The 288358-nt window shown below is 38.7% G+C and overlaps 10 protein-coding genes across 17 annotated transcripts in view; 8 read left to right on the top strand and 2 right to left on the bottom strand.

The window, feature by feature from the left end:
- The window catches only part of neil3 (nei-like DNA glycosylase 3), a 12717-nt gene extending 8836 nt beyond the window's left edge, over positions 1-3881 (top strand). The window contains exons 7-10 of the mRNA XM_082558365.1: positions 1050-1210; positions 2450-2864; positions 3160-3340; positions 3501-3881. Coding sequence (XP_082414491.1) covers positions 1050-1210; positions 2450-2864; positions 3160-3340; positions 3501-3683 — 940 coding nt within the window. The 3' untranslated portion in view covers positions 3684-3881. The remainder of the gene's footprint in view (positions 1-1049; positions 1211-2449; positions 2865-3159; positions 3341-3500) is intronic.
- A 73-nt stretch (positions 3882-3954) lies between these two features.
- aga (aspartylglucosaminidase) lies at positions 3955-13688 on the bottom strand. The gene is made up of 9 exons (XM_082558379.1): positions 13349-13688; positions 10601-10754; positions 9265-9377; positions 8584-8696; positions 7367-7475; positions 6851-6926; positions 6594-6701; positions 5007-5140; positions 3955-4149 (listed from the first exon to the last, which is right to left on the bottom strand). The coding sequence occupies exons 1-9, from the start codon at positions 13473-13475 to the stop codon at positions 4049-4051; spliced, it is 1035 nt and encodes a 344-aa protein (XP_082414505.1). The 5' UTR covers positions 13476-13688; the 3' UTR covers positions 3955-4048.
- A 42880-nt stretch (positions 13689-56568) lies between these two features.
- LOC309720886 (teneurin-3) lies at positions 56569-189922 on the top strand. 7 transcript variants are annotated; one of them, XM_082558102.1, is made up of 32 exons: positions 56569-56590; positions 56938-57573; positions 69006-69493; positions 71399-71674; positions 114360-114585; positions 122586-122824; positions 130026-130151; positions 133335-133549; positions 137663-137870; positions 138954-139055; positions 140068-140262; positions 141360-141560; positions 148321-148506; positions 151151-151171; positions 151666-151689; positions 152841-152987; positions 153525-153741; positions 158298-158417; positions 160278-160539; positions 161491-161758; positions 162691-162834; positions 169753-170002; positions 171951-171971; positions 174350-174582; positions 176267-176421; positions 179920-180797; positions 181743-181918; positions 182328-182563; positions 183241-183537; positions 185188-186799; positions 187529-187659; positions 188239-189922. In XM_082558102.1, exons 3-32 carry the CDS (start codon positions 69223-69225, stop codon positions 188989-188991), a joined length of 8190 nt encoding a protein of 2729 aa, XP_082414228.1. In that variant the 5' UTR covers positions 56569-56590; positions 56938-57573; positions 69006-69222; the 3' UTR covers positions 188992-189922. The 7 variants fall into 7 exon arrangements, with proteins under 7 accessions (XP_082414228.1, XP_082414227.1, XP_082414226.1 ...); XM_082558101.1 differs by lacking the exon at positions 56569-56590 and adding an exon at positions 56599-56719; XM_082558100.1 differs by lacking the exon at positions 56569-56590 and adding an exon at positions 56599-56862.
- Positions 189923-194416: 4494 nt separating this feature from the next.
- Positions 194417-200683, top strand: tdo2a (tryptophan 2,3-dioxygenase a). Its single transcript, XM_082557205.1, has 12 exons — positions 194417-195255; positions 195399-195504; positions 195592-195682; positions 196097-196167; positions 196639-196766; positions 196862-197048; positions 197385-197492; positions 197614-197725; positions 197917-197974; positions 198504-198583; positions 198869-198959; positions 199251-200683. The coding sequence occupies exons 1-12, from the start codon at positions 195221-195223 to the stop codon at positions 199402-199404; spliced, it is 1221 nt and encodes a 406-aa protein (XP_082413331.1). The 5' UTR covers positions 194417-195220; the 3' UTR covers positions 199405-200683.
- Positions 198498-211568, bottom strand: ctso (cathepsin O). Its single transcript, XM_082557216.1, is given in 10 exon segments — positions 198498-198611; positions 200679-200714; positions 200843-200935; positions 201794-201957; positions 204757-204878; positions 206020-206187; positions 208710-208834; positions 209005-209110; positions 211182-211409; positions 211411-211568. Coding segments are annotated over 9 exon segments (1107 nt in total). The 5' UTR covers positions 211477-211568; the 3' UTR covers positions 198498-198611; position 200679.
- Positions 211569-211835: 267 nt separating this feature from the next.
- On the top strand, positions 211836-219131 carry asb5a (ankyrin repeat and SOCS box containing 5a). Of its 2 annotated transcripts, none has more exons than XM_082557232.1 (7): positions 211836-212309; positions 213672-213751; positions 216482-216589; positions 216832-216982; positions 217487-217621; positions 218207-218398; positions 218533-219131. In XM_082557232.1, exons 1-7 carry the CDS (start codon positions 212105-212107, stop codon positions 218658-218660), a joined length of 999 nt encoding a protein of 332 aa, XP_082413358.1. In that variant the 5' UTR covers positions 211836-212104; the 3' UTR covers positions 218661-219131. The 2 variants fall into 2 exon arrangements, with proteins under 2 accessions (XP_082413358.1, XP_082413359.1); XM_082557233.1 differs by lacking the exon at positions 211836-212309 and adding an exon at positions 212903-213280.
- Positions 219132-219477: 346 nt separating this feature from the next.
- spata4 (spermatogenesis associated 4) lies at positions 219478-224729 on the top strand. The gene is given in 7 exon segments (XM_082510336.1): positions 219478-219861; positions 221244-221373; positions 222220-222338; positions 222561-222781; positions 223066-223095; positions 223098-223175; positions 223571-224729. Coding segments are annotated over 7 exon segments (789 nt in total). The 5' UTR covers positions 219478-219745; the 3' UTR covers positions 223666-224729.
- A 9183-nt stretch (positions 224730-233912) lies between these two features.
- On the top strand, positions 233913-253677 carry gpm6aa (glycoprotein M6Aa). Its single transcript, XM_082510326.1, has 7 exons — positions 233913-234290; positions 244276-244468; positions 244786-244942; positions 245939-246092; positions 249863-249939; positions 250604-250669; positions 251683-253677. Exons 1-7 carry the CDS (start codon positions 234254-234256, stop codon positions 251833-251835), a joined length of 837 nt encoding a protein of 278 aa, XP_082366452.1. The 5' UTR covers positions 233913-234253; the 3' UTR covers positions 251836-253677.
- Positions 253678-255704: 2027 nt separating this feature from the next.
- Positions 255705-262139, top strand: lrit3a (info leucine-rich repeat, immunoglobulin-like and transmembrane domains 3a). Its single transcript, XM_082557460.1, has 4 exons — positions 255705-256042; positions 257340-257806; positions 259678-259983; positions 260120-262139. Exons 1-4 carry the CDS (start codon positions 255927-255929, stop codon positions 261139-261141), a joined length of 1911 nt encoding a protein of 636 aa, XP_082413586.1. The 5' UTR covers positions 255705-255926; the 3' UTR covers positions 261142-262139.
- A 4288-nt stretch (positions 262140-266427) lies between these two features.
- Positions 266428-287674, top strand: egf (epidermal growth factor). Its single transcript, XM_082555512.1, has 23 exons — positions 266428-267031; positions 269365-269564; positions 270373-270554; positions 271080-271307; positions 271443-271645; positions 271742-271855; positions 272570-272692; positions 274467-274589; positions 275281-275406; positions 275575-275711; positions 275976-276124; positions 276354-276458; positions 278190-278413; positions 278777-278944; positions 279108-279257; positions 279338-279463; positions 279551-279667; positions 280225-280347; positions 280531-280693; positions 282482-282646; positions 284011-284113; positions 285173-285269; positions 285396-287674. Exons 1-23 carry the CDS (start codon positions 266905-266907, stop codon positions 285620-285622), a joined length of 3480 nt encoding a protein of 1159 aa, XP_082411638.1. The 5' UTR covers positions 266428-266904; the 3' UTR covers positions 285623-287674.
- The last annotated feature ends 684 nt before the right edge of the window (positions 287675-288358 follow it).

Genomic DNA, 288358 nt, shown 5'->3' with positions numbered 1-288358 from the left:
GTAAATGGCCTGCATTTGTATAGCGCTTTTCTAGTCCATAGGACCCCAAAGCGCTTTACACTACATTCAGTCATCCACCCATTCACACACACATTCACACACTGGCGATAGCAAGCTACATTGTAGCCACAGTTGCCCTGGGGCGCACTGACAGAGGCGAGGCTGCCGGACACAGGCGCCACCGGGCCCTCTGACCACCACCACAAGCACAACGTATATAGACTATAAAATAGAAACTAACAGAACAGTAGGATATTATCACAATGCTGATACAGTATAATTGCTATTCTTAACATTTTGGAATATAATGAATGTTGCAATGAATTTTTTAACTGCTAATTGTGTCCCCAAAGTTAAACTGTCAGTATCTGTTTTGGGGTTAACTTGGCATTTACGTATTTCTGATAATATAGCAATTAACAAGGACAAATCATTGAAAATTAAACATCAAGCAACTGTTGCTGTCTACATAAAAGAAATTCCCATTTAACAGAAATTTACATTTAACCATTACATTTGCATTCAACAACCCTGCTGTTTTTAACTGAATAATAGCTTAAACAGTAATATCTTCACCAATCTGTCTAAGAGTGATTGCAGTCAGTCCAAGTCAGACTGTGACAGGTTTGTTTTTGTTTTTTTACATTTTTTTGTAGATACAAGGAGGTTATTTTCCTGTTTTTATTGGTGCGACTGGTCCATTATTTTGCTCTGAATTAGGAGGTAGCTTTGTCAAACTAAGTGTGTCCAGTGTTAATGTTTTTTTTCAGTTATACAATATATGGCAATGCTATGCTGCATCTATCCCACCCCTATTCTAAACTATATACAACACAATATATTTACTTTTAATTTTTAACCACTTTAGAGAGCTAATAATTCCAATTATTCTCAACATGTGGAACAGTAACATTAATAATACAAATGTGACTCACATTTAGTAATGTAGTAAATGTATGTCTGTGGAAACGCCACATTTTTGCACAATAAAATTCGCAGCAGCAGAAGTACATTATAATCATCACCGTTGCCCTGCTTTGTTTATTTAGTAAGCTTCCAGTCCGAAACAGCCTGATTGGTTGGGCCTGCAACAGAACCAGTGATAATGTGGCTAAGAAAGAGGAAGAGGACTGGGCCTGTCAGCTCTGCACACTCATCAACCAGCCAGCAGCAACAGCGTGTGATGCCTGCCTCACTCCAAGACCCAAGGGTAAGTGAAATGTTCTGTCTTCATAGTCACTCAATTGGAGCGAATAAAATGTCTTTGCTAACAAGAGATAAAACAGTAGCTATAGTTTTGCTGTTTAGCTGAATGATATCTTGTACAGTTAGACAGCGATGCTTAAGCACTTTTCAGAAAAAGATGGAAAATGGCAGAGTGACACTGCAGCGAGGCGACGCAGCTTCTCTGTGTGTGTTTGTATGTTGCAGTACGGATAATGAGCATGTCTGTCAGTTGGCCATTTAGTGTCTGCAAGAAATGTCCTTGTAGTGTCACTGTTGCTGCATAAAGCTACAGTTGAAGGGTTTAAGGGTTAGTTTGTATTTTGTATACAGTCCAGTTTTCTTAATTAATAGCTGATTGAACAACAGAATAGCTGTTAACCCGAGGTTGTGCTGAGCTTCAAGGACATGGACACGTTGCTATGATGGCTTCACTGTGTACCCTTAAATTGTTTTCCTTTTTTGTAATATTTTATTTGAATTAAGACTACCGAGTCTTTTTATGTTAATCATTACCAGAACAAACCCCTTTAGTCCAGTGGTATTAGATAGTAAAATATTTCCCATTTTGGGAGGATGGGAGTGGGATTTGAATCCTTAAGTCCAATATAATCATCTGAGTTTTAACAAGGTTTAAAGGCTACGTCACATATGTCAGCGTCCATCTGGACTGTTTAAAAGATGCGTGTGAGTAAGTGAGAATAGTGGTGACATTTTGAGGTTGATTTAAATGAATAACAGACACTTATTTCTCCATGGAAAGCTGACTGAGCACACTCGCTCTTTCAGTAATACCCTGATTTGCATATGTACAGTTATACATTTGCAACGGACCCCTGTGCATATCCTCTGAATCAGTTGGGGGTTAAGGGCTTTGCTCATGGCCACTTTAATGGTAGCTTTTGAGGGACTGGAGAGTGATATTTATTCACAGTTCCTTGTTAATGACTGTTATGTCAGGCTCCATAGTCCATTACTGAAAACATTTTTAAAGCTTTTGATACGGTGGTTCATTTTGCATGAGGGCATTTTCAGCACCACATATTGTGTGACATTTCATTTGACTACACAGCACGGCAATATACTGCCCACTGATAAATGATACGGCAAGCTAACCACTTAAAACTAACAACAACCTGCATTTTATGGGTGCAGTCGGTGCATCAGAATGAGCTGCAGCTGCTGAACATGAATTGAGTTTCTCTCTGTGGCTCCATCTCCCCAGTCCACACAGATGACATTAGCGTTGAAGCATCACCCTTCACTGCTGATTTGATTAAATACCCCTGCACTGCCTTCAAGAAACCACAAGAGGAGCTCAAAGTCAACTGGAGGTCTGCATTTGGGACTTCCACCCTTGTTTTCTCCGACTTAAGCAAGAAGGCAAAGCCTGCAAAAGTCCCGCTTGCCCAAGCCGGGAGTCATTTGAATTCCTTGGCGGCAGAAGGAGGTTTATATAAATACAGTGTTTGCCAAGGGACAACAAGCCCCAATTATGCCTCTGGTGGCTGGCAGAAGCAAAGAGCCGAGCTGTCCGATGGGGAATCACTGGCCTCCTACAGTCACACATCCAAGAAAATGAGAATTGATCACAGCCCCTTTCCCAGTAACAGTGCTCAAAATGGAACCTCAAACTCAAGGTGAGTGAATCTCTTACTTGGATATTCATGGGTAAGTTTTTAATAAGAGAAGGTTTTGCAACTTCAGGGAAATGAGTGAGATTTAAGAAGGGAACCCCCAAAATTTAGTATTTTAATACAAAACACACACACACACAGTCATGGTATGATACTAAACATACTTTTTTTTTTTTTCCAAAAACACACATCAAGACAAAATGGTTAGTTTGCTAATTAGTGTTCATGTGACAGCTTTGGCTGTGTTATATTTTCAGTGCATTTCAAACTGATGACACTATCTCTATACTCCTGTCAGTACCCACAAAATGGAAGCGACAAGCCGTGCAACCTCCATTCCTCTCAGTCCCAGTGCCCCTCGCTGTGCATCCCATCGTCGCCCAGCTGTCCTCAGAGTGGTCCACAAGGAGGGGGAGAATAAGGGACGACAGTTCTACTCCTGCTCGCTACCCAGAGACACCAAGTGTAACTTCTTTGAGGTGAAAGTGGAAGGCAGCTTATCTGTTTTCGATTTGCTTCTCTTGTTTTCTAGCCTTTGCACAGTCTGTTAGCAGTCTGTTCACTAAACACTTAAATAACTGAAATAAAAGTTTACAACTGTACGTCCAAGCTAACCAAACTTTATTTTCACTGTTGCAGTGGGCAGACTTGCACTTCCCTTCTTGTCACCACGGGAAGCGCTGTTTAATGAGGACTGTTCTGAAACTAGGACCCAACAACAGCAGGAATTTTTACACCTGCAGCTTTCAAAAGGGGAAACAGTGTGACTTTTTCCAGTGGGCCGAGAATGGACCAGGGGTTTCCATCCTACCTGGTTGCTAATGTCATATATTGCTCCCAAGTGAAACCCTGAATCCTCAATGTTTATAAAAACAACTTGATATAGAAATGGGGTGGATGACTGGATGACAAGTATCAAATATATCAAATATACCCTTGCTCTATATTCCCGTCCATTTAAGCTTCTGACCTTCAAATCATGGCCAACTTTGTTCGTACCAGCTGTAATAAATCTCTAATAAAGTCTGTTTCAAATTATTTGGTATTATGAGTTTACCTTTAATTAAGACAAATCCAAAAATGCAAAACCATCAACAGTTAAAACAGATTTTATTTAGCAAATAAATGATCATAAAATTTGCATGTATAGTATTAATTCTAAAGATATCCATACAGTTATAAATTATTTAAAAGCAATCAACAGATTTTAGGACTGGTGTGTTTGTCTCGGAGTTTGCTACCATGAAGTGGAACTTGTCTAAGCCGGGGACTTTGTTACAAGCTGCACCTGCAGAGATGAAGAGGAAATTGAAGTACTGCAGGAACACAAACCTTTATAACCCTCTCTCATTAAGACCCCATTTAGTTGTGACATGAAATTCGACTTTTAAATGCATATGCTGTTTGACAATGAGAATTCTTATAACCTGTTAACATCTGTTTATCCAGGTGTCTCATTCAGACCTCATTTTCTCTGGTGCCAAAGTAAGAAGCAGGTGGTAACGAAAACATTGTGGATGTAGGGTAAATGGATACATTACTTAAAGATGAAAAGGTTGTCTTATTTGAACAAGAAGAGATGAAGGGTGTGCCGCTTTGGCTGACACTCTAATTTCAGACTTTGTGGTGGTTGACCTGAGAACAAAATAACTTCTAGGGTAGAACAAATTTTGTTGGAGCTGATGAGTAAAGGTAAAAGAAACAGAAGTGAAGACAGCTTCATTTAACTTTAATGTTGCTGTGATCTAGTTAAACCCTTGTACAAAAGATTGCTACAGCAATGCCTGAACTTCATTAAGGCTGCTATTTCTCAGTCCCAGAAAGCATTTGCTTGAAAAGTATGTATGCATCAAGTATGCTTTTCAGCATACTTAATGTTACTGTTTGTTAATGATATTATAGCAGTAAAATATTGTTTTAAAGCCACTGGATTATGGTTACATTTTTAATCTTTAAATTTTGAATTGTATCTGTTCAGTTCAGGTCTAATTTACAAAGGACTGCCTTGTTATCATCTCCCTCTCAAACATGTTTATGATAAAGTTTTAAGTGAGTATTACTTTAAAGAAATATGTATACATTTGTCAGTTTTTGTGCCAGTACTCTGGGCAAGGAACTGTACGATTTGTAAACTCCAACACTCACCATAATGCCCTGTTGTGTTAGCACATATGATAGCTCCAAAGAACTCAGAGTAATGCCTCTTGATTCTGGAAATGGCCGACTTGCAGGCTGCTGAGGGATCCACCCCGGCCCTCATCAACTCCACGGCCAAGTAGCTGTTGGCAGGATTACACGGAGCACACATGAGGCAAACTAACAAGTGCTGTCAGGGCCTCCAACCAGGATCATGACAGTGATGCGCTTGAAGTCATAACATGGGATAAAATAACGCAACAACCTGAATAATTACTTAATGGGGAAAAAGAAGGATTCCTGCCTCACTCTATGGTATACAAGAACATAATGCACAAAAATTAACATGAGGAGCATTTGTATTAATGTACCATTACTTTTAAATTATTTGCTCCATCCAGACACTGCTGGTGTCATTAACTCCATTAGCCTTAGGTCAATTGTACAAAACAATGAGTGACACACTGCAAATTTTCTATAATTGACCTCGGTGAAAGTATGGGGGGGTTTTAAATGGAAAATTTCCAAGAGCCTTGTTCCTCAGTGAATTATTCTGACAGGACAAGTACAATCCTGCATGCTGTTTTCCAGACTGCATTGCAAGAAAATTAGTTTGTGTTAACACATAAATATATATATATATATATAGTGCATCCAACATAGGAAATCATCTCATAGTCACTTAAACATTTAGAATTCATGGATAAGCAGTTTAAGAATGATTCCAACACAGAAGGCAACCGTTTCTAAAATGGCCTGGTGCTGCTGCAATTTGACAGCATAGTCCTTGGGCAGAGTTGTAATCAGACATACCAGGTATAGAAACCTGGGCTTTGAAAAGGGCTTTCTTTCACTAGTAACACGGTTCTCTAACCACCCAGCAGTTCCTGGAAGTGAATAATAATCTGATTGAAAATGGGGACCCTTCAGGTTGTGTTGTGCATGCGTGTAGCTGAATGTTAAGCTGGATTCAGCTCAGTATGTGTGCACGCTAAACTATCCTAGATAAATAAAGCTTAAAAAAAATAACCCTTCTGAGACAAATATATTCTCACAGCCTGGAAACAAACAGTCGCTTTAGTGAAATCTCACTTCAGCTGTGGAATGTACAAATGACAGTTTTGGGGCAACATAGTCACACCTCCACTCTTTATAATACTATTTTTGCACTTGCAGCTTGGGGCTCAAGCCCAAAGTTGGCTGTTTAAAATCAACACACGTCCCATATGTCGATATTCTCTTTGAAAAAATAAATAAATAAATCTGTCAAGGAAAAAGCCACCCAACAGTCCTTTTATTTAAACGGTAGCTGGGAAAAAAGTCACAAAGAAGTTTCAAACCACACGAGATGTCCTAAAGAATTATAAGTACAACAACAGAGTAACTTCACATTGTTTTCTGGAATAAATATAACACCTATTTTGATTTACTGAAATAATCTATAGAGTGAAAGTAAATCTCTTCCCACCCCCTTAGTTACACTTAAGAATAAACCCCTCTAACATGAGTTATGTTGCTAAGTAGATTATTTTTTTCCTGACACAAAAGACAAAAAGCGTATTTATTATTTATTTAATAATAAAATGGTTGAGGTACCTTGGTAGAAAGCGCATCATGACATCTCCATCTCCAGTGGCAGCAGCACCACCAGCTAAGCTGTCTACGTAGGCACCTGCACCCACTATAGGAGAGTCCCCGACACGACTGCAGGACAGGAAACATGAGCATGTAAACACAGTAGAGTGCCTCATAAAAAGTACACAAAAAAATATGCATCTGGAGCTAACCCTGAGCTACAACCCTGTATGTAATCTTATATATGGATAAAAAAAAAAACATTATAATGTACATACCCTGGAACCTTGTGAGTTAATCCATTGGTTGATGTACCAGCAGCCGCATGGCCATCACGATCAAGAGCGATCATCCCTGGTGCAAAAAATAATTGATTCTGAAACACCAGCCACCTCTTCATAGGTTTAAAAAAAAAAAAAAAGGGGGGGGGGGGGGCTAGACAAAGTAATTACAAGCTCCCGTGTGAGCTAGTGTCGACACTGATTAAATTTTTCGAACACACCATGAAATATCCCAGTAGTTCCAAGCACACTGATCAGTAATATATAACTCTAGCTCCAACCCATTAAACTGGGAATTCATGTAGAAGCAATAAGGAATATTTATTTTTGAGTAGTATTTTTGGACAGAAATACAAATTCAAACTCTAGAAACTCTACAGAAAGCCTTCTTTATGTGGCCCATTATACAACTAAACATATTTTCATACCTGTCTGGTTTCAATGAGGTAGTTAAATACTAAATTATAACATGCCTAAGGAAAGCCGACTCTGTGTCAGCTGGTAAAAACCTACCTATGGTGTCATGGGCATGGATATTAGCATGCCGTGCCCTCTTGCTCTGTTTCCACGTTGCCTTCGGCCTGTATGGTCCACAGGATTTGGAAGGCTCTGGACTGACATTCTTTCAACAGAAGACAAAACTGCATCACTGTTTGCATAATGCTATTATCCCAAGACTCAATTACTGTAATGGCACACAAGCTAGACATGCTGATCTGCGAGCACTCTGATTTGCCATGATTTAATTACATAAAACCATCAGCGCTATTGTCACCAAGTGGTTTGGTATTTAATAACATACAGTAGGGAGTCTTCCCTGTCTTTCAGTAGTCAAACATGTCATGGTGAGACACAGACAACCTTTTGGACCACCTCAATCTTCTGGATAGTGTGTCAGCACAGAGAACAAGATGTGGATATCTGTCAGAGCATGGGGGTAGTTTAAGAAAGGGCTCCCTGCCTCTAACTCAAGGAGTCTTGTCTGCTGATATGAGTGAGTCAACTGACTGCATAGAGTGGTGTGAAAAGTTCAGTGTGCTCCTTTGAAGTTACAGGTAAGTGGAATCCCTTTGAGTTGGGTGAACAGCTGTAAAACCTGTGACTTTTGAAAACCCCTAACAACATTTGTGCTTTGGGTGCAGGTTAAATTTAACACGTGGACTAAAAAGGTCTTTTAATACAGAATGTTTAACAGAAGCAACTTTACTTCTTTACATTTTGTTCATCATGCCAAAGCTCGAATGTGTTCTCAAATTGCCTGTGCATTAGTAACAAAGCAAAGTGCTATATTCTATTCCAATAAGGTGAATTTAAAACCCTTTAAAACATCCAAGGACCCTTTAGGGTAAGAGCAAGTGATCAGTGTTATCTATTCCTCCACTACTGTGAAGATGAACTTTGAACAGGCACTTCTTGTACTGGGCTGTATAGCTAGTTTAAATTTAATCAGTTGAGCACTGGATACTCTGTAGACAGATAACAGCTGATTTAGTTTGGAAATTTGGGGAAGTTATTGGCGAAATTAACAGGAGCATTCTATAGAAAAGCAACACTGCTGTAGGGCATCACCTCTACCACAAAAGCTGGCTCTTTTATGAACTACTTTAGTATGCTTGTCAATTGTCCTGTTTAATATCAATCTTTTAGAAGCAGCACGCCTGTAGCCAACACAAGTGAGAAAAACACACAGCCTAAAACACACACACACACACACACACACACACACGCACCTTTCGATAATTAGGTTGGCAGCTGCCCTTCAGCCACTCTGAGAAAATATTCACAGATTTGTTGGTAGTCAAGTCTTCTGCAATGAAGCCCATGTTTTCAGCAAACACTGAAGCTATAAAAAGAGAAGTAATACTTTCAGGTCAAGTTAGACATTCTGGACCACTCTGACCTTGGGTTATAACAAAAAACAAAGGGTCACAAACAAAGGAAGGACTTGAGGCAATTCCATCTCATTTAAACTTGTCGCCTTGGTTTTTGAAGGTGGACAAGAGGCCAATGTTCTGAATGCAAGTGACCTTACTACTTCCTGAAGAATAAAGGTTCAATAAGGATTCGCTGGATTGTTAGGATTTCTCGACATATGAGCTATGTTATTTGATTTAAAAATACTTTACATTGGGGAAGAAAAAAGATTCAACACTGGCCTCCAGATTCCTTTAAATGACTTGCATACCAGTGTGCAGTTCTCACAATGTGCTAATTTAGTGGAAAAGGAAAAATAAAAACTCTTGTGGTTTGGAATTCTCTTTATGCTCAAGACTTTTTACTGCAGGTCACGAGGTCTACAGATTAAAGATTAAACCGTGTCTGAAATTCTTTGGCTCTAATAAAACTGTATGATATTGAACAAATAACAAGAATGTGAAAACAATTCCTGCCGACGTAAACCATAATAATACCTGATTCTCCCACTAGCAATGTGTGTTCAGTGTGCTCCATCACAGCTCTTGCAACTCCAATGGCATTCTTGATTCTTCTCAGGTCTGCAACTGCTCCCACCTCCATTGTATCACTGCTCACAGAGAATCCGCAGAAAATAAACATCATTTCTGGTTTACTGGGCACAAACAGTATCTGCAAGTCATATATATCAGTCATAAACTAGTGTTAGGAATGAGTGCACGCTCCAACAATAGGTGCATGCATCACACACTGCCCTCACACTGCTAACCCCCTGTACCCCTCATAAATAGTTGCCCAGAGATGAACACAATGTTTTTCAGCAGTAAGGGAGTGTATGCACTGACACACCTGGCTTACTCAGCGGTGACTGTAACACACCATTCTTCAGCTAAATCCAAATAGAGAAATGCCTGGAATTTTCTCTGAGAGTGTGAGTGAATGGAAGCTAATTTTTAAGGGCTGCCCTTTGCGGTGGTAGTGTAATAGGCTACATTATACTGAAATGTGTTTCTAATATTTATCAAAAGAAACTAAAGCCTCTAGAATTTCCACAGAGCTAACTCCTCCCTGACACAGTATCAGAAATTCAACAATTTTGCAGAGCTGATATTTATTGCCAGACTGGTCTGCTGGATTACATTAAATTTTATGGTTTAGATTCCAGCACTCCGAGGCTACAATACATCTGCTGGTGATACCTACTGGATTTCTTATGCAGCTATATTGGATTGTGTGGAGCAGACTATCCTATCCTCGCAATGTATTCATGACTTTGTAGCCAAAAAATGTCAATTTCCCTGCAAAATAAAAGAAGCACTGTTCCACAGAGAAATAACAAACAGCTTGCCGCTTGGTTTTGTTGCAAGATTACATTTACTTCCCATAAAAACTTCTGAGTGGGTAAATGTAATATTTTAGGACATAATAATTGTTAAATGTTCAGATCCTACTGAGACTGTTTTATTGAAGAACAAGTTACAGGAAAGAACCAGTTAAGGCTCGTAAAAGCCTTAACTAAACTGTAGGAGCTTAATTAGCATGGTCAAGATCTAAGAAACTCTCTTTTAAATATATGTAATTTCCAGTTTTAAAAAATGCAATCAATCCTATACTTATTTTGGCTCAGGCATTCATTACATACTATTAAATCATAAGATTTGGGGGGAAAGCTAGACAAATAGGAGCTAGAGAAAAACGTAACAGTTTTTAACTGCATTATCAATCTTTATTGCTTAACTGTGCTGTTATAGAAGTGGCTTTTTTTTTTTTCTTTTTTTACCCCATGTTAGATTTTTACTAATAATAAAAGCACAGGACATGTCCACGGTTTACCCATTCATGATCAATGCATCCAGCGTGGTCTCCCCAGACTCATCTGGGCTCCCGCCATAGCCTACACTACCATCACACTGCTCCATTTCACAGCGGGCACAGCCTCTCTCCACTGCATCCAACACTGAGCCACCAGACTGCAGGGCACTCCATGCTGCAGACACAATGAATCAATCAGCATGCAATATACTGTACAATGAAACAAATGCTGTCCCCATGACAGGAAGCCTCTGCCAGTCACATTTTGCAAGGGTAGGATGGAATCCCTCTGTCTAGCAAATCTGTTTGACAGAATTTTGACAAAGACACTGCTGACAAAGCCTTGAGAGATATCTTGTACATTTGGTAGTCAACCAGTGTAGCATTTGGCTGCAAAATTTTACAGAAACACTTGTCAAACAAGTGTTTTGTTTGGTTATCTTTTGTTGTAGGGTATAGAACTGAATTGATGGCATCTGCTTGTCAAATTTAAAAATCTATGAGCTAAAGTTTGTCTTAGATGACCAGTACAAAACAGAGGTATTAAACAGAAAACACACTAGCATTTGGTCACTGATCCCCCAAGTGCCCATGGGGGATCAAAATACCAACTGGTAGCCTGCCACCAGCTTGCTTCTAAATTCATTGTGTTCAGCACCACACATATTCTCCCTCTTATCATTTATGACTTATCTCTCTTGAAATTCTATTCTCAAGTTAGTGCTCTTGTCTTGAGATATAATTCTTTTTTTCTTCATATCAAACTCTGCATTACATCCTTTTCTTTTAGAAAATGCTGCTGAATGGAAGAGATTAGCCTGCTATTGTCATCTGCTTCTGTAAGCCCCCAAAGGAAAGGAGGCCTGCATGGGCGGATCAATAGCCGTGGCTCACAGACTACACCTTTAAATATCTCGCCGCAAAACAGATAGCTGGGTACATTTTTCATTTTCATATCCTCCTTGGGGAAAAGAGGTGATATGCATCTGATAAATGAAAGGGCATCCATCTATCAAATAGTGAGATTTTTAGTTAACTTTAATCATCTACAGGTCTGAGCTGTTGCTCAAAATATGTTGAATACCATTTCTATCATTTTTCATTTTGAGCTGTGCACCTGGTGAAAATCCACTTGACGGATAAGTCCCAAGCAATGCTGAAATATTTTCAGTTTCAATTTGAACATGTCCAATGTATCATCCAGAAGGAAATCAAATTGAGTATGGGCAGACGTGGCAATGGCAGCTAAGAAGCCTAGCAGGTTCTGTCCATTTCGCAGTCCCATCTAAGCCGCTAATGGCCTTACATACTGTATGGATAAGCTCCATGTGAGTCACATGAATACAGCAAACAAACAAAAAAAACAGTTCTCCTCTTGGAGAATTTTGTATGCATTTTCTTGCATTATAATGCAACAAAATCATAATGAACACAATGATTCTTGCAAGTGATGACTAATATGTACCCATAGAAAAGCCTACAGTCCTACAGAGCAACAGCAACCAGCAAACCTTTGCATTTGAGAACCAATGGCTGTGATTGTCACCAAGTACCACGATGCCTGCTAATTAATACAACATGACTCTACTGACTTTAACAATAAATTCTGCAGCTAAATAGAATTATAGACAGTTATTTTTATTTATAATTTATGTGTCATTTCTGAAAACCAAACTAATACTCTGAGAAAACTGTCATATTAGACTCAACAGGAGTGCAGCTGCTAAATCCAATTTGTCCTTCTATTCTGAAGATCATGAATTACCTTATGTTTTGTTTGTTTATTTTTATTTTTTTGTCTGCAAACCTACATAGCTGTAACTTTAGTGAAATATTGCACTAAAACCCACAAACTCTCTCTCCCTCTTTCTGTCTGTTTGCTCACAAACTTCTCCTTTAAGTGATCAGGAGTTGAGCAACCAAAACTGGTGCACAAGTACATCTTGTATCCCTGAAGGTTCCAATCGATAATAGATATTATGCATCATGTCGCTTTGCAACCGTACTAATAGGCTATTTTATATTATTTAAATTTCAGGACAAGATCTGATTTACTAAATATTGAATATTTCCAAAGAGTGATGTTTACACTATCAATATAGCATTACATCATTTGACACATTAACTTATGAAGTTAAGTTTACTGTATTAAGGAACTTGCAAGTATGCCATTATGAACTGAATGGGGTTGGCAGCTGGCTAATGAGTGTAGTAGTAGGCTTATTTTTATCTAATTTTTTTTTTTAAATAATTAGACAGTTGACGTGGCCCCTTAATCATACATATGAACACATTTCGCCGTAGATGAATATTTAATAGCTCATATTTATCATCTGTTATTCATATAAACACCATCTACCCACCTTACCTTTTCTTACTTTTCTCAACATGATTAAGTATATCAGTTTGCCAACAGTATAACAGACCAAACAATACAACAGCATGGATATACACTAGTATGTAAATTATACGTTAGGACACTTACAAGTTGGATCTCAATTTGAAAGCGGAAGTATAATACAGAGCGCAACAGTGGTATAAATTCAGTGGGCTGCAAAACCCCTCGTGACAAATCGCCCACTGATTGTTAAAGCTCAGCCAGAAAACAATCGATCAGTATATATAGATTTATTTTTTTTATTTTGGTGTGTGTGGATTCTGTTTAACTGCAATTTTAGACCACAGTGTCACGTGACTGGGCTCCAGCCTGAATGAATCTTTCTTTTTTTTGTCTAACACAATTCATAGTCGTGTAAAAGACTGGCCTACCTGCAGCCGCTGCATTCTTGAATGGCCAAGTATTGATCACAAGAGGTAGCGATGCATGTCCAAGCGTTAAAAGCGACGTTAAAGTGCAAATCAGTAGAAATGTAAACATTTTGTCCTGTCGATGCATGGATATTACTACAACACTTTTATCACTTCATTGCTATATTCGCGCGGTTACCATTTACAGCCCCATAAGACGTTAGAAAAACAAACACACAAGAGCTGCTTGAAAAACACAACTCGTGTGTTTAATTAATCTCGCATTTAAACTTCCTTGTTGGGTCACATGCTGAGTGGGTGGGTTTTTTCCATTAAAGGAACAGTCATGAAAAGCTCACGTGAACTGTGTTATCTTATGAATAATTTTATTTTTTGTCTTTTTTTATTTAAATACTTCGAAGGGGGACAAATATTAACTATAGAAGTAATATTGGCTTCAAACATGAAAGAGAACTTGTAAACCTCTTTTGCGACAGCTTTCACTTGTTAGAAAAACCAGCATATAGGAAATAGTTTGGAAAGTACTGTTGTAAATTTACAGTTTTCTAATATTTAACAAGCTAATGTGCTGCTTACTAGCACAATATTGATTCAGACTGATTAACTTTGTATGCGAGGAAAGCTAACGCCTGCTATCGTGCTAATTTGCTAGACTAATAACATCCAGTTGTATTCTTGCAGCCACCTGACCTTTTTATTGGCTCCATTACTTGCACCAGTGCGTTCAGACTTGACCGCTTGAAGAGTGTGTCTAAGTATTTGCTGCTTGTGCTTTCAGCCATTGTTGTTGTTTGTGTTAGAAGGTTTAATCTCAGGACAGTCTGTTTGTGCTTGGCAAATTTCAGCAAGTTGACAAAGCTGCCCCATAGAGCTCCCCTTGTTGCTGGCTATTTTCTCAGGCTATTTTCAGCTTTGCCTGCTGTGTTGCTGCAGTTATCTTGACACATATTCAGTTTGTTAGACGTAGGGTATACAATATACATTTGTTGCAGGACTTCTATGGTTGTCTCTCAGTTTGCTCATTGTTGGTGTTAGATAGCCTTCTGTTATCTTTATCAAGCTGCTGCATCTGCCCATGTACAGTTTTTTCCACACATGCAGAAAAGGTGTCTCTTGGGGTTCAATTTGATGCTTGTTGCCATCATACTATTGATCTCTGTATTATACCCTAAAAAACTAACAAGATTGTGTGGCTGAAGATATGCACTCTGGTGACACTTTCATTGCAGGCTCTGCTCTCATTACACCTCTCCTGTCAGGAGAGGAAATAACTGAAGTTATACAAAATAAGAAGCTGTACACACTAAGTATTACAAGATAAAATGCCAACGACATCAAGTCAGCTCAACTACAAGACTAATAAAAGTGTCCAGAAAGTGTCCAGACCTTTTTTTTTTTTTTACAGTCCTGCTATTGTTGTAGACCTGTAATTACAAATAGATAAAAACGAGAGAAGTGAGAACCTCCAGGAACATCAGCCATATCAACAGCACACTATCAAGAACTTTTTTTCATGGGGCTGAAGCTTATCTCAGCTGTCATCTGTCCTAGGGTGAGAGGCGGGGTACATCCTGAAAGGGTTGCAAATTGCAGAGCTGACACAGAGAGACAGACAAGCATTCATGCTCACATTCTGACCTACTGCCAATTTTGAATCACTAATTAACCTAAAATGCTTGTCTTTGCACTGTTGGAGGAAGTGGGAGTACCTGGAGAGAACACACATAAACTGGGGAGAAAGCTGAGAGCTGGCTGGTGAATTCGAATCTAGGACGTTCTTGCTTTGAGGCATATCATTATGGTGTTACAAAGTTAATCATATATGTACTTGACTCACCCTGTGGGCAGTCTTTGTTTGTCCTTCAAGCTCAGGAACTTGAGGGTCCTATGCAGCAACGTATCTGTTTCTAGAACTGCCCTCATCTGGACAGAGATCAAAGATGTCATTTCTGAAATCTGCTGGAGCCATTGGTCCAGTTTGGGGGTCACATACCCAAGTGTTACAGTTACTACAGGGACCACTGTTGCCTTTACCTTCCACATCTTCTGTTGCTCTTCTCTCAGTCCTTGGTATTTCTCAAGCTTTCATCCTGATGTTGTTGTTATCACTTGATGTACCTACATCTACCACTATGACCTTTTTTCTCTGCTTGTCCACCATTAACGGGGCGATCGTGGCTCAAGAATTGGCAGTCCATCTTGTAATCGGAAGGTTGCCGGTTCGAGCCCCGGCTCGGACAGTCTCGGTCGTTGTGTCCTTGGGCAAGACACTTCACCTGCTGCCTACTGGTGTTGGCCAGAGGGGCCAATGGGGTGATATGGCAGTCTGCCCAAGGGCAGCTGTGGCTACAACTGTAGCTTGCCTCCACCAGTGTGTGAATGTGAGAGTGAATAAATAGTGGAATTGTAAAGTGCTTTGAGAGTCTCAAAAAGCGCTATATAAATGCAATCCATTAGTATTATCATTATTATTAGTAGTAGTATATAGTTGGTTAGCGATCACAAATTTATCCACCTTTATCTGGAAGTGCCGCAGGATTTTAGCTTCATCATTCATGATTGTATCCCATTTTGACCTTGGGTCTCCAGGCCATACTTGGCAGAGATGCTCCTGTTTACTATGCCAGACATTATGGCATCCCATGTATGGCTTGCCTGGTACCATCAGGTACCTCAGGCACATCTCTAAACAGCCTGCATATAGGGTCTTGAATGGTGTGATGGACCTCAACCTATGTTGATCTTGTACTTGTTCCTGTGCTGCCTTGATTAGTGCCTCTGTGCTTTATTTCAGCCTAGTTATATATTCTCTAGTGCAGACACATAAAAAAGAGGTGATTTCCTTTATTAGTTATAAGAACTTTGAAAAGTTCCTGCTGTCTGAATATAAAGTGACTACACGGGAACTACTCTATGGGTATATTGGATTCGGGAACTCGGAGCTTGCCAAACAACATTTTAAGGAGCATGTACAAAAATGAGGATGACAAAAGATAATATGGTTAAAAAGTCCAGCAACATCCTCCAGCAATAGGCACTGCTCATCAGCTGAATAATAATACTATCGTGAAACATGGTGGTGACAGCCTAATTCAATGGAGCTGATTCAGTGGAGACAGGGAGACTCATCAGAACAGATGGAGGGATTCAGAAAAAGACCTTTAGTGGCCGAGTACTCCCAGACTCATATCATATAGAATATTCTGTCGGGAGTCCCAGGGATGCCAGTTCATGGATGTATCCTGTCCACTCTGACAGAGCTTGAAAGGATCAGCCTGAAAGAATAGATAAACTTCCCAAATCCAGGTGTGGAAAGACTTTCCAAAGGATACTCAAACCTTATCCTTCCAAAAGGGGTGCTGACAAAGTACTGAACTTTGAAACGAAAAAATAAATAGATTAAAAAAGAATAATAATTTTCAAAATAATTTAAAATACACACAAAAAACTGCAATGGGTTACTGCAATGGTTTATATCCATTTGTCACTTTAAAGTGAAGAGTCACTGAATTTTAAAGCAAAGGTTTTCTTTTTTTTTTTCTTTTTTTTTTTTATGTCCCGTTTGGATCTTTAGCCATCAGAATTGTTGTCTTAAGGCCAAGAAAGATGCCAAGCGGATTTATTTTACCAAGTGGATCATCATGGCCTTGCCATATTGGTCCATTTGATTGACCTTTCTTATAATTATGAATTTATTTTATTTTCAGTTGCTACAAACGGGACAGACATGACTGGGGGATAGGACAGGGAGAAAGAATGAAAGAAAGAGAGGGAGAGAAAGAAAACCAAAGGGGAGAAGAGACGGTGAGAAGGGGGGGAAGAAAGAAAAAACAAACAAAAAAAAACAAAAACCACCTGATCACCTGTATGGAGAAAAAAATACAGAAGAGAAAGCAAACAACAAAGAGCAACATAATAAAAAAAACGGCACCATCACAATAAACTAGCTAGCAGTAGATATCAGTAGATACTAAATAATAAACAATATTGTGCAGCACGCAAGATAGACAGCGTACAATGTGCTTTGAGGCAGCAGCCAAGAAAGCTGTAGTCCGCGTCTGTGAATACCCGTGTGTACACCTGTGAGCATACCTGTGTGGATCAGCATGCTTGCATTCCAAAGGTTTCTCCATGTAACGATCTGCTAGGGAGTGTGGGGAGCCACAGCTCCGTCCTCCAGGGTATGAAGCAGGTATGGAGGAGATCAAAACTCCAGACATCCAGAGGCCCCCAGAACACAAGAGACCAAGGAAGACCAACAGAGGGGCAGCCGCGCCACTGTCCCAGTAAGAGCTGAGGAGAGTCCCAGATGAGGGCTCACTCAGCAGCCGCGGAGCAGAAGCCAGGGGGAGTTGCAGTGACGCGCCCGTGAGCTCCGCCGGCAGCCAGCTGCGCCTGAGTGACCGAGCCCCAGGCCGAGAGGCCGGGGGCACCCCACCTCCGAAGTGGCCCGAGCGAGCCCCAGGCTCCAGGCCCCGATAAGCGGCCGCCAAGGAGTGAGCCGGTGTGTACCCGGACACCCACCCCCAGACACAAAGAACCACCAACGCACCGACACCTGAGGGAGTCCGCCACTGGCAGGGGAAGTGGTGGTGGGTGGAGATAGGCCTCCAAACCTTGGAGGGCCTGAGATGTCCCCAGAGAGGTGGCGTCTGATACCCAACCTGACATATAGACAAAGACATAGAGGCACACACAGACACAAACATCCATTCCCACCCTCATGCTCTCATATGCACTTAAAAAGCAAAGGTTTTCTGAGTGATCACTTTTATCATATGATAAAGCATTATCATTTTAATGTGACCCCTGTCTAAGTGTCCTAGGGAACTGGGGATACTGAATGATTCAATGACTATGCAAATCATATGAATTACATGTTGTGGACTTTATGGTGAGAGCTTTGGAGTTCTGGACATTTTTAGAATCAGTGCTAGCATTTATAACAGCTCTACTGGTAGCATCTAATCACCCAAAACTTAAAACAAACAACAGAATTAGAATGAAAACAACGGAATTTGAATGAAAACAACGGAATTTGAATGAAAACAACGGAATTAGAATGTATAGAACAGAGTTTGAATGAAGGAAACAGAATTCTAAAACAAACAATAGAATTTGAATAAAAAGAGTGGAATTAGAATGAAAACAACAGAATCTCAATGAAATGAATGGAATTAGAATGAAATGACTAGAATTTGAATGAAAGCAACGGAATTAGAATGAACAGACCAGAATTTGAATGAAAACAATGGAAATAGAACGAAAAGAACAGAATTTGAATGAAAACAACAGAATTTGAATGAAAACAACAGAATTTGAACGAAAACAACAGAATTTGAATGTACAGAACAGAGTTTGAATGAAAGCAACAGAATTCTAAAACAAACAATAGATTTTTTTTTTAAAAGAGTAGAATTAGAATGAAAACAACAGCATTTGAATGAAAACAACAGAATCTCAAAGAAATGAACAGAATTAGAATGAAATGACTAGAATTTGAATGAAACCAACATAATTTGAATGAAAACAACGAAATTAGAATGAAAACAACGGAATTTGAAAACAAACAACGGAATTTAAATGAAAACAACGGAATTAGAATGTACAGAACAGAGTTTGAATGAAAGCAACAGAATTCTAAAACAAACAATAGAATTTAAAAAAAAGAGTAGAATTAGAATGAAAACAATACCATTTGAATGAAAAACACAGAATCTCAATGAAATGAACGGAATTAGAATGAAATGACTAGAATTTGAATGAAAGCAACGGAATTACAATGAACAGACCAGAATTTGAATGAAAACGATGGAAATAGAATGAAAAGAACAGAATTTGAATGAAAACAACAGAATTTGAATGAAAAAAACGGAATTAGAATGTACAGAACAGAGTTTGAATGAAAGCAACAGAATTCTAAAACAAACAATAGAATTTTTTTTAAAAAGAGTAGAATTAGAATGAAAACAACAGCATTTGAATGAAAACAACAGAATCTCAATGAAATGAACGGAATTAGAATGAAATGAATAGAATTTCAATGAAAACAATGGAATTGGAATGAACAGACCAGAATTTGAATCAAAACAATGGAATTTGATCAAAAACAACGGAATTTGAATGAAAACAATGGAAGTTTAAAACAAACAACAGAATTAAAATGAAAATGACGGAATTTGAATGAAAACAACAGAATCTGAACAAAAACAACGGAATTAGAATGTATAGAACAGAGTTTGAATGAAAGCAACAGAATTCTAAAACAAACAATAGAATTTGAAGAAAAAGAGTAGAATTAGAATGAAAACAATACCATTTGAATGAAAAACACAGAATCTCAATGAAATGAACGGAATTAGAATGAAATGACTAGAATTTGAATGAAAGCAACGGAATTACAATGAACAGACCAGAATTTGAATGAAAACGATGGAAATAGAATGAAAAGAACAGAATTTGAATGAAAACAACAGAATTTGAATGAAAAAAACGGAATTAGAATGTACAGAACAGAGTTTGAATGAAAGCAACAGAATTCTAAAACAAACAATAGAATTTAAAAAAAAGAGTAGAATTAGAATGAAAACAATACCATTTGAATGAAAAACACAGAATCTCAATGAAATGAACGGAATTAGAATGAAATGACTAGAATTTGAATGAAAGCAACGGAATTACAATGAACAGACCAGAATTTGAATGAAAACGATGGAAATAGAATGAAAAGAACAGAATTTGAATGAAAACAACAGAATTTGAATGAAAAAAACGGAATTAGAATGTACAGAACAGAGTTTGAATGAAAGCAACAGAATTCTAAAACAAACAATAGAATTTTTTTTAAAAAGAGTAGAATTAGAATGAAAACAACAGCATTTGAATGAAAACAACAGAATCTCAATGAAATGAACGGAATTAGAATGAAATGAATAGAATTTCAATGAAAACAATGGAATTGGAATGAACAGACCAGAATTTGAATCAAAACAATGGAATTTGATCAAAAACAACGGAATTTGAATGAAAACAATGGAAGTTTAAAACAAACAACAGAATTAAAATGAAAATGACGGAATTTGAATGAAAACAACAGAATCTGAACAAAAACAACGGAATTAGAATGTATAGAACAGAGTTTGAATGAAAGCAACAGAATTCTAAAACAAACAATAGAATTTGAAGAAAAAGAGTAGAATTAGAATGAAAACAATACCATTTGAATGAAAAACACAGAATCTCAATGAAATGAACGGAATTAGAATGAAATGACTAGAATTTGAATGAAAGCAACGGAATTACAATGAACAGACCAGAATTTGAATGAAAACGATGGAAATAGAATGAAAAGAACAGAATTTGAATGAAAACAACAGAATTTGAATGAAAAAAACGGAATTAGAATGTACAGAACAGAGTTTGAATGAAAGCAACAGAATTCTAAAACAAACAATAGAATTTGAAGAAAAAGAGTAGAATTAGAATGAAAACAATACCATTTGAATGAAAACAACAGAATCTCAATGAAATGAACGGAATTAGAATGAAAAGAACAGAATTTGAATGAAAACAGAATTTGAATGAAAACAACAGAATTTGAATGAAAACAACAGAATTTGATCAAAAACAACGGAATTTGAATGAAAACAATGGAAGTTTAAAACAAACAACAGAATTAGAATGAAAAACACAGAATTAAAATGAAAATGACGGAATTTGAATGAAAACAACAGAATTTGAACAAAAACAACGGAATTAGAATGTATAGAACAGAGTTTGAATGAAAGCAACAGAATTCTAAAACAAACAATAGAATTTGAAGAAAAAGAGTAGAATTAGAATGAAAACAACAGCATTTGAATGAAAACAACGGAATTTCAATGAAAAGAGCGGAATTAGAATGAAATGAATAGAATTTGAATGAAAACAACGGAATTACAATGAAGAGAACAAAATTTGAATCAAAACAATGAAATTTGAATGAAAACAACAGAATTTGAATGAAAACAGTGGAAGTTTAACTAAGGCACCTAGCATAACCTAGTTTCTTTCAATTTGCCAACCTTGTTTGTATTTTCACTTTGATGTATGTATGTTTGATTTAAGTATGGACTGATGGGAAAAATAGGCATTCTATGAATGTAAAATTAAATCAAGGCCAAAACAGTGGGCATAAAACATCAACGTGTGAATACTTCAGAATCCACTGTAGCTGTTTTGCGGTTCAGTGGCTGGATGCTTCAAAGCATGCACTCGGTCTTTCAGACATGAAATACACTCTAAGCCTGCACTTTTTTTAAACTTTTTTTTCCCAAAACAAAATAATAATAATAATGAATTGGATTTATATAGCGTTTTTCAAAGCACCCAAAGCGCTTTACAATACCACTATTCATTCACACACTGGTGGAGGCAGCTACAGTTGTAGCCACAGCTGCCCTGGGGCAGACTGACAGAAGCGAGGCTGCCATATCGCGCCATCGGCCCCTCTGACCAACACCAGTAGGAGGTAGGGTAAAGTGTCTTGCCCAAGGACACAATGACCAGGACATTCACCCAATCCCTAAAAAAATGAACAAATATGTAATTGTTGAGAAAAACATTTACTGTTCTTCCACAATCAATGTCATGCCTCGCTGTTAGTGTTTTTGATTTTGCCTAAGACAGACATAAATCATCTTGCTAGAACATAAACATATTGTTCTGAAAGTACTGAAACACACATTTTTTGTATTACAGAAAAAAAAATCTCATGTAAGATTGTAAAATCCTTGTAATCCCTGGACGATACTGTTCATAAAAATCAATGAAAAGATTGTTTCACACAGCTCACTCATGCCTGCTGCTCAATGGAGACATTATTGGCCTATTGCAGAAAAACCAAATGATGAATGTAAACCTTTGGATTTTCATTACAAGTCACTCATCAAACTAAAATTCCCTTGGAGAATACGCTTGGCATTAAGTCATCAGATGAGTATTATCTTCAGTCATTTTAGCATATAAATCTATCTTAGTGTTCCATTAGTTTTTTCCTCTTCTTCATCAATTTACCTCCTGGTAAGAAGCATTTGATTGTGACAGAGTGAAGGAAACTGTCTGTGGTGAGAAGTTTTGGCATACTCTTCAAGTCATACCATATGGTACTACTTTGACACTACGTGCCTCATGCTGGGATTTTCTTTGAAGTTCCTTGAATAACATATCCCTGCAGAGGAGGCAAAGTGTCCCTCAAAACAGCAAACTTGATAGAATTGGATCCTCTCATTTTGAATCAAACAAGAACAAAGCATGGGCCAGGCGAAGAAACTAACAATGTAGTCTAACCTTGAGAGACGTGGACGCCAACAGCATGCCCTCTTTTACATTATTCATATGAAAAATACAATTTCCACTTATATTTTATTCATTGGTTTTCCTTAAACAATCAGAAGTCCTAGTGTGATTTGACAGGAATCTTATGGAGAGAAAATGGATAAGAGAGAAAGAGTATTATTACTTCCACCTGTGTTATTGATCCAAATTAAACAACAGTACCTATAAGAATCTCTTTTGACTAATAACTTCATCAATCACCTATGTCTTTTCAACTTGTTGCTTAATGTTCTTTATAACAGTCTCAGAGGGCATAAACTATGTCAGAATAGGTAAGTGCAATCTTAAAAGCTGCATATATGTATAACCAAGACACTGCAGTGTTGTAACGCATGACGAACCACATCTGCTATAACCGACAGTTGCTGACAGTCTTTAGTAGTGATATGCAGAAGGTGTTTTAGAATAGAGCGCAGGTGATACTGATTTGAAGGCAATATCAAATACAGTACACTTTGCTATAAATTTTACTTTCATGAAACACCTTTCAGTTTTTGACAGGGATAAAATGGTGATGATTCCACTTCATTATCTAAGAATTTAGTGCATGGTTGCTGTTTATAGGACTGTATTGAATTGAAAAGTGTTCCTAATATTTTACAAAACTCCACTTTCTCTTTCATAAACAGTTTTCTGGTCGGCAAGACATGTAAAAGAAATAGTTAATTATTGAACATAAACATTAAAAAAACATAAATTTTGAATCTCTGTGCTGCAGCGTCTCGTGAAATAGCAAAAAACAGAGATTCCTTTAGGCTGTATTTTAATAATGGATTGGAATTATATAGCGCTTTTCAAGGCACCCAAAGTGCTTTACAATGCCATTATTCATTCACTCTCACATTCACACACTGGTGGAGGCAGCTACGGTTGTAGCCACAGCTGCCCTGGGGCAGACTGACAGAAGCGAGGCTGCCATATTCCACCATCGGCAGCTCTGGCCAACACCAGTAGGCGGCAGGGTAAGGTGTCTTGCCCAAGGACACAACGACCAGGACAGAGAGCCCGGGGATCGAACCGGTGACCTTCCGGTTACAGATACGCTTCCCAACCCCCCTGAGCCACGGTCGCTCAAGGGGTTGCAACCGTCATCTCTAAGACCAGAGATGAAGCAGACTGGTTAGATTATCAAAAAATTGGTATCTGTAAATCAAAGATAGCAAAGTGCTATCTGTAATAAAGTGGTGCCCTTTAAATGTGCATATCCTAATTGGATATGTTGATTCTGAAGAATGCCCAGTAACCATGTTCACTTGAGGGATTATCATCCTGGTTAAATTATTCTTGTCAGATTTTCTAGAAAAACAAGAATAAACAATTTTTTTTCATCCTGTAACTCATACAATGCCAAACAAAAGAAGCCGACTGAAATAAAGGTTGTTTGTTTTTCTTCGTCGTGAATGACAGCTTAGGTTACAAGTTCTTTTTTAGGGTGTCCTGAACAAACGCTTTGAAGATTTGTCCAAAACCCTGCCTTTGTAACACAGTTGCCAATGGAAAAGTTCTGATCGTAGAATTGCCAGTTTTGTTAAAAGATAAGTTGTCTTTCAAAGGGCTAAAATGGGGTAAAATGCCAGTAAGGTAAGCTGCGATACCAGCTGCCAAACACAAAAACAAATATATATATATATATATTCCACGGCTGGCACAGGACGCAGGATGGGCTATTCCTTTGAACAGATCTGTCTTCAGAGAAAACACAACCTAAGTCTCTCATCCAACATCAGTTAAAATACTTCTGCCATAAAAGTTTTTTTTTCATTAAGTTACAAAAAAAGTTAGGAGGTTTATCCAGCTTTTGCACCTTAAAGCATAGCCAAGAAATTCCAATTACCCAGCTAAGCTAGCTGCAAATTTATTTGACACATACCCTCTTTGTTAAGTTTGGTGACCACCTGCTATGCTTTGAACAACTGTTGGGATTACTGCTACTTATAACCTCTGAATGAAATGTGGACAAAAAATAAATAAATAATGATAACAATAATAATAAAGCGTATAAATTCATAATTAAAATGTTTAATTAAATCATTAATATACAGTATTTTAGTTGCATATGGCATATACTACATACATTTTATATACTATTGTAAACACGCATAATTTTTACATTTTCTTTTTAATTTTTTGTCATAAAAAATAACATTTATTAAAAATAAAGCTGAACCTACATGACTACATAAATGCAAATTTCAAACAAAGAAAGAAATTTAGCCAAAACAGCTACTGAAAATCAACGATTTTTAATTCTCAGAGTACAAAAGTCAATGTCCGAAACCATATTTTACCATATCTCTGAACTGAAATGTGCAACGAAAGAGCCCCCCACCCCCCAGCTCTTACTTTGTCATTCCTCCCATGTTTTCATGCAGCTTTAAAAAATAAATAATACAAACATTTACATTGCGCTTTACTGTACGTCAATTCCCTCATGTCAATGCACTATAGAGGTTTAAATATTATGCACATATGTTAAGAAAAGCCAATGTCATTCAATAACAAGCCCTCATTTGCATAATTTTTTTATTTTATTTTATTTTTTTACTTTGAGTCATGTCAGCTCTTCAGATCATGTTAGCAAATCTGCATAGTCAGTCAGCCATCTACAGAAGCTTCAGGAGCTTAGATACAGCTGTATTATTTGTGATTGAATGTTTGAATCTTGTGCAAACTAGGATCTGAGGCCATTCAATGTTTGCTTTTTCATTCAGCTGAAGCTTGCTGAACAGACTGTCAGACATGCCAGATTAAAGATACCGTAAATCCATGCATGCACTTCTAACTAACAGATGGAAGCAGGAAGACAGTGCCCAGTTAGGTGTCATGTATACTGTCCTGCTTCTCCAGTGGGAATATAAGGAAGCTTCATTGTGAAGAATCCAATGTGGACCGCTTATATTATTCCAGTTTTTCCTCAGCTCTTCCCTGCATTTTAGACATAATTTTGTTAACATTTAGTCCTCAAAAAATAGTCCAGCCTTACTTTTTCTCCTAAATCTATTCATGGACAAATGACTAATTGATGTTTTATTTTCTATCGATGTCTCAAGGCAATATAAAAAAAAAAAAGTATTTTCCAGAAGTTCCACCTGGTCAGTATGTATAAGCATCTTGCAGTGCAGTCTAGTATATGTAATAAAGCATAACATACTCCCTTTGGTGTGCTGCAGTTTTATGATAAATGATACAATAAGTTGCAGTTTGTTTGCTGAATTTATGAGAGATAGCAACAGGAAGTTAAGCATTACTCTCATTTATTTCTCATTTTGCTTAAAGGACATTCATCTCTCAGGAGTCCATTTGAGTAAAGTTGAACAAGGATGCCCCCCAAGTACATCAATGTAAAAAATTGAACTCTGGGATAAAGTTAGAAAAAATACATTAAAAGTATCTTGCAATGTTACATCTGGGACAAGGCTCCTTAATTTTGTTACGTAGATTTCTGTGCTGCTATTTCCATTTATTGAAATCACTCTTCACTTCTTCTTTTGTAGTCAACAGTGATATATTCTTAAACACCTGAGTAATGGTTTTAGATTCATTGCACATACTGCACATTTGTTAAAGTCACTCTGCTGGGAAAGGAAATTGCTGTTTAGACAAAGGAAAGTGGCAGAGCAGTGCTCATCAGTAGCTTTAGTGATCCAGCTAAGTCAATCACAATGTAATTGTGCCTGTGATCCAGTGGATGGGGCTGAAGCATTAACCACACAGTGCAATTCTGCTATTCTGTTTATGACACAGTATGTGTAATAATAAAGCTTCAGTGTTGCACTCGCATGATGAGGCCGAAAACCACTCTGATTCACAAGTGGCTAAGGTCTAGTTGACAGCCCACTGATGTGTCTGAATTGTTTGAATGAAACTAAAACATCTGTAAATACATATTACAAAAAGAAAATGAGGTGGATGTGGGACTGTTCCCCTGAAAATAGTGTTGCCACATAGAAAATCCTGAGGTTTTTCCAGTACATTGGATCCAAATGCTGCATAAACCTGATCCCTAAACAGGGTTTGTGATGTCTTTAGTGGAAAAATGTCTCGGTAAATGTATCACAAAACCACAGGTATTACTCTGGAGATTTAAATTCCTGTTCACGCATAAGAGAGCAAGAAGAGGCACTTTTTCCAGCACTGGAAGGGGCTCATCTATGTTTTCTTCCCCTCTCTCTCTCTGTCTCTCTATTCCCTGCTGCCTGAAACATCCTGATAAGACACACTAGTATCTGGGGAGGAGTAACCTTATCACACTGAGGTGGGATTCAAATTGTTTGATCGAATGACTGATTTACGTTTTTATTTTTATTTATCTATTTTACTTTTTAGCTTCCTGATGTTGCCATGGGTCACCCAGTCTTCAAAGTGGTGAAGTTGCTGCAGTTACACATTTTCTGCCAGGGTACTGGGGAAATGATTGAAGTACAACAGTTCATAATAAAATAAGAGAACCTAAACTGTTGCCAGCAACCAGTGTAAATGCCACACATATTCATAAATTAGACTCATTTGCATTGTTGTTGTTGTTATTGGTGTATTTTGAAAGGAAAATTCTTTTTTTTTATATTTATTAGTACCTCAAAGAGTAGTAACCTGAGTGACCTGCTGTGTGTGTGTTAGGTTCTCAGGGGATATTCTATATTATTCTATTACTGTCACTGGGGAGAAATAACATAAACCTTTTAACACATTTTTAATTGAAATGATCTGAGATGGAACTACTCCTATGAAATTGTCCCCAGCAAAGCAACATCCATTATTTGACAAACAGACAGTACACTTTACATTTTTTACAAAGCAGCTAAACTTTGTGGTTTTAGTCAGGGACTATTTTAAGTAACACTTCTGATTAGCTTAATGAAAGTAAACAAAATACACTGCAAAGGGAACACATGGCTTTACAGATGCTAGCTTTATTTATAGCACATTAGAGAAACTTTCTGTGGCCTGTTAGTTTTGCTTTGCATAATACAGAATACAGATGGAATACTTTCACCTGAGATAGTATTACAAGAATTTCAAGTGTGTAATCTTCACATGCTTGAGTTAAAGGGAAGGGTGAATGCTTATTCACCAGTGGGATATTACCATTTCCCGGCCTCGCATTCTGACAATAAACTCTTGCAGTCTGCTTGCAGTCTTTTAAATAACCCTTTTTGATGGAGAAACTCGAAAAGAGCAATGTATCCATTATTTTCTTTATGTTTGATGAGTTTGGGGTCAAGGGCCTTTGTCAGTCACTTTCTATCTGTGTTGTTCTGAACTAAAGAAGTAACACTTGTAAGCCCTCAGTCACTGGCTCACACAGGGAATACAACCTCCCGCCAGGGATTGAGCAGACTACCTTATTAATTAGCCTTTGCAGCTTTAGGCCAACCTGCTAACCCATTTAATGAGTAAATAATTGCTTCTTAGGTCTTATGTCATCATGTCTTTTATTAATATGGGAAGTTATCTCAAAATTACTCTTGAACCCTCGGAGTGCCAAAACAAATTTGGAGCAGAGGAGAATTTGGCCCAAAGATCCATCTTTAGGCTATAAATCTTGGAGGATTTGTCCCAAAATAAGATAAATTCCTATTTGATTCCTTAAGGATTTTAGGAATTGTCTAAAGACTTCTTGACAGGGGATTGTTATCAAATAATTGGAAAAGTACATCCAATTTAAATATCTTTCTAGAACTTGTACAAACAGACAAATGAAACTTTGGGTTCCCTTACACTAGTTCACTGTTATTCCTTTTGCCTTACCATGTTTTGCATTATCTGTGTAGAAGGCTTAGCGGTATTTTGCTAAGCTATTCCTGTGTGATTTGCAAATCAATAACTTGTCTTGGCCTCTTGGTCTACAGCTGACTTGTCATTGATATGTTGTGAATCATTTAAGATTTTTACGATGTCGACATCTTTAGAAGTCTTTCGTCTAACGTGTGCTTCTTTATGTCTCCCCACCAGTTCATCCTGGAGTCTATGAGCTGTCCTTCAGTGTCAATATATCAATATATCAGGACAGTGTAGTTTTTACTTCTAAGAAAATATAAAATCAATTTTGTTCAGAATGACTAAAATGAGTAACTACCAACAGCTTTCCTATAGTATGAGCAGTACGATTAAAATTACTGCGTAACAAGAGGTAGTAACACATATTATGAGTCTTACTAATTGTGCACAATAAGCAAACAAATATAGTAAACACCAGTTAATCCGCAGATAAAAATAGAAATTGGACTTTGCTTCTACTCTGCTGCTCTGATTACGTGACCTCTTTGCTCTAAATAAAAAATGGGTATTGGAACAAGTCTGCCAGAGATCAGTAATATCTTCCCCACTCGCTGTCTGAGGAGGGTGCACAGTATCCTGCGGGACCAACATCACCCTGCGCGCCACCTTTTCCATCTGCTGCCCTCAGGGAGAAGGTACAGGTCTATACAGGCCAGAACATCCAGACTGGCCAACAGCCTGTATCCACAGGCTGTGAGGCTCCTGAACTCTCTGCCCCCCTCTCACGGACAATAACCATATCCAACTTCTTAATAGCAATGAACTGGTCTGCATTGGTGCATCATATCTTTATTCTCTTCCCCCTCCTGCCCCCCCCCCCCCCCCCCCCCTCTTTCTTAAATAGATAACTATCATATCTGATATCATATCTCACAGTACAATAATATTGAATGGGTTGCATTGTTGTATTTTGTCATGTTTCTCAGGTCTTTGTCTGAATTTCTACGAACATTATTGCTAAGGATTGTCACACTGGGTTAAATATGTACACTTGGGTTTTAAGGGGTATTTATTATTTTCTTCTTTTTTTTTGGGTTGTATGGAAGCCCCAAACGCAATTTCATTGTTCTTGACAATGACAATAAATAAATAAATACTAAATACTAAAATACTAAATACTAAAAGGCCTGGGCATCAATCAGTTTCAGTCTCTTCCTGCTGTATAAAATCTTTACTTCATTTAGCTGGTAAAGTAATGACCGTCAGTGGGTTTGTAAATAACCTACTTAGAGAAAATTATACTAGAAAATGAGCTAATTAGCAAGAACAATGCTTGCACTGGCAGTTTAAAACCATCTAATCCTTGTCCTCTATAGCTTTAATGTCCGTCTTTTAGTACTTCAGGGTGCAGTTTCTAACACTGTAAAGGTTAAGGAATCATTCTTTCGCTGTTTGTGCTTGACTAGGGATGCAAAAACGTATGCGTATGTTCATCGCACACAGCTGTTTACATTAGATAAAAAAAAGCAAACAATTCTGTGCATGTCACACATGAGCAGACAATAGGCAACATCATCTGCTCGTGTTATTTAGTTTGATGAGTTTCAGATGTTTCTAGTGATTAACAAAGAAAGCTTCCTACCAGTAGAAGAATCTTGTAATATGTAAAAGATAATAAATCTTATACATAGATTTATTGTAATAAATAAGCACTGAGTGTTTTAGATTTTGGAATTTTGTCAAAACATCTGGCAAAATATTGATGTCCCTAGTCAAATGCATTTGCTGATTGTTGCATGGTAAAGTGACAGTGCCTTTTTATAGCTTGTTGTCATTTTGGACTAAAAGAAAGCACTTTATGCATAACAGCAATTTAGGTGAGGAAGTTTTTTTTCCAGTGCACAAAAATGTACTTTTTATGCAGTTCTATATTTTGATCTCCATAGAGATTGCACAAGTAGCAACGGCAATTCAATATGAAGGCTTTCCTTAAGCTGCAGTGTGTGTAGAAACATTTTTTTACTACTATTCACACTGATGGCTAACAGGGATGACAACAGCTCCTTTTTAACTGGCTGGTTATGAAGCACTTTGTCAAGACTGTTGACAACTTAGACTAGAAATTGTGCAACAGAGGAATGCAAGTGTCAATCTAGCTGCTGGAATGTAGACAAGCAGCACTGAGTCAAGATGTGCTCCTAAAGAGTGAATATCTGACCTGTCCCAACAAGTGTGCGTACAAAATAGTATGTGTGTTTTCAATTTTCTGCACATATTTACAACTGTCTTGATGCTTATGTAATTAATTTTATGCATTAATTTATGTTTTTTTATGAAGCACCTCTAATCCAGTCCTCACCTGACTGTTTCTCTGTTGTCAAGCATATTTATCCCATTTTATCACTGATTATTGCTTTCATCATCATTATTATTATTATTATTATTATTATTATTATTATTATTATTATTATTAATTAACATAATCAGTTGAATGTTGCTACTTCTTTATATAAAGTCAGTGTCATTTATCAATGTTGATAAATGTATAAAGATATATAGGAAAATTCAGTCAAGTAGAGGGACCAGTAATATGAAAATAGCATACCTGGTTCTACTCAACAGTGACAAAATCAACACAGGCAAACTTTTAAATGTACCCAACAAATACATGTATACATTTTCTTTTGTGACATGAGCGTGACTTCTCACTTAATAAAAATATATATACTGGGATGGGGGTTTTTTTGTTAACAAATTATGCTCTAGAATAAAATGAATGAAACATTATCCATCATTTGCGGTCCTTGTATGTACTTTATATATAGTACCTGGAGGTGAATTATCAAGGTCAGTTATTGTGTAATTCTCCTCTTTTAGTTCCAGAAGTGGTTACTTTAAATAAACACTTAACTGAAAATTATTCAAATCAATAACCTTCAGCTTAAAATGCTCCACATTAAGTATAACGTCACTATGACAATTCCCTGAGGTCAGAAAGTAGAGAAAACTGCCCTTTGCTGTAGTGAGTTCAGCCTTTTGGACATTTTGCTGAGCAGATTATGTTATCTTCTTAGGTAACATAATGGCTCAAATGTTGTGTTTCTGGGTATTTTGCACTTCATGGTGTTTTTTAATACACTTGAGATGTAAAATTATTTAGGGCCAAGTAATCAAATCAGTCTTCTGACCACTCACCACTGTTTCCGCTGGTTCCTAAGAGCACATTTCAATTGAACTTAATTAGAATGAATGTACGGTAGTAGGAATTATTTGGACAATTGAAACAAATAACCAATCCTGGCACCACAATTGAATTGTTTTGTTGGCAATAGAGCTTCCAATCAGGGTTGAACACCTCTCCTCTCCCTGCTGACTTCAGATACCAAAAGACAATGTTCACTCATTTACTTAGTAAAGATTTTTTTTTTTTAGCCATGCTGATTTCCAAATTCAATTTAAGGGCAATTTCTTGCCAAGCAAAAGAAAAGGTCCTCTGGAGTACTGAAAGTATTGTAGTCCCCCATTTTGATCATTGTTTTCTTTCGGCTTGGAGAGAGAATTATTGATTTGGATTCAAATGAAGCTGTTGTGAAGGTGAGAGGTCCATTTGTCGAAACTCGCTGGTGTGCGTCTCTGCAAATAATGAGGAAGCATAATGAAGCATGTTAACTCTGTGTTCTGTCGTCATCAAAATTGTCAGCGGCAGCACTTTGATTGGCACCTGTCGCAGAATCAATGGAATTGACTAACATTTATGCCGCGCCATCTGTTTCATTGTCGTGCAGTATGGGTTTTTGAATCAGTGGGAACAAGCAATGATAATTCCTTTCCTCTGACAGTTTCATGGCATATTTTGCAATGGAGGGTTGTGCCCTTTTCAGATCCACACAGAGGAAATAATGCATAATGTCACGTTGTTGAGATCGCAGGAAATCACATGGGTATTTCATATCTTCTTGTGTGCTGTATTCACACACTCAGCAGGCGTGCTCTCCCATCCACATGCCAAATGTAGAATCTGTGGTTAAATCACAATGAATTTAGTTAGGCTAATGAGCCTTGGCTTACTGTATAGGTATAACAGGAGGTATAAATGAGAAAGATGTGGTATACGAATGAAATAGCCGAGTTTTTCCTCCCATGTGGGCACGTCCCTTAGATCTTTAATTAGGGCAAGTAAAGACAGAAAAATGTAATCAATCCTCTCACCTCTGGGGTTTCCGTAGTGGGATTATCCAATAATGTATATCCACAAGGGACAGTATTTTCATCAATATTCTATTTAACAAAGACATGTTTTATCAAAGACACGAATAAAGGTCTAAATAAATAACAGTTCTAGACAACATCAGAACTAAAAGTTTGTAAAATGTAATCACAATGCTAACATATTTAATGGCTGTGGAAAAGATTCTTTTATTACATGATATGGATCAACCGAAGTTAATTTGGATTCGTGATTTTTGGGAAGCAACGCTGAAATTGTTAGAAAACCACTTGCTGTGTATAAGGATACAGCAAGGTTGTGTTATAGTCCTAATTAATGCGTGCAGAGGTTTGAAGCTTCAATTTATGCCACAAGACATTTGGGATAACTTTAATTTATGGAGTACAGAGAGAACTTGTGCTCTGACACAAGCAGCAGGGGGTCTTTGAAAGCAGGCGGCATTTTGCTGTGAAAGGGCTTTGAACATCACTCCCTAAAGCAGGACAGGAATCAAAAGCAAAGGCTAATCTGCACCACAGTGTTCCAGATCCAAAATTGTCTCAAACTCTTCATTATTTAATACAAATCCTTGTTGGGTTAGGTGCATGTCTGACATATTAACAGACAGCTTGTCAGGGTTTTCCAGTCCTCTCGATTTGCACGACTTTGGCGGCAAACCTAAATTTAGCTGTTACGCTGGAATGTGTTGCTGTTGTGCTGTTTATAGCTCGGTGCTGTTTGACCCTCTGCTACCCCCTGCAGAGCAACAAAGATGTTGTTGTTCTTGTCAGATGCGCACAGCAGCTAATTAGAGAGATACTAAGTTTGGAGAGAACCGATACCACTGCCATAGGTAGTTTAATGGGGGGAAAATGTGTTCGCTTTCACTAGACATCTAAGCAATATGCACTTCATAGAATTTTCACAAATGTAAACCAAAGAAACTGATATGTGAGTCAAAGCATGTGTGACAGAACTCCCCGTGAAGTTAAAGTAACTTCACTGAGATCAAGCATGTGATGCTGAGCTATTGATGTCAATGCTAATGAGAGCTCCCATCGTAGGAGAAACATCTCAAAGGAAGAACATTTGGTTTACACATGTAAATGCTTGCTTAACTCAACAGTTAGACTACATCTCCAGTGATTGTATGGAAACAAGATGTCACATAGCACACATACATTACATGTGGATGTTTAATTTTGACACCACAGGGATTTCGCAGTGTTATTGATGTTGGCGAATCCTGATCAGATGCCTAGGAACCTATTATTTAGATGGAATAACAAGATCTCATGATACAAAGCCCCAGTCTTTTTTTTTTAATCTCTTGATCCTGCTCCGCCATTTTGCAAACTGCTGTGTAGGATGTTCTACTTCTTTTGGTATTAAGGTGAAGTGGTCATCTAACCCTCCAAACAGAGTGTAGAAGGGCTTTTAGAGGGCTAGTTCACTCAACATTCTCCAAGAACAGGATGCCCTACCATAGTGTAGAAAACCCAGGAGCAGGGCAGATTACAGGGCCAAGGGGCAGAATTAGGTCAAAGACACAGTTTGACAGTGAAAAAGAAAACTTCTGATGGCATCTACTATTATCCCCCTGGTTTGTAATGGGGAGAAACAAAGTCAATAGCAGTGGAAATAAAACTGCAGGAAAAACCTATGATCTGTGAAATTCCAAATGTAGCCTTCTGAGGTGCAGATGGTAACTGTTTTTATCTTGATGAGCCTGAGGAGTTAAATAACCTTCAGTAAGCCTTTTTCACATCTACCAGAGCTGAATACAACTCAAAGTTACTCACACTGCACTTTCTCCCGCAATAAAATCAGTTCCTTACCTAAAAGAAAACATCCTGTAGTTCGTATTAGTGCATTTCAATTCTGTCTGGATGGGTTGAAAATACATTTGGATGAAATTAGTATAAAATTGGCCACCTCCAGTGTCTGGCAACCCTGTCTTTAGTGTTCATTGTCTTTTGATTTGTATTGTTTGACGAAAACAAAGAAACCGCACACGTATAGTCTGCAGTCTAATGTATGCATATGAAGTCATTTAAGGTCTAAGTATTATTATTAATCAGACCAGATTATTATTCAAATTCTTGAACTTAAATAGCAATTTAATCATATGTATCATTTATAGGACACTGGTGAGCAGGTAATTTTGCCACTAAGTTACTTAATGTGTTCTTTTTTTTGTTCTTGCTAATAGTAGATTCATATCGTATTTTACAATTTAAATGTTTTTCTACACAAATTAGAGAGTTATACTGGTTAATCTTTCACTGAAATTAAATGCTAAGAGCTGGCACATTTGCATGCAAAATGTGGGCTGGTAATTATATAGTAACACCAGGAACTACAGCCTTATTCCTTGACATCTAAAACACAGAGTGTTTAAGTGTTAAGAAAGAATCAACTTAACCAAGATAATCTGCGTTGGTGTAAAGTAAAAAGTGACATTTCAAGGTAAAATGCAAATGTTTTCCCTATGAATCATTTATGTGTACTGCTTTTAATGAATGTATTATAATTTATTTTAATAATATAGGATAAATAACTTGCAATTGTTTTATTTCTTGTAGTTTTTAAACCAGCAGGATCCTTCTAAATTTTGGAAGAATGTAACACAAACTATATTCACACTATATTTCATATGAAGGTAGCATATCTCCGGTTTTCTATTTCTTTTCTGCCCACAGTCAAAAAAGGTGGTTCCTAGTTAGTTATCCTGGAGAATGGAAGGAACCTTCAAAATGACATAATGCACTGGTGTCTGCCTTTCGGCTAAAGTATTTCATGTTGACAGAAATAACTTCAGCTCTTTTTTGCTGTAGAAGTAATGTGCATATATAAATCAAGCACAGGTTCCTTATCAAGAAAAAAAAATTCTACAATTATACAAGTTTCACATCGTAACATATAAGATAGACACCACACCCCTCCAGCTTCTATGAGGACTTTGAGTGTTTTTATCTGAATGCAGCTCTCGGGGGGTGAGAGAGAGAGAGAGAGACTGTCGAACGCCCACGCAGCCTTGCTGACAGCCTTCAAACTAAGCAGCAGCACTAAAGCCAAGGCGCACTACCACTGTTTATGTCATTGCAACATGCCTACTTTGACGGTCTTATGGCAAATGGCTCTCCAACGCACGCATACAGATACAAGCAGCACACACAGGCTGCACGGCATCAAATTCTGATGGTGTGCATGCAACCAAAAACTGCTGAAAAGTGACCCTGGATGTGCCCTTGTCACCAACTCAGGGTAACAAGTGAATGGAAATTGGTTTTACCTGAGTCAGGTAATCATTACTAAATGAATTTGCTCCTGAGCCAAGGGTATAAGTGGGATAAATATATATCTCTGAGATGAATACAAATTTCACTTATGTAATGAAAGACAGGCCGGTTATTGATTTTGGAGGTTACACTCTGCATGCCTTTCAACACTGGCTGTTCTACATTAGAATGATGGGTTTTCAATTTGGCAGGTGTTTACATGGAACTGTCAACAATTACAGCTACAGTAAGTTTAATGTTTTGTTATTTTTTTCTCCGGACCTGCAGGTCCTTCCGTCCAGTGCCAATATGCAAATCATTTTCATTTCATGCATGCATAATGAACATAAATGTGAGTGTTGATTTTTCCAAACCGTGCTTTTGTGCACCATCATCATCATCATCGTAGCAGGCACACATCACCTTCATTATCACCCTCATCTCCACTGTCATCATCTGCATTCTAATCATCATTCTAATCACAAATATTATAATTATTACTATTGCAACTATACGGATGGCACAATGATTGCTAATGTCGTTCCCTAATAAAGTGGCAGTGATTCATTTCTCCATGGCTATGACTGCGTTCATTACGCCTCAATAACAGATGGATCCTGTTAACTGCACACGTCTGACGACTGCCGAAGTGTCGGCTTCAGCACATGGAGCAGCTGGGAGGACATGGCCTGTGTTTCTGAGCTGGTCCATGCTCTTCAATAATTCAACCCTTCCAGCTGTCTCATATCAGGCCCAAAGCTCCATGGCCTCCAAGCTCACATCAGAGCTACACCAAGGCACTGTTGTGTACAGCTATAAATGGGCCCTTGCATCATTGTTGTTACCTAAGAAAATCAATGTCTCTCACTAAAAAGGGTGCTATATGAAGTCTCATGCAGAAAAGATGTGACCTTTCATTTAATTTTTCAAAGAAATATATCACAGGACACTATTCAGTTTAACTAATTTTCTTTAAGAATTAAAGATATTAGCCATTTTAGATTTTTTTTCTCCCACTCAATGCAGGCTTTTTTGTGAGAAAAGATATATTCAATTATTGATTCGTGCCCTGAAGGATAATAGTTAAAGACTTGAATGTATTTCTTTCTCCTATAGGCTTCCTGGAAGAGAATGGATCTATGGATGTGGCATCCTGGTGAGATGAAAGTCTAATTATCTCTCAAGAAAACGAGTGGAAAGGCTTTTTAATTAGGACCCAACCGAATCTGTGCACTGAGAATTTTGTACATTGTGATGGATGGTGTGTGCATCTCCTTAGTGACTGCAGACAGAATAATAATCTGGTGAAGGGGAGTGGACTGTGCAAAGCAGGGTGGCCAGTGAATAAGAAACCAAGGGGAGGAAAGTGTTCAGTGGAGCAGGTGGGGTTGCGAATGAAATTGGAGGGGTGTGCTCGATAGTATAGAGGTTAGAGTGAGACTAAAAGAGGTGAGCGACGCCCAATCACATGATTCAGGAGGCAGACAACAGCGAAAAAGAACAGGGTGAGAAGTGGAGTGAAAGATCATTTAGGAAGAGAAAAGTAAATAAGATCGAGATGTAAGAAAAAAGGGAGAATTACAGATAAAGAGGGAGCAACAGAGCCCCAAGCAGTTGCCATGATTGGTCCTGTTCCCAGCACACAGCCAATTGGTTAGACTTCTCCACACTCCCCTCTCCTTGGCTCTTACCTCCCCTCTCATCTCAGCAGGGGGTACCACAGTCGCCAAGCCCCTTAATGCTCCCCTCCACTCTTCACTCTTATGCTGCGTGGCTGGCATGTAGAATGTATAATCACTATATAATCATGATCAATGTCTGTGCATGTGTAGGAGTATAATAGTGGCAAGATTGAAACATTTCTCATGTTTTTTTTTTCTTTCTTTAACATATTTCAGTAAGCAACAAAATTGGCATACTGTACAGTATATGAAACACACCTATCCTAAAAACAGCCTTGCATGTAAATTTACCAGGAAAAATGAACACATGATAACGTGATTAGGTCTGCGCTAACTTGATTATAGGCCTGAAAGAGTGAATGTGAGCTGTTGATACATTAGTGTGCCTCGGAATGAGAATGCTTTGGGAAGATAGCATCCTGTTTATGTATTCAGAACAGCAAAGAAAAAGAATTGATATTCATCTATTCAAAAATAAACATGCAGGTTCTCTGTTAAAAACCAGCATCTTACTGATTTTGCTTCTGTAGGTTCAGAAACTCTCAAAAATGGTCTCTTCTTTATCCTCCTGATCTCTCTCATATGTAAGTTTGTCATCATGATTGACTGACAATTGTGAAACTTGAATTAACAGATAAAACAAACTGGTACTTAAGGACTGCACTTAACGAGCTAGACCGGGCAGTCGATTGACACAAATGGTTATTTTGACATCATCTTGATTTACCGTTGCAGGTGGGAAAGCAAACAGACGCCAACGATTTTGGAAAAAAAGTCAGGAATTAACTTCCACATAATACCAGGCAGCAGGTTTAGGGCTGAAACCTCAAAAGAATGGGAGGTTGCTTGGTCCTTGGGGTCTAAATATGATAAGTAGAACATTGTGTAAACCTTGTGTAATCTAATCGAGACTTTTTTTGCATCTAATTGTTCAGCTGATTCACATTTTTAGGTTGAACTAATGAACATTGTTCAGCCTCTGGGCTTCCTTTGATAAGTAATTAAAACAGCCTGAAACTGATTAAAAAAAGACCTTATGTTACAGTGTAAGGATATATCTATGGCATATTTCTTCAGTCTAAACCTAAAAGAAACGGGAGTCTCACAGGCTAACTATCAAGTAACCTGGAAGGAAAGGCAACAATAGAAACACGAGTTCCTTTACATCCTAATATTCACAGCACATTCACTCTGCTTTAAATCCCGGGTGAGGACACAGTGACCTCCATATAGCTGTACAACTCGTCTGAACTGTTGTGAAGATGGATTAGTAGGATTTGGTCTGTTAGGGCTTTCTTTTGATGAGCAGTAACAAGATGGTCTTGCCTCAGTGTCTGTTGACTGAAACAGACTACTATGCTGTCTCTATTCAGACATTGCACGGTATTGGTTAATAAATGGGCAATTTATCACTAGTATTTTTTTCCCTTTTCAAGGCTTTATTAACTCTGATGTCTCAAGAGTGCGTCCTTGAACAAAACATTTGACCTCACAGCTGCTCAGTGTGACTGTGCAGTAATTAAGAAGTAGCACCTCATGAATGTGTTTTAATGATGCTTTTCTTAGTTTTGTTTTGCTCAGAAAACCAAATGTCTCTGAAGCCTGTTTTTCTCTGTTTGTGCCATTGCAATTGAGTGGCATTGCAGCCATCAGGTACACTATGCCTTGCTGATTGTTCTGAATTTATGCTACTCCCTTCTACAGAAAGCTAAATCTCAGAGACTTTTTTGCACAGTTTTAACACATCAGCGCCTTACTGAGAACAATATTCTTTAATGCTACAAAACTTCCAAAGACTCTTCAGTACTTTTACATCACATCTTCATGCACTAGTTGCAAAGTTGCAGAGTATGCAAACGGGAGTGCGAGATAAACTTCTACTGTATGAGTGAGAGTTTATTTTTTAAGTCTTTAATTGATTGCGATTGTGATCAATATCCAAGTAAAATGCACAGCTATAGTACATTGGCTGACCAATCACATGGTTCACTGCCGTTCAAAAGTGAAATTCTGTTAACAGTGTGGTCAGAAGGTTTTCACTTCATCTGCTCTTAAAGGCTTGGAAACCAGTGTCTGTTATCTGGCCAAGACATTCCTCTCAGAGGCTATTCCATATTCGGACAGCAGTTTGGATTAAAGCTTTGTCCAAGGAGTGTGCTCATGGGTGGAAGAAGAGATACGCTGCTATGGTATGGTGAATGGTGAAATACCTGACATATGGAGGAGGGAGCAGAGGGCAGTTGTAGGTGGGCAGTTAGAGGTGTCCAGCTTGTACAAGACAGCAGCAACCTGATGTCTGATGCTGAGGACAGTTACTGCTAATTAACAACCGGCAGGACACCTCATCCACTCCAATTAAAGCCTCTATCTGGCCAAGATGGGTCGGGTGAGCACTCATCCATCTAAGTGAAGCTTACTGTATGACACCGATGACCTGTGCTTCACGGTCAGCGTGACTCTTTTTCTTCAGCTTAGAACTCAAAGCTGTAGTTGAAAGAAGCCAACAGTATCTAAAAAAACATACCGGCTATGACTTAAAATATCTAAGTTCAAGTGAAGACCATATTCATACAAGACCCAATTTTTCTCTTCTTCAAATTTACGGCACATGGTGAATTGCATGGTATGCACTACACTCTTCTGGTTGCCAAGCAACTAAATTGGGGAAAATGTTGAAAATAAAAATAGGAAAAAGAAAGTATAGTTCTTTGCTTGCACTTTAATCAGAGAGTGAAGTCGTGATTTAATACAGTGTTAGTATTAGTCAGAAGGTGATGTTACCCATCAGCAGTTATATTCCTCCGGCTCATTTTATTGCCACCCAGGTGAAGACAAGTACATTGACAGAAGTATCTGCTAATTAAAACTAAAAGCATTAAGCTTAATTAATGAGATCATTGGCATAACAGGTCGTTTTCAGCCACATTACCATAACTACCCACAGTTAATGTATCATGGTGATTAATGCAGTACTTAATGAAGCGCCTTTTGCTTCCCTTGGAATGTCTGACACATAGTTCAGTGACCAGTGCTGAGAAAAATAAAGCGTTAATTGTTTGTCTTATAGAAACACATTTTATCATTTTCATCATTTTTTAAAAGGTTAGGCATCTTTGTTAAAGTGTGATGAGAGCTGCACAAGACATCTGCTGACCAACCTCTGCAATGCATCAGTGTTCTCGTGTATTTGGCTGCAGCTGTTCAGGTTGTCAGTCTAACTAGCAAAGCGTGCAAAATACATATGTTACATGTTTTTAGGGATCCAGTTTAAAAAAACAAAACAAAAAAAACCATGTATATATATTTTTTCTTGTGCTTTAGTGTAGTATGAAGACCTCAAAGTACCATGAGTACATTTACCTGTGCTTCATAGCGTTTCCAAAAGTAGAACAGCTGCTGGAGCCTTCAGCTATCCGACCTCCCTCCTATGAAACCAACTCCCATGTTGGGTTGAGGAGATGGTTAAGCTTTAAAGTTTCCATTTTGATTAGTTAAAGTTGAATCAGGTGACCTTCATCCATCCATGCTATGATAGACGGGCTGTTTGTGGCCCTCCCATGATGCAACAAACACTTCTTCTCCTCCACTCCATTCTTTGTCATTGCAGATGCATTTATATTCCATTACTGCATGACATATGTTTTGGTTTCTTTCTCCCATTGATTATATTTCCTCTTTGTTGTTGTTTGTATTACTGTGCTTTCTTTTGTGCTTTTCCCCAACATCCCAAAGTGCTTTGTCACTGGTGATTGTTGAATAAAGGGTGTTCTTAATCCAGTATTTTGGGGTCTTTACCATAAAATATAATGCTCCATGAGATAATTCTTGCTAGGAACTTTCTAGATCTAGTTAATCTATGTGATTGAATCTTAACTGAATTATGTACATAAGTAGAAATGTACAGAAAATATGGAATAATCAGCAACAAAAATACAACACATCTTATCAAAGCATATTAAACAGGTTGGTTGATGACTGTTCAATGACAAAATATGATGCTTTCTAAAATAATAGAAAGGAAATCCCTTTGCCTTAACTCTGAATACCATCTGCCAGCTCCATGTCAAACAAACATTGTTTGTTTTCCTCTGAATGCTTAGCACAGTTCTTGAGCAAATGCACCTTCTTCTATTCTTAACATGGCTGTGAAATATTCTAGGATTTAGCAAAAACTGGCCCCCAAGCAAGAACATTTCCTTCCCTGCTGCCACAAACACACACGCAAGCACATACAAATCCAAAATGACCATTCAGAGGAAGTTTACACTGACTTTAGCTGGAAATAGCTTTAAACAAACTTGAATTCCCCCAGTCTAAGACATGGCTAGGTAAGCATGGCTTATCTCTGGTATAATGTACACCCAGTCCAAAAGAGTCATCCATTTCACGGCCTATTTCTTACTCTCTGCAAAGTGAAATGGTCACATTCTGCTTTGTCATTGTGCAACAACTCATAGCTCAGTAGGCCTCCAGACAAATTAACCCGCGCCCCAAGAGTCACTCAGCCTTGTCACTACCATGAATTTATCATGAGAAATGTCAGTCAGTCGAGCAACAAACTCAGCAATATAGCTTCCACTTTCTTCCTACTGTTTACCTTCTCCTTGGAGCACAAAAACTTTTGCATCTAACATCACACAACAAGTACAACTTTGAGACAGCTGCAGATCTTCTCTGACTAATCATCTGTGTCTGTGCACAACAGAAAAAAGCATCGCTGGTTTTCATTTTCAAATTAACTCCTGAATTTCCAATAATTGATGTTTCGTCCTCTCAAAGGCATTAAACAACCTTTAAATATCTTATAAAGTTCGAATGGTAAATCTAATAGTAAGCTATTGCTCATTTTCACATCAACCAGGCACTGAACAACATTTGAATTAATTTGGAGTTGTGCTTGTGTCAACCTGACAAAATTCAATATTCCCTCTCCTTTTAGCTCAGCTTATCTTACTACAACTCCTGAAAGAAAATATCTGACTCATAATGCATAATCCACCATGTTTTTCTTTAACTAGCAGCAAACTTCTGCGGTCTGTTTACCAGTGGCGTAGTGCAAGAAAAACAGAGAAAGCTTTTACAGCTTTTCTTGGGCAATAATTGTATGTGTCTGCTAGAAACAACAGCAAAGCAGGAGGGAATTTAAACAGTATTGTTGCTGGTCATTAAACCAAAAGCAACAAAGTGAAAAATTACAAAGTGTTCCAAAGCACATGAAAATCACAGAGTGCATACAAAAATATGTGGGTTTTATAACCTACTTGCTTTACTTTTCAATTGTATTTATTTACTAACATAAAGGGAAAAAGTCATAATAAACAGTGTGGAAATATTTATATGACTTTAGCTACTTTAAAGAAGACAACGAGGAATTTGCAATTTGCCATTGTTTAGAAACATGCTGCCTATCAGTAACTACACTTGCTAGCTCTAACTGATAACTTCGACCTCTTGTCCGAGGTATCAAAAGACCTCTCGTATGTATAAAAGAAGAGAAAAAACAAAATTCTAAAACCGAGAGTTAAAAATGGGTCTTCTCAAGCCACTGGCACAGTGAATGTTTCCATCTCTATATATGTCTACAGCTGGAGTTGACTTTAAAAAATTTAGTATGAGATTAATGAGTTTAACTGAAGGAGTTTTACCAAAACAAGTTGGCATTAAGTGGTTAGGACTTATAGCTATTTCTATACATACTCCCCCATTTTCAGAGGCTCAATGTTAATTGGACAAACTAACCTAACTTTAAATATAAAGATTATTTTTAACAGTTCTGCAAATCCTTTGCAGACAATAACTGTCTGAAGTCTTGAACCCATGGACATTACCAAATGCTGTGTTTCCTCCCTTGAGATGCTCTGCCAGCCCTGTACCACCCAAGCTGCTGCGTGTTAGTGTGTCTTTCTGCATTCACTTTTCTATTTAATAACAGAAAAGGATGCTCTGTCCGGCTGAAATCAGATGACTGACTTGGCAATTGAGGAATACCCTATCTCTTTGCCTTTAGAAATTCTTGGGTTGTTTTTGCAGTATCCTCTGGGTCATTATTCATTTGCACTGTGAAACTGTGCTGGATCAGTTTTGACAAATTTGGCTGAATCTGAGGAGGGAGTAGCCATGTACACTTCAGAATTTCTAAATCCATGAGCAGTTATTAGCTTTAAAAAACACTAATGGCCTGGGTCCACTCGTAGCCATACATGCCTTAATTATAATCCTGCCTTCACTATGTTTGAAAGACAATGAGATATAAATTCTTGGTTTCATCTGTCCAAAGTTAGTTTTTTCCCAGAACTGTGCAGACTCTAATGTGGTGTTCTTGTTTTTGAGTGTAACCTAACCTCGAGTTAAACCCTCTGTATTTCCAATCATGAAGGCATTTCTTGATCGGAGACCTTAACAATGGCACATGTTCTGCCTGAGGAGTGTTCTTGACTTGGTTAGATGCTGTGAAGTTGCTTTTCCTCAACAATGAAAACAATTTTATCAACATGGTCTTTAGATGGCCTCTGTGTTCTTTCAGGCTTTTTAGACAGTGCATTCCTTTTTCTTAAAAGAATGCACCACATTAATGTTTCAGCTACACTTTTATCATCTCTCTGATTAGGTTTACACATGATGTGGAGAAAAGCACAGGCGACTCCTGTTTGCGTCCGTGGGGTCTATGTCACGACAGTTGAGGGTCACAAATGCCTCGCTGTTCATGTTGACTATAAAAAGCCAAAGCCATGCCTTTTTTTCTGAGCAGACTGAGGTCCTTTAACATCTGCTGGATGATGCTCAGGGTGTTTTATGAGTCTGTGGTGACCAGTGCCGTCCTCTATGCTGTGGTATGCTGGGGCAGCATACAGAGGGTAGCGGATAACAACAGATTCAATAAACTGATCCGCAAGGCCAGTAATATTGTGGGTGTGGAGCTTGACTCTCTGAGAGATTTTTCAGAAAGGAGCACGCTGTCCAAGTTACAGTCAATATTGGACAAGGTGTCACACCCTCTCCATCTCGTGTTAGACAGCCACAGCAAATGACTCCTTTAACCATAGTGCACCACAGAACTCCTCGGGAAAGCTTTCCTGCCTGTGCCCATAAAACTTTATAACTTCTCAATGTGACACTTGGAATATTTTCACTTGTAATATATTGTCCATACAGTACACAGTACTGTTTTAACTTTTGAATGTTTAATCAGAATGCTGATTCTGATTGTTTTTTCAGGCTAATGATGGGCACTTGCACTAACTTCCTGTTTAAAATTATAGTGAAAATCTATAAAATACAAATTCAACATTTGGAATCAATTTCGGATACTCTATCTGCTTCATTTGCCATGAAGCAACAAGGGAACAGGCATCACCGGACCATGAATCTCCTTGTCAGTCAATTGTCCAATTAAACTTTATCCTCTAAAAATGGTGGACCGTGTATAAAAATGATTATAATTTCTAAACAGGTCATGAAAAATTATAGTTAAATCCCTTGAATTATAGCTGAAAGTCTGCACTTCCAACACGTATTGATTGCTTGATTTAAAGTCCACTGTGGTGGTGTGCAGAGGCAAAATTACAGGATTTTTCTCTAACAAGCTATGGCTTTTATTGTATATAATAATAATATAATATTGTGCATCTGTCATTCCACTTTATCTTTTGATGCATTTGCTTATAAAGGCAGAAATTAATGTGATATTTACCAAAAGTATATATCAGAAATTAGTTTCTGTTAAAAACACTAAAAAAAAAAGACTCTAAAGCATTTAATCAGTCTTAGAGGTATATTATATTGAAATAAAATCTGCTTGCTGCTGCATGACTTTCTCCTGAAACCAACCTTATAATAGCTGGAGTTAAACTGGCTAAAATGTTTCCAATGGATTATGAGTTCCCTGCAACCGCATTGTTATTCTTATGTAAGATTCCAGGTCACAATAACATACCACAAACTACAATAACACAGCAAGGTGTCTTGATATGGACAGAATTTTGAATCATGTATTTACATAATCATGACATCACCGAGTGACTCCCAGAATTCAGTGATCATAAGAAGCTCATAATGATGATGTGACATTGCTATAGAAGCTGGCTTATTAATCCCTTGAAGCCCGATTATGAAATTTACCACGGTGACGATGGCTTTATTTTAGTCGGACAGTACTGTCATTCAAGATAACCTCAGTACAATGACTGAAAATAGCTTGTAGCCTTGGAATTTGTTCACGTTTTAACTGTATTGGAAACACTTCTGTCAAAATCCTTTCAGTCTTGATGATTACTGAGCCAAACAACATGCCAGGACATTTGATTTTGAAAAGCGGTTGAGGAGCTTATCTCAGGGTTTTAACGGTTCCATTTGTCGGTCAAACCTATGCTTTTACTTTAATACAAAACAGAAAGAGATCGGGACCTTTATTTAGAAAGCTCATCTCCTCTCTCCTTTTAAAATCCTCTGTATCTTTGGAGACACCAGTGGAACCCCTGCAGGCTTCACTTTCTGCTCTCCCACATGCAAATATTGATCCAAAAGAGATGCATGAGAAATTGATTATTCTATTCAAACACTGGTTCAGATCAGGAAATATAAGCAAGTTTGTTTTTCTGCTGCACATAAGAACATTAGGCTTGCATCGGTGTAACACACAGACTGATTTACAACACCGTAAACAGAACTGCATATATCGTATACCTTTCCGTACATGTCTAAAATAGCATCCATTCATTTTTTTCTTCTCTAAATTCATACAAACTAAATGTGAGACCTAAATTCAAAGAGTTCAATTTTTAAATGTTACACAAAAAAGTTGTTGACATGGCTCTATCAGATAATTTTCAAAGCATTAGTGTCTGTCCTGTGTCTAGCCGATAAACCATCTCGTTATCCCTTAAAACAAGAATTATGTCTTCTATCAAAGACTTGATGGTAGGCAACCTAATAGATGAGCCTCTTTTCAACCTCTTTTCAAGAGAAGGAATGAGAGAGATGATCGCCCAATCACTGCAGAGCATTGCCATGGGAGACCAATTTCAGCTCAATTATATCCACTCCCTGCTGCTTGTGCCCTCTGTAGTGCTCAGCCAAGCTGCTGTGAAAGTTCTTCTCATCTTGGAAAGATGTTGAGATAATTATTTTTCTTAATCGCAAACTTAAGTTCCTGTTGCTCTGCGATTTTTTTAATGGCAACGCTGACGCATCAGCTGCTCTGAAATGGCTCCTGTGCTGTCCACCATTTCCCAAAACTTGTCCATCATCACTGAATCTGATCCTGGCTTTCTATTCCTGAGAAATTTCTATTGACAGTTTGTCTTGGGATTTGGAGAGAGAAATCAATGGCATGTCTGTCAAGTGCTGATGTGGATGCTTGAGCCTTAGGGAAAGATACTACATACATGCACTCACTCACAGCTGAATACTAAGTCACTGAAAGCAGAAAGATGTGGAAAGTCATAAGGCTTCTGTTGGGGTTAGGAATAGTTAACTACTACTGTATGGTTTGAATTTCAGGAGTTTGGTTAATTTATACTTCTGCGGTGTAAATTCAAATAAAAATCCTGGTGTTACGGAAGATGTCTAGAGCAAAATCCAAACTGTTTGAAGGAGATGAACCTAAAGCTCTAACAGTAATTTAACTCGAATTCTTCCTGTTATTCTGTGTTTCAAATTATCTTACTTGAAGAGATGCTGCACTTGAACTTCAACCGAACAACAAAATAGGAGCAGGCAGGAGCAAAAAAAAAGCTAGCTGTGTGTGGAGTTTTATTTTGAGGTCCCGCATGACATCCTTACACGAGTGGAGTGTTTTCTCTGCACAATAATGCTTCAGCAACTATTTTGACAACAATGAAAACAACCCCTTTTTCCTGGTTGATACTTCAGTGTTATTCACTTCCAGCTTTTCACTTTTAAAATATGTGTCATTTTTTCTTTATGGTCTTACGTGAAAATTAGAGCTTTGTACTGATGGCTGAATAAAACAAGACATATGAATATACTGACCTTCGTTAACCTGCCATCCTTTCATATATTTTGTCATTATTAATTTTCTGTAATTAATATTTAAATGTAGTTTTGTAAAACTGTAATATAAGATCATATCGACATAATGCGATTCCAAGAGCTAATACAGAAATATTACCCACCCCCGTCCTTGTTAGTGCCACGCTATAGAGTTGACCTTTTGTTGCTGTGAAAACAGAATTGTTTTCCACCTCTTGTGTCTTACCCACAAAGACAAATGTCAGCCTGTGAATAGGTATGAAAAAGATGCAGCTACTATACAAACTACTCTCTTTGACCAGCCATGCAATTATGAAAACTCATAAAAAAAACAAAAACATTTGAGATAAGGAAAGCATTCACATCTTGCAGTGGCTCAGTTAATCTCAAATTAATCTAAGCATCTCAGTTAGATTTCCCATTATGACAAGGTGGATGTAACCAGGTTATTCTGCTACAGTGAAATGAAATATTTTGGGGGTTTTGCGGCATTTCTGATTTTAGTGTTTTATCATTATGGATTTTGTTCATATAGGGAAAATAAAAGGTAAAACAGCAGTGGTGTTCGGTTTATTTGATGTCCAGTCTCTTGCAGTCTTGGAAAACCATTTGAATGAAAGCGCGTGTTATCGTCAGCCTGACATACTGCAGGATAGAAGAGCAGATGAGTGCAGTGCTGTTCTGAGCAGAAGTGAATGCTACATTTTGGAAAATTCACAGATCTTGGATACCGCCTCTGTGAATGGAGCTGTTATTTTTGTCAAGGTGTGCTTATGCAGTCTGCAGTGATATGCAACATATATGGGCGATGAAATTAATCGTGAATGGCTGCGTCTGTAATTGAATCACAGCACTCTTCTCACACTGCGATCGTTCCTCAATAATGACAAATAATTGTCAAAGAGGAACTATGTCATTAATGACTGAAGGGGGGGAAAAGGAGGCGAGAAATGTGATAATGATGAATCTCATTGTGTTCCAGAGAGCCAGGAAGCAGCAGCCTCTTTTTTCCCCTCTGGTTCAGAAACAGTGCCAGAGCTAAACTGTAATGGCCTCCTGTTTGTCTGTCACTAGAGGGGAGAGAGGAAGTTGAATGAGTGGAATTAGATTGCATTTCCCATCCCCTTCATTGTTATTTTTGGTCAAATAACACATTGCTCTTCCACTCACAAGCAGGAGCAAAATGTAGTTGGTTTGTAATCAATCCTTTTTGAAGGGAACCGACGAGGAGCGGGGTGCTCGCTCCTTTGCCTGCCGCTGTGCACAAAATGGAATAAATGTGACATTAGGGGTGCGGGTATCATTACCTTGATGAATTACGAAAGGTATAACGATTATGGAAATTGTCATCGACTGATCATTCATCTCAATTTATTACTGCTCTGTGCCACTGCGACCCAGCAGACAGAAATGTTATCATGTCAATACTTCTAAGGGCTGTTATCAATGCTTGCTTTGCTCTCACAATGGCGAAGCGCTGTAGGCCTGTCGTACGCCATCCATCGCAATCCAGAGCTCAGCAGCAGACCCCCTTGATAGTTTATAAGGTGAAACGGGAAGCTAATTGAAAAATTGACCGGACGCAGTCCTGGAATGGTCATGGACTGGGAGAAAGATGTAAAGCCATTAATGAAGAGGTCCGTGTTGCTTTTTCTTTTTTTTGTAAAGGAATAGTCTTATTCTTACTGCTGTCAATGATGAATTAAAACAGCACTAATATCTATCTGATAGTGATAAAACTATCCGGACAAAACAGCGCAGTGCCGCTTTGTTTTCTTTTGTTTCCAAAAGTGGTATTTCTGATGGCATTTCCCTGTTTGACAGTTTGTAATCGCAACTGTTCATCCTGCATCGAAAAAAATAAATGAAAAATCAATCACAGTGTCAATACCAAGCAACAAATTACACACACAACATTAACAATAGTGTTAGTGTAATTATGTCTTTGAAGACAGTCGTAATATAGCTGCATGCCGCAACACACTGAAGACAGTCCCAAAGTGATTCGTAGAAAGATATTGCTCTGTGCTCACCGTCAACAATATCAGGTCACCTCAGGGAGCTTGTTAGAGCTCTGTATGTTTGCAAGTATTATCATAACACACCTACCATAAACGAAAGAGACATTTAGCCTCTTTTACTCACATGACACATCATATTCCCCTTGTTGAGAATATATATGAATATGATTAAACCCTTGACATTCATAATTTGCAGTGCACTGGTGAAATTGGTAAGCCTCTGAGAAAATAAATCATGGTTATGTCAAATGTGCTCATTAGACTTCAATTTATGAAAATTGTGCAGGATATGAAGATTTGCAAAGGTCCGGACTCAATGAAAGCCTGTGATAGAGCCCCTCTGGAGAGTTTTCTAATCGCTGCAGCAGGAATATCGCTGCGTAATGGAGGACATATCTCTTCATTAGCCCTGTGTTGGAGTACAGTAGCGTTCACTCAGGCTTTGATAAACGCAGTGCATTTTTCCTACCCTGGCACTTTTAGCACACAAAAGTTGCCTACATTTAACCAACCCTCTTGGAGAAAATGTTATTGCTTCCTGCATAAAGGCAATAACTAGCTCGGGAGAGCATAATGGTGTACTTAGCTAACATTAGCTCACAATCACTTTTACTAGGACAGCACAAAGAATTTAGCAGTGCAGCTGCTGGTGGGGTAAAGAAAGGCTTTATTGGAACTTGTTCTTGTGCATATTTGAACTTGAATTTGTGTTGTCTTAAAATCAGCTTCACTTCTCTGCTGAATTCCAAATCGTTTCAAGGATTTACTAGAACGTGGTCTATTTCTGGGAGGACAGGGCGAAGGTCTTTAGTGACTGCATGTTTTCTAGGGGGAAGTGTGCCATTTGTCACTATATTGTTGACCTTAGAAAAGAATTTGCTGCTGCTGCTGCTGCTGGGTCCTTCTGGGTCTTACAGTCCAGTTAAAAGAAAAGAAAAAACTGCTCTTCAGAACCACAGCTAAGAATTTGCATACTTTTTATGGGCATTTTTAAAATTTTAGAATAGAATAGAATAGAATAGAATAGAATAGCCCTTTATTGTCATTGTACATGTGCAATGAAATTGTGGATGCTAAACAAAAAACTGTGCTGGAATAAAATATAAATAGTAGACAGATAAGTATATTTGGATTTATTTTGATTAATACATTATTAATTATTACTAAGCTACAACCCTCATTTCAAGCCATCACCTACAACAAAATAGCTTGGACACCAGTAAATAACCATAATAATCATATTTTAAGTAAACTCATAAAGTAGAAAAATAACCATTGTGGAAGCAAAGAGGTTCTTTAATTGTCAATTTTTCTTTAAAGAACTAGAGGGATCCATTTAATAATGCGATTTTTTTTCTGAGGGCACGTCTCTCGTTAGCAAGAGGATTTTCAAGTGTATTATTTAGTTTTTCAGCTTCCTTCATAAAGTGTGAATGTGTGATGCCTTGACATCAATACACACACACACACACACACACACACACACACACACACACACACACACACACATATATATATATATATATATATATATAGAGAGAGAGAGAGAGAGAGAGAGAGAGAGAGAGAGACCAGCAAGGTAAGACACTATTCTACAACAGTCTGACAAACATCAGCTGCTAAAAACACTGCAGTACTAATTATGCCTCCCCTGCAGTGTTCAAATCAGCTGGTCATGTTATTATATGTAAGCAGGAGTGATAGGAATTTATTATTTCTTTTACATTAAGGTGGTTTCACAGAGGAGTGCAAAAGTGTGTTTGTAAAGGGTGTCAGAAAAAAATATTTTAACCTCATCAAATATTGTATCCAACAGATAAATAGCTGCAGCAGCACGTAGGAAGCTAGTTAAGATAGTTGAAATCAAATTAATCTCATGCATGTTTTCAAACCCCCATCTCTGTGGTTGATGTGGTGATATCAGACTGTGTCAATCAGCAATCAGCAATAGCAATCAGAAATTAGGAGACAAAACTAGAAACTGGCAAGGAAATATCACGGGTGGAGGAGAGCCATGTGTTGTGAAAGGAGAAACATAAAGCTGTAACGTGTTACTGAATCCCCAGTCTTCTATGGTATCATTACCATAGCAAACCTGACAGATGCGAGTTGTTGCTACACAGATGAAAAACAAACCAGGGTTTTCTTTTGTGGGAAAGTGTGTCTTCAAACTTAGAACCAATTAAAAGGTGGCCTCTGGTTCCATGAGGTCTTGTTAGCCGATATTTTTGATAAGATTTTCCACACGCTCGAGACGGAGGTGTGACTATTGTGCGATTATTTAGAGAGCATCCTGCTTCCTTGTTGTGAGATATCTCTTGTTGGAATCAGGAGTGTGTCTGGATCTCTTTGAATTGGAGGTATTGAGCACAGACTCAAGGGAGAAGCAAACAAACATAAAAGAAACAAACAGCAGTGTTACGTAAGTAGTAAGCCTCATGCTGTTATGGCTGGGAGAGTTATAGGAAAAATACCTTTCTGCGGGAGACTGGCTTGCATGTTGGTGTATCACTGGGGAAACTTTGAAAAGCAAATCTCAAAGTAGTTAAAATGATTCATTTGACCATTAGTTAGAAAAACATACTGGATAGAAATGGAAGAAAACAGCCAAGCGCAAATATTTGGGCTGAGCTTTAATATCAAGATGCAGTACTAAAAAAATACCCTGTAGTGCCTTTTCCAAAAATGTAATAAGTGAAGTAGCAACATTTATTTCTTCCCAAATAAATAAGCTTAATAATCCAGTCTGGAAAAAACATTTCCAATGACCAATGATCTGAAAATTAATACTATTTTTTTTTTTAAATTGATTCAACCACAACTCACTTCTGCAACTTTTAATAATTTTGTTCTTTTTTGTTCTTATTTGTCATTAACATAAAACCATTTTGAACAGATAGAAAAAGCTATTTTGCTATTTTGTAGCAGCAGTAAATGTCACTCTGAAGAGAAAGAGAAAAAGACTATAGTGGTGATGATAGTCTGATGAGTGGACCAGTAATCATAATGCCAGACAAAAGCATTTGTGTAATGTCTTGTAAAGGTCTGTACTTTACAAACTGACAGCTGGAGGATATGTATTCTTAGTCCTTAAACATTATCCTTCCCTGTTTTATATATTTTTCATATGCGTGCCATTTTAACATTTTAACCTTCTTATTTTTTCCACAACAACCTTCACTACAGTAGCAGCTTTGCTTTTAGTGCAGGAAAGGCTGAGTAGGACTTTGTAAACACAACTCTTAAGACATAAAAAATCATGTTCAGACTACTGTTACATAACTATTGGGTTGTTTTAAACAAAGATAATTTTAACTTTTCATGCACACAAAAGTGATCAATCTTTATCAAAAAATTGTATTTCAGAGTGCAAGGTACATTTGTTGCCTTTTTTCCATCAGTGAGTTATTAGTGTAGAAAGATGAGTTCTGCATTTAGCTCATCTTTACAGGGCTATACTGAAGATAAGAAAATGTCATTTTCAAGTCAATCGTGGAATAATTTAGAAATTTTATTCCAGTGGTAGACTACTTTTTATTCTTTTATAAGCCCTGATATTTCTGTGCACGTTTTCCTGGGTTGTACTGTGTAGACCATCTACCAATTGTAAGCCGAAAAACTAAATAAAAATATGAAACTGTGATGGAAACGAAGTTCAATGCAGCGTCCTGATGAGTAACCAGAATGTTTTCAGCCTGTCTTTTTTTTAGGTTACACAGATATGTATTCATATGATACTCAAAGAAAATATAACAGCCTCATGTCTATTCTTCAAATGTCTGCCTCCTACCCAGAAAAAAAGGTGTCTTTTATCCTTTTATCTCTCGAGGCTGCCCTCCTTGCTTACCAGTTAATCTTTTTAAATTAAATGAATGCAGCCCACAAGGTCTTCCACCAGCAGCTTTGAGTTGCCACAGGTCTATTGCCTTTGAGGTTGTCCATCCATCTAAAAAATTCTGAATGACACTGAGCCTGTCTGATATTTCAAAAGGTGTTCTTTTTTACTGTACGTCCATTTTCAGCCAAACTGAACTTCTGTTTACTCAAAATTTAAGTAGTTGGTGGATTTAATTAAAAATTGATTAAAATTTATAAATTGATTTGTTTTTTCCTTCTGTGATATTTTTTAACCCCAAAGTCCAAAAGCTGATTATTAAAGACAACATAAACAAAAACAAACCCAGACGTGTTTAACATAATTAACCTTGAGCTAAGGTTTATATTATGTTGTCTCATAAGGTAAGGCAAGGAAAAGCTGTGATTTTTTTTTTATATTTATGTCTTTTATTTCACTAATTTTCTTCTGACTGTGTGGCATTTTCCTAACATGACTTGGTGATACTGAAGGGACCCACCATAATCAATAGACGTGCTCAGAGAATAGCCTCAGAAGAACACCAAAGCCCTCCCAAACACTCCCACTCTAGGTGACTGAGAGATGTCACACCTCTGAATAAATATTAGATTCATTTGCACAGCCTGACACTTCCTTTTGATTTTAACACTATATTGAAAAACAACATTGATATTATGTGACATAAATTTGTGTTTGTGTATTAAAATCCTTCTTTTTTTCATTTTCCTTCTCCTCAGATAGAAAAAGGTGCTTCCCCAAAGTCCTCACGGTATAACCAAGGATGAAAGCTGTTTTGTCCCTTTGGAAGTGATTCATTTCCACATGAAAAGAGAAGTTCTGTCCAATCCCTTTATACATGTCCGTTTAGTTTGTGGAACACAATACTGGACTAACTAAAGGCAATAGCCTTTACAGTGTGAATATAATGTACCGCGCACATATAGGGAACACATCCATTGTTACTTTTGCTTTTTAAAACACATTGGACAAGACAAGACACAGTTTCTAACACATCAGCTTCACTGTCTAACCCCTTGGGGACAAATTCCTGCATACATAGGATGGGTAAGGGAGTGTATGCATAATTTGTCAATGTTGCTTTTTATTATGTCCACAAGTCTCTCTGTCCCCGTGGTGTGGCCCATCTGTTTTCTCTGCTGATTCTGTACATATGTAAAACATACAGGGCTCAAGAAAGATATGGTGTTTTATTCTTTAATGTATGCTGTGCTCTTGGGCTTCAATAGTGATGTTTCTGGTTCATGTTTTGTATATTCCGGCACACATCCTGCAAGCCTTACGTAGCCTCGGAAGCAAATGCAGCAAATAACAATGCTGCACGTGTCTACTACATTCCTGCAATTTGTGGACTAATATTGACTTTTATCTATCATTCTAAAAAAGACACTGGCACTTCATGTTCATACTGATAAAACGGTATCCTATTTAGAAGCTACTGATCTATAACATGTGTGCATGTAATTTATTTGTTTGCTATCAAGCACTTTCTTTGATTGAGTTTTTCATCCTATTCAAGTGCTGTTCCAGATTTGATTAATGCTCTTTTCATCATGTAAAACGCTTGTGCATTTGTGTTTGGATTTGGATGTTGAAAGTGACTGGCCTCCAATAGAGGGCACAGTTGACTGCACTGACACGCACTGTGTGTGTGACTAGGAGAAAATAAAGCTTTGTCTAAGGTATGGGAAATCTCAGTTAAGGATGTAAAGTTGATTCAAGTCGTAGTAAAAGAACATTTTTGTGAAACTGAATGAGCTATTTTCTTTGGTTCAAAAAACCAAAGGACTTTTAATCTATCATTAACCCTCTGGTTTACTGAACTTAAGAGAACCTTCATGTTGATGAAATGTGTGAATATGTTGCTTAGTAACTAACTTCCACGTACAGTTTCTCTGAAAAGCCCCCAAGAATATTACAAAAGCGGGAAAAAAGTAGTTTGACTTGAAGCAGGGACAAGAAGGAGGGGTACTGGCTTCAGCAGCCCTTACAAGAATTCCTCTCCTTTTTTGTGTCCTTTCTTTCCTCTTTTTTTTTTGTGCATGCCCTTGACTGAAGATAGAATGGCAGAGTGGGAGATAGATTGTTGGGCAGTTGCCTTTCATGCAGATAATGCCATTTGATGGAGGCAAGTTTTTGATGTGCTCCCGGGTATAATAGAAGAATCAAGCATCGAAGGCTAGAGCTGATTTTGCTTGGAGAAAAGCTGTCCTCAGTGATAACTTCATCACTGCATGTGGTCAGACGTGGGGTAAATTCAGGAAGGGGATTAAAAAAAATGCCCAGTCAGAGCTGCAGTAGTGGGCCCCCTATTGAGCTGTGGGGCCTGCAGACCATAGTTTGAAGGTCTGTGATCTACCATTGGTATTGTTTGTCTTTCTCTCTTCTCTCTCCCTCAGAACCAAAACGACTCAGCCTCAAAATGCCTTTCTAGTGGGATTAGTGGGCATTGCTTTTGTAATTAATGAAACTCTGCTTTCCGTGGTATATCCTCTAAATGCTACCATTTGAAGGCTATCAGATAGCGTCTTATATGTTTTCATACATCACAAAGCTAATTCAAAGTAAATGTGGTTTTGGTTTTAGCAGGATGGAGAATGGCTGGGAGGCAAGTGTACTTATCTCTGTAATTGGAGCTCATCAAGATGAAGTTTTCACACTTACAAAGCAGTGAAGGACTTCAATTCGTTCTATAAGATCCGCAACTGACGCTCTATCTAAGCATGCACAAAGCATGCTCGTATTTTATTGAAGGTTCATATGAAAGATGGGGAGACAAAATTCATTAGAATAACCTTTCTTAGTGTTGGTTTAGGTTGACTGAACTCAAATTGTGCATATTTATTGCATATCTCTGCAGCAGTTGATCAATTCCACCACAGATGGTGGATGGAGCAAAACAATATGAATCAATCTTTATTCGACAGCCAGACTAACAGCAACATTTTAATTTCAACACCAAGCGTCGTCGTTGTGGCCTTCTTGTTTACCCAACAGTTTAACAGCTTGAATAACCCTTAGCTGCTAGTCTTCTGTGAGAAATATCGCATTTATTTACATCACTCTGCCTTTCCCTTTGTCAGTCACACTGAAGGTGAGAAATTGAGATTTGTGAGTTAGCCAATTATGTGGCAGCGCGCGTGCGGCCATAGGTAAGCTTAATGAACAGCTTCTCAATACAAAAGAGAAGAGAGGAGCGAGCAGGCTGAAGGAAAACAGGCAGGTGGGCTGACTGGAAGCTGTGGCTCTGAGTAAATCCGCCTCTGCGCTTTCACAATCAAATTGAGGAATATATATAATTCTAGCTTGCATGCAAACTGGAACTTATTTAAGTGGCAGCAACAAACGCGTAGCAGTGTATCAAAGGTAGTTTTGGTTATTACAGTGTCGTTGGAGGTAAACGCTCTCTTTGTCTAATAATGGGACTCGTTTTCTTCACAGGTGCAGCTGTGTGCTTGTTGCTGCTCACCCGTGTGGTTGACCCCTACGGCCTAACCCGTTCCTGATAGGCAGACCAGAGGCGAGGCTGAGGGAAGCGACGGGATGCGCAGTTTATCAGCTGACAAGTGCATATCGGACAACGGAGTAGCAGAGCGGCTGGCGAGACTCCGCATCCTCACCGAGTGAGTTTTCTGCTTTTAAACATCCAGCGCAAGTGCTTGGCGACTGGAAAAAATATATATAACGGTGTTACCTCAGAGAGGGGACAACTGCATTGTCGGAAGTATTGCTTGAGCTCAGCCACCGGGACTACTGGGAAGATTTCTAGGCTGAAACACGTTTCTCGCGCGGAGCTGCCAGCTGAAGCTCCTTGCTCCATCACCAAGCAGCAGCACAACGTTCACGCACAAGTCGGCTGTTCCGAGCTTCAGCCTCTAATCAAGCCGAGAGAATTCCGGGGAGTAGTGAAAGAGGTCTCTCTGAAGAATCCACACTGTGCTGAATTGCAAACGCGGTCATTGTAAGAAACGTATCGCGTCGCGCTCAGCTCCCCGCTTCCTGCAAGTTTGGACTAAAGCGCACCGTTGGAAGTTTATGTGCCGCTGCTTCGGACAGGCTCGAAGACGCTTCATGCAGGTCAGTGTGTAGTTAGATTTCCCCCATTTGCATTGACTCTAAATAGACTCCATCCGCGTAATTTAAATAAGCCACAGGATCGTTATCCCCTGGTCAGTAATGGTGTCTAATTTGGTCTGCATGCTGTATTGAGTCTTTTGATAAGATGCGAACCCGAAACCCACCTGGCGCCCAGCCCCTCTTCTCCACTACCTTGAAACAAATGAGTTGGGTAATATTTGGATTATGCGTTATAGCCTATATGTTTAGCAAATGCATTGCTGCAGTGGGCAGGCTACAGATGCAAGATGTATCAATTTCTTGATATTCCGTTCAGAGTGGTGGGGGGTTATTGTATTCCAGTTTTAAGTGATGAAAAAGATGAGTTTCCAAAACTCACCTGATGTCCTTTAACGAGTGCTATATATCGTGCTATATATATATATATATATATATATATATATATATATATATATATATATATATATATGTATGTGTGTGAGTGTGTGTTTATAAGGATTTTGCTGTCATAGATCTTTGAGAATTCTAGGAAAAATATATAAAAAGTATTTTATTTATTCTTTTGACATTATTAAACTCTTATTTTTCAGTAATGATAACAGTAATAACATAATTATCTCCAATCTAATCACAGTCACATCTAAACTTACACTCCATAAGGGGTCTTGAGGGATGGTCTGGATACAAAAAAATAATTTTTCCAAAAATATATTGCTACAAAAACACCCAGGAGCCTAATATAAGCGGTATGCCAACCACAGAAATGGTCTGCTTAATCTAATAATAATGTTAAAGGTTTTGAAATACATTAACTTGTACCACATTTGTGGTTTAAGCTTCAGGAGCAGAAGATGGAGAAAGTTCATCAGAAGAACCTTTTGTTTGCCTCAAAACAGGCCTCTAGAAAGGTCGGGTATTACGCAGTTGTTCAGAACCTCCAAGCATGTTGGTACAGACAAATGCCAGCAGAAATCACAACCTTCTACATGCGTTTTGGGGGTTAGGAGGAAGGGGCTGTTGCCTGGTAAAAATCATATGGAACGTGCAATTTGTAAATTGATTTTGGTTTTCAGGATTAGCAGGATTTCAAAACCGGCAAGAAGTTATTTTAATTAAATACAACAGTTTAGACATCAGATGGTTTAATTTCAACTTTCCATGTGGCTCAGCAATGTGGAATTATGACTTGTCTTAGCACTTAGCATGAGGCAGAGAGAAACGTTGATCTGATTTCGCTCTGGCAGGGATCAGACTAAACGCAATCTGCAAAAACATGCATCTGGGTCCATATGATAGCCCAGAAGGACAAGAATATCTGTCCAGCTAAAGTGATTTATTGCTATTGTCCTGAGTGCTATTGAGGAACTGCAGCAGTTGAGGCCATTTGCTGTCAAGGACTGGAACAGTAAAGCAGTGTAGATCTTCACCACTTCAGGCCTGAGTGGTGAACTGTTCCCGCTGTTCTTGTAAATCATAAGAAATACTTCTATGAAAATTTAAATAATATGAAACAGAAATAAAACAGCAAGATTAGATATTAGATAGGTAGTCAGAGGCGTATTACTTAAAAATATGTATATAAGCGATCAATATATTTCTAATCTTTAGCTTTTGGCTTTGCATCGGGTCACATAGCAACAAAGAAAGGCTTCAAACAGCAGAGACACAGTCTGTGTTTCTTGTGTAAGCCTGTAAATGCATTACAGTGACACTTATTGGGTGATATTGAACATGTGTTTTTGTAGCAGGGCCCCAGAACATGAGTGCAGCTTGTATTATCTTTTTTCAAGGCACTGGTAATAATTGAAATTGACTTTTCTGAATAAGACATAACAATCTATATGACTAATGTTCTGGTGACTGCAGCAGCATCCTGATAAATGAAGTGTGTTGTGTTTACAGTCTTCAGAAACACACCTGGAGTCAGAACAGACCTGGTGAATATTAGGCTGTCGACATATTTTACACAGCTCTGCAGAGAAAAGCAATAACCCACTGTAGTTGTCTAGTACACGCTTTGCCATAATGTGGCAGGTGATTACGCATCTGGAACTGGGATATTTAGGCTTTTCTGCTGTGACCCCTCTTATTCAGGCTTTAGCCAAATACCTCAACTTTAAACTTCATTGCTGCTTCAAGCCCAGTAATCAAAGCAGGTGACTACAGTTTCTGATGCGGCAGAGTCCTTGAAATTCTGATTTTATTTATTTATTTATTTTCTTTTCTACGCTTGGAGCTCAAAATGATCTAATTAATTCAGAAATATTAGAAGAACTGTGTACATAACACTGCCACTCTGTGTTCCTATCCTTAAGTAATTTCCCCTTTCATTATTCCTGTGGAGAATTTAATATTCTGTGTGATGAGAACTGCCTCCTTTAGGGATAATGCCGCTTGAATACTGCCCCTAAACAGTTTTATAGATTGTTAAGGGGCAATCGAAATGACTGCTCTCCATCTGTAAAAATTACTCCTCTAAGATATGAGAGATATGGAAGGAGAGTCGATGCACAGGCCTGCGCTTATAATATTTCATCATATTACTTGTAGATGCTGACAGTGGCTCGGAAGATGACCTTAGCAATTATAACATTTGATATGGCAAACAGCATGGCCGAGTCGCCTGTTTCAACACATCAGAGCAAACACGTGAAGGTTAATGCAGCCTGACAAACTACCCACAGTTCCCTGGGCTCAACGGATCGGTTCCATGTCATATTTACTTTACATAATTGCTGCCCTCTAATCTGTTACTATTAACACACAGCCTGTCTGGCTATTGTCTGCTGTAGTCTCTTTCACCTGTTTTCTCTCTGAGTACATTTTCCCTTTCCTCCCATGAGAATAGCCAGACATCATGATGAATAGTTGGCGTGAAAGTAAAGCATGCCACGGTGCATTCTTCAGGCCTTTAGAAAGTTAAAGAAACCAAGCGTCGCGATGGCAAAACCTCCATTGACGGACCGATTTGCATATGTGCTTTAATGACCTCACCTCAGAGGATTACTGTCAGGGATGTGACTCCTGCAGCAAAGTTTACCATTTAAAGAAAAGTTGTTTGTGGTCTGCGCAAGTTGCCAAATTATTGCTGAAAGTCACCCTAGCATTTGGGAGGGAAGAGATTGCACGCTCTTGAAATGTGCTTAGAGTAGGGATATTTAGTGACAGCACTTGATGCATTACCACTGTGGTCCTTAACTACATTGTATGCTGCGTGAGAGAGGGGGTTGGGGGGGAAACATGGCATAAATGTAAGCTGTTTCAGGGGTATACGGTATATGCTTTTTTTTCTTTATATAACACCATTTTATTCTACAATTCATAACCAAGTTTTATTAAATTAAAATATGGATATCGGGAAGGGCTTGAAACAGTCGGGAATATAAATGGCATTTTATATCAGCACTAAAGATGGATTTAATTAGTATTTTTCATCTTGAATATCTGCTTAGTATAATGTGAATCCTGCCATTGCATTCTGATTGGAGAGGAGAGAGGAATGTTCTCAAAGGAACAGTTATTTTACCCAGCTCATGGCTATTGTAGGCTGACTGCATGACCTAATGTGTTGTGCGTAACACAAACTGAATTCTGGATCTCATTGCACACATGCATGCAAATACATTGGTGGTGATGTTGTGCGTAGGCGTTCAGACAAAGCAGCCAAGCTGGTAATTGTTTGTGATGAAGTGAAAGCCGTTCCCTTGGCTTTGTATGGATTACTTAAAATCAAGAAAAAGGACTATTCAAGCATGACACCTCTTGGTTTTGTTTTGAGGTTTTTGGCCGAAACAGGCTGAGATGAAAGCCACCTGCGATTAGCCACAGGATGCTGTCCTGCTGGTCCAGCTCTGGGGGCAGCACCACTTCACACTGTTGTAACCTACAGATTAACATTTATGGCTCAGCATGCTCCGTTGGACTTTCTGGGTCAAGACCAAGTGGCAAGATTGAGGAGTGGGCTTGACTTTGTAACAGTGCAACTCTCGCTGCATGCTCCAGGCTGAGGCTGGTGGGGAGAGCCAAACAGAAATGTGCTTAGTTGTGTCACAGGGAGAATAAAATAGAAATGCATTGTGCTCTCTGCTTGTGAAAATTGCTCTGAGCGAATACCTCTGCGGTGTCTAGGTTCGGCTTTCATGAACTACAGACATTATATTCGAAGGATCTGAATACGATGTCAGGAATTGTTACATTTTTAAAGGATGTTATAGCTTATTAGAGTCATACTTGTGTATTGTCCAGCTCACATTAAAATATTGATGAAACCGATTCATTATTTAAATTGAAGAATTTTTTATCTTCCCCTCGCAGTGGTCCATGTTGCCAAAATTCTAAAGAAAAACGACTTTTGCTGTTTTGCTATACTTGCATTAAGAAATACCGATCCTGGAAAAGGTTTCCCAGAATAGCTTCCATCTGCCAAGGGCCTTAGGTCTGGTCTTTTGTGGCCCCTGGACAGCCCAGTGGGAAGTTGGGCGTCAGCTACGGTTGTCGATGGAGCCGGTTGATGGCCTCAATAATTCAGTTGACGTGACCTCTCTGATGCTGAAAGCCTCAGGTCTGGTGGGTGACGAAGAGCGATGATTGGGACAAGGCAAAGGTGCTAGTTTATGTGGGAAGCCAGTCAGTAACACATTTCTGTCTCCTTATTGTCAGCAGGGTGAAGGAGAAAATATTGAATATCAGAGCATTGAAGAGTGTAAAACTGGTGCATCTGATTTGGTGTAATGGTATACAGGTCAGCAATCTTTGACTTCCAGCGGAGAGCAGTGTGCATTCAGAATTCAGGCTTGGCCGATCATTACAGGCCAGATTCTACAAGTTTCACCCCTGGAAGTAGAAAAACCAGTGTGATGTGGTGAATTTTCAGATTGATGTTTCTTTTATAAGGCCTGCAGTCTCTCAGTAGTCTGATCGTGTGCCATCATGACCTACATACGCCTTAAAAAGCTGACAACAAGAGAATAAAACCCTCCAGTTTCTTTATGTATTGTAGGGTTTATGTGGCACAACTGGTCTAAAGAAGAAACGCTCTCTACCTATTATTCTCTGTAAATTGTTTTCATTGTGTGCTTTAAAATTTCTTCTAATTCGGTAGTATTGGCGTAGGTACATTGATTTATTTTGTAACGCCTATGAAGACTAACCGCTACTGCACTATGTCTGTGTTTGGTCAGATTTGATGTTTTCCAGCAGTTGCAGCAGCTCTTGAGTATTGCGCTCCCATTGCAGTATTCTCCATTGAAGCTTTCCCTTATACTCTTCGGTTGTCTAGCGCTGTTATGTGACTGCTGCGTATATTCCATCTCCTCCTGCACATCCTAAAAGAGGGAGGTTTAGTTTGTGGTACAATCGTGTGAGATGCATTTGAATGACACCCAATGTCAGCACTTTAGAATATCTCTGCGCATTTGAATTTTTATCTGGTTGCCAGGTTTGTATGCTTGCAGAATTTAAAATATAGTTTGAGTAATGATTTTCATCCACTCTCTGAGTGCTTGTTGATTGGCTACAGTAGTTCTACAGATGTCCAGATTAGACTGTCAGGCAAGACTGATGTTGGATTTATAATCTGTAATTAAACAATGCACTCCAGTCTAAATAAATAAGATGTCTACAATGAAGTTTTTATTCTTGTCAGCGTCATTTTTGTTGTTACCCATTATGTTTTGTTTACAAGTTTACTGTTGTGGACAGATACGGCTTCTTTCAGCCCTCCTCAATTGTTTTTTGATTTCTCTGTTGCATCGTTACTCTGCAGCTGCATCGCTACAATTTAATTTTATTTCCGTAACAGCGGCTCGATCATGGATTTCTCTTTAAATTGCTGCAGGACGGTAGAAGTCTGTCAGCAATGGAGTCAATTCATTTTGTGCGAGTATTAGATGATAATTGTTGACAGTGTCTTGCAAGATTCTCAATTAAGTGAATGACCATGGACATCATTACTTCTTTAGATCCGCCATTTGAAATAACACTGCAGTGATACCAATTTGAGAGAAAAGCAAACTGTGGCTCATTGAATTAAGACTGTCTCGTGTAATTGGGTGTGTGATATGGAAGGGAGCACCTATTTTGATAAGAACTGGCTTCAATAATTGTAGCCTTGGATACAGATAAATGCTGTAGCCTGTGTGTGTGAATTCACTGAATAACCCATTATTACCATTTGAGATACAAGGAGATACTGCAAAAAAACATTATAAAGCTCTGGGTTTTTATATTCCAATTGTCCACACCTAGCAATTACATTTTAAAAAATGAATCTGGCTGTGCTTGCAATTTCCCCACTAAAGATTCAATGAATATATAACTCACATGAGTCACAGGTGAAGGATTATTTGAGGGATTTGTAAACATCCACGCTCAGCTTATTGTGTTGTATCCTGGGACTGGCACATGCTTTTTTTATTATTTAATTCACACACACACACACACACATATAATACACAAAAGGCGAACAATAAAATGGTTAAGATTAGACGTTGACCGCTGTGATTTAGAGACAGGCAGGAAAAATAAGAAAACAAAACGCTTTGAGTTCAGCTCAGCTTTTTTTGATTTATTTTTCATAGTCACAGTACCTCTGTTTGTCTTTTAAATGCGCTGCAACTATGAGGGATGAAGCTTAAAGCTCCATGTGCCTGGAATAATGTGAAGTGACTGTACCAGAGATTTGCATCACTTTACTCTACTTGTGAATATGCATCATACACCGAGACGAGAGACCTAGCATGGAGTAGGATTTTATCGTGTTTCCTAAGAGTCGCATCGAGGGTGGTAAGCTCATCCGTCACCATGTATACTAAGGATATAGCTGCAGCTAAAATTTAATTGCTGGTAAATGCTGTCATGATTTTGTTTGCTGTCTTTTCTCCACTTCCTAACTGCCTTTCTCTCTCTGAAGCTGTACATTTATAAAGACTGAATTATACCAAAATGTCGTTGTGGCATATCAGCACTATTTGGTCAGATTCCCCACGATTCACGTCAGCACTTAAAGAAAAAAAAAAAATCACAATTTTGATGCTGATCTGGGTATTTTTAGGTAATAGTTCTACAGTTCTTGTTGCAGTGAGGAATTTAGGCATTGAGCCTCAATAAAAAACGAACACAATCTGGTTCAGATGGCATCCAGAATTCAGAGTTTGGGCATCACGCTGCAGACAAACACTTCTGTGTCTCCAAAATCACTAGTGTCAGGGGGAAACAGGCAGCATCTGATGGAACACTGCCCTGGTTCTCCCTCGCCCCTTCTCCAAGCGCTGGGAGGCACAAAAAAGCAGAAGAACTGAAGAGAAACTGAAAGAGGAGAGGCAGAGAGGAGCGTCAAAGAGGAAAGAGAGAGAGACTCGACAAGATGAATTATGCAAAGCTGTCAGAGGCGGCTATTGTTGGAGGTGCTGGCTGTGTTGAAGAGAGCCAGCCCTGATCTCCACAAGCTCCATCTACTGCTCTCACCACTCCCCGTGGCTGAGAGCCGTCTGATCTGTGCTCCGGCAAACGGCCAACAACAAGATGAGGGGGTTTGGGGGGAGTTGAGGGGCCAGCCAGGCCACTTGGTGACAGGTGAATTGTCTTGGAGGGACACACTAGGAACGACAAGTACGCTCTTTATTATCATTATTTACAGAGGTCACCAACAGGGAGATCTGAGCTGATACGTACAGCCGCCCTGCGGAAATATAATTACCGGACAAAGGCTTGGTGAATAGTTGCCACTTCAGCACTCTGGTCAGCAGTGGCTACTCTTGTTTTGCTTTGTGTGCTGAAGTAACCAGTGTCTGCCAGCTCAATTTAAGCTGGTGTAGGTGTTCATTAATCTAATTTTGCATGCTTATCAGTTCTGAGATATCTTAGAAAAGAAGCGCACTTTCGTCTTCTTAATATTTCTGTCTATTCCTGCTAAAGTTGGAACAGCTTTAGTTATTTCACCTGAGATTTATTTATTTACCGGAGTTATTTATTTATTTTATTTCGTTTTTATTTGATCTTTTGCATTTGCCTTGGCTTTGTTGGCACTCACATGCAATAATCAGAATTTAGTAACATTTGGATTGAAATGCGGTGACAGATGTTGGTTGGTCAGGTCGCTGTCAATCAAAACACACAGTCAGATGCAGATTAAAAGGAGGATGATTCTGCATTCTGCTAGAACCAAAGATTAAATCAAATCGGTTTTTGAAGAAAGAAAAAAAATACTGGTTATTTTTTGTCATTTCAATAATTAGTTATGTAATATTTGAGATCAGTGATTCAGTGGCGTCTAGAAAGTCACTGATCCACCTTAGCAATCCTTGTTTGAAGTATCAGAAAGTATCCTTTTATGTTTTTGATGATTAATGTACCGATAACATTTTTCTCATTCATTTAATTCATTATAAACCATCTTATTTAACCAATCTTAAAAGGTTTCTCTCCTCTTTGGTCATCTCTTCTGAATCCCAGCCCTGATCTGTTGGTAACATAAGACATCCCCTCTGTCATCTTTGATGAATAAAGTACTAAACGGGAGACGTGGAAAAAGTAAATCTCAATTAGAAACCTCTTCAACTGCCCTGAAGAACCAGTTGACTTGGACACGTGTCTTCACACCTTATTATACAGATGGTTTATGGTTTATGCTTCAAAAAAGTGCAGAGGTGTAGGACAGTACTAGGCGTCGGGGGGACCGTACTCAACTGGCACGGGAGTCGTTCGGACGTGTGTGGAGCTGAGCTGCGTACATCATGAACTATCTTTTTCCGTGCCTCACTGGCTTGCAAGAGGACCTCTGTGTGACACTAATTTTGCAGTGTCGACTGTTCCACTGAGTGGTCATGGGTGACTAACTGTCCTGATTCAACTGCATGATCAAAGGTAAAAGGGAATGTAGAAGTGAATGATACAGAAAAGTTTTTTTTTTTTAGGGCGGGGAATGTACCGAGGATTTTTGATTCATAATGAACCCTAAAGGTTCTCCTCATTTAATCAAACAGAGCTGGTGTACACTAGTATGTACTCTCAGTAGGGTAGCCAGAGGCAGATTTTATGTAGTAAATGCATACTACATAGTCTAGTTTATACTGCACTATACTTAAAACCTCTGAAACTTAAAGTGTGTAAGAAAAACAGAATTCTCTTAAGAGCCTCTGTGACTTCTTGTACATATTTTAAACTGTAACGAATGAACCGTTAGTGTCCCCGTGTGCTGTGAGGAAACAAAGCGAAGCAGGACACTAGGATGAGCTGTGAAGAAGATGGCATCTTTGAGTCCTCAGAGTAATAGAGGAATGTTTATGGGGACATGCCTGGTCACTTAAGGGCTTGTAGGCTGATTAGGACACAAATCTAATTCCTCCTATAGTGGTCGCTTGTGGCTCAGTGGGTAAGACTTGTGGCATTAGCTGTTTTTCAGATACCGAATCTTCTTACAAGTCCATAAAGAAGGGGGAGTTTGCAATCAAGGAGGCTTCTGGGCGTGTCCGCTTGGACGCATCCTGTGCATTAATCTGCCAATCTGGACGGGTGTGTACAATTTCCTGAAAGTGATGAGATGTGATTGAGATGGCCTGTGGCATCGTAAAACAAGTGCGTGGGGGGGAGTGTTGAGTGTTGAGTGTCAGCCTTACAAGAGAGTGTGTCACTGATTGCATCTCAGCCCATCGGGGGAACAGAGCGATATGAAGCAACTCAGGGAGAAGGGGGGAAAAATAAGTTTAAGAGGCCTAGAACAGCTCACAGTTTTCATTATCCCTGCATCCTGTACTCCACCCGCAACTGCTTCAGTTTTTGGAACGTCTCTCTGGGGCTGGTGCTATCTCGCCGTGCGACGGTACGCTATCCTGGCTTCATTGGAAGGTTTTGATGCTTGATGTGAAACGAAGTAGATCTCATTTGGGGAAAGAAGGAGTCTGATACTCAAGTCTTACAGCTCAGCCAAGAGAGAAATGAAATTGTGGTGTGTGGCATGTGTGACTCTGCGCCGTGTGTGTGTCTCAGGAAGCAGTGGAAAATGGCTGGTAATAAACACTTCTGACACACCACGGCTCCCATCCACATTCCACTCAAGGGTTTTTTGTGGATTAGTCACATTCTCATCCCCCTTGTCCACATTTAGAGCAGAGTGAGAGTGTCTTCTCTGAATTTCTAACAAGTTAGGATTTTTAACACCAATTTATCTAATGTTTCTGTGGCCAGAGACAAACTGCATGTATAGCTAGTGCAGTGTTTGTAGTTGTCAAATATTACAGTGAGAGTTTGGGAAACAAAGCTGGTTCAAAGTCTTTGTATGATATTAGAGTCTTTTACTGTCTGCCCTGGATGGTAAATAGAGAAAGGTAGTCTTTTTGCTATTTTAGGCATGAAATTAAACACTGGTTTAAAATATGCAAATGAATATCTGTCAAATATAAAGACTTGATCACCTTGCAGTCTCTTGACACTGTGTCTGGATTTTTTTTTAAATCTCTGAGATCAAAAACAAAACAAAGAAAAAAAAACGCTTTCATTTTTGGAAGAGCTTTCATTGCTGCTAATTTAAACCGATTAAATGGTTCTTGTGATAGCTGCTTCTTGCCCACTTGTGGACTATTCAAAGTAACAAAGGCACTGTTCTGGGAAAAAAAAGATTTCTGTTATGATTTTTTTAGTACCTCAAATGAAGTTCAGTTTACCTTCACTTTATTGTTGTGGGTGCAGAAATTATGTGGAGCTTAAGAAATGGTAAATTGAAATGATCTGTGTGTATGTGGAAATACAGTATAAAAGTATAAAACGTCAACATTGATAAAAAAGCACAGTTTTATTTTCCTCTCTCTCTCTCTATATATATATGCTATCCAGCATATATATATATATATATGAATTTTGATAGAAATATTTAATCTTGTCATTGTTCTTCTGTGCATTTAAAGTAACACTTATTGAATGTTCATATAAAGGCTTGGCATTCTAATTTTATCAATTAAATAAAAGTCTTTTTAAAGTGATAATGAAAGTAAAAGCTTTCCTAGTCATGTCAACCTGTTGATTTATCCTTCATTTAAGCAGAATTTTGCATTCGGAGAATGTTAACTTTGGAACATTGTCAGTGGAAAATTGCAAAGTTTTAAACTTTTAAGTTAAAAAAAGAAGAAACTGTTTTTTAAATCTTTTTTTTTACAGAGTGCTTACTGAAATTACTGGAATTGAAAGTTTTTGAAGGACAATATTTAGAGTTAACACACTGAAGATAAACATGACTGCAAATGCAACACAGAGGTGATCTTTTAAGAGGCGAAGTCAACTTAAGGAGGTAAATATCAGTTCACGGGTGAGGTTTCAGGGGTGTGGGGGTAGAGTCGGGGGTGGGGCCATGAGAAGGGGATAAGTGTGTGCTTTAGAAGATGAAGCAGATGGATTAGTGTTATCTGAGCTCCTTACTTCCTTTCCTCATCTCTCTTTTCCAGGTAGAGTGGCTGGAAGGCTGAATGGACTGAAGAAGTGGGCGACAGAGGTTCAGAAGTGGGGAGGAGGGTTTGGGGGGAAATCGGTTACAGGACGAGAATCAAAGCCACAGGAGGAAGAGGAGAGGGGGTAAAGCAGTGAAATAATCCAGTGGTGAGTGTCTCAGGAGAGTGCCGGTGGTGAAGGGGAGCGGAGTTGGATACCCAGCATGCAGGCAGCATGGAAAGGGTGAGGGAGCAGCGGCCTTTCTGCTCGCTGTCCAAGAGCCAGAGAGACCGAGAGAGACACTGTGAGAGAGACAAGGATCGAGAGCGCCGTTACACCGCCTCCTCATCAGACCGGGACGAGGGAGCCTGCCGCGTGCCCACTCAGAAATCCTACAGCTCCAGTGAGACGCTCCAGGCCTTTGACCATGACCCTTCACGAATGCTCTTTGGAGGAAGAGTCAAGGAGATGGTCCATAAGGAAACTGCAGAGTACACAAGGCCAGGTTAGCAAGAACAAATGTTGTCCTTCTGTGGGATTTTTCAGGATTTGTTAGATGAATGTACAAAATGTAAGCTCAGAGAGGTGCGGATTGCCTGTCATTTTTTAACGTCATGGCCAGTGTCATCAGAGTTTATCATTTAAAAGGCACCGGGTACAAAAAAATGATTGTAGCAAAAAGTCTTCCATCTTATAGTGGCATTTTTCTAAATCGAACAAGAAGCTCTTAGATTTCAGTTGTTGTTAGACTTTAGTAAATACCACAAAGAACAAAATCCTTATATCCATGTTCATTTGCTGATGTCTAACAGTGTGAAACCTCATTAGTAAATGAATGCTCATGCAAGGATTTTTTTGCTTGTTTGTTTAATAAATGTTATCCCACAGTTTTATCTCCCACTTTATCTCTGCAAGCTTGACAAGAAATAACAATATGGCGCCAGTATGCTAGACAGTAGTAAACACAATTAAAGGATGTCAAACAAAAGCATAAATTAGATTTATATTTCTAAACTTTTACAGAGAATTCCTATTGAGTGTGATGTAGTGGCCTACTCTGACCTCATAAAATGCTCATGCCCTGCAGGACTATGTTAAACTAATAAGATAAAATATACAATAAGTAACCCTCTTCTTTAATTGGCTGTTAGAAACTGCTGTAATTTCTGTAATTAAAAACTTTGGGCAGTTTATTCTATTTTATGGCACTCCTTTGGCTCGTAAGATTGCAATCACAAAAACTATCCATTACACTTTTACATTTTCATGGTGCTAATTGGTGTCCATTTTAGAATAAATGGATTTATGATGAAGTTGTGGGAAGAAGAGTAGTTTCCTTTATTTCTTTTTAAAATCCAGGCATTTAGCCTTAACGAGTGTTTCTTACATCATCACAGTAAAAGTCAGATTTAATGTTGATGATGGAAAAAGAACATGTTCTTGTTAATTAGTTGCTCTTTATGTGTTGTGCGTATAGCACAATAGCATAAGAATCCTGGTACATTTTAAAATGGCTTATATGACAAAAATCGAGCTGTGTGAATTTCACTAAAATTTTAAAAAACATTTTAAATACATCAGAGGCTGATGAAAATGTCTCATTTTGAAATGGTAAAATATACTGGAGATAAAATACATTATAGCTATGATGATTTCTACATTAAATATTAATAATTAGCTATAGCAGTTTCTGGATGAACACACATATATATTTGAGCCTGACTACAAGCATCTACTAAGCAAATACAGCTCATTTCATGGTTAAAACCAAATATGCAATGAATAAAACTGAAATATGAACTTTTTAATTCAAGGACTTTGAGGTGAACTAAGATGTTTTTGTGTTTTTTTGGCAGCATGCCTGCATCATTTAAAACCAATTGAAAACATGCTGCAGACTCTTTTAAAGGCATTGCAGGTTAATTTTTATTTTCAGAAATAAGCAAACCCTTAAGCAATGTGAAATGGAGACAAAACTAATTTAGAGCATTGCTGTGATTTATTGTTAAACAGTCTCTTAAACAGTTTCGAAAAAACTATCATAATAATTAGGTGATTAGCATCTTTACTTTTTTTTAATCTGTAATTTAATCCAAGGATATTGATTTCAGACTATTTGTCTAATGGAACTTGGTAATCTTAAACATAGCAATTATTATAATTTTAATTAGACTATTTGTGTGATTTGAGTCAAAGAAATGCAGTTGTAGATCTTGATAAGTTGATGAGTGTTAAGTAGCTTTGGAGGAACTTGTTAAGGCTTTAATTTAGCAATTACCCCCTGCCTTGTCGCCATGCTCTTAGATTAACAGTTTTGTTGTTGTTTTTTTTCTCTTTAAATAGCCCTGCTCATGGCTATTAAATACGGTGTTGCTTGGTTTGTTAACTTTACTACTTCTGTCATTGACAGGGCAGACATTTTCGCTAAGGCAACTCGGGATTTGTGAGCCACCGGCTCGCAGAGGCTTGGCTCTCTGCCCCGAGACTGGCCTCTCCCACCCACTCAGCAGCTATTCCAGAGGACCCGTCGTTACCGAAAACCATGAACCTGTATCACCAGAACGTACCATTACTCTTTGGGGGACAGGGGCAAAATCGGGGCAGAATTCATGCCTTTCCAGCCGCTCTAACTCGGCGCTCACACTCACTGACACCGAAATGGACAATAAATCGGACAATGAGATGGGTGAGTGAGGCACACGTTTCATTATTTTACCTTAAAATGCTTATTTGTTTGTAGTCCTTACCCTCATTGCTTTTCAAAGGGGGAGAAATCACTCTGTATAAAGAGCAGCAGTAGGTTGGATTATGGTGGGTGCTGGAGACAAGGCTCTGATTGGTGGAACAATGTGAAAACGCGATTGGTGGGGCTGGTATCTTGAGAGGCATTTGCAGCTGTCTTTGTTTGGATCAAAGGCGTGATTCCTTGCCGCATGCGGAAAGGAATCGGGCCTTCAGATTGAGTAGTTGCTAGTCACCTGGTCCTGCTCCACAGGAAGCAAAGGAGTTTGATAAAGTTTCCCCATGGGCTAGCGTTAAATCAAAGATAGCTTTGTGTGCCTCAGTCTGAGATTTTGCTTAGAAATTCTGCAGTGGTTGACTGGGCATGCATAATGGCTGATTAAATGGGCACAATGGTTTGAAGTGCAAATTTGATCATGCTGGAAACCTGAGATGGAGGATTGAGGTTCTGTGTTTGAAGAGGGCAAATCTTTGTTGCGTCAAATGGAGGCAATACATGTAAGATGGCTATATTGCTGTGTTGTTGTTAAACTCATTTATGTCGATCCACTCTTTTCACATTTTACTGTTGTTATGCTTGTTTTTTATTATTGCTCACTGAAAGGTTAGTTTGCACTTCGGAACATCATTTTGATCAAATCTGTTGCAAAATGACATCCAGTGCTTTTTTCACCAGTTTTTCTTCTTCCGTCATCCATCATTTTCTTTTATTGAAATGCATTGCGTCTCTTCTGTCTACGCTCAAAGTCAGCCTGTCATTAACTTTATCATCTCAGCAGCATATGTTTTGGTGTAGAGCTTCAAAATTTTCCTTCTGAAGTTGATGACTGAAAGTGCTCATGACATTGCACATCATTCATCACCATTAAAGTGTGAGCCATCGCCATTTTAACACATGCAATGTAAAACTCTAATTATTTTAAGAAACCAGTGGTCTCAAAGAGTGGCAGGCAGTTTAAATAATTAGAGTTGATTACACTTTACTGGCAAGAACATTAAAGAGAGGGTAGAAAGGAAAATGTCTTGTGTTCATGTGCTATCAATTTTTATCTAAAAACATTGGCTACAGTCTGACATTTGAGACAAGTCATTTTCTTAATGGCAGTATTCATCATAGAAAGCTTGTCTCCGGGGGAGGGGGCTGAGTAAGTATTTTACCTTTTCAAAATACCATCAGAATTCAAGTCCGTGTGTTTGTTCCTGAATCTGGCCTTTACTTTGGCCCAATACGCTGCATGCATTTATGAGTCACTAAAAGCTCCGCTCTAACCACAGAGGTGCCTGTAAACATGGCCTTCACCTCCTTAGTGCTCGATTCCAGTCATATTTGATGGTGAATACGCCAAGAGTGAAACTATATCAACAGTCATTTCTTCAATATGCTCTCTGTCTAGCTTTGATTGCACCTGGCCTCCACCATTTTAACTGTGCGAACACACACACACACACACACTTATACAAACGCCGCGGTACACCCCTTTGGCATACCTCCTCTGGAGTTTCTTTTGGAAACTCCTCAAGAAGCTGCTGCTGATTGGCTCTAGCACAACACCCCACTGAGACTTAAACTCACTATTGTCTCAATTAGTTTCGCAGGGAAAATAAACACTTTATCTCTTTATCTGCTTTGCCATACATTTTTTCAAAAAATGTTACAAAACTCAAAATCACCTAAGAACATAATTTAATGGTATTATTGAAAAATCTACCCCCTGTTTGTTCAAATAAGCTACACACACATGCACACACACATGCACGCACACACACACACACACACACACACACACACACACACACACACACACACACACACTCACTATCATTATCTAGGGTTTGAACCAGAGCAAAGGAAAACCTGGCCAGTGTTCCATCTCTGTAGATCTTGGTCCTTTTTTCGTCAGGAGCATTGCACTTTTGACTTTCACTATTTAATGAAGCAGCTAAGAGAAATGACCCATCCAAAGGTTTCCATCAACTGAATATGCATGCTGAAGCTCCGACAAGGGGCCGTTCAGCCCCACTTATTCATAAATGAACTCAATATTTCATTCTAATTCGCTCTGTTCTATAGAGTGTTCGACACAGACAAGTACCGAGCCCTCAGCACATTCACAGAGAGCGTCATCTGCAAATGTTAACCTCTACGAGAAAGAGCTCCACCTTTCAAAGATGGACCAAAAGTGGTCATAAGTGGACAGTGTACAGCTTTCGATGGTCAACTGGAGACCACAGACTGAATAAGAGCAGTTGTTTTGTGAAGTGATGCATTTGCATTTTTGCAAATAAAAATGACCTTTGCTGAACTTTATTTTTCAAAAGAGACGACTGAGACTGTGAATCATCTGAGTTCAAGTCTGTTGACATTATGCTCATGATTATCCATTTTTATAATCATCTCCTTTTAATAATATCAACGTACAGCTTTTATTACATTTTCTTGTCTAATTCTTTCATGCGAAGCCCCTAATTGTATTATAACTGTTCATTGGTGGAATTTTATTGAAAAGAAAGAGGGGGAAAGAGGGGAAAACTGTTAAATAGCTTGCATTGATTTTACACTTAAGATAATCCAGAGCAACTGATAGAATCCCTGGAAAACAAAACTGATTGATTAAAGTGTTTGTCTTATTGGTCTTGTAGCTGTATGAATAGCCATGTGATAATGAGCCATCCTTACATTTCCTAATGGATTGCACCATTGTTTTGTCCTCTATATGAATGGTATGCGCCATATCATGCTTTTTACACATAACATGGCATTGGAAAAAATGTAATTAAAATAAAAGCAACAATAATCAATAACACTTTGGCTTTTTAAATATTTGCAAGCCTACAGTGATACTCTCTAAATATATGCTCCCTCTCATCATGCAGAAATTATTTACTATCATCCCCTATATGTGACAGTGATAAGTTTGCTATGGATAAATACACATCATATATTTGCACACACATATAAACACGCAGACACACACTTACTTAGTTGCTCACTTACTGTCTCATGTAACATTAGTGCTGTGACATCTACCAGCCATGAAGAGTTAGGAATCCATGTCTGTGGGGAGTGTACCGGCGCTCCGAGTGGCAAATGGATATTAAAAGAAATGTTTGAAAGAATTCTGATTTTATTTATTTATCTATTTATTTTTAGTTTCTACAAATAGGAGATTACAGTCAAATTTTCTACAGCAACAATGCTGCATGGAAATAAAAAATAATTTCTCTTGAATAATGTCAAATGCATTCAGAGACAGAACAATTATTGGAATAAAGTGAGAAGAGTTGCGTTAAATTTTTATATAATTGAACTCAGATTAATAGTCAGGTATAATGACGCTGTATTTTCTAAGCTTCTTTTTCAAACACTAAATGCACATGAAAAAATATCAGAAAGATTGTTTTATTTGGTGTCGTCTTTATATGCTAAGGTGCCACCTTTCCTGGAATGTATTCATTTACAGGATATAGAAACTCTGTTTGCATGGCCCAGAATGTGGGTCACTTCATATCCTGGGGTTTTTCAATCCCACTCAAGCACTTTTCACTGAAGTGGGAGGAATTTGTTTAAATAACTTTAAGAAATGAAAATAGATATTTGGACTAACTATGCATTTTTTTTCTGTTAATGTCAGGTTTTCTTTACAGAATTAAAAAAAAAATGAATGTAATTTTATAAGCCATTAAGCTTTGAGATTAATTAAATTTCACACCTCAAAAATGAACAAGCAGCCATTTTTGCTCCACTGCTTTCCTGCCAGTTTTAGTAACACACATTTAGAACAACACATATTATTAAAAAATATACAGAAAATATTCCCATTTCAATAAATGAACAAATTTGTAAACAAAGCTGAAGTTTTCTTCAAAGCTGACTAGACACTGTTCTTATTGGGGCACTTGCTACTACTTTACGGTAATGCATTTTTTATGTTTAATATGAAATTGTAATAGTATAGTTTAACTGCTGCTGTGATGTAAATAGTTAAATTTATTTAGGACCATTACATCAATATACAGCTACTGAGTAAAAAATGAAAACAACCATGGAGAGTGGTTTTTTTTTCACCTTAATGTTGAAGTGCAGGCTTCAAAATCAATATTGTACCCCTCATAAAACATGAATGACTGCCTGAAACAGAAACGGCATGGCCCAGTTGAGTTGTATTCCTAATAGGGTGTGAAAAAGCTCGCACTTACTTGTTAGGTACTGCAGCTACAGAACTGCAGTACCTCATGACAGCTCTCCTGGCTGTATAAACTCTTACACATAGGGTTTATTGTTAAGTAGGAGGGGCTTAATGCCTGCTGACCCCTGCTTAGGAAAAAGCAACTTCCACTGTGATGCCTGTCACTGCTGGTTAAAGGAGCATCTTTTGCTCTGACCTCAACCTTCTGTCCAGAGTAGTTTTCATGGAAAAGTGTTTTGCTTTGATGCTTTCATGGAGGATGGACACTGTGAATGTTCCATTCCCTTGTATGTCTTTTCAGACATCTGTTATCAAGGACTGTTTACTAGTGGATGTAGCAGAAAAGAATTTCAATTTGTCCAAGTCACAGGTCCACATTGCAGTCATACACATTTTACAGTTGAATGTAGCTCACAAATTTATTGTGTGAACAGTGCCAGCAAAAGGTTAATTAAATCAGTAGAGGAGTCACTGCAAAGTGTGCTGTAGCACAGCAAGCACCAAAGGCTTTTTGGGTGGGAGTATGAAAGCGTATCAGACATCCTCTAACATGCTTCCCTGTGTGCATGTATTCATGTTCTCTCACTCTGCGCCTCTTCCTCTCCTGTCTCGTGCACGCGCGTGCACGCACGCACACTCGAATATCTCACTTTGTTTCTCACACTTTATCTCTAAGATTAGAAAAATCAAGCAAGAGTGCAGACATTTGCACACACACGCACACAAACCTGCATGCACGCAGGGCGTCACGCTGACGAAGGTGACACGCCATCTGTCAAACTCCTGTCTCAGATATGCGCCTTGTATTGTGACAGCAGAATCAGCCTATTGATCGTAGCATGAAGAAAACCTCCCTCACCACTTTCATAATTCAGTGTGGCACAAGCCGAATACAAAAAGAATAAATAACATCAGAGTTTGTTTTGGGTTTCTTTCTCTCATTTTGGGGGGGGGCGAGTGGTGGGGAGTGGGCGGGTCAAAAGGCCTGGCCATCTGTGATAGTTTTGAAAAACACTCCAAAGCTGGCAGAGAAAACAGTTTCATCACTTGTTAATGGGGCTAGGAAGGTGTCTGAGCTTTATCTCGTGCCTCGTCAAAGGAGGAGACATGCTTTGATTGCCATCATTTATTGTCATCACTTCCGTGCTCGCCGGCACTGTCACCAGTTAAGTGCTCACATTGTTAGTGCTTGGGGTGACAGGGGAAGTGGGATTCAGTGATGACACGCCAAGGTGTCATAGCAGGGGTTGTGCTCATCAGTCATGTGAAAAGATTCTAGATTCTATTTTTGAGAAGATTGGAAAGTCTAGGAGAGGTCACCGCTGCGGCGCAGAGGTCATCGCCATTTGAACCTTTGTCCGAGCGAACGACAAACTGACTGCAAATAATTTCAATTTAGTCTTCAACACCACGGCTCAATCTCGAGCTCCGCACTAAGTCCTAATCACTAAACCCTCAAAGACTTCATTTACGTCACAGTTTTATGACTTAAAGCCTCTCCGCCAACATGTTTGACGGTTGCTGCTGTAAGACTTCTTTTTTTTTATGTCTGTTGGTTGCTCCTTGTTTGTGACATTACAGTGTATATACATTTAAAAAAATCATAAAACCCATAAACCTTTTTCTATATCTATTGCCTGCAATCGTGCATTAAATAACCACAACAAGAAGTCACCAGCTGCTGTCACAGATAAACCTTCCAGCACATTTCAACCTATCACGGCTATTACAATACCTAAGAGTCCGTGATAGGTAAACATCACTGATATCTCGGTGGGGTTCAAATATAGACTTTAAAAAAGGGCACATAATGCTGTCAAACAGTGGGCACAAGAGCCTTTATGCATGTGAAGATTTGGCAGTGGAACATCCACAAGCTCTCCTTCACGTAGTGGAAGCGTCTGTGAGTCCGTCCATGAGTGTGGAGACTGGAATCGGTCCCATGCCTCAACACCACGATACGCCGTGTGTGAGACTGTCCTTTTGTCGTGTCAGTGTAGTTTTGTGTGAAGACACTTTCTGGTGAACACATTAATACAACAGCAACACATGGTGAAAAAAAACTTGTATTCACACCCCAACATCCCCCCACAGAGAAGATGATCTGATTAGACTTTGGAGTGCCTTGTTGTATAAATTTGCATATTAATAAGGAAAAGCAGATTTTCTTGAAACCACTCTCTCCCTATAATACTTCAAAGATATTTTCCACCAACATCATCGATACGAAGACGAATGTGTTATTTATATTACTTAAAAATAACCATTCCTAAAAATGTGAACAATGGTTTGGCAAAAGGGATTTTTTATTTTCTTTAGTTACTTTGGTTACTGTGTGATGTCAATGTGACAAAATGTACAAAAAGTCTCTCTTCAAAGTCCAGAATTATGATTTAATAGTTAATTTATGTAACAAAATCAAAAAAGTGTGATTTTTTTTTCAAATATTTTATCCAAATAACAGTCAGATACAGATTTATTTATTTTTTTCACAGACTTGAAAAACAAGCTCAAATGCTGGACGTAACTATGCCAACTCCGACTGTGGATTTTTTTGGGAGCAACTGTACACTTTGCTTTTATTCTCATTGTTGATGTCAGAGTTAGCCACTATTTCACCACTAAGACATTTTAGATTTTCGAGTGGAGCTCTTATCTGCAAAATTGTTAGGCAGACAGTATTTGGCTTGATCTTTGATCACACTATAGCATTACATGGCCTGTGAAGATGTGTTTGCAACTTAAAAAGCTATTTACTTGGTCCAACATCTATTTTCTGTCACACAGTCTCCGAATAACAGCACTTGCTTCTTTGACTTCCGTCTCCTCAATTTAGCCGAGCGTCACAGACGACACTGTTTTAACCCATGCTTGCCTCGATCTAATTACTTGCATGTGTTAGACTACAGGACATATTATTAAGATTAGGAATTACTCCGCAGTTGTCAATTACAAGGACCACTATTTACTGTCCTCGAGAGAAAACGGCTCATTTCATTTCATCACACAACCTAATTGAGTGATTGCATTACAGTGTAATACGGAAATAGCCAGGAAACCAATTTAGACTCTGTGAATATCACTGTAAGAAACTGGGATTAGTGCGTTGATCCATTTGTCTTGTTTTGTAGCTTCATGTATGTTTGGTATGTCTCCTGCAATTGGAGACCATCAATGTGTTTTTGTGTGAATCCATCGATCTATCTTTGCTCTCCTAAGAAGTGAAGAAAATAGACCTATAGGTAAACACTTGCTACTGATTGTTTGTAAAGTATGTAATCAAGAAGAATGTTATTTTCCAATTTGTTGCTGGCAAATTAAAGCCACCACAATGTAAAGACGTACAAAAGAAAGAAAAATAACTTCAAAAGCAAACCTTGAGGACAGTCAGGTCTCTGGGTTTATTTTTTTTCTTCATATGGGCTAAAATGGATTTTCTTCCTTCTCCTGGATCAACACAGGGTGTTCAAAAGTTGTCCCTTGGCTAGATCAACCTGCCAATTTATTTGGTCTCATGTCTTCCTTATTTTATGATCTCCTTTTTCTCCCCTATCTTGGGACACAGGAATATTTGTTATATTTATTGTCATGGTGCAGTGGTTTTATGTCCTTTATCATCCAATACTGAGGCGCACAATCAAAAAGTTGAAAGTCTTATTATTCTCCTGTTGTAGTTGTTTTACTGGAATATAAAAATGCCTCTGCTTTGCAGGTGTCACGCTGAATATATATATATTTCTAATTGCTTAGAACATATCCTCCAAGCACATAACCTGCTGTTATGGAGCATTTCTTTAGGCTAAAGGCTGCAGTGGTGTTAATAATCTCAGGAGTGTAGGAAAATTAAAAGGGAAACCACGCTTATCTAGTCCAATTAAGTGACCAAGTAACAAAAAAATGCAGAAATGTTTTGTGCTAATTGTGTTGGGCGGCACTAATTTTATTTTTGACACATGCAATTAAAAGCACATTTTTACTCCAAATTATACCGCTGGATCTTTTCATTGGTTGTGGAAATGTGTTTGAGTCTATTATACACCTGAATAAATGTTTCATTAAAAGACTTTGACTTCAGTCAGGATTTCAGGGAGTTTTCATCATGTGAGTGTTTCATCTAGCTCAAACAATGCGCAAATCAAAGGGTTTCAATCTCAATTTACCTTTACTATATCAAACAGTCTGTAATATTTGCCTGAGTTAATAATCTAAATTTTTTTATGGAAACTTGTACACAGACCATAGCCTGCTGTGCGCTGTTTCTTGTGCACAGAAGAATTTTAAATATATAAATATAGAGGGTTTCCAGGCAGGGGGCGAATGTTACAAACCTTATTCTTTGTGGTCTTTTGTGTTATTAAAACTGCTTTGCACACTGTCCTCTTGTGGTCCAACCACATTTTTAAAAAAGAAATGAGCTGATAAAAATGTTGATATGCTTGTCTGAGTTGCCTTAAATTATTGCTGTGCGCTCACAAATATTTTATGCCCTGGGTTTTGCCACTTAGGCTATATACTAGCCCTGCGCACCCTCAGAGAAACACCTGTAGTAGTACTCGGTGCTGAGACGAAGAAAATAATAAATAAAACCGAGACAAAACTTTTATATTATAGAACTTTTTAGTACTTTTTAGTTTATTATACGCTTCCTTAATTTTTATGGGGCCCAATTTGCAAAAATATGCCTCTGAATTTTGTTTTTTCCTTATTATTTATTTACAGTTAAATGTACAAATCTTGTAAAATGATTCCAGAAAAAATACCAGTAGCAGTATGAAATGTTCACATTTTACAATCTGAATCTAAAACCTTTTCTTGACGGTTTGCTCACATCAGTTACTGTATAACATTTTCCCAATTGAAGCAGTGTATTGATTAGGTTTTTTATGCTGTCTTAAAGACATTAAAGACACTGTGTACATCTGTGGTGCAGATAAAATGACAATTAAAAGTGGCATAAAAACGGCTATAAAATCTGGTCTAGACCCCTTATTGCTGACAAGGGACATTTGTGGCTAAAGCATAATGAGACGCGTTTGATAGTTATTATTTAATCTTGATGATTTATATAAGCGGATATGCAGCACGTACAGAATTAGAAACACAAGTGCAGAATATATAGAAAGTAAAGTACTAATGAAATGTCCTGATGGCTAATCTGGGAGATGAGGGCAGAAGGCAGGGTCACCTATCTCTCCATGTTCACAGCTCTCTCCACACATCATTCCCTTTTCTGTCACTTGTTATGAGAACTGAGCCATTAGAGAATCGGCCTAAAATAATCTCAGTCGTTGATATTTGCATAAAACGTTGGCAGTTGTGCTTACTGGAGTAACAGCATCAATCACCTTGTAAGCTGTTCAGGTGGTAGGATTTTTAATATATAAGCCTGATGTCACTTCCCTAACATTTCCAAGTGTGTTATCCCTGCCCAAAATAGTTCTGATGACAGCATTAACGAGACCAGCATTCTCTCAGTAGTGCATTTTTTTCAGGGCATGTTTGCTTTTTGCGGGAAAAAGGACTCTCTGCTAAAGGACATTCTAATGGATATGTAGGACTTAAAGGGCTGATTGGAAAGAAGGTGATGGCACACTCAAACCGAGAGCAACACACACATGCACGCTATAACACATTCACACACTTGCTTTCCTTAAGGTAGAAAGGTCAGTATCCAGAGGAGGAAATGGTGAGCCATTGTTATGATTGATCACACGGCAAGGTCCAAAGAGGACACAGTGTCACTTTCATTGTCAAACTCATTATACCACAGAGGAAGATTCCCCACCCCGGCTCTCAGAAATCCTTCCACTGCACGCAGAGATGAGGATAGGTATGTCGGCTTGGAGAGCTGAGTGAAATGTGCTGAACAGACAATAGTTTCACACCATACTATAGTGGGAAAAAGTATAATTTTGCAACTGGAAGAAAAGGAGAGAAAAATAGGAAATATTCAAATGAGTAGTGCGATAGTTCTCACTTGGAATATTAGCAATAGTAACAGTCAACTTACACTATAAACAATAAGGAGGACTGCCAAATCAATTAAAACATAACAAAATTGAAGTCGCGCAGCCAAAGGCAGCTTGCAGAGGTTTGGAAGGATATTCTGGTCCTGATTAAAAATGAATGGTATCAGAATACATAAAGCTTTCTGGCCAAGCGCCCAGAGCAAAGCATCCTGAAACTGTGGTCACTTCAGAGGCAGGGAAAAGGCATTAGGTATCCGAGCTATGAAGGATACTCAAGTAACAGACTGTTCTCGGTTCAATTCATCTAATCACCAATGCAAACCTAAGCACTTTGCAGATATAGATTTGAGGCCAACGATTGATACTGTATACCATGTAAACTGATTCATGCTCAAAGAAAGAAAACATATTCTCATGTAAAAGGCTCTCTTCTTCATATCTTGCCTTGAACATCCAAGCTGGGCCTTTTATCTAGGTTAAACACAACCCAACACCAACAAACAGAACATGAAACAGAATCCTTAATTTAGCCGACGAAATCTCATTTCCCCTCAAAATGAACTTCACAATGTACCAATCCTGGCCCTGAACTAGGTGTGATTGATATTTGTATAATTAAATTAGTCGTGATTCAATATAAAGCTAGCTTTTTTGTGTGTTGATCTTGTTTTACATTAGCCATTTGAATTTGAGAACACATTATTGAATTAGGGCAGACTTTTAGGTGAAATACAACTCCATCATGGCATTATTTACATTGTTTCAAGGACTTTTCTTTAGATATTGGAGTTGTTGTTGGTTTTGTTATCACCACAAAAGAGATACGGCAAGGTAGAAAGAGACTGATAATACAGAGAAATGATCAAATGCTAGTCTTTCATCTTAAGCACATAATCCAGGTTCATAAAAAGCCAATGAGCTGTTGAGTCCCAACTTCTAGACGCTCATTGTTTTGGATTGTTTTGCGTCTGTGCTATTGATCCTGCTGAAGGCTTCCAAAAGAGGTGAGGCCCGTCTCTGCCAAGAGTAGAGGTCACTCAGATAAATTGGCCAGGTTGGCTTTTAGCAGCTTCAGGGTCAAAGCCCATTCATCTTATTAGACCGATGTATCCTTTTAGAGGCTTCAGCAGAAGGATTAGACAATAGAACAGCACCAGGGCATTAGATGACAGACCATTTGGCAAATAGGTTAGAGCATTTTCCACCTATTGTCTTTTTCTATATTACCTGAAGGAGCTGTCTGGAGAGTTTTGCATGGCAGCTCTAAAAGAAAATCATTGCCGATAGGAACAGTCTGGGTGATTGTTTAAAGAGTGATTTTTACAAAGGAAATATGTCAAAATATATTGCAACATGCTCAGTCCTGATTGTTGCCAAAGCTGATATACTGCTGTGTATTCAGTCATTCAGGTCTCGTTTAACTTTTTTATTTATTTAATATGCTTACATTTAAGTAAATTAACCCATGCTAGACTTTTTGTGTTTGTTTTTATACATTACTACATTTTTCCTATTTTTTAAACTACAGATGTGAGCCTTAGATATAACAAATACATAAAAAATATAAAAATTCTGGAAACTAAATCCTAAATTAACACAGTTAGTCACATAAAACGGTGCACATCAGTGAAAGCATAACATAAAGCCTACCATCACCTCCAATCAAAATTAAGCAACCCTAATCTACACCCAAAGGCACTGATATTATCAGAAGTAACTTTATTAAATTAACAAATTTTGATCCATGTCAGAACATTTTGTCAGACGCTATCCCACCATAGAGGCGACAACTGGATTTTCTTTTGCCACAAAATGTACTACCCACTAGTACATTTTCACTGGTACATTTTCAACAATAAACCGAGTTTATATCCAGAGCAGGCTTGACCGTGCTAAGGGTGGGTGACCTGGCCAAAAGAATGTCAAAATCTTTTTAGATCAAATCACTGTGACTCATGGCTAAAACCTCACTTAAAAACTATGTTTCAGAACATCCTGTTTTCACTGCAAGTCCATAATTACAAATGTCACCAGAATAATAGTTATGCCATTTGATACTAAAATTCGATGCGATTGTTCTTTGATTTTTTTGTTTTGTTTTGTTTTGTTTTTTTGTTAGTATCATAACCAGTACTGTGCCTACCAGTATTCTCCTCTATCCTTACATGCTGAAAAGAAGGGTGCCCTAAAGCATACCAAATGGAAAGTACATAGAAAATGCTGACTAGTGCAGTTATTGTCTAAGTGTGTGTCACTTTATTGATAAGAATGACAGTAGGAGTCGGGTATGGGAGTATACCCCCTCACCCCCAGCCAGTTGCAGAAGATGGCCGTCCCTCCCTGAGCCTGGTTCTGAAAGGAAGTTTTTTCTTCCCACTGTCACCAAAGCGCTTGCTCAGATGAGGTCATCTGATTGTTGTTGTTTTCTCAGTTTTCCTGCGTTATTGTAGGGTCTTTACCTTACACTATAAAGCACCTTGAGGCAACTGTTATTGTGATTTGGAGCTATATATAAAGTACACTGAATTGAATTGATAAGTAATCTGCAAAGGCAATGTGCCAATGATGTCCTCGTGCTTTCAGACCAAGGGAGGAAATACTTTCAATTTAGCAAAAACCCTAAAAGATTGGTGCTGTGATCTGTTCAAAAAGTTTAAGATGAGTGAATTTAACTTCATACTAACTGTGAAGTTAGTTAGTTATGCTATATATATACTATTATATATGCTGTTTATGTATACTGACCCAAACACAATGCAACTAACACTATAGGAATCATCTAGAAATATTGTTTAAATAGAGCTGTTATGTATATCCATCCATCCATCCATTCTCTTCCACTTATCCAATTTAGGGTTACAGGGGGGTGGAGCCTATCCCAGATGTCTTAGGGCGAGAACCAGCGTACACCCTGTACATGTCGCCAGTCTCTCGCAGGACTAAATCATTGAGACAGACAACCATTCGCACTCACATTCACACCTATGGACAATTTAGAATCATCAGTTAACCAAAACCCTCTAATTGCATGTCTTTGGATCGTGGGAGGAGGCTAGAGAGAACCCATGCTAACACGGGGAGAACATGCAAACTCCACAGAGACCCTGGCCTGATGGTGGGATTGGACTCAGGACCTTCTAGGTCTGAGGACAGTGCTTTGACTGCATCTGTCAATAGCGGCCCTAGCATGCAATGGCATGAGCCATTGTCTGAAACACTGAGCTTGGAGGTTCTCCATGGGCTGAGAGCCTCATTGGAAAAACAGTTGAATGACATCAGGACAAACATTTTGAAAACATTTACCTAAACACTATATAGCACCTTTTAATGATATAATCGATATGATTTCTCTGAAAAAGCGATTGCATGCCAAATTGAGATTACCCATGATCTAAAATTGTCACATCGCCCACACTTTTGGTAGACGGGCCAAACTGGCAAACTTGAGTTTACTGTTTACAATTCATTTACATGATTTTTGTGTCCAGTTTGCAGTAATTGCCATTCGGAGCTGCCAACATGCAAAGTTGCCCAGTGCAGATTAAACAAGTCGAACTGATACTGCCACTTGTTTTTTATCAACTTTTTTTTCAACTCATAGAAGAAAGCACCTTGAAATATTGAAGAAACACTTCAGCCGAAAAATGCTTAGTCAAGTGGAATAGCATCTTAACATAGATGAAACATCCTTTCACATTAGTGTGTTGTTTCAGCTTAATTTTAAACTGCACAGTACAAACAGTGACTAAATGCAGGATGACATAAGTTGTCAAAATAAACAGTGACACCGTATTAGTTTGTTTATGCGAAAATGCTCAGTCTTTCAATCATTACTGCAGCGTAGCCTTTATGTCTGGTACATTTAATACATTGGCGAAGAAACCGAAGCGTGGTGTCAAAATGACACACACAGTATTCCAGTAATTGGCTGTCCACCCTCCTCTTCTCCTCCGTATTGTTGAGAAAAAATGTGTTGGTTCTAATTCAAGCTCTAATGTTACGCTGAAATCCCTTGTTCTTGTAGTCTTTTTGTAAAGATGTAGCAGTAATGGGTAATTTCAAATGAATCATAAAATGGTGATTATTAAAGTAATTTTTGGCACAGGATTGGCAAAACCGTTCTATCATTTAACTAGTTTTGTATGATGAAAGAGATTTGTAGACATCCCTAATCACAGCACGCTGCCGCCTCCAAAATTCATACAATGTCTTCAGTCATAAAGGTTGTAATAGTCCAAACCACCAGTTTACTGCCCATCTCTTACTCTTTTCTGTGGAGCAGTTGTTGTTTTTTTGTTTTTTCTTGTACTTCTTAGACTGCCTTTCACAATAGTGACTTGTTTTCAAATCACTCGAAAATGCACTGAGGGACAGTCAGGCTTCAAGAGGAGTTTCTTGGAGTTTGCTCTTGAAAGAAGTATGAGGATGACATTTGGGACTTCATTAAAACAGCTTGAGAGCGAATTTTTCTTCCACCCTCTGCTGCATGACACAATATATTTACCATGGCAAAAGAATATTACTCACAAATAATCCAGTGCCACAGTGTGCCTCATGCAGAAGCCATTTTGCATCTTAGATAAAGTGGTGGCTGTGTGACTGATGACTCGCTGTGTAACATTAAATCATCATGTCATTCTGTCTGGGTCTATCACATTTCCACAGAACGCAACAGTTTTTTATCATTTATGTCCTAAGTAATGTTATGTGGTTAGATTACACGGAAAATGCTTTGATAATTGCTTTGAGGAATTTGATAAGGGCTTCTGCGGTCAGGACTAGAGATAAAGAAAAAAATGTACATAGGAGTTCAAACAAATGATAACTCATTTCCTCCTTTAATATTTCATACCACAGTTTATTTTGGGTGGTGACTCAGTTCCAAGGCTGTTACAGCATTCGCTGGAGATGAAGCGCTATCTCCATTGCGTGTGGTGCCTGCCTACAGTTCTTGAGGGTAGCTTTTCCACAGACCCTGTGCTTAATTTTGCCCATCCATGCAAGTCTCAGAGGTAGCTAAGTGCCAAATGAAAGTATAGTATTAGCTACAAAATTGAACATTATGCTAATATGTCCTGGGCGACAACTTCAGTTGTGCGGGTGAAGAGCCCTTAGATTATCTAGTAGCAGTACTTTTACTCTCCATTATACTTCATGAACAACATTCATTTCACCACTGGCTGCCTACCAGGGTGGGCTATATTCTTTCCATCATTTAGTTTGTAGATGTTAGTGTTATATGCACCAGGTGTGGGCTGACAACTACATGAATAATGTGTCTAGTAGAGGGGAAACTCAGTCAGGGGAAGCCCATTCCCTGGACTCTCCATTAATATCACAGTCCACTCTTTCAGGGGATACTGCTGACATTTTGCTCTCTGTGTAATAGAGACCTAACCTTTAAGCATTGTAAGGAAGAAGCCATTTTTCATAATCCACTGTTCATTTTAGAGAATTCCCCTACTACTGCCTTCTATGCATCTGTCCTCATTTTCCTCCCATTGTCTTATACTTTTTTTTTCCTGTTAGGGATATGCAGCAGTCATCATTTGTTTTCAGGCTACAATGTTTAAAATAAAACTCCCTCAACTGAATCTGCAGCACTGTTACACTTTCCCCCAAAATACAGTATCTGTTGAATTTTGTGTAATTCATGAGGCAGATTTTGCAGTGGGAGCCAGGCCATAGTTGATGACTTGGTTGGATGATCAGAGTGCACATTTTGTTGTGTCCAAGTCTGCCCTAATTCCTTAAATCCCAACTTAAGTGTTAAGCCACCATAAGAAAAACTGGCAGGTCCCTTGTGCCCTTCTTGAAGCTGAGTGGGCTGAAGGAAAGTCATTGTTTCAGCAGTTGGTAATGATGATTAGCCACAATCTGGAGGATCGACTGCACATCGGTCAAATGCGTCGACATCCTCAAAGGGAGAGATGGCCTGCTGTCCTAGCCTCGCATACTGAGCAGATTGATTGTGTTTCCTGCAGAGATTTAGGGGAAATCTTTGATGTGTGCATGGTAATAATGTGGACGGCCTCTGAATTAAAGGGCCGAAGCTTTTTTAACATATTCTGATAAAATCTTAATATAAAGGATAATTTAGCTTTTTGATACAATGCAAGAATAAAATACACAAACCGTGTGCCATTTCATCTCTGCTTACTAGAATATCTCAGTATCAAAATGCTCCTTTAAAAGTTCTTGACCCATTTTATAATATGACAAGTGTTAATTTGAATGAATATTTTCTGTCACCCAGTAGTTTACTGATAACACTGTCTGCATTGTGCCTTTTCAGTCTGCGTCCCTTGCTGTCTAACAATGCAAAAATAGCTGACAGCATTGTGTAAGCAGGCTCAGAAACAGTCGCAAACTTAAAGTAATAAAGAATTCATAAACAAAAAAGTTTGGGAGCTTGAATTCTCCACTCAATACTGATGAGCTGCTAGTGTTTAACTTTGTCGGTGCATGTTTTTTTTTAACAGCGGCTGCATGTGATCATAATGTGGTAATTGGATACCTCATTTATTTCACTTAGGTCTAACTGGAGGTCTCCATGCTGAAATTAATTTTGCATGGTAACCTACCTTGACATGATTGATGATTCACACAAATGTTTCAGGTTTTGCTGTGTATATTAGGGCAAGTGCATTCCCCATTTCAATGCAAAAGATCTTTCGTTTTTGTAATGGTATAACACTGGGCATGATTTGTGTAATTAAAGCCAATTCTGAAAGGTCCCAGTGACTAGAAGCACCCACTGGCACCATGCTTGGAAATATTGTGCTCATTTGTTCTGACTTTACTGGAAATAGACTTTATTATAGAAGCAATGATAGAATCCAGTAAATCAGGGAAAAGTATATGGTGTAGTGTTGCCATCAATAATAGATTGGAAACAAGTCGGCACTGATGGAACCTGAGGCCTTTCCTTTGTGGAGGTCTTAGTGCCGTAGCAATGCATGTGAATAATGCATGGTCCCAGATAGACTCCAGCTCCCTCTCTAGCCCTTCCACTCACTGGCTTCCTAGCTTGAAGGCTGGTGCGGCACTTTTCCCCAGCAGTGATTGGCTGTGCCTTGAGGGCAGTGGAGGAGATGGGAAATCACCTGCCCCATTTAGCCATGCTGTGCTAGCTGCCTTGGCGCCCCACTGTTCAGACCTTTGTGTCTGCTGCTGGCACTCGACATTAGGACCTCTGGTTAACTTTAGTTGGGATGCGGTGGCACAGAGCTGTCATTTGGATACTTATTATCGCCCCAGACTTTTTTGAAAGGTAAATCTACTGCACTGCACTCCCAAGGTTCTTCTTCTATTTTTTCCCCACCCCTTTTTTCTCCTCGCAGAGCAGGCATTGTGATTGGCAGTAATGCAGTGTCGCAGTTCTGCCACAATAACAGTTGTTGCTTCTGCTTCTTCCTCGATGTTTCTCACTCCAGTCACCCTCCCCCATCATTCTCCCCGCCATCTTCCTTTTCACTGTCATTTTTTTCCTTCTTTTTCTTTTCTTTTCTTTTCTTTTTTTTCGAGTTTTCTGTCACACTGACGTATGGTGCTGGTGTGGGAAGCAACCGCCACGTTCTCAACGATCCAGCCTTGAGAACCGAGAGGGCTTTCAGCGTCCTCTCACCCAGGGGTCTCGGTGGGGAGTCCGCTGAAGCTGGGCACCCTGTCCAGCCCCCCATGGAGCGAGAGCCAGGCCACGGCACCACATAATCCATATTCTAAAGGCCAGCTGGACTGAAACCATAGTGCTCTAGGAGAGCAAAGAAATCTACCACCCCCGCCCACATCCCACTCCCCAGTAACTGAGTACCTCAGACAGCTTTAGCATGTCAAAATTGAAACTGGGCTGAATAGCTGCCATTTAGCACCAGCTCTTTAGTAGAAATAAGAGTCCGTTTTCCCCCTTAAGCTGCAGAATTAAGCATATTATGTGAAGAAAATCCTGGCCCGTTTCCCATATTGTTTACTTGGGTAAAATTTACTGCAGCATCTTTGTGTGACTGCTTTTTCGCCCCTGCTTCTCCTGCCCCCTTTTGTTTGCACATGGTGCTGTAGTGGAAATGAGCTGCTTGGCTGGAGATGGTTTGGTATCAAGGGGGCTTTTAGGGTCAACTTGCTTTGACAGCAGGAGGATAAATTTTGATGGCTGAGTGTCAAAAAAGGTAGGTATTCGAACAGACTGATATTTATTTCTTGTCCAAATGAACCCTCGTGTTCTTTTGGCCATTACCAGCAACACGGTAAAACAAATATCACACAGTTTATTGGTTGTATTGTGGGCTATCTTTAAAAATAGACTTTCAATCTGATAATTGAACATTTTTCTTGCAATGGGATAAGGCTTTAACTCACCCACGTGACTGTGTCTAGTTTTAATTCTACCCTCCGCCTAAGACATATCCTGTGGGAATTATAATGAGGTTTGTTATTCCCCAAAGAATGGAAATTGACATCATATCCAAGGTATTCTAAAGTGACTAATGTAAAAATGTTTCCTTCCTAAAATAGTCTGTCCTACACTAGGTCTCAAATACCTTTTCTTCAGGATGAAGGATGAATATAATATGGGCCACTCAATATGAATTTCACTCAAGCCGTACTGAACTGGGGCACTCGTTGATTACTAGAGCTGGAGACCAAACTCCAAACAGATTTCCCTACTTGAGCCCACAGGCGTGACCAAATTCTTTGAGTCAATGTGTGGTTGCAGTGGGAAAATGTCAAATAAGCTCTCCCTTGTTCTCAACCCCAGAGGCATCACTTTTGATGTCCACCTTCAAAGAAGTCTTATCAGTTCTTTGCTGTTTTAGTTGTTGATCATTAAAGTGGATTATTACAGACGGCTGCGTCCACATGATAATTTAAAAAAACATGAAATGCCAAATTGATTGTGCAAGAAGATATGATGCACTTCAGCACTGTGTGACCTATTAGACTCCTATCAGAAGAAGTAGTTTTCTAAGTAGAAAAGGCAACAGCATTTTTTACAAATGCATTTCACATTATTTAGTTAAACAAGTATGTTTTATAGAGATTTAAAACAGAGGCTTTGGTATTAAAAACAGATACATATACAGGAGGGAGGGCAAGTAGAATTAGAAAGACCACAGACCCTTTTACAAAAGGTAAATGGCTTTTTGATCTGAATGCGAGTCCAAGTGCTTTAAAGATGCATTCTTCTCACTGTTCAACAGGGGGCAACTTATCTGCTTGCAAAAAAGTCGAATTGCAAAGAAGTCTTTGGACAAAAAAACCCACTGCTTAATTTATCTATAACCACTTTTCTGATAAGTTTATGTTTTTAATCAGTCGTTTAAATTGCTACGTAATGCAACATGATTTTCATTTTGTAATTTATGTCCCCATGCAGAGAGAAACATGGTGTGATTTTGGGTGGGATGCGTTGTAACCACGTGAGCGGTGTCTTTTGTTTCATCCAAAAATGTAAAAAACTAAGTTGGAGACATCCAAAAGCTCAGATGAGCCATCAAATGGAACTTCATAAACCAGCAGCTGCATCCATCTCATACAGGCTATGATAAAAAAAAAAAAACTGTAGGTACATGGAGGCAGGGGAAGGTTGAAAAATAATCTCATGGTTTTATATCTAGCATAATCTCTTGCATATGTGATGAGAATTGAACCTTTATGTAAATATGATGACTATAGTTTCTATTTCAGACACTGTTTTGCAAGCAGTGCCTATATATTAAAGTGGACACTAATACTGTTTAGTGAAAAAAATGTAATAACCCAAAAAAGGAAACAGCTGATTCCACCGTGTGTTTTACTGCAACCACATGCTGAATAAGGTGATCTCTGGATTGCATTCACCAGCAAGCCCACACCTTTAAGCCTAAAACACATGACTTTATATAAAATCTTCACATTTTCATAGTATCTGAACACATAATAATGAATTTGACAATTTACTGGCATTTTACTTTAGCTTTAAAGGTCACTATTTTCTGATGCTTCAAATGAAAGAAAGGTTGTTGTTTTTTTTGTTTTTTTGCAGATTGTGTTAAGGGTATCTTCAAAGCCAATACTGTATTAAACCATTTATTGATCCACATACACTGTAATTACATGGGCACTCACAGATTTTATCTATAGCTCTCAAAGATCTTTCCAGTGTTTTAAGAAATAACCCTAATGATGGCAGGCAGGCTGTTCTACTGTGGGCTTTAGAGCAAACACAAAGCCTGTTATGAGCTGAAGATGTGAAGTTTCTGAAGCTAACAAGACACCTTCTATTATTGGAAAGAGAGGTTTTTAGAACTTGAGACATACAATTGACTACGACTGATATTGTCTTGGCCTTTGCACACGTTGGCATTCTTTTTTTCAGCTCGTCTTCCTCTTGTTGCCTCAACAACTTTGAAGTGTAACACTGAATAGCTGTAATACCTGACTAGGTATTGTTATCACCAGGAAGCAAAGTCAAGTAAAGCTGACCATAGAATTCATTCTTATCCTGTCTGTTGATATTATTTCTGGACTTTTAAACTAAACTTAGCGTCTATAGCATCTCTCTTCTAGATGTTAGTTGGCTTTGGATAAAATTTAAAACTGAGAAATGTGTTAGGCTTTAGATAAACGATGTCTAGACAATTTCCTAAATTCCTAATAGGGGGCAGAGTTTGACGAAATATGCACGGTGGAAATATGAGTAATAAAAAAGCCACATTCTTGGGTGATATTATATAAATCACTATAGATTTGTGTCATTTGCCGGAGCAAATCAAATCAAAACCAGGATGCTAATCAACTCAAGTGCAAAAACAGAAAATCGTATAAAATTAGAAGTACAACATAACGACAATAAATATAGCAGCGTCTATCAAATGAACATAGTGATGTGTTTACTTGGGTTTACAGTTCGCTTTGTTAGATTACATTTGAAGAAAACAACTTAAGAAAGCTAATTAGAACAAAGCCATTTCCAGTTCACAGTGGACTATGGAAATAAACTGTTTTCTTTTGATAAGTACAGTTTTTGAAAGTATGTCTTATATCAGAACAAACACAGATTTCTTTTTCAACAGGCTGTCAAAAGTAAACGAACAACCCTGGTAACATAATGAATAGGAATGGGTCAAAACAAGACAGCTTCTCATCCCATTGTTGACAGATCGTATAAAAGTGTGGCATTAATGAATTATTTTTGATTGTCAGTGTTGTAAACTACAAATTTCAGAGCACATAATATGAACATTTCCAATGGCAAATGCGGCTGTTGCTCCTGTCTGCAGCTGTAAGGATCACATTTATACCACTCTATATGCTATAATTAAGCATAAGATATCATAAAAGAATAAATTAATATGCCAGACAAAGGGTATCCAATATGTAGGTCAGCAAAGCGAAGATGAATCATAGCTCGTGTTAGAATGTGATAACCAAATGATGTCAAAGTGAAAGAGAGCCATTTAAAAGTGGCACTTTAAGGTCTGCATGCCGTACCTCAGCGGCACTCTCCCTCATGAATTCACATCCAGGTTTTCTGTCAAAGCCTGTCACTTAGCTCGATAATCTTTTCTGGAAACCGCTCCATTTTTTTTCTTTCTTTTTTTTTTGTTTTAGGGTGGTATCCCACCTCTCCCTCCCGCTTCTCTTATGCCGCTGTTTCTTCGGAGGGGTAAACACACACGCAAAGCTCCTCAGCCTATCGTCTGTGACCGCCGCTACAGCCAGACAGCGTAACACGATCCATGATAGAGTGGTGCAAATCGCCCAGCGCTCTCGTCTACCATCTCGCATAAGGAGGGGGAGAAGCCCATGAGATAGGTTGAGTTTTAAAAAAAAAAAAAAAAGGAAAAGAGAAGGGGGAGGTGGTGAAGAGCTGCTGGAGAGTGCGGCAGCGGTGGCTGGCAACTAGAACGATGCTGGTGTGACTTTCCGGTCCACTAGGTTTTAACCCTTTTGACATCACTTGAGTGCCATCCATGTGTCAGTGTGATAGTGTTCTCGTGCAGTGTGTGGCTCGCTTGGCAGCAGTGGGAAGAGGAGAGATCCAGAGCGTTTGTAAATCCAATACAAGCAGCATCATCGCATCCTGAGAAGTGGACCTTGATACAGTAAAGCCTCAGTGGGAAATTGCTACAGAGATTCTTCAAGGTAACACAGCAAGTTCTTTTTATTGGAATAAACATATTCAAATAATCCAAAATCGAATCTGTTCTGCATTTCTGTTTCTTTTTACTGTATTTCATTATTGCTGTTTGTTCCTGGACATCTGTGCTGACAAATCTAGAGTTGAACATGAATTCCATCTGTCAACAACTTGGATGTGGCAAAATAATGTTTAATGCATTGCAAGGGCTGTGCAGAAGCAGATCTTTTCTTTGGATGGGCCTTATTGTTACTGTAGGAATCTACAGCCTATTGTATTCTTATTTTTTTTCCCCAATCCCCTCATAGATCTTTTTCATGTGGGGGTGGCGTGTGTTTAAAATGGTACTGCATCCTAACACGTGTAAATTGATGATAGCATTCTGGTAAAAATCATGTCCACAGGCTTGGAAATATTTGCACTATAGAATAAGATAAGGCGCATTCAGCAGGTTCAGGTTGCTTCTTGGTAACCTGGAAGCATTTTTGTGGTGCATTGCTCTTTCGCATAAGCACATATGGTAAAGGGATTATTGTTTCTCTCAAGTCATTAGTACTAGCACTTTATTATGTGCAAGAAATGGGGGAAATGGAACCTTAATATTGTATGAAATGCAATATGAGAAAATATCGCCCTGAGCTTTATAAACAGTGTAAGAACAATTAGATATCATATGCTTTAAAAGAAACTGCTGGTCTCGTAATTCGTTTCCCATTCCGTATTCACATGATACCCATGAAGTATTATGGGTAATGTACGCAAACAGGGGACATAGGTGTTGCTTTTTGGGTGTTGACTTGCTTTTGATTAATCATTTCGGGTTGACGTCATGGCCTCGGAGACAGAGATGGATTGAAGTGCTTAGCAGACCAATAGCTACAAAGACAAAGAGTAATTGGTGTGTAGCGAGTGGTAGCCAATGTAAGCAGAGCAGATGCATCAACAGAGGAATAAGTCTGAGTACTGCAAAGGGTCATACAGTGGCAGTCCCACATACATTTACAGGTGAGCAGGTAAATGCAATGAGGCTTTCCTCTGCAGGCAATGCATCTTATGAGGCATCACTACGAATTATTCTCTGGGCCATGAGGTGAGTTCTGGAGGAAGGTGAATACATATATATTTTTTAGCTGCTGGAATGAGTGAAAAATAATTGCTTGCATCCTTTTTTTTTTGTGCTTATCTTAACATTCATTAGGTTTGTAATTTCGAAGCAGCAGTCTCTTGGTGATATTGTTTTTGCTATAGCTGGATTTCGGTCCTATTTGCCTGTGCAGCTGTGTGTTGGAGTAATTGAGGGGGTGGACATGGTGCTGAGGAGGTTGGTATATTGTGATACAGCCATCTTAATATATGTCAGTGGTAATTACATTGAAAGAGTGGAGAAGTGTCTCTGGAGAAGATGGAAAATTTACCTCTGCACACGCTGAGTCGGAAATGCTAAAAAAGGGGTAAAGTTTGAACGGCAGCATGCATGTGCTTTCAGAATATGAACGATAACTTTAGTATCAAATAATAGAGCACGGATGGACTATCAGTACTTCCTGCAGGCTTGCTTTTGATTCATGGTTGTTCTCAGTGGACGACAGCTGCTCGGCACTTGCATCAACAGTGAGGTCTGAGCAATTTTGTTTTAATTTTCTTATCTCATGTTTCACCAGTCAGCTCTGCCAGTCTCATTCTCCTCTTAGTCTTACTGGCAAACACACGTCAGGACGCTCAGGGCCAGTGAGAGCCTTAGCCAACAAAGGCTGTTGTGCATTATGGCGTGGTTTCTAGATGAACTGTTCTATAATTTATGCAATGAAAGGATGAACTGTTGTTTAATTTATGCAATATCTGAATGAGGACTTTGTTCTTGGACAGCGCACAATTTCTCCATGCCTATCTCTGAATTTATGTGTGGTTCACCTTAAAACCAGGGTGAAAACAGCATCACTTGCCTTAAACGTTAAACTAAGAATCGCTAAAAAATGTAACTTTTTATTTACTTACATTTGCTAAAGTCTTAATTTAGTCAGTGAATTATAGTGAGTTTACCTTTTTTACCTAAAACTAAAATAAACCTGACTTGTGTATTTAATCAAAATGATGCAAAAACTTATATTCCAGAGCATTTCTCTGGAATAAAGTAAAGTATGCATATTCCAATGGATATATGCTATATAAAGTACAGCTGTCCACTCTGCATATACATAGATTCGTTAGATTGTGAGGTAGGTTAATCAATTAAAAATTAGAACAGCACCTGGACCTGATTCCTCAAGAGACAAAGCTTTTTTGTCCCGTGCATTATCTTCATTTCCACATCTAAAATGATCTTAATAAGGTTTTTGGAAAGCATGTGAGTGTGAAATTGTTCAGAGTGGTGTCATGTGGGAGAGAGTGAACCCTTGTTTTTAATTAAAACTCAGTCAAATAATGTGGATGAGAAATCAGCACACCTGAAAGCTTTAGCCAGTGTCTGTTGGGAAATTTTAATTAAATTTTTAAATTTAATTGCAGTAACCTAAATGTTAAATTTAATATAGCATTTACAATAATAAGAAAATAAAGAGTCACTACTGAGTCTAATAATTTGAACACTGTCGTATTAACAGCGCTGAAATGTGCTGGTGAAAAACTAAACTTTGGATTAGATGATTGTTGTTCACTGTGTCAAACAGCCAGGCTGAACTCACACCGCCGCTCACATTCGATGACTGAAAAATGAAGTGAAAATAAATGTTCTGGCAGATGGAATTGCATTCATGGATCATACGGATTTGAAAATTAACATGCAGTAGGTGTTTAAATGCCAGTGTCAATAACAGAAACACAATAGACAACTTTAAGTTACAGACTTGAAATTTGGATCAAACACTGAATTCTGTTGTTAAGAAAGCTGCAGTATTTTCATGTGTGATATTATCTAAAAATGAACGTGTTCTTTTTTCAGTTTAATGCAGAAACTGTGTAATTAAAACTATATAACTAATATTAAAATGATCAAACGACATTATAAGTTTTGACGTGGCTGTTTTTAGTAAGTACAAATGAGGTTTTAACTATATGGAGTGCAACGAATAAAATGTGCATGTTCGCTGTTAAACAATGAAATGAATATTAAATTTAAGCTTCTGGTCTTGAGTCATGCTAAGAGTACCATAGTTGTAGCAGTGTGAGAAGTACAGTATAAAATGTCATAATATGGATACTCCGGTAAAGTAAGAAAGTAAGGAATTTGTGCAGTGCAAACTCTACAGTGTCAAGAAAATATGTCATGGTGGCAAAAAAAAGGCAGATAGTTCTCCCCCGTGTGTAAATTGTAGAGTTGAACTGACAGGTGGGCAAAACTACAGGGTTCTGACTGCCTGTGAAAGTGTTGTTTGTGTTTGGTATTCTTTATCTTCATATTTGACCTTTTTAAATTCTGTGAGTTTGCTCCAGTCTTATACACTTGGCAGGGTGCAGCCAACTTTCCTGGATAATAAAAGTTCAGCATGTTACGCTGTTATTGAATTTTACCACCATCTAGTCTGTGCTAATGAGTTGTTCATAACACCTAGGTGACCAGAATTCATAGGATAATGATGGTCCTTGCCTCATGTAATGGCGATGGGAAAAGTCTGGAGCCACAGTTCGTCAGCTGTTTACTGTGGACATTTACAGGTATCATTATCCACATGGTGATACCAGTGGGTGGCTACCAGAGCTGGAGGTGAAATAAGCTATTTAGCAGCTTTATGAGAGCATCCCTAGCCCGCGATGTTTTCACATCCAGGGTCAAAACTTGGCAGCCATCTAATCTCTCTCAGTCTCAGAGCTTTCATTAGCATGTCACTTGATCAATCAAGGCTGCTGCAAGTGCCAAAGTCAGACACATTTTTAGATAAAAGGAGCATAATCATAATACCTATTTAGATCATCACTATTCACTGTCATAGCCAATTTAAGTGTTAATTTTCATAATGATGCCTTGGGATATTGGGATATTTTGAGTGCCAATATATTTTGCCACTCGAACTAAATTTTTCTGACTTTTGTGCCAACGCACTTCCAATGGGAGTGAGAACGAGTAGTGAAAATATTGATTACAACAAGTGGTTGTTGTGTTTAATATTGATTTTGTGAGGATTCCTCAGGCTAGATATGATGTTATACAGAAACACTGATATTTTCTAGAATTCCTGCAACGGAATCGTCTCCTTTTAAGTGAAGATGACAGATAAAGGTTAGGTTGTCTCACCTGCCAAATGCCAGGCTGTTGTCACATCTGGATACAATAGGACATGTCAGAAATCCGTGGCCCCTCCTATTATCCGCCTTTACTTCTTTCTTAATCAGGGGCAGTGGATGGGAACAGAGGCAAAGAGTAGCTTTTTATCCCTTAATAAAAGGCCACTTAGGCAGATATTTCTCCCCAGACTCATCAGCTTTGGTCTCTTGTTTTTTTCCTGGCACCACATGAAGGAGTTTGTGGAAGAGGGCAAACATTACATCTAATTAAGGATACTTTTCATATAAGCTCACCTCTCTCCCCAGTAATTTCTCTTTTCACCCGTTTCTCCTACCTCTCCCCGCCCTGCATCTCTCCTCTCTTCTCTGTCTTTTCTCTTTCTTATCATCCATCATAGGAAGCCCAAAGGTGCCCTTCACAGTTACTGTACCTTTCTGGTTAGCTCTTGATGCCTTTTGAAATCATTGGCTTACCCATGCTTTGATGTTGCCTTCAAATGGAGACTAAGCAAAACTTTGAAGTCACGACCTAGATGTGGCCAAGAATGTCGAATCACTGCAACAAAAGTTCACAAAATTTGTTGTTTGCGAATGTGCTGCGCATCATTAACATGCTGTACGTTTTGAGTGGTAGCATCTTGAAGGGGTAGTGGAGTTGGGAAAGGGTGGTTTTATAAACCACTTGACTATGACATGTGTGCTGCTATACTAGACGCAAAGTTTCACCTCCTTATTTTTTTCTTTTAGCCGGGGCACTTGTGGCAGCTCTCTGCCAGAGACAGTCGACACTAACTGGAATTGATGGAGCAAACTCAGATTGATGGAGTTAATGGATGAAATCGTTGCGAGTTCTCCAGGATTGCTCTCCATATAGGCTTTGAAAGTCATGAAGCGTTCATCCAGCTGTTTCATGGTGCATGTCAGATGTGGTATTATAGTTTTAAAATACAGCATCTTTCCTGCTTGTTATTACATACAGTATGACTGAGCTGAATATCTACAGCAGGAAATCATTGTTGAGCCTGGCTGATTATGAAATGATGACCGTTTTGTCTCCCTGCCCGGCTCTGTATTTCTTCAAAAAGATGAGTGGCGATAGCAAAAGCGACATTTTGAGATGGCCTAAGAGAAAAATGTGAATCTGAAATGAGAAATCTGTGACAGTTATGTGTTGCAAAGCAAAAGATGGCGTTCTCTGCCAATGTGTTGGGACACCAGCAAGGAATATTCTCCCAGTGTTACACTACCGTCTCTATTGGTTGAAGTGTTTACCCTGACAGTTTTCAGCTTGGACACAGAGAGGGTCCCGCCGCTGTGATTAATGCACTGCCATGCCGCCATGGTACAGGATGTCTCTCGGCGGTCTCCTTCCCCTGTCCAGTACTCCTCCCTGATATTTCACTAATGTGACATGACAATAAAGAGATTGATAGTGATCATTATGCTGCTCTCAAAGAGTAATGTCACTTCCCAGCATGATCCAGCCAGTTTCTAATTCAACTACTGCTGTGGGTAGCATCTGAGCAGTGGTGTTGCATATATTTACTGTACATATACATAGCAACAACCGAGTTATGTTAAACCACAAGCAGTGACATTTAAGAATTACCTCCCACTGCTGTTATTTCAAAGTACTGAAGCACTGTTTGCATGTTTAGCTGTGAATACAGTGCCTCAGGATGGCTCTATCCAACTGAGGAACTTGACACTGCAAGTATCACCACAACACTTTGCGGGCTATATCACCATTTCCCCAGTAGTCTGTCTACAAATAAAGGTGTGAGGGTCATTCATTTGTTTCCCTTGCTGTAAGTCTTTATAGCTAAGTTGATTTGTTTATCTGTATGTGTTTAGCCCCTGGCCCCAATCTTCTGAGAGAGAAAGAGGTTTAGCATTTAAATTGGTTGATCCACCGCACGTTTGCTAAACCTGTTTTTAAAGCATTACATTGATGAAAAGCAGACACTAATCCCTGCGGGTGTGCGACCTTATCTGACTAAACACCTGACAATGAGATTCTATTGTCACTCCGGGAACACAAAGACTCTGGGTAAATGTGCCTTGCCATAGTTATTGACCTCTGAGGGCTACTGTAGCCGCAGGTGAACTCACTACAAGTATGATTTACAGCATGAAGTTTTGAGAGCAGAGGCTGTTGTTTTTGACGCTAGGCATTGCTGGAAAGCTTCTGATTCTTTCTAATTCATGCAGTAATAGTAGTTTGTCCGCTGTTATTATCTTCTCTGCCTAAACATTTGCTACAGTAAATCCTCAGTGTCCAGACCTGACTGAAGAGATTGGGATAGCATATTAGCTTTGAGAGGTAATCCCAGAATCTCCTGTATGCATTTCTCTTGTGCTTATATTCACACAAACTGATCCTCTAGTATCACACTTCCCATTGTGTATTTAGCCAGACAAGACATTTAGTCAATATTGCTGCTATGAATATGTAGGAGGAAAAAGGCCTTCACCTGAATGTGGCAGATTTGATTTTGAACTAAATCATAGGGATTACATTATTGACAGTGCCTTGAATAAACATCAGGATGAGGTCAAAATTTATTGTCTGACATTATTTGTGCATATCTGGAACACGTTGAGGTTTTAAATCAAGCAGAGATTGGATCTGATTTTTTTTTTTCCTCATTTATTGAATTGAAAATTTACTCTGTGTGATAAATTATCATAATGTGATGTTAAACGCCCCATCTTGACATGATTTTTGCACAGACAGTGAGAAAGGATCGTCTTGTGGGATTAAATGTGTTATCAGATGATGTCCAGCGTTACGGATTGGCAGTGAAGTGTATCTCTGGACTATGAGCGCTGCATGTTGAGTTGCTGCCTATGTTGTTGAACCTTTTCAAACTGCAGTATGCTTCTTGAACAAGATTTTTTTTTTCATTAGAATGGATTCTACTGTCATGATATAGCATCATAATATGCTGCAGAGATCAAACAAGTTGAATAGAAAGGAAACAAATGGCAATTTGCAGCAGTCCATTGTGGATTATGGTTGAAACTTGATATATAAAACAAGTGAGTCCAGACTGTGGTGTAAACGATGCGCTTTCTAGTGTATCAATACACTACAGTACACTTCAGTCTGAACAAGAGTAAAGCACATACAGTATTATCATACAATATTATTTCTTGCAAGAATATTAACTAGCTGCTATATTTTTAATAGATTGACAACTTATGGTCATACTAAAGCATATGTTGCTGCTACTGCCGTTTCTCTGAGATTTCACTTCTCAGTTTCCATTGTCAGTCTTGTCTTGGCTTTTATGATCTTTATTCTGATGGATGTATTCCAGTGTGAAATGATTCAGCCGGGTGTGAATGTGGACCATCCTTTGCCTCCTACTGCTGCCATTTGGTGAGCGGGAGGAAAAGCACAGGGACCGTTGGAGGAGGCATGAGAAAGCTCGTGTGTTGATGGCGCACCTCCCTTATCTAATTGAGGCAAAGCAAACATGATTAAGCCTAATCTGAAGGACGATCTGTGTCTTCCACCACAGAGACGTTCCACAGTCATGCACGCTCTGCTGGATGAGCTGTTGCGAGGCAGGCCGGTGCAGTTTAAAGCTGATGTTTCAACAGAAACAATGGACTGCAGAGAGAAATTTATTTTTCCATCAACACCAATTCCAAAACTGTCTTTTACCTGAGCTACTGCATAGATTCAATTTAATCAATTTTACAGCATCACAACTGTTTTCAGATCTTTAGGCACTATATGATAGGGATATGGTTAAAGATAAGAAATTTATAGAAAGACCATAATCTGTAAATGTGGTTTATTAAAGATGAGACATATAACTTTGATGAGTGCTACCATCTTGTGCATCCAAATATCAACTCAGATCTCCTTACAGCTTCCCACTTTGACACTTTTGGTTACTAGCTACTAAAACATACTCTGCGGTAAAATTTGACAAACCTAAAAAAAATCACTATTGCTCAGTTTTCCCTGTCTATCAATAGGCTTGATCTTTTGAAGCCTTTGGAGGTATCTGATTTCAGCAAATTTTATTTTCCTTTTCAAAAGAGTTTTAACAACAGCAACAATTCGAAGATAATTATTGAATTTCAGTGCTGTGACAACTGTCCAAGAAAGGTTTGCTTTACTTGCCGTGCAATTTAAAAGAAATCCAGGTGCATCCCACACAAACTGTATTTTATTTCCTTACAATCATTTTGTTTCTTTTTTTCCCCACGCATAATTCAGCAATAGTGATGAATACCTTTTCAGTCTGCAATCATGAAGCACAATATCTGCTATTCAGTCTTGATTTAAAAGCCCAAGGTGAGCAATAAGCGAGCTCCCCAGTGTTGAACATTTCCTCCCTTTCAGTTGAGTCATGACAAATTCACATCATGTTCCAAGCAGCACACAACCAAATTTGATGCAGTTCAGATGGAGAGGCGTGAGAGAAGTGCTAATTGATGCCTGCTGTGGCATGAAACGCAAATTGCATAGTTTACAAGTACAGGAACCAAATTGAAGACATGCACAGCTCTGCGGAGTCGTTATGAAGGGGCTAAATAGAGAGTGTGCACAGGGAAGCATGGATGCTGTCGACACACCACTGCTACCTGCTCAGTGTTGCTCCATTGCTCTCACCGTGTTAACATCATTTGCCCACTCACACACATTGTCACATTGAGAAACACAGATCACACATATGTGTCTGCGTGAACTTGTCTAAATATATCACAGCTATTATCGTTTAGGAAAAGATCCTTAAGCTGCAGATGTGGTTTCATTTTTGCAGTCAAAAGTTTTATCATTAGGTTTAGGGGTGTTCTATGCATACACTCATCAAAGCCGTTAAAGGGCAATCATTGCATTTGCCACCATTAGTCTAAATGATATGTTTTCCACTTATGCTGTTTGCTGCAGTAAAGTATACATTTTTCATATCAAACATTTAGTTGATGTTCTTCCAGAGTGAGTCACAATAAGGAGGCATAAAACAATTCAGCAACTTGCACAGCGAAAAGATTTAGCTGCTGCAGAAACTGAACTTCTGACCTTTTTGGAGAAGATTTCTAATATATAAATCAGTCAGCTGTAAGAAACATTTATCAGTCTGCTGTGCATCTGAATGAAGACGTTGTTCTTCCTGGTCTCTTTCATTTTCATAAATATTCAGAATATTTATCACATGCTTTTAAAAACAGAGCAGCTTTATGATGCATGCTGTTAGAGAGATTTAAGCAGGCTGAGAGATTCACAGCCAAACCTTAGTCGTGCCCTTTTAGAGAAAGACACTCTTACACTGTGTCATGATGGGGACTTCTGCTATACTACATCAAAATGTACATGAATGAACCTGGAAAGAAAAGAAGAATGGATTTTTGGGATTATTAAATCAGATTTACATCTTACTTCTTATTTATCTTTAGTGCAGAAGCAGTAGGTTTTTTTTTACTGGTAATAGACGTCATTTTTAACGCATACTCTGTTCCATAAATGTGAACCTTTTTACTAGGATGGTGACGCTTTTTCTGCAAAATAGTCATGCTTACATTGGTGTCTACTAGTCCAGTGCTTTCCAGAAACTGTTGAACAACATTTATATGATCATTTTTGATCCTAGGGGATGGCAACATGACTGTGGTGGCCTTGTCTTTTCTCATTTAATACCACAAAGGTTTTGACATTAATAGTTTTTGGTTTCACCCAAAACCTGCAACCAAGGCTGTCTCAACAACTAATAGATTCATTGTTTTATATTTCATTTGCCTTATAATATTTTTATTTTTTGTTTTTGCTCTCAAATTTAAAACACATGCCATTTTTATATTTTCGTGATAACATGCTAACCTAAGCTATGAACTTGTAAACATGGTAAATATTAAAATGGCCTAAAATTGCCCAAATAATGTCTAACTGCAATCAAATAAATATTCATATATTCATAATATTCAGAAAGCGCATAAACAGTATGAACGATTGACTTGTATTCTAATGGACTCAAACAAGCAGTGTATGTGCGTTCTAATTATTTTTAAGCATCAAAACTGCTAAATACTAACATATTATTATTGCCCCAGAATGCTAGCATGCTAAAATTAACCCAACATTCAATGTAAATACTTATAGACAGCCTCATCAGAGGTGTGTCATTCGCAAACATGTCACTTGCAGGAACTATACCCTCGCGTTTGTTTGTTAGAATGCCTCTTTAGATATGCATCTTTGAAGCTGCTTTCTTGTCAGTTGTACCCAGTGAGAGCCAGAAATGCATGCAAGAGGAGTGGCTAGAAAATAACTGTGAGTAAACTTATGCACCTCCAAGCAAACAAGTGTTTAATGAGACATGAAGGAGCTGATAGAGTGGTCAACCTTGTAAGTGAGTGGGTGAAATTTCCAGAGCTGACATGTAAGTTTTAGTTTGTGTATTATTTCCTCTGCATTTTTTGAAGCAGGGATGATGATTAAAAGTTGTAGACTTTGGTGAAATTCTCAGTAAATCTGGGCTATCTTAATTACTTTTGCTGTTTGTATTATTAATAAACTGCAGAAGGATGTTACCTTTAAGCTTGCTTCATAGATCATTTCTTATTGGTGCCAAATAATTCCTAAACGAAATATACTGTTGCTCTTTTAAAGCAGCTATTTGTTATAAGATTTTGACACTTAATGAATATAAAGTGTTGCTCAACTAGGCTGCAAATGTGTGTATTTGTGTGTGCGTGTAGAAAGTGGGATGGAGGCTGTGGTGAGATGGCAGTTGATAAATGGTGGTTATCTTGCTATCATGGAAAACAATATTAACATGGATGGGGGACTGGTTACATCGACTGAAGTAGGTTCAAGGCATTTTAGTGACCAAATGTTTTGACTACTTCTGTTTTATGGTTGGGTTGTTTTTTTTTGGCTGAATGAGTTGGCATGGAGAGCACGTAAAAAACCACAATGGGGCTGCACTTGTACATCTGATGTGCTTTGATACACATCAACAATCATTTTGGAACTCTATGTGTATTTGTAATATATACTTCAGTCTGGATTACTTGCTGCCAAGCCTATTACAGTACACGAACAACAAAAATAGGCTCTGAGAAATGCTGCTTTGATAAGCCTCGGCTTATCACCCACACATTTCATCCCTTCTAGTGTCCTTATTCAAGAAATTTGGCAATATTTTAGGCTACCTTGTAGTCATTTTCGTGAGCTTTCCTTTGTGTGTGTGTGTGTGTGTGCTCCTGCAGTTCCTTCTAAAGCAGCCTCTGGAGAGACAGCAGAGGAGGTATGTATGAGTTGGATGCCTCCTTGACAACACCTTGGAGGTAAAAATCAATGTCTGCCAAACAAAGTGAAATGTTAGGCTGCAGCCAATACATGACAGATGAGGCTTAGGGTGGTATTTTCTAAGGTGAATGAAGACTGGAACGCAGACAGCCCTGTCTGCTGATGTCAAGCAAAGGAGCATTAGAGAGATTTTGAAGGACAGTACATCTGACTTCCCTGATTACTTTTATTATTGATTAACAGGATGTGGACATGTGTGAGAGCCACTCTGAAATGGAAAGGGGATGAGGTTGAAAATTAAGAACGACCGCACGCCAGATTAAACTTTAAAGGCCAGTTTCACTAATGAATTGTGATGCTGGGCCACTCAAGAGACTTTGCCTCCAACTGGGGTTGTACCAAAGTAGCCGTCTTGATTAGATTGGATTAGTCCTCAGATCAGAGCAGCGTTCTGCTTCATAGGATGACCAAAATTGTTTGATAAGTCACATTATTTCACACTTGTGTTTTGTGTCTAACAAAAAACAAAACAAAAAAACTTGCACTTTCCATGTCAGTGCTCAGCACAAAGAGTTTTAGGAGGATCCCAGATTCCTCACGGTGGAGCTCAGACTATGCAGCTGAATTGGAGCTGTAGAAGCTGCATGTCTAGCCTGGCACATTAGTGGAGAAAACACTGTGTTGCTACCTTATGCATGATCAGTCTTCTCAACTCCAGCAGTGACCTCAGCGCAGAGCCGTGGGCCATATCATGTTGCTGATTGAGCATGCACCAAGTCTCAGAGGGTAAGCGGGTTACATCTTAGTTCCTCTTGCAGAGAGAAGCAGAGGGTGTTCTGAAGTAAAATTCCAAAACATCAGTAGTGCTAGAAGGCTTTTCTCAGTGGGCTTTAAAGTGTGTCTGCATGCCTGTGTGCGCACATGTGTATAGACTGTACTGCCTAACACATGCTAGCACACATAAAGTTTATCACCTATGCCCATGGAGGATATTGACATCTGTAACACGACCCTCCCCACCACTAGAAGGCACAAGTCTGTGAATACTATAAGAATAAACCACTGATTTGTCCTATTATTATTCTTGTCCCGCGCTCTGCTCTGTGGCCAAGAGTAATGCAACAGTGGGGTATCAATTCATAGCCTTGGCCTCAGGAAAGCTCTTTGGAAAGCAGAGGGATTTTCAGCCTTTCTGCTGTAGCTCCAGCTCTCAAGCCAGACACTGCAAGAAATGTTGGCCTAGTGAATTATATGTGGGATAGTTGGAAGGTGACAGGTAAGGGGGAGATATAAAAGCAAACATGTACTGTTTGTTCATTGTAGTGCATTTGATAAAGAGACTTGGTTGGCTCAAACATGCAGTTTGCTCTATTCCTAACCAGAAGGAACAGTTTCATCTTTATTTTATGCGGCCTCTTTTACATTTCATTGTATTCCACTGTTACAGTGTCATTTATAACACTTTATTCTTGTCTGGGCCTCCCCTGAATGCATATAGTTACTATCTTAATGGTAATGGTGTAAAATACCAAAATATTACAGAGCCCTGCTTGAAATTTTTGCTCACTATAAAATATCAACATCTAGAAAAGATCATCCTATTTGTTTATTCATTGTGGTGTGAAAGATACACATTATAAATCTCCTTCTTCTCAAATTTCCTCAATGAAGATGAAAATTAGTCATCTCTTGCAAGTGGAGTGCATCCAATTGAGAACAATATGCCAACAATTAATCAGGAAAAGATAGGCTTTCTCATTTTTAGATGAATACTCTGTCCTTTGTCTTATTTCCCCACAAACTGAGCGATTTGCACAGGAAATGCAATTATAGCAACCATTGGAAATGACTGTGCCACTACAACCAAGAGTGGTTTGTTTTTTTTCCTGCAACCATTTTCTCAAGTGATTGGAGAAGCGAGCTGTAAATGAATGAGGAGGCACATGAATAGTTCTCAGAATACACGTCATATTTTATGACCCGTAAGATCATGCAGACAACTTTTTTTTCTGTAATTACTCATTCAGATCTATATTGCTTCATTCAGGGAAGTGAGTCACATTTCAGCAGAAATGGATAACATTGTTTTGTTGCTAATGCTGAGAAGCTTGGTGCAGTAAAAAAAAAAAAGTTGCTTAATGTTCTCCAGCAATCTTCTGAATGTTCAAAAGCTTTTCTGCGGTGCCTAGGACCACCCCAGCTAAAGTTTCATGTTGGCTCCGTCAGGCAGTCATTGCTGCCTCTTACTGAAGGCTCAAGCCATTCAACCCACCATGGTAATTTAGATAGAGTGAATCACTACTCTCAAGGCCAAACACTTATAGGGGAAACTCAGAAACTGGCAACTTCTTTTCAAAATAATTCCACAAGAACCTTTGAAAAAAGAGATTTCCAGCAAAAGCACTGGACTTAAACACATTCTGAGAAAAGCAAGTCTCTCCAGAGTCCTGATGTCTTACAAGCTGGTGATTTGTTTATATTGTACAGCTTGTTATATTGTAGTTAACTGTGCTCCCACTCTTCTTTCAAAATCAAACAGGAAGATGCAGTGATAGGAAATGACAGACTGCTGCAGTTACTGTCAATAGCATGTTAAAGATGTAAACAAACAGATCAAGAATTTGCGGCTATCGTGAGGGTTGCAAATTTATGCTGTATATTCGAGACTGGGAAATATGATCTTTAATGTCTGAATGTTTCGAGAAATCTAACTGACTGACTGATACTCTTAAAGCAAATGAATTGTTTTATATCAATAAATTAGATGATCATTTCTTGTGATTAATCCACAGAGAATTGCCGACTAGTAAACTTCAGACATTTTAAAGCATTCTAAAAATGGCTGTGAGATATGTGTAGACTTCCATCATCTCAGCTGATGACTCACTGCTTTATTTTGTCATGATGCTGCTACTAAAATTTGAATCCTAGTAACACTGATCATGTAATGTGTTACATTATATGTGTTTACATATAATCCCTTGTATCGATAGCTAGTTACCAAATAGTGCAGCTCCACTTTGGTTGATTATTAAAAGATTTATTTCTTCTTGTTTCAATTTCGAGTGCTTCTTTAGATCAAGTATAAATGTTAGAAAAGTGAGAACTGGCACACTTCCCTGTGGACTGTTCCTGGTTTCTTTAGGTGCAAGAAAACACAGTGGTGCGTGCAATGTCAGTGCTTAAAACTGTGCTGCCTGCGCTGAACTTAGAAACTGTAGCATTTTATCTAGGTGCGAACGCGATCTCTCTGGACAAACAAGGAAGCCGAAGCTGTCCACACATGAATAAATACAACCAAGTGTTTTGTCAGCAGGCTAATTGTCAAAGCAGCTTTTGAGAAGGAGTGTAATTACTATGTAATCGGAGAGCTGTCAGAAAGAACTGCTAAGCAGTCATCATCTGTATGATGATCTGCCATCTGTAGCAATGTCTGCAGGAGAGAGAGGGAGAGAGAAGAGGAGAGATGGAAAAACAGTAATGTGAAGCTGCTCGCATTCACTGCTCTCCGATGGAATCAACTTTCTAAGTGTATTTACAAATCATACGTTAGAAATAAATGGCAGAGATTTTAAGCACAATGTGAGCTGATGAATGCCTATATGGCTGTGTAGGAGCACATTATGTGTGGGTAAATGGAATGTCTGTGTCTATAATGCAATAATTATGTAATCCCTGAAATATTGGTTACATCCCGATTCCCCTGCTAAGAAATGGCTTAAAAGAAATTTCTGTCTTTGATCAGACAGAAAGTCAGGAGAAGAGTGGGCAAGGCTGCAAAAGCACTGAAGGTACTCTGGCAGGAAATATGATGGAATTCACACAGCTGCTGCTGCTTCTTCTTCTTCTTCTTCTTCTTCTTCTTTTTTTTCCTCAAAACCCCCAGTCCCTGAAAATTGCCAACTCTCTTTGCAGAGTAAATCCCCAAAACTCACCTAGGGCAAGGTTGTTCTAATGGTTCCAAATTCCACTGGGTACTGCCCCCCAACCCCCCAGCCCCTCCCCATTACGAAACACCACCCTCACTCCACCTTCAGGGCTTCTCAGTGAAAAGCTGCTGTCTTTTTTCACTACTAAAGAATACTGCTGTCTTCAACAGCTGAGGTGAAAAGAAATGTAGCCATTGATGAGAAAGAATGTATTGATTTTGAACATCCTACCTAGTCTAGATGGCTTGTTTTATCATAGAGTCCATTTATTATTCATTTCACATAAAAGTCAATCTGGGATTTTTAAGTGATCTCCCATTTTTAACAGTATGTTTTCTGAATTTCAATCAAGCAGAGTGAAGGTTCTGCATTTTGTTTTCATGTCTCTCTTTTTTTCACTGTTTCTTTTTGCATTTTTTCTGTAATTGTAAATATTCCTCTGTGCGTATATAAAAAGTAAGCAGAATACCTTAAGCAGTAATAGGAAAGCTACGGCCTCCATAAGTTATCTGTGATCTGTTTTGATGGAATTCTTGTGATGCACACATACTGCAATTTTCCTATTGGAGAAGGGCGAGCCAGTCAAAGCAAATGCCCTTTCAATTCCATTAGCAGTTGCATCAGTCTCTTAATGGAGAGTAAAATGGCACAAGACCTTTTGCAGTACTTATACAATGAATATGAAAAGGCTTTCACTAAGGCTGCCAAGCGTAGTGGGTGCAAAACGGCTTTTAATTGTGTCCCAACTCAGTGTTGGAACATTATGCGCTGTATTCCAGGCTTGTCAATGCTTTAATCAAAAAAAAATATTTTCAAAGGATGAACATCATAGAAACCTAATTGGTCTAAATGCCCCAGTATCAAGAAGGAGTATGAAACAGATTCTAGAAAATGTAGTGATAGCTTAACTCAGCTTACTGACAGTGATAGCCTCTGTTACAGTTATTCAGAATGGACCAAATCTGTGAACAGACACATCTAAGCTGTTTTAGGTTGTCTGCTTACCGAGCAAAAAATGTCTTCTATAAAAACTGTGTAGGTGTGTCGTCCTAGACTTTTCTGGTTCACTAATACCACTCAGTGCACTTTTCTCTTGTAAACACACTGCAGTAGGAAAGTCTTCAGATCACAAACTTCTAAAAACAGAGTATTAAAAGAAATTAAAAAGAAAGATCCACCCTCGTTGGTGTTTATGCAAATATGCAGGGGCTTCATAAATCTACATTTGATACCGCAAGCGTCATTAAGATGAGAATGAGTCTGTCATTTCAGCACTTGCATGCAGTATTAATCACAAAGGTCCTTTTAAACCATGTTGCTGATGGAAATGATGACAAGCTGAAGTTGAGGAATTATGCAAAGGAGGCATCCATCTTGATCTGATTTCAAAGCAAAGCCCCATAAACCACACAGCTGTTTCATCTGCCTTTCTAGTCACTAAGTCTTCACATTAAAGGGCATCTTAATTCCCTCTGTGTCTTGATGGAAGACAATGCCAGGTTTCTTAAAGGGTCATTGTTTTAGTTTGCTTCTTCTTTTTTTTTTAAACACACAGTCCAACATCTGCTAGGCCGTGGATAATGTAAATGAAATTGCTATGGCACCATAAGCCCATAATTTAGCATGGTTTGCTTTTCAAGCCTTCAAATCTGACAGTGAAGTTCACAGAGAATGTGCAGTGGACTGCTACTCTCCTGCTACCACTTTTTCCTCATTGCTTAACATGGAATCAGAAGGAGAGAGGGTGTCTCAGACCATGTCCTGAGTGAAATTGGATTCAAACTCACATCTCAAATTAGAGACCAGAAACCATTGCACCTCATACTACTCCGATATAAGAACACCTACTGTGTGCAGTGAAATTGATCACGTGAAAAAAAAAGTATGTGTTGTTATGACCTATACATACAGCCTAGGATTTCAGAATGTTCTGACTTGAAAGGCTCGATATATGAAATGTAGCATGCTATTAAAATGTTGATTCTTATAATAAAATACAGACAAGTCTCACTTAGAAGCTCACCATTTGATCTTAACCAGACAAAGATTAAGGGGATGACATATGTTGCATAATTAAAGTCCACACATAGTTGTGTTTCAGATATAAACACTTAAAAGAGCATAACGCTGTGATATATCTCAGTGCAATTCTTCAAAGAGTTAGGTGGTCAATAGGGTTACTCCCTAGATTTATACTGTGTATGTGCTGATATAGAGAGACGCCATTTCATCAAGCTTCCCAAGGCTGTCGCTTCTCCCTCGGTGTGACATCGAGAATCTGGTATATTTACCACATTTTGAGACAGTTTTTGGCACTTTCTGTTTAGGTAAACCATTGTTTTTTGTTCAGTGCCTGCTACATCTGTCTTTGTAACAGGCACCTCAGTGGATTGTGGCACAGCAGCCTTGTAGCAGTTTGTAAAGCACTGCATAGGATGCAGCTTAATGTAGTTCATGGGGTTTTATGTTCTCTTAGTTCATTGTGGGATTATACATTCAAATTCTGCATGACAAATCCTACTCCTTTGAAGGTTTGGGGAATTTTGTGTTTACTGAGCACTTTGCTTAGCATGTGCTCTGAGATTTAAAAATAAAAATGAAACAGCTTATTTTCATGTTATAGTTCAGGCATGCCTTTAACATGTTGAATCATCAGAAATTGATTCAGGAGTAATCAAACTGATGACAGAGGAAGTGTTCAGGCTCATCTTTTTGCTTACTGTGGTGGCACTGCTCCCAAAAACCATAATCCACCTGCGCTGCGTACCACATTTTTATGGGTTTGAAGTAAGTTCCATTTTCAAACTCTCAGGGTAAGTTGCAAAATAAACAAGAGTAATTAAGGCATTAAAATAAAGATTTGTTCAGATCTCCCATGTGCAGTATTTATGATGTGTAACGGTAGGACAGATTGTTTTTACGGACTGATTTTAGTGAAATATTTCATTTGATTGGTTGGAGATTATATTCAGCTTCGTTAAAATCCTTTTGTAGTCCCTATAAAGTAATGTGCCTACGTTTTGCTTTTTAAAATAATACTTTCTTGCTGTAAACATTTCACTTGCTTCCACGTTAGATACTTCCTTGTGTTATCGTCTTGATTGTCCCCTCAGCTGCATTCTCCTTTCCTGCTCATTGACATTTCACTGGTACACTGGTGCATGCTGATTACATGAAAGTGCTTCTGCTGGAAAGTGGAGCTCACGGGTGCTGCAGGCTCATACAGTGGAATTAGACCCAAAGGTGAAGTAAAACCAGCCAGTGTTGATAGATAATCCACATTTCTATTAGCCTACTTAGCACTTTTCTAATAGGGCCCATAGTCTAGCCTGGGAGATGAGTGGGCTGCTGTGTTTTTCGTTATTACTAAGTCATGTCAACCATATATTTTTTAAAATACTCATACTGTAGCTGATCTTAGGCAATTAGCGTTCAGAACTGACTTTGAATGTGGTGATGTCAGGTGATGAGAGGCTTGTGTTTGATTGGATTTGATAAAACTCTAATCATGGGCCACAAAAAGGAGAAAAAAACCAACCTTCATCTGCGTCTGATGATTTGCTTTTATGGACTTTACAGCCACATGCTGATGCTATGTAATTGCAGTCAGGAATTAATTAAATTTTGATTGGCCTTCTGAACCAGCATTGTGGACTCTTGTCACTACTGATTCTGCTCTGTCACGTCCATCTGTGTAACTTTGTGTCTAGCTGTCTATGTGAAGACCTATCTCCTCGTTTGTGTGTCTAAAGATGAAAGTGATGTTCTTGGAAATTATAATATTAAAAAGCCATGTGTATGTGTGTATGTAGGTGCACGTTGCTACTGCATGTAAAAAAAGCCCAACGTTTTTTTTTTCCCTTTTTTTACTTACTTGAAGATTTTTCCTTGCTGTGAATGGCTTTCATGTTTCCTCTGAGCTATATGGAACTAAATGGCTCATTTGCCAGAACTGAATAGGTTGTTTTATGCATAGGGTTGCACACTGAAAAGTGAAAGCACATAGACAAGGATGCAAATTGCTTGGTCATTAAAGGATCCTTTCAAAATGATGACTTGAGTCCTTTCAATGAAGCTGTTCCTTGCAGCCAACAGCGCAGATTTTGATCCTTGTGTACATTGTTGAGTAAGCAAAGGTTAAATCATACACTGAAAATCTGTGTTCATGTGCTGTAAATTTAAACTCATAGGCTTCTAGGCTTCATAAAAAATCATGCTGTCAGTGCAAAAACAACAGGAGCTCCTAAAAAAAAACAAAAAACACAACTCCCGACTTTTTCAATATTCTTCAGGCTCTCTGTAAGGCAAGAAAGACGATACCCATTTGGGGCTCATTGGAGCAAATCAGAATTGTCAGCACTGTGGGTTTTTACCTTTTAAACAGGGAAGATGGATAGATAATCACCACATGCCATTCTGGGGGCCAATTACACAGCTTTGTGTGAAATTGGAAAACCTGTTCTCTCAGAGCTCTAATGGATGTTCTGGTCATTAGTTATTTGAGAGTCTTCTCTGGCTGTAATCAAACATGAAACATTGCGTTAAGCGCCCATAAAAGAACAGCTGCCTCTCTAAGTGACCTTCTGTTTAAGAGAACCCAACTGTCAGCCATGTGGCGTTTTGTGACAATTATTATGTGTATCGCCATAAAAGCACTTCTTATTTCCTGTTTTTTTGCAGTGGTTGCATCTCATTTTAATGTCTTGCTCTCGGTTGTATTTACCTTTCTGGGTCTGTTAAGTGGCACTGTGCTGTCATAGCTCGCATATAAGGCAAATGCATAATCTTACCCATCTGCTCTCTCTTCGCAGTCGCGTCGCTTCAGTCTGGGTGTAATTTTAATCAGCAAAATTAATTATTTATTATTTCGATTTTCCCACTATTAGGGATTCTTAAACTCCTATGCTGATGCCTGTTTTTCTCTCTCCTCCTCTCCAGGTGACCATCTGTCAAGTCAGCAAGCTCCACCTCCTCTGCCACCAGCTCCACCCCCACACAGGCAACACCCCTCCATCACTTCCCTGAGCCGCAGCTCACTGGCCAATCAAAGGAGCCCAAGTCCACCACCCACAGCCGGCCTGGCGGCTGACTTGCAGAGTACGGCGGAATGCGTCCAGCTGCAGGACAGCTGGGTCCTGGGCAGCAATGTGGCCCTGGAGAGCAGGTGAGTGAACCATGGTGACCTACAACAGAACTGAAAGATTCAGGTCCAGATGTTATACTTGATGTATTTTCACCACTTTACATGCTGCATTTTTCATTTGAAAAGTGAGGGAGGTGGAAGTTGGCATATCTGTGTGCTGCGTGTTGAATTTTAATGCCTTTTTTTTTGGTCACGTGTTTCATGTGTCCTAAATCTGGTGACCTGTCTCATTAATCCACTGGCCTGTTTGATGTGCTTTTAAGACATCAGCCCATATTTCTAAAACTTACAGTCAGAGTTACCAGTCACTCAGTCTGTCATTAATGAACCAGCAGTTTGTTTTTTGTTGCCAAAAATGAGCTTTATATTTGTGTTTTTATGCTTTCTGCACATCTTTGTGATCATTTTAATGATCTGCACGGACCCATATACAGGATCAGCGGTGGAAGAAGGCACTGAATACATGGCAGTCTTAGTAGATGATAGTCGTAGCTTGCAACTTCCCCAAGACAACAGCGGGGGACTCCAACAGCCAAGGCCGTGGAACACACTGAAAATTTCACAACACAGATTTTTAATAGCTGATGATTTTATCAATGTTTTGGTGCCATTCCTACAAACATGAGATGGTCACTCTATAATTTAAGGATTTCTCGACCAATTTTTAAAGTGATATTACACTGACACATGTTCATGACATAATATAGTTCCCTATATACCAGTTCATCACATTTCTACACTTTGTATGAATCTAAAGGGGTGATTGCTAAGTCGGAGAGACACAATGAGAAGGAAAATACATGATTAGGGAGAAGTATGTGAATATCTCTGAACTTGACAGTTATAATCAGAGAGGCCATAACTTAACAAGAAACTTGGTAAGCAGAGAGTGTGTTATACCAAAATCTGCTGCGCAAGACACTACTTTGTCATAAGAGCCACTGCCAAGTTTTCCCCCTGAAACATTAGTTACATCTTTCTTAATCAGTGAGCTCAAAATATCCTGGCTAATGAAGTGTGGTACATTGCGCTGTGACTCAGAAATGGCCTAGAGTAGATGATTGCATTCTAGCCTGATATTTCACTGGCACAGCGTCCCCTTTCTGAGGCTCAGATGAATGTAAACTTTGAATTTTGCGTGTGGCAGCATGGGGTAACAATCTCCTATGATCTGACTGAATCAATTGGGATACGTGGTGACAGTCTCACTTTCTTGGGAAGATGTGGTGATTGAATACTAACCGCTCAATGACCTTGAGCTGTCTTAGCTATATCGACAAAACAATATGTGCACACCTATCATCAGCTGAGGCATAAATCACTATCACCACAGTGGACTCTAAATCAAGTGCTTGTCAGTGGGTGGGAACAGGGGGTTGCCGAGAACCAACTGGGCCAAAAGGGAAGACCCGGTTCAGCACATAATTATAGATGTCAAGAAAACCACCAGGTTGGGAAATGTAAACAGAAGCTCAAGAAAGTATTCATTAGGCAGCCTTCAGGGGGTTTTGGGGCTGCAAAGTCCTGGCACAGCACATAAGAAGGTGGCCCAGAGTACCACAGGGATATGAATCTCTTTTGATTCCTCAACAGTGACTTGAATTTTATTTCCGATGGAGCGTAGTAGACGTGGCCATATGCGCAGACAATAAATAATTCTGTACAAGGCAGTTGATTAAAAAAGTGTCAAGTATAAATCATAATGTTATGATCTTGTTTAATATATTTCCTGTCACATCAAGACCTCCTTGAAAATAAAGCACTCATTTGACAGCATTAGCTACTTTTACAGCAATTAGCCATAATGAATTTTGTGTGTGTAACCTCCCATAAAAGTGTTGGGCTTCAAAGCACGAGTGCACTAATTTGACTCAATACCAACTAGTTTTCACAATGAATAGCTTTCAGTGTTCTTTAAAATGAGTGAAGTGCTGCACTCAGTAACTACTGCTGTAACTCCTGCTCATTATTATATGGTGAGCGAATATCACTGATCCCACTGTGATTATGCTGCCACAGCTGTGTTAAAAATCAGAGTTTGATTTTGCCTCATTTACTCCAGCAGTTTAAACATATGAAACATATACATTAAGCAGATAAAGAAAAATTAAAATGAAACAGTCATCAAATGTTTTACAACTTGAACCCAGCTATAATTTGTAAAGGAAAAATATTATCATATCCTTTTCAAATAACTGTATAAATGTATTCGAGGTGAACTTTTGTGCTAGGATCGTGTAATGTAAAGTGCTCAATTAGCTGACAAGTGCATGTTCAGCTTTATATTCGCTGTTATTCTGAAGAGCTAAGGAGACATTCAGATCCTTAAAAAAAGTGTGGAGTAGTTTTAATAAGCCCCCCAGGTTTTCCTCTTACTCATGACTTGGCTTCACTTTTCTGTGTGATATTTTCAATTAGAAATATTCAATTGAATTTCATTGTAAAATGAACTGTCATGTCTCTTAAGAGACTGGTGTACATCTGGAGTAATTATTCTTGAGCAGTGCTTAATCATTTGGGTGATATGGTATCAGTAATGTTGATGCCTTTATGGTGTAAGCTATAAGCTCTGTGTGTGTTCCACTGTAGCAAAGACATGAAGGTGTCTGCTTTCCTAAATGGAAAGAGGAAGTTTCAACATTTTTAGCACTCCATTTCAATGAGATTCAAGTAGAAAAGTCGTTATGACATTTGAGGATGATTCCTTTGAAGGCCAGCATAGCCACACGTTGCAGTTATAAATGTACTGTCAATCCTCATTGGATTCATGCATCATGGGAGTCCTTTGGTGAAATGAAATTATGTCTCTGCTCTAAAATCATCATGTGTCCCTCAGATACTGCATTTTCCTCATGGAAAATGTACTAGAATTGTTCTCGGGGGTGAAAAAGAACTGCAGAAGTAATCCAAGAGGATTTGGTTTATGCGTGTGCGTGCAGAGTTGTTTGTGTGGGACGTACATGTAAATCATGACTCAGACGGTCATGCTTCAGATAACAAAGGAGAAAGGGAACTTTTCTTTGTTCTTGTACAACAGCCACTGTGTCATGATTGCACCAGAACTGATTAGTCATGTGTAAGACACCAGCCAACTAGCCTTTTGGAAGAGAAAGGAGCATGCAGCGATGGCTGGTTACCTGCCAAAATGGATGGTGGTGTAGACAAAGTGGTAATCCTCAAGACATTTTTTTCTTTTTCTGCATGTTTTGCTTTTTATTTATTTTGCCAACATCGTTGGTGCCAAGCACATTTCTGTGGTGTTTCCAGGTTTCTGCATTATTTCCCTCTAGCCTTTATTTTAGACTAGTCTATAAACAACTGCTGCTGGTGCTGCTGGTGGTTGTGCTGCTACTGTTGCTGGCAAAATGTAGTGCATCTTTTTTAAACATGAACAGTGTTACATTATAAGGAAAACTAGATTCATCTAAAAGACACATTATAAATGTAACCTTATTGGAAGGAACCACAAATATATCTCAAAACTGGGTTTCATGCAGACTGTCTCAGACATGCTGTTATGCTATAAAAAAACACATCATTGTATACATAAACACTAAGCTATCAAACCTATTCAGATTCACTAAATACGATAAAATCCATGTGCATGTCTGGTGGAGTGACTCAAGATGGAACCATGCTGATCAATGGCACTAAAAGTGTGGTGACGCAAAAATACATTCACAGTGCAGAGCTAGCTCTAACAGATTAGCACTTGCTTGAACACCCACTGTTGAGAGGGCAGGTGCTAATCTGGAGGAGAGACCATAACTGCAGCAAGTGTGAAAACAAGTCACCGCAATGCCAACTCACATCTGTAGTCTTTTTTTGGCTGTATTTAAAGCAGCCTGATTATTCCAGCTCTCACCTTGAAATGCTAATGCTAATACTGAAAGCGGCTAATGGCCAGATTACATATTCGCAGGGCTTCGATTTACATTGTTTCTAGTGTGCTCTCTCACCCCGACAGCTGGAGGTTAGCCGTAGACAAATCCACCCACTCACTGTTTAGTCTTTTGTCCTCTATGAGGATTTTTTCAAATGTCATCATGATGACAAGCAATGTTGTGAGAGCAGAGGAGACCAGGCTGGCTGCTGCTTTTGTGTTTTCGGGCATCTCAATGGGACAGACAGGCGTGCACACAAACACACTGCGATCACACTGACACACAGCCATTCACTCGCTCTCTATCCCTTTCAGTCTCACACTCTCTTGATTGTCTCTTTTCCCTCTCGCTCACTCACAACACACCACACTGCTATCACTGGGGCTGGCTGGATTAGCATAGTAATGTGCCTTGTTGCATCACACCGGCTGTAATCAATTACAGCCGGTCATCCAGTGTCTATAGCTGCAGACATTTACACTAGTCTGCTGTTTGTTAATCATGTCCAACAGCATTTCATCTTTAGACCCCTTCAGTCTGCTCTTTAGAGAAAAGTGCGGGCAAACATGAAAACCATCAGCACTAGAATTACTGAAAACGCCAAGTTCAATAAACGTCCCATATAAGAATTAGTCTTGGTAAGGCTGGTGCACACACTTTCAGACTGACCCTGCATTCTCAAGTACGAAGCAAAGAGGGATTTAACTGATGCAAGTATACCTGATTTTACAGTTTTAAACCACTAATGAATGTGCCGTATGTTCTTGGTAATTATACACTGATTAGCCTCAACACTAAAACCACTGACAGGTGAAGTGAATAACACTGATTATCTCCTTACAATGACATCTGTCAGGGGCTGGATATATTGGGCAGCGCGCGTACAGTTCGTCAAGCCGATGTGTTGGAAGGAGGAAAAATGGGCAAGTCTGAAGATCTCTGAATTTTGACAAGGGCTAATTTGTGATGCCAAGAAAACTGAGTCAGAGCATCTCAAAAACAGCAAGTCTTGTTAGGATTTCTGGCATGTAGTGGTTAGTAACTACCAAAGGTTGTCTATGGAGGCACACGTGGTGAAACTGCTCCAGGGAGCCCATAGTGATCGCACAAAAAAAAAGCTATTGTAGTACAAACTGCAGAAAATTGTAATGATGGCTATGATAGAAAGTTGTCAAAACACACAGTGTGTGTCTACTGTTGAAAGTACCTGCAGTTGGCACCGTGGAGTGTGCATGCCTGTTTTTTGCCTAGAGGAGAGATGGCCGCAAGGTTTGTACTGTGGAAAGAAGAGCCAGTGCTAGTATTCGTGTGGATGTTACTTGGACATTAAAAATGGATCTAAACATTGGTGCAGATGACATATATCCCTTCTTGGCAACAGTATTTACTGATGGCAGTGGCCATTATCAGCAGGATAATGCACTCTGTGACACGGTAAAAAATGTTCAGAAGCAGTTTGAGGAACATGACAGAGATTTTGAACTGTCATGTCGGCTCACATCGACTTGACCCGACCTTCAAATTCCCAAGATCTCAATCCGATCAGGCATCTGTGGGTTTTGTTGGAAAAACAAGTCAGATCTATGGAAGCCCCAACTTGCGACTTATAGGACTTAAAGGATCTGCAGCTAAGGTCTTGGTTCCAGTTACCACAAGACATCTTAAGAGGTCTTTTGGAGTCAATGCCTTGACGGATCAGCGGTGTTTTGGCAGCACTAAGGGGGCTTGCATACTGTTAGGCTGCTGGTTTTACTGGTGTAGCAGATCTGTGAAGGTAGATTTGCATTATTCAGTCAGTTAATCAACTAAACATTGTAAATATCTATACCATTTTGTTGGATTTGTCTAGTAGTTGCTAAAAATGATACTTTGTGTATTTGTTTTTAGTGTCTAGTAGTAGTAGTCTCTTTCCTGAGAATGAAAAGATAATGTATTCATAGCATTGCCCAAATAAAGGACACACAGATTTACTGCATTTATTTAGAGGCAAAACTGTCTCCAGATCATCTGCCTAACTTGCATTCGGTGTTCACCTTCCTCAGATAGAGTACATAACCCTTTCAGCACACACATACACGTCCATGTCTCTTTCTGTCTACCTCATCAGATTGCATCCACTTACACTTAACTCCCCCGATAGCCGTGTCTGTTTGCCTGCGTGTCTGACTACACGTCTGCCGCCTCCAACGTTGTGCAATTTTTGACCTCAATTCATACCCAACTGCATATTATAGAGTCTGCCGCAGCTACAGTACAGATTGTTCCAGACTGAGTGGTCTGAACTTCTCTTGGTTGCAGGTGCATTGTCATTCCAACAGTGAAACCTCATAACCTTTAAATGGAATCCCTGTCTGATCACAATGGCACGTATCAATTGAAGCATTGAGGAGCCAGACGATACAAATCTGACATTTGTTCTTTTAGTCAAGAATTGATCAGTGGAGGTTTTACCTCAGAGATATGCTCACAGGAGAAACAAGAAACCTGAAATATCAGCGGCACCGCTGAAATACAAGAACTGCATTGTGGTGATGATGATGTGTCCTCCTGTCACATGTGTAAAATCTGTACGCCACTAATCAACTTTACTTAGAGACTAATATTCAGTCTGGAAAAAGAAGAATGCAGCAAAAGATGAAAGAATAATTTTTAGGGGCATTCAGAGCTTCCCTGAACTATGTAGTCATGTGTTCATATTATATAATCAGCCAAAGTCTGATTATTATTAGTAAGTGTTACGACATGGATTTTCAGTCTTTAACTGCTCGACTTCAGATTTTTCGCTCAATTAGCCATTCTCAAGCTCTTTAGTACAGAATCACAGTCAGGATTAAAACAGCCTTTACAAAACTTACATTTGAGACTTCACAGATGCTGCACAAATAATTGATGAGCAAACACGGGTTTATCGGTTTACTGGTGTGTTTAAATTAGTGGTTACCGTGGCAACCAACTCCTCCAGGAGAATCTACATAACACATTAAACACGACTTGTGGAAAACATTGTGTAGGACTTTTAGCAGAATGTGAGAATAAGAAAGCAAATCGGTGCATTCTCTTGCCCTTGGTCTGTGAAATTTGACTAATTTAGCACATTTGTTCAAAGTGGTATTTAACTAACTTTTTTTTTGTCTTATGTAAGTCGTCGTTTGCCTGGGAGCCTGCATTTTATTACTATATCAGTTTAGATGTTTGTATTTAATGTATTGTTTTAGTGTTGTCCTCACCTTTTATGCAGTTTGTTTTTTTCTCATAATCTTACAGCACTTAAGCACAAGATGGCCGAGTTCCAGTTGATATTAGGTGGTACAATATGGCTATTTTCAGGTGTAATTTTGTGTGTTACAGGTGTGGGTGACTCATTCATGTATGAGTGAGTCAAGTGTTCATAAAGAGAAAACTCATAAATGAAGCTGTTAAGTATTTTCTGGAGTGCTAAACTACTTGGGGTGCCTTACATCTAGAGTTTACAATACTGGTGTGAAAAAAACATGTTATCAATTTTCTGACTGTATTCTTCTTTATTTTAACAAAAAACGGGCATTGCAATAAGATTATACAGTTGAGGATTGGAAGAACATTTTCAATGCATGGTCAATCTGTCCAATTTCCCTGGCTGTCCACATAAGCCTGAAGGCATTTAGGTATTAATCTCTAAGTAGTGGCAAGAGTGGCAACAAGGCTTAATTCATTTACTTAAGAGCTTTTCACGTGGGGTTTAAAAGTTAATAGGACGATCACTCCGTAGTGCATTTGATTAAACCCTCTTAATTACCCCAGGTATAATGGGCTATTAGCAAAGGCCCAGTTGTAAAAGGGCAAGTGGGAGATGATTGTTTTTATGAGGTACTTCTTGTTCACCTTTTCCAATGTCAGGATTATACAGGATAGTAGATTATAACCCAGTTCCTCCTGTGGTGTGAGCCATGGGGAGTTGTAGCATTGCTGGGTATATTGAATCTTTATGCGTTTAACTATGTAAGTTTAATTTTGGAACTGTATATGACTATTGGAGGCACACTGGACACAAAACCAGTAGCAATCTGGGGCCATTTTGTCAAAGATAACCACATGATAACTGTGTAAGGTAGAACCACTGACTTAATAATGCTTTTTTTTGTTTTTGTTTTTCTACAGGCACTTTCTTTTTAAAACGGGCACAGGGACGACACCTTTCTTTGGCGCAGCAGCCCCTGGGTACACCATGGCAACGGGGACTGTTTACTCCACACCTGCGCGTCCTTTGCCCAGAAACAGCCTGTCCAGGGGGGCTTTCAAGTTTAAGAAGTCCCCTAAACATTGCTCCTGGAAATGCACCGCCCTGATTGCTGTAGGCATAGCTGTGGTTCTGTCCATCATTCTCTGCTACTGCATAGGTAAGGCTAAGATAAACATAAATTGCAATGTAAAATCAGAAACAGTTTTTCATGATTAATCTCCAAATGCACAGCTCTGTTCACAACTTAATTAGCTTCTTTTTTTTTGGTTTGTTAGGGTTTTTTTTGTCAAGAATGTACCTTTTTTCAACAAAAGTTATATATTGCTGTTTAGGTTGAGAATAAAGAGTATAAAAGAAGAAAGAATGAAGGGAAATATACAATTTTAACCCCAGACATGATGCCTTGATCACGATTCTTATATTTTTCCAGTTCAGCCTTAGCTTTAAAAATGCATCATGACTATGTGGCTAATTAAAATTTTAGTAAGGGATTATTACATATGTACCTTACCAAATCTATTTTACAATTTAAATGCATGCTTCTTAAAATATGTGTTAAACAGAATATAACTAAACTCTGCTCCTGTCTCTTCACAGACAGACCTTTAAATTGAACTATTTTGTTGTCTGTGTTTAATGTCTGAATTTTGACAGCATCTTTTCAGTGCCCTATTATGTCTCAATTAGTAATGTAATGATAGCTCTTTACAAACATCCACACAGCAGCGGCACAGGTTGGGTCAGGTGGGAAGACAAAAATAGGAATATGGAACCGGGGCAGGAGATCGTGGACATTTGTATCACAGCTTTTGGTCTCATTTTCAGGAACCTTATTTAAAACTAATTGAAATTTTAAAAGCTAAAAGAGCCACATGGTATTGGTTTCAAGGAATTTAGTTCTGATGCCTGAACACCTGAACCCAGTTTAAGTGTTTCTTTATGTCACAATCATAGACACACCTCGTCTTAATTTCACAATGTATGTTCCCTATAAAATCTGCACGTCTTATCAGTTCAATACTTCTGCTATAGCAGCTTTTTAAATTCGCTTCTCTTCCAAACGTATCCTCCACACACTCGAGTACTCACAATGTTTTGCTGCTGATCCGTTTGGAAAGAGTTCAGCAGGTGAAAATGTAATCTTTAAATTGCTCATATTACCCACTACTCTTGGCTGAACATCTTCACTGAGGTCTAAAAACAAGATTTCCCCCTTGATTCTCTGAAATAGCAATTAAGAGCAGATTCAGCCTGAAAATCCTAGCATCCACTGACAATATTTTTTTGGAACCATATATTGTTTATCGTGCACATATTTACACTGTTAGATGCCAACTGTTCTCATATTTGTAAATTTAAAATTAACCAACCATCTAGCCAGACAAAATGAAGTTTACCCCAAGCTTTGGTTAAAAATATTGCCACTGCATAGTTTTTGTTATTGCCTGACATTGCATGTCACCTGATTACATGAAAAGCAATTGTTTTTGTGCCAAGAGCAATGTATGTCTTTCTATTGTAAGGAGAAAAAATATGACTCTGTCATCTTCATTGACATTTGACAACCTTCAGACAAGCCATTTGGTCAAATGGAACAAATGAGAGGCAAGCTGGCTAGTGTGAATGGAGATGGCATGCCTCTTAATCTCAATGAAGTTTGATCTCTGCCAGGAATATTGCTATTTCACTGCCTTCTCCTTTTTGCAGCAATTGCAGACGTCGCGATATGATTCAGTATCTGACTAAGCTCTCAGTCAGATATGCAGACATGCCATCAGTACACTTTCCAGCAAGACATTCATACTTGTTTCCCTTTGACAGGGGGGTGTGCATCACCCTCATGCTTCTGATCCCCATCTCACAGGCCGACAGGCCTTTCATATCTTTGGGGGTTTCTGTTAAAACGCAGGCATGGAGGGAGGTTCAAATGGCACAGATGGCAACGTCAGAATGGAACAAGTTTGGGAGCTAAACTCTTTTAACAAAGGAAGCAGTTCTAAACTCTTGAAATGTAACCTTGGTCCACAAAGCCTTTGTTGCACTACAACTAAAACTCGTTTATACTGTCAAACAGGAAATGCTTTTATCTCGGTCAGGAAGATAAACTAATGCTCATCTTTTAACCCTCCTTTGGGCAATATTTCCTTCAAGAAGGCTTTTGAATGCTCTGTTGTTGATGTTGTTGCTTTTTTTATTTATTTATTTTTTACAGCGTGTCAGAGCTGACTTCTAGCTAACCTTTATAATCTTGACCACAGCAATAAAGCCGTTACAGATTCATCTCTCCTCCTGCCCTCCCTTGTCATCCAAGCCCTTAATCTTTACACTGTGCCTTTCTCCCAGAGCGGATATATAAGTATTCATCCAGCTTGGAGGCAGGGGAAATGTGACACAGTTGTATAAGGAGAAATATGGCGATGTTGGGAAGATCCTATAACTAGTGTTTTATTGCTAAATAGAGAGGGAAGTGCTCTAGGAGGAGAGGTCATAAATGTGCTATATCAATATCAATATTCATAATCCCTTTATTGACTTAACTGTTTAGTTACTTGGTTGTGGTTCGTGATCTTGTATCATAAAATTAAAATGAATGTCTACATAAATATTTTACCTTTGCTCCTCCGTGGAAAGGAATCAGTTGCTATTTTTGTTTGTCTGTTTTAAGCTTGTGCTCATAACAGATCTGCAGAGTTTACTCAGGAAGAATGTGCAGAAACTGCCATTTGTTCAGCTGTTGTTACTAACAGTTCTAGCAGATTGGATTCATTTACAACATTTTCATCCCAACAATCACCAACTCGTTTAATTGTAGACCTGTCGAATGCTTGGTAATTGTATTTTTGGCCCGACTCCAGAGTGTGCGCCTCATCTCGCTCGGTGCAGAAATGCGAGCGAGCGAGGTGTGCACGCATGCGAGGGAGCGTGAGTTAAACAGATGCAGCCCTCTGCCACTTGCCTCAGGTGTCTCAGAGTGTTTCCACCACTTCCTCTCTCTTTCATCCACCGCCAATTTACCTGCCAGGTGCAATGACTCAAATAGCGACAATGTGCACTCATACTTTAATACTTTTCCGCTGTCAGTTCACACAGTCCCATTGGTACAAAGACGAGCTCAAAGACAAATGCAAGCACACCTTCATCTGCAGCATGTGAAATAGACCGTGTTTCCTGCACCATATTATTCAATGTCTTTTTTGTTCTGAAACCGAGGTTAAGATTTTATTAGCAATGATTTTTTTGGAAACAAGTATAGTTTAGATAAATTGTTTGGGTTATTTTTTTTTTATTGAATACATTTGAAGACTTAAATCCTCACCAGCAGAACAGTAACAAAAATCAGACCCTGGCTGACCGACAACAGCAGCTCCTGCAATTCAAATGAGGCAAACCTGCTGAGGTGAAGCTTTCGTGTTCCAGCTCTGCAAACTGGCCTGATTGGAAGAATTTCAGCGATTGTTCAGATATAGGGAGGCCAATCAGGACCGAGTACAGGTTTAATGCTCTGATTGAATGCAGAGGGAGAAAACCGTGTGGATTTTAGGAATGGACTTAAAACTCAACTGCATAAACAAAGCATGTCCTCACTGATTATACTGTTGAAAGTAAATGAAGATAAAAGACTTCCCTTATTTTGCATTTGTGTTTCAATGTCAGAAAACTGTAGAAAATATATTAATAATGTCTAAAAACAAACCATCCACTGTTTTGTGGACCTTTTTGCCCCGTGAAAGTGCATCTTATAGATTTCTCATTTGGGATGAAAGTCATTCACTGAAACATTGTGCCACAAAAAAAGAAAAAATAATCAATTTTGCACTATTCATTTTATTTACTCAAAGGTTGCCTCATTAAGGTGCTGGCTATCACAACAATATACACATAGCAGGAACCTTTGGTTTTAACAAGGCTATAAAATCTACCAGGGCAGGTTCCTCCACCCATGCAAAAAGCTGAGTACTGTGTTGGAGAAACTTGATGTGCCAATCAAGTGCAGAAACTTCCCAAGACACTGAGCTTTCTTAAATTGCTACTGGACCAAAAAAGCAAACCTTGTGTTGGTTGATGTTGTGGTGGAGAAAATTGTTAAGCCATTTGAGTGTGATGGAGACACTATACCAGAGAACAGGAACATCTTAGGTGTACTCTAAGCTGTAGAGCTTATTTCACAGAATCCCCTGGGGAGATTTCTAGAAAGATGGTATGAAGCAGGTTCAACCATCAAACAGCTGTAACTCAATAATTTTGAGGCTGTTGAGTTACAAGTTGTTGCCGGGATTCTGTCACTCCAGATAAGCTCTCTTTCTCTCAGGTAAACTCACTAAAGATTTTTGGGGATATTAGGTATTAGAAAAGCTTCACCTGTTCTGACTGCTTTGTGAATCCTGTAAAACAGTAGTTTGCCTATTTTATTTATTTACCTATAAATCAGAAACATATTTCATTTGGCACTCTGTTTGTCTAGTAACAACACTAACAAGAATCGTGTGAACAAGGTGTGGGAATTTGCTCTGAGAGTAGCCAGGGGAGTATTGGATGTGTATATCAGAGCTCAAACAAACGTGTTGCCAACTCACAAATTCAGCCTCTTATTCATCGTCCATGTAGATGTTCCACAGGCCAAATTTTGACATCAGCGATTAAAGGCTAGCTTTTCCAGCTTCTTTCTCAGGAAGAGAATTTCTCATGGTTCCATAAATATTAATTGAATGGACCTAGGCTGCAGGAATAACTTATGCAAATTCATAAATTGAGGGCTATTCACCTCAAAGCAATTTGTTGATGAGGTAAGTAGGGATTCAGGCCCCAGTGCGCTAAGAGCAGAAACGAGGGAAGGGCTCTCTGTGATTCTGTGGTGCCTCGGACACACAAGTGCATACCGCCACACACAGTTTCCTTTCTGGTGGATGGCTGGTGATTCTGGACACAGGATTGCAGAGCAGATAGACTCTGCATCTACAATTAGGAGCCAACTGAGTCACACAGTTTTTTTTACAGAGGGAGAGATTTGTATAAAGATTTGCTTATTTGTTGTTTTTTCGGTAAGTGGGATTTTTGTTTGTGGCATGTCAGTTACTCTGTAGGGTCACCACTTTGCCCCAAACTACTGAATGGATTGTCTTGAAATTTGAAAGAGAAATGAATCATCCTCACAGGATTAATGGCTTTGGCAGACTTACGAGTGTTTGTATTTGTGGTTCTGAGTGAACCACATGCAATCGAATTTGCTGCATATATTCAGGATCCCTGAAGGACTTTGAATTCCACGGCTATTAATTGGACACTATTGCTAATGTTTCATTATGCTGATCCTTTTTATTTTCAAATCAACCATTTCTAACATTTTTTTAATCAGCCACTGTTGGTCCATAATGCAAAATAAATAAACAAGGTTTAGAAATTGTAATGGATTGTGTACCCAAAAATTTGTAACTGGTAGTTTAATAGGGACTGTATCTACACTGTATTTGTTAGTGCACACATGCCATTCAGTGTCTCGTTTGATGAAGCAAACAATCTTCTACCAGAGTAAGATTTCTTATTTTTTTCTTCTTGCAAATACAGCTTTAGAAAAAATATTAAAAGTTATGCAAACTTTTATTTTACCTGCTTTATTTTTGATGCAGCTAATCATTTTTCTAAGCTTATGTCCCACAATATTTGTTTCCTTTTTCTCTTTTTTTCTAGGCGGAGGGTTTTTCATTTTAGGTTAATGCACCGTGTCCCCAGCTGAGCCTTGCAATTTGGGGCCCAGCTTAACAGACCGTGTTTCTTTTGGATTCTCCTCAGTAAAAGCCACCAATATGTTGTCCTAAAAACTGAAAATATGACCATGGAAGACTATACTGTGTTTGTATTTAACTTTGAGGATACATAAGACTGTTGTAGGGTGTTCAAAATATGTTACGTACATCCTATCTGATTGTTATATTTGAACTGAGACTTACTAGGATTCTAACACTGCCAAATATTCAGAAAAAGTTGAAATATTATATGTGGGAATCGGTAGAGAAAAAAGAAAGAATGAAAAAAAGAACAGGTGTGCTCAGATCGTACAGGATTTCACATCGGGAGGTGCTCCCTGTGAAAAGTCAGACTTGTCAAAATTATTGATGAACCAGTCAGAAACCATTTCTACAGGTGATGCTGCTGATTTGTTTCAGCAGCACCTGCAAGAAAAAAAGATTCTGACACTCAGCATGGTGTTACCTGAATGTGCTGGTAAACATTATCACTCAGTGCTATCCCCATTATTTCACTGAAATTCAAGCCACCAGTGCACCTGTTCATACGATCTACCAAGGACGAGTCCTGTGTGACTCAATTGATGCCAAGCATTTCCAACAGTAGCCTTTAAAAAACACACACACTCAATTGATTTCTTAACAAAGTATCTATTAATACATTGCACATACAGTTTTCCGTCTCTTCTTGGTCTCCTTCACATTTGATAGTCTCTCTGGCCCCACATCCACCTCTCAAGTTATTTGCTGCAGTCGACATCCATCTTCCCAGCAAGCGATGGGTGTTGGAGAAAAGTTCCTCCCGCAGATCAAATGGTCGGAAATCAAGATGCTTCCTCAGCATGTTTCCTGGCTGGTGACTTTGAAGGAGATTGGCCCTCTCGCTGTGCTCACAGAAGTACCTCAGTTTCCCAAAACAACAAGAAGAACAGTTTGATTGCACCCAATACTGCGACAATAAAGCTGGTTGTCTGAATGAAAGCCAGTCACAGTTTAGTTATGTAAGAGAACTAGAGTGTTGCAGCATCTTACCCTCTCACTTCCCTCTCCTGCTGTGAGTGTCTGTCTCAATACATGGTCTTACACTTTCATCAAACTCTCTGTGTGTCTCTCTCTTCCTCCATCTTCTTCTAACACATAAAGCTGCATCTGTGTCCTTCCTGCTTTGTATTAGTGTTGGAGAAGTTACGACTTTTCCAGTGTATCTTGTGTGCTTGTCTGAAGTGGAAGCTTTTCGCCAAAATAGAAATCCTGCCTGCTGCTTTCTTAAATACAGTAACGGTTTGTGTCCAGGCACTTTGGAGCATTAATGAACCGCGCTCCCCAAGGAAACATGCCACAGCAACGGGGTTGCTAACTATTGATTGAAATGACTCTGTCTGGCCTGTATCGGTGCTGTGTTTACATAAAAACCACCCATGGCAGCGTAATCACTGAAAACAAAATTTAAACTGAAATATTGGAAGTTAAACTGTTGTTGTTTTCACCCTGCATCGGATTCAACTATTGTGCACTCCCACTGGTCTTTTGTGTTTAAGTGGCTTGATTGTTTCTGTGCTACTATTTGGTTATTTCTACAAGCCCACGCAGTTATTTTTTTTTTTGTGTATTTCACAGCAATGCACCTTTTCGGCCTCAATTGGCAGCTCCAAGAGTTGGACAACCAGCCGGCTTTTGAAAATGGAGGAGTTGGGAAAACAGGGCCCACTCAGTCGAGTGTAGGGACAGCTCTCTCTGCTGATGGTGAGGAAATAAGAATGACATGTAATGCACAATATTAATATTATTTATTCTTTTGTTGGCTTCACTGGATTTTAGTTTGGATTGTACATAAAATATATTGTGTGGGTTTTAAATATTCTGAATACTAAACAGTTTAAAGGAAAGGGGAGGTGTTGATTAGTTATTGGCCAATGAATGAAAAACTTTCATCTAAAATCAAGGGTTTCTTTAGTTGATGCATTTGAAATTTAATGTCAGAACAAAAAGCAGAGTGAGTTTTAACGACACACAAATGAATTAAATCAAGCAAAGGTCTAAATAGCAATAAAGACAAATTCCGGCTGCAAAACATTTGGCTTCCACATTCAGCTCAATGCCCAGACTTTCAAATTTATTGAGATCTTTCACCTTCTGAATATTAATTAACTGATTCCAGACAGCTTTCTACTCTCTAATCATAATCTCGGACCATTGTGTATTCATCAACAAGCAGGCGGGCCATTGCAGCTCACCTTTACAGCAAAAGCCACCAAATTAATCTCTAAGCGCACACATTATTTAGAATGCATAGCCATGAAAACAATAATTGAGTTGAGTAGGCCAGGCAAAAGCTCAGTTGTTTAAACTCAACTAGATTTAAATCCTCATAAGTACTGCTAATTAAGATAGCATGAGACAGGTTTTGGACTGTTTAAAGGCAATCAATAGTCAGCTATTATTCTCCCTGGAGGTAAACTTGGCTTCCAGTCTTCACTTTGACTGAAGCTAAAGTGACAGGCAATGGCCTCATTACACGCACAACACTGAGGCATGCAAATAACTGGGGTCTGCCACAAACAGATATAGCCACAGCTACAGTATATCTATGTCCACACTCTATAATGCGTAAGAACAGAAGAAGCAGTAAAGGTATGCAAGTGTATCATCCAGCTGCATTCCTTCCTCAGCAGAGCCTTAGATGGTAGGGGTTTAAAAATGCTTTACAGCTTTTTCTTCTTAACAATAAAATGCATTCTTATAATAGCACCTCGCAAGCTACAGTTTTTTAATTGAGTATGAGTTATATTTAAACCCACCATTTCTCCATCTTTGCCACTCGGAGGGCACAGTTTAAAGACATCGTTCTCCAAATTGTTTTGATTTGCTGTTATTGGTCTGGCAAGGTAGTGCTCAGTATATGTGACAGATTCCATTTAGACCTTATCTGATATGAAGGCTTAGTCTATGAGTCACCGGGACCAAAGTAAAAATGGAAGACTTGGCCTCTTAGTCTTATAAAAGGGCAATTATATCTGGTCATTTTGTTGTTGAGCAGTGCATCATGGACTACAGGGAACCATTACTTTTAATACTCCCTTGCTCAGTCACAATTCATTTGGAAAAGATATGACTATTATGCCCCTGTGCATGAATAAAACAATTCAATGCTGCAAAGCAAAAGATATATGAAAAATGAGAGGATAGCAAGATTCTGCGATGACTTATTTGCACTGTTGGTCAAATGGTTTAAAAAAAATGTGTTTTTTCCAGTTGTTGTTGGAACTTGCACAATGTAACTTCTCAGTAGGGCTGGGTATCCTCACTGATTTCTAGAATCGATTCAATTCCGATTCACAAGGTCCCAAATCGATTCGATCCACGATTCGATTTAATTCGATTCGATTCGATTTAAATCTGGGAAATTTTGACAGTCAGAAGTATAATTCAGATCAGAACATTTACATATTTTTGTATCTATAAAAAGGAAGCTGACACTCGCAAGACTTTATCCAAGGTGTGAGCATCACAGCAGATGCCTTTGTGTCAAAGTAGCTGAAGATAAAACACAGAAAAACATGAAGGTGATTTTCCTGGCCTGGGATTTTATAAAAATATTCTGCAGTACATCAAAAACGAAAGAAAACCATTAATTAATGAACATTACCTCTGACGTTACAGCGGTTTTATTAGACACACGGCTAAGCATTTTGCATTTTGAATAATATTAAAAAGTTTAAATTTGTTCAGTATTGAACAGCAGAAATGAGGTTTTCTTTTCGGAAGAATGTAAAAGGGAAAAAAACAGCGGCCGACAGCCTGTAAACAGCGGTAGACTTGTGCGTAACAAGCAAGCGAATAATGAAGAAAGCGAAACTGTTCGAGAGAGAGAGGGTGGGGGGGGGAGGGAGAGAGAGAGAGCTGCGCATCGCAATGGAAGCGAAACAGTAAAAGAGTGAATTCATGACGATGTTTATGTGAAGCGTTTGGATCTTCTTTAGCTGCTGGTTCGGTCAATATTGTTTGGAGAGAGATCAAACTAACAGCTTTAGAATCAGCGCATAAAGGGCGTGAACACAAAGCGCGGACCCGCCGACAGATCAGAATCAGCGAGCTGTCGGCTTTCAGCCCCGACTGTGAGAAAGGCGACATCTAACTGATTCTGATCCGCGGGTCGCGCTGTGTGTTTAAGTCTATGTGCAGAATCCCTGTACCTGCTCTCATTTACTGTTTGGTGGTTCTTGAAATTTTGTGAGATGTCACCAGAGATTCTGGCATTTCGGACAAAATAAATTTATATTAAAAAATCGATTCAGGATTTTAATGAATCGATTTTACGTTATCCAAGCCAGAATCGATTTTAATCGATGAATCGATTATAAAAACCCACCCCTACTTCTCAGTGTGTCCAGCCAATGCCAAACCAGCTCAATGGGGTTTAAATATGGGGACTCTGCTGCCCTTCCATCATTGTCCACTTTTCTTCTTCTGATATTTTGGCTCATTATCGTGCTCTAGGATGACCAACCAGTCGGTCTTCCTTTTTTCCACCATTTTGATAGCATTATGCTGTACTAGTTCCTGCAGTAGAGTGTAATAATCAGAAGGTGTAGTAACAAAGTCGGTTCTGATACGGGCTTTGCACAGAGACGAAGGCTGTGTGAGCGATCATTAAAAGTTGAGGGAACTGTTTGCATTAACTTTCAGTACTTATTTCCATTGTTGTGAGAAAGCTGTTAATCCTTTTTCTTAATCCTTCAATATGTCTGCTTTTATTCATTTATTTATTTATATATTCATTCTTTGGGTAGTGTAGTTACTAGTTTTTGTATGATTTATTTGCTGGAATTCATACTTATTTTTGGAGTTCTTCTAAAACTTTTGGATGGTTGTGTTCAGTCAATATCACCTTAACTCTATGGTTTCGGGTTTGTTTCTCTCTTATAGGAAGGACTAGCGTGCTTCATCCGGAAAACAACTCCATCGATACTGGGCAGGTGGACATAGGGAAGCGAGTGGGTCAGAGCATTCCACCGGGTGTGTTCTGGCACTCTCAAATAAACATGGAGGAACCAGGCTTTCTTAAGTTCAACATTTCAGTACAGAAAAATGCACTGATTGGAGTCTATGGACGAAAGGGCCTTGCACCATCTCACACTCAGGTAAAGGCTTTGATGTAACTTCTTTAAAATTAGGATAGTGTGAAACTGAGTCAAGAAAACCAAAACACATCGTCTTATATTTGAAAAGTCCGATTGATAAGCGGTGAAAGCATATTGCTAGAGAATGTGCTTACTGGGGATAACTTGGATGGTTCTTTCTTTGTCACTAGTGTAACTAGATTTAGGACCCCAATATCTGGTCTCACCCTTGCTGCTCTGTTCAACTCTCAACAGATTTAATTACATTTAACGTCCTTCAATGGTGGATATGAACATAAAGTCAAAACAGTGAAGATATCCTGACGTTTCTGGAAATCCTTCCTTTTGCACTGCCTTTTTCTGTTGTTCTCAGTTTGTTTGCACATATAATACCCTGTATGTTTAATGTTTTGCATCAACAAAAATTATTGTACATCCAATTAAGGATGTAAAGATTTATTTTTTTAACCTTTTATCATTTATTTATTTGCACCTTTAGGGCACAACACAGTACTGACATATTAATCACCTTGTAAAGGCTTTTTAGCTGCTCAGTGCTCCATTATCAGGTTGTGTGCATTGGTTAATAGAGGCTTTTCACTAATGGGTGCCTGCTGTGTCTGGAAAAAAGGCAAACGGTGACACTGAACCAAAAACCGTAAAGTTTTACGAGCTACTGAAATCTCTCACCGAACACTTTTCTTAAGAATAATTACAGTAATTATCTGTGAGTTTATCACTACGAACAAGCCTTTTTTGCTTATATCTACTGAAGAGAGTTGTGGTGGCAGGATTTAGAAATTTGATTGCATTTTCTATTATCTGTGGAAGCCATTTCACTGTGTCCTAAAGAAGATGTGGGTGAAACTGACAGATTAAATTCAGATTACATAAGGGTTGTTTTTTTTTCCTTTGCTTTACTTCTATATGAATATGGGGGCTTTTGCAAATTAGAACTCGGTGTAGTTCAATTTTCTGCTCTCAGGTTTGATTTGCCCATGTGTGTGGGCATGCACAGCTTTCACTTCCACTAAATGGCTGCCATTTGCAAATTGAAGTGTTTCCAAAATGTCTGATGTGTCACTTGAATGGCATTTCTGGGTATCTGAATGTCCAGTGTCTAGTGATGGTGATGGAAGCACTCAGACAATGGCTATTTTCCACCACACTTGACAGCAAAAGCTCTTAGCTTCACCTTCTCGACATTCTCTCTTAGTAAAGATGGGCTTCACTCAAGTGAAGACAGTTAGGGCCACTCTTGATGGAAGAGAGTCCAATGCAAGTGACAATAGGTGAGCTGGATTGCACTTTCAAGGTGAAAAAAAGGTAGCCCAACGAAATCAAAGACCAAAGGGTACTAATTAACAAGACACTACTTTTATGTCTCGAGCAATTGTTGCACTGACACTCAAGCTTGTCAATGGTGGGCACTGTGTCCATTGTTCCAAATTACATTCTATTCAGGTACTGGGGGCACAAATCAATGCATTTACTTAACTGAGCATGAAAGACCCCAATGAGAGATATTGACTGTTCGTCGTATTCACAGCTTGGAAGACAAGACTGCATTTAAGTGCAACAGCCTTTCCACCTTTCTCAAATATAGAGTTCCTCCATCTGCTATTGAGTGTCTCTCTGTGCTGATACAAACCAGAAGTTGGGAGGAACAAACTTTCCTTTTTTCTTTTTTTCTTCTTAGCAATTTGTACTCTGTTGTACGACTACGGCTTGTCCACTCAATCTAAAGGCATTCACCGCCTCTGAGCATTCCTCCTCTGTCCATGGGGCATCCAGCAGTCTCTTCACGCTTGGTCTCTTGACTGTTACTCACCCGTATTGTTGGATTGAGATGAGTTGGGGAGGGGGCCTTTCACACAAGCTAGTCGAGATGTATGCACTTGGCCGGGGAGTTTAGGGTTTCTGGGATGAACTGTTTTATTACTTCTCCCTCAAGTCAACAACACAAAGAAGTCAACTTCCGCCAGGTTAATATCCCTACCCTGCCCCCCTGCTCTGCTCAGAACGCTTTAAATCACAGCATTGACTCTTCCTGCCCCTCGCTTAATGCTCTCTTCTCAGTCGTTTGCAAGTCAACTAAAAGGTCGCCTGGGCCTTTGAGTTTGTCACATTCCTGAGCACTAAATCCTGTTTTAATTCACCTTTTGTCCCCATTCTTAATCCATTTGGACATTTGTTGTGTTTCCGTGAGACAGAATATTCCATAGGTCCTCGATTATAAGTGTCTTTTTTTATCGCCCTTAATGTGGATTACAAAAGAATGTTAAAATTATTTGTAAATTCAGTTATTACTGAAATCAAATGATGAAGTGTTGACTTCCAGCTGAAATAAACGGAACATTTGTGGTCAAATTTTATAAACGTATGTGTCTGAATTTTCCCTTTAAAAGTGCTTCAGCTGTGGTGTCAGTCAGAAATCAATGGCTTAAACAGTTCATCAAAGCCCTCTGCAAACAGCCTCATCGCTGGATTTGAATTGGAGCTCTTTAAAAACAGCTACTGTGCCAATCTGTATGCATCCCACTCCTAAGAAATCCACAGACTCTGTTCCAGCCTGAGCCTTTCACTATAGGCTCAGTGCATCTGTGTCGCTAACAACTGCGTTAGCCAGGGGATCTGCTGTCTTCATCAGATGTACTCCTCTGCAGCCTGTAGCATGTTTGAGGATTTTTGTGTTACACTGTTTTCTGCTGCAGAGCTCTGTGTACCTTGCAGCTTCAGTCAAAATGAGGCTCAGGTGTCGAGCAGGTGCAGTGAGACCAGATGTACCAATTTACTCATTGGCAGGAATAACTCGTTACTCCTTGTTTACCCTTTAAATCAGTGTTTGTTTGGAGCTAATATATCGATATGCTGCTAAATTCCTCACATATAACAATAAAAAAGAAAACGCCTGAGGTCACCGTGTCTTTAAGTTGCATTTGTTCTCATTCACTAGCACAGTGCCTGTTCAGGGAGAGCCCAGGGCATTTTCTGTCCCTAAAATGTACACATTTTTCCTAAATGGCTGTTCGGGCAGTCTGCTGTTGTGAAAGCTAACAGATACATGTATCATGTTAAAAAAGGGAAGGAAAAAAGTTACTAAACACAGCACAAGAACATAAAATGAGATTAATGCCAATTAATGCACTTGCTAAATAATCAAACACAGACTCACCTTGCAAGAAAAAGCTACGTCAAATCAAATTATATGTGGTCATAAATGTTCATATTATAATCTCTTGCAGTCAGCGTTGGTTCTTTAGACATCTCACAGTAAAGTACTGTGTAACAAATATTTTAATCAAACTAATCACTCATCCAAATGATACCAAACTTGACAGTGCACAAGCATTGCAAAACGAATCATTGATTAGACTGATTCTTTTAATGATTTGCATCTACATTCTACTGTTTATGATATCCAATGCTGATTTGCATTCAGTACAGTGGATGGTTATTTCATGGGAATAATCTTGGAATCCATATGGTTATTTCTTAGCAATCTACAGATATCAAAAGAAAATTAGCAGGACCATTATCATCAATGATGTCGGTTTTCACTGCCTGCCAATCGAGTCTACTGACTTAAATTTGAAGAAACTGTGTAAAATGTGTATAGACGTGATTGAGAAACATGGTATTTATTTATATTCTGGACAGGTGCTCCTGAACTGAATAAATGAGAATTTTTACTATCACCATTATTACATTATCAATGTTAATTTAGCAGATTGTAATAAACACATTGCCAGCCTGTCTGTAAATTCACTCCCACCCGACGTAACAATATATTTTTGGAACATTTCTGAGCATTTGCCCTAGAGCCATATCAGCTCTATCAGTATTCAAACACCTCTCCAAACCACATCTATCAACTCCAAATAGCTTTCACTGAAAAATCAACATTTATTATACTCTGAATATTTGCTGTGTACACGAACCTGTTATGGCTGTCTTGCTTTACAACTAACTTTGAGTCCCTGTCAGACTGTGCATGCAAAGCATTCAATATTTAAAAAGATCAAAACTTTTTGAAAACTCTCTCTCTCTCCTTTACTGTCTGATTTAATTAGGCTGACATTAAAGGTCCATCTTTTGCATCTGCTGGAATCTGTTCTGGCTTTTGTTTTGCAGTATGACTTTGTCGAGCTACTGGACGGCAGTCGGCTTATCGCCAAAGAGCATCGGGCTCTGAGTGAACCGGACACAAGGGCCCGCTCAGACCCAGTTGCCGTCCACCAAGCTGGATTCATCCAGTACCTGGACTCAGGAGTGTGGCACTTTGCGTTTTATAATGACGGACGGAACGTGGAGACCGTGTCCTATAACACCATCATCCAAGGTATGAGGACACACATCTGCTATGAGAATGAGTGCAGTTGAAATAGTGCGTAATAACATGTTCAGAAGACTTTAATTTAGCTGTGCCTGCATGAACAAACACTTAGATATTTGGAAAATCTGGCTGCCACACAAACATGCTGAGCTTTTTAAACTTTGAGAAAGCAAGGAGGCAGATCTGGGCTTCCGTTGGAGGGTAGTGGATTATTGTGCTCAACACTATAATGCAAGACCATACACAGCATTGATCCTTCCCTCCTAACAACCTCTTCAGTGTTCTGAAGTCTGTGAAATTTCCTTGTGGGTTTTGCGGTAGGAAAAACACTGAGGTTGAGTTAACGTTTTTTTCTTTTTTCTATTTCCTTCGGGGGTTCCATTGATCTGGCCCTACAAATATAAAGGTATTGACGTGTGAGGTCAAAATTGCCTGGGTCCGACGCTAGCTCAATGAACATCCAATACAAGCTAGAGTAATAACAAAAAAGTTTGCCCCCTTAACGCAGATCAAAATGAGGGTCCCAGTCTTTTGGGGGTGCCTTTTATGAGCGATGGTCTGTTGAATGAACACAAGATCTGTCTGTAGGATATGTCAGATTAACTTCAACTCGGAGAGGATTTGAGTTGTAAACACTCAGGAGATTGCATTGCTTGTGTGGGCATGATCAGTCATTCAAGGGTTTGGGGTGGTGGTGAAGCGTTAGAGGAAATAAGAAAAAGGAAATTGTGTCAAGGAAATACATTTGTTGTAATTTGAAATGCCTTTGTGGCTTTTACTTAACATGGCTTACATGGGAACAATTGGTCTGCAGAATAGTGTTATGGAGGCTTAGACCTTATTCAGACATGGACAAATAGCTGTAAATGTATGCCATGACTGATACAAGCACTGCAGATAAGAGATGCTTAGAAATTCTAAATTAATGCAGGGGGGATAAAAGAAAAATTGCTGGCTTGGCTGGTTTGCAGTATTTCACACATTTTTACAGTTGTCAAATGTTGTATTAAAGAGGAAATTTAGATTTGTTGTAATGTGACAATCTGATGAGTTATTAATTGTTGGAATTACATGCTGCTGTACCCACAGAATCGGTGACAGAGTGCACACACAACTGCTATGGGAACGGGGAGTGTATGGCAGGATCGTGTCACTGTTTCCCAGGATTCATAGGACCATATTGTTCCAGAGGTAATTGCTCAGCGTCTTTATTCATCTTAAAGGGTCAGTTCAGCTAAATTAAAAACAAACAAAGACAACTATATATATGTGTGCTTTAGAAAATTGGATTGCCATAATATAACTGAAGTAAATACACTTTTGTTTTTATAATGGTATGTTTGTCAGTTGGTAGGTTTCCAGCAGTCTCAAACTAGAAATGCAGAATTTGCTGTTTAGACAGTTTAAAGAGACTCCAGTGGATATATTCATGCATTGCTTGTCCACCAGAAAGAACAGCTCAAATATAATATTTGCTTATGTATTGTACAGGCCTTTTCTGTGTGTAGGTCTATCTATCTAGCTATCTGTGACCTGCTCCTGTAAGACTGAGGTGCTTCCTGTTCTGATTCTTGATACGATTTGTGTTCTGGCTTTTGGTCATCACAGGCTATAACTGTACTTGCACTTAATTGTTGCAGTTTCACATTATTGACAACTAACTCCAGCATCTTCATGACTTTCCATTTGGAACCATGCAGATGTTCCTGCTTCCCAGATCAATTTGCTTAAAAAAAAAAAAAAAGTGATATATAGTTACGGACAGAAGGTCCTGAGTTCAATTCCACCACCTGCTTTCTGTGTGGATAGTGCTCTCCAGGTACTCCAGCTTCCCCCCACTGTCTAAAGTGCAAACAGCTGTAAGAGGAAGAGACTGGATGGAGAAATATATACATTTTTAACTACAAGTTCAGTTTAAAACAAGTGCACAATCGATACGTGAATACGAAGTTGTATCTGGGAACATAATTTGCCTACCAACCACTCTAAAGACTCGAGGAAGTTTTCATTCTCTTGGCTGTTTTTTTGGCAAGCTAAGCCTGCGGGCTTGCTTGCTTTACTTTTAAATTATAGACAAAAAAGGGTATCAGATTTCTCATGTAACTGAAAATCTACAGTATTTCTGATGTTTTTCCCATCTACATTAGATGAAAAACAAAAAACAATACAGAATGATAAAAATGTACCTGATGTCTTTCTTCAGCCGCCTGTCCAGTGTTGTGCAGCGGTAACGGCCAGTACACCAGGGGGCGCTGTCAGTGCTACAGCGGCTGGAAAGGCACCGAGTGTGACGTTCCTGCGTCCCAGTGTATTGATCCTCAGTGCGGGGGACATGGGCTCTGTGTTGCTGGAAACTGTGCGTGCAACACAGGACACAAAGGAACCAACTGTGAACAAGGTAACCTGAAAATAAGAATTCATCCCTCCGGATTCAAAGCAGCAAGATGCAACATATTCCTGTGTGAAGCTCGGGGGGAATCGACACAGTCCATTGGTGAAACAATTGGTGTTTTCGACTCCACCAAGCAGATAATGCTTTGGATGTCGTTATTGATACGGGTTGTATGAATTAACTCCCTCTTAGTGTTTCGAACACATCAGGGTACAAGCTGGAACAGATTGAGCAGAGTCTATTGATGCAGTCACCTATTGGAAGGCTCCACAGATGAAGACACTTGTTAAAATCAATCAGTCAATGGCATCTGTTCCTCTGCTTACTAAGGAAGTGCTCCTTCTTCTCTCTTGTCAAGCTCTTTCACCTCCCCCGTTCACTTCAGTACTTCAGTGCATTCAACTTTATTGATCTCCACGCAGACAAAAAGCAATTATAAGCTCAGATTTACAGCTTACAGGAGCTTTTGACCTTACATGTAAAATGCTATTAAGTTCTTTAATGAATATACTGTGGTTTTCTTTGAAGTGAAACAATATGGGAAGGAAACATTTATGGGAGGAAGCTGCTTTTGTAGCTCCAAGTAAGGGCTCCAGTTTGACAAATTGGCAAATAATCATTATCAGCGTCCGAGTAGATATAGAAATGCACGGCGCAATCAGAAAAACGTTGCAGGAAATTATCCCTTGTTAGTAATGGGTTGATTATGTTGGTCATAATTGCCAATTATTAACCTAGATCAGCAAGTTGGTCTGCAAATTGTTAATAGTAATTGATTGTATCTGTCTAGACACTAATTGTGCTGCTTTTCCTATCGCCTGTAATGGAGCATAATTATGCTGCCAGTATGTTGGAAGCACCCTATAATATACCGTAGAGGAGCTGGTTGAACATAGGGTGGAAAATTACTACTGGCCACCACCAAACCCTGCAAAAAATTTCAGCTGCGCCTCACCAGCCATCATCTTGCACTCAAGTATTTCCACTCTAAAATGATTTTTGGCTGGTAGCAGACTCAAAGTGGCCAGGATAAATAAGTAGGGTTATATCCAATCTAAAAGTGGTAAACTGACATTGCTGTCACACTTGCTGTGTGTCCTCAGTGGACTGTGTGGACCCGACGTGCTCTGGTCACGGAGCCTGTCATCATGGCGAGTGCCACTGTAACCCAGGCTGGGGAGGGATCAGTTGTGAGATCCTGAAGAGCACTTGTCCAGAGCAGTGCTCCAGTCACGGCACCTTCAACACCGACTCGGGAACCTGCATCTGCGAGGCGAACTGGACAGGTGCCGACTGCTCCATAGGTCAGAACGCTTTTTCGCTTTCTTTCCACCTCCTAAAGCTATCGTGTGTGGGGTTTATGATTTTAGGTTATGTAATAATTATTATTTTCAAAGTCATTAAAGAATAATTCTATTTAATAATTCATTTTAATTAATAGTTTGCTCAGTGAAACCTTAATGTGATGAAAAACGGTGACACACACATACCTTAAGGTCAAGAAGAAATCTGTGAATTGGAGCTAAATATGAAATGAATAAAAACGTATCACACTGGATCTCAGCAAGACCATTTACCTTGAAAGGTGACACACTATTTAATACCGTTCTATTTCGTTCCTTTGCTTTCCTGTCAACCGACTAATTGAGCTTCAGCTTTAACTTGATTTTCATTAATATAATGACAGAAGTTTGCCTAGTTTGTGTCGCAGCTCTGCTTTTGGTCTTTTTCATATTTTAGGCACCTTTTCAAATTCTACACATTTGCCAAAATAGAATTAAAGCAAGTTGGTGTTAAATCTGTAGTCTTTTATTGTATTTGTCTGTCGCATTGCTGATTAGTGCAGGGTTGTTCCACAAACAAGTCAATGCAGACAGTGCAGCGAGATCTATAGTATTTTTTTTTTCACTTTTTTGTGGAAGAAGTTTCTCTAACGAGTAATTGGTACCACATTTCTCTGCGTGTATTCCAAATAAACTCCCCCTCTTGCTGTGCACAGACACCGGGTATCGTAAACAGCAGATGTATAAGCCTTTATTACCGGTTTTAAGTCGAAATAAAAGCTGTCTCACACAGTGCGGTGCATCTACTTCTGATTATCTTATTAAGAAACCTAAGCAACAATTATTTAAATTTTGAATAGAAATTAAAAAAAGGAATTAGAAGAGAAATTTGTGTGATTTATGATTTGATCTTTAATAATTTACAAAAAAAAAAAAAAAACGACACAATTTGAGGTAATTTATCACTGATGTTTTTGAAATATCATTAAAAGAACATTGAAGAACAATTTGTTTTCCTAAATGAATATGCCACGTTTTGGAATGAACATTTTAAATCAGTCATAAATCAGTGTTTCTCAGCTTTCTCACACATAAAGCACAAAGGAAACAAAATTATTCATTTGTTGAGTTCCACTGAATCATAGCCTGGGACTGCACCAACAGATAATGATGAATAGGAGTTTGGCTGACTGACATTTCTCATCTGAAGAGCCATGAATACATGTTGCTTTGGTGTTTTATGAGCACTGCTGTTGGTTACACCTTTTTTATACCACCCCGTTTCTTGTTTATTTTCACAATACAACATTTTCAACTAAAGACAGTATGTTTTATGATGAGGAAGCGTTCCCAAATGGGCAAATGGGAATAACAATACCAAATGTCTGTTTACATGACACAAGCACTCTAAAATATCTGAAAAAAAACCCCCCCAAATCTCAGCTGTTTACCAAATGAAAGTAAGAAAGTAATTTCACCTGACTCCAGGAAACAAACTCGACACAAAGGCTTTGTTGGATATAAGGAGACAAATAATGACATGAGTCACTCATGTTTGGACATAAGTCTAGACTGAAATCTGTCCTAGTTCTGCTAAGTTCATGCTTTGCTTTTCTTCCTAAACTTTCTTTGTTAAAAAACCTACAAAACCAGCATATGACTTTGCTTAAATTGGATTACCAGATCTGATGTTATGGGTTTTGATTTGCTTACCAGTTTGAACCTAAATGATTTTTTTTTTTTTAAAAAAGGAAAAAAAGGCAACTGCCTCATTTTGTCACAGGCTGAATAACTCAAACTGCCGATGTGATCACGCCGTCAAAGTTGTGTAGTGAACACTTGTAGCATGTGCAGATTATAAACGCAGCATATGTTCAGAACAAAAGCGTCGACTCCACGCTACTTTTCCTTGACCTGGCATATGTTCTTCTTGAAGAACAACACAAATGTATTTTTAACATCATAAATGCAATGTAGTTTTGCTGCAGCTTTAGGTTTATTTTCGAGGAGATGAGAACAATTAGTATTCCCAGCTGCTCACAGCACACCCTTTTCATTTGTTACCAGGTTTGCATTCAGGCGGTTTATCTCTCGACACAGGTAGGTGACATGATAGTTCAAAGGCTGGCCCCTCCCATCTGTTATCTGTGCGTGAGATGTAGATGATTTATTTGCAGTTCCCTACACTATTTCTCTGTGCGTTAAAACCAGAGAAAAACACATGCTGAGTCAAACAATTAAAACTAGAAAGTTGGAGTTTGTTTCAGTCAGTATAAAAGGCTGTTGAATATATTACTTTTGGCTGAACTTCAAGCAGAAATTAAAGCATAAGAAGGCTGGATGGTACGTTTGAGATGCCTGTGCAGGCTTTTTGAAGCAGCATGTTGCCAGTTTGGTTGGCACTCAAGAAAAAAAAAAAAGGAATTTTGTTGGTGAAAAAAATTTCTTCTTTTCTTTTGTGTCTCACTTTATTTTCTGTTTTTTGAAAGAGAAGTCATTTGTTATTCTATTAAACCTTTTGACATTTCAAACACAATCCTCTCACTCAGCAAGATATCTCAGGCTTGTCAATAGTGAGGGTGGCCTCAGTGCGGTCCACAACTTAGGGAGTTTACTCACCTGGGTGGGTGGAGAATTCCTTCGTAATTAATGCTGCGGTTCTTCTTTAATTAAATAAACTTTAATTAACAAGCGCGTAGCATGAATCGACCGCCCACAACCTCTCAGTCAGGGGCATGTTAAAGGCAGATAAACACTTTTGGACTAATGAAAAATTGATTGCATAGATTCTATGGGAAGGAGGTATTCCTTTGGAATTGAATGACTCCTCTCCAGAGGCACACTTAATATTCTACAGTGTCGGCTCAGCTTAATCAGAACCATCCAAGGTCCGTCAATCGAAGAAAAACTCTATTCAGAATGCTGGAACAGAGAGTTAAAAGAGCCTCAGTAAAGGGGATGAACATAGGAAAAGCAGCAGGGGTGGATTGGTTTTAAAAACAAAAAAAACCATGAACATCTAAGACTTGTTACATTTTGGGCAGCAGAATGAAGCTGGCTAATTTGCTTTCACTGACAGCTATACCAAGTTTTAAAAAAGCACCTAACTTTTTCGTCATGCGGCTCTAAATTTTCTATAGCATTTATAGTCACTTAGAATTTGAGGACATACTTGAGCTTCTTTCGTCTCGCACACTGACGGCTATTGTCACAGCAGAAAGCTTTATGGCTCTTCTGTTCGAAAGCTTTGATAGAAGCTCTTAGTTCCAGGAAATCAACATTTCTTATTCCCAGACAAGAGCAGCCACAGATTGTTGAGCATTAGCTTTAGCCTCGTACAGACTGATTTACTTACCACCCATGGATTCAATCATTTGAATTTTGTAAAGATAACACAGATTTATAACAGCTGCTCAGTTTTTTTTCAGAACTCCATACTTGAAGACATGCTGATCTAACATTTTATAAGAACCCACTTAAATCCATAACCCTCGCCTCAGTCTGCCAAGACGCCATGCAAATGAGTGTTCGTAATATGTAAAACCTTAAAAGTGGTTGTTTTGGAAGTTTTTGGATACACAGTAATTGCAGTGTTTCATTGTTCAATGCTTTTATGGTGATGACAGGCTTTGTTTCATTTGATGGTAACCACACTTGTAAAAAAAAAAACAGTTTGTGAAATAATTAGAATTTTAAAAAAATAGTTACAGGAGCTACAGCAAAAGCAAGAAATTAACTGTTGATTGTGCGCGTGCTGGAAAGAAATGTCCTTTTATTACGATACTGTCATGAACATTAGTTTTACTGAAAATGACCCTTCTGTTTTTCTTTTCCGTCCTCTTTCTTTCTCCCTTTCCTATCCCTCACTCGTGTCTGTTCCGTCTGTAACAACTGAAAATAAAATAAAATAAATAATAAAAACAAAGGTCGATCAAATGGACCAATACGGCAATGCCACGATGATCCATTTGGCAAAGTAAATCCATTGGGTATCCTTGTTGGTCTTCAGACAACAATTCTGATGGCTAAAGAACCAAATGGGACAGGCAAAAAAAATAAATAAATAAAGTTTTACTGAAAATGGGAGAAAGATGTTATTGAGAAATAAATTTCCTATCAGCTAGATGTCGAATGAGTCATACGTTATTAATAAGAAGACCAAGTGCTTATTTTTATATACCTATAAAGAGTCTATAAGTGATTATTTTATACACTTTGCTATCTAAAGAAGTAGCACAAGCAACTTCTCGGGTTAAGGGGAAAAAAAGAGAAAAGTCCAAGGTGCCCATTTCTTCCAAATGCAACTTGTTTTGGGCTCGGAAAGCAGATAAACCTTCATAGACTTCCGTGTTAAAAGGCCAAACTTGAGAGAAGAAGAAAAGCAGGTTTACAGCCTGGTCCAAAAGAAAGAAGTTTATTTTATGGGATTATTTTTCTATGTATTATCTGCTGGTTAAGTCTGACGTCATTTCCAGGTCCAAAGACTCCTTTGGTTCCCAAAATCAAACACTCAGGGGCGGGTAAAAGTTAAAAACAGTCTGAATTCTTTCAGCTCCAACAAAATAATCAGTGTGGCTGTTCTCCCAGGTTTTTCAACAAAGTTTAACATCCAAGAAGCTATGAAAACAGGATTTACAAAGTTTAGTGGAGTTGGAACTTTGCAAGAAGTTAGCTCTTTAGTTTCCCGCTAAAGATGATAGAATATTTTCTGATTGAAGTATTTCGGGGAAAAAACAACAACAAAAATGGCTTTTCTATCATTATGGACATAAACAGAAATGCAAAAATAAATAACAACGACATTTGAAGAGTTAGTAAAGGTGGGTTACCTGACTTAGAATCAAATGATAAATAATATATAATTAATAATTTTTTCCCTTAGTAAAAGGTTTTGTTGAGGGTAAACGGGCAAAGCCAAACATGAAGCAAGAAAAATGCTGAAAACAGAGAAAAAACCTCAAAAAACCGTTAATAGAACGTCTAAGATCACATCCACAACACGAGGATGGTTTTGAATATATTGATGTGTTGTTTGAATTACTGTGGAAAAAGTCATGATCCAAAGCTTAATATCAACGGTGAAGCGCAGGATAGTCGAAGAGCACCTGCTATGGTTGACTTTTGACAGCAGTACAGTATGTCAAACATTCACACAACCAATAGAAACACAGAATGACCAGAGCAGGCTCTGTAATAGACAGAAATTCCATATTACAGGCATAGCGCAGCAGCCAGTGCAACCATAATTTCCGACTTGGTCAACCTAGCGGTCGGCGCACAGCATGTCGCTTTTTGTGTGAAACGGCCCTGATTTTTTTCTGAAGCATCCACATAGTCATAGAAAATGATTCTTTCTATTAAATAAAACAGCATTACGACACATTAAAAAGACTGCAGCCTCTGTGGATGCAGCAGGATCTTGGACCACGAAACATGATTGATACAGCACTGCTTAACAAGCGAGAGGGGCTTCTCTGAAAGACAGGTGGTGGTTTGACAGACGGCTAATTTGAGTCACTGAACTGGAGCTATCCTCCATGTTTGTAGTGTTTGATCCTTTTAGCACATTTTAAATTTAATTATGTTACAAATTTTACGTTTTTTGTGGACAGTTATTTAAGATCGTGCTAGAGGTCTCGCTGTTTTTTTTCTCTTCGTATTTCTTTGTTTTTTTGTCAATCAGTGAATTTCTAGCATTATTTATCCATCCATCCACTTGCTTCCACTCGCCCTTACGACAGATGGCATGTTATTATTTATGTTGGTGCTAATTAGCAGGTACTTATCTGTGAGATGCATCCATATAGTGTATGAATGCACCCTGCTAGCCTTAGCTGATAACTTGGCACTCTACCCTTTCGTCTGGCTCCAGACTACAACATGGCAACTCCCCAAATACCGAACTCAGAGATTCAAAATGGTGCAAACAAATGGCTGAATCTTATGTTTTCAGAGCTTTTTCTTTGTTTCTTTGTTTCTTTGTTTGTCTGCACCTTGCTGAGAGGCGAAAGGAATGTGGGAGGTGTGGCCAACACGAGTGCTCCAATGGGACATACAGAATATTTGAATGTTATAACCTTTAATTTTTCATTTCTTCAGTGTGCATTTGAACTAGTTTCAGTACACCCCGTGCATATTGCAGTGTACAGTCGTTTAAAGGCTACATGGGAAACATAGGATTTTCACCTGGATCCATAAAAGTGATCATGTCATATGTCAAGATTAATATGATAAATTGTAGATGAAGAAATATTATTTTTTCTTACCACTCAGTCTGCATTTTGGTAAAGTAGCAGCAGGATAAAACTTAAAAGGACATTTTTTCTATGCAAATTATTCTTTTTTTTATGTCTGTCGTGCATTCCAGTCTACACTCTTTTTAAAAAGAATTGTTTCCACAACAAGTCCACTGAGATCCATATCGCACAAGAAAGCAGCAAAGGCCTGACATTTCCCATGTATAACGATGCGTCTTAAACATTCTTTTAACAGATAGCAGTAATTTTGACTCTTTAGATGAAATAGTGTCAGACATTGAAGTAGTTGCCTTGCAGTGTCGGGATTTTTCTTGCACGGTTTTTATGTCTTGTTTACAGTTAAACTTATTGGCCCACTTTAACTGAGGAAGCTCACACTTAGCAAACATCAGAGCGTTTTTTTTCTGCGTTGGCAGATGCATCTATTCAGCATACAAAAATACACGAGTCTAGAAGGGAGGGGGAAAAAGGACTTTTCAAGGAACAGAAGCTACATGTCTCCATGGCTCTTTGTTTTGCGACAGAGGTGTGTGTGGTGGACTGTGGCCCCCACGGCTCCTGCATAAGTGGTGTGTGTCACTGCGAGGAAGGCTGGACAGGACCAGAATGTGAGCAGAGGGACTGTCACCCACGCTGCATCGACCACGGAGTCTGCCGAGAGGGCAAGTGTGACTGCCACCAGGGCTGGACGGGTGAACACTGCACCATCGGTGAGCCATGGTGACACATACAGTAACGTACACCTACACACCCTTGACAGAAGGGCACAAACTGCAGAGGAAATTCATTTATGGGCAGATTTAAAAGGGCAGCTCTGGAGTGTGAATGTCAGTATTTTCAGCGCAGCTTCAAGCATCAGGCACAGATTGTGGTACTGCTGTCGCTGCTTACCTTTTCAATACAACTACCTTAGCATGGCAAGTGATGAGTAGTTTTTGATGATATTCACAGAGCTTAGAGGTAAACAACTGCGTCTTGCAATCCAATTTTCAGAGATCACTGAACCAAACACTGTATCCATGATCTTTATCCTTATCTTCCTTTTTTTTTAATGTTTATTTATATATTTATATATCTTCTAAACATTTCTGTGTCTTATAACATTTCTTCTAAATGTCTGTCAGACACAGTCAGCGTTGGAGGGTAACTCAAAAAGATTTACTCTGCTACATGTTTATTACGGATTTTTAACATCAGTTTATCAAACCTGTCGCATTTTTGAAACTATATAAGACCTTTTTGTCTCAATAACTAACCAGATGCAATAACAAAGCACTTCTCGTGTAAATATTTAGGTGCTGGAGAATAATCCAAATTTTATGGTATAAACACTTTTACAATAATTACTGAGCATTTTAGTGTCAGATTTTCCTTCAGAGTGACTCTATTTACACGGTCTTGCTGCTTTTTCAGTAAAAGCTTTGAGTGCTTCCACCCCCACTAGCTTCGGTGACTATACTGAACATAATAGCACCATTTTTCAATGTATTCATTCCGTTCATTGTTATTAATTTGATGAATTTTATTATTTATTTTAAAAAAAATTTTGTTGGCTGCTGATCCTTTTGGCCACCAGCTTCTGTTCAACAAATCTATTTGTCTTTTACCTGCTGTCAAATATTGTGGTGAGTATAAATGTACTGGAGGTGGATTAAAACTAGAATTAAACCTTGGAAACAGAGAGAAACTTGACAAAATGAATTTCTGTTACAAGGTTGCCAGTTTTGCTTTTAAATCAAGATGTAACGAAACATTTTCCAAGTTTAAAAAAAGAAGCGCCGGGATCTTACGCACAGATGTTATCTCGTCTCTTTAGAGAGAAGAAAAAAAATCTTCTTGCGACGCCGTATTACAATTAACTTTGTAATTTAGAGCATCGGTTTAGATATTCAACCTTTCGCCTGCTGAAGTGACGCCTCTTTTAGTGAGTCAAGGGCAGGTATTTAGGGAGCCAAAAAGCCACGGGTAGGCCTCTTTGGAATATCATTTTCCTGAAATGGCAGTGCTTCAGCTGGCATTAATGAGGATAATGAGTTCTAAGATGTCACTTCCTATTGACCTTTAACTCAAGCTTCCTTCACACCTTACCCTTTGTCAAAGGTCCTGTAGTTAAACCTTGACCCGCCGCTTCAAGCAGCATTCCCCCAAGTGTAATTTCCAACCTCTCAATGCCGACACATTCTCTCTGAAACAAAGATCTAGCACTCCAAACTCTTGAACCCTAATTATGTATTTACAAGTTCTCTCATCAGCAATCCCGCTGTCCACAGCGCATATCCATCTCCAAGGGGAGACGAGATTGCAGTGAGGGAGTTGTTGGAGGGGTCACATTCCTGATCTTATTAATCTTTCCCTCCTAAGCGCCGACTGTGCATCATCCATTTTCGCTTTCTTTCCTTCCTTCAGTTTAAGGTTCCCAGCAGGAAAGTAACTCCTTGCTTTGGATGCAGGGTCAATGAATAGGCAGTGCGTTACCTTTTCTTGGACGACTGGGAGCCTATTTTGTCTTTCAAACCCTGAATAACTGCCATTTGCACAAAGCGTCTTTTAATCACATAACATGGTCAGAGTCTGAATAGAGGACTTCCTTGGCCATTGTATTGTCACATGGATCTAGATCCTGTTTCATATGCAAGGCTTAACCCATTGTCGCTGCTTTCTCAGTACTGCAGTTTTCCGCTAAGGTGTTTTTGATTTGTCTTTGTGTGCTGCTGGTTCGTTGGCACGCTGTTGTTAAAATCGCTGAAGGAGAGCTGATGGGGGAAAAAAAGTATAGTATTCTGCTTCATGATGCATTCATATTGGAATGAGGCCGAGCCTATACTCCTGACAAGCAGACAGTAAAATGTTTTGAAGCAGACCCAGATGAAACTGGCTCATACACTCTGACAACAAAGAGTGTTATAACACACAGATATAAAGAGAAACAGTGCGCTCGCCGTTATTTTAGACCATCTTTCTATGGCAAAGTAAATCAGCTGGAGAGTTTTAAAATGAATATTTCACTGGGAACATATTGCCGAATTCTTTTATGTTGCTTCCTGTAGACAGAATACAAATCATTATCGGCATCTATAATTCTGATTAATCACTTAGTGCTTTAATTAACATCTACACTCACTTTTTAAATGCTAGATGTTTCCTCTTGATGTAGCAAAACTGTGGATCCATCCCTCTAAATATGCTGCTTCTCTTTCTTCTTCTTCTCTTACATAAATGTCCTACTTGTCAGTTTTCCCCCCTATTTACATATCTTTAACTAACTTTTTCTTATGTCCATTCTCTTTTCTATTTTATGTTTGTGTGCCTGCCTGTCTGTCTCTTTGCAACTCCGTCTTGGCTTACATGTATTAGCCCTGGATTCAAGAGTATCAGGTAACAAAACAAAAAAAAAAAAACACTTTACACTTGAAAATTATACACTTCACTCTAGATATTTTTTTCTGAGCCAGCTGAACACCTTTATTTTGCTTAAAAATGTGAACTGTGTTAGCAATGGGTGAGCTCACTGCTTCCCTCTCTTTCAGTAATATCAATAACATCCTGTCACTCATGCTTAATATTAGCTATTCGGCTCAATCACCATAACCACTGTGATACATTCAGAGGAGAGAGATTGAAATTAGAGCAGCAGCTAACACGTGGGGAGGACAGCAATAATCTTCGGGAAAACTACCTGCAAAGCTTCTTTTCCAAATATTTAAACCAAGTTGGCAGGTACATCAGCTTTATGCCAACCACGGTTTCCACTTTTTGTACTCCCTGTAAGTTACAATAAGTAAATGTGTTTGTCAGTCTTAGCTCTCTGCCACCACAGCGATAAGTAATTTTCTTTTCCAAATGTTTCCCTTTCCTCGGTTGTGTAATAGGAGCAGTCAAGATAGGATATAAAGGTAAATTGAACCACTACCCCCCCAAGGGAGATTGTCACGAACAATCCCTCCCTGCTCTTTGTCTTTCCTAGCACGGCGTATATACACCTGTTTTATGTCCAAGTCGATCATAATGTTTCTGCTGTGATCCTGCTCCCCTCGATATGTCCCCTCATTTCCTGTCCGTCCTTACCAGTCTCACACCAGACTCCACGGTCCCTTCTCCTCCCTGTCTTAATTCCCTGTGTCTGCCAGATTAAACGCCCTGAACTGGTGTGGTTTAGTCATGTTTGGGCTCCCTGTCTTCACCCTCCACTAAAAGGAATGCGATCTGGCAGCAAGTGCACTGTTTTCTGTAAATGTGGAGACTCTAGACCCTCCCTCCTCTTCTCACTCTTCTCCCTGCTATTTACATACACTTCCTCTTCCCTTTGATGTTGCTGTTACTTCACATGAGTGCTTCAAACATCTGCAATGTACTACTCCTGCTTTAATTATATTCAGGCAAAAAAAAAAAGAAAAAGCAATGAACTTCCAAGACAGTGTTTCGAGCTTCTTAAATGGGATTTGTGCAACTTTTAACTAAAATAAAAGAAGAAGAAGAGCAAGATCCTTGAAATTCTGATTCACATATAAACAAGAAAATTGTTGGGGAATTGACATTAAGAGACTGCAGTTCATTTAAAAATCACAGTGTGAGGATCCATGTAACCTTAAAAGATGCTACTTCAAAAAGAGCCATCCAGACTTTGATTTAAACACAAAATCACTGCTGTGAGCATTTGACTCAACAAGCATTCGCAGCATCTCCCACTGGCTTTTCAACAGTAAGTAAACAACTGAGATGGTTTGTTGTCCTTTTATCCCATGCATTTCCCTTTACGCTGTGGTTGCACATTATAGTAAAACTCATGTGAAACGACCGTAACGCCTCACAACTCCCCACCTCCCCTGCCCCCCATCCCCAGTCCTGTTGGAGGTGTATTGTACCGTACGTTCACTTATTACTGTCTTTTTTCTTCTTTTTTTTAATCATTTTTGTCCCTCCTTCTCCTCCGTCCACTCTAAAAGCCCCTTTCGCTCTTGTCTTCTCACCCCTTCCTCGCCTTCTCATCCTAATTTCCTCGTCCTGATGCGTTTGGCTGTTTGACATATACGTGATGTGTTGACAGACGGCTGCCCCGGGCTGTGCAACAACAATGGGAGGTGCGTCCTGGATCAAAACGTCTGGCACTGCATCTGCCAGTCAGGATGGAGAGGGCTGGGATGCGATGTAGCGACCGAAACGCTCTGTTCAGATGGCAAGGATAACGAGGGAGGTAGGAAGAAGTAAAAGCTTCATACAAATTGTCTTTTTAGCCTTGGAAAAAAAACTGGTGCGTATCTCTTATTGCACCAGACAGAAAACTGGCTTTGATGTGGCTCCTCGGTGACATTGCAAACAAACAAAACAAATCAATCATACATAAAACATCACTGGAAAGAATATGCTAATGTAGAGGCAGAGCAGATTGTTAAACAGCATGCTTTAAAATATACAGTAGATCAATTATAAAGACTTGTTGGCACTATATATTAAAACTCTGCAAGCTGGATTTCTAATGAACTTCTCCTTGGCCTAATCAACACCCCAGAACTTTTGAGGTTCGCGTGTGGCGACAGACACTTCACACTCTGTGTCAGTGCAGGATCTCTGTCGGTGCTTTAATGAACTTAAGTTCATGTAAGAAGTCATCTTTGTGTATCAGAGGTGAACACAGTAATAGAGATGCTTATGTTTTCCTTCGTCAAACCCAAACATATCCAGGTCAACCGAGCTTTTCCTCCCTGTCTTGACCGCCCCTCCTGTTTTCCAGACGGGCTCATCGACTGCATGGATCCAGACTGCTGCACTCAGATTGCCTGCCAGGGTCAGACCTACTGTCGTGGCTCACCTGACCCAGCTGCCATCGCAAGCCAGAGCCAGAGTTCAGTCGCCCAGTCTTCTTCTAAGAGCTTTTATGAACGCGTCAGTTTTTTGATCGGCCCCAGTGGCAGTCACGTGATACCCAGGGATAACCCTTTCAACAGCAGGTAAGCAGCTTAATGAGTTACTGACAGCTTTTTAATTATTTGGATCCAGTTAGCTGTTTGCTGTCTCATTACCGGTAGAGAGGCACACCTGTGCAGCCCCTCGAAAATGTCGTAGGATCTCACATCTTTGTCTTTGCAGTCAAAGTGACAAGCCTGTTTACAGTCGCTTGGTTGCCACACGGTTTTATTTATTTATTCTACAAATTGGGATTAAGTGGTTCAGGAATAAGCTTGCTCCCTGTTAAAATCAGCCCTTATGACTATAAAAACATAAGGATTAGACTGCTTAAACCCAGATAACAGGACCATGTGATTTTCCAAATTGAAAAAGGAAAGTACAGCATAATTTAATTTTTGCATCAGTGAGCTGCCCGTCACACACAGTTTGTATAACAGAGACCTGATAGAACGCTTTCTCATTTAAATCTGTTCTTCCATCAAAAAACATCAAACACGGATAATTTTGTCAAGTTATTACTGACTGAAAAAATTAGAAAAATCCTGTTGTTGCAATGTTGTACATGATGACCACTTTGATGACAATGAGTCACTTCTTTAGTTCATAACTCATAAAGGTGACATTTCTGTTTTATAAGAAGGTACAGGATTGCAGAAAGTTTCCTGTAATTATTAGCCACGGTGAAAGACAGATTTGTCAGTTGTTTGGCTGCTCACTGCTACCAACTATGATACACTGTCATGAAATTTTGTGCAGGCAGTCATTTTAACCTGGAGAATGTAAAATGGACATCACTTTGACCCTGAAAAACAGCATCACAGTTATACCCGTTTTCTACATTCTCCTCTGCTTATCCACTTCAGGGTCATGGGGGCGGGGCTAGAGCCTAGCCCATCTGTCATACGGTGAGAGGCATGGTACGCCCTGGACAGACAATCAGTGTGTTAATTGGGTAATCACCAATTAACCAAACACTGCTCAGGTCTCTGGACGCACAGAAACAAAAACTGCACACAGAAATGTTTAGTGTAACCTCGCAAAGCTGCTCAAAAACTATTCTTTTGTTTTATTATTATTTTATTTTTTTTCCTCACATTCCTCAAGAAGTTTAGTCTTTTGGATTTTGACTCTTTGACATGCACCACTAGATATATTTACCCCACATTCTACCCACACAGATTTATTGTGCTTCTGAGACATTTTGACACTGATGGGCATAAAAGCTGAAACTTTTTGTGTTTCTCAGGACTCCTTTTATTCATTGTGACACCTTGCACTATGCCTACGTCTTTTTCTTGAGCTCGTTGCATGAATTTGATTTTTAGTGGTTTTTGTATGACTGAAAAGTTTGATGTAAAGAGCAACAAGACCTTACCTCATGATTAAAGTACTGTACAATATCTCTGTGCAAACTGAAGAGACTGTTATATTTTTCATGTAAACTTCGGTGCATTCCCACATCTGTTCAGAATCACAAGAAGAGTTTGTTTTGTGACTGATGGAGAGGAAAATGATTGCCAAACTGTGTGCAGAAGGCTTTGGGAATATTTCCGCCAATAGTTTAAAGTAATCCTTATGTAAATAGCATGCTTTACTGAAAATATAGAATGAGGCAATTCCCCACAGCCGGGTTCTCAGTAATCCTCATCCTCATTGTCTTCAGCTTAATGTCGATTTCATGTCTGGCAGTGGCATTAGCTCTCTTGCTCAAAATATTCATTTGCCTTTTTATCTCCTCATAGAAGTTAGTTTTATAGTCAAAAACAGTGTTTTAGGAGCTCTGCAAACATGCGTAGTCCTAAATTTTACAAAATTAATTACCTTTTTTTAAATCTTATCGCTACATGGCAAATACTGCATACATGAAGTACATTTTGAAAGAGTCATATAATGAAGTAGAATTTAGTAGTGACAGGGTTTGTTTGGAGACCCCTTTTTGTTTTTTAATTCATTTGAGGTTATAGCGTGAATAATTTATCCACTGCCTTTGCAGAGTATACATTATGAGAGTCTCTGAAGCACTGGAACAATGCCAGAAGAGAAGACTTTCAGCGACGGTAGTGACTGTTATGCCAAGCCGTAGAGTATCTGATGTTTAAAGGTAGAGAAATGAGACACAGCTAGAGGTCATTCATGTCCTTCTATTTTTAAGAAGCCATTGTGTTAGCCCAGAGAAAGGCAGCCGATTTCAGTGTGTGGTCAGGTTTCAGAACTCAGCAGTAAAGTTGTCCCTCGTATAGCACAGAGAATAAAACATGTGTTGTGGTGTAGTGCCCCCCCCCCATCCCCCCAACCCTCTCCCCTGCACAATAGTTCCCCAGCCATATCACATGTCCCCACACAAGTCTCCCGCTGGGTTTTGAGACGTTGTTTTTCTACCGCCAGTCTGGCACAATGACAGATAAGAATGCATGAATTATATGATTCATTTCTGGGGTTTCAGCAGGTGGTGCGACTTTGCGTTTGTTTGGTGGTTCAGTTCTTGTATCATCCGTCTGCCTCTCAAAAGATTAATAGAGTCACAGGGAAGGAAGAGGGAACCTTCGCTGTGGCTCTTAAGTGGCCTTGTTCTTTGAGCCAGTAAATAAACGATGGGAGATGGTTGTACCAGACATGAAGCGGGAGGGAAATGAGAGGCTAAAGCTGTTGATCATCTTTCTTTCTCGCTCTCTCTCGCACACACGCTCTCACTCTCATATACGTAATGACCCGGAGATAAAGTGGCAAAATAGAACATTTTTTGCCCACCGGTGAAAAATGCAGAGGGAACGCTTTTAAAATTCTGCTCCACGGCTGAGAAATTGGAACAGCTAAATGTTGATGGAGAAATATAGTTTTGTCTTTCCCTTTAACTGTACCTTCAAACAGAGGACTACCTTAACAAATCGCTTCGCACTTAAGAATATAAAAATAAAGATTAGTGTTTGACAAGTTCTACCTGCAGGCCCAGCAGTCGTGATGAATAATGGCAGAGGATGAGGATATCTGATGCTTTAAATTATGTATGAATATTCCGTGTTTGTGATTTACAAAGCAGAAATGCACAAGAAAATGCCTTTTTTTTAGGGGAAAACAGGGAATGAACTGCTAGAGGTGCTGAACCTATTGACCAGAAGCAAATCCATTTACCAGCAGGGAAAATCTGAGTTGGGGAAACTAAATGAGTAATGCTCCCCCATGCCAGACTAACTACCACAGAGGTACCCTAAAGTGAAGCATTTAACCCCCCATCCCCACCCAACACTATAACCACCACTGCCGCTGCCATTTGCTCCAGTAACATTACAGTTTGACCAGCGGTAGAGGGTGAACTACATAAATTATAAATCTGCCACCATATGTGAACATCTGGTGACAGATTTATGTTTCCAACACATTGTTGTGTTGGAAACATAGACGTAGTGTGTTCAAAAATTCTCTTTTCTTCTTTTTGAACCAAACGTATACACACATTGTTGCCCACAGACTTTAAATGAGCAAAAGCCTCCGCTTTTGACTCGTCACTGCCTAACACTGTATGTGTTCTGTATTCCAACTGCATTTTTCCTTTCACATCTAGAGTACTTATGGCTTCACCTTGTAAAAAATCGCTGTGGCGATTCTGTTGTGTTGTAGAACTGCTTTTCTTTTTCAAAACCCTTCATTTTTTTCCATTTGTGACAGTTTGCCTCGAGCATTGAATTTTGTTGTTCTGAATTCCTATAAAGTGCCTTTTGACACGTCACTTGCCTGGCTTTGCAACTTCTCACATCAAGAGGATGTCTGTAACTGAGCTGAAGAGCTCATTCCAACACAATTCTTGTTGATATATTATCTTTCATCACAAGTATTACTACAGACATTTATCACGCTAGCGAACGCAAGACTTCAGTATGACACTGACAAAAGGCTCTTTTTCAGAAGCAACAGCACTTGCTGGAATAATCACACTTGGATCACACCCTCTTCAAATACAATTTAGGGGAAATTCCAAATTCAGCAAGGTCAGATAACAATACTGTGAATATTTCACTCGTGAATCTCATTTGATAGCCTCACTGCTGGGTGTATTGTACACTTCATTTACCGAGTTGACTTTACTGAGGAGACTGATAATTTAACTGTGAATGTTGTTGGCTAGAGAAGATGCTGTGTGTTTACACTTTATTCCCACAGTTTTCTGCAATGGCCTCACAAATTGAAATGCCCTTACAGCTATACGTAGTGTGTTCAGTTGTGTCTTGTCATAACAGCACCTATTTTTATATTGCGCATTAAATGCATGAAAAAAATCTATATTTGCATTCTTGTGGAATATAAATGCTGCAATACGAGTGCAAGACGCTGCAAAATCTTAACAAGAAGCCCTCAACCGACTGATTTATGGGTCCTTAAAAGCAGTAAACAGACACAGAGAGTGGCTCTGTTAGGTGCCGTTTTCATGAGTAACGACCACTGACGTGTGTGTGTTCTTAACAATCAGTAAGTCATACCTCTTAGCTCATGCCTCGGGCAAGGGGATGACAGTTGTGAGCAGTGCTGATGCGGTGGATGCTTGTTGACACCGGCTGGCATTGTTTGTTTACTCAGCTCTTTCTGTGTTTGTTTGCCCTCACAGCCTGGCATCAGTCATCCGGGGTCAGGTCCTAACGGGAGATGGGACACCGCTGATTGGAGTCAACGTGTCTTTTCTGCACTACTCAGAGTACGGCTATACTATCACACGGCAAGATGGCATGTAAGTTAGTTTCCCCTGCTCACGTGCATCATTAGGGGCATACAACGGAAAACACAGTCATCTTTACACAACGATCAACAAGTGTACAAGCAGACACCCAGCCAGCTCAGTCTTGGGTTTTAACCTTTGCCCTGGCGAAAATATATTTGTAGCATGTCCTGCTGTCCCCAGACTCGTGTGGAAAAATCCAAGAAAAAAAGGCTGTCCAGCAGAGGAGGAATTGTCCTGGCAGTTATCCAAAATGTGCTCAAAACAAATCGAAACAGCAGCACATTGTGCCCTAGAACAATTCCTCATGCAAATGTCACAGTGGTGGAGGCCATTTTGAACCAGGCTGTTTAAAATGCATTGAATCAGCAAGGGTAGAATCAATCTGCCCACAGTGTAGTAAAACATGGGATTACTGCCTGACCTTCTCGTGCTATTACCACAGACTGGCTATTAATAATGGGAGTGCAAATACATACAAGACAAACGTATGTCACACATTTTACAGCGAGCGTTCAGCTCAGGTAGGAGCTTCATTTCGCACATGGTCGTCAGAGATTATGAATCGAGCCTTCGTTCGAATTCAACAGATAGAAACCATGTTTATGTGCTGCCAATGTGGAATAAAAGGCTTATTGAGTGGCAGAGAATTGTACAGCTGTTGTTATGAATCACAATCCTTGGGTCCCCAGATAGCCGAGGATTAGCTGATTTCTTCAGATATTCCGCCCTGTAACTCTTCTGACAAGGAGCGTGATAAATGGTCGGGGATAATCACACTTGGTTAGCCAACAGATCCGCTCAGTGTGTTAAGAAGGGGGGGGGGGGGGGGGGCAGCATCAAAGCCTGGCCTCTTGCAGCTGTGAGCTCCCCACTGCCCAAAGTGGAAAGAGCTTGAGAAGGAAGCTGTTTTAGGTCAGCTGCACAGCTTGGTTGTCGCTGCGTGTGCGTGTGCACGGGTCCGGGTGCGTACATGAGATGTGCGAGTATTCAAATCTCCGTGTGTGTGTGTGTGCCTTTGTGGATGTGGATACATACAATGTCACTACGCAGATGCTTTACCCCCTGGGTAGTGGAGCACGCTGAATATATAGAGCAGCACTTCAAAGACTCGCCCTTCATTTCCAAACCAGTAACTTTTCCCTGAGTAATGTTGTACTAATTAAACCAGTTCACCAGTGAAAACTCCCAGAACTCTGAACCAAATTCAACCATAAAGTGTCTTCTGACACCACGCTGAGTGAACAGAAGTCATAAATTAGATTCAGTGAATAATAATATTATATGGAGACTGAACAGAGGGATCACTTTGATAGGGAAAACTGCCTTTGAAAAAGGGATTATCAGCCTTAACATAAATATTTACTTTGCTACTTTAAACTTGAGGAGACATTTCAAAATTATATCAGTCTAAGTTTTCGCCATCATTAGTCATTAATAAAAAAACAAATCCAAGGCGATGGTGGTGATTAAATCTGGAAATGTGCTAATGCTGCTAATGAAAGGTCAGTTACTTAGTCTCGATTCCTTTGGTAAAATAACTGATTATTGCAAATATTCTTTTGGCTTTACATAAAAAATAAAGGTGTTTGGATGTTATGATGAAGTATTTGACTTGTTTTCAACGTATCATGTTTAATGGTTGTCTTTTTGACAGCTAAGAAACATGTATAGTATATAGTTCTATTGTAACGAATGGAAATGAGAGTCAAAATAATGAAAATTAAGTTCAAAGATGTAAAAGAAACCTCTAAAGATTTTACTGCAGAAGATGATTTCAGTATTTTTACATAATAAGTGCAGGTTATTCAGTTGCTGTTTCTATTTAAGCATTAAAATTCGTACGCTTCTATTTCCTTCCAACATTCGAAGGTTTGACCTCTTGGCCAACGGTGGAGCATCACTGACGCTGAGCTACGAACGAGCTCCCTTCCCCACATTGCACCGAACAGTGTGGCTGCCCTGGAACGTCTTTCATGTGATGGACACGGTGGTGATGAAGCGGGAAGAGAACGACATCCCCAGCTGTTACCTGACGGGCCTAGTCAGGCCCAACCCCGTCATCCTGGCCACACCCCTTTCCACTCTTTACAAGACCTCCCCAGAGGACAGTCCTATCATCCCAGAAACCCAGGTGAGATCCATGTCATAGAGGGGCATTGGATGGTGGTCAGTCCTAGATTTATTGGTATGACGCATTGTTTTGAATGACCTGTGTTTGAGTCCAGTATTACAGACAGCAATGCTGAAAATACACAAGCACAGAGTAACAATAATGCTGTTATCTTCCTTTCACCATGGCTTTCTTCCCTTTTTTAAACTGCGTTTTTTAAACTCTTTTTTAAAACAGATTTGCCTTACACGATGCCTTTGGGCTTTGATTGAACCGAGGCATCTCCACTAAGCCATAAATTGTCTCATAGCAACACTGATAAATTCTAAGGGTACATTGCATGGAGGTTACATGCCTCAGGATTTGGTTTGTTTCCATTTGGCCCAAATCTATGTTGTAAATCCCTAAATGTAGAAGTTGACTTTGCAGCTTTTGCTGTTTTTACTGTTTGGAACAAATTCTGTCTGTGTTACATCAGAGGGATGAAATCAAAATCATTGGACATGCTTCAACATAAGTATAGTGTCGGTATGTGAGGCAACCAGGACGAAAACGAAAAAAATAAGAATGACTTCTGTCAATTATTAGTTGAGATGTTCAAATATTTTTTTTTCCCTGAGACTTTTAATAATGAAGAATTCATTTACTGCCTGTGGAGCTCAATTTGCATTTAGAAGATTGCAGTTTGTGGCTGGCATAAGTAAAAACTCTTCTTTAAATAGTTTGGCTTCCTAAAAAGTTCATAATGTTTGACTGCTTAGAATAAAATGTATGTATTTCTAGCAACAAACAAGGTTTTTCTGAGATGAAATTCGTTTTAATGTGACCTGGATAATAAATTGTATGTATGTTATCCTGCATTTGAACTTATTGTCATTAAATACATACGTTTGTTGCTCCTATTAACTCTGTTACTTAAGTCTACTCCATGCTGTGGCTTTGGCACTGGTCTGACTGCTAATTAAATCTTAGGTCCTTCATGAGCAAGTGGCCATACCAGGCAGTGACCTCAACCTGGTCTACCTGAGCTCCAGGGCAGCTGGCTACAAGCCCATCCTCAAGGTGCTCCTGACCCAGGACCGTCTCCCCTTTGGCCTGATGAAAGTCCACCTGATGGTGGCCATCATGGGCCGTCAGTTCCAGAAGTCTTTTCCTGCCTTCCCCGACCTTTCTTACACTTTCATCTGGGATAAAACAGACGCCTACAATCAGAAGGTCTTTGGCCTGGCGGAGGCTGTGGGTGAGTTCCTGCTGTGAAGCTGCCTACTGAAGATGTTGTGTAAGCATAAGTTCACCGCCAGATACTTGTGCTACCTTCAGGCAGTGAACCTTAGTTGAACTTTTAAAGATTGATTTTACTTTTTTTAAATTGAGGGTTATTTAGCTGGGGACTGCTTTTGTTATCATGTGCAATAAAGATTTAGCAGGTGGTGTGAAATCCTGAAATCCCCCTGTGCTGCATTTTTGAAGGCCATTGCTCTTTTGCTGACTTCTTTGTTTTGCATGTATGATATTTCAGCAGCTGTGCACTTACTGAAATATTGCCTCTGAGGCAGAGGCCTGGAAAAAAAGGGGGAAAAACAGCCAAGGGTCAATAGTCAGAAATACTGATGAAAAAATAAAGTGACAGAATCTTTTCATGCAGAATATTTTGATTATTTTATATTATAACTGGTTAACTGAACATACTTATTTATATACTGGTGGGGTACAGACTTACATCTAGTAGCACTTGCATCATCGCAGTTTACTGATAAAATTTTCAAAGCTCAACACGAACTGAGAGTTCAGAGAATTTTGCAGCATTTGTGATTTTTCCTAAAATGTGCTCCATCTGAACTTTGATCATTTCAATATTTCTTGCCACCTTATATTTTGATTATTTGGAATTGTGGTTTATTTGCATTTACACAAGATAAAACAGACAAATGAGAGGAGAATACATAAACTCCAAACAGTGCAGGCAAGACACAGAAACCCCATGGGCCTTCTAAACTCATCCCAGCTGGAGAAAATTAAACAGCCAAAGAGAAGGCAGAACCAGGAAATACAAGAAATGGCGACGACATGTACTGAATGTCTTATAAGCTACAAGCCTCATTGCTGCTATAAGTATCTTATAAGGAGGTTGTAACCTTGCTCACCACAGGCATCTGCTGTCATTACTTTCAGTGTCAGTGGGATATGAATACGAGTCCTGTCTTGATGTGGTGCTCTGGGAAAAGAGGACAGCGGTGTTACAAGGCTATGAACTGGATGCCTCCAACATGGGCGGGTGGATGTTAGACAAACACCACATATTGGACATTCAGAATGGTAAGAAATAAACATGTATACAATATGCATGTGTGTCTGCAGAGATAGGTAGCCTCTTTGGGTTACAGGCAGGTGGTCTTTACCCCGAATCACCGCAATAAATACTTGAATCAAAATGAAAGATGGTTCGTCATCCCATCTGCAGATAATAGAGGAGAGTTTTGAAGGGCCGATCATTCACAGTAATGACTGAATAAATCAGCGAGTAAGCCACCAGGGTGCAAGGCTTGCAACGATTCTACACCACTCAGCTATTTTAGGAAGAAGACGGCCTTTTGGCGCTCACGAAGGCTTACACTTTTGATGAACAGGCGTCATGTTTAATTCTCGCATTAATTCAATAAACTTAATTAATTTCTTGCTCTGTCATCAATCAGATTCTCTTTAATCGGCAAGTACAATAAATGGACATGAGTTTGTCTTTGTCGAGCTGCTGCACAGTTATGAGAAAGGGGAAACATACATAATGAAACTATCAAATATACCTACAGCAAAGTCACTGCTGGGTTACAGTACCAGGAGGTCACACTCTATAATCTGGAGATTTCAGCCAGCACACTATTAAGGGGTTTCAGTATGTTACTACTGTGGAGGCAGTAATATGACTGCAATTATAGGAAGTGTGCCTCAGGGCCTCGGGCTAGTGAGTGCATTGTCAGTTTGCCAGACTGCTGTTTTGACATTAAACCCACTTCGGCTCACAACCGTTGTTCCAGTTGTCCAACACAATTTGTGTCCTTTTCATCTCGAAAATAGTCGAGGTCAGTCCGTAGTCTCACACTGTCAGAGTGGAGTTGGTGAATACATATTTTGTTTTCATTCGAATAGGTTTTATATTTTTGTTTGGTTTTTTTGGCATAGAAAGCTGATCTTGGCTCATTTGGAAGTAAAATGAAGCATTTTTAAAATCCCTTGAAAAATGGATCTTTATAGTTAACAGAGCACAAACTCATATAAGATTCCTTTGTTTTGCCACGAGCAACAAGTGCATCTCAGAAAGGAAGTTACAGATTTGGTAAAGGTTTTATCACTTTCTTTTACCTAAACTAAACAGAATTGCTTTGAGGAAATGAATTGCACTTTTGCAATAAAATGTACATTCTTTTGGTGCAGAACAGGGTTTTTTTTTTTATTATATATGCTCATCAGCTAGGTGGGTGAAACTAATCAGTATTAATCCCTTCAAAACATCAGTAAGCACGTACTGTGCTAGTGATGGGTACCACTCTACAAACATCGCCCACTCAGAGGTCAGACTCTGCACTAGCAGGTGTAAGTATTGAACTTTTATGATGAATTGTTCTTTACAGAGCTTTGTTTGAGCAGAACGAAAATTAATAACAGCATAGAAAAACTTTTAGCCCTTTTTTTAGCTTTTATCAGGCCACTTGTTGGTTTTCAGATATATCATAGAGTTCCATCATGTTGAAAGAATGTCAGTAATGGCTGTCACTGATGCTTTAGATCATGTGCATTAGACTGAGTGTTTTTACAATGAAAATGTATTATCGTCCATCACATGCAAAGCTTTACATTCAATATTCTTCAAAGGCTTGGATCCTAAGAGCCACGACCTCTATTTTAAAATAATATGAATTTGTCAATATGATAAAAAAATGTGTATAAGACACTCTGAGTAGCTCTATAGTGAGGCTGAACCTATAAATTATGATCATAGATTTAACAGCACACAGTTAAAAGATCTGTGTGGCTGTTTGGGAATTAAAAGAAACAGTTGTTTTTATGAGTGTCTGTGATTTTAATGCTAAATTTGAAAATGTAAAAATGCAGCATGTGCTGAACAGTTACATTTCTTAAGGTCTCTGTATCGCCACAGCTTTGATGTGTTGTGTAAGGAGGTTCACATGAGTTTTGGAGCCCCCTTACAAAGCCTCTGCAACCACCCAGCACTAAAGTATAAATCTGGTTCTTTCTTGTGCCGTTTTATCCGGATCCATCAAACTTTTAAGTGAACCACTCAGATTATTTTTGTGACCAGATATTTTGGCTACCAGAGGAGGGCTTTCTGTAAGGTGAAATGTTTGTGAACTCGTTTCTGCCTCCACAACTGGCAGGTACAGAACTATTCATCCCACAGCTACTCAGTGGGTTTGCACAGTAATATCATCCATGTGTTCTTCATATATATATAACAGGCGACTCAGAAGTCAGAGATTGCGAATGTGTGTTTTGTCAGAAATGTTTGTGGAAAACATGTCAGAGAAGCAGTTTCTTTGTTCAATCCTTGATGGTACTTTGTCCTGCTTCTTTGTTGAACATTAAAAGAACAGACATAGAAACCCAATCTGTCAAGCCACCCGGAACCTGAAGTTTGTGAAGTGTGCAAAAGAACACTGAAATATGCTTCTAGCTCGACTGCTGCTGGTGCAATGCGTTTCATCCCACCTGTCTCAAACTATAGCACACCCATCTCCAAAGCCTTCAGAGTGGCAGCATCACAGTTGGAGTTGTTGTGAGATGCATTTGTGATAACAGATAAGTGCAGCATGTGTGATATGCTAATGTATGCGGCATCCTTTATTAGATTGAGCTGTACCGTGTGTCTGGATTTATCAGAAAATCAAACGTTACTGTGCATGAAAAATCATCATGTGCGGGCTTATTTTTGTACATGGAAACAGTGATGACAGAAATAAAACAAGAACCAGATGGTGTTGAGTGTTTTCTTATGCAGTAAATGCTGCAGCCTCCCCGAGGCTTTTTCACACTTTTCACTTGTCCTTTTACAACGGCGCCCTGAAAATATTTAAACTGACTAAATTTAAAAGATTCAAAAATAGCAAACTCGTGTTGTTTTGTCTCATTGATTCCTGTCTGACAGGAGCAATCAATTTGCCGAAAGGGTTTCATGCTCCAATCCTATTAGCTCACCCCAAAGACGGTGTGCTTGGTAAGCCTGTGAATTGTTTTTGTTAGCGACTTTGGCATGCTAGTTTATGCAGGGTTCACATCAAAGTGTCAAAAGCCAATCTGTAAACATATCTATGTTTGCGCTCACATTAATTGTTTTTACAGAGGTAGTGAGTCGGCACCTAGTTCTGCCTTGAATTCCCTTAAATTTTCTCAGTACAAACTGAATTATTCAGTCTCGCATTCAGCTACTTTTTGACATTTGAGATTTATAGCTCATGTGGGTTTTTGGGCAAGGAATGCAGTTCGATATCCTCGGTCAGCATGAAGATGAATCCAAATATCACTGTTTGCCTTCATTGCTGCTCCAGTATTGATTCTTTAATGCTGTAAACCTTGACTAATGTCCTCACCCAACATGCTAGCAAGTGGTGGTCCTCTGCAGCCGCACAGCGGTTTAGCTCCAGACATTTGCTATCGGTCTTTGTTGTGACTCTTGCTTCATTTTTGCACTACTTCTAACATCTGAGCACTTTTTATCACATCGTTTGTGTCAAAAGACCCAAGCAAAAAGCCCTCTCCGTCTCTGCTTCCACTCCAGTGCCTGTCAAACTAGATAAGGCAAATTGCTGGTGTCTGTGCTTTAGTCATGTCCTCCTGCCCCTCCTATCTTCGTTACAAGTGGATAGCCCTTCCTCTCAATCTGCAGTTTGTCTCTATCTAGGGTAACATAGCTGATTCTTATTGGACACAGCCAGGGTTCAGCAATTCAGTATCTCTGAGTATACTTACTGTACAGCTCACGCACATGCTGCATTTGAAGCACCGAGATGTTTCCTGCCCACTTTTAGCCTCAATCAGGATCAGTGGGAGCCTCGGTGCTATCTCTGAGAATGACACTGTGCAAAGGAGAGTAGAAAAGGACAGGGTGCAATTAAGACGCACTCCCTCGCTTCCCCTACGAATCTCTGTACTCTCTATGTGTCACCAAGGTGACATTGCTAAGGGCGCTCCAATTTTCTTTCTTTTTTTTCCTTTTCTTTTTTCTTTCAGGTACAGAGGCTTGGCCTCACATTTGTACCATTAATCATCTCGAAAGCTGTGATGTTGACATTAAAGAATTTTTTTTTACCACTACATGCCTCAAATGAGCCTTTTATCAAACAAATTATTACCTTCTATAATGAGTCCAAAGAAAGAATCAATTCAGTTTGTAGGTGGAACAGTATTGTGTGTAGAGAAGAATTATAATTTCTATATACGGGCAGAAGGCAAAGTTTGTAAAGATGACATTCTGGTCCTTGCTCAAATATTCCTGTAATAACTCCTCTTCTTCTTCTGCTTATTTTTCCACTTTATTTTCTGTAAGAGAACATAGCCTTCATGGTTTCTCCACTTTTCATTCACTATAATTTATCATTATACACATTCATAGTTTTGATTGTTTTCTCTGTTTCTGCTATTATTTGGGAAATTCTGTGTTAATCCTGGAGTCTAACTGTGTCTGACTGTTTAGTAATGTGGTAAATGCTGCGTGACATGCGGTTACATTACATTATGGTTATTTGCTTGTTGGATGGAAGAGTGTTGGAGTGATCTTGGAGCAAGAGAGATAACAGACTCTCAGACTTTAAAAAAAAAAATTAAAAAAGCTTTTTTTTTTGTCCCATTTTGCCAAGTGAAACAGTGATTTCTCTTTCACCAGCTTCTATCCAGAATTTGAAACACGCCTCCACATATTCGTTTACTAATCAGTGAGCAGACACAATCCTAACGGCTGAGCCGTTCTGCTGCCATACTTATATTTTGAGTCTCCTCTGCAAAATCTGTCGAGGGAGCGCTTTTCGTCTTTACACTTCAGCAAAGTTTTCTTGCTGCAGAAACTGTATACTCTCCTTGTCTCAGGAGCGGGAACTTATTTCTAAGAAAGTTTTTATTTACAGTATTTCTTCCAAACTCAGAGCACAGTAGAGTAAAAGCATGAAATATTTATGGACATATGCTTATGAACTCTAAAGCCATTTTAGTCTGGACACTGTAGGAGTCCCCTTATTCGGCCTGGGGCAGTAGACAGTCAGAAGCCAAATTCCCATCAGTGCAGCTCTCCAGCTGAGACTTCACAAGCTTGATCCTTGCAACAATCATCAGCAGTAATGTGTCATGACCAAGTGCCCTTGAGGGAAGAAAGCTGCACCTTAATCTGCTCTTAAGTTAGAGGCAGACATTGTGTATGTGAGAAAATCATAGCAAAAGGATATACGATGGTATGTGAAGTGATAGTTTGGGGGGTAGCGGATGATTGATAAGTATATTTAATCCATTCCATTACACTGACTTATAGCTTATGGTAAGACTTATGTATACAGTAATGTGTGATGGAAGTGTAAATAAGAGAGGACCACAGTGGCGTGCCAAAACGACCTTAGCATTCTTCTTTTTCTTTACTTATTTATTTATTTTTGGCTCAATAGCTGTACCGCTGCAGCTGATCTACGTCCTACACACTGCGGTACATCTTAGATATTAAAAATGTCTTTGTCTTTTCTGGGAATGTTAGGAAGTTATTACACAAACAGACATTAAAATTCTAGTCAGATTACATAGTTTATTTGTTATTTGTGGCTCTGATTCGGGGTGCAGCCAAAACCTTTCAGTTCACTGAGTGTTTTCATCACACTGTGTGCTTTATTCAGTGAGCAGACGCATGGATCACAGTTCAATTAAAGTCCCAAGGTCGTGCGTTTGATGGCGTCACACGTAAAGCCTTCCCACGGACCTATTTGTCTTTGTTAGAGGCTCATGTATAATGCTTTCGGATACAAAAGACAGATTGGTCAGATCGTCCTGTCAGAGTCTCGCCAGACCGTGCCTTCATTTGAATTTGTCCTTCAATCAATTAAATCAATGAAAGGAACTAATCAGAGAAGGGACAAGCAGCGTGGCTGCATACTTGATTTCCCATACATCCAGGGTTACGATGGCTTATGGTACAGCGCTGTGGGAGAACGACATCATGCGACCATTCAGAGGTGTCATAGATCCACTAATTAGGACAGAGGCAGTGTGAATTCACACAAGTTGCTGGATGTGAATAATTAAGTGCTTCCAGCATGCACTTCTTCCCTTTGATGTTTTTTTCCCCTTTGAAGAGAGTCCCACTATATCAGCACCCTTTAAAAAGCCAGTTATAGCTGCCTCTTGTTAAAATATTAATCTTTAGTGACTCACCAAATACGGTGAGTCCTTAGTGAAATGCACTATTATTAGGGGGTGGTGCACTGCACTGTATTTATGTCTACCGCCTCTTTGTGACTAGAGGAGAGCAGGATCCCTGTTAAGTTAAAAGAAAATTATTTTACATAATGTATACTTCAGCTTTGCGGAGAGTTTCAAGGAACCCACTAAAACAGCTGTAGAGCATTTCCCAGCATTGAAGTATTAGGTTATATCAGTTAAAACAATGATTAAGGCTAGTTCCCCGTGTGCTGCCTTGACTCCCTGAACTATTTAAATCAGATTGCCTGAGTTTTATGCAGTATAAAATAAACCAGTCATTTGGACTATAATTTGTTACCTCTCATTTAAAAATAAACAGCAGTTTGTTCTGAAACATAATTTTCTGATGGCTTATGCAGAGTACTTTAGATCATGAATTTGAAAATTATCTTTGCACATTCTCTTTATGTTTATACCGTTATGAAATGTGCGGTGTTTGTTAGGTCTAGTGAGCTTAGCAAAGATGCTGCAAGCTGAAGTAACAAAAACACACAGTGCCACCACTGTTCTTTCTCTTTATTAATTAGACATAATATTAAAAGTTAATTTAAAGTAAGTGTGAGTCTTTATGTCAAGCTAATTGCCTCTTAGTTCCAGCTCTGTAGTTAACACCAAGCATGTTACCTAGAATGGTGAACAGTTCCTTTAAATACATTGTTTTAGCAGATTTGAACTACTTTATATTTCTGTTTTATCTGGATTTGTCTGGCTAAATTTTCAATCCTGTAAATTAGTGTTGTTGGGTTTTTTTGTTCTTTTTTTCCCCTTCAGGCATACTTTACAAAGGGAGTGGGGAGAACCAGTTTATCTCTCTCCAGCCCCCTGTGATTTCCACTGTTATGGGGAATGGACGGCGTCGAAGCATCTCGTGCCCCAGCTGTAATGGGCAGGCCCAAGGCAACAAGCTCTTGGCACCGGTGGCTCTGGCATGGGGTATTGATGGAAGCCTGTATGTGGGAGATTTCAACTACATCCGCCGTATCTACCCATCTGGCAATGTCACAAGTATCATGGAGCTGAGGTGAGGCTCATTTGTATGGGTTTTGTAATGCGCTAGACAGTTTACAAAGTATGTCATGTATTATGCAACAACATATTAATTTCAAGATTTAACTGTTAACCCTTGAATTTATTAAACATAACTAAACTTGAATCTTCATTTACGCAAACAGATAAATAAAAAACTGCATATGCATCGTCCACATTTTTATAAGAAGAAGCCACATACTGTACCCGACCCCAAAAGTGTGAACGAGAATATGAATCCCACATTTGTTCGGCGTGGAGAGGGAGACTGAAAGGGCATGGTGGACAGATTTTCAGTCACACAAATCTTTCCCCTGGCCGTAGAAATTTGAAATCTTTTACCAATCCATCTCCATAATTAGGAAAGACATCCTGTCTTCAGCGTGTAATTGGGATGATTTACGCCCTCATGCCAAGTTGGCTTTTCACAGCAATGACTCTGATTCGGCCAGTTGGCTTATTTCAGAGTAGCAGATGTTGATTAAATGTACATTGGACCGTCACCCTCCATGAGACACATACATGACAAACATATGAAAACTGCCTTAAGAGGACCAAGGTCACCACACTGTTGGCAGGTTGTGTTCATGCACTGATTTGGGAGTTAATATTAGGTTTACAAGGGTGAATGATTCTTTAAAATCTAAAATGAGCAAGTGTTTTGGGTGAAAAAAGAAAAAAGGCCACCAGAAATGAGTCAATATACCTGCACAGGTATAGTTTAAGACAGCATAGCTGTTGTGTTGGAAAGTATAAAATAATATAGATGGGGAAAACGTGTAATGCAGTAAACAAGCATGCATGCTCAGCAGCCCGTCACTAGATAAATAATACTTTAAGAAATGGTTTATGACTCTAAGCAACTATTTTACTCTGTTTACGGGAAGAGGAGCATAAAACACTACACTGAAGACTTGTGTTAGCCTTATTAAATTTAGTCTGACATAAGGAAAAGCAATGTCTCTGTTCACAATAGATGGCAGTTGCAATACATAAACCGCATAAACCAGTGCAGCAGGTGAAAGTCCATGTTTCTTTGCCTAATGTGTGGTATCATTCATAGCTTGGAGAAACAGAAGCGGCTGAGTTCGCTTATTTAGAATTTGCTGTTCTCTCTCAAACATTCAAAAACCAAAGTGGGTTGAGTTTCCGCTACGTGTCATGCAAGTTTCCTTGGTAACAGTACAAAAGTTATTCCCTCAACCTTTTTAAGTAAAGTGCAACATCTGTGTTGAGATTCTGCCTTCAGTGTTCAGCAAAGGGACAGAATCAATATTTCAATATGTGAGGTTAAAATTGAGAAATCAAGTCAAGTCAAGTCAAGTCAACTTTATTTGTCAATTCTGCCACATGTACAGGACATACACAGAATAGAAATTGCGTTACTCTCAAACCCTAGTGATTAGAAAAATGCAAATAAAATAATTAAAAAGTAAAAATTTAAATAAATACAATACAATTTTACGTATAACAAAAAAAGCTATGCAATATACAATATACAATATTCAAGTAAGAAGGCATAGTGGTGCAAAATAGGCAAATAGTGCAAATGGGGATTTAGTAGTGTACGGTAAGATCCAGTGGTAATGGAGGATGATCGCAAGAGTGCACGCTTTCCTCTCTGCGTCTACTTTCTGCCAAACTGTCACTGACTTTCTCTAGTGGCTTTGTTGACTTCAATGAGACTACTTTGCACTCCTGTTTGTTTGTCTTTCTTCCTTTAATAGACTGTGTGAAGAAAAATGCTATTTTTAAGCTTGTTTTAGTGCAAATCTTGCTTTTAATTAGCAATAAAATAGTCAAGCCTGATTCATTCCTATGATTAAGTAACAAAAAAAGAAAGAATAATTGAGTAAAAACTTGAAAATCAAACTATCCCTTCAAGATATACCAGTTTCATTGTCTTTTTCCTCTTTTTCTGCTTCCTTTGCATCCTATCATAGAAATAAAGACTTTAGACACAGGTAGGTGTATTGTCTTAGTGCATGTTTTGTTGTTTTCTTTCTGCATGTCATCATCCTTGTAAATATATGAATAACCTTCCCCTTTACAGTCGTCTTTAGCAGCAGTGATTATCATGTATAATTGTAACAGAACAATTATAGCTTGATTACATCTCAGCAAGATAAAGAGTGCACCGACTGTCAGAATTAGTGATTATTGACATAGTGTAAAACATTCAACTTTCATGCAAGTAATCACTACGTGTGACGCAGTCCAACTCGGAGCGCTGCAATAAACAGTATCATTGTGAAGCTTATGATTACATTTCCATCTGACAGATGTTCTCTTGTAGAGGGACTTACACAACTGCTTTGTATTCCTGATTAAGACAACAGCACTCTATCAAGCGAAGCTACGGAACACATTTCATACATTCCACTGGTGTAAGAGCAGGATTATGGAAAATGCGTGTGTGACTTTTTATATGAATTTAAGATTAATTTGCTTAACTCACCTGGTGGGCTTTAATTCTGTTTTACTTCTTGAATTCAGATTCGCTGTATTTCTCATTTCAAACACTTGGCAGAGAGAAGGAGGGATATGTGGAATGGCATTTACAGATAAACCTAAAAAAAAAGAAGAGAGAGACAAGAGTCGGTTATAAATAAAAAGGCAGTGAAGGGAGCATAGAGGCAGAGTGACGTGAAAGTCTTGACACCACAAGAGCTGCTGAATACTGGATCAGTCAGACAAATCAGATTGCCTGCAGAACAATGCCAGCTACCAAGAGTTTGTGATAGTTTCATCAGAGGATGACTACCACCTGCGCTTGCACCTGGGACAGGTACGGTGAAACTTTTGAGCTACAGGGGAAGATGAATAATTTGAGAACAGACACAGTCACTGGTTAATCCTATAGTCAAGCAGCAGCTTTTTTATCATTGATGGCCTTGGCACAAATGATACAATTTTATCACAAACACATGGCAAATCCTTCACAACTTACATTTTTAAAGGAAATGACCAAATAAGCTTCACACAGGTAATATTTATTATATGACCGTTTGATTGGACTGTATAACACCATACTGGTGTCTCCGTTATTACGCCCACCCCCTGAAGATTGACTGTAAAAGAAAGGGTTACTAATGTTTAACTTGTTGAATTCTTTATGGAACTTTGATAGCAGCCACCTATTTAGGGCATTTACTTTGACTCATAATAGCTGTCAAATTTTACGACTCCATCTTCATCATTTTACAAAGATGTTTCATTGCCACATTTATTTTGCCGTCACATTATCCACTTCCATTGCCGGTCAGCATTGAGAAAGGTACCATTAAGCTGGAGTACAAGCAGAGAAGCCATGTTTACGACTGCGCTGTAAAGCACTCGCTTTTTCATGTTAACTGCCTCTGTTGTATGTATCCATCCTGCCTTAACTGTAGTTCTTAAATATGTCGAGTTTTTTAAAAATGTGACAGTAAATCACAGTTTTGATAGCTTCTTTTTAAAAGTATAAATACCAGTTGATAGTGTGTTGTAAATTCGTTTGATTCTTTGTCCCATTATGTGACAATTGAATGCAAATAGAAACGAGAATTCATTAGTAGTTGCATGTTGTTAACATAAGCCAGTCATTTCTGTATTTCCAAAGGCTTCTTCCCACAGGGGAGTGATAGGAAATGAAATGATCTGCTGCACAAGTTGTCAATTTGTGCTTTGTACACCGAAACCCCACTGCAGTGGTATCCTGTTGAATTTTGTTTGACTCCCATCTATTCAACCTTCTCTCTGTTTCCACTCTTTCATCCTCAAAGGCCCTGCTCTTCTTTCACTGTTATGGAAATTTCTCACAGTTTCTTGCAAAATTCAGAATAAACATTGTTTCTTGCTACCATTTACTTTACATGCACATGACAATTTTTGCTATCTGGGTCTTAAGGTTTGTAATTTATGCAACAACTGGACCGAACAAAGTTACACTTAATTAGGAAATGAACACTCTGTATCACTGGTACTAATTAATGCCACTACACTTAAGATATATACTTTAATGTACTGCCTCTTGGATGTTCTGAAAGTACTTTCTACCTATACTGCATATACACCTATGCATACAGATGAAACGACTTGAGAAATTCACTGTGCTCTTCATATTACTCTTAACTCTTAATGGGGAGGGATTTTCAGAGAGAAAAATCTGGCTAAATTTCATCAGGGTTAGCTGAAGTTTAGAGGTAGATTGAGGTATTTCAGATATTAAGGCATCGATCACGTTTTAGGAGCAAATTGTTGCCATTAAAGTACAATCTGGCTGGACTGTTAGAAAAAGGCTTTTAAAGAAAAAACCTTTCTCCAATTACAGTATATAACTGAGTTATCATCTTGAATGCAGTAACAACCCAGCACACCGGTACTACCTGGTGACTGATCCAGTGAGCGGCCAGCTGTATGTGTCGGACACAAACTCCCGGAGGATCTACCGACCCAGAACTTTGGCTGGAAGCAAGGATCTGCCGTCAAACGCAGAGGTGGTAGCGGGAACCGGCGAACACTGTCTGGCATTTGATGAGGACCACTGTGGCGATGGCGGCAAAGCTCCAGAGGCCTCTCTCATTGGACCCAAAGGTATAATTTAAAACTAATGAAGATACTGTATTCAAATGAAGGGGCTGAACACATTGATGAGTTTCTCATTCAGGAGTGGCATCTGCTAGATTTAAACTTGGGCTTTGGGCTCTGTGCCAAGAACCGGCTCACTGATTTTAATGAATGAAATTTGGTTGCGATTCATGTGTTATCAATTCAGATTACTTCCATACAACTAAGAAAAACAGAGATGCTTTGTTAATTAAGGCTCTGCACTGCTGCTCCCAATCAAAAAAGTTGTTGCAGAACTGGTTTTGAATATTTGTATATTGCTTTTAAAATCCTTAGAATTATTACTTTGTTTCTTAAAGAGGCTTTTTTTTCTCCCACAAAAAGCTCCTGCTGTCAGAAACCCACTCTACACAACCTGTTGTCCACATTCGAATATCACATGGTCATTAGTGGCGTGATTGCTCACTTTTCCATAAATTCTTCTGGAAGAAAAGGCAAGGATGAATTGTTGTGCGCACTAGTTGTTGCCCGCTCTGAATGCCAACTGCAATAGCTCAGCTTCAGCTGGGTGATAAAGGCTTGAGCGGAGGCAATCTGAGGGAGCGACTCTAATGATGGAGTGGGTGGAAGCCGGGACCATAGAAGAAACAGCAGATGGCTCCTTTTTTTCTCCTCTCAGACATGTGCTGAACTCTGCTCAAATGTGACACTTTTCATCTGTCTGAGAATCTCAGACTGTCAAATAGCCAGCTCCCTAGGATTCACCGTGGGCTCCCTCGGCTCATCAATGTTTTAGCAGAAAGCAATCTTGTGCAGACCTAGCCACAGGTCAAACCAAATCACTCACCTTCCATAGAAGCTTTTAAAGACTTCATTGAAAAAGAAATAATACTCTGGAGGTAGAAGTGAAGTTATAGTATGTTCAGACCGGTAGAAGTCCTTCAGAAAACTATAGATCATGCTAATTACAACATCCTGAAATCTCAGAAATTAAATTTAAATTGTAAATAGAAAAGCGCAGAACATTTAAATCTCTGAATGTGAGGTATGGCCGAGGTCTCATATTAAACAGCACAGTGGCATGGAAAGTGATGTGGAGGCTTGCATAGTCTGTTAATGTATTTTCCCAGTTTGGGACAAATGGTTATTGCAACTCCACACTGGCTTAGCTCCAGCTTACGACTCTGAGCTGACTCTCAATCACCGAGACAATTTAGTCCACAGTTGTCACCGAGGCAACTGCCTGTCTTTCACCTCTTTCATCCAAAACTGTCTAAAGCTGTCATTTTCATTCCCCTGCTTTATTTCTCAAATGGTGTGCAGATTGTTGATGATTGCCGATGTAAAAAAAAAATCTCCACAAAGCACCACTCATTGACATCCCTACCTCCCGAGGTCTCTTTTGGACAGGAGGGTTACGAGACAAGGCAAAGTGCATATATACCGTATGAATACAGCCTTTCCCACTTCTGCCTGTGAAATTATTTAATAGCAGAAAAGCAGACTGTGAATTATTGATGGCTTTGCTTTTTGCAGTGACCTGAATAATGGGAAGGCAAGCTTGACACATGTATCCATCGTGTTCTGTCCACTGAGTCATGCAGGCATAGATGCAGCGTATCTAACATGTTTTTTTTTTTTTCCTGTTATCACAAGCTTTTTCCTTTGCACTTCTCTTCTCCATTCTCTCCCTCTCACCTGTTTTCAACAGGCATTGCAGTGGACAAGAATGGGCTGATTTATTTTGTTGATGGCACCACAATCAGAAAAGTGGACCAAAACGGCATCATCTCCACTTTCCTCGGTTCGAATGACCTGACATCGGCTCGCCCGCTGACCTGTGACAATAGCATGGACATCAATCAGGTGACTTAAACACAGAAGTGCCAGCCGGTTCTTAGTATGACCAGTATGGTGCACCCATCATTGTACCCCTTCAGTATGGTTACTGACATGTGTTGTTTGACTGCTCTGTATGATATGCTGTATAACTGCATACTGTACATGCACTATGACTACTGGTTTTCAAGAGAGCGCTCCGTACAAAGCCATGTTTCCTTTGCCAAGGGCAATTCTTTGTGTGTGTCAGTAAGCAGGACTAAGCAAAAATTATGAAGCCGTATTTCATGAAAACGTGTTGTAGAGGTGGAGAATAAGAAAAGGACACATTCAATTTTTGTGGAATAAAATGTGAAATAGGGTATTAGCCTTGGCACTGTCCTTCTTCTTTTTTTTTTTCTTTTTTTTTTAACCTCAGCATCTATATTATTATCAAGAATCCTCCAAACTCTTAGGTAAAATAGCTTTTTTACATGCAGCTCGCTCTTCCTGGAACCTTTTGCAATTAAATTTGAAATTGCAAAAACTGCTCTCTTTCAGGGAATGGAAATCATTGCTGTGGAAAGTGTATGCACTCTTCTGGCTGCTAATATTTGGTAGTATATTAGAATCTGGATGTTTTAGCATAATTCATTTATTATTTGATGGCATTAAATCAGTCTTATTTGTGCTGGTGGTTTTAGATTGCCACTTAGGCTGTGTCTGTTTTTCACAGATGTAATCTTTAAAATTATTCTTACTGGGAACTTTCTTCATGGTTTAATAATTCTGTTTTTGTTTTATTCTGCAGTTTTGAGTTATTTTGTGTCACCTGCTCTGTGATGTGGTTCTGTAATATTTCAATTACAGCATCTTGGTCAGGAGACTTGGATAAAGAGGAGACTTTAAATATATGTACAGTTCCCGTTTATACAGCCGTAAAGAAAAAAAAAAGAAAAAAAAAAGCAGTCAAATCAAAACAGTAAGATCAGTGGAATAAATTTACATTCCTAGAACACCAACATTATGAGGTGCTTGCTGAAGAAAGAAAGAGAAGAAGAAAATGCTCCTGTTTTCTGGCTCTCTCTCGCGCTCTTTGCACTCAATCCAACACGAGCAGAGCATTTTCTCTGAAAGCACAGGAGGAAAATGTGTGCTAGGAGGAGGATGGGATTTTGCAGGAAGTGGAAACATGAAGTGTTTATTGAAGAGATGAGTTTTCAGGTCACGGCAGAAGATATGGAGGGAAGAATAATTACTCAGTTTGGGGGGCTTGTTTTGATGTGGCTGGAGCTGAATTAGTGTTTAGTGTTCCACTAGAAATTCTCAGCATTGAGGACACTTACACCGCACATGATAATGAAGCAGCACTCGGTAGCAGGCTCGCTGCACATAAAACCTTTTCTTTGGCAGTACCTGAGGAGGGCCGGCTTTGTCCGACAAAATTTACTGCCTACCCGGGGTGACATAAAACCAGCACCCTGTCCCTACGCAATAGGTTAAAGAATTACAATACCATGACACCTCTTGTGCAGATTCCCTTGCTTAAACATTAATATCTTTTCTCATCTGGCTCCTTTATTTATGAAGAAAAATAAAAACCCCAAAAAAGCCTTTTATCATATGAAAATACAGGCATTCACATCCTCTTCTATACCCTGCTTCTGCAGAAAGTGAATTCTGAAGCGAACTACATAAGCAGCCCGAGATGTGAATAGAAGAGTTTTTAGAGAACCAGTAAGCAGCAGATTGGCAAAGCTAATGGTTCAGGAAACAACTTTGTGGGTCCATGACACTGTCCATAATAGAGTCCTTTGAATTTGACCTGTCTACTGTTAGTGGTTTCTTGCAAGCCAGCCCAAAGTGTTTTCTTCTTGTTCCTTTTAACTAACCAGATTTACATTTTGATTAGATTCCTAATGTTTTAATCTAGACCGGCTTACAAAAAGGCAGAGTACAAGGCTACAAACCAAACATGGCAATGGAAATTATCTACATTCACAACCAAAATAACTCCAAGAACAGATATCGCAAGTGGTGTCCTATTAAGAGGTTAGATAATAAGAGAAACACATTTGAGTTTGGGAGAAAATAAAATGGCGTTTAAGGCAACTTAAGAACATTTTTAACATAAACAGAAGAGAAAGCAATCAGTGTTTGTGTACACGCGTGGGTGGTGAACATGAAGTGGGTGAACATAAAAGAACATGGGGACAAAGGATTAAGCTTGTCACTTTTTGCTAATTAACCAAGTCATTTGGTGTAAGCCAGTAAAAACATGGTTTTGGCGAGACTGTGTGATCTTCAGGCATCCAAGCTAGAGAAGTGGCTCAGTGCAGTTTTACTTCAGGCAGCCTCAAAGGCATCATGTTTTATTATTAATCACCCTGTGGAAAAGCACAATTCAGGAGTGTTTTGACAGTTTTAATGACACAGTTATGTATTTGAAGGCCAGACCAGTCATTTGTGCTGTTATAAATAAGCTTTTTATTCAATGACACATTTCTGACAAGGAGACTGTAATGGCTGGCTGTGGTTTTACAGTAGTTTTTGGATCATTATATAAACCTATTATTATTGCAAGACATGGTTAATAATGATGTCACTTTAAATGTATGAATTATTTTTTAATTTTATTTATATTTAATCTGCTATATTAAATTCATTACCCAGTCCCAGGTTGAAGAGCTCAGAGCTAATGTTATATCCCTTAGGTATTCATTCTCCTGGCCCATTAATATTACATGGTTTGTTCCAAGTTTGGGGGGAAAAAAATAATAGAATGAGAGCTAATCCTTCCTGCATCAGCGATATATCTTAAAATCATCACCAAAAAGCTGATTAAAAAAGTATATTTCAGCTGTGTAGATCTAAAACCCTTTATGGGAAAACGAGGTGATGTCACTGTGTGCTGAATGCAAAGGGATGTCACATAACTACAGAATTGCACAAATGTATTTTCTGCTAGGACATCATTCTTTTTGGACAATACCAACCATGTAAACTTAAAATTCGTTTTACAGAACAGTACTTAATGTCCACATGTAACTCAGTTTAAGAGGCTCATCAGATTTGCTTGACAGATGGTCAAATATTTTCAGAAATGCCCTTCCCCTACATCTTTTCACCATCGATTTATGCACTGCTGTGTCTGTGCAACTTTCTGAGACTGACAATCCGCTGTTCAAAGCTAACTGTTTGAAGGTCAGAAAGAGGTCGGGGCTTCAACTCCTTTTTATCTAAGTCTTCATTCTTGGTACAACTTCTGCTCCTAATTAGAACAGACTCGAGAACTTTTTTATTTAGTGTGTGTGTGTTGGCATACCAAGAATTCTTTGTGGCTTCAATCTGCTCCTGACACATACTGTGAAAAACACACATCATAAAGTGCATTCTTATATACAAAAGAAATATAATTACTATGGTAAGAGCAAGGAAGTAACACTATAAATGTCAATGGAGAGAAATTGTCTGAAAATGTATACTGATGTACTGACGGGTAACATTGTCATTAAATGGGCTAATCTACTGATACCTGTATTTCAGGTGATTTTGGAGTGGCCCACAGACCTAGCAGTTAGCCCAATGGACAACTCGCTGTATGTTCTGGACAACAATATAGTGCTGCGCATTTCAGAAAATGGTCAAGTCAGCATTGCAGCTGGCCGACCTAACCACTGCCCATTGGCTGGACTGGAGCGGGGAGTGGCTGGTGGTCAGAGGGCACAATTAACCCCTCTAGAATCCGCTGTTTCCATTGCCATATCTTACCATGGTACCATCTACGTAGCAGAGACAGATGAGCGAAAGATGAGCAGGATCCGGAAGGTTTCTGTGGATGGTGAGATAACGCATTTGGCCGGGGCTCCCTCCGACTGCGATTGCAAAAATGATGCCAACTGCGACTGTTACCAGACAGGGGATGGTTATGCCAAAGATGCAAGGCTCAATGCTCCATCTTCTTTAGTGGCAGCTCCAGATGGAACACTCTACGTGGCAGACCTGGGCAACATCCGCATCCGGGCCATCTCTAGAAACGGGCCAACTTCCAGTGCCAATACATACGAAGTGGCTTCCCCTGATGCCCAGGAGCTGTATGTGTTTGACAGCAATGGTACCCACCAACACACTGCAAGCTTGCTGACTGGTGACTTGAAATATACTTTCAGCTACAGCACAGAGAATGACATCACAGCTGTTACTGACAGCAGTGGCAACACTCTGAGAATTCGTAGGGATCCCAATCGCATGCCGGTGCGTATCGTCGCACCTGATAACCAGGTGATCTGGATGACCATGAGCACCAACGGTGGATTGAAGACACTCACAGCACAGGGTCAGGAGCTGGTACTTCTTACGTACCATGGCAATAATGGGCTGCTGGCTACAAAGACATCAGAGATTGGCTGGACAACATTCTACGAGTACGTATGATAGCAATTGGCAAGAACATTTTGTGGAAACCTTTCTGTGATTGCTATATTGAGTTGGGTTGCTTTTAATTAAGCTTTCAGAATATGGAAACAGCCCATAATTATGATTACACACAGTTGTGCAGTACATCATGAGGTAAAAGACAAGTATGTTTGCCACATATGTTCTTGAATGTGTGTAATGCTGTGCATGGTCTCTCTCGTCTCACAGCTTAGTACAACTTTACTCTATAATTGGGAACCACAGTTACCTGCGAACTGCTTTAGGGTGCACATTTAATTGAAATCTAATTATAAAATTTGCCTCAGATAGCAAAATAGCCTAGTTTGACTTCAGTATCTCATTGCAAATTAAGTGTTTTATTCTTTTACTGAACCGTGTTTAATGATGTTGTAGGTGACAGTAGTGATGGTGACATTAGTGTGTTGGGTTAACAGGCACACTTTAAAAGCAAAATGACCTGCACTGTATTTCATTATTTATTATTCCATAATGACCGGGCTTTGTTTTGGTAGCATGGGCTACCAGAGATTGATTTTCTTTCTCCCTTGTCTAATTTGCTGTCATGTCACATTATGCCATGAATGATATCCTCACTACAACTAAAAAAGCAGAATTCAGTTAAGATTATAATGGCACATCAATCATCCAAATAATTGAATTCATTACAAGTCTCTGTAATTTTTTTTATATGAACGTGATAGCTGATGAGATGTGTCACTCTCCCATATTAAATATTTGGATTTTGCCTAGGGTTTATACAGACATGCCTCCACTTATGCTCAGGAAATTGAACATGTGACATTTTAATTACAAGAAAGTCGATGGTTTTACTCAACGAGTATAAAAGAGCTGATAATTGAATGCACTGTGGCACTATGAGAGCCCTCATACATATCAATGCTTTGTCATTCGATGTTCTTTTTGTCAACCAGCTATGACAGTGAAGGACGCCTAATGAATGTGACGTTTCCCACTGGAATGGTGAATAACTTGTACACGGACCTATACAGCGCTTTGACGGTGGATATTGAAAGCTCCATGACAGAGGAGGAAATCAGCATCACAACAAATACCTCAATTGTCCGTGCCTTCTACACTTTGGCTCAGGGTAAGGCCTCGAATCGCATCATCCCAGCTCAGTTGGCTATTTTGTAAGTTGTTATTTGTCATTGTTCCAGGGGTCGGCGGGGCCATGTTGAGTAAGCTGAAGTCGTGTATCATTACGAAAGCCTGACAGACGACAGTGTAAATGATTACTCTCTCAGTGTGTGGGTTTGGGTGTCAGGGAGATGTATCAACCTTGTAACTAAGTGGTTTCTGCGCTCCGCCTGAGCCAGATGGCCCAGTTATTTTAGCACGTCATCCATGATCGTTCTTCATTTTAAAATGTACTAATTTGAAATGCTAAGAACTTGTAGCATCTTCACAGACAACCATTGATCAACCCAGAAGACTGTTAGCATCAGTTCCAGTGTGTAACTGCCTCAAAAGTTTCACTTTTTGTCTACTATCAACAGACCAGTGTAGAAGTAGCTACCAAGTGGGGTATGACAATTCGCTCAGGATTACCTATGCCAACGGGATGGACACCCACTACCAGACAGAGCCCCACATCCTGGCAGGCGCTGCCAACCCGACTGTAGCCAGACGCAACATGAGCTTGCCAGGGGAGAGTGGGCAAAACTTGGTAGAGTGGCGCTTCCGCAAAGAACAAGCCAGAGGGAAAGTTATCGTGTTTGGACGCAAGCTGAGGGTATGTTAAGGTTTTTCTTTAACTTTTTTTTCCCTTGTAGCACATTTAGATAATCCAACCAACTTACTTATGCAAAATCCAGATCAAACTGTCCAAATTCATATTGGTGGCTGTCTCTGTCCTTATTATAACCTTGGAAAATATTTCTGCACTCTTTTCCTTCAATAGAGATTTATCAGTCACAACATTTACCCTGATGTAGAGGGTTATCAATATTCTAGTACTGTACATGACTCCTCCTTTTCTTACTCCTGCTTCCTAGAATCTGACACGGGTCTTATGATTTAAGGCACTTCATGAACTTAACTTGGGTGGTTACTTTGGCTCACGGTAATTTTTTGTCTCCACTGAATTTAGGAGGTTGTGATTTAAGTGTACCTGAACGATCGCCAAAGTGTCTCTCAGTTTAATGAGCCTCGTGAAGGAGGTGTTAATCTCTGTGACAACTGTAGTAAAAAAAAAAATCTATGAATACAGTTTAAAGAGCCATCCTGACAAAGACCAGTGATATCAAATCAAAGTATTTGTTCTTAAATTTGTAATGTTGTATAATCAGTCCTCATTTGTTATTTTCAAGCATCAAAACTATATTATCACTAGTTTTAGGAGAAGTTTTATTTATTTTGAATTTTTTGGTCTAACCCAATTTTAACTTGATTTTTTTTTCACCCCCACAGGTGAACGGACGGAACATTCTTTCCGTTGATTATGATCGCACCCTAAGGACAGAGAAAATTTATGATGACCACAGGAAGTTCCTCTTAAAGATTATTTATGACACCGCAGGACATCCAGTTCTCTGGGTACCCAGCAGTAAGCTGCTGCCAGTTAATGTCAGTCGCACAAGCAGTGGGCAGATCAGTGCCCTGCAGAGAGGTCCTACCACTGAGAGGCTTGAGTATGATAGCCAAGGCCGCCTGATTTCCAGGGTGTTTGCTGATGGGAAGATATGGAGCTACACCTACCTAGAGCAGGTAAGAAAATAACATGACTAGAAGAAGCAATATGTAAGATGCATTGTACAGCAGGCTCATCTGCATATATCACTACAGGGCGAGTCAAGCCCCTAACATAACATTATTTTACAAGAAAAATCAGCTACAATTTGCCAAGTACCAGAGCTTATTATAGAGGGACTAGGCAATGACTTTGTCGTTTATAAGCTTTAGAATTAAAAATGTCCAGTTGGTTTCCCTGCACAGGACAATCTGGCATGTCCATCTGTAACTACCATCCTATAACTCAACCCAGTCATCAAAATTCTGGGAGCAAAAAGACATGAAATGACTTAGTGATACTGCATTCTGGATACAGTCAATATGCAATAAAACAGTATACTCTTTAAATTGCTGTCTGTCTTACCGAGGTTCCACCAGTGAAAAAAATGCTGGGAGGCAATATTTATGTTTAATATTGTCCACAGTCTCTACAGTAGCAGTAACAAAATATGTACACTATTCCAAGGCCAGTGCTCAATTTTGCAATGTTAAAGAAGTTATCTAGAAATCACTGGATTCATCAATTGGGCAAATACCTTTAAGGAATTCAGCTTAATAGAATTTGTGTGATCTTGCTAAATAACAGACAGCAATTACATACCTCTAATAGCTGAAACCTTCTAAAACTCTACACCTCACCATCTGACTCCGTCTCCACTTGCTAAAATTACAGCTGGGTTACCAAAAACAAGTTGAATTCTTGTAAGAGTGTATTTATCACATATTAATTGGCAACATCTAAATAATGCATACACTGCGTTCTAATGGTTTATTAATATGTTCGGTTAAAGCAAACCTGAACACTCAGGTTGCTGTGGTGTTTAAATTCTAAGAATGTGCTTCATTGATCAATACCAATACATTATGAGCAAACTCCATCTTAAAGAGTGTAATTTTGCATATGTATATTATGAAAAATTTACTGCAAGAATTTAAAATCTAACCTTTCAAGTGGTGCATGTCAAACAGGAAAGAGCAACTCGGTGCTATATCGTTCTCTCCCTTTTTTCCACATAAATATTCTTTAGTTGTTTTGCAGTGTTTTTAAAATTGCAGAGGGACGCTCTGCTACAAACATATGCAGAGATTTTTCTTAGCAGTCGCAGGCTGCATCCTTGTGTTGCGTGACCTGGAGCGGCCATGTCAACACTCTGACACAAGTAACACAGGAGGCTCAGGGAGCACAGGAAACCTCAGTGTAGCAACGGATGACTGGGCTTGACAATTTAACAGAAAAAAAGTGGTAAATGCTTGGAAGGCAGGCCAAACTCCTAACTGCATCTACTGTAAATTAGCTAAAATAAGACTTCCTGGCTAAGATGAGTTAAAAATAAATATTACTTCTATTTGCACAGTGAGTCATTAGCATGGAACTAGTTAAGGAGTCGATTTTTATTCATTTATGTATTTTACACTGTAAACATAAAGATTGTCACAGAGGTCTATGTAGTATTTTTATTACCTTTTTCAATAATTAGACAATAGGCAGTACAACTAAAAACAGTAATACTACTCAGTCTATATTTCATATATCTTACTACACCCTGCTTGCACTCAGGATGTCTTGCATTTCAGAAATATTATCCAACTTAAGGAAATATTCCCTATTTTCTCTTTTCCTTTTAGTCCATGGTTCTCCTGCTTCACAGCCAGCGACAGTATATATTTGATTTTGACTCTCTCGACCGTCTATCTGCTGTCACCATGCCAAGTGTGGCCCGCTACACCATGCAGACCATTCGTTCAGTGGGTTACTACAGGAACCTTTATCACCCGCCAGAGAGCAATGCCTCAGTAGCGGTGGACTACAGTGAAGATGGCCTCCTGCTGAGAATAGGTCACTTTGGCACAGGCCGGAGAGTCCTGTACAGGTACCGCAGGCAGAATAAACTGTCAGAGATCCTGTATGACAGCACAAGGGTCAGCTTCACCTATGATGAAACAGCAGGTGTGCTGAAGACTGTCAACCTGCAAAATGAAGGTTTCATCTGCTCTATTCGCTACCGGCAAGTGGGTCCCCTGGTCGACCGGCAGATTTTCCGCTTCAGTGAGGATGGCATGGTCAATGCACGCTTTGATTATACTTATGACAGCAGCCTGCGTGTCACCAGTGTACAAGGCGTCATAAACGAAACGCCACTTCCCATCGACTTATACCAGTTTGATGACATCTCAGGAAAGGTTGAGCAGTTTGGAAAGTTTGGGGTGATCTACTATGATATAAATCAGATCATATCCACTGCAGTCATGACATATACCAAACACTTTGATGCACATGGACGCATCAAGGAAATCCAGTATGAGATATTTCGGTCACTCATGTACTGGATTACTTTCCAATATGACGATGTGGGCAGAGTCACCAAGCGAGAGATCAAGATTGGTCCTTTTGCTAATACCACCAAGTACAGCTATGAGTATGATGTGGATGGCCAGCTCCAGACTGTATTCTTAAACGACAAAGTGATGTGGCGCTATACTTATGACCTTAATGGAAATCTGCACCTGCTGAATGCAGGAAACAGTGCCAGACTTTTACCTCTGCGTTACGACCTGCGAGACCGCATCACCCGGCTCGGGGACATCCAGTATAGAATGGATGAAGATGGTTTTCTTCGTCAGAGGGGAGCAGAAATCTTTGAGTACAACTCTAAAGGCCTTTTGGTACGGGTTTATAGCAAGAGCAGCGGCTGGACAATTCAGTATCGTTATGATGGACTTGGCCGAAGAGTATCCACAAAGAGCAGCCTGGGCCAGCACCTGCAGTACTTTTATGCAGATCTGAGCTATCCGGCTCGAATAACACACGTATACAACCACTCAAGTTCAGAGATCACCTCACTCTACTATGACCTACAAGGCCACGTGTTTGCTATGGAGATCAGCAGTGGAGAGGAGTTCTATATTGCTTGTGATAACACCGGCACACCTCTGGCTGTCTTCACAAGCAACGGCCTCCTGGTCAAACAGCTTCTATACACAGCATATGGTGAGGTCTACTTGGACTCTAACCCAGATTTCCAGCTTGTGCTCGGCTTTCACGGGGGCCTTTATGATCCTCTGACTAAACTGTTGCACTTTGGGGAGAAGGATTATGATATAATGTCTGGAAGGTGGACCATTCCAGATGTTTCTGCTTGGAAAAAAATTGGCAAAGAGCCAGTCCCTTTTAATCTGTACATGTTCAGAAATAACAACCCCATCAGCAAAGTCCATGAAGTTAAAGAATACGTTGCAGGTAAGATGTGCACCTGAAGCTGCTCGTGCTATTGCAACAATTGCTATTATTTTCATGATTGATTTTTCTGCCAAGCATTTTTTTCTGTTTATCAAGAAGCAGCAAGAAAAAGCAAATACTTGGCAGCTTTTCCTGAAAACATTGAATTGCCAGTTAATTTTAAATCTAATCCATAATCTGCTAAACAGCTGTGATGATTGTCATTGATCTGATGATCCAATTTAGCTTTATTAACATCTGAATATTGCATGTATATTCATATAAGCTATTAATTTATTCAATATGCAGTTTTCAAAAGCATCAAATTAGCGTTAAACATGTACTAAAGTGAGTACTCAAGAAATTCGCTCTCGCTAAAGATCAGTCTGAGATGGAATCACAGCAGCCATGACACCAATATGCTATCTCACCATATTAATTGTGGAAAATATCACATTTCTTAACCAGATTCAATTCAATTCGATTTTCAATTCAATTTTATTTATACAGTGCCAAATCACAACAGTTGCCTCAAGGCGCAGCTGATGATAAGTCTCACAGGGAGTTACAAATATCCTCTAGAATATTTTTCCCCAGGACCACATTTTGGCATCATGAAACACACACGCACTGTCACTGTGTCAGCACATTTAAACTATACCAGCCATACTCTTGCAGCTAGTTCATTTTCAAATCTTTAACTATAGTTAGAACTTTAGATTTTAACCTCAATTCATTTCCTTTTTTCAGATGTTAACACCTGGCTAGTAACTTTTGGTTTCCATCTTCACAACACCATTCCTGGTTTTCCAGTCCCAAAGTTTGACTTGAGCATGCCATCGTATGAACTGAGGAAGAGTCAGCTGTGGGATGATCTGCCGGTGGGTAAAATTAATGTCTCTCAGACAAAACTGAACCCAAAATAAACTGAAGAGCGACTGAGACAAAACCTTTGCTTCTACAGATGACCAGATTACAAAAAAGGTGTTAGTTTTTTTCCCCTCCCATTGTTTTCCTTTTACCTCTGTATTTTGAAGCTGCCATTTCCTAATTGGACTGCATTGCTTTTCATAGAAGATCTGTTTTAATTGGGCCATATTTGCATAATAATAAACAGAAAATAAGGAAAAGTTTTCTTTGCGCTGTCTGAGTTTAGTTACGAGCTGAACATATTTTAAAGCTGTCTAATTTTCTAAATAATATTCTGGTGTCGCTACTGTTAAAACTACTTTTTGATGCTTGGCTCCTTTGGTCTAAGGCCTTAACACAAAAAAGTGTTGCAGTAAAATTGTCATGGGGGATTTATCTACTTTTGGCTTGAGAACACAGCTTGAAAACACCATTATCTTGGATGGGGATGAAAAACTCTCTGAAGCAGAGCAGTAGCTGGTTCTAAATGGCCTGGAGAGTCAGGTTCTGCCATGTTCAGGCATTAACGTTTCACTGCACTTTTCCTACAGTCTATCTCTGGGGTCCAGCAGGAAGTAACCAGACAAGCACACTCTCTCTTGTCATTCGAGCGGCTGCCAGAGGTCCATCTCAATAGAGGTCGGAGAGGTGAAAAGTCTTGGCTGTGGTTCTCAGCTGCAATGTCTCCCATCGGAAGGGCTGTTATGTTTGCCATCTACAAGGGCAGTGTCCACACTCACACACTCAACGTGGCCAGTGAGGACTGTATCAAGGTTGCATCAATCCTCAACAATGCTTTCTATCTAGAAGACCTCCACTTTACCATAGAAGGGCGAGACACCCACTACTTTGTCAAGCCAGGCCTTCCAGATGCTGACCTTGCTGCGTTACACCTCACTAGTGGACACAAGACTCTTGAGAATGGTGTCAATGTGACTGTTTCCCAGTCCACCACAGTCATGGACAGTCGAACTCGGCGATTTGCTGATGTGGAGATTCGTGCTGGAGCTCTGGCTTTTCATATCCGCTACGGATCCACAGTGGATGAGGAGAAAGCGCGAGTTATCGAGCTTGCACGTCAGCGTGCCCTGGCAGGCGCATGGGCCAAAGAGCAGCAGCGAGTGAGGGACGGTGAGGAAGGGGTTCGCCCCTGGACAGAAGGGGAGAAGAGGCAGCTTCTGAGTAGTGGCAAAGTTTTGGGATATGATGGGTACTATGTGCTTTCCATCGAGCAGTACCCAGAACTAGCAGACAGCACTAATAACATCCACTTTCTCCGGCAAAGTGAAATTGGGAAGAGGTAACAATACCAGGTGTACTTTCTGCCAAAGAGACTTTGTTTTGGTGGAGACTCTCCAGTCGACAGAAATGAAAAGCAACTTTAATTAATAGTTGCTGGTGAGTGCCCTGAGTGTTATTGTGTTTTTGTATAAAAATAGAAAAAAAAAGGAACAAAGAAAAAAGAAAAACAAAAGAGGAGAGAAACAGAAGTAGTTAAAAACAATGCTGTGCATTGTGACCTGGACACTACAGAGTAAATGTTCAACTACGCTACGCCTTAACATGGCAGTTACAGGTCAGTTCCTCTGTAGCACAAGCCTTCTGGACTCTGAAACAGAGGAATAGTGGTGTCTTTAAGGAATCAGTGAGCTAATTTAGGTGTTTGGGTTTTTTGGTTTTTTTGTTGTTTTCATCAAGGAAAGTTGGGTCAACAAATTATTGTAAGAGCAGAGGAAATGTTTACATTATGCATATCTGCACTTCTCTAGAAGTACCAGGCTCGTGGGTGCAGTCCCAGAGCAAGCAGTGTCCTTGAGTATTTGTTTTGTTCTGTTTTGAAATCAGAGACTTCTGATTATAGAAATATTCTCACCAAACAACCACTATGTATACCAGATTTAGCACTGTAAACATCAAAATGTCTTATTCTTGTTGAGATAATTTTAAACAGAAAAAAAGAAACGTGTTTAAATGCGGTACCTGATATTCATTGTGAGAAAAAAAAACAACAAAAAGAAAAAAAAAACAACAACAAAAGGACAGCAAAGGTATGAAGAACTTTGCCCGGTGGGACAAAGCACAGCTTTGTCTTGGATAGCACAGGGACACCACGTTTTGTAAATTATGCAAGAGTTTTATGGCATTTTTTTAAGAAACTGAATAAATGTCTGTACTAGTCATCTTAACAGTAATTTATGTTGTGTTTATACATAAATAAAGTCCAGCTGATTTTTATTTTCGTTCTTTTAGTTTTATGTGAGACATTGATTCACAGAAAAAATTATATATATATATCTATATATATAGATATATAGATATATATTTATTTAATTATTTATTTATTTTTGTCATTCTTTCAAATATCGCTAATTTGGGGCTTCTTCACAATGCTCTGTTTAAGTAAGTAACAGAAACCTGTGCATGTGGTGACAAGTATTTAGAAGTGGTGATGTATCTATAACTTGCAGTCAACTATTACTTCCACTAAATTTAATGTTTATTGGGCATAATGCCTTTTGACTTGGCTTTCCTGTCCAATGAATAATTCATCAACACAAATATTTCATGAACCCATCTCACATAAACAACAACAGTGGATACAAATATAGATCACATCCATGTTCTCGGTAGGTATCATTTTTTTGAATGTTAAATGCACTAATTAAAATGATATTGGGGTTCTTTCGGGTGTGTTGTTTTTTAGATTTCTGAAGTGAGACTTTTTTGATATTAAGGGTGTTCATTAGCAGTGTTAGGGCCAAGCTTTATCAAGGCGAGTTTGTTATTGACTTTTTTTGTCCGACAGTGTTTTAGTTCTAATTGTTAAAAATGTCAAAAAACATGTGAATCTACAAGAATCACTGTGCAGATATAGGTGAAAATGAAACTGCAACACATAATCAGACTACTACTAATCGGATGCTGATTTTGATTGATCTTCAGAAGCATTCCCAAATGGCAACATATATAAAGCACTAGTATTCCAAAATAAAATAAAAGCAGTGCCAAAACCCCATCAAATTCTCAAATTAGATTAATGATTTAAAATAAATCTTCTGAGCTACAAAGCCCTAGAAGACAAATGAAGCATTACTTTGAAGTCAGCTGCTCGAAGGCATTCTGAAGTATGTAAATTGATGAAGAAATTTTAAGTTTAATTAAGCTGAAGTATAGACAGTTGACTAAAAGTCTAGTCAGTCAGCGTCATTATCACAAAGGATAAATTTGCGTGTGAACATAAAAAGCTTATTTTCTCAAAATTACATTTAGGCTGTGATCACCTTTTCCGGTGTTTTTCATCAAAGCGCAGAAGAGTTTGGATGTTGGAATGTATAAGTCTGAAAATAACCCTTTCATATGAAAGTGATTTCTTTTTCGTGGTAAACTTCAAACAGCATTTCAAACCAAATGGGAGCCGAATATTCTTTGCTCAAAAGTTGTTTTACACTGTTGTTTTTGTCCTCCTCTCAGCTTCTCTGCTTCCCCCAGTTTCTTTATATGTTGTTGGGGGTTTTGTTTCTCCATTTAAAATATTTTATGACACACAGCCCAACAAAGGTGCATCTCTTTTAATGTTTCTCAGCACAAAATCTGAAATACATGCCTTCAAAGTTTTCATCAGAATCCCTTTGGGTATATCACACCCATTCACTGCCAACTTTTAATGAAATGTTTTATTAAAGTTCCCCTGTGAGCCATCGTCTGTTGTTCTTCACGTTGAAATTATAGTGAACTTATACGAATCCCCATTTGTTTTGATATATCCATACAAAGCATTTCAAACCCCTGCTGGAAAAAAAAAAAAAGCGGAATTCTAATGCAAACTTGACTATGCCAAATATGAAGTATTCAAATCTTTCATTCTCTTAAAAGCCCTCTGATGCTCCCTAGTGGTACAAAGCACATAGTTCAGAAAGTCATCCGGCTGACCTGCTTTATCGCAGCACACTTGTTATAACAGCAATTATTACTGTTCCTTCATAAGGGTCAGAAATATTGTTTCTTTGAGATCCAACTTCAAATAATTTGGTGAAATTCTAGTGATTACTAAGCCAGATGTTGGGAGGGAAAAGACTCCAGGTTAATTTAAAGAGACATCAAATGGAATAGTTAAACTAGTAATATTAAAATGAACGCCAGTACTGCTGCAGTATCACACTGTGACCACACTGCCAGAGCAACAGTGCAGCATATCACTATGCAGTGCAACTAGCTCTACTTCAAAGGCTTACATAAAAGAGATGGCAGAACTTTGCAAGAACATCAAAGAACCAAAAGCATTGTGCAATAACCACATCAGAGCAACAGAGGAAAAAAATCAAGCATGTTTCATAATTCTTTTTTTCAGATGGAGGTAGCGGTATGAGATCACACCATCAAACATGAAATTATTTCACACTCTACATGTCCCCCTCTTGGATACCTGAAGATGAAACCAAAGATCATATGACACTTCAGTTTGACGTCAACGGGCTTGATTTATTTAGGTGGTTGATTTTGACTTTCAAGTGGCTCGGGGACTTTATATCAAAATAGCTGTTACAGTACTGAAGAAATATCTGCAAGTATAAATTCTGATTCAAGTCTAGAGATGTAGGGAATTGAAGCAAGCTTTGACAAAAATCTCCTCTCCTCAGATTCATATAAAATCATCTGACAAAAAGCTGAGACTAAAGACAGCTGCAGTAATTTAAAGCGAAGGTGAATTTACAGTAACAAAGCGGCGAACGTCGATGCGATGTTAAATATGTGCAATCATGTTCATCAACCGAGCTTATTAGATAATTATGAGCACATTAATAATCAACAGACGGAGACAACGCACATTTTAATTCTTAAATGTCCAGGGGGAAGTTAAATTTAAACATGTAGTCCGTGACTCATAAAAGATCTGTTTTTTCCCTTCTGCCAACAAACAAGCACACAAGCAAATGCAGTCTCATTATTGTTTTTACTCACTTTGAGCTGACAACTCGTCGAGCTTCCGTTTGATGAAAAATCAACAGGACCTGTAGAGATAAAATCAGATTGATGTGTAAAAGTATTTTTGGCAGGATTTCCAAATGCAGGAAATTTGACTAAACTTAAATAGTAGCAACTTAAAAAAGGATCAAACAGGTGCAATTTTTCTAAAGGAAAATGTTTGAACTAACAACAGAAACAGAAGGTAAAATATTAGAGTGTATAAATATTTTCTTTATGATGTTTGCCACTTAGAGGATGCCGCAGCAAAAAGAATTTTCTGGCACAACTTCACCTGCTTCCAAGGTGCATGGAAAGGATAAAAGAATTCCCGTTTCGGCTTGTGGCCTTCATCAGGGACCCTGATGAAGGCCACAAGCCGAAACGCGTTGGTCTATTATTAAAGTTGTTCATCTTCCCTCAAGTGTTGCTGGAGTTCCCACTTAGAGGATGCCTACAGCAAAAAGAACAGTTATTACTTAATCTGTTTGCTACATTTTGTAATACATTTGTTGCTACATTATGCACTGATTGTGTTTAACTGTGAGGATAAAGAGTCCAGTGATTTATATATGAAGGCCGAGCTGAAGACAAAGATGACATTGATTTATTCCAGGACTTTATACCTGTTAAAGGACAGGGAGAAGAGAGGGGGTGGATAGAGATGGTTAACTTTCATTTCACATGGCAGTGAGAACAAGAAAATGATTTATCCCTGCCTTTTTTAATTAGTAACTCAGTCTCAGTCTGACTCAGTAAGGCATGTCATAATACATGTCGTATTTGTGAGACTTGCAAATGTACCGTAATAGGTCTCGTGTCTTCACAAACATCTCATCCACTGTAGCCGTTTCTCCACCAGCATCCCATTCATCCCAACTAAATGAGAACAAGAACAAAGGATTTTTGGGGTTCTTGCTGCTCTTCTTGCTCAGCGTGAAGCCTTATAATGCTAGGCTTGTACCATGTCCCAATTCAGAAATAGCTGCTTGTTATCATTCCTCTGATCTTCTGAGAACTGTTGCGCACGCTGATGGGACTACTTGGTAAGAGTGTTGGAAAAAAAACAAAACAGAGAGAGCTAATGATCTCAGGGACGATTTAGAGAGAGTGGACTGTGGATTCTTAGTTTCACGCGGATGAAACGGAGTTCACTGTTGTTCAAAAGCACTGTGTGTGTGTTGTGATGTGGCTCGGGTAGTGGGGAGCAACAGAACTATTTTTACACAGACCATGTGGATTGTGAGAACAACAAATATTTCCCATGTGCATGGCAGCTATTACAGTGTGACATGAATGACATTTTCAGCTTCCAACAAGCAGTGGACAAAAACACTCCGTCTCTTCAAGGTATGTATATTGCTGAACCTCATTTATAAGAAGAAATACTTAGAAAAGTACTTAAAGGAGTACTATAAGGAAACATCATGTGCACTCAGTAACTTTAAAACCACGCATTTCCAATCTCCACCAACATAAATAGAATATTAACCAAACTGCAAATGTTTACAGCTGAGTTCAATGACATACAAACGGTCATCAGGGATTTCTCGTGACTTCCACACTAATACAGAAGGTCCTGAAAAATCTAATATAAAAACACTTGCTATAACACCATAGTAAACAAATTATTTCACAACAAGAAAAAACAATCTTATGATGCAAAAAAAAATAAAATACAACGGAGACTATATATATACACTTTACATTCTCTGTCTGTGATGCAGCAATGAGATTGTGAGAGTGTTTTAAGCAGTTGGGTAAAGCAACTTCTGAACTACCTGTTTTTCTTTTTTTTGCTGGGTTCAAATAATCCAATAAAAATGAACTGTATGAACCAGTGCTAAAAGCTGGGGGGGGGGGGGGGAACTGTAACTTTAATATTTCTAAGATAGAGAAATTGTTTTAAGGACCTTGTTGAAATGAGATTTCCATTTTTAAATTAAAGCAAAATCACTCCTATGTTTTTAATCAGTGGCTAAACCTGTTACAGCTAAAACCACCAAATACTAAAAGCAGTATTTCTCTTCCTTCTTTGGGCTGCATCTACAGAGTCCCCGTAACATTTCAGAAGCAAAAACAGATGAAGCCCATATTTGTCTTCGCAGCAAGGACAGGTGTTGTCTATCTTATCTTTATAAGTTCAGTTTTTTCATAGAGTATAAACAGAGTATCCCTGAGTGTAAACACTGAAGCCCAGTGACTAAGACAGCCACGTCTAAATCAAAACCCTCAAGCAATGCATTGCAAATTCAAAACCTTATAATGTGGAGGTCATTTGATATTCCTGATAGCTTCGTAAATGCAGAAAAATAATATGCCCATATTTTACTATTTTTGGTCTGCGTGACCCTTCTTTTAGCAGGTCAAACAAAGTCCAGACGTCAGTCCTGAGTAAAGATAAACAGCAGCTCCAAGGGAAAAATAGAGGCGGGCCGGATGGTAACTGTATACTTGTGACTGATTGGACAAGATAAGTCTTTAAAAACTCGGATTGTGTTGAAATCTCTTTTAGTAAATATTAGTCAATGAACAAGGATACATCTTTGCTGCCACCGATTTGAATAAGTCATGAGTGGATGTCCGTACTTTGAGAAGAAGCATTTGTGCGTTCATATTTTTAATCACACTTACACTCTTGGATTTTTATCCCCTTTTTTCACATACATTAAATAGAAAAATGTTACCTACATTTCTAATCTTGTTGATGGGAAAACAAGTAACCAGAGGTGTTCTCTTTGTACTCCAGGTTATTCAAAAATAAACCTCCCAAAACTGAAGAAGATGAGGATGACTCCCAGGCAGGGGTCAACAAGGCCAGTAGAGGAGGAATTATCTATGGAGACTACCTGCAGGTACAAATCTATATTTGTACTGAAATTTGCATTTGTTGTTCAATCAAAGTTTTTATATCAATTGATTTCTCTCTTTCCAACCCTCAGCTCGACAAAATACTCACAGCTCAGGTTCTGCAAAGTGAACTAAAAGCCGATAAGATCCATGATGAGCACCTCTTCATTGTCACCCATCAAGGTAAGTTGAGCTTCATTTTGTTTGAAATTATTTTTTTCTCATTTTCTCAAGAAAGCAAAATTGAATCCAGTCATGAACTTTACTTAAATGTTGATTTGATTGTAAATCATTCACCTTGTTTACAGACAGTTAGAGACAGGTGAAAAATGAAAATCAATTTTAAATTAAAGGGAGACTCTTTCACCCCTATAGTGAAGGATATGGAGGTTTTTGGTTGCATCCACTTAGTGTGAGAAGCCGCTGCACACTAATAGAAATAGTTCAACCTTTTTTTCCTTCATTTCTCTCTTTCTCCACCAGTGAATAGAAAAATGTAAAAGCCTTGACTGCTTACTGACCTTTGTCCTTACCTCAAAATAAAATACTTATATATATTTATGACGCTTAAAGATCTTTTTTTTATTATTATTTTAGCCTATGAACTTTGGTTCAAACAGATTTTGTTTGAACTGGACTCTGTGCGAGAGATCTTCATCAGCGGTCATGTAAGTTATATTTCTGTGGTAACAGAAGGTTAAGCAATTGTAAATTCATAATTAAAACAGAGAAAAATGAAATGTATCTTGCACTGCTGCTACTATTTTTAGATGCACACTGCAAATGTTAAAGATTGAGTGCTAATAAGAAAAATGAAGTCAATAAGATGAAGGATTTAAAATGCATTTTAAAGAAAACCATCAGTGGAGAACACCGTCACAATCACTCAGTGCCTCTGTTTAAAAAATTACATTCACTAGTCATACTAAAGTTTGTGATCAGGTATTTACAGACTAATAGCAGAACAGCAGTTGTAATTTAATATCTTGCTTAGGTAGAAATATACATTATATGTTATACTTGTAAAAAATATTGTTGGAAATACAAAAAGAACTAGTTATTTAATTAGACTGTTTCCTGACCTGCAAGCTTAAATATGATCAGCAATAATTCCCCTAACATTTGCTCTTCCTCTGAAGGTCCGAGACGAACGTAACATGCTCAAAGTCAACACTCGCATCCACAGGGTTGTGATGATCTTCAGACTGTTGGTTGACCAGTTTGCAGTTTTGGAAACAATGACAGCCTTGGACTTTTTTGACTTTAGGTAAACTCCTCTCCAAAAAGCAATATAACATGCACTCCTCCACAACGTTGCACTCTGGCTTAACTGTGTACATGCATGCTTATTTGTGTATACAGGGAATACCTGTCTCCGGCCTCTGGCTTCCAAAGCCTCCAGTTTCGGCTCTTGGAGAACAAAATTGGAGTTCCAGACAACCTGAGGGTTCCATACAACAGACGCCATTACAGGGACAACTTTAAAGGTCATGACAGTGAGATGCTGCTCTCCACTGAGCAGGAACCAACACTTTTAAAGTTAGTTGAGGTATGTTTTACAGCCACATACATGTGGAAGGGCTACCATTTTTGATTTAGTTAGTAAGTAATGAAAACACATGAATTTGTTGTTCTTTGTCCTGTTGGAGGACTGGTGGGCAATTAATTTTGCCAAGGTGCCACATGACAAACTGGGACTTTTGTAAAGGGCCAAACCAATAAACTGAACCCATTTCTGCTCAATATTAATTTTGTCTCTCTATAAGCTCCATGGTGTAGCCCTCTACGACAGTCCCAATTTCTCATGTGACCCTTTGGCGAAATTAATTGCTCACCCCTGTGCTAGAGCATACATGTGAGTATAAACCCTGGGCTGTTCTTTCAGGAGTGGCTGGAGAGAACTCCTGGATTGGAGGTGGATGGCTTCAATTTCTGGCAAAGGCTGGAAATCAATATACTTGATGGGTTAAATCAGGAGAAGGAGAAAATTGAGGTAAGAGATGGCTCCAGCTTTCAGAACAAACTTTTTTTCTTTTTCTTTTTTTGCTGTCCCTGGAGTACACCGATGACTGACAGAGACGGCTGTTTTTTTCCTCCCATATTTTCTTTTAAAGAAAATGCCTGATTCTGAAGAGAAAGAGGAACTGATGGCAGAGATGGTCAAACAGAGGGAGCTTTTCACATCTCTGTTTGACGAAAAGCGCCACGATCACCTTGTCAGCAAGGGTAAGTGTTTAATCAGATGCCATAATCACCGAGGCTTTATCATGTTTATTTACAGCCTCTATTTAACACAAAGTGAAGCTTATCTTGTGCAAGGTGTGGACTTTAAAATTGAAACTCTAGTTTACAAAAGGATGTAAACACCAACATTTCTTGTTACCTTGAAAATAAAAAATTTCCCTTTCGTTAACAAGGTGAGAGGAGACTCTCTTACAAGGCTCTGCAAGGTGCTCTGATGATATACTTCTACAGGTATGTTTAGTTTGTTTTAGAAGGTTTCCTCACCTTTAATGGTCTAGTGGTGACACTGTATGTTATATTTGCTTCCTATTCATCGTTTTAAGTTGTTAACACCTGGAGGCTGCAAACAGCTTCAGTGGAAAGTCTTGCACAAGAACGCCTCAGTGCTAGTCCCTGAGGCAAGGGTACTCATTTGTTCTTCCCACATAAATTTTCCATATCACAGGCCCCTTTGTGAAACCTGCCTGAAAATGTAAGCTTTATTAAAAGGTGTGGTAACCAGCTTTTTTTTTCTTTCAAATGGTTGCGGTAAGGACACATTGTCACTTGAGATTTACTGAGTCTATGCAAAAGTCAACAGAGGTAACTGAAGTTAGTGGAAGGTGATAACAGATGCAAAATTTAATACGGTAACTTACTGGTGGTAGTGAACAGGTGATAGTTGTGCTCATGTTATAGCTGATATGTAGAGAAAATAGTTGTTGTTTTTTACATTATAATCTGTGAAACATAAAATCTTCTTCTTTTTTTTACCTTTAAGGGAGGAGCCAAGGTTCCAGGTTCCCTTCCAGCTGCTCACATCCCTCATGGATATCGACACCCTCATGACGAAATGGAGATGTAAGTACCGAGGCATCACCATTGCTTGCTACGTGTAAACAGAGTAAGAAAGTTTGAGGGGAAAGGAAAGTATATTTGTTTTCTACAGTGTGTTGTTTTTGTCCAAGGGCAGAACTGGACTAACAAAGAAGCCTACAAAGTTACTAAACTTTAAAGTTAGATTTGAACCCAAGAGGCAGAAGAACCTTATAACATCCTCCATGCCCGCTGATCAATACAACCTATCGCCAATGGACAAAATAACAATGGCTATTCCTGGATGTTTTCTCCCCTACTTTTTTGTAGACAATCATGTGTGCATGGTTCACCGGATGATTGGCAGCAAAGCTGGCACAGGGGGGTCGTCTGGCTACCACTATCTTAGATCAACTGTCAGGTATTGTATGATGTAAAATAATGTTATGATTAGACATTTATTTTCACACAGCAAGTATCCGAAACACTTCAGAGTTAATTTAGATAAAGACAGCACAGTGCTACTCTGCTTATCTTAATTAATTGTCATGTAGCAGCTCCTTCTGTAATGCACAGTGACAATATATTTAAAGTTCAAAGAAACAACACAAGAGTAAAATAAAATGTGAACCGCAGTTTATTTTTTGCTTCTCAGAAGACGAAATTCAGCACATACTAAATAAATCATTCTATATTTGATCTTTTTAATTAGTGACCGATACAAAGTTTTTGTGGACCTTTTCAACCTGGCAACATTCCTGGTGCCTCGCCACTGGGTACCCAAGCTGAATCCCAACATTCACACTTTTTTGTACACGGCTGAGTGCTGCGACAGCTCCTACTGCAGCAGTGACGACTCGGATTAGAGTGCATCTCACTCGTCTGTCCAGGCTTTTTCACTTAAACAGATCTCCCAGTAGCGGATTATTTAGTTCAATGAGAGGTGAAAATCAGGTCAAAGAAATACATTTTGTTGATGTTCATGAGAAACAATGCATGGCATCTTGTCAGTGTACCTTTAAAGAACTCATACACTGAAATATGAAGTGTATGTGTTTTCATGAATGGAGGCAATTCAACATATGGCCAGTTTTATCAAACACTATATATTATTAAGAAGGATTTCAAATCTAGGTGAGATGAAATTCGAGGTCATGTGGTATTTTAATTTGACATTAGGTGAACTGGATGTTGGCGTGAAGAATAACGCAGACGGGTTGATTTGAAGGCGTGATGTCCTTACATCACACATAAATGCATATAAAATAACTACGTTTGTACATATTAATGCTTAGCAAACAAGAGAAAATCAAGATAAATTATGCTGCAGGCTTATGATGCAATGTCTGACAGATAATAAATCAAATATTTAAACAGCCAAATTAAGACTATTTTACTTTAATCTTGACAGTGAGCCACAAAGTACTGCAGATGGCTCCTTGATAAGCGGTGCTCAGATGTTTCCTCAATAAATTTATGTAAATTGGCTGAGATTGACCTGAAAGCAAACAGATCAGTGAGAGCAGTGATCAAACTGTGAGTGCAAGGACAACGCTGGTGGCGATGATGAGTTTTTACAAAAATGGATCATCTTTCATCTCAGCACAGTGATGGTGTCATGGAGGGAGCCATTTCAGACTACTCAGATGTGTCTTGAGTGCATAAAGGTGTACAGCAAATGATGAACCAATGAACCAAACACATCAACGTCTAAAACAAAACCATTTGCACAGAATAAATATGAACCATAAAATTGTACATAATGTTGTTGTTGTTTTTGTAAAGTTTTAAATTAATTTTGTCATGTATTTATGCACTCATTAATGAAATATCTTTATAGCCAAATGTATGACTCATAACCTATGACATATATCTGTATGTATTTAATAAGATGTGTTTTATATGATGGAACAATTCATGTTATTGTATTTTTGCAGTGATGTGTTTTATTGTTCTATTAAAATTCAACACTTGCCAACAGTATGAAGTATTTTATTTGGTACTTTATTAATAAAGTATTTTATAAAAGTATTTTATTTTATTTTAAAGTGGTACTCGAAAGCAAACAGATGAATGATTTGAATTTTGGCACTGGTACACACACACACACACACACACACACACACACACACACACGTACGTCAAAGAAAAACAGCTGCCACTGAATCTGCAATGCCTGCAAAAAGAAAAAGAAAATAGAGAAATACTGTTATTCCCCAAGGAGATTCTGGACACTTCAGTGCACCCATCTTAAGCTGAAAGATCATATAAACATAAAATGTCAAGATCAAAGGTCAAACTCACCACAAACGTTACCACCTATTTTTATATAAACATAGCCCTCATTTCCCCATCTTGTTCCCCAGGAGTTCTGCACAATCCAGTACGGAATGTCCCCTGAAAGACAACATGCATTTAAGACTGAATTATTTACTAGGTAAAGAAGATCTACTTGTGTTTAGTATGTGTGCTGCACCCACATTAGACTGTTGCATAATCACTCCAATGCTTGCGTAATACCTAGAAAACAGAAGTGTTTGAAATAATTGATGTTAATAAATGTAAAGTATTTTTGTCTAAACTATGCCCATAAATAAAGTATGAGATAGCTGCTACCACACAGCTGTAACCAAACTAGTGTTTAGCCTCTAATATTCATAAGTGTCCACTTTCTGGATCCCAAAAGAAGTAGATAAACATCGAACTAAACAGAACATCTGGTACATCACGTCAACATGAGTACACAAATTGTTAATGATTACAATTTCAGCTAACCTTTGATCACTGTATGCTAAGAGAACAGGGCATTAGGGTACAAGGTGAAATAGCAAAATACTTAATGATACACTGTAAATAAGGCAATTTTAAAAAGAAAACTCATACTCTGCTTTAATCTCGTAAATTACTTGCAACTAGACAAGCAGGAGTTGTAAAAGAGTTGAGATGAAATAAGGAACTTTGGTTCTTAGGACCTTGAGAAATTAAAACATTTTAATTTTATTTAGTCTTCAGATCTGACATGTAAAACTTTTTCCTCCTGCTGGCTCATATTTCTCTTGAAAGAAAAAATGTATTTTTAAGGATTCGAAATAAGCTAAAAACTCTGATCAAATGCAGGTTTAAACTACTTTCACAGTGGATTACAAACCTCTAAAAATCGAAAATTGTGTTAGCTCAAATAAATTATAAAGTCATATTTTTTAAACTATTCAAAATACTTTGTCTCACTTAAATGTGACATGTGGTAGTATTTACCGGTAGTGTCATAGCCGACAATCAGAATAGCATGGGTGGACCATTGGCTGGAGCAGTGGTATTGGATGATGCCTCCCAGGTAATCTTGCCAGCTTACAGCATCCACAATAGCAACCAAAGGGCCATATTGTACTAGCTGACCCATCATTGCCTTCTCTTGACCACTGGGAAAAAAAAAAAAAAAAAAAAAACACAGCACAACGTGTTCTTATAATTACGTTACTACTCTAATGTAAAGTCAGGCAGTTAAATGTTGTACAAGAATATTTAACTAATCAACTTCAATTATCAGTACATCAGTTTTGTTTGATTTTTACTAAATGTGGTGCATTTTCTCCCGTCAGTTTGTTGCTCAAAAACTGGCCTCTTCAGTTACACTCTCTGTCCTTCCACAAGATGATTCCCGCTGGGGTTATGTCACGCTGTACTCTGCCAGCCTTACTACATATGGTGCTCGAAGCCCCTGTTTGTGCCAAATCTATACCGAAGAAAGTCAGAATAAAGTCATTTGGGTTTATGGTGAGGTTGTGTTAAAACTTTATGGTGTTTTGCAGCAGTAAAAATCTGGTTTAACCATGAGATTAGCCGTCTCTGTGACCTCCCCAAGTCTCCACCCTGCAGAAACATCCAATTCCAGCAGCTTGATAAACTCCGTGACCTAACGTTGAGACCCCTCAGAAGACACAAACAGGTCTAAGGAAAATGTTTAGACTGGATCAGTGAATTGTGGATGAGAGAACATGAGGAATTTAAGTAACATTGTGTTGATATGCAATAAATCTCAATATCAGCACTTCACTTTCAAGTTCTGTTTAGGAAGGCAAAGTGGCTTTATTTACATGGCACACTTCAAACAGAGGGAAGTTAAACTGCTTTACACGGACAAAGGGAAGCATCAAAACTGTCATTCAAAAACAGTGAGCCACAATAAACTATAAATATAAGAGCACGGAATGACAGGTAAGTATGCAAAAGGAAATAAAATGTATCCAAAGAAAATAAAATATGAACATAACAGTCCGCTATGAATAAATCTACATTGCAGTTATGCCATTAGAAGCTGACCTGAAAACAACAACTATAAAACACAGAAACCAATCCATCACAAACAAGGGAGAACAAGTGAGTTTTTGGGTTAAATCTGAAAGTGGCTAGATTGGCGTGCATGATATATCATCAGGAAGGAAGTTGTTTCCATCTGTATGCAGCACACTAGCAGAAGGCAGCCTAACCTAGTTTGATTCTAAGTGATTTATAAACCAGCAACAGAACTTGAAAGTGTCCGATTTAAGAATATCACCTTAAATTCTAACCTCTTGTTACAATTCTGGCAGCAGCGACTGAGAGGCCCGAGGCTGTCTGACAGGCTTTGGTGAAAACAAGAAATATTTATGATATAGAAATGAAGTATCACTGAGTTTCTGCAAACCTTTGTGAATTCCAAACCTTGGTAGTCAGTATACAGAGTGAGAATCTCCTGGCTATGGCATTCATCATGTATTTAACTTTTGTCAGGTCGCAGCTGGGGTGGCTGACTGTTTTACTTTTGACTCGTTAACACAAATTTCAACTCCACTAAAAAAGATGAATGTGAAAAAGATGTTTGTTGTTGTTTGTTTTTTAAAGCACTTCATGGAGTGTGCATGTAGTTGAAATAATCAGTTGAGTTTATGAACTTCTCTGATAAATGCCTCCATATTAAAGTAGAATGAACAACATGTTGGTAAAATCCCATTACAAAAATGCTGATTGTTTTATTTGTTTCCAAAATGGATTTGGTCCATGTGTACATTTTTCATAGCTGGGTGTCCAACCCGATTACTGAGTTTAGAAAAGCAGTATATTTTTGAATCGCTCTTGAGTTAAAGAAGCAAAATCAACCACATTCAGAGTCTGAGGTCTAGTTGCTATTTCTCCCTGTAGTCTTTTACTTCCATTACTACTTTAAGTCCTTAAACTGCTGTGTGAAGATAAGAGGTTATCTAGGCCATCTCACAGAGATCCAGGGTCCTGCAGCAGCAGTACAAATCTATTCTCAAGTTTAACTCTCCTTTCTCCAGCTTCCCATGGCTGTATCCTACAAAGCACAGGTTGATGAGGCACTCTGCCTCCATGGTATTGAAGGCCAGTTGATGGTACTGCAGATCTCAGCTCACTTGTCCCCCCATTTCCCTGACAAGTGATTTGTAGTTCTTTTACTTTGCACCAAGAGAGTTGCTACTACTTGCAGAATTATTGCCAGGCAGACAGTACTCCTGTTTCTTACTAGTCGTGGTTGTGATAATTTGCTGTGTTTTAGCACAGTAAATTATCACTACCAAGACTCTTTTCCAGTATATGGAGTCTATGATAAATGAGGTTTGTACCATTCAAGGTCATGGTTGCATACTGACACTGTAATAAAAATATTAGAAGAAACATGGCAGCCCTCCATGTTTTTAACAAATTCATTCATGTTTGGCAGAAAAACATCACGAAAACAACAGTTTCAACAATTAAACAATTAAAATGTATACTATTGTTTAAAAGATTGCACATAAATAAATAATAATAAACAATAAACATCATCTTAGGTTACTTGGATGCTCAGTTAAATCTGCTCTAACAGTGGGTTCAGAGCCTAGCTATGAAAGTATTATACTGAGAAGGCAAAATAACAATAACAACAGAAGGCATTACATATGCACGAAGCAAAGTCCCTGTTCTGTTCAATTTTAAAAACAATCAGATTCACCTTTGGGCCAAAAGAACTGACCCGGAGTTAAGAACCTCTGTGCTAGTGAGTTATCGATGTCTGTGTTGACAGAGTAAACACTGTGATTGCACAGAACCAATCCCACGCCCATTTCTCCGTCCTTGGTACTTTATGAAACCCACATTAAAGTTGCATGTTATTCTCCTTAAATTTATGAAGTTAATATTTTATTCCTTGTAGAAAACTTGATAAAAAAATAAAGTCTCACCTGAAGTCATGTGTTGTAAAGTTCTTTACGGCAACACCGCCATGTGACTGGGAGAAAAAATGGCAGATATCTGTTTTGGCCTTATAGGGATACTCAGACTGACTCACCAACTTCATTCTGGTCTGCAAAGCAAATAATGAACATTAGTACACAGCATTTCTGTTTTATTTCATTTTTCTTAATGTGTATGTCTAAATAATGTTACACAGATTTTATAGATGCTAAAGTTTTAAATCGTGTGATTCTACAGTGATGTGCAAAGGTTTTAAGCCACCCACTCATTTCCTTAAATTTTGCTAGGAAAATTGGGAAGCAGGTGCAGCAATTTACTGAAACATGCAAAGATATATGGGAATATAGTATATATATGCTCTGTCAAGGTGACCCCTTGACAGAGGCTCTCTGGAGGCCAGCCCATTGACTGATAGTGTTTTGACAAGATCCCCAACACCAGTGGCTGAAATGCAGCCCCAAACCACGACAGAGCCTCCACCATGTTTTACTAATCACTGTGGTACCTCTCCTCACTTCCTCCAAACCAAATATGTCACATCTGAATTCATCACTCCACCTGTTGCCACAGATTTTCAGTCCAGTTCTTGTTTAAGCTGACATACTTCAGTCTTTTCTCACCATCTCACTCTCTTCCTTTCTTAAAAATGGCTTCTTGACAGCCACCTATCCACTGAGAACATTTCCCATGAGGCTTCAGTGAACAGCAGAAGGATCATCTGAAGTGCAGGTGCATCTCTCAGGTCCTCTGTCAGCTTTTTGCTCGATTTTTACCCATTTTTTAAGGACATGACTTTCAGATAATGTTCATTTGCTGTAGATAGATTTTTTAAGGACTGTCATTTCTTCTTTTGTACTCCATATGTCCAGTTTACTCACTTTTTTGGTTTTTGGCTAAATTTTCTTTATAAATCACCTTGGTGCAAAAATATATTGTATGCCTGTAAAACTTATCATTGGCATTTTTCATATATTCAACTAAACAGGAAACAGGAACAAAGTATTGTTGAATTACTGTTCAAGACACTTACAAAATATTAGAAAGTTTGGCACCTTGGAAGCAAAGAACAGAAAAATGAGAGGTGGCCTCGGACTTTTAGACAGTACCATATTTTCAATTTCTCCTGTTGCCTTAGTGATACAGAAATGTTAATTGCAACCTTGGTCATTTCAGGTATTATAAGCTAAGATTCTGGAAGCATCTTTTATAAGACCTAAAAATCTGTTAACGTTGTGTGACTATCAGCATACCTGTTTTAACCAGTTCAGAGCCCGAGTTGTGGAGCCTCCATTACAGCCTGCGTTTTGGTAGGAGCAGTCAACAACCTGCTGCACACTGAGCTGCTCCAGCTGTGAGCCTCCTATGGCATGGACAGACTGTATGGCACCAACCACACTAAAAGCCCAACAGCTCCCACACTGTGAAGGTAAAATTACAGAAATGAGACAAAAGAGAAAAGAAAAAATCTCGCAAGCATTATTTAGATCCAGCTCCTGACCTAGAATCTATTCACACTGTACCATCCTAAGGAGCTATTTCTTATTTATTTCTGGAAATGAACTACCTATGCATATCTGTCTATATAATCCTACTATAATAATCATCTAAAAAGCCCTCTGCCAGTGTTATAAGACTGACACAAGATTTTAGACGGTTTAATCAAGTATCTTCAGTTTCTAAATGCTCTTCGCGGTACGTGATAATGTGACTGTGACCGATTGTTTTCTGCTGCCATCTGCTGACAGAAAAACCACAGGTATGCACACGCTTCAGAAAAATGTGAATATCTGCTTCAGTTAAAGGTCTTAATTTAAGGTTTTATGTCTATGGCTTATTTATTGTATTCAGACTGCAAAATAATTTCTCATATTTTATATCTGATATAGATTAAAAAATGCTTTCCTGAAACCAGTATTGCTTTTTTTGCTGGTACATACACTAGTTCATCATGTGAGGGATTCTTCTGTGTGTTTTGTTTTTTTGCTTAATATTTGCACAAGCAAATATTATTCTCCAAACGGCATCCTAATATTGCATGCTCAGTTCACTTACTTGGCATAAATGTATTCCCATAGATGTAATGAAAAACTGAGCTCTCTGTTAAAATCCAATTTTTGCTGCTCAATATGGTTTCACGGCTTAAAATCAATGCTGAAAGCAAAATCAGTCAATATTGCCTGGTCTCAACATAAGTATGTGCTGAGTATACACAATATTAGGGCTATCTGCTTTTAAAGTGATCAAATGTTCTCAAGACACAAACATGGAATCAAGAAAGGTAAAAAAAAAAAATGGATCAAGAAGCATTAACAAGATGTGAGTGGTTTGATATATCGGGTCTGTGTGCATCCTACAGCAGTTTATATTCTGTCTCACCATCTATGTACTATAAAAACTCAGCAGGTCCACAGGCAGAGCTAGAGAAAAAAAAAATCTGACCGGTAAAACCGCAGCAGAGGAGAGTGGTAGGTGAGAGTGGTCATTTAGTGCATCTCCCTGGAGTGCGAAACTTTACCTGAATAGAGCAAAGTAAAATATATGATCATGATGGCGTTCAGCTGAACCGGTTATGTCTCTCCCTTAGGACAACAGTTTTACAGCAATATCATCATCCCCTATGGCAAATTGACTGAGTAAAGAGATAAAGGACAAAAAGAGCAAAAAGTGTATCTTCAGCAGGGACAAGCAACAACTCCGTCTCACTAACCCTCTCCCTTCTGTACCCCCAGGTCCATTCTGCTCCCTGAGCAACAGCTCCAGAGGTTTAGCTTGTCATTGCTCCTTTGCTCTTCCACTACCATTACCGAGGTCGCCTTTGAGTCAAATATGCCTTTTCCTCTCTGGTACTTCATATTAAATGCTTCATATTTGAAGAGCGTTCCCAATGTACTCATCTGGGAAAAAAAGTCTCTTTCCACTCACCTTAATTCTCACTTTGAGACATGTGACAACAAGAATGTTAGACTTTTTTTTTAATGAAAAAAAATGTCTGCATAAATTCTTAAATATTCTATATTTCAAAGCTACCACATTTCAGCTTGGATGATTAGGCATTCGAGATTACTAAAAAGAGTTTCAAGTTTTGATTGTCCAGAACACGGGAAAGAGTTTGGTGCCGAGAGAAGGCAAAAGAGTTTCTGGGTCTTGTTTACATACGCTTTCTCTATAGATGAAAAATAATTTTTAACTTGAATCTGTTGATGAAGGGATACACTGGGTTCAGTGACAACGATTTTCAGAGTCCTCTCTGAGCCCATGCAATGATCTTCAGTACAAAATCTCAGTTGTCCCTCACATAGATGTATATGATGAAATCCCTACATTCTTTTTCTGTTAAGAAATGTTATTCTTACACTTACAATACCAGCCACACATTCTCATGTCAACATTTGATGCGTTTTGTCTTCTCTGTGTTATTTTCAATTAGATGCTTTTAAATTCAATTCAATTCGATTTTATTTATATAGCATCAAATCACAACAACAGTTGCCTCAAGGTGCTTATGATCAACTAAAACCACTTAAAATTGCTTTTATTTTACAATTTTCACATCTTTTTTCACTTTGGTGGGGAGAAAAATAATAAATTACAATAAAAAATGTTTAAAAAGTGTTAAATGTATATTCACCCTTAAAACTGAAGCACTGAAGTCTCTTGCACAGGGCATCATAAATTTTCACCTACTTAAAAGTGAAAAGCAAAGAATCACCTGACAAGTGTCTACATCATAATTTTGACTGTGTTACTGGTGAAGACTTGCATTCATTATCAAAGCCTGTGTAGTATTTGGTATTCTGTACCTGTTTGTTGATTGATTGCTTTATTCATAAATAATGAAAAGGCATGACTTTATATGTCCAATTATGTCTCTGCATCTAAAGCATCTCCAGCTAACCTCCCACATGTACAGTATACCTACAGTATCATGTGTAAAACTTACTGCTTGCTGGTCCTGGACTGGTGCCACGGCTGCCTTGTCCCTCCAGTCAAATTTGTCTGGGAGCTCCTTTACACTCAGTCCAGAGAAGAGAGGAGCTCTCTCATAGACTGCTCCCAGGTACAGATCTGTGGATAAAAGATACAGTTCAAAGTCATTCTTTTTTTATACAAACACAAGTGTAAACTATGATTCTGCAGACTCAGCCTAGTTTAACAAAAGGCAGGACAGAAATATAAATTAATAAAATGTCCAAAGGATTCACTAAACATACCTCTATGTCAAAATATCAACCTACCTCTGAATTCCTCCTGTGAAAGGTCAGAGAATTGGTTGATACCATACTTGGCAGACTGTGTTTCTGTGGAAAATGAGTTCAGATAGGTGTGCCGTATTGTAGCTCTCTGCAATTACACAAATGAAACGGTACAATGATATTAAATGAGAGGGGGGGAAAGGAAAGAAAAACATAACAGTAAACTCTGGTCTTTAAAATAAGTTGTTCATGTAGATATTCAATACTTTTGATAGAAAGGGAAATTAAAATAATCTACATTTATGTATTTGAAACCTCTCAAAACTTTTCTTATCCAACTCTGACTAAGAAAACACACAATTGTTAATATAAAAGCCAAAAAAAACTCTAAGCATGTTATGCTGACAGATGTTAAAACATATTAAGCAGCTTATAAAAGATACCATCCATTAATACCATCCGGCCCTGTATGCTTCAGGAAAAACTGAACAGGATGGAGGTGGACCCCTGCCTGGTGGCTTGGATCTCTGACTACCTCACCGACAGACCACAGTACGTCAGGCTGAAGGACATCACGTCTGACACAGTGGTCAGCAGCACAGGAGCACCACAGGGAACTGTGCTGTCCCCTCTTCTCTTCACCCTGTACACCTCTGACTTCTGCTACAACTCTGAATTATGCCATATTCAGAAGTTTGCAGATGACACGGCCATCATGGGGTGTATCTGGGATGATCAGGAAGAGGAGTACAGAAGTCTGGTGAGGAACTTTGTCGCATGGAGTCACACAAACCACCTGCAACTCAACACCTCAAAGACTAAGGAACTGGTTGTGGACTTCGGGAGGTCCAGAGAAGGTCCACTGCCGGTTCAGATAGAGGGGGAGGAGGTGGAGGTGGTCAACAAGTACAAGTACCTCGGGCTGTGGGTGGACAATAAACTGGACTGGTCATGCAACACAGAGCACCTGTATAAAAAAGCCCAAAGCCGACTGTACTTCCTCAGGAGGCTGAGGTCTTTTAACATCTGCAGGAAGCTCCTGAGGATGTTTTACCAGTCGGTGGTTGCTGGAGTACTTTTCTATGCTGTGGTGTGCTGGGGGAGCAGCACAGCAAAGAGGGACTCATCCAGGCTGGAGAAACTGATCAGGAGGGCTAGCTCTGTGGTCGGCATGAAGCTGGACACTCTGGTGACAGTGGCAGAGAAAAGGACATTAAAGAAACTGCTGGACATTATGGACAATGCTGGGCATCCTCTGCACACGGCCATAAACAATCAGAAGAGTCTGTTCAGTGACAGGTTGCTTCTCCCCAAGACAAGAACTAACAGACTTAAAAACTCCTTTGTCCCACACGCCATCAAACTGTTTAACTCCTCTCTGGAGGGGAGAGGGAGGGGAAACAGGAGGACAAAGGAGGGGGAACAACTAAGCTGTAGTGCCTCTTCACCTCACTGTACAATACCTTGTGCAATACTTTTTGTAAATAGTCAACAGTGCAATAGACTCAATACTTGAAATGTGCAATTCACTTGTATTTTTATTTTTTATTCCTATTTATTCTATTTATCCCCTTTGTATATTTTATTTATATTTGTCTCTGTATTTATATATATATATGTGTGTGTGTGTGTGTGTGTGTGTGTGTGTGTGTGTGTGTATATAACAATTCTGTAACTGTAACTTCGGTCGTTGCTGTGCTTTTTTTGGAAGTCGAATTTCCCAGAGGAACCCACCCGAGGGATTAATAAAGTTCTATCTTATCTCTTATCTTATCTTATATCAATATACACAGTATAAAACTGTGGCGACCAGTTGGGAAATAAGGAAGCAGGTAAGAGTGAAAGACTAAATTAAATGTTCTTGATCGCACAGCTGCTTTTATTTCATACGACTTCAGCTATTAAGCTGCAACTTTATGTTCACCTCCCTCATGTTACTCGGAACACCAGTGTTAACTATTGTTCCAATGTTGTAGTACAATTTTCACTTAATCTCAGTTTATGCCAGTATTTGTATGCTTTTTATATTTATATCTATATTTAATGTAACATCCACCAAAATTTCCAAAATTATTTTCGGTATTTCCTTCTTCTACGTGAGTGGGCGTGGTCTAACAAGAAGTACTCCCCCAGTTTGTTTTCAGTTTTCTGTCTGAGCACTTCACACTTGCTAAGTGTGGCACTTGAGAATTCTTCTACGCCTCCCTCACTTTACATACCTGAAAACTGAGATGACGGCGACTAAATTCCTCGCTGCTTACTTCATACGTGCGGTGAAACTGCTTTTTGTATGCCCCGAAATCCGCGGCAGAGCCGTTTAACTGAGTCCCAATTTCACTTGAGTTCACATTTTGGCAAAACACAGGAGAGACAATTAATCCGAGAGCGACCACAGCGGGTATGAACACCTGACAAGCCCTCATTTGACGAACAAATGTCAGCTGAGAAAACATCCACACGGGGAAGCACAAGCGTTTTGATGTTCGCGGAAAAGGGTGAAGATTTGTCGCGCATGCGTTGTAATCAAGAGGCGTTCCCTTGGAAACGAAAGAAAGTTTACTACGACGAGCGCTGGTTGATAAAAAAATTTGCATGCAAAAAATGTAAACTATTTAAAACGCACATAAAGTATTTTAGGTGTGTGTGTGTGTGTGTGTGTGTGTGTGCTGAAATGAAGTTTAATTATTCACATCAGTTTTATCTAGATTCAAATGATCGTTTATTCAACTGACTGCAAGACAATTAAACACATGTTCAGCCAAACTAAACCAGAATTTAAGCCCCTATATTTAGTTCAACTCATGCAAAAAGACATTTTAATGAAAAATATGAATTAAATGCTGCCATGACTTACATTTTTTGGGGAAATTACATCACCTCTGCAATTAAAACAAGTTTGTAAGTTTGAAATTTATATAACTTGAGCCCACCCACATCCAAACATAGTGTACACTTACATTTCAGTTGTTGCAATCAGGCACAGTAGCAGCTGCAGAGAATTTTTTCCAGCCCGTGCTTTGTCAGGACCAGTCAACTAGTCAGTGCACTGGGAGGAAAAAGCAGGCTACTCTTATGCTTTTTGTAGTGGCATCTGATCCTGCGTTCATCATAACCAAAGCTCTTCTGTATCGTGCCAGAGGAAATGTCAGACCATACAGAGGAATTCACCAACAAGCCCTTCGCAGCCCAGTTGTCCAATGTTTACCTCAGCATCTTGGCACTGTTCTGCTTTAAGCTTTTTGTTAAGATCTCTCTTAACTTGCTGACATACTTCTACATTGTCCGTGGGAATCGCAAAGAGGCTGCCAGGATATCAGCAGAGTTCTATGATTATGGTCAACAACACAGTGAGTACTCTGAGACAGGTCGTTTTAAAAAGCACTAACACTTGATTTGTTATTAATTTGGTTACTTTGTTTAATAAAATATATCTGTACGATGATGGCAAACACATCTTAAATGTAACCACAATATAAATAAATTATGGTTACAAACACCCTGCAATGCATTTAACCCCAACTGTAAAAGGTCAGAGGTCAAATGTAAATGTTTTCTTTAGAATCCTACAGAAGCCTTCCATGCACACAGACACACACACACAATTTCAGTGTTTACAAATGAGCTATAAATACTGCATTGCTAATCCAATGAGTATAAAAGCCATTAATTGTGTTCACATTAATACATACTAGAAATATCATTGATAGCCCACTTTTCTTTCATTAGCTTAAAAGCTACTTAGAAATCCTGAACTGTACATTCAATATTAAATGAAGACACTGTTGGCCCGGCAGCTCTTTCTCTCTAATGTATTAATAGAACGCAGTCATGATATCCCCTCCCCCAGCCGCATCCTGCCCTAGTTTCCATTCCCAGCTATGCAGTGCACACTTTCACACAGCCACCAAAACAACACTCCACATTCTCAGGAACAGGCGGTTCGAAGGCACATTCTGAGGGAAGACAGACACGACAACAACATAATCTGTACTATCATCCAAAGGGCTGTTTAATCTAAAGTGTACCCACTCCATGGAATACTAATTGACCAAGCTCAGGGTATTTGTCACGGTCCCGTAGAGATGGTCTTTCTTGTTCTGAGAAATCTGTTTGATGTCTCTAGCTGGTCCTGTCTGTATTTCAGATTATAATGTCAGTCAGGGAAAATAAGGTGCATGAATAAAAAAGCATGATTTAATAGAAAACATTGGGTGGATTATTGTATAATTTATAAAGAATATGGATGAAAGGATGGATGAAGATGATGACGATGAGAACGTGTGGAATGCATCAGCTGTTATTCTGGACATTGACTCAGGTGTGCCTGAAGACATTTCTTCTTTTTTCTGGAGTTCCTTCTTTTTTATTAAAAGGGCACAGCCAGTTTGGCAGGTTTACTTTCATTTGTCATGTGAATGGAGTGTGATAGTGCAGAGTTTAATGCATCAGGAATTTTCAAGCGCTGTTAAGTCACATAACCATATGCTGCTGGGTGCATTAACTCTTGGAAGATGAAAGGTAAAACGTGACTTGAGAGGTTAAAACACCTACTTGCTATGTTTAGATGTGTGGCAGGAGAATGCATATTTGAAGCTTTCTCTGTACTGTTGATTTTATTTTTATTTCTCTGGATGAGAGAATTAAGTAAATAATAATACATTTAAGTGTTCAATACTGAATTGAATACTGAATTCATATTCCTGTCACAGGATCTTGGGCAGACCGCTCACCCCTCCACGATGCTGCCAGTCAGGGCCGCCTCCTGGCCTTGAGGACCCTCATTTTACAGGTGAAGAAAAACACAATTCCCTTGGAGGCAGGCGGGTAATGTGTAACCTCTCATCTGCAAACATGAATCCTGTTGTAACCATCTCTTCCACAAGCCAGTTTGGTTCAGTAACTTTGTAGATTTATCCACACCTTGATAAAGAGATCAAGGTATGGATAAAACTCTGGAGACTGCTATAAAGTTATCTGTAAGACTTGTATAAAATTATTACCTGGGTCAAGATTACAATATAGCATATGCTTGGTATGCTTGTAGCAGCAATATTTTTTAATGAGAATAACACAGTATACACCTACCAGATAAATTATTGATAACTATTTCCATATTTCACTACGTAGTTCTAGCTTTCCATGCGGCATAAAAATGCTAATAATGTTAGTGATCCAACAGGGAAGATACTGTTTCACGCTATCTGTCAATTATAAGAGTTGATGTATCAGTGCATATTAAAAAAAATATATATAAGATATAAAGCTGTTCCTTACACGGCAGCACAGTGGTGCAATAGTAGGCATTGTTTCCTCAAAGCAAGAAGGTCCAAATCCCCTGACCAGCTGGGACTTTTCTGAGTGGAATTTGTATGTTATCTCTTTTGCCTGTGGTTCTCTATGGGCACTCTGGCTTCCTCCCATAGTCCAAAGACATGCGTGATAGGTTAAGTGGTAATTCTAAATTGGCTATAAGTGTGGATGTGAGCATGAGTGTTTGTCTGGCTCACTGGGTGAGCCCTGATACAGACTGGTCACCTGTCCAGTTTTACCCTTCAAGCTTAAGACCAGTGGGATTATCTCCAGCCCCATCACGACCCTGAACTAAATAAGCCGATAAAAATGGATGCATGGTTCTGAACAGCTCCACAAATCTTGTAAATACCACCTAAAACGAATTAAAAAAAACACGACATAACACACACTCTGTCATTATTTTCATGATAAAAAATTGAGCCAAAGTGCAGAAACAATTATGTACACCCTAAATGCATTAGGGTAAAAGCATCTGAGTAACTGATCATCAGCAAGTGTAACCACTGATATAAGAGCAGACATTTTGGCACTTGCTGGTCTGGAGCGTGCAGGTGTGTGTCAATGTTTAGCACATTGCCAACGAATAAGGAAAAACTAGGCGATTATCTTAAAGAAGCAATTGTTGCTGCTGATCTGTTTGGGAAGACCAAATCATTCTACAGTGAGAAAGATTATTCACAAGTGGAAAACATTCAAGACAGTTGCCAAATTCATCTCTGCAATGCCCAGAGACACTGCCAAAAACCCAAAAGCTACATCTCATTATAGTACAATTAGGAAAAGACTGAACTAATATGGTTTGTTTGGAAGGGTTGCCAGTAGAAAGCCTGTTCTCTCTAAAACGAACATGGCAGCACCTGGAACCAATGTCCTAAGTGGAGATGTTTGGCCATTATTCACAGTGCCACATCTGGCAAAACAGAAACACAACATATCAGCACAATCGCTTCATAGTGACAGTAATTGTTCATAGTAACTGTCAAGCTCAGTGGTGGAGGGGTGATGATTTGAGCTTCTTCTGCAATCACACATCCTGGGCCCCTAGCAGTCACTGAGCTAACCATGAACACCGTTCAACACCATTCTACAGTTAAAGATGAGGCTATCTGTTAGAGCTTAGCTGAAATTTGGTCACAGACTAGAACATCACCACAAGAGCAAACCTACAACAGAATGGCTGAAAAAGAAAAGACCCAAGGTGTTGCAGTGGGACAGTCAAAGTCCAGATCAACCTCTTAGCTAAAATGCTGTGGTGAGACCTTGAGGAAGCTGTGGATAAATCCCCACAAACCCTGTTCTAAAGAACAATGTCAGAGTAAAGTTTGTTCTACAAGCTATTGAATCATGGAGTGTACTTAATTTTTCACATAGTGCTAGGATTTTGGCCTAGTTTTTGGAAAATAAACAATGGCATGGTTTGATATATCATGTATTGTACAGTAGTTCAAAGGCCTTATTTACCCAAAGATTTTCTTTTTAATTCATGGCCCAAACCCCTGGAATTGTAAGAGATTGTACTTTCTATTCACTGCCCTATTTAACACTTTAAACCTGTACATACTTAACAACAGTTCATAAGTTTCAATATACAGGCTAGCTAAATGCCAACAACACAAAATGTAAATACTCAAACTTGTACTATGGGTTACAATAACCACATGGTTTTAAAATTAATGTGATTTTTGTAGTTTTTATGGCATATACATGCCCCTTATGTATAGTGTGTGAGGGGAGTTTGACCATGGAACTATTATTTGAGCATATGCTAAGGAAAGAATAATCACAAACAAAAACAAGTACAATACTAATACAAATGCATTAAAAGTGAAATCTCCACTTGCATTTCCAGCTGCTCACAGAGTGTGCTACAAAAAAGCCTGTGACTTCAGCTACAGAGGAAACAATGCTTTGCTCTAGTCAGACAAATTCATAACAAAGTAGGACAATTATTACAGGACTTCAGATGGTAATTTATTAGCTCTTTACTGGCTTTAAGTTGGATTTAATTGGTTTAATTAGCAGGCTTGTTAATCTCTGCTGTTGAAATCATCACAGTTTGAAAATCGCTAAGAACCCTGACTGAAGAGAATGTCTGTGTTTTGTAAGAGGAGATAAACTTTATTAATGTTCTTGTTCATTTATGAGTTAATGTCCCATAAATATCCATGCCCACTAAATATTTGTGGCTATTTGATTCTGTTTCCAGGGTCACAATGTAAATGTTCTGACTATAGACCATGTAACACCCCTGCATGAGGCCTGTCTTGGAGACCATGTTGCCTGTGCCAGAGCACTCATTGATGCAGGAGCAAATGTAAGTCCTATAGTGGCCTGGTGACTCTTTAATGTTGCCATGTTGCACAGGTCAAATTAAATTTCCATGGCTGGGAAAATCTGGGTAAGGGTAACAAATGAGCAATGTCCTGTTTCAGTCACTGCAGAGCTATTAAGTTGTTGTTGTTCCCTTTCAACTGTACCCCCAGGCTGTTACTATTAGTCAACTTGCATGATTAAATAAGGCCTAAATATAAGAATAAAAGGAAAATGTGTTCACAGGTCAATGCTTCTACAATTGATGGAGTCACCGCTCTGTTCAATGCCTGTACAGTGGGCAGTGTGGCATGCACGGAAATCCTTCTGGAAAATGGAGCAAAACCCCAGAGTCTTGTATATCAACCTTCTCCGATACACGAAGCAACCAGCAAAGGTATGTCATGGCCAACGATTTTACAAAAATTCACAAACTGATTATTTTCAGTATTTTTTGTGATTCAAGTTAGTGTTACATGATTATGCATGTCATACTGTGTGGGTGTATGTGAAACACAATGGAAAGATATTCCCTTGCAAAAAGAGACTATTCTACATGGACCATTTACTTCAAAGTGAGCCAGTGTTAGAGGACCAGTCCTAAGAGACTTAAGCTTGTGAGAGCCAGCTTTTGCTGATGAGAGTCATTATTTTTGACTAACGGTATAATCAGAGCACTATAATCAGAAAATAACCCAACATTATCGCAGTTCCCCTCACTGCAGATTACGCTTGACTTTCGACCTGATTTTGTGTCCTTTACTGTGCTATAAGCACGTTCTTACATGCACTATGATAAACAGCTTTAGCTATAAATCCAACAGGGCCTGAGCAGACAGCTTGGAGAATTATTTTGCATTGTCACTTACTGATTACTGACTTCACGCTTCATTACTTCCAGGTCATTACGGTTGTGTAGAGGCTCTGGTGACTTGGGGGGCAGATGTGGACATGGACATTCCTCACCTGGGCACAGCACTATATACAGCCTGCGTCTGCCAAGAGCTCGAATGTGCCAGGAAACTCCTGAGGGAAGGTCAGTTCGTAGAACTGTGTCGATGTTTACAGAAAAGTCCTATGTGAACATATGGACTTAAGCGCATTAGAAACACAAAAACAAACTGATATATAATAAATATATGCATGCTCAGAGGATTTTAGAGGCCTCTGGGGGGGGGATAAAAACATTTAAACAACAATATGATAAATTCTGTGCTAGGAATATGACAAACAATGAGACTGCAAATTGTCAAGTGCAAAAGGTGTAACAAAGAGCTAATGAGAGCTCTATCACATAAGAAACAGACAAACTAATTGTTTTATTAGCAGCAGCCTTAGTAAACAAGAACTTAATACAAGCACAGCACACATTGCAATTTCAATAAGAAGTGGGACCACATTTATACCCAACAAGTGACTGATTACATATACAAGTGATTAGTGTGCCCATTTGTGTCTCACTGCAGTCTTTGAAATAAGGTACTAATTTAGGCAAGTAAAGAAAAGGTAAATTAAAAATATAATCACAAATTAACCAAAGCTACTTGTACTTAACAATACAGGTATCTGATATTGGAGTTTTCTGATTGGACTATGGATAATTATAGTCTCCTCCATGTAGGTGCAAATGTACAGAAAGGTAAATCCCTGGATTCACCTTTACATGCAGCTGCAGAAAAAGACTGCACAGCTGTAGTGAAGTTGCTGCTGGACTTTGGCGCAGACATTAATGCCAGGAACACAGAGTTTCAGAGGCCAGTGGATGTGGCTCCACCCAGCAGTCTTACAGAAGGCTTTCTACTGCTTTATGAAGGTATGAGTTTACTTTTTGCTTGGTTTCGTTCGCAATCATTGATCCCTTCCTGACCTTGCTTTGATCTGTTTCTGTCTTTTTTTTAACCACCAATTAACAGTGATAAATAATGTTTTCCTGTCTCCTTTTCATAGCTACACCACGGTTGCTTAGCCAGTTGTGTCGTCAGTGCATCAGAAACTGCGTTGGACGCGACAGACTCCACCTTCTTTCCCATCTTCCTCTGCCTAACAGGATCAAGAGCTACCTGCAGTACCAATGACAACAGACTATGAAACTGTCTGCCTAAATGGGACTTGCAGGAAGAAGCCTTGGACACCAAAAAATTATATCAACTCCACACTCCTCTTAACTTTAATTTTAGCTTCCAGTCAATCCAGTAAAAGCAATTAATTTGAATTAGCTACACGGCCGAGTAGCTGACTGTAGCAGCTGTGTTGAGCTGGCCTGATTCCCATGTGAGGATGTGTGGACCTGGATAAATGTAAAGCAGGATGCCACTAAAACAAACTTCCAGGATTAGTTTTCCCTAGGTTAATTTTGTTTGAATAACATTAATAATAAATATTTTGTTTTCTGTTCTGCAGTGTTTAGAAAATGCCTTACTAGTTGCCAGTGAGTGCTGCACTTTATATTTAAACCCCCCCATAAAAGATTCGAATATCGTGTAAATGCACACTATATGCTGTATGTTAATGAATGTTCATTGTTTCGCATTTAACATTAGATTATTAAAAATCTGTTTTGAAACCTGTTGCATTCAAATATGTCTTTCCCAGCAGCCACATGGTGGATTTGTTACTGATGTTTGTCTCAGTGGTGGAACCAGTTATTCAAAAAGTTGACAAGTTTAAGCTTGGATTACTGACCGCTGACAACTGCTCAGATGGAAATGTGTGTAGCTGAATGGAACTGTCATGCTCTAACATATTATTAACAAGATATTCATGTGCCATTTGATAATATTTTGGCCGTATTTTGATTTTTTATTTCATATATCTGAGTTTAGCTTCAGTATTTCTAATGAATTATTTCAGTTTCATTGTTATATTACATGCAGTTGTGTATGCTCTAGTATTATTTATTGGGTAGCACTATTATTTAAAAGCTTTATACAAATGTTAGCCAAATAAATAAATAACTGAAGAAACAGACCGCTCATCCTCTAGAGGGCAGCACGCCGCTACCGACACGGTTTAGCACCGCAGAGTGCCGTTGTCATAGAAATCTCAACAAAACAGGCCAGGAGCTCGTCAATTAGCCCTCCCTTAAAAAAAAGCAGATCTCGGCTTGATTTATGGAGGTGACTGGTAACAGCGATAGAAAAGTCACTGGTGTGTAGATTTCATGGCTCGGAGCAGCATATGTTTCGCAGAATGTCCCAAGAAAACAGGACTACCAAGAGAAGTAGTCAAGTGGCTGCAAACTCTGGACTTGGCATTTTATCCCAAAAATGTGCGCAGGTACAGAACCTATTTTGTGAATCACAAATACGAATAAAAGAAAAGAAGAAGAATATTTAAAAGAGGATATGTGTAATTTTAAAAAAAAAAATATATCTATTTTTACACGTCTATTTTCCTGCATATTGTTAGAAAAGTATTATGTTGTGTTTTTACTAACCTACTGTTAGCTAGCTAAATTGAATGTAGATACCATTTTTAGATACCATTTAATCTTTTTTCTAACTTAAAAAAACATGTAACTGCAGAATAAAAAAAAAGAAAAAAAAAATCACATAAAACTAGGGTGACCAAGTGTCACGCTGTATCTAAGCCTGCACATTTTATATATGCACACGATGTCGCACTTTTTATTAGCTCCTGGACTCTTGTGACTGAAAAAAGGAGATCTGTGGATAACCTCTGAATCCCGAAGATCAGAACAGCAGCTGAACTGTTAGTTCAGCAGAAAAGAGGAATAGAGGAATAAATGAATGCACAATACATACATTCATGATATATATAAATCCACACACACACATACAGTACCCATTACGGCATTGATGTACCCCCTTAGCTGAATTCTACTGATACACATGAACTGGAAGTTAAATTCATACAGTTTGGTAAAGATAGGTTGTTGCAGTGCAATCTTAATTTCATTAGTTGGCTAACAGTGGTTTAGTGCTTCTGCAGCAATCATGGTAACCAGCATGAATGAGAAGGAAACTGAGTGGATGGGACTGTGCAGGCCAGACCTTATGAAGAAAAATGTCTCTTTGAAATTAAAAGGAGGTCATTCATCAGCTTGTAAGTTTTAAAGCATGAGGCTGTTTGAAAATTGTGTAAAAGAGCTGGCTTTGTCAAGCTAAGTGTGTCCAGTGTTGGATGGGCTTAGAGTTGAGCCAATTTAATTGAAGTTTGTCTGGCTATCATTATCTCAGGATTGTGGTGCGTGAGGTGAGTCCTCATAGTAATTCCAGAATATTTTAATTTGTTTAAAATTAAATTAAAGTGATATTTGGTGTCCCTGTATCAATACAATATCACCACACAAAATCTACCTCAATCTACCTCCCCCTCACACCCACCCACCCAATTTCCAGCACACTGTAAACTGTGTTTGTATCAATTTCCTAATTTATATACAGCATATCCAAATTCTGAACTACCATGTGGCCCATTTTCTTCCGTTTCCTCATTTAAACACAAACTTACAATGCATAAAATATGAAGCGAATAACCAACTTAAAAGGAGCAGGATTATGTGAGGTTGATTAAAAAAGAAGGAAAACGCAAGGATAACAATAAATCTGCTATGACAAGGAATAACCAAGTGCTAAGGCAAATTCCACTGGTAGAGCCAGTAAGTGCATATTGTTATTTCTGTATTTCATTTCCAGAGATTTTTCCAGCGGCTACCTTGTGGCACAGATATTTTCTCATTATTACCCCCGAGACTTTTCATTGCACTCATACGACAGAGGAACATCGCTTTCTGCCAAACAGTGGAACTGGAGCCAGATAGAGCGGGTGAGCAGAGCAAAATATTCAAAAATATAATGAGCCACGAAGAAATGCTTTTTTTATTCACTGCAGTTGGCATGTCACTGAAATGCATCTTCCAGCTACAGTTTGGTGTTTAAATAATACAAGTTCAAGTTTCTCTTACTTGTTGCAGGCTACTGCTACTGCAAGTGTCATAAATAAATGTTTTGGTTAATCTGCAATACACCAGGGGCACAGACACACAGACAGCATGGAGCTTTAAATGCACATGTTGAAGCAGGGCTGGACGTGGACTTAAATAGTTGGTACAGTTAAAAGCTAAACTTCAGCTATTAGCAATGGCTCGTGGTCAAAGTTCCTTCTTTATTATGTCCCTTCATCTATTTTCTCACCACGTCAATTTCATCTACCTCCATCTCCCCCTCACTTCTCCACAGCAGGCACTTGCAGCAACAGCGTGCTGTAACTGAAGATTGGTTACTAGTTGTTCCCGGTTCATGGTGGAGCAGCAGCCCCGACAGCTAACATGTTGGTTGTTCTTAATTTCTTTTTATTGTTTTCTTTCAGCTTTTCAGCTTCACCTTTTCACCACTTCTTCCACACAGCAAAGGGGATGGGCTGGTCACATTAAGAGATTGATTGGGCAATCCAGTGTCAGTATTGAAAATAAATGAATGGGCTGTTGTCAGTGCTTGTACAGCTGGTGCACAAAATGCCCAGTATGCCAGATTTACCAGTCCAACCCTGTGTTGAGGTCCCGCTGGGATGTGACATTTTCACTACCCACAGTGCCTGTGTTAACTGAATCGTAAAGTGGTTTCCTTCTCCATTCAAGTGTTTAAATATAATCTACAAAGTTTATTGATTCAGTCTTTAGAGAAGCGGAATCTGTACTTGAAGAAGGAGGCCATTGATGGAACAATCCATTGTAAACCAGGAGCAGCTGAGCTGTTGGTGCTGGAAGTTTACACTATTTTAACTAAAGGGAGGTATGTTGGCAGCTTTATATCTGATGTAATATTCATCTTTAAAAATAAATGTTTGCCTTTTTTGTATATGGAACTACAAATATGTGACGACACGTGTAACTATTAATGCTAATGATGATGAAAAGATCCAGAACAATACTATTGCAACTCTCACAAATATTTGTTTAGCAGTCAAAGCGATGTGACAAAGAATCATAACATATATTGTGTTTCCCTTTTAAGAGTCAGTGATGTAGAGGGCCCAGAGCCAGACTTCACCGATGAAGAATACCAGAACCTACTTCCCAGCCTGGCTCGCTCCACAGCTTCAAAAGCCATCAAGAACAACCTGACAGCAACAGAAATCAAGGCTGCGCCTGATATAAGCACAAACCAGAGGAAGGCACAAAACATCCTCCGCAGGCACCACGAGCACAAAGCTGCAGAGAGAATTCTCAACCCTGGTAGGTCATCCATGATTAAGTGGCATTGTATCTCATATTAAGATTCATAAATACAAAGAGCTAAATAGATTATCAGGAGGTGACATATTTCTCGCATATTGCAGTAGGGAAATGCTAATAACTGCATGATTTTCAGTACGGCCAGTTAAGAGTTTACAATCATTACTTTTTTTGTGTTGGAGACAAAATAAGAGAGCAGGGTCAAAACACATGCAAAGGGGAATAAATCAAATTTATTTGTGTAGAAATTTGCTTTTTTTGACAATGCCCTGTTTTGAGTACAGGACGTTTTAAAGTGAAGCCTAAGCGAAGTCCTTAGCTCCCCACAATCTTGTTCCACAAAGCCAGATGGATAAGTGCTCTGACACCTGTTCACCTGAAGGCAATGCCTTAAGTATGCACAAACTCTCTACTTTTGTTTATTTGTTTGTTTATTTTTGCAAAAGTGAGCTGAAGAGAAAATTGATTTTGTAAGAATGTTGAATGCACCAGTTGGCTGCAGTAAATTTGGGAGGTAAATATTGACACATGTCCTTCAGTGGTGGAATAGCTGGGTCTTGGTTGCTTGCAGTGGAAATGTATACCAGGAAACTGTTACATCCAGCTGTTGCCTGCACAGCAGCTGCTTTAAAAACACTGCTTATATACAAGTAGCTATTAAAGTTAATGGTTTTTTTTAAATTTAAGTATTTCTTTCTGTGATGCTGAATAACCTAATGCACAAAACAGAACTAATACACCAGTGTAATTGTAGCTGCACTTTTGACGGATGTGTTTCTGCTGTTCTAGAGCTGTGGTCTTCACCAGCATGGAGCAGAGCTTCTGTTTCCTTTAAGGAAATAAAGGTCCGTCAGCCAGCCAAACATTCATTGGTTAATTATTAAAGATACCGACTGAATAACTGCGCTGTCACTGTTTTATGTGTGAAATGATGAACTCATTTATTTTCAGTTATTCAAAACAAAGTCCTTCTCAAACTATTATACCTCACCAGTATTTACCTGACTGTAATTTGATGTGATTTGATTTGGATGATGCATGACGTAATTTCTTGTTATCGCTTATATAATGGTAAAAGGTCTCTACCATGATATATGCTGTGTCTGTTTCTGCCAGTAGGTGGCAGCATTACATCATACCATTATTTCTTAATGGCCTGTGCAGAGGAGCTGAAGGTGTACCATTTGCATTTTATAAATTTATGCAGTGGTTATACTGAGCTTATAGTGAGCTGCCTTACTGTTCACCATTGTGTTTCACCAGCATAACGAAATGTTATTTTAAAAATAACAGTTGATAATGAATGTTAGATATTACTGAATATTCGCATATTACAAAATTTTCAGACATCACAGCCTCACTGTCTCTCAATCAGTCTCTCATTTTGGGAGAAACCTGAAAAATGCTGATAAAATCTACTCTATGAAGAAATTAGCAGATTCCTTAATTGGTTTGCTAAACACCCAGTCACTGTGGCAGGAAGACATGAAAGCTTTTCCCTTTCATTTTTTTAAAATAAAAATAAATGCTCTTGGTTACAAAGCGTGTTTCAGCATTTTTATTGACTGGAGATTTCAATTTTAGAAATACAACGAGCTGAATCACTGTTTTTTCTTTCTTTTTTTTTTTTATAAAAAACTGCTGTTAACTAAAGACCAAAGATGCTTTGGTCTTTTTTTTCCCCTCAATGTCAAAAAAAACCTCTGCCCATAGCAACATAAGTTGAATGTGCTGACACATCTTCATTTAGAGCTGCAACAAAACAAGCTGAACAGTCATGATTGTGCCTAGAAAATAAACACCATATGTTCAGTGTAATGACTCTATGTACCAGTACTCCCTGTATGCAAAAACTTGTCTAAAAGAACACTCTACTATACTGCTATGTTAATGACTTAATATTTCTACCATTACATGCACATTCCTATATTTTCAGTCATAAAGTATCATTTTGCTCAGGGATCTCCCAACAGCATCATACAGTCTATGCAAAATTCATTAACTTAATTCCATGGATAATGATTTTAATAGTCAAGCTTAAACTGGAGATAGAATAATATAATGTGAAATGTTTTCTCCACCCACCCAATATTAAATGTCCTATTATATCAATAGCTGGTGTTTCATTCTATACTTTTTCCCTTTTAAATAAGTTCCTTCATTTTGTGCACGTTATTGAGCGGTTTTGGTTTGTCATATTACATTTTTATTGAACTATTCTGTTTTATTTAAGCTGTTTTGTTATTGGTTTCTTTGAGTGTTTTTATCTGCTATAATTCAAGGATTTTCCAACCCTTGGGATGAATAAAGCTAAACTTGTGCTCACTCATTTGTGCTCACTACCGAATGACTGCTTTTTAATTTTTTATTTAAGTGGCTTTCCTGCCAGACAATGTAAAATTAAACACTGTCATTTCCTACACGTTGTACAGTGCTTAACAAATATATTAGACTTTGTCATAGAAAGAGAAAAAATAATGTTGTTAGGCAAATAGCAAACTGAATTCGTGATTTTTGTTTTTACCCAAATTTGACCCGGACTGCACTGAGAAGTCAGAAATTAATGAAGCATAATATTCAGTCACCAAAACAAATGTTTCGGTTCATGAATACAATTAAATAACTGTAATTTGGCATTTTAATGATAATGTATTAATCTGCTTCCCTTTTTTAAAATAAAAGAGTTAATTTGAAAATTCACAGATAACAGCAATAATTATATTGTAGCAAAATCTAATTTTGATTAAAGATTTTGCACATGTTGGTGGATTAACTATTACATAAAAATAAACAAAGATTTGGGTAATTACCAATAATGCTGTTTTAGGGCACTTGTGGCATAAACGTTAGATTGGGTGGTGGTTTTATAAATCTGAGTATTTGATATGTAAAATACCCAATGTACAGTACTTACAAGAGAGATCATTGGCATTAACTTCAACATCTAGCCATACTAGTCCTAAACAGAGAGTAACGCGTTACTGTAATCTGATTACTTTTTTCAAGTAACGAGTAAAGTAAGGGATTACTATTGCAAAAACGGTAATTAGATTACCGTTACTTTCCCGTAGGAACGCTGCGTTACTGCGTTACTAAAACCGTGATTTTTTGCGAGAATGTCTCACGACCGTGATGTAAGCGAGTGCGCCGTTCGTGACAACAGCTGTGTGCAGATCAACAATGGATCACATATCGATTGTGGGAGAGAGCATGAGCGTGCAGCGTTTAAAGCGTGGAAGTACTGACCTTACTTTAAGTTTGATTCCATAAAAAGTGACAAAAACATTAGCGTCCATCGTGCGTGGGAAGAAAACTTCTTTTTACAGCGAAAAAAACCCCTAAACTTCCAAGCAAGCACCGAGTGCGCAATGACGTAATGGGAAACTCACAGAGAAAGTCGTGGATTCTTCAACTGATCGCGGCACACCTGCACCAGGGTAAACCTCCGCCTACCGTAGTCCTGCTTTACAGGTGAAAATAGAGCAACTGGACCGCTGAGTCTTTGACTTTATTTATTTTCTGCTGTGTTTTACTTGCATCTATTTGAAAGACTGAGTGTAAACACAAAAAATATTTTATTTTATGTGCTGGAATGTGTAGAAAATAGGTTTAAATGTTAAACTAATTTATTCAAGTCAGAGAATGTTGCATATCATTAAATTTTTGCTTGATGCATAAAGTTAAAAGATTAAAACTGATAAAACAAGTTAAAAAAAAGATACTTTTCCATTTGATTACATTTTGTATGATGGATTATGTAGAAAAAGTAGAATTGGGCTGAAAGATCTATCGCTTTATCACCTCTTCAGGTTGTAAATCGTGTTTTTAAAAAGTAACTAAGTAATTAATTACTTTTGAAAATAAGTAATCAGTAAAGTAACGGGATTACTTTTTTGGGGAAGTAATCAGTAATTATTTACTGATTACTTTTTTCAAGTAACTTGACCAACACTGGTCCTAAATACTTTGTTTTTCCTCTTAGTATATTATAACCAGTCTAAGTTTTTAGTTATAAGTAATACATCCATGACATGGTTGCTGCTGTTGAAGCACGCCGGCTTCACCCGATTCTTTAGATGGCAAGAAGTCAGTCGGAGACGTGAAGTCCAACTTCAACTCTTTATTCAGCAAAGCATATGCATATGGAGATCACACACATCAAACTCTAAGCTGCACAGAGTATGTTCTAAAGTATGATTTAGAGAATGATTTGATGTATGATCTAAGGCATTTCTTCAATAAAGCTATTTTATACCTTTTCATTACACCCCTCCTTGCCAACAGGGAGCAGTCCCCCAGTCAGCCAATCACAACATGTTTATCACTGTCATCCCACCCACATGGCAGTGGAAATTCAGTTGTGCCCTGCACCCTAGTTCTTAACCTTTATTTTTCAACACGTCTCATTTGCTTTATGGTTTTTATCTTTAATTTTAACACTTGTTTCGTGCTCTTCTGTTTCCACTGGCCTACACATAGTTTCACATCCCCAATGTCTAGCAGTTTTTAACTTTTGAGCAACAACATCTATCTTGCACCATGATTGACAAAATAAACCCTTTCCACTGCCCAAACATCATCCACTCCTCCAGAGGATTGTTCACCCCTGAATGTTCATGCATTTCCTTGGATAATGTTCTCAGTCCCTCTCTGGTCACAGGGGCCGTGTTGTCTGGAATGAATGTGCAGCACATGTCTCCAAACATCCCACAGACACCCCCTTTTTCAGCCAACAGCATATCAAGGGCCATCCTATTTTGTACAGCCATCAGAGAGCTAGGAGCCACCTGCTCAGCTAATCCCTCAATTGCATCCGTAGTCAAATTGGCAAGCCTTAACATTAACATCGTAATGGACATAGTTAATCTTATCCACATTTTTAGTTGGTGTGGCTGTAAAGAAAGCTGAAAGGACTGGTATGTTTTCAAAACCTGATGCTACCTGGTATTTATTAGGGACCCCTCTGGGCCCTCCTAAAGCGTCTATATAAGTGGCTGACCCTAAAGTTGGGTCTAAATTCCCCAATGACCTACATGCTAGCACATGGTGTCTACGCCTCTGCGTCAGCGTACCAGCATTAGTGGTCCCCACCTTAACCAGTCTATCCTAGTTAAGGTGAGAAACTGGTGTAATAACACATTACACCAGTTTCTCACTGTGATCTTTGCATTGTCAACAACACGATGTCATAATAACACACTGCTAGTACATACACACAGAAAAGTGGCAACTAAAAGATCTGCATGGGTCAGAAGCTCATGCGAAACTAGGATGTCGCCTTCATCCTCTCCTCCTCCTGTAAAAACATAGATCCCTCCTTTCCACCCTGGCTGGGTGGAGTAAATAGCCTGTATTTGCATCGCACTTTACTTAGTCCCTAAGGACCCCAAAACGCTTTACACTACATCCAGTCATCCACCCATTCACACACTGGTGATGGCAAGCTACATTGTAGCCACAGCTGCCCTGGGGCGCACTGACAGAGGCGAGGCTCCCGGACACTGACACCACCGGGCCCTCTGACCACCAACAGTAGGCAACGGGTGAAGTGTCTTGCCCAAGGACATAACGACTGAGACTGTCTGAGCCGGAGCTCGAACCAGCAACCTTCCGATTACAAAACAAACTGCCAACTCTTGAGCCACGATCGCGAGTAGGTGCAATCTTGGGTGTCAGTGGCAAGTCAGTCAAACTTTTGTCCCCATTGTCAGTCCAGTCAGTCCCCTCATGTTCACTGCTTTTGCTGAGAGTGGAGCCTCCCGCTCCACATACTTAAATCTCCAGTGCCAGCAATATGTCGTCATTTCAAAAAAAGAAATAAGAATTCTTTATGATTTTGGCATGGATTAATTTACTGAATCCTTTTAGACAGAAGGACTTATTGTCTGAATATGTCCCTCATAGGTGACTTTTGATGTCTGATCTAAAGGAGTTCCTCAATAAAGCTATTTTATACCTTTTCACTGCTCAGAAAATATATGAACCTTAGCAAAACACTGTTTTTTGTGTTTATTTTTTATCACAAATGTTATTTTTTCTGGTGCCAAATCTATTCAGATTCACACAGATTAAGATCGCTTTGATGGTCCCAAATCGCCAAGCTCTCAGAGATGCTCACTGTGAAGTACAGCTGAGCTGTAAAGCTAGTGAAAAATAGATGACAGGATGATAAGTGTTTCTGGCTGACTGCCTAGCTTCTCATGTTGTCCAAGAGCCTAGGCTTTTAATAGAGATAGGACAATGGTGTACTGATAGGATCTCCATAGCCTCAACAGACCATTAGCTGCAGATGACCATTAGATTTCTTTTTGCTGTAACAATACATGTGATTTTAATCAGACTGCTGAGCAGCATGGGTCAAGTGCAGTAACAGTTCAAAACAAAGAAACAAAATAATCTATTAAACTGTTTAGGAGCGTTCTGGTGGATGAGTTCTGTAACTTTCTGCTGCTGAGCTGATCTAAATGGGGACTTCATAAGGAACAGAGAACCTTTGAGCTCAGAAAATCTGACTGTGCCTCCACAAAAGATGTGATAATGAATGTTTGCTGTGTTTAGACTACAATGTCCCAAAAATGAACTACTACATGTGCATGGGCGGGGGGCACTGAAGCTAACATTTAAATCATCTATGCCACTTCAGCTTGATGATGGTGTATGATTATGGATCATGTCATTTTCTACTTTCATAAAGGATGATCCAGTGTCCTATGTTAAAGGAGGTATTAAAGGAAGCACTGGAGCGCCATTTCTTAATATTTACAGAATTCGATGAGCTTGTTATCACTGCAGAGCAGATACTACTGGAACATGAAATCTAGCAAGAGCGAAGTTCACTGGAAATGGGAGAAGCCTGAAACAAACTTTAAAGATAAAAAATTACAGCATGAAAACTATAGACATAGTCCATGAGTGTCTGCGGACTACCTTTGAGCTACACCCACTCAAAGCATAAAACAAGCATCAGTCAAAGCTCAGATTTGAGAAAGATAAAGGAGGCTTTTATCTAATGGTTGCAAAACACCAGACCATCCATTCAGCCCTTTCACTGGTTCTTAAGCAAACGTACTTTGTAAACACAGAAAAGGCATATACTGTATCCCTTGGGATGCCCTTTGAGAGGTGCATTGCTGCTATGGGCCACCAGATCCCTGTAAGTGTTTGACTCTGCCAGTTAATGTGGACTGTACCACTGATTATGTCCATAACGTTTATGGACACAATCTGTAGGTTCAGCCAGGGTTTGGGAGATGAGTTGTTGTCTCATTAGGAGGAGATCAAGCATCTTGGAGTTGTATTCAAAAGTGTGGGAAGAACGCAGTCTACGGTGATAAAATAAATATACCAGTGTGTTGTGGCAAAAACAGAGAGCTGAGCCAAAAGGCAAAGGTGAGGATTTAACCTGTGGGTAGTGAACATACGAATGAGACTGCAGATGCAAATGGCAGAAATTGTCAGGAGCCAATTAAGGTAGTCTAGGGATCAACATTATGTTGTCTTTGTTTGCTTGGAATACCTCAGGGACGCTTTGGAAGAGCTTGCAGAGCCAGGGAGTGGAAGGTCTGCACAACTCTACTCCTGTTCCCACTGCTTGGAAGAAAATAAATGCTTGGATGGATGAGTGAAAATATGACATTTAAGCGAACTCCACATCTATGATAGTACGTATCATTGTCTGCAATTGTTCAACCTCTTTCTGTAACTGTTAATGGTTGGTAAAGCCTCCATCCCTTCCTCACTCAGTAGAGCTGAAAGAATGACCTCCTTAATTTTTCAGTGTCTTTTGATTTTCCTCAGCTTGACTAGGCGTGAACACACATCAGCACTTAAGATGGAGAGCACTGTCGCCTGTTGATTTCTGCAGACACTGGCAGACAACCACTGAAATTTAGATTTTCAGTCAGAGCCTCACATTCAGAGGCATTTGTTTATATTAAAAGATCTAAAGTACTAGATACGACTGGTGATATAATATAAATGCCAAATAATAATCGTACTTTAACTACAGGTATTTTCCTTTTTAAAGTTAGATAGGCTACTTTACATTTAAAAGAAAAAAACACCAGCCAGGGTTACAGGGTAATATGTGAATTCTACATCGACTTCTACATCCAGCTTCTCCTACTCAACAATATCTAAGGCCTGGTTGCTATGGCAACTAGCAAGCCCATTCTGGAGAACAACCAGGATGCATTAATAAGCTTAGAGTGAGATTCTTTTCCTCCTTCTGTTGGTCATAAGTGCATGCAGGGGATTTAAAGACTTTTCTGCATGTGTAAAATATGTAAGAAAACAAAATTAGGATAACATACTTTTGAATTCAAATACAAAATGCATTGCATCTGTGACTGGAATCAAAGATGTCAGATAAATAATCTTACAAAGCATTTCTCCTTAAAATGCCCTAAGAAAGTGTTTCACCATCTGCTGATTTTTCCTATCGGCGTTATGGCACCCAGTGTGAAGGAATCTCTTGTGCCGACGGGATGCAGCGGGAGGAGGGAGGTCAGCGCCTCAGGGGGGCTCCACTAACCAGTGGAGATTTATAAGCTACGGATTTCCCCAGAAAAAAGCCCTCCCCCACAGCAAATCTCCCACCCTTAGCCACAGTAGGTTAGTGTGTGGCTATGTTATCCAGGCCAAGGGTGGGGCATTTTGTGTGTCTGTATGCTGGAATGGACACCAATGTGTTAAAAAATTAATTTAAAAAAATTTAGTATATTTTTGTTCTTACAGTATTAATTGTATTTGTATGGCTCAAATGCTATTCAAATGTTTTTATGGACTTTCAGTTTAACCATGTATTAGTCACTGAAGTTCCTGACTTCACAAAACCAGGAGACAAAACTCAAGTTCAACATAGACATACTTTCTATGCAAAGTGCAAACAATATCTCTTAAATGTTCAAATATTTTTCATTAAACTGGAATGCAAATCACTTTAAAGCTCTTCAAATAACATGAACAACCAATATTTATAAGCAGGCATTATACAAAGTTAAGAGCTGGATTAAAAAAATGTTGAGTGGTTGAAAAACCGTGCTCAGAGTATATACGCAATGACCTGATTCAGAAAAGCAAACACATTTCAGCAACTTCCCCTTGTTGAGCTAAGCAGATAATAGTGGTGCTTACATTTAGGATTAGTAAGTGTGGGAAGAAACTAGTGAGAATGCACAATGACATGTTTGTCTTTGACTGTGTTGGACACATACTGAGAATGTACATATTATATCTAGTGCTTAAACCTCTGTAAAAGCTATTTACTTAATTAGAGATTCTAAACTCCTTAATAAGGACAATGTCCAATGTTCAAACCCACCGGGGCCTCTCTATGTGGACTTCCATGTTCTCCCTGTGCCTCTGTGGGTTTTCTCCAAGTAATCCAGCTTCCTCCCAAAGAAATGCATGAAGGTTAACTGGTGATTCTAATAAGCTGTAGGTGTTAATGGTTCTCTTTCCCTTTGTGTTAGCCCCAATAGTCTGGCAACCTATCCACGGTGCACCCTGCCTCTTTCCCTGTGACATCTGGGATGGGCTCCAACCCCTCCCTATGGCCCTGAATTGGATAAGCAGAAGAAAATGGATGAATGGATATTCACCAGATACAAATGACTATTTAAGACTATATCGTGTGCACAAAATAAAAAAAAGGGAGCAGCCCCTAAGGAGATGGAAAAGGGAGAAAGTGGTTGAAATTGTCTCTTGATCTCATGATAAAGCAAGATGTTTAGAATCTACATATGCACAGCAGAGCTTTAAACAATATGCTACTGAGCATTCACCTGATAATATAAGCAGGCAAGCAAGCAATTTTACGAGCCCTGTGTAGACATAACAGGAATTCTTGGGCCATATATCCATATCTGCTATCTGGACATTCTGGAATTTCTGCACAATATTTCAAAATAATGCATCTGACACTTATTGAGGTATTAAAAGTCTGGACTGAAAGGTTGGATTCTTACTACAGACATCACCATCCGTTGATCCATGCTGCCAGAAAAGCTAATAAACATTTAATGCTAATTTGAATTACAAAGCGGTACTCAGTGGTATGGTAATTTTTGACACACCAGTTGGTTAGACAACAAACTAAAGTAGGCTAATTGAATAATTCAATGAATGTTACATTAAGCAATGAAACATTAATAAAGCATTATATAGAATCATTAATAAATGATCACATACACATCACATTACCATAATTACCATAAAAACTTTATCTTGCTTTTCTTCTGAAAGGCCTATGAGTGAAGCTTTTGGCATTCCTGGTATTACAGCAGGCACAAATAAGATAACGGATGACTAAAAGTGATTTCTAGCAAGTTAATTTGCTGAACTTCCATCCGATTAATATTTTGCAGTCTATTTAAGCTAGCGTGCTTACTTGAATCACTCTTACAACCCTCACTTGCCTCCTTCGCTATTGCCTCTCAGGTCTTGGCTGCAGCAGAAGCTTCCTTTCCCCATAGGGATCATTAAAGTTTCATCTAATCCACCTGTCTGATCATCCATCCATTCACCCATCTGTCCATACTTTGTCAAGTCAGGTTTTATTTATACAGCATATTTCACTCAACAGCAGTTTAAAATACCAATTTCCAATTCCAATTACCTTGTGTCCTGTCCATGATCTAGGTATGCATTTGCATAATTATTTAGCAGTTTTCATCAGTGTGTGAGCTGTTTGTCTGCAGCTCTAGACATATAGTGCCATTTAGAATTCAAGAATCCAATGACAACGCCTTGGTGATTGTATAACTTAATCTGTAAGACTAATAAGATTAGGAGAATCCCATTTCGAAATCAGATGTACCCCCTCACTTATTTAATGAGAGGTTGTGCTAATATAGAGCAGCCGCAGCCTCGCATGGGAAGGGGGGTTGGTGGGTGATGGGCTTAACCATTCTGTCTGAGAGGGGGTGTTGTTTAGGGAGGGTGAGACAAGGAATAGTCACCAACACTCATGAACACAACTGTCTAGACAACACAGTGAAAAGATCTTGATTCTGGCTTAGGTTCTACCACCGTTGCTGCTTTTAGTGTTTTAATCCAACATTTTCCACACACCTCCCTTTTTCAAATGCATGGCTCTTTGTCACACATGCGCTTTCCTTCAAACCACAGAGACCACCCTCAGCTCAAGCCAGCCCTGCTACTCCTCTCCTCCTCCTCCTCCTCCACCAGGGACCAAGGAGGCGTTCTGCACTTGCCACAGCGGTTTGCAATGGACAGTACCACAAAGGCTAAGTGATCCTTTGCATCGCCCAGTCACTTGACAGAAACCACACCTGACAGCCAATCTAAGTGTTCAGAGAGAGAGAGAGAGAAAGAGAGAGAGAGAAAGTGAGTATAGAGAAAGAAAGGGGAACTGATGTGTGGATTACTCCTTAAATAAATACGATCTTAAACCTACACAGGACATTTATTTACTAATCGATAGCTACTTAAAAAAGAAGAAAAAGCAAAATGGAAGAAGACATGGATGAGGGGCAGACCCAGAAAGGTAAGAAAGTAAATCTTTGCATGTTCTGATGAATTCATTTATGTATGTTTGCTTTTGTCAGTGTCAGTAGTGTCTTTGCAGAGACAACTGCACAAATGTAAGCCATACCCTCTTTGAATAAAAGAGCATCTGTTTGTGGGAATTCTTTTGTCCACTGAGTATCAGCACTCCACTGAAAAGTGCACGTCTGTATGTGCTGTCTGGGTAGTCACAGGGGTGTGAACTGCTACAGCAAGGGCTGGACTGCCTTTGTTTGCTTGATGTGTCTTTCATGCTTGTCGTGATGACAGAGAGAAACACGAAGAGCATGGAACCAAACTGAACTACCATTATTACTAGTCTTTAAACCAGCAGCTTTCAGGTTCTGTCCTTTGTGTCGGAAAAACCGAGGTGCTGTATGATGCAGCAGTGCTTTGCAATATTCACTGTGCATTTGTTGCAGGAGGAGTTTTTAGGGGTTCTTTTTTCATTCACTTAGGAGGGGCAGTGTATGCTTTGTGCAGAGCTGAATTGCTATTTATACTTCACACCTCCGCATCTTGTTTCTCTGCATGAATGATTCAGTATATGGTTGCAACAGTATAAAGCAAGTGTATTTTCTCATCAGTGGATTGGAAAAAGATATTTTTTGTTAAAGAATGACACAATACCAAAGGTAAAGAGGATGCTGTTCTCATGTAGAAAACACGTTTTTATTTCACCTCCCTTGCCTCCTTCTCTCTCAGATTTATTGTGTCAGGCATATGTTTGTGTTGCCTCCTGTCGCTCTTCCCTGCAACTTAGCACTACTTACAGGCACACACACGAACTGAAACAGTTGCCATGGCGCTGGCAAAGTCATTATCTACTCCCTCTTCACCCACTCCTGTTGATGACATTTCAGAAGCACAGGAATAGTTTGCTGTGTCTAAGAATGTGGGAGGAAGAGAGACAAGAAGAGGCGCATATGTAGAGTCAGAAATGATTGCAGCACAGAGTGAAAAAGAAAATGAGAAGCTTGGGAGAATATAGTGAGCTTAATCAAACTGCTTGACTAAGCAGCGTAGTAGGAGAAGTTCTAGAAAACCTATAGATTTTGATCAAACAACCTTTAGTGGCATCCCTATGGGCAATTTTTGGATGACAGTTCGATAATAAAGCCATCTGTCAGATCCATTAATTTGGGCAGAATATTAATGTAATTATTTAGCACGTATTCATATAAAGCAAGCTCTGCAAGCTCATTTTTCTTGAACAAAAGCTTATTAAAACCAAATTGACTGTTAATAACCTGTTACAGCAGAGGCTCTGCTTTGACATATGCAACCTGCTTCTCACACTAGGGTGCTTTTATGAATCACTGCCCATGTGTCAACACAAGCAAGCATTTGATTTCTCCCCTTGAACTTGAAAAAAAACTAAAATCATCACGTGAATATGAGGAAATAAGCCGTGTGTTGTTTTATACAGTAAACTAAAGGCTGAAGCTCTTGGAAAGTGACCAATACACACCAACCAGCTAACCAGCTAATGTTTGTTTTTAGCCCGACGCCTTCTATCATAAGTCCGCTCTAGACAACACTGAGAACTACTGAACTGGTTTCCACAGTAGTTAAGATTGCGCAGCTTCTCCAGCATATCATCAGGCAGTTTGGTTGTTGGAATAATTTCCATGTTGTACCTTCCAATGACAAAACTGAACAATTATTCTGTAGACCATGTGTAGCAGAAATCATAGAAATTTGTGCATAAAAAGACACTGCCTGGGATCCTGAGTGGCTCGATGTCGAAACATACAGCTTTTTTCGTAAATCATAGGCTATTATTATTTAACCATTAAAAAACAAATAACACAAGAAAATACACCCTGGTCCTGTTAGTTAGTATTGTGTTTGAAAGGTTATAGCTTAGACTTTCCTTTTGAATGAAAAATCAATAGTGTCACTATTTTAAGTATTTCAAGTCACGTTTATCACCATGCGCCAAGATGGTGGTTCTGGAGACCAAGTATTATGCAACGCAATTTACATATGTTGGTTACCTAAATTATTGTATCGTTTATTAAATTATTGATTTGACAGCCCCTCTATAGTTTGTGAAGACAAAAGATAATTGCAATGACTCCTCTGATGATGGTCATGTTTTCGCCCATGTCACTTTGATTTTTCTGGAGAAATATGTAATAGTTTGTAATAATCATTGATCAGTTTTGACCAAAAACTCACAATCTAACCTTAATTGCAAAAAGTGGGATAAATCATAGAAAAGATTAAATACATACAGTTTACACTGTTAAGGAAAACATAATAACTTGACAGGCCTCTGTCTACAGCAAGCTTCTACCCAATAAATGTGCAGAAATTGGTAAGACTGGACATCTAGAAACACCAACATTTTAAAAGCTTCTCATTTTGCGTAACGCTGATGTAGAAGCAGAGCCCCCACAGTTGGTGATGTGCATTTTATCATCGTTTACATATGTATATTAAAGCACAATTCTTTATCATTTTGCTGATGAAGACATCATCCAAGCTAGCAAACGGACTGTAGATAAATTGGTACTTCCAGCTCAAAGGGGTGCAGGTGTCACTGAGTGCACTCACAGCATCCTAATGCCCTTCTGTCTTCCTCTTCTGAGGTTGCAAATCTCAGATTATGAGTCAGATGCACCAGGTGGGCACTGTTCACTTCAGCTGCTAGCCAAATGTATGAGCGCACTCTATGTACCAAAGTGGCCATTAGCAGCAGGGAGCAGTCCAGCGCCCTTCTGTTGAAAAAGCAGGTTTAGACCAGTAGGAACACACGGCTAAATATGCTAAAAGTTCTGGAAATGACCATATGGTGGGCAATACTGTGGATAAATAAACCAAACATGATTCTGCAGGTCATTTACACTTGATGTACTAACTGTTGCTGAATGGAAAAACTGAGAAAGGCACACCTGTTAGCATTTCCTGAGCCAAGAATCTACTCTGCAAGGTAGCGTTTGTCCTTCTGTTTGATTAGCATGTGGTTGCATGTTGAGCATCTCATTTTTGTCCGTCTACAATCATGTCAGTAACATCGTGTGACTGTAATACACAATGGAAAAATTGTGTTGTAGTTTTAAAGGTTCACCGAGTTTCATGCACTTTGAATTTGCAGTTGACTTGATAAATGCCAAATCGGCATTAAGCTAAAGGCAAGGAGATGCTGCTTTGAACATAGTTGCTGTGGTCAGACAAATGGTTTTCCACTACATAAAAACCACATTTGTTTGGGTTTTCTTGTTTATTTTTACCAAATATGATAAGAAATAAATTATTTAGAAGATATTATTCACTTGCAGCACATTCATGAATATATTACTTCATGTATAAGTAGCAGCCTATCTAAGAGCTCCTATGTCCTCCTCTACTGCCCCTTATTGTTTTGAAGCCTGCCCCAGCCCAGGTCAAGAGAGTTCCACCAATTGTTCTAGTAATTATTTCTGGAGCAGCTAAAAACCTTATGTGGGGTCTCTTATTGTTTTGAGCAATGACACAATGGTATAGATATAGGCATAGGGAAAGAGGTGTTGAAAATTACTTGCATTGAGATTGATGATAAACACTAGCTCACTGTAATGATAATATCTTAAAATGATAATATGATATTGTTGTCACTCAACATGATTGTGTCTTGTGAGTTGTGTTAGCTTATGTAATTTAAATGTTACTTAAAATTTCAGTCATTCAGGGTAAAGTGTGTCGGGAAACTGTTATTGAGTAAAAATTGAAGTACTAATATGCAGTATGAAGTACTCCACTGTTGTTGGACTCTGCAGACATGCTCTCATTATGGTCTATTGTTTTGGAGCTGTGCTTCAAATCCCTGCATTCTTTGGTTTTGGCAAGGTTGGCAATCAGGAAAATTAAACTCATTCCACCCTGTGAAATGGAAATACCTGCATGGTTAAAATGCATAAACCTAAAGTCAAAAACCTTGTTTCTTTTGCTGTGTTTTTGACTTTTGCCCCCTAGTTCCTGGAGTGAACTTGGCTTAGACAAAAGACACGTCTACAGTCACGCAGTCCTGTTTAGACTCTTCCATCTTTCTGTGAAAAAGGAAGAGAGGAAATCAGTAGCTGAGCTTTCAGGCCTGGTGTGGAACAACCTTTTAGCCCTGAAGGGGTTTTATGTGTAATGTGTCTCGTTCACTATTGTCCCACTGAATTTGTTGACATACAGTAAGTGGGTCACGGCTCTCAAGTACCCGGTCTATTCTCAGATTTTGCGCTGTGGTTGTTATGGCAACCATGCTGGTTGATTAAACATGCGCAGAGGAGATGGGGGCACACAGGAGCTGAAAAAAAACCTGCTCACTGCAGGGGAAGGGGGGTGGGGTGCATTAAAGGAACAAGGAAAGCAACGAGACGCATGCACGCCCATTACACTCAGGCTGACACAGGCACACCATCCCCCCACTGAGATCTCGCTCTCTCTTCTCTCTCTGTCTGACCAGGCTCACCACCACCCCGTCCCCACACAAAACCCCTAATAAATGCTAGCTGTATGTGGGAAAATTGATCTCTCTTATTGGATCTCTCGTGTTAGAAATGAATGCACAGACACAGAATTAGATTGTCTTTCCTTTTTCTGTCATCGTCTTTAATGAATTTTGTTCATTTAATACTCTAATGCAGCATGCCATTTATTTTCTCAGATGCTAAAACTGCATCAAAAGCAAAGCCTCATATCTCTATATGACTTCAAAAGGAAGAAATCCTTTTTAATTAGGAATGAACCAACATAAGCAACCATCCATCTATCCATTAATTTTCTTCCACTCATCCAATTCAGGGTTGCATAAACACACATTTGAGTAAAAATCATCTTTGAAAGCAAGTATTTGGAATCTGCCCAATATTACTTTTATGTCTGATATTTCACTAGGTATGGAACTATTTTGGTTAAGAAATATTTGTGTCAATAGCGAAAAAATGTCTTAAAGGTAATCTAGCCTTAAATAGAAATTATTTTTCCAGTTTAACAGGACCACTACACGTCAAATACTGACCTATGGATGAACTAAGCAAATTTCATAATGTGGAAATGTCTGAGAAACATCACAACACTGTAATTCGCAGAATTCATCCAATTCATCATCCACCCCGTTACTCCATAAATTAACCCTGCACTGATCTGATATGGACAACATTATCTCATCCCTCATGCAAAAGTTGACTAGGTCAGAGAGAATGTGTGTATGTGTGTATCCCTTTTGCCTGTCAGCTATGGCACTGACAGATGGAGGAGAAGTGGGAGGTGGGAGAGGCCCTGGGAGGGGGTCATCCTTTCTCTTTGTATTAGGGAGACGCCTTCTGTTGATTGGGCCGCGGTGTTTGGGCTCTCACAGGCCTCAATTTCACCCCCTCCCTTTCCTCCCTTGAAAAAAACATGTGGCTTTGTTCTAGGAAAATAAAATATTTAAAACAGTGCCATCTTCTAAATCTGTCTCTTTGTTCAAAACTGAATAGCATTAATCCTGGTTTTGCTAGAGTTAAGATTTGCACCGATGAAATTTGTATTTAATCAACACGCTGAGGCAAGAAAATCCTTAAATGCTTTTTACTGATTGGAAAATAGGTTATTCTGAGTAAAAGATGTTTTGTAGACTAAGCTTACCTCAAACATTTGGGGGTGTACTCCAGTTCAAAATAAGGCAAAACAAAAACATCACATATATTCATTCAAGTACACAGATGGTCCTTGTCACTGCAATTCTAGTCCATTTTAAATCTGCTTGGTTGCACCAAACTTGACAGTCATTGTTTCCTATACGACACAGCCATTCAAACACCCATGACCCCTAAAGCAGGCCATCTTTTATTTTTATCACAGGTGATGTGGGGCTAAGCAGAAAGCATGAAAAATGAATGTGGGAGACTTGTGTGCCTCCGCACTGTGCCACTTCTAAATGATTGATCAAGCATCCTCTAACTCTTAGAATCGTCCGTTTGCCATTTTTCACCCACTCAGAGTCTCAAATTCATTTAGGATCAATGAAGGTTTACAGAGAGCAAATGATAGCATGCACTGGTATTTTTTAATGGGGTGAGGAAGACAGATAACATATGAGATCATAAACCCATTGCTGGTGATCTTTTATCACTGCAGTTTCAAAAACAGGAAGGAACATAGTAAATGTGAAGAAGGGCAGCTAGGCTAAGAAGACATTACGTTGTAAATTCAGCTGTTTCTACTCACGTGAGTACATTTTTTCTCTCAGACAAAGATGGAAGCCTTGTTAGTTTTTACGTTTTAACCTACATTTACAACTTTATCACTGAATCTGGTCCTTTTCTAACACACCTCTCTTTACTGGGTGTGATGAGTTTCCCTTCCACAGAATTAAGAGCAGACGATCAATAAAACATTAGTCTGTTACGTCCACTCGGTAATGCTTTTATCCTGCCTTCTAACTTCATCTTCAACTGTTTCCATGGAAACTCTTTAAGTCAAGTCACATATAGACAAATATTATCTGTGTTGTACTGTGTAGTTACATTTACAATACAATGTACAAACATACTAGTAGCCAATTCTGTTTACTGCTTGGTGGAAAAGTAGTCCGTGTAAATTTGCAGCTGCTTTATGCTGTGTGCAGAAAAGCAAGGAAATAAGCCTTGATTGAAGCCATCACTTAAATCATTGATATTACCGCTTGTCTCTCTTCATGTTAAATACAGGCTCCGCTCAATTACTGCACAAAATCAGCACCAGCATATCTCAAAGGCCGCTGCGTTCCTGTGTTTAAGATTCAAAATGCAAGAGAAAATGTTTTATATCTATTCTATCTATTTCTGATGGCTGAAAAAACTTATTTTTCCATACAAGCGACATAGTTTGGAAATAAATAAAAAATTAACTGGGAACATTGCAGTAATTTGTATCCCATCAGTACTACATACAAATCCACGTGTTTGTAGTACTTGACTCAACAGTTGACTCTTACTCTGGCTCATAAATGGGCACTGTGGCCAAGAGGATAAGTGTTTCTGAACTCTCTGCCTCACTCTCATCTTGTCAGTAATCACAGCTACATCAATAAATTCTGTCAGTGCCTGTTTCCTGAAGTGATAAGGCAACTCAACATAATGAATCTGGGGTAAGAGGTAGTGACAGACAGACAGAGGGTACTCAAGCAAAGAACAAAAATAGCTACATTCACGAGACCTTGGGAAATGAATGAGTGAATCTGATAAAGTCCAGTTTATGTAACAGATCCTTGATTTCTAAGGCATTCCAGACATTATACTGCAAAGTTATCAGGATTGTGTGTTAACGTGTATTTGGTTGGTCTCAGAACCTTGGCACTGGTGCATCTGGAGACCTTTTCATGCATAAGTTGCCAGAAAAAGACAAGCTGACACCTTTAAATAATGATAACAGAAAAATTTGCTATCCAAAATATTGTAGCTGCAGAATGGAATCGTGTTAAAAACACATGCTTACACATAACTTTGCATAGTTTTATGCAAAACTAACCACACTCTTACTGCTTCCATAGGAATTAAATGTGGCGTGATTGGAAGGGTTGCATTTGAACAAACCTCAGGACTTCTGGAAAGTACTTTGCACAGTCAAAACCAAAGTGGAGATGTTTGACTATCGTCACATTTGGCAAAAATCAATCGCACCATCAGCACAAGCAACTGTCAAACACAGTTCCTGTGGATCTTGCAGTTACTAAGTTGATCGTGACCTTGAACTCGTGGACTTGTGAAAAGAATCAAAGTGTCGCATCAGCTGAGTCAAAGTCAACTGATTGAAATTCTGTGGTGGGAAGAGTGCTGAGAATATACAAATGCCCACAAACCTCAATGAACTAAGGCAATTTTGCAACATGAACTTTGGACTTTGTTCCAATGTTCCTCCACAACAATGTCACAAACTGATAAAGCCCTGCAGAAAAGAATTACAAACTGATTCTACAAACTGTTGACTCATAGGGTGTACTTAGTTTTCCACAGGACTGAATTGAGTTCTTTAAAACTGTGCTTTTTTCATTATTGTATTAGGATGCAGGTTTCCAAATAAAAACAGCTCTACTCAAAGTGAGACTATACAAAGTGATTTATATAAATTCATTTTTGATTACAATGACTAAACCAACACCTCCACTATGGGAGCTTCCCTCAAAGTATTCCTGAAATGAACTAAAACGGCAGAATTTAAGCAGCATCTGTTTAAGGCTTGGATCCAGAGGGAGTCCAGGCCATTTAAATCTACTGCAGGTTCTCAGAGTCACATGACAGAAGGTGTGAATTAGCATGAAAACACCTAGGAGTGCATGTCACGTGGCATTGTAAGTACCTGATAGTTACCAAGAGGCACTAAAGGTGAAGTATTCCCTGAATTTGATGTCTCTTCCTAGGTGAATCAGTGGGAATGTTGGAGAATTACTAAGGCAGTGATGATAAAGGCAGACAAATGGCACTGCAGTCCCTCTATTCAATGGGGGAATCACCAGTTTGAGATATAATACATACTATAATCTTTCCTCTAAACAACAAAAGGCTTGGAAGACAATATATATGTGTACCTCATCTTTAAAGCTTAGATCTAAGCATACACTGTATGAGCTGAGAATACTTAAACAGAGACTAAAATCAGAAGCTTATTAACAGGCACAGCAGAGTTGTTTGGACTGTGTAGTGTGACGTGTGAAAAGCTGCATGGATTGTTTTAGGATACAACATTCAGCAAACACGGATATGGACAGAAACATGTTTAAAATATAGCACATAAGCTGAATAGACATTCCACAGTCTAGCAGTGGATAACATCAGTAAGGAGGTAGATAATCTAGGAAACCCTGGGTGAAGGTTGTAACTGCACCAAGCGTTTGAGTGCTCAGCACAGCCCAGCGGGCGGACCAGCTACTTGGTATTCCACTCATGTCTGGATCAGAGTCACACGAAGAGAGTTGAGGAGGAGGAATATTGGGCTGACTGCTGCTTTGAAACAAAAGTGAAGATGACTAGACAACCTTTAAAAGAATGGAGCTGAAAACATCCTGAAATCTTATCATCTTTGCAACTGACAACAGAGTCACTGCATCTCTTCTGAATGAGCACAGCAAAATGCAGATGAATTTAATCATGGGCCATGATCATCTTACATCTGATCAAGAGTAACGCCGTGCTGGTCATAAAAGCACATATACCACATTTGTATACTGACTTCAACTTTAATCATTTAGGATACTTATGAAGCAGCTCTCCGATTTTAATACAGGTCTAGCTGTTTCAGACTAGTCTGGCTTTGTGAAAAATGTATCTGTCTGGATAATATACAGCAAAACACTGCAATACTGGATTTGTTTCGCACTTACACAGGAAATACCTCTGTACCTCTGTTGTAGTTACTGGGAAATGACTGACTCAGTAGCACAAAACACACACACGAGATGGAGACTCATAAATCAAAGCAATTCATAAAGGCAAACCTGGGTACAATATTTACAGACGTGGCTTCTTTGTGAGCAGTCTGTGTCACAGGAGATTGAAGATGAACCTGAGCAGTGATTTGTCACCTTAAGAACCCCCTGGCACAGGAAGCTGAGGAAAGTAGAATGGGGTTAAAGGTCATAGTTACTATGTGAAACTAAGGCTGAGTTTATATTGCTGAATAAAATGTCAGCATTATCCGTAGGGCTATAGAGCTGACAGAACGAATAACACAGTTGTTTGAAAGGGTTTTGTTGTTGTTTTTTTAACATAAGGGAAAGGAGTACTGCAGTCAAACTAGCTTGCAGTGTTACATGCATAGCTGCCTCCCAGCTGGTTTAATTGCTGGAAAATATTAAATGGAAATGGAAATACAGTGCATGCAGATGCATTTGCTCAATGCTAATGTATTGATAAATTATTTAAAATGCAGCAAATGCAGCAAAAACGTCTCTGTTACTTTGTGCCACGTCTGGTGTTTTTTCTCTCAGAATTTTAACAGTCTTTGTTGGCTAATCTCGTTCTCCGCTTTAGGATGCCTTGAATGCTGCATCAAATGCCTGGGTGGGATTCCATACCCATCCCTCATAGCCACCATCTTGCTGTATGCTGGTGTGGCCCTCTTCTGTGGCTGTGGACATGAAGCCCTGACTGGCACTGTCACCATCCTCCAGGACTACTTTGAGGTTGTGAGGAGCCCTGTGGATTCACTGGATGTCTTTACAATGTAAGTAACAAAGATTCTAAACAGCCCTGCTGATCAGCAAGAAAACATAGTTTGCATACTTCCACAGTATAAAATACACAATTATATGTGCTTTGACACATCCCAGAGATCCACCGCACAATCACAACAAGCGTAGCCAATTTAAGACAGATATGTTGATTACTTCTGTTTAACAGGCAAATGTCATGACCTGCAATTATCTATATAATTTTCCTGTGAGTATTTTTGTATGAAAATTCTTGCTAACATCTTAAAAAGAAAGGGTAACTTCTTATTTTTATAAACTGCATTTCTGTTGTTCTGTATTCCTTCTCCAGGATTGACATTATTAAGTATGTGATTTACGGCATTGCATCGGCTTTCTTCGTCTATGGCATCCTGCTAATGGTGGAGGGATTCTTCACAAGTGGTGCTATTAAAGATCTGTACGGGGACTTCAAGATCACAACATGTGGACGTTGTGTCAGTGCCTGGGTAGGGCTACTATTTTACTTCATACTAACTATAAAATGTATGTCTATTACTCTATATAAGCTTTTGCTCTTGTCGGGAATCACCTAGTAAATGTCAGGTCATTTCCCAGGAACTTTCCCTTGAAGGCTGAGTAGATTTCAATAGCTGACATTTTTTTTTGTGGCCAATGTGACACTACTCGTGCTCTCCCAAGCTCTATATGTAATAGATTCTTTTTTAGAGTTGACCCCTGTATTTGGTGAGGTTTCACTATTTTGAAAAGGCTGAAAAGGGTCAGCCACAATAGAGCCTTTACGAGTACTATAACTCAACTATCTTTATTTTCTCCTATAAAAGAAAGTATAAATAGCACTGCATTTTTCCCCAAGGAAAGAAGACATTGAAGGGAGATATACAAACCTAATGTAATCTGGGGTCATTCACATGTCTGCTCATCTCTTCTGTTTGATATATAGTACTTTCTCATAATCAATATATCAAAATCTTAGATTTCCCAAGTTCCTCTGCTAAAGAAATCTGTCTACACAGAGGAAAGTTGATCTTATCACCTTTTCTTTAGCTTCTCTTGAAGCTGTTTTTATTTAACAGGAAGAATCGAAAATGATAATGATTTGTTCTTTTAACTAACTTTTCTTGACAAGCTAATATCCTATGTAGTACTTACAGTACTCAACCAGCAAAGGACATTATAAGGTTTATTTCTGATCAGTGTTCAATATGGTAATACTGCTGAAACAAGAACAAAACAAATTATTAGCACACATCCAGAACATACAAAAGAGCATGCAGCAATCCTATAAAATAACTTGGAGGATATAAAAATATTAACTACAACAAAAACTAATCTCAGAAGACCTTGCCGTCAACATCTAGACATAGACGAGTCAACGTCTAAATGATCAGTTTTACACCAGCCACAGTGCCTTGGAAGGTGTTAATATTACAAATAAATACGGTTCCACTTCAGTAATCCATCTGTACTGTTTCCCCTTTCAGTTCATCATGCTGACATACATCTTCATGCTGGCTTGGCTTGGAGTGACTGCATTTACCTCCATTCCAGTTTTCATATATTTCAACATCTGGAATATTTGCCAAAATACTACTGTCCTGGAGGGAGCCACCCTATGCCTTGACCCACGCCAGTATGGTAAGCATGAATATTCTCCAGTCCGTCCGTCCACCCCTTTTGAAATAACTCGGTGACAGAAATTTATGCTGTATTTAAATTGCTACTTCTTTTTTACTTTTTAGAACAACTACCTGTACTGTAGCCTCCATATAGTTTTCTTTTAAATGGATTAATCATCACTTTAGGATATGGCTAAATAATAAAAATTATATTATTTTTTTTAAGTATAGCACAATGAGACTGTATGGAAATGATAAACACCATATAAAAATTCACACTAGATGTGAAAATTTGGCATAAAGAACATAAAAACACGGATACATCTTGCCTTGGGTCACATTAAACCACCGCCTGTGGCTGATTATCTACTTGGATTTCTCCACACAGCTGTTTCTAGGGTTTACAGAGAATGGTTTAAAAAAGTGGAAATATACAGTGAGAGGCAGTTCTCTGAGTGAAAATGCCTTGGTGATGCCAGAGGTGAGATGAAAATAGCCAGACTGATTAAAGCTACTACGAAGGCAACAGTAACTCAAATAACCATTTGTAACAACCAAGGTATGCAGAAGAGCAACTCTGAACACACATCACATCAAACCTTGAACCAGATAGGCTGCAGAAGCAGAAGACCACACTGACTGCTCCTCCTGTCAGTGAAAAACAGGAAGCTGAGGGTGCAATAAGTTCAGAAAAATAGCCAACAAAAGCTTGGAAAATATTGCGTGGTCTGATGAGTCTTGATGTTTGCATTTCTGCATCCTCACATTTGTGAAAGAATGGGGTGCTCTCAGGAGCTCAGTCAATTCCAGTTTGGTATCATGATAGGATGCCACCTGTGCAACAAGTCCAGTCGGGAAATTTCCTCACTACTAAATATTCCACAGTCAACTGTTAGTGGTAGTGCAACAAAGTGGAAGAGTTTGGGAACAAGAGCAAATTAGCCACAGCCACATGAAAAATCACAGAGCAGTGGCTTGTGACGCACATAGTGCACAGTGCTCACCAATTTTCTGCAGAACCAATTGTTACAGACCTCCAAACTTCATGTGGACTTCAGATTAATGCAAAAACAGTGGGCAGAGAGCCTTCTGGAATATATTTCTATGGGCGAGCAGCTGGATCCAAGCCTTAAATCGCCAAACCCAATGTAAAGCACAGTATGCAGTGGTGTAAAGCACACTGCCACTGTACTCCACTGAGTGGAGCCATGTTCTCTGGAGTGATAAATCAAATTTCCATCTTGCAATCTGCTGGATGAGTCTGGGTGGTAGCCAAGAGAACAGTACTTATATGATGGCATTGTGCTGTATAAAGTTGTTGGAGGGGGGGTTATGGTGTAGGGTTGTTTTTCAGGAGTTGGACCCAGCTCCTTAGTTCCAGTGAAAAGAACTCTTAGGGCTTTAGCATACCATATAATTTTTGACAATTTCATGCTCCCAACTTTGTGGGAACAGTTTTGGGATGGCATGTGCAGAACATTACTTTATGACTGTGCATCATTTTGAGGAACGCCAATAAAGACATGGATAGGCAAGTTTGGTGTGGAAGAAGTTGACTGTCCCCTAGTCCTGACCTTACAGACAGAACACCTTTGGGATGAATAAGAGCGGAGATTATGAGCCAGGCTTTCTCATCCAGCATCAGTCAATGGTCAATGGTAACTTTATTGTCCCTGATGGGAAATTGATTCGCAGTATGTCAAAACAAACAACAAACATACAACCAACACATTACGTACACTCATTAAAAAATACTATAATATAATATAAGCCTGATAAAACAACCTAGATTTTCCATCGAAAAAAATGCAATGTGCAATGGCAACAACACTTACAATTTAGTGTTGTTAATTAAGATAATAGCACTAGGTACAAACGACAATTTGTGTCGCTTTGTCTTCACTGCAGTCATTTTATAACGACGACCTGATGGAAGCAGTTGAAAATTGTTAAAGAGAGGATGATCTGAACACAACAGGACAGAAGTTGCCTTCCTCAGCACCTGCCTGTTATAAAAGTCCACAAGCTGGACCTGAGACCTCCCTGAAATCTTGCCCGCCACTTTAACCAGATTGTTAAGTCTGGTCTTATTATCCATGGACATACTACCGTACCAAGAAATGATACAGAAAGTTAAAACAGATTCAATAAAACTTTTATAAAAGAGAGACATCATTTCAGATGAAACATTAAAACCTCTCAACCTCCTTAAAAAGTACAGTCTTTGTTGGGCCTTTTTCACTGTAGCAGCAAGATGTGACTCAAAGGACAGGGTCTTATCAAGAACAACCCCCAAGTACTTGTAACTATCCACCATTTCAATGGCTGCACCATTTACCACTGTAAGCGCAGGATGAGGGGATGACTTCCTGAAATCAATAACCATGTCCTTGGTTTTCAAGGTGTTAATCATTAAGAAGGACTGATCACACCATGAAACAAACTCATCCACAACAGGCCCATGGGAATCCTCTTCACCATGAAGGAGGCTTACAATGACTGTGTCATCTGCGTATTTGATGAAATGCCTATTGGCCTGTGTGCTGCGACAGTCATTAGTGTACAAAATATACAAAAGAGGAGAGAGACAACAACCTTGTGGTGAGCCAGTGGAAGAGTTCAGCTGTTTGGAAAAACAGCCGTTTATTCTCACACACTGTGATCTATCAGTTAAGAAGTCCAGTGGTTGACCTTACAAATGCGCTTCTGGAAGGATGGTCAAAAATTCCTATAAATACACTCCTAAGCCTTGTAGAAAGCCTCCCCAGAAGATTTTAAGCTGTTATAGATGCGGAGGGTAGGCCAGCATTATAATAACCCATATGAATTAAGAATGGAATTTCATTTTAGGAATATAATTTATTTTAATGTAACTATGGATCAAAATTACTGAGGGACATTTACAGTACCTTGCTGAATCTGCACTAGAAAAAATTACAGCAGTTCTGAAGGCAAAATGGGCTAGGGCTGTGCGATATGACCAAAATCTCATATCCCGATATAATAATTATATCGTCCGATAACGATATAAATCACAAAAATGTAACATTTTCTGTAAATTCTGTGAATCTCGGGCAGCTCGACTTGTGTGAAGTGTTTCCAGCTGGGCGTCGTGTACCTGGAGTCAAGTGTTTTAACTGATGCATGAAACGATACATTTTTAGACATAAGTTGTAACGGCCGCTGTTTTCTTTGTGAGTATTTATTACACGGCGTGCTGCAGGGAAAAGCCTGTTCTAACGTTTGAGTCTAAGGTTTATTTTTTAGCACCTGGCAGCTTTTTTTTGCTTCTCATCCATAAACAATATGCATACTCTTTCACGTAATTCAGTTTATTTTGAAAAGTCTCAACAGGATCTTGAGCTTTATTGTGAAAGGTTTATGTGGAAAATAAACAAGCGGACACGCTACTGTCATTGTTGCCTAATGACAACGCATAAAACAGTAGCTTGTCCATCTGTAGTGTGGTTATATACAATATAAGAGAAAGAGAGAACTTTAAGAAATGAATATAGCCACTACAGTGACCATCAAAACGATGAAAAAGTATTGCTGTAAACAGTTTATTTTGCGACACCACAAAACAAACGATAACGTAAAATGAAACGATAGACGTTTTTATATCGTCATCCGATATATATCGTTATATGAACAGCCTTAAAATGGGCTCCATTCGACAGTAGCAAGGTGCGACTAATGAAGTGACAGGTGAGTGTATATGTCACCTGTGGGACTATGTGAACAGAAAAAAATGTAATATAATACTCTGATACATGTATGTAATTTCAGGTATTGTGCCAATTGCGGAGGCCAGAACTATGTGCACTGGATCTGAGAAGTTCTACAGGATGTGTGAATCCAATGAGGTAAGGTAACTTTTGAGTACTGAATAATGTCTAATGTTGTCATGCTGTAAAATGAATTACACATGGGTTTCAAACATAAGACAAATCATTACTTAATATAGTGAAGACATCACTGTGAATAGCTTTTCCAACAGTGGCATTCCTTGCAGGTATTCTTCTAAATGTTACTTTTAAATGAAAAATAATTAACAGAACCTGCATCAACTGCAAAAAAACACCAGTTAGTCCTCATTACAGCAATAATATTGTCAGATTTGTCAGATTCACACATTCTACACCACAAAGGCAAAAGAATACAGTGCACCTATACTACGGAGCAGGAAAATCAAAAACTGACAGTATGACAGCATGCCTGAACTGACAGCATTGCAAGGTATGAACGCCATTCAAATTATTTGACTTAATAGTCAAAGTTTGACAGAAAACTCAGACTATGACCCCAAACTCACATGTTAGACAGTTGACAAAAGTATTTTTTAACACTGAAATTGCAATTTTTCTGATGAGAAACTTGAGCATTTACATACTGATGGTAAATGTGTCACAGATATCAAATGTGAATTTATGGATTTTATTCTAAGAATAGAGTCAATGGATTTTGATTGCCAAATATATCTGCTAACCCCTGAGGATTAATATGTCCTGCGGTTTGTTTTTGATCCAGCTGGACATGACATTCCACCTGTTCATCTGCGCCCTTGCTGGAGCAGGAGCTGCTGTTATTGCTATGGTAAGCCACCGATAAGAAAATGAAAACAAACTGAAACCGGTTTAAGTTTTATTTATTCATTTATTTTAAGTAATGCAGTATTTTTTTCATGAAGATCAGATTAAGCTTTGCTGCTGTTGCAGCAAACACTGTGCAGTGGTAAGACAATTTTTGAAAATGAAGGCAGGTGAGAAGAAATGCTGTAGCAGGATCAGTAGCTTCTGTTATATTTACCTGTGAGAGAATAGCTGTAGATAGGAGAGAAGGCATTTTGGCGCAGTGAAAAAGACAGTTTGTCTCCCTCCCTCTTTCGGAGGAGCCAGGCATGTCATGCCGTTGTCATGGAAACAGGGAGAAGAAAGGCTCTGAGATTGTTGCAAACATCACTCAGTAATCAGCAATTTGCAAGGAGCCATTTTCTGAGAAACAGAAAGTGTTTGCTACTCGAGATGATGATGCAAATTGTGGGCTGAACTAGTTTACTCACATCGCAGTTTTTTTGCTGTGATTAATCCCTCCAAACTTAGCTGGAAAACAACAGAAGCACTGGTGCACCTCAATACTGAAGTAAAAAAATCACATAAATTAATGAATAATGTTCATAAGAAATAGAAAAACAACACGTGCAATAACAACATGAACAATAATAATAACAATTATTATTATTAGTAGTAGTAGTATAGCTTCTGTATTTTAATCTCAGTCAAATGGTCCTACTGCATATTTGCAAAGCAAATATAAAACTGTCAGTCCCTGTGAAAAGAAAAGCTGTGTAACAGTCTCAGTCATTAAACCACAATACATTCATTATAACCACTGCTGCCATGGTAACACAAGTCCAACACTACAGTTAGAATTATGCTGCCACCTGCTGGACGATTGTTGTCCTTAATCCAAGGGTTCAGATCAGCTTTTAAAGTCTATTCAGTATTAAAAATGAATACATTTAAGAAATCAATAATGATAATGCCTAGATTATGAAATACAGCCCATCGTGTGTGATTTGCTAAATGGGAATGATAATTTTCTTACAGATCCACTACTTGATGGTGCTATCTGCCAACTGGGCCTACGTGAAGGACGCCTGCCGGATGCAGAAGTATGAAGACATCAAGTCAAAGGAGGAGCAGGAGCTTCACGACATCCATTCCACTCGCTCCAAGGAGCGTCTCAACGCCTACACATAAAAACCAGCGTGAGGCCTGGCCCTGCCACTCCGGCCTCTCTCACTCTCTCTCTCTTCTTGCTTTCTATCTGTCTCTCTCTACCATCCCCTCCCGAGGGGGGGCGGATGGCGCCTAGGGCCCTCGCCACTGCTGATGTCACTGGTGCGTCATATGACAAATGTGGTCTCGGGGTGGGGGAACGTCACATAAACCTCCCCAGTCACAAACAGCATTTCAGATGAAAAAAAAAAAGCCCCTTTACCTCTCTCATGGATGGTGTTATCATTTTGGCAGTTGTGTTATTGAACAAGTTGAATAAGAGTTATTTAGTGCTGACAGTAGTTTTTGTGTAGTTTTTAGAGTCAGAAGTAGCAGTAGTATTTATGTTTTTTTTTAATAGTGTACAATTGTTTTACTTTTCTTAAACTTTATTTTATACCAAGTGTCATTTTGCTTTCATGGATAATTTATTTTATAATGATTTCCTGAGGGGGTCAACAGGGGCTTCAAAGGGTTTTCAAGCACATTTCTCATGTCGTGTGTCTGAAGATTTCATGTTCAAGAACTGTGTACTGTATGTGAGTGGATGGTTAGTTTTAAAAATATTTTAAATTTCACAATACAACTATGAAGCATTGTAAGCCTTTGCCATACCAGTATTCCCAGGGATTAAAACCACTTTCACATGAAAGCAATTTAATCTGTTTTTCTATGTGAAACATAATTTTAAAAAAAATAGCAAGACAACGCAAAAATACCAAATCAGAGTAAAATAATATTTGCTAGATGTGCCAAGCCTGTTAAACAGGAAATACTGACTTTGATAGATAGGATTAGTGAATTGAAGATAAATTGTGGGTTATTTTATGATATATTTGCCATTTAGATATATTTTCGGACTCGCACAAATGCACATGCAAACATGCTTTCATATTCTCTTTTTTAATTTCTAAAGTTGAACTTTATAAATACTAATCTCCTGCTTTGCAGTACTCTGCACTGTATATACTGATACATATACTGATAAGTATACCTATATGTTAAGCACTGACATTTAAAGACATCTCTTGTGACAGTAAGAAGAAATCAGTCCTACCTGCATCTATCAGCCCCAACCTGAAAAGAAGTTGTCTGTGTAATGGCACTCCTTGGTGGAATTTTCAGATGTGAGAAAAGTGTGCGTCACCGTAATTTTGTTCATTACAGTAACTGTAACTTGCCTATAAATCCACATACAGAGGTGGCCTGTCAGTTCATTGCCTGGCGATTTTTTTCTTTCTGTCAGTATTTCTCAAAGCTAGTTTCATGCACTTCTTTGACCATTTCTGTGCTCTCTCTAGATGTAAGCGCATTGATGTTCAACTCAAAGTTGGATAACTGTACTGTTAGTAAAGACTGTGAATTTAGATGTTTCTCGTGGCATGGACATGCATCAATATAGTCTTTTTGACTCATAAGTTACTTTATTTCACCTCTTTATTTTTACACTATTGACTGTCTTGCTGGATAAACCTTTTGTTTATATGTGCAGTACTAAACCTCCCACGCTTACTGCGTTATGCTCCTAATATTAGCGACTGTAGTCTTTGAGTTGTGTCTATTTAGTTTGTGATGAGGTTTAAACCATGTCTTAAAGCTAATACTTGTACCAACATTGCATACTCTGTAATGATCTGAAAAAACGCTTTCAGCTTTCTCCTCGTATTAGTCTTTTGTACTTTCACTACAGATGCTTAGTAGCAGGCTTTAAATCTAATCTGTTTTGTATATTCATGTGCCAACAGCTTGAAGTGGCTTATTTGACCTGTATGATCAAATTTGCTTGCATAAATAAAATTCACTTGTGTACTTGTTAATAAATACCATTGGTTTCTTGTGTCCAGTTTGTTTTGATATGAACCAACTATACAGGTAGTAGCACAGGATTTTAAAGAGTTACAATATGAGACAAAAATATAAACTCTTAGCTTTACAGTGAATCTGTAAGTGCAGCCAAGAGGATTCATTTATAGACAGATTAACTAAAATGATCAAAGAGTAAAGAACACTAATAAAGGTAAGAAGAAAATCAACTCAGCAATTACATTATACCACTAGATGTCATGCTTTATTCTTAATCACTTCAAATAAAAAATGAATAACAACCTAAACGGATTGTTAAGCTACTAAACACTGACCATGGAATCATACTAGCATAAAAAAGACACCTAACTCAGAGGATGTACTGGTGTTTTGTTTACACATAACAGACAATGTAGGAAAGAACTAATTTTAAATTGAATCTTTAAACACTTGGTTACTAGCAGAAACATAATTTGTTTCATTTCTTTAGGTTAATCTACAAAAATACCAAAGACAACAAAGTTTGACAAGTGTAAAATTGTATTTTTGCACTGACAAGATGATTCCTAAAGAGCTATTACCCCAAATCTTTTAATCAAAAACGTATCATACCTTGGCATGGGGGGCAGAGAGTCCTTAAAGGAATGTGATAAAACCAGAAAAATGTAGGACAAAAGAAAAAGTGGCACACCTACAGCATAATGAACAGAATGCGAAAATCATGTCCTTCAGAAATTGGAAACAATCCAGCAAAGACTTGACACACGACCTGAGAGATTTATCTGGCACATCTTCAGTTGATCCATCTACTGTTCACTGAAGCCTAATGAGAAATGGTTTCAGTGGAAGGGTGGCTACCTAGAAGCCATTCTTAAGGGAAAAAAACAGGGAGAAAAGGCTGATGTATGCCAAATTACACAAGAATTGTACAGAATATCAGTGGATAAAAGGTCTCCTTGAGTGATGAACCCAAATCTGAAATTGGTTGGAATCACGCTCGAAATGTATGGAGGAGGTCAGGAGAGAGGTACAGCAGAAAAAACAGAAAGTACTGTGAGATTTTGATCCGTCATGCAATACCACCTGGAAAACACCTGACTGACAAAGGTTTCATTTTTCACCATGATAGCGATTCCAAACCCACTGCCAATGGAGTAAAAGTGTACTTGGACAGAAAAAGCATACACAATGGCACACCATCAGTCACTACATGGTCTCCCCAGAGTGTGCACCTCAGCATTACTGAAGCGGCGTGGGATCATCTTGACAAAGAATAGAACAAAAGGCAGCCAACATCCAAAGTGGAGCTTTGGGTGTCCTTCAAGACACCTGGACACTACTTAAAGAAATGACAAGAAAGCTTGCCTAAAAGAGTTCTGGCTGTGTTAAGAATAAAGGTGGTCATACCAAGTATTGACTTTGAAGCTAGTTAGAATTGTACACACAGTTTTTTCAACTATATTTCCATGTATGTTTAATAAATCACTGTACCTATTTCAGGTTTACCTGGCAAAATGTAAAGAGATGAGAGATGGCTCAAGCCACCGCTCAAGCCCTTTGCATAGTATTATATCAACATAATGACTACCAGAAAATGTATGTCTTAGAATGACATACAAAAACATTAAAAGCAACCCTTGATTAACAGACCACTAGCAAATACTGTCTGAAAATATGAAAGCTTGCATTACTTCAAACATATCTTCAGCAGACAGGTTGAATTTGGCCACTACCTAAAGCTACTGATCCTCCCAGTGAGGCAATAAATCATATCCAAGATTACATTTTACACCCTGGTGCCAGACAGAATTCCCTCAGTCTAAAATATGACCTCCAGCTAAATGACATATTAGTATTTGAGGAATCTCTTCAGTTAAAGGAGTTTGCATCAGATTTCATGAACATATCCACAGTGTTATCTTAGACACAGGCTGACAACAGAGGGACAAATCAAACTGCCTTATAAGGTGAACATCTTTCCAGAACTGGCTAGCGTGCCACATTGGTTAGCTTCCGTGACCCTGTCAAGCCTAAGAAATCCTTCACTAATCCCACCCCTCCTTCCCATCCCCCCGGTCAATCTGACAGGTCACCTGTATTAGATCCTCAGCCTACCGCTGCCTCTTATGTACTTTTAAAGCTCTTTTAATTTGTTTCTATTTGGTTTTTTTGGAGTGGGAAGAATAATCCTTTAGTCTCTCAAGGCATCCGAATGTCTTTTTTCCTGAGATCCCCTCGATGTGAGCATTTTGGGTGCATTCAGTGACATCATGCGACGACTTCTGTGCCTGCATGCATTCCTATGCTGCCTCACTATGGCTCATCCGTTCTGTCCATCCCAGTGTACCTGTGTTTTTCATGGACGCACCGATGGAACAGGAACCAGGTAAATAATACTTTGTGGATACATAAACTGTACGTGGCACATTTTGAAAATCTAAAAATGAAGGACAATTTTTCAGTTTATGAAGAGTTTACGTAGCCTGCGAGTATCCCTAATTAGGTCATCTTGTGAAAGGATAGTACTTTTTACTTGTAAGAACTTAACTTAACTATATGCCACCTTCAGTGCTCTTATTCTAAATAAGTAAATGTATAGCAGAAAGTTATATGTTCATGGGGATCATTTACATGCGTACTTATGGTATATGTAAAAACCACCCCCAAAAAATCCTAACTGGATAACCAGCAACCAAAAAAGATAAAGTCTTATATTTACTATGCGCTAAGAAAAGCAACTGTTTCTCAAGCATTTAATTTAATTAACTCTTCGCAGTGCAAAATGTGCAGGCCGTATTGATCCGTAATAACATAATGTATGTTACCTGGCATAGCACCGAACTATTTATAGGGCTACCTGAGAAAGACCTAATGACCCCCAGCATAATTAGTCCTATTAGTACTATACCAATAGTAGATAAAAAAAAGTTAATTGTGGAAGAATCACTTTGTATATACGGATAGATGACAAAAATCAGATATTAGTCAACCTCATGCTTCCCAAACTATTGAAATGCACCTTACTACTGATTTTACAAGTCTCTCAAACTCCACTGAAGTTATGGAACATCATTCCTCTAAAATATATTGCCTCAGATATAGTTTGGTGCTTTGTTTAATTAGGTCAAGAATTGATGACTAGAAAGGCCATGCACTGCACAATTCCCATCAATTCATTGACTGATGCATGTGAGGAAGTCAAGCTCACAGGACAAATCATAGAATGACTGCTAAAAGAAGGCTATAATAAGAAACAGCTATGTATTCATTTGTCATAACAACTCCTTCTAAGGGAGGCTAGTACAGGATAACACAGCCAAAAGATCCTCTCACTGTACAGACCAAGAGTTATGGTTTTTCCTTGAATATGTCACCTGTCCTTATATCCATGACTACAATTGATTGCAAGATTTCCACCAAGTTTACCAAGTCTCCTTGGTAACTACAATTATGTCAATTAAAGCATCATACATTGTGATATAGTGTAGATTGTTAGAACTGGTGTATGTATGAACGAATCAAGGGATGTATACCAGTGTTACACCTATTTGAAAGATCAGTGTTTCCTTAAAACATCTGTATCTGTATTACTCTTCTTAAAACAGGCATTAGCTGTTAATAGGAGGAGATCATAGAGATGAGATAAATCTCACATGAGATAAATTTCTGTCTTTGATTTTCAGATCTGTACTGTGCAATGACCCAGACATGTCTGACATCCCCGTCAATGTCCCCGTGGACACAGTCAAACTTCGTATTGAAAAAACTGCAGTACGGCGAGTCCCAACAGAAGCTTTTTACTACTTGGTGGATCTACGATACCTCTGGATTACCTATAATTCCATAACCTCAGTGGATACTGGAAGTTTCTACAACCTAAAAGTGCTCCACGAGCTGAGACTGGATGGAAATATGATCTCAATGTTTCCATGGGAATCTCTCAAAGAGATGCCAATGCTGAAGACACTGGATCTTCACAACAACAGAATTAATAATGTTCCCACCGAGGCAATTCCTTACCTCCGCAACATTACCTACTTGGATCTATCCAGCAACAAATTAACCACCCTGCCCTCTGAGCTCATGGACATATGGCCACCATTTAATGGTCTACCTGTATCTTCTAATGCCTCCCAGAAAGTAGTATTAGGTAAGAATAAAATGCTCTGTCTGACTTGGTTTGTAGGACACTTTTCGGGTTATTTGTAATTACTCCAGGAACTTCTTTCTATCACCTGTTAATCTAGCCAGATTTGTTCTCACTGAGCAGTAGTGTCTGCCAGGAAAAAGTCAAATGAGCTTAATCTAAGCAGTGGCAGAGCTTACATTAAATGTACATTATTGCCTGATTAACTGCAAAATAATTAACACAATACAAGTGCATGTGTGTAGAAAGAATCAAAGAGAGAAAAGAATAGAAAGAAAGAAAAACAAAGTAAGAAAGTTGAATTAATTTGATCACTCTATGGAAAAAAAGCTACTTGTAGTATAATCTGTGATGCATATCAAGTTGTTACAGATAGACTAAAGCCAAACCCCTTAATGTGTTTATGGGCTGTTTCCCTGCCTTTAGCGGTGCTGTAGTTTACTTGTCAGGAACAAGTTTAGACCTGTGTTGTCTGGGTCAAAGCCCAGAGTTCAGATTAATAATCCAGTGGCCTTGTTTTAACTGTGGTTAAGTCTGAACCGTTTGTCTTCTAGAAACCACCCGTGTCAGAGCTTTAACCTGAAGATTCACATTCACAAGTTCAGACACAGTGCACACAAGGCTTAACTGAAGTTTTAAACTTCAGGTTTCAGGTTTATATTCAACAAAAAGTTTAGAAATATTGGAATAACATAAATAATTTCAGACCGTTTTAATGTATGTTATTTGAAATAAATGTTGGATCAATTTACTTACTTACACTAGAAAAACTGGCTACTGACAGAAAAAAATAACCCCACATGAAATTGGAAAACAGACAGTCCAACCTGGTATGACTGCACACAAATGCCAAATATCAAAAGACATGAAACTAACAACGTAACACTATGAAAGTACGTAAACACAAATTCAACTGAGCCATCAGATATGTGGCAGTGCTAATAATTGTGCAAAATCACACGCTGTTTATTTTTTATTTAGTCTTTTCTTCTTTTGTATGCAAGTGAATGAATGTCTCTTGTACCTTCGGAGCACTGACAGTCTGAGGTTAGGGCCAGAAAGTTTATCCATGCCAGAAGAGCCCCTGTATACCTGAAGGAAATACAGGATTAAGTGACAGGAAAAAATGGGCCATGCATAGGAGGAGAACTTCTTTAGTGTATCATAAAAGTACTTTCTGTTAATATTAAATAGGAGCTATGCTAAACTTTATTATTTTGAATTAAATGCCAACTACACACAGACTTTCAGAATGTCATTAATGATGAATTGTTATCAACAACTTTATTTTCAACATGCAATAAATGTGCAATTTACACAAAAGTCTGTAGTTCTCTTAAGCTGGATTACAACTATGTTTTTAGTGATTGCTCGATATTTGTGCTAACACACCAAGCTAATGGAAAAAGTACGCTACCACAAACTGGAGGAAGGGCAAGCACAGCTTAGGTACTTTGCCACTGTTAAGACAAACTAATCTGCTTAATGGGCTTTAGTATCCATTGGTACATGTGCTCACCTATTGTGTGCACCAGGTGTTTACAGTGAGCTGTAAAGTAAACTTCATTACTCGCTTATGAAAGGCTTCCTTCCACAGTTCAATTATTATGCCTAAATTAAGACTTTAAAGCCAAAAAGAGAACTAAAAATACAAACGCATTGTACGCTGATGAATAGCATCAGTGTAATTTGTAGTTTTCTTTATAACACCATACTCGCTGCAGCTCTGAAAAGTATTGCTAGAGCTCAATGTGGACTTCTAAAAACTTCTCATAAATGTGACTTTATTATCTTTTGCCCTTTCACTGCTAGAATACCATCTCCACTTTTCTTAATGTTGAATCATATGTATCCTTTTTTCTTTTCTTCTTAAGGCCTCCAGGATAATCCATGGTTCTGTGACTGTAAAATCTCCAAGATGATTGAGATTTCCAAAATGGCTGAGACGCCAGTAATTTTGATGGATCTATTTTTGACCTGTGCTGGACCAGAAAATCTTTCAGGTGTTCTTTTTCAGCATGCTGAACTTGAAAACTGCGTAAAACCATCAGTGATGACATCTGCAACCAAGATCACATCTCCTTTGGGCAGCAATGTTCTCCTACGATGTGATGCTTCAGGCTTTCCAACACCAACACTTTACTGGGCTAAATCTGATGGCTCACCAGTCAGTAACACAGGTAAATATTAAAGCTCTAGGAAATCATAATTTATCCTGTTTTTACGGTTTGGGCATTTTAGCTGCCTTGAGCCTCATTCAAAGCTTCACAGTGATATATGACATATAGCTATTTCTGCTTTTGTTCCACTCTACAGTCCAGGAGTCACCTGGAGATGGCATCAGATGGTCCATCATGAGCTTGCATGGGATACTGTACAAGGATGCTGGTAACTACAGCTGCAAAGCTAAGAATGTCGCCGGCAGTGTGGAAGCCACCATTTCTCTCACTGTTGCTGGTACCATTGGCACTACTGTCCCCCCACAAAGACCTGGCATTGACACTGGGCCAAGCAGTGTGGGCACAACAATAGTTCCACCAACATTCATTCCTGACTCATTTATGTCGACAGTTCTCCCAAGAGCATCAACAATTGCTTTTTATAGAAAGTTAAAGCCTACCCCTAGCAATGGTTTACAAAAATCTAAAGTTAAGCAATCAAAAAATGAGCAAGGAAGCAACGTGACAAAGCTTGCAGCCGATGAAAAAAGCAAGAAAAGCGATACATCAAAGTCTATTAGGGACCTAAAGATTGTTGAGGAAACAGCTGACAGTGCAGTGTTGCTCTGGACTGCAGATGGGTTACCAAATGATGCTCCACTTACAGTGGTATATTCACCCTATGGTGAGGATGACACTAAAAGGACAGTGGAGACTAATGCTGGCAGTGGAAAAGTACTCCTAGATGGACTGTCGTCTGGGATGAGGTATTCAGTTTGCCTTGTAGCAAAAGGTGCTGCTGCTGGAAAAGATCCCTGTATTGATTTTTACACACTGGACAATGTCGAGGATGGTGGGCAAAACCAACTTTTCATCATCGTAAGTGGCATTGCCTGTGCTTTGGTTTTACCTCTTATTATCCTGCTGCTCTACAAGATTCTCGCTCTTTATTGCAAGGGACGCAACACCGGATTGAATGAAGAGGACCTTGAAAAAGAAAGCTATGTCAAGTTTGAGACAATATCAATGAAACAAAGAAATCTGAACTCTCACCCAACTGAGCTTTGGGCAAGGAGACCAACTAATGAATCAGAGCGAATGCTGCTGTGTTCCAGATCAAGCATAGACTCCCAAATGAGCTATAAAAGTGAGAGTTCTCGGTCTGAATATCTCTGCTAAAGCAGGAAGCCATGGTAAATGTTCACGCACCATGGTAGTACCACATTATATGAGATACTCTTTACACGCCTTTTGTGACATTGATAAAAATTATCAGCTATATAATTGTTCATAAATATATATTCATTTAATTACATCTGCTCTGGATCAGAGAATTAAACCACCACCATAAGAAAAGTCTTACTACTTGGTAGTCAGGTAACTTTCCATTGCAGTTATTTTGTGCTAACAAGACCAGCTCCCAAGTTAAACTAGTTAAACTAGTTAAACTAATGGGAAAGAAAAAAAATTGCATGAATCATTGCATGTATATTTTAACAATTTAAAAGTTTGGTAACTGCCCTAAAACTACATTGTTTTTCTCAAAGATAAACCTTCAAGTGAACTTTCCCGAATCTCAATTGTACAGTTGCATGGACTGACTTGATTTTAAGTGGTTCGGCTCTTGTAAAGTAGATTATTTGGGGGCAGGATATGTGCCAAACAAACATTTTTTTGCCATTACTATTTAAATTCAGGATTTTTTAAGTGGTCTGTCACTCCTTTGTAACAGCTCTGGTTATGAATTTATTTTGAAAGGCTTTAGCATAGTTAAAGAACCTTCCCCAGACAATATATTTATGATTTCCTTATTTTTAAAGCCTTATATAACAAAATAAATTAAATGTCACTACAGCACAACACATGGTTATAAATGATATCATACAAGTAATTAGCTGTATATGATCTTTGATGTCTTTTTTGATGCCAAAGTTGCAAAGTGTCAGGTATGAATATTGTGATAGTGTCAGAGAAAAGCCCAGATTTTTCCATAACATTTCCATGATCATGTTGGCTTTAAACATTAAGCCAAACGTTGCCTTTATAGAAAAGTACTGTCAGTGTGTTTGTACATAACGGACTCATTAATATTGCCACTTTATATGACATGATGTATGTATCTAATTGTCTATAAATGCACTGTGCATTTGTTTTTAATAAACAGAACAACTGTGGAATTATAAGTTGGACATATTACTACACTATATGATCTGCGTAGATAGGTGTAAAATTTTCACATGAAGAACGCATCTCAAAGCAGTTTTCCAAAACCTAACAAACTGGTTAAAGAAAAGAAAAGTTGTTGATGGATTTTAATACATTTGCTTTAAATTACTATATGTAACAATATATGTCTGTATGGTATGCTTAGTGCACATTTTTAAAAAGTTTAGAAAGACATTTTAAATGTGATAATTCAATTATCAACAGGCCGAGGTAGATTTCTTTGACAAAATCAACAGGTCACAGCTGCCATTTACTCTGATCTGAACAGTCACTGGATTAAATCCTGTTTTTCTACGATACTTCTACGTTACCAGAAATAGGAGGTTGCAGAATTATAGCCTGTTGACTGCAGATGTACTGCAAATGTCAGCACTATGTCCAGGCATATTATACTCATGAATAGGCTTTTTGTGTAGGTGTGTAAAAATTATTATATGTGTTGTGGGGTCTGGTAAACGTAGAGGCATACAACGAGTGGCACCTGAACACACAATATCCTGCACCGGCTGCATGAATGTCTTCAGAAAATTAGGATGTCTTCTTGAATCAATGATTCAGAGATTAAATCCTTTGCAACTCCATCCTTACCTGGCACAGGTGATAAGGCAACATCAGGTAAGCTGGCAATTGATTTGCCTTCACCACTGGAAAAGCAGGTTTTACCACTGGACTGTTAAAACTGATGTATAGCATAAGCACTAACTTCAGGGCATTCACACTCCTCAGCCACACTGAAGAAGAGAGTCCACCTGTTAGTAACTTCTGATAAGGGAGAAATAAAATTATTTTGGCCCATAGATAACTGAATCAGCTCTTTACCCTCTCAGAGATGTGTGAAGGTGCATGGGTGTTTGCCCAACCACTCTACATGTGCTTTATGAACTTAAAGAAGGGATATGACTATGTGCAGAGTGGGTGGGGTGTCCTGGGGTGGGTATTTTTGGTGTATGAGCTATTTGTTGCATTGTTATGGACTACTACAACAGTTTCTGTACCATTTTAGTGAGAGTATGGTTTTTCTTTTCCAGTACAAGTCAAATCTGTTCCTGGTGGGAGTTGGAATCTGCCAGGGCTACACTTTGTCACAGATTCTTTTCATAACATTTATGAACTTTTACAGAATATCTAGGAGTAGCCAAATTATGGATGCATTTCTCTTTGGCGGCCTCGGGATAACCTATTTGCTTTTTGCGGAAGGTTTGGTTCTTTGGTTCATAAATCTTATGGACAGAATTTTTAGGCACAGCCAAGTAGTGGAAGATATCTAGTGTGTGGCCTCAGGATCAACTCTTTGCTTTTTGGAGAGGATGTGATCCTGATGGATTTATCAAACAGTGAACTGTAGCTCATACTGGGGTTGCTTGCAGTCTAGCACGAAGGAGCAGGGAAGAGAATTAGTACCTCGAGGAAAAGGCTGAAATACCCATTTGGGTTGAAGTTACTGCCCCAAGTGGGAAAACACCACAAAACTCCCATTTGTTTAAAGAGGATTCAATTCTAGAATCATTTAAAGAGTCTTGGAGCATGGCTCCAGTGTTCTGCCAGTAATTTGCTTTATAGACACAATGTTTGATAGTGTGTCTTCTCCTAGTACAGTGTCTCACAATGTATTAGACTAGGGTTTGATAAAGGGGCAATATATGCTGATAAAATGTGGCTAATATTGTAACTGTAGCCAATAACCAACTCTAGATTTACATTTTCTGTCAGATTTAAACCAAAAAAAAAGAAGTAATATCTCCCAGTTCTTGAGTCCCAATATATCTTCTAAACTTAGTGTGTTACAAAAGACTGTCATTATGATAATTACTCCTTGAGGGTTTTGTTTTCAGCTCTTAGTGAAGATGCTTGCTTTTGTAAAGTTTTTAGTAACTTTGGAGGTTGAAATCCAAATTAGCAGTTGCAATAAGTGTTCATTAGGCTACATTAGGCTAATGCAAGGAAGAATTTTCTCGCCAAGAACAATGGACACATTACATCTAACTGTACAGTAAGGCCAGAAGAAAGAGGATTGCCATATTGTTGTTCATTTTTTTTTTGGGGGGGGGAAGAAGATTTTGGTTCCTATTTTGCAGTTATGTTATTATTAACATGATTATGCTAGTATGGAAGCAAACACAAGCATCTGAGCTTTTGTTTAGCTCCCTACATCATGTACTTCTAGAGGTTTCACTGCAGTATTTTTATAACTTTTTGTCAGATGTAAAACTTCCAGTCACTCCCATTTGTTTTTTTTTTAGTTTTTTTTTTTATATTTTATATTTTATATTTATTTTTACTTTTTATTTCTTTCTTTATGTATGTAATAGAGCTGCCCTTATGAAGGCCATGCTTTTGCATGCAATACACAAACTACTTCACCACCAGATTGATCCTGTGTAACTGACACAGAATTACCAAAAAACAAAACACGAGCAGATGCAGCAGCGATGTTAACATGTAGTAACACACTATAGTTCTCTTTTTCTGGCAACATAAATATGTATTGCAGCAAGGGAATTGGAATTTTCTGGAACACTACTATGGTGTGGATGTAACCAGCATAATCTGTGATGTCAGCTGTGCTTCTGTCATTGACATAGCTTGTTTTATTTTTTTCACAAGCAAAATGAATACATGGTTGACTAGAACAGGCAAAGGTTTTAATGACAGCTGTCAGAGTAAGGCAAAAAGGCTGAGAGCACACAGCTGAAAAAACAGACAAAACAAAAAGATGAATCAAGAGATCAATAAAGACGTGACATCGGGGACGTCTTTAGTTTCGTTATAGGTGCTATTTATCTGAGGTGCTTGAAAAAACAACAACATTGAGACAGACCAACTGAATGTGACATGCACAAAAATACTGAAAATTGTTGACAAGGTTTCCTGATGGCTCAGGTGAACAGGAATAAATCAGACCGTGGAAACAAATAAGCCAATAATAAGGGTGCCAAAAAGGGCCGTGTTATGGTGAAGGAATATTTATAAGATCCAGGACATCTGCTACTCCCCTTTCCATCAGGAGGAAAATGCTAAATATGGTGCAGGAGTACAAATAGGAAAGGACTAGGCCAAACTACCTGCAGCCCTCTTCCGGAGGCAACTGTATTTCCTGTGGAAGCACCACTCCTTTAAAGTATGTGACAGTAATAAACTTATTCAGGGCAGCTCACTGAGGGTGGTGTTAGGCCATCTACATGCTGTGACTCAGAAGAGGCTGTTGCAAATCTTCCAATATCTCCCAACATCTACACAGTGTTCTGGCCACCCAATTAGCCATAGACTAAGAATGAATAAATCTTTTATTGAATGTCACAAGAGATGCTTCCTCACTGTGTCCATGGAGTTACTTAATCACACTTAATCAATTCTTTTTTCATTGCATTATGACTGAAACTAAAATGGTATGTTTTTTAATGTTTTTAGTTTTACAATTTACAAAAGAATCTCCCTGTGGGAATAAAAAAATCATTTTATTCTCGTCTTCAGAACTGGCAACATTTATCTTACAGAAGCAGGAGTTAGTTTTTAATACAGCTATAATAGCCACACTCTCACCGTGTCCCAGATACTGTTTCTACTTGATGATTCATAGCTATGTGTCACTGTCATCCAACACACTGTCACCTGAAGAGTAATTATGAACATTAGACTTTTATTCTTACCTCCCAGGGTGAAATTGTGGGAAAAGGTCAGTGCCCTTCAGTGTGTTTGTCTGGGGACAAGGCAACTTTCTCAGCATTATAAATCATACTGCTGCTCTTTAGTGAGGACGTTGTTCCTGACAATGTCCTAGTCATGCTGGGTATGAATAGAGGTTGTAGTTCCTGGCCTCTGTTAATTGTCATGCTGGGCAAGAGGAGGACAAACAATTTAAGGATAATCTGCTCTCTTCCACCGTTCTCTATAAATTACTCATTCTGCTCATTCCTTCTGGGAGCCAGAAGAACTTCGAGAGATGACAGTATAACACACTGACTCTTCATTCACACACACAGGACACAAAACAGAGGACCTACTGTGTATGCGGCATGTGTAAATTGCACTCGTACTGTATGTATGCCATTTAAGAATGACTCAAAAATACCAAAGGTTGATTTAGTTCCTTAATAAATGACAAATTCAGTATTGTAAGATTCTGTCTGACAACTTTCCATGCAACATCTGTCTCCTTGTCTCTGCCTACCTCCATCTTAAACAGATATCTATCTACATTCACAAAGCACACATGTAAGGGGGTGGGGAGAAAGCTAATAAGTTGTTATCATGTGGGACCTTTTTTCGTCCCTGCCTCATTTCTTGAATATCCCACATTCTGTTGGAGCACTGAACTGCAAATTCTAGAAGATCTTGCACCATTGCTGGACTTGCATGTGCAAAATTTACCATGGGGGTGTTAGGAATTTCAATCTTTGCTTCCAAAACAGACTGGCAGCCCAGGGGCCCAAAGTAGGGACTGAGCAGGATCCAAACATTTTTTTTCTGGGTTCAACACTGCACTGACAGCAATACCCCCTTATTCTCTATCTCAGTAGGGTTTTGCATTCCCTTTAGTGTGACATCCACGGGTATGTAAAGCTCCACTCTCTTACTAGCTTTAAAGCATTAGACAAAGGATGCTAAGAGTCCACAAACCTACAGTACGTAATCCTGGAGAATTTTTGTGGGCCAGTGCTGATAGTGGGAATGCTTGAGAAAGAGTGAAGAAGACCAGCAGGGACAAAGTGCAGGATTATGCCCGAGGCAATGATAACAGTAATATTGATCTATTTTATGATGCAAACCGCTGGAGCCTTGCTGCTCGGTACGACATGCTGGGATGAGCACCTATTGCAAGCAGGGAGCAACAGCAGCTGTACGGGTGAGTATGAAACCTCTCCTAACCAACAGTCCCAACTGACCGTACTGGAAGAAGTAATGTTGAAGTGTACTGCTGTCTGTGTGGTCTTTTCACTTCAAAACAAAGATTTCTAAAATACATATCATGATAGAAAATGAACTAGCTTAGATTTAAAGACAGATATTACAAATACATATTTATTTAATATTAAAAAGTGTGATTGTTCACTGTATAACACTTTGTGTCCTAAAAATTAGTGAAATTAGTGTCTTGGGTTGTAATTTCAGTTACACAAGTTCTTCTGTACTCCACATGGATATAAAGCATTCATGCAACAGCTGCTATTCAGTACTGGAATGATGCTTAGTTTAAAAAAAAAAATGTAATCAAGTAGAACCAAACATGTTGCTTGCATTAAACATGCTACAGTAAGCGGTACAGCAAAGTGAACTTGGCAGACTTGGCACTGTACTAAGCCAGACTGTGTTTGTGTGGGTGTATCTCAGGTTGAGTTTTTGTGGAGTACCACAGAGACGTTACTTCAAAAATACAAATGGTGATGACCAAAAAAACCACATCTCAGCAGGACATAAAATATTAAGTGCAGTACCGTGATTTTCATCCAAAAAATAATAACACTCCTGTCTACCAAACAGAAGTCAGCTACAGAACATCATGCGCTGATCTGGCAGCACAGATTTTTAGGAATACACGTGCAAAGCAGAGTCATAACAGGACCTTTTCACCTGAGCTACATAAATCTGTTGCCCAAACACTGTGCATGAAACTAGAAACTATGTTCTACTACACTACATATTCCTTAAATATCATCACTGTTTTCAGCGTGTATTTGGGGATGCTAATAGAGGTATGTGATATGGCTGCAATCGTTTAAATGGTAACTTTAATTTATTTTGTGTGGTAAAACAAAATGTATGGCATGACCTTCAAGCAATAATATAATAGTATTATTATTATAGCATTTTTTTAGTTAATATAATTAATTAATTAATAATTAAATACCTAGTCATTATTGATTCAACAGGACTGCAAATCCAGTGCTACCATATAATACTAGCACCTCAGCTAAAATCAAATATGTGACAAGATCTTTCAACAATTTCATGTTATAGTGTATATTGTTATTTAGCCCAATCATTTTAGTTACTGTATAGTGATGTTTATTGCAGAGTTAACAATTCTTTTTTTCATATTCTTGCATTTCTTTGTTTTTATAGGTAACTAGTCTGTAACTATGTGAACTGAATTATCATCTGAAATGCCATTAAATACATGTTACATCAATGCAAAATAGTAAATCAATGAAGAATTGATGAATTGTAGTATATTTTGTGTTAGAGTTCACAAATAAGTCCAAGTGACAAAGCTGAGTCAAGAATCATACTGACCTTCCAGTGAACTTGTCCATCAGTGATTCAGCAGGATGCATCCTAGCAACTCATTAGCAATGGCAGACATTTCATTATGTTGTTTGTCTGGTTTTGCTCATTGTTTTCTTCATTCCACAGAGTTAAGAGCGGCGTCTATGGTTGCATATGACAGTGTCATTACCTTGCCAATGTCATTGCTCACTCCAAGAGTAAAAAAAGAAAGTTTAGTTCTAGGACAGCTACATTTATCTGACAACAAATGCACAGCAATCATCCAATATACAAAATCAGAATATGTAGAAATATCATTGTTGATCATAACTTCCCAGCAGAATCCCAGAGTGATGTTGTGACCTGAATCAAAAACCTTTTAGAGGACACTAACTGCCTTCCCCTTCATTCATTGCAGAGTATTGTCAGAGTCAAAGGAAAAAGCAAAAGCTATTTGTTGCTAAGGGATGAGGTTTTACACGGAGGCAGCTGTGGTTGCCTTGAACTTCCCATTGCAGGGATGAATAGGTTTTTTAAATCAAATAATGTGCCAAATTGAACGACAACAGCAGCGACACAAAGAGGGGGGCAGGAGCTATTGAAACGTCAAATGCTGCCATAGTTACCTATATATACTGTGGATTTATTTGGTTAAGATAAGAAAGTAAATATGCTCATTCACTGTGAAAATTATAAAAAATTTAAAATGTGGCGTGATTTGTGACTTTTTTGTGAATTTCCTATTAATTAAAAATGCTAAATGTTTGCAATTATATAATTTTTATATTTTATATAATGGCATTTTAGTCTGTTATTGTAAACCTCACAGAATCATTAGTCACTAAATCTAAATATTGTTGAGTCATTATACAACTGTGTTTACTTAAGATATTATTTTTACAGAAGTAAGGCGTTCAAATGATCTTCACTGTAAATTTTTAACTTTAATAACGTGTGTAATGATTTGCTAAGCTTCACAGCCTTTCCTGATATTTGGCCATGGTAAAGCTATTCATCGGATGGGCCTTAATGGCAAGAATCACAGAAGGCTTGTGCCTGGCGTCGGAAGCTCTATCCTGCTTGACTTTCATTTCAAAGAACAGAGAGTTTACTGGGTTGACAGGCACACTGGGGTCATCTACAAAGCATCTGTGAAAGGAGCACACAAACAGGTGATTATGTAACTGTGCCCAAGTGTAAGTGGACTTTTTCTCTGTTTGATTGTTTTCCTGTGTGTGTAACTTATTAGTGAAAGCCTTTTTATTTCCATGCTAGACTAAAAGGGTGTGCACCATTTTATTACAAATTGCTGAATTATAAAATGACAGGTTATTTTGCAAGTTTTAAAACATTTTACGTACTACTACTTAGTATATCCTTTGGATGACAACACAAGAAAATTTGATATTTAAAGTATTTTTGTGTTTTGTCTTAATTTACAAGTAGATTCCATAACAATGTTAAGATACAAAACTACCAAATATTTGCATAAAACTACTTATAATGTGCTCACAGTCTGACCAACGTTTCACACACTTTAGAAAAGTCACTCTAAAAATCCCAACAAACACATTTTTTAAACCAGTAAAATAAACAACAGCAGACCTATTTTCCTTAATTTTTGCAAGTATAATGGAAGTAACGTGATCTGCTTTATATGTGCTTTTCTGAATCATTTTTGATCTTCTAACAAAGAAACTTCCAAGGTCCCCAATAGTGTGAAATGTCAAAGTATGGAATACAGCGCTAATAAGACTTAATACCCCCAAAGCTAACCAGCAGCTTAGGATCACTTTTAATGATTTAGGAATTTTTAATAACCTAATTAGTACAGCATCTAATTTGGAGGCTTTTAAAAGATCTTTCAGAAACTGTAATTACCATAATTAAATTGTTTAATGTTAATGTTATCCTGCATTGTTCTGGAAACTTTCAGAGCCGCAGATTTAAAATGATTAATTATGAATGCTTCTTTTGCAGAAACTGTATTCATATGACAAACACATCTCTGGCCTCGCAGTGGACTGGATTTGGAACAGCGTATACTGGACAAGTGGAGAAAAGGGGGAAGTAAAGAGAATCGATATAAATGGGAAGAAACAGAGGACTCTTTTAAGACACTTGACCCAGCCCAATTCTATAAGCGTTGACCCCTCTAATAGGTAATCTATGCAGATGTCATAATGACAGCAGTTTTTTGTTTTGTTTGCTGTTTTTCATTTGATCCTTCCGATACTATATGGAAGGATCAAATGATATAAAAATTGACTGACTGACTCTCATATACCTCTGATCAAGGACAGCAGTAGGAATTTACTTCCCTTCAGTTTGGCCTGATGGATAAGCAACACTGAATAATTTCATTTAAAAACATTTTTCATGATTAAAAAGTGCCAAGAGCATATTTAAATTGCTTTTTACATAACTTATTATCGTACACTTCTCTCAGGCTTTAATTCAATTGGGCTACAGTTTATTAAGCATTACCAAAAATGAGTTTGAGGCAAAAGAATTATGAGTCTCCTGATTTGGCAGGCTTAACATATGAGGAAATGTCTAAGCAGTGCCCTTACTGGAAGCAACTAAGTTTCCATATTTCATAACAGATGCAAAGCTAACTTCAGAAAAAAATATTTTGGAAAGGCTCATTGCAAAACCTTTTTTCCCCCAAAACATGCATATTGCAGGTTTCTGTTTTGGTTATCTGGGGGGATGTCTCCAAGTATCCAAAGGTCTGATGTCACAGGACAGATGAAAATTACACTAATTAAGATAACTGAACAACTGAGAGCACTGTCGATTGACCGAGTAGACAAAAGACTGTTCTGGGTTCAGTTTGGGCCACAAGGAGAAAGTGCCATTGCCTCTTGTGATTACAATGGGAACGCCCTACACACCATGAATCTTCCACTTCAGTGAGTATTTAGTAAAAATACAATTTGTTACTCATCCTTTAACTTTGTTAATAAAGAAAATGTAGATCAGAGTGTTGATGTAAATGATCAAATAAGCCAGTCGAAAGCCACTCATTATGTCTTCTTTTTTATCAGGTCTCATTCAGTTGGAATATCTGTTTTTCTGGAGCACATATACTACACCGATTCTGAGTCTCGGGTTATAAAACAAGTAAACAAGTACACTGGTGGAGAGCCACATGTTGTTAACATAAAACAAATGGGTAAACCTCCAGTTGATATCAAGATCGTGCATCCACTTAATCAGCCAACAGCAGACCCGCTATCACCATTTCCAGGTTACAGCTCAACATTATCATACATTTAAAGTTCTTCTTAGTTAAATGAATTGTGTTTATATTCTAGATAATGTATCAAGCAATCACTTCCAACAGGTTGTGATGACCAAGGTGGCAACTGTGTTAACGTCTGTTCCAGTTTGGCAGACCAAGGCGTTTGTCAGTGCAGTGAAGGTTTTGTTCTCAGTATGGAAGGCACTTACTGTAAAGGTTGGTATTAAAATAAGAAGGCAGTTACAAATACACCAGCAAAAACACATTTTTACTTTAGTCAGAATAACACTGGAAGCTACTTTAATCAGCTAAGAATAGGAAAAGAAGGATACTAGACACTGAACAGTAGAAGACTTCCTGATCTGATGACATTAGTAGGGTCAGAATTTGGGATAAATAACATGAAAGCCAACATAGAGTCATCCTGTCTTCTATCAGTGTTCAAGGCTGTGGATGGTGTAACAGCATTGGGGATATTTTCTTGGTGTTCTTTGGTCCTTAGTACCAACTTCATTGTTCAAACACCATTGACCATCTCTATTCCTGTATGACCACAATGTACCCAACTTCTGATGGCTGCTTCTAGCAAGATAATGTAACATGTCACAAAGCTCAAATCATCTCAAATCAGTTTCATAAACATTACCATTCAGTTCAGCTGAAAGCCCACTACAGTCACCAGTCTCAATTTAGAACAGCACCTTTAGGATGTGGTGGATTGGGAGACTGGCATCGTGGATGTGCAGCCAACAGATCTGCAACATACTTAAGGCACGTCTGAAGCCCAAAGGGGCCAAACCTAGTACTAGCAGGGATCACTGTTACAGGGGACAGCCACAATTAAAAGGACTTATATATAAAGCACAGAAAACATAAATATTAGCATCTACTTGCAAAAAATATTACCATCTTTGTCTGTGTGTACCATAGATGTAAATGAATGTGCCCACTGGAATCATGGCTGCTCGCTTGGTTGTGAGAACATTCCTGGATCTTATTTCTGTACCTGTCCTAAAGGATATGCCCTCTTACCAGACAGGAAAACATGCCAAGGTAAAGTATAACTATGTTTATAATATCAATATAGCTTTGACATGTGTTTTACAGTGAAAATAGAAAAAAAAACAAGTAAAATGTATATTCAAGATCTGAACATGACTAAAGCTTGGGTTGCAGATCTTCTTTGTGCTGCTGTCAAAGGTGGCATTTATCTACCAGATACTACTTTGACCCTAGAAGGCTTGAGGGTCACAGGCCTCAAGACAGACTAGATATATGTGAGCTGACAATTGTGTGTTAGGTCACTTGGGTCAAAACAAAACACTGAAACTTTGTCCAACTTCTAAACATTTAAGAGCACTGAGACGATCAGGTAGAACAAAGGACATCACGATAACGCGATTATTTTTGGCTTTCAGCTAAAAGTTCATTTGTCAAGGTCATGTATAAGAAATAATTATTTAGTTAAATAAACTTGGATTTTATTTTATTAAATTTTATTTTTACTTGTATGTAATTTTGACTTAAATTTGATGATTTTTTGACATTTTTTCAAACATTTATAGTTTCTGTTTTTTTAATTTCAAGATATAGTAAAACTTTTTTAAAAAAAAGTATATTTTTATAGTCAGATCATAATCTCTTTTCTACTCTCACAGCAATATGCTCAAGACAACAGGAAAAGTTCACAGACAATGAGATTAGATGATGAGGTGACATTTGCAGTAGGGAACATATCTGGTCAGCAGCTTTGTCTTTCTAAGCTGCTTAGCTGACAACCTTTGCCAAGGTCCAGTATGAAACAAACATAGAGCCAAGCAGCAGGTTAGACAATGGAGATTACAACAGAGTTTACTTGGTTGCACAGACGACAGAAGAACTGTAGTTATTTACCTACTTGAAGTGCCATTTTTAATTGTTTTATATAAAGACAAAAAAATGAAAAAGCAGTAGTTTTACCACATGCACTGTTGACATGGAGCGTTTCTGGCCTAACTGAAAGGTTTAATGGAAGACTATAAAAAGATCTGAAATAAATTTAGCCATGATAAGAAGAATAAACTATCCTATTGTTTACTGTACAAAACCTATATATGAAATAAATGCAGAAAAAACAGCAATAAAATATCACATTATACAATAAATGATAATGTTCTCAGTAAGATAAAACTTAAATGACTTGTGTTATGATTCACTTATGATGATGGCCACTTGTGTCCTCTGATACATCTTTACACGATTCATACTTTATTCTTATAATTCTGCAGCATAAATAAAACGATAGACACTTGAGTAAATGAGTAAATCATGTGTCTTATAATATAATACATAGAAAACTTAAATGTCACATTTATCTACTGCTTTTTAGTACTGGTACATACTCACCTCAGGATCTCTGGTACAGGAGACCCCATGTGCCTTTTAACTAGCATTACATCACCCTCAGTGTTTGGGTTTGACTTTCTTATCACACTTTCCACTATTTTGATAGGATTAGAGCTGACTTCATCAAAGGATTTTACCAGAACAGGGGCTAAGAAGCTTGCTGTCCATCTGGCTGATCCACAGTCTACTGGCCCAAAAATAGACTCAAGTCTATTTTATTTACATGGAGCATCACGTTGCCTTTATTGGCACTATGAATGACTGTAAAAAAATGTAATTAACTCACATCAGTTTGAGTTGAAGTTCATGTAATCTTTATGTTAATCTACATGAATCAAATCCATTTGATTTTTTTCTTTGATTTTTTAATTGTTATTTTATCGTTAAAAATCAAAGATTTCTTGTTTTTATTTTTGATAGAACTGTCTTTTTTCTATTACAGAAATCATACCATGTGAAAGGAATATGACAAAGTGCGGCAATGGGTGCCTGTCAACAGGAAATGGTGCTGTCTGTGTTTGCCCTGAGGGATCTATACTACAGGAGGATGGACAAACATGTACTGGTATGGCCAGTATTACACCACTTTGCCCCATGTTCCAATACTAAAATCTACCTTTTATTAAAAAATTATATAAATACACTTAGTAAAAAAATGTAGCGTTAATAATATTCTCATTTACAACACTAACCTTATAGTATATGGCTAACATACAGAGTATACACATACTGGATTCAGTTTCCCATTACGTTTACATTTTAACTATAGCATCGTAGTAAAAGAAAAGGAACAATAGCATGAATCTATCAACTGACTGAATGACAGTTTAATGGAACATATTGGTTGCTCATTTCCAAAAAACTAAGCAGCAGATACAGTGCCTACTTTGTGATTTGGAGCCAAGACTGTATAAATATTTCGTGAATAAGAGTTGAGTTGATGTGGTCAAACTGAGGATAGATGGATCAAAGAGATGAATGTGCAACAGTGTAGTAACTGTTGTAATACTTTCAGTTTATTGTGGGCCAATATCTTGCATCAGTTTAGAATATAATAATTAAAATGATTAACTTTTTTATGCATATGATTTATTTTGCAATGGATAAACTGGATTACAGTGAAATCTGATGCCAGAACCAGTGTTGACACAACATAATTTTGTGTTAAGAGTAAATACTGCAACTAAGCAAAGGTCTGTTGAATTTTAACAAATTCATAAGCTTAGCTGTGCCCACATTGTTTTTCATGATTCCAGGCTGTTCATCTGCAGATAGAGGAGGATGCAGTCAGCTCTGCAACCCTGTCACCCCTGTAAGCTGGGAGTGTGGCTGTCTGCCTGGCTACCAGCTCCACCAAGATGGCAAGCACTGCATTGCAACTGGTGAGTCAAACAATGGCATAGCAGATAGCTGAGCTACATGTGCCCACAAAGACACACACACCGTCTACCTTTTTGCATCTGTTTCCAATGCAAAAGTCAAAAAACACAAGGTGAAAGCTGCAGTGCATTTGACCACGAAACACTGTATTTTCTTATATTTTTCTTCAGGACCTCCATCTTATCTACTAGTTGCTAATCTAGTAGATGTCCGGAGAATTAACCCTGATGGCACTGTGGATCAAATCTTGGCAGAGGAGCCCAGAGGAATAATCGTAGCTTTAGACTATGACCCTGTCCAGAACAATGTAAGATGGAAAGCGTTCCAAGAGTATGAGTATAAGGTCGAATGACTCATTGTAATAGAATTGAGTTAAATCAGGAAATGATTTTGCTATGGATCTGCAGTGTCACCCAGTGGACAAGCACTGTAATGCATGCCCCTTACTATTACCTCATTATGCTTGTTTGGACAATGATCCACATGTTTTCCTTCCAGTTTATATTATATAATTATTCATATTTATATTATAAATGCAAGTATTCATAAATGATATATTTTGCATTTAAAGGTGTACTTTGCAAGTACAAGCCAGAAAACAATTGAGCGAGTTGACATAAAAGGTGGCCCAAGAAACATTCTCATCTCTGATGGTTTGGATTCACCAGAGGGGCTTGCAGTTGACTGGGTTCATCGCAAGATGTACTGGACGGATAAAAGGTGTGCAGTGTGTGTAAGAATTACACAATGAAAACAGTTTCTTCATACAGTGCTGGTCATTTGCTGTTAGTAGATGTTTGCTTTCTAGTTCTATTCAATTGTCTATCTAAAGTTTATCGTTTAGGTCACACCCAGCTTTCTTAATCTCTTTTAATCTGAATGAACTTCATCAGGAAATAACTGACACTGGGGAAATTAAACTTCTGCATGCACATATTTTGCCCCTCAGGCGGTCAACTGTTGATTGCAGTACTTTGGATGGACTTCACAGGGAAACTATTGTGAGAAAAGGTCTGGAAAAGCCAAGAGGAATCGCAGTTCATCCTCTTGCAAAGTGAGTATAGCCATATGCATCACTCTTTCACCAATACAATTGACTAAAGACTAATCAATAAACAACAAATACCACATTAATAATTACCAAGCAGTTTGATTAACTTTGACTAACACTCACCAGAGTCAGTTCATTAGGTACACCTTGCTATTGCCAGTTTGAACCCGATTTTTTACCCCCATTTGTCTTTAGAACTGCCTTGCCTCCTCATGGCACAGTTTTACCAAGCTGGAAGCACTAACCACAGATTTTGGTTCATATTGTTACAGTATGTTAGCATCATACACTTGCTACAGATTTGAATCTCCAATTTCACCACATCCCTAAGATGCTGCACTGGATGGACCATAGAAGTCATTGAGTACAATGAACTCAGTGTGTCAGGGTTCCTGGGTCGTTGACCCAGTGTTTTCAGTTTAGTCATGTTCTCTGTTTAGTTTCCATATGTACACATGTCCTGTTTTATGATGTCAGCCCTTTGTCAGTCTCTGCGCATTATGTTCTAGTTCCGCTTCCTGTGTCATTAGTCGGATTATGTTCAGCTGTGTACTCACCGGTCTCCAATCGTCATCATCATCAGTCAGGGTATTTAAGTCCTCAGTTTCCTTCTGTTCACCGTCTTGTCATTGATGTTGTCTACTTCGCACGTGTGTCCAGTCCAGCCAGCCAGTTCAGTCATTTCAGTCTGCCAGTCATCTTATGCTCTGCTCATCCGTTCGTTATAATAAACTCCATCAACCCTCACCGTGAGTCCTGCGTTTGGTTCCCTTCCTCTCATCCACACACGAAGCCCCTGACACATGAAAACTAGCATTAGAAGATGAGTATGCTGTGGTCATATAAGGAGCCACATGGCTAACAGCAAAAGATGTTGACAACAATGCTGAGTTGGTCCCAAAGTGCACCAAGAAAATACTACCCCACACCATTACACGACAAGCAGCTTGAATTGTTGCTACAAGGCAGGATGGATTCATGCTTTCATGCTGCTTACACTAAATTCTGACCATTCATCTGGCTGTAGCTGCATAAACCAAGACACCAGGTACTGTTTTCCAGTCTTCAGTTGCCCATTTTGTGGAGTAAATTGCATCTTTAATTTCATTTTTCACCCCTAGAGATGTTTGTGTGGGGAAATCCCAGAAAATGACGAGTTTCTGAAACAATAAATATTAAATATTTACATTAAAAATTGGTTAAAGAGATATACCTAACAAAATGGATAGTGAGTATATAATCTCACAGTGATCTGGCCAATAAAGGTCATGTTTTAATGACATTTTAAACAAAATATTTTGTAACAATGAATATCACAAAAAGATATAGATGATTTGTATATACAGTGCTTAACAAATTTATTAGACCACCACCAAACTAAAATTATTAAATTATATCTTCAAATTTACTGTTTTACAAAAAAAGCATACAATGCAGTAAAGCACATCATTATTTTTTGAATAAGATGCCAAATTACAGTTATTTATTTGCATGCCTGAAAATTAGTTCTAGAGGTTGACTGTTATGCTTGAACAACTGAAGACTTCTCAGAGTAGTCCAGTTTGGGTTTAAAGACATGAATTCGGTTCAGTTTTTTCAGATTTCTAAAATATTTGTATTTTTGTTTTCTTTTTATCACAGATGGTCTAATAGAATTTGTTAAGCACTGTAAACAGGTGGTTTAATAACTTTGTGTACCACTTGCTCTCTATTTCTTTCTTTTAACTTTTTGAGGAAGTTATTCTGGACTGACATAGGGACCCATCCTGTGGTGGAATGTTCCTCCCTGGAAGGGAGAGACCGTGCTGTCATTGCTAGGACCAACCTTGTGTCGCCCACTGGCCTGACAATTGACTTCACAGAGGACCGAGTATTCTGGTGTGATCAGAGGAAAGGCACAATAGAGACTGCCGCCCTGGATGGTTCAGATCGACGAGTCCTGTCAAAGAACCAAGTAGGTGAGGTTTATGTGAAATGTATATATCTAAAAAAGCAGATATAAATGCATGGGGAATAAGAATTTCATTGTTGTAAAATGAATATGTAAGTTAATATATGATAAGTTACTCTAGGATATATGACAGATAATTAATACTAAGTATAACTGATATAGTACAGCTGTCCTACTAATCTTGACTCAAATGGCAAAAGTATACCTCTTCTTAAGTTAACTTTCTCATTCATAGCATCATCCACAATTCAAATGTGAGAAAATCCAGTTTAACCAGTATCACTGCATTTACAGCTGAACACAAGCGCCTCTCACCTGGAATCACTGAGTCAACTCAGATTTTCTTGCCGTCTGCCCTAATTTGTTCCAGGCCAACCTTTTGATCTTGCACTATTTGAAGACAGGCTCTGGATCTCTGATCAGGAACGCCACCAGCTGACCAGTGTGCATAAGCGGACTGGGAAAACATTGCAATGGATCCAAGGGAGCATGGTGCAACCAGCATCTATTGTTGTAGTTCATCCCCTTGCTAAGCCAGGTACAGAGGAACAACCATGATTACAATGATCTAAAAAAACAAGTGCCATGCATATTTAGATACATGCAGATTGGACACATGTGCCAATAACAAAAACAAGTGGCACACAGCATCCATCAGTTCTAAAGAATTCCTGGGCTTATACTTCTGTCCTGTTTTTTAGGGGCAGATATGTGCCTTCACCTGAAGGGAGGTTGTTCCCAGGTGTGTGAAAGCAAGATGGGTTTTGCCCACTGCTCTTGTTTCTCACACTATATCCTATCAGCTGATGGAAAAACTTGCTTGACTGTTGACGCTTCAAATGGAACAGCAGGTGATGTATCCTGTGTTCTTTTCTACACAGTGTAATGTGATGATAAATTTGAATGTTTTCTTTATGTATTAATTTTATAGAATATGGAAACAGTGGATCAGTTGATTTAACACCTCTGAAAAACAAAACATTTAATACTGCGAGCTTGCCACTGACAACTGATGTAAGCAGCCAGCCAACTTTCTTCACCGACAAAATGATTTCAGGTAACAGTGCACCTTGAAAGGCGTTCTATCCACTCAATATCTTGCCCAGCCTAAATGTTACGTTTGCATATGCCCCCTCTCTGTCAGACCAGAATGAGTGCTACTCACTCCGCTGCGATGTGAATGCACAATGCCTGCTGAATTCTGGTCACCCAAACTGTTTATGTCAAGAAGGTTTCACAGGTGATGGACAGTTATGTGTGGGTGAGTATACCTTCAATTATACTGGGAATATGCATTAGAGAGATGAGGTAACAGACCCTGAAATAAGCTTACGGGATTACATTTGATACAAGTGAGCTTTTTTTTAATCTCACCTACAGTAGCAGGGATCTAGCAGAACTGAGTTTTGGATTTTGAAATAAAATTCAGAGGTAGGGTTGCTCTGAAAGTAAAGGTAATGGTATTATTCAAGATAAGCCTTAATGGAAAAAGTCAAAATGTTCAAAAAGTCCTAAAACCATCCAGTAATTCCTCCTATCGTTTCCTTGCAGACCAGTTGAAGTGTTTTGAGATTATCAGCTGAGTTTGTTTGCAAAGTAGGAAGCATCGAAAAGACATAGTGTGGCAACTTTGTTAAATTAATAAAAACTTAACTTTTTTCACTGTACCAGGCCAGGTTATGGAGGATTTAAAAAAACAAACAGTAATTACATTTTATTTAGCTAGTAAATAATGTCACAACATTTTTTCGAAGCTTATGATTCTTCTTATTTGGTAAAATTTTAGGTTACAACTTACTGCTCCTATTTTTGTCCTAGATATTGATGAGTGTAACCTGGGAATCTACAACTGTGACAAAAATGAAGAATGTCAAAACACTGCAGGGAAATACTACTGCAAGTGCCTGGCTGGATACTACAGCGATGGGCAGACATGTCAAGGTGATCGTTTCCTTTTGTTAACATATCCTGGGCCGTATTGGCACATTCTCATCGTCTATCATTATCTTATCTGTGAAATCAGATAGTTAATTTAGATTGAATACAGTGTTTATATGAACCATCTCTTTTAAGCAGTAGAAAATGAATCTAAGTTAATGAACTTATATCTTCAATTCTCTCTAGAGTTGGAGTCCACATCACCATGGGTGACACCTGGTACCTCTGCTGATGTTACCACCAAACGCCACAACGGAAATGCAGAGAGTTGTCCTGCAACCTATGAGACCTACTGTCTGTACCATGGTGTTTGCTTCTACTTTCCTGAATTGGACTCTTATGCCTGCAAGTAAATAAACCCGCTTGTCCTTCTACTTGACCCATGACCCCATCCCACCCCTCATAACTGTTTGTTTTTCAAAGAAGGGCTCACGATATTCATATTAGGGCTGTGCGATACCACATCATGTACAATACTGCAATTATAAATTATTACATGATATAAGTGTCAAATCATAATACCATTGTATTGGAGCAAAACTCTTTAAAATCCCCTAGTGTGCACAACAGGGAAACAAGCCATGTCTTGTTTCCCACGGAGAGCAAGACTTAAACAACATCCAACAATACCTAGCAATTTGAAAAATATGAAATAAAACTGTTACAGTTTAAGGTGAAAACCAAAAAAGGTATCTTAAAAGAGGCAAAAACATACCATCAAGTATAACCTTACTACAAAGGAGTTGATATTAGCAACCTAAATGTAAACAAATGACTCAACCAATCTTTGCTGGTGCACTAACTAAGTGCACTCCATATGACAGGAAGAGCTGATGATGGATGGAAATAATGCAGTTACATGGTGGACATGCACGGCTTTAAGCAACTGGTTAAAAAGATCGACCCAAGACACAAAATACAACAAATATTCTTTGGTTTTATGCGACATTGTGCAGGGTGCTGAATAGTTACAAGGTTAAATTACTTTAATTATTGTTAAACTAAAGTGTTAAGCAGTGATTTTATAGTTTAACTTAAAATTTCCAAGCACCTCCATACTTGGCTACTTCTGTACTGTCGCTGCTATTTTACTATTATACTGCTGTTGGCGCCTTGCTTCAATAGGGTCTCTCTTTTTTTAAACAGAAATATGATTATGGCAAATTTTATTAAATATTGTAATATAAATATAATAATTATATAATCAAATATTTTCTCAAATATTCAGATATATTCATGCAGTCCCACTGTTAATTAAGACAAGAACACTTAGGTGAAAAGTATTTTATGACAGCTGACAAGCAGCAGGTGTCACTGTTGTTCCATGATTAAAGCCCACGCCTCACGAAAGTGTTTACAGCAGAGACAGTCTACTTCTGTCCATGAAGTATGCACTTCAAATCAGATCAACAAAAATGTAAATTATGAGTTCTAATGCACAGACTTAAAAATATTTCATAATTTCAGTGGAAAGCTGCAGATAATGTATACACATTTAATACAAATTATAATGAAAACGTATATTTAGCAACAAAAAAGAACAACTGCCTATGAGTGCCCAAACAGGTTGAAGAGTTGAAGAACCCCCAAGTGGTATCTGGTCTCTGAGATAGTGGGCAGAAATGTCAACCTGGCACTAGGTATGGATAAGATTGGCCCCAGGATGCTGACAGTTCTGCACACTTTTGGACCAGCTTGTCTGACCTTTTCAGTGATCTGTCGAGTTCTCGGGGGGTACCCTTGGCACACTGAGGGGGTAGCTGTTTTTTTTTCCCCTCCAGTGTTTTCCAATGATTCTCAGGATTATGAGGATCATTTGAAAAACAAAATAACTGAATTATTACTGAAGCCAGTCAATTCCATTTTTTCACTAACCTTATGTCATATAACTCCAAAACCTGTGACTGTAATCTTCCCTGTGTATCTGTTCTATGAAATCCAATCCAGTCTTTCAAAAACGACATTTAATTTGCCAAGGGAGCCCAAACATTTAAACACAAAACTAAGCAGTTGCTTAAGCAGTAACCGTTTTTGAATTATAAAGTAACTGGATGTGTTTTAAACAAGTTTGTCTTAAAATATAAATTGTTTGCAGTTAACCAAAAATGATTCCTGGATATGATTTTTTGTCATGCAGTTGTGTATCAGGCTACATGGGGGAACGATGTCAGTTCAGTGACCTGGAATGGTTGGAGCTTCAGCGGGCTGAAAAGGAGAAGAAGAGGAACGTGGTCATTACAGCGTGCATGGTGGTCCTCGTTTCCTTGCTCTCTATCACAGCCTGTGTCACCTACTGCTATGGGTAAGAGAAAAAAGGGAAAAGGAGAAAAAGGAGGCAGCAAAAAGTAAAAGGGGAGAAAAAGGAAGGGAAAAGAATAGACAATGGGTAAAAAAAGAATAAGGACAATGGAAAAAAATAAAAAAGGAAGAAAGTAGGGAAATCAAAATGATCAAGATATGCTATTCGCTGTGAAAGGATCAAAAGTGACTTCCTAAAAAGAAAAACAAAAAACATCTATGAATATTTAACTATTTCCTCACTAAACATACTAAATATACTATTCAATTTGTATGGGTTTTATTAGACTGGTAAAAATGAGAATCATGTCTTCATCTTAAGGGACTATCATGCTTTTTCTAACTGATGGTCAAAAAATAGACCAGGGAGGACCTGCTGCTGTAATGAATGAGCTGACAGCATTTAGAGATGTCTATCAAACCCAAGATGCATGAGGCGTGTAATGCCGGTTTCTCAGTACGACAGCAGGGGGTCAGGGAGCACATCACACGTGGAACAAATGACAGCATGCAACAGTGGTTAGCTGAGTGAAGAGCACGCATAAACTACACACTGTGGCCCCTCCTCCTTTTTATTTCCACCTGAGATGTTTCTAAGTAGCTGATTTGTTTTATGGTTGTTTCGCTGGCTTATGGACAAGGCTGTTTGGCATTCTACACTCTTTTGACTTACAAAGCACACTACCTACTACATCCTAACGTTTACACTCTTGGTTCCCCTGTGGAAGTGGCACGCTTTCAATTACATGGTTCGTTTAGCTTGTTCTACAGCAATTACACATAAAAATAGGTCATTTCTCAGCTACAAAATGGAGCCGGTGAGGTATGACCCCAAAGGAAACGCTACATGGCCGCCAATAGCTCTGCCTTAAATTGCCTTCTGCACTTGACTGCAGGTGCACTTGTGCGGTTTTTGAGTTTGGTAGTTTGGTTTCCCCTGTAATAAACACACAGAGAGTACAGAATCACACTGTACACAAAGATAGAGTCTAAAGAAACAACTGAAACTTATGAGCACGTAGAGTAAATGCACACACGGCCTCCGGCTTGGTCTATCACAACATTCAGATGTATTATCTTTGGTCAACATTCAGGGGGTGAGATATGCAGAAAGCTAAGAAACAAACATTAAATAAATCAAATGTGGTGAAATTATTATTTTATAATGCAGTGATAAATGATGCTGTGAAGGGCAGTACACAGCACAGACACTCATTTCTCATCACGATGAATTTGAGTACACAACTTCTGTTATAACCTATATAAATCTTCTTTAGGTACCTGACCTTTTATATTTCTGTGAGATAAACTCTCCATGTGTATATTATTCTATACATAACTTGTGCAGATTTTATATTTACTTTTCAGAACGAGAAAACGCTTCCACAAACAGCCATCAGTGGATAATGTGAGTGAGACCAGCATGACGGATGAGAGCATGTCAGAGACAACCACTACCACTGTTCCTCGGGTAAGGCCATTATTACAAAGCTCGGTCATTAATACATACAGTTTTTATGTCATGCAGTAATATAATACATCAATGTAACAAAAAGGACAGTTAAAATTATGTTGTTAATTCCATTATGTGGGCTTTTCAATTATTTGCCAGATGGGGAGAAAGAAAGAAAAAACAGTCAAACATGCCTTGCATTCTCCTTGATGTTGGACTGAAAAGAAGAGCTTGCGAGTGTGTCCTCATTAGGATACATACTAGGGCTGTGCGATATGATAAAATATAGCGGATGACGAAATTAAAACATCTATCGTTTCATATTATACGCTATCATTTGTGTAGATTGGTCAAACAGAAGGACGAGTCAAAACAAATCGAGGACCTTATTCCTAAACGATGGGCTACCTCTGTAGCATGGACATGGTTTGATTATGAAAAGTCTGACACCTACCAGAAAACTGCACTCTGCAAATTATGCCGCAAACCGGTCCCCACCACAGACTGGTGGGGACAGAAAATGCCGGCCGTTGCAACTTATATCTAAAAATATAGTTTCATGCATCGGTCGAAACACTTGACTCCAGGTACATGATGCCCAGCTGAAAACACTTAACACAAGTCGAGCACTATTTTGTGATATATACTATTATCGGGGTGAGAAATGTCCTATATCGAGATATGAGATTTTGGTCATATCACACAGCCTAATACATACTTATGTCAGTGTATGGGACTGTAGCCTAGGGTTTAATTGTAATTATTTTACAAAGCATCTCAGATCAATGTAAAAGTAATGGAATGAGTGGTGTAACAAATTACTTTTTACGCAGAGTAAATATGTAATGGCAGTTCCCAGCAGTCATAACATTTTTGTTCGCTTTGAAAGTAACATTAAAGACTGCAGTTTAAATCCCAATGTCTTATCAGAATTATATGAAATGTTTCTCTTTGCAAGAGCAATTCATGTCCATCACTCACTCTGGGAGTAGGTAGGCTGCCCCCCCCCCCAAAGAAAAATGCATAAAACTTTTAATGTTTATAAAAACTCAAACGTCTTAATGTATAAATCTGCAGTTCTACATTGTGGCAGAAAATGGTGTTGAAGGGAAGGTAATTCCTGCCATGGGCTGTCCAAGGAGAGCTGTGTGTACATCCTGCTCTTCAGAAACAGGTACCTGAAACTTACATTATTCATATTATATATGTAAACAACTCCAGTGATTTTTCTAACTATAGTCTAAATTCATTCTTATACAAGTTTTTTTTTACCAACTGCTTAATTCCGCATTTTTTCCAGGTGCCAATTCTGAAAGTGATGAGTCAGGAAAACTGTCCCAGCACAACAAAGGTTACGAGTGTTCCATGGTGTCTGCTGCTGCCACTGGAACAATGCAACCCACTGTGCACCTCTCAAGTCCATCACTGTCAAGCTGTACATCTTTTAAACCAACAACGTTACCCCAGACTTCGGGCCCAGAGTCATGGCTCAATGGAAACAGCGTACAATCAGCTGTTCAGCAATGAAACATTAAAAAAATAAAAGCTTTTAGAAATGTATACGTTTGTTTGAGAAGTCAAAAAATATCAAGCGCAAAGTTTAAAAACATAAAAATATCATCATTATAGTTTATGAGAAGAGTATGCCTCCTCAGATGAGTATGGCCGAGGCAGTTTAACAATAAAAAAATACTGACCATGTTTCTTAGCAAGGTGGTCCAGAACCAGCTTCAGTATTTCGGCACTGAGTCTCTGAGACTCTGCTGGAGGGATGGCATGTTGTTCCAACTGTAATATTGTTATCAGTGACATGTCGGTCTAAATAGTCCCCTTGGCATCAAATTAGGTTAAGACCTAGTGTCTATACAGGCCAAGGCATATAATTTTTACACTTGACTGATTCATCAAGCCATTCAGTGATCTGGGCGTTATAATTCTGAAAAAAGAATAACCCATACCGATCTGTGACACTTTCCTCTAAGGGGAAACGTGGATCTAAACCATGCTATTATTTTTTTTTCCACAACAAAACAAGAGCCACTGGATCCTCTCACTGCAAGTGTAAAGAGTTCAGGCATCATGCACTGAGATAAATCTTAGATAAAGAGCTACTCTTTTGTTTTTCTTTAGATATTACACCAGTACACAAGCATAAAGGTCATCAAATCTGAACTGTGAGCCACACCCTATTTACAGATGGCTTTCCCACTGATCTAAATGCAGTAATTACTTTGGTCGGTTCACACAGTAGTAAGTTCTGGAGTCTTTATGACCCTTTGCTGCAGATACTATGATTACAGCATTTCTGAATTACCCCAAATATTGTTTTGTGCATTAAGTTAAATGTTGAAACTTCAAAAAATAAATACATCTAATTGTTGTTCATCACATAGTATACAGGCTATGTGATAGATCAGAATAAACTCATCAGTGTCAGCTAACCAAAAGATCACTCATATTCTCCTTGCACTTGCAAAACTTTTGAGACTATTTCTATATTATCATGTTAATTTTAGTAAGTTCAGCGAGTTTTATATATTTTAGCTCTTTACATATTTTTGTGTTTGAAATGTTTAAGTCACTATAATTTGCTTTGCTCAGGCTCGCTGCTATGTAGAAAAGTTGTTTTTTCTTTTGTTCCTCCCATGTATCAACTGGTGTAGATGCCTTTTTGTAGCCTTTTCATCAAATTATTAAATGTTTCATATAGGAGAGGGTTAAGGTTACTATTGCAGTTATATATGTGAACATTGTAAATTTCATTGACTTGAGGTAGTTATAGGAGAAATGAACAGTAACTGTTAGCTATTTTTTACAGTAAAAGGACAGTGCTGTTTAAAAATCATCTTCCATTTTTTCTTATAGAGTATTAGTGTATTTGAGGTTTTCCCATCAGTGTGTTGTATTTTGACATCCAGCTGTCTCAGTTTCAGTGCAGCAGGCTTCATGATCACATAATTTCAAGATTTAAGCAAAAAACGGACATTGAGCTCCTTTTGATATAAATAACTAATGTGTCACAGTACAAAGAACTGCCATGTAACTGCCATGACACTGCACCACTAAACAACCCTTAATTGTGATCATTTTAAATATTTTATTTTGATTATTTTTACATTAAACTGTGGTTATTTTTGTCTAAATTTTATGATTCCATGATTTATATTCTAAGAAATAAGAGGGCAATAAACTCAAATGGGCTGAATGGTCAATAAATTAAAGTTGAATGTGGTTTGGAAAGGGATGATATCTTATCTTCTTTACAGTTAGAGGCAACTCTCTTCTTTGCAGAGTTTATAATTAAAAACAGAGAAAAACACTGCTGAACGACTGACTGATATATACTGTGGTTTGGAAAGGGAAGGTATTTTAGGATTTATGTTCATTTTTTTAGATTCTAATTAGTATAAAAAAGAAAAAGAATAAAATGCAGTCATTATGTTAACAGACCAACATTCAACATTTTCATTAAAACTGTACCTAACTCGGATTGCATATTATTTTCAGCAGCTATGGGCTATAACTGGAATTAGAAATTTGCAAGATGAAACTTGCTTTTTTTTTTTTTTTATCAATAAAGGCATATTTAAATAAATGTACACTGTGTCAATAACTTCCTTTAGCACTGACATTTATTTGTATTTGTTTTTATAGCAAAACACACATGACATAATTTCCTCTCCACTGAAAGACTATTTTGGCCATTCTGTCTTTCTGTTACACCCCATCACTGTCATCATTCTTCTTTGAAGGCCTTCTGTGGTCCATTGATGGTGCTTTTCTATCCTCCACCAAATCTAATGCTCTAGTGATGTCGGCGCGAATGCCGCCACCCTTCACCATCACTCCATCTGTCTATTTCTATTTCTACCTCTATCTCAGTCTGCAAGTCTGTCTCAAGGTTGACTGGGAATTGTTAATAGACGGACCCACAGCCTCTTTGTTTCAAGGCAATGGCAGAAAACAAAGCACTTCAACTCAAAAACCATCAGGGGCCACATCGATATTGATTTTCGTGGCAAGACACACTTATCTATATATTGGGCTCCATTAGGGCTGACAGATAGGTTAGGCCACCACTCTAAACAGCAGCAGATCAGTGTTCAAGTAAAGATGAAATTGGGCCGAGTGTCAATTTATCTTGTATTACTTCTGAATTGGGGCAACAGGGGGCAATCGAGTCACTGACACTGTAAGTAACAGAAGATGCAAGGGACTCGTTTTTGTATCGCTTTAGGAATAAACAATGCTTCACAATACATA

This window comes from Aulonocara stuartgranti, assembly GCF_965226115.1.
Source record: "Aulonocara stuartgranti genome assembly, chromosome: 2".
NCBI classification, from domain to species: domain Eukaryota; kingdom Metazoa; phylum Chordata; class Actinopteri; order Cichliformes; family Cichlidae; genus Aulonocara; species Aulonocara stuartgranti.
The sequence above is the reverse complement of the archived record's forward strand: the minus strand, read 5'-3'. Positions and strand labels throughout refer to the sequence as shown.

Bases quoted from the DNA above. Each gene is read 5' to 3' on its own strand.
- gpm6aa (XM_082510326.1), top strand. From the start codon at position 234,254: ATGGAAGAAGACATGGATGAGGGGCAGACCCAGAAAG. The intron at 244,469-244,785 runs GTAAGTAACAAA...TTCCTTCTCCAG, and splicing joins TCACTGGATGTCTTTACAAT to GATTGACATTATTAAGTATG. The intron at 244,943-245,938 runs GTAGGGCTACTA...TTCCCCTTTCAG, and splicing joins GACGTTGTGTCAGTGCCTGG to TTCATCATGCTGACATACAT.
- LOC309720886 (XM_082558102.1), top strand. From the start codon at position 69,223: ATGGAAAGGGTGAGGGAGCAGCGGCCTTTCTGCTCGCTGTCCAAGAGC. The intron at 160,540-161,490 runs GTGAGATCCATG...ATTAAATCTTAG, and splicing joins CTATCATCCCAGAAACCCAG to GTCCTTCATGAGCAAGTGGC. The intron at 181,919-182,327 runs GTAAGGCCTCGA...TACTATCAACAG, and splicing joins CTTCTACACTTTGGCTCAGG to ACCAGTGTAGAAGTAGCTAC.
- asb5a (XM_082557232.1), top strand. From the start codon at position 212,105: ATGTCAGACCATACAGAGGAATTCACCAACAAGCCCTTCGCAGCCCAG. The intron at 213,752-216,481 runs GTGAAGAAAAAC...TTCTGTTTCCAG, and splicing joins TGAGGACCCTCATTTTACAG to GGTCACAATGTAAATGTTCT. The intron at 216,983-217,486 runs GTATGTCATGGC...CATTACTTCCAG, and splicing joins ACACGAAGCAACCAGCAAAG to GTCATTACGGTTGTGTAGAG.
- egf (XM_082555512.1), top strand. From the start codon at position 266,905: ATGCCCGAGGCAATGATAACAGTAATATTGATCTATTTTATGATGCAA. The intron at 275,407-275,574 runs GTGAGTCAAACA...ATTTTTCTTCAG, and splicing joins CAAGCACTGCATTGCAACTG to GACCTCCATCTTATCTACTA. The intron at 280,694-282,481 runs GTAAATAAACCC...TTTGTCATGCAG, and splicing joins TTGGACTCTTATGCCTGCAA to TTGTGTATCAGGCTACATGG.
- aga (XM_082558379.1), bottom strand. From the start codon at position 13,475: ATGCATCGACAGGACAAAATGTTTACATTTCTACTGATTTGCACTTTA. The intron at 8,697-9,264 runs GTATTATTATGG...CTCTTTTTATAG, and splicing joins ATTGCTAGTGGGAGAATCAG to CTTCAGTGTTTGCTGAAAAC. The intron at 6,702-6,850 runs GTATGTACATTA...CCTGTCCTGCAG, and splicing joins TTAACTCACAAGGTTCCAGG to TCGTGTCGGGGACTCTCCTA.
- lrit3a (XM_082557460.1), top strand. From the start codon at position 255,927: ATGCGACGACTTCTGTGCCTGCATGCATTCCTATGCTGCCTCACTATG. The intron at 256,043-257,339 runs GTAAATAATACT...TTTGATTTTCAG, and splicing joins ACCGATGGAACAGGAACCAG to ATCTGTACTGTGCAATGACC. The intron at 257,807-259,677 runs GTAAGAATAAAA...TTTCTTCTTAAG, and splicing joins CTCCCAGAAAGTAGTATTAG to GCCTCCAGGATAATCCATGG.
- tdo2a (XM_082557205.1), top strand. From the start codon at position 195,221: ATGAGTGGATGTCCGTACTTTGAGAAGAAGCATTT. The intron at 195,683-196,096 runs GTAAGTTGAGCT...TTATTATTTTAG, and splicing joins CTTCATTGTCACCCATCAAG to CCTATGAACTTTGGTTCAAA. The intron at 197,726-197,916 runs GTAAGTGTTTAA...TTCGTTAACAAG, and splicing joins CGATCACCTTGTCAGCAAGG to GTGAGAGGAGACTCTCTTAC.